General features: G+C 45.1%; 13 protein-coding genes and 3 pseudogenes across 33 annotated transcripts; 8 read left to right on the forward strand and 8 right to left on the reverse strand.

Annotated features, from left to right (window-relative positions):
* Positions 1–301: 301 nt before the first annotated feature.
* On the forward strand, positions 302–82,029 carry ATP6V0A1 (ATPase H+ transporting V0 subunit a1). Of its 6 annotated transcripts, none has more exons than XM_037808189.1 (23): positions 349–409; positions 967–1,064; positions 2,208–2,370; positions 32,650–32,728; positions 35,094–35,191; positions 35,756–35,884; positions 41,348–41,451; positions 41,785–41,911; positions 44,953–45,035; positions 45,641–45,734; positions 47,826–48,038; positions 50,697–50,847; positions 51,704–51,843; positions 52,166–52,323; positions 53,081–53,171; positions 62,191–62,309; positions 62,852–63,068; positions 63,465–63,572; positions 68,233–68,340; positions 69,249–69,266; positions 74,121–74,238; positions 74,544–74,715; positions 80,451–82,029. In XM_037808189.1, exons 3-23 carry the CDS (start codon positions 2,254–2,256, stop codon positions 80,542–80,544), a joined length of 2,538 nt encoding a protein of 845 aa, XP_037664117.1. In that variant the 5' UTR covers positions 349–409; positions 967–1,064; positions 2,208–2,253; the 3' UTR covers positions 80,545–82,029. The 6 variants fall into 6 exon arrangements, with proteins under 6 accessions (XP_037664119.1, XP_037664117.1, XP_037664121.1 ...); XM_037808193.1 differs by having other exon boundaries at positions 41,369–41,451; XM_037808191.1 differs by lacking the exon at positions 967–1,064 and having other exon boundaries at positions 302–409.
* Positions 33,683–34,507, reverse strand: LOC119513200 (annotated as a pseudogene).
* A 5,051-nt stretch (positions 82,030–87,080) lies between the features above and the next one.
* NAGLU (N-acetyl-alpha-glucosaminidase) lies at positions 87,081–98,986 on the forward strand. Its single transcript, XM_037808228.1, has 6 exons — positions 87,081–87,537; positions 88,429–88,576; positions 89,419–89,565; positions 89,768–89,853; positions 90,893–91,149; positions 97,536–98,986. The coding sequence occupies exons 1-6, from the start codon at positions 87,152–87,154 to the stop codon at positions 98,744–98,746; spliced, it is 2,235 nt and encodes a 744-aa protein (XP_037664156.1). The 5' UTR covers positions 87,081–87,151; the 3' UTR covers positions 98,747–98,986.
* A 139-nt stretch (positions 98,987–99,125) lies between these two features.
* Positions 99,126–101,378, forward strand: HSD17B1 (hydroxysteroid 17-beta dehydrogenase 1). Its single transcript, XM_037808231.1, has 6 exons — positions 99,126–99,564; positions 99,670–99,837; positions 99,981–100,160; positions 100,281–100,374; positions 100,853–101,030; positions 101,133–101,378. The coding sequence occupies exons 1-6, from the start codon at positions 99,426–99,428 to the stop codon at positions 101,364–101,366; spliced, it is 993 nt and encodes a 330-aa protein (XP_037664159.1). The 5' UTR covers positions 99,126–99,425; the 3' UTR covers positions 101,367–101,378.
* A 3,437-nt stretch (positions 101,379–104,815) lies between these two features.
* Positions 104,816–108,952, forward strand: COASY (Coenzyme A synthase). Of its 2 annotated transcripts, none has more exons than XM_037808229.1 (10): positions 104,816–104,904; positions 105,249–105,959; positions 106,583–106,797; positions 107,060–107,191; positions 107,316–107,505; positions 107,590–107,654; positions 107,832–107,916; positions 108,107–108,204; positions 108,309–108,455; positions 108,559–108,952. In XM_037808229.1, exons 2-10 carry the CDS (start codon positions 105,260–105,262, stop codon positions 108,616–108,618), a joined length of 1,692 nt encoding a protein of 563 aa, XP_037664157.1. In that variant the 5' UTR covers positions 104,816–104,904; positions 105,249–105,259; the 3' UTR covers positions 108,619–108,952. The 2 variants fall into 2 exon arrangements, with proteins under 2 accessions (XP_037664157.1, XP_037664158.1); XM_037808230.1 differs by having other exon boundaries at positions 107,835–107,916.
* Positions 108,953–109,073: 121 nt separating this feature from the next.
* MLX (MAX dimerization protein MLX) lies at positions 109,074–117,832 on the forward strand. Of its 7 annotated transcripts, none has more exons than XM_037808232.1 (8): positions 109,074–109,751; positions 110,200–110,278; positions 110,730–110,819; positions 111,096–111,202; positions 111,444–111,543; positions 111,744–111,843; positions 112,239–112,440; positions 117,114–117,832. In XM_037808232.1, the coding sequence occupies exons 1-8, from the start codon at positions 109,710–109,712 to the stop codon at positions 117,171–117,173; spliced, it is 780 nt and encodes a 259-aa protein (XP_037664160.1). In that variant the 5' UTR covers positions 109,074–109,709; the 3' UTR covers positions 117,174–117,832. The 7 variants fall into 7 exon arrangements, with proteins under 7 accessions (XP_037664160.1, XP_037664163.1, XP_037664161.1 ...); XM_037808235.1 differs by having other exon boundaries at positions 110,242–110,278; XM_037808233.1 differs by lacking the exon at positions 117,114–117,832 and adding an exon at positions 114,698–116,937.
* On the reverse strand, positions 115,413–118,966 carry LOC119513235 (PSMC3 interacting protein). Of its 3 annotated transcripts, none has more exons than XM_037808242.1 (8): positions 118,722–118,964; positions 118,530–118,630; positions 118,254–118,343; positions 117,235–117,346; positions 116,613–116,758; positions 116,432–116,485; positions 116,226–116,305; positions 115,413–116,144 (listed from the first exon to the last, which is right to left on the reverse strand). In XM_037808242.1, exons 1-8 carry the CDS (start codon positions 118,753–118,755, stop codon positions 116,129–116,131), a joined length of 633 nt encoding a protein of 210 aa, XP_037664170.1. In that variant the 5' UTR covers positions 118,756–118,964; the 3' UTR covers positions 115,413–116,128. The 3 variants fall into 3 exon arrangements, with proteins under 3 accessions (XP_037664170.1, XP_037664169.1, XP_037664168.1); XM_037808241.1 differs by having other exon boundaries at positions 116,226–116,285; positions 118,722–118,956; XM_037808240.1 differs by having other exon boundaries at positions 115,413–116,285; positions 118,722–118,966.
* Positions 118,967–121,536: 2,570 nt separating this feature from the next.
* On the reverse strand, positions 121,537–139,183 carry RETREG3 (reticulophagy regulator family member 3). The gene is made up of 9 exons (XM_037809746.1): positions 138,876–139,183; positions 129,379–129,485; positions 127,553–127,583; positions 126,483–126,609; positions 125,753–125,837; positions 124,766–124,903; positions 123,634–123,716; positions 122,496–122,628; positions 121,537–122,113 (listed from the first exon to the last, which is right to left on the reverse strand). Exons 1-9 carry the CDS (start codon positions 139,112–139,114, stop codon positions 121,656–121,658), a joined length of 1,401 nt encoding a protein of 466 aa, XP_037665674.1. The 5' UTR covers positions 139,115–139,183; the 3' UTR covers positions 121,537–121,655.
* A 279-nt stretch (positions 139,184–139,462) lies between these two features.
* Positions 139,463–144,320, forward strand: TUBG1 (tubulin gamma 1). Its single transcript, XM_037809625.1, has 11 exons — positions 139,463–139,589; positions 139,912–140,024; positions 140,220–140,387; positions 141,278–141,346; positions 141,624–141,703; positions 142,123–142,249; positions 142,588–142,674; positions 142,788–142,937; positions 143,336–143,488; positions 143,572–143,733; positions 143,929–144,320. The coding sequence occupies exons 1-11, from the start codon at positions 139,541–139,543 to the stop codon at positions 144,124–144,126; spliced, it is 1,356 nt and encodes a 451-aa protein (XP_037665553.1). The 5' UTR covers positions 139,463–139,540; the 3' UTR covers positions 144,127–144,320.
* Positions 144,321–180,763: 36,443 nt separating this feature from the next.
* On the reverse strand, positions 180,764–184,487 carry LOC119514777 (annotated as a pseudogene).
* Positions 184,488–191,540: 7,053 nt separating this feature from the next.
* Positions 191,541–196,290, forward strand: LOC119514069 (tubulin gamma-2 chain). The gene is made up of 11 exons (XM_037809626.1): positions 191,541–191,799; positions 192,067–192,179; positions 192,375–192,542; positions 192,854–192,922; positions 193,240–193,319; positions 193,689–193,815; positions 194,546–194,632; positions 194,747–194,896; positions 195,334–195,486; positions 195,570–195,731; positions 195,869–196,290. The coding sequence occupies exons 1-11, from the start codon at positions 191,751–191,753 to the stop codon at positions 196,064–196,066; spliced, it is 1,356 nt and encodes a 451-aa protein (XP_037665554.1). The 5' UTR covers positions 191,541–191,750; the 3' UTR covers positions 196,067–196,290.
* An 859-nt stretch (positions 196,291–197,149) lies between these two features.
* PLEKHH3 (pleckstrin homology, MyTH4 and FERM domain containing H3) lies at positions 197,150–205,854 on the reverse strand. 4 transcript variants are annotated; one of them, XM_037810037.1, is made up of 13 exons: positions 205,238–205,850; positions 203,235–203,290; positions 202,777–202,859; positions 202,488–202,679; positions 202,244–202,401; positions 202,018–202,138; positions 200,894–201,200; positions 200,111–200,318; positions 199,742–199,869; positions 199,280–199,412; positions 198,618–199,076; positions 198,122–198,313; positions 197,150–197,544 (listed from the first exon to the last, which is right to left on the reverse strand). In XM_037810037.1, the coding sequence occupies exons 1-13, from the start codon at positions 205,397–205,399 to the stop codon at positions 197,368–197,370; spliced, it is 2,376 nt and encodes a 791-aa protein (XP_037665965.1). In that variant the 5' UTR covers positions 205,400–205,850; the 3' UTR covers positions 197,150–197,367. The 4 variants fall into 4 exon arrangements, 2 of the variants coding, with proteins under 2 accessions (XP_037665965.1, XP_037665964.1); XM_037810036.1 differs by having other exon boundaries at positions 199,733–199,869; XR_005212792.1 differs by having other exon boundaries at positions 197,407–197,544; positions 198,643–199,076; positions 205,238–205,854.
* Positions 205,855–208,114: 2,260 nt separating this feature from the next.
* On the reverse strand, positions 208,115–210,097 carry CCR10 (C-C motif chemokine receptor 10). The gene is made up of 2 exons (XM_037810038.1): positions 210,073–210,097; positions 208,115–209,225 (listed from the first exon to the last, which is right to left on the reverse strand). The coding sequence occupies exons 1-2, from the start codon at positions 210,094–210,096 to the stop codon at positions 208,167–208,169; spliced, it is 1,083 nt and encodes a 360-aa protein (XP_037665966.1). The 5' UTR covers position 210,097; the 3' UTR covers positions 208,115–208,166.
* Positions 210,098–210,818: 721 nt separating this feature from the next.
* CNTNAP1 (contactin associated protein 1) lies at positions 210,819–224,806 on the forward strand. The gene is made up of 24 exons (XM_037809965.1): positions 210,819–211,059; positions 211,947–212,048; positions 212,148–212,341; positions 212,798–212,945; positions 213,035–213,238; positions 213,876–214,060; positions 214,558–214,701; positions 215,351–215,612; positions 216,169–216,318; positions 216,566–216,737; positions 217,165–217,271; positions 217,383–217,502; positions 217,870–218,073; positions 218,289–218,445; positions 218,531–218,658; positions 218,971–219,156; positions 219,629–219,850; positions 220,088–220,327; positions 221,263–221,616; positions 221,789–221,916; positions 222,380–222,473; positions 222,667–222,912; positions 222,994–223,041; positions 223,503–224,806. The coding sequence occupies exons 1-24, from the start codon at positions 210,996–210,998 to the stop codon at positions 223,781–223,783; spliced, it is 4,140 nt and encodes a 1,379-aa protein (XP_037665893.1). The 5' UTR covers positions 210,819–210,995; the 3' UTR covers positions 223,784–224,806.
* Positions 224,807–225,609: 803 nt separating this feature from the next.
* On the reverse strand, positions 225,610–262,136 carry EZH1 (enhancer of zeste 1 polycomb repressive complex 2 subunit). 4 transcript variants are annotated; one of them, XM_037809044.1, is made up of 20 exons: positions 262,081–262,136; positions 249,612–249,739; positions 249,364–249,492; positions 248,336–248,455; positions 246,877–246,997; positions 245,690–245,866; positions 244,770–244,872; positions 244,124–244,287; positions 243,643–243,734; positions 236,994–237,174; positions 236,535–236,731; positions 235,021–235,112; positions 234,007–234,047; positions 233,399–233,524; positions 230,383–230,561; positions 229,782–229,877; positions 229,273–229,354; positions 228,721–228,801; positions 228,230–228,314; positions 225,610–227,942 (listed from the first exon to the last, which is right to left on the reverse strand). In XM_037809044.1, the coding sequence occupies exons 2-20, from the start codon at positions 249,726–249,728 to the stop codon at positions 227,882–227,884; spliced, it is 2,244 nt and encodes a 747-aa protein (XP_037664972.1). In that variant the 5' UTR covers positions 249,729–249,739; positions 262,081–262,136; the 3' UTR covers positions 225,610–227,881. The 4 variants fall into 4 exon arrangements, with proteins under 4 accessions (XP_037664972.1, XP_037664971.1, XP_037664973.1 ...); XM_037809043.1 differs by lacking the exon at positions 262,081–262,136 and adding an exon at positions 257,012–257,061; XM_037809045.1 differs by lacking the exon at positions 262,081–262,136 and adding an exon at positions 256,808–256,932.
* LOC119513655 lies at positions 230,441–233,206 on the reverse strand (annotated as a pseudogene).
* Positions 262,137–267,033: the final 4,897 nt, after the last annotated feature.

A 267,033-nucleotide genomic window follows, 5' to 3' on the forward strand; every position in this document is an offset into this window, starting at 1 on the left:
ACTTCTCTCAAGAATATAGAGTTGTGAATTAATTCTTTGGCTATAACTCGAGGAAAAGATGTTACAGAGAGGATTTCTGAAGCGTCCGGAACGAAAGGCCCCAACAATCTTCACCTGCCAGGTCCTCTCACAAGCCCTCCTGGACCGCGAGACACAATTGCGGGAACAAGATGGCGTTAGCACACAGACTCTTGCCGACGCCCCCGCGTCTCCGCACTGCGGCAGCCCTGGCGAGGACGCACCCCATTGGCCGACTGCGATGAGGTCATCGTGGGAGTGGAGGCGGTGGCTGGGGCGCAGGGGCGGAGCTTTGCGGCGCACGCACGTTGAGGCGCTGCTGCCCAGAGCCGCAAAGGCGGGGTTTGGTCTGCGGTGTTTGCTGTGGCCGCGTCGCGACTGGCGGCTAGAGGTGAGCTGGGGACTGCAGGTCCAGCGCGGCAGGGAGTGGCTTCCGAGGGGCGCAGGAAATCCTTTTAATAGCCCCCTCGCTTGTCAAAAGAATTAACAGAGACCTTAGGTCTCCGGGAGGAAATGGGGGTTCACCCCTGTTTGGGGCACCCTCCTGTGGGCAGAAGAACTGGAGGTTTACTTCTCTTTGGAGGACTTGAATCCCATTTAAGGGGAAGGCGGAAGAACTGAAGATTATGGGGTTAGGCAAAAGAATTTGGGGGGGCATCTTAAGGGTCTCCCAATTTGGATATTTCTCTCATTTTATTCCCCACCCCAGGAGGTAGGTGTATCTGGGCTCAGAGAATTTCTGGTTCCCCACTGGGTAGGCGGGAAACGAAGCAGGTGAATACCATGTTAGGAGTCAAGGATTGGACGGCAGAAGGGAAATTCCTTGAGGCAGGGTGCGGAGTCGCTGTATTTGGACTCATAATTTTGCAGAATTGTTGTTTCATCGTATTTTGTGACTCCAGAGCCATTTTGGCCTATTTAGTTTTCTGATTGGCTCCATTGTAATAGCAATACTCTGGGGAGACTTGTGATCATTCAAGAACAGGAGGAGGAGGCAACTCGTTGGAGGCTCTCATTATTGGCAACCCCTGAACTATGCTGATAAGGTACAGTTTTATGTTTTTAGTTTGTGGAATCTGTCCTTGTTAAAGCGGCGATGTGTTGTGCCGCCTTCAACATCATACACACAGAGGTTTTGTCATTCAAATTTCTCAAAATGTCTCCCAGTCTCACGTTATCAGTACTGAATATGGTTGCTCTCATGACACTGAAAATAACTGTACGTTATGCTGAGTTTAGATACTGCACAGTTTGTCCCTTACCTTAGCTGACTTGAGAATAAATAATTGCAGTTTCAGGACCACTGATAGCGCCAGTTGTCTTTCATGCCCGGCTGCAAGAAGACAGCCTTGAAAAGAAACCATTATTTGTTCATGCATGAAAATATTTGACAGATGGAAGAATGTAATTAATATCGAAGGTGGAGATAAACAGAAAGCTACACTGGTAGAAAGCTTATTCTCTGTGGCTTGACAAAACTGCTTTGTCATTATTGATGTATTCTTGTTATGCTTCATTTAAAATTCAGCTTAATATTTAATATGCAAGCTGTTCTTTGTTTAAAATGATGGTGTGTGAGTGGATTTCTTAGAGGGAAAATGGTGTTTTCTGAGGAGTTTGGAAGATTAAGCCCTTAGTTTAATCTATAATCTTAGTTTAATTTATAGTTTTGGGGTAGTGCCTGGACTTTGGCTATTAGAGATGGGCATTCTCAGTAGAGGGTAGAAAACTATGGAGTTATCTTTTGTGAGAGGGTAATCAATGTCTCTTCTGTTTGTTTCCTGCACAAGCAAAAAAAAAAAAAAAAAAAAAAAGACATTGTGAATGTCATTACCTCATGATATTGTGTCCAGAATATTTAAAGAGCTGTTTGGGATCCCCAGTTCCTGTTTTTAAACTGAATACATTCTCATGGTTGAGTTGTCCCAAAATATTGTCATTTGATCCTGATGTTGACTGCAAAGGAAGTGACTTTTCATCTGACACTCTCTGGGACAGGATTCTATATCTGCCTTTGCAGTTTCTCCCTTCCATCTTTCTAAGCAGGATGTCAAAACAGTTGTTAAAGACCTGTCAGCATGGGATGGAAGAAATCAAAATCCAAAATGAAAGAGACTTGCTGGGGTATTGTTTACTCTTAGCCCTCTTAGTAATTTCCAAGGTCATGTAATTTTCCCTTTTTGCCTCAGGTGGAGAGAAATTCAGGTACTCAGTTAACCGGTACTTTCTACCACCATGGGGGAACTTTTCCGGAGTGAGGAGATGACGCTGGCTCAGCTTTTTCTACAGTCAGAAGCTGCTTATTGTTGTGTCAGTGAATTAGGAGAACTTGGAAAGGTTCAGTTTCGTGATGTAAGTAGTTCTGGGGCTGCTTCTTGATTACTACTGAACTCTATTTTTCTTGTCATGGCCGCTTGCCTTAAGATGAATGTTTTGTTTTTTATTTGCAAAAATAACATTACAGCATAAGCTCACTACTGGTAGAGTTGTCTTTACAGGTGAGAATGTTTTGTGCCAATCCTCCCACACTTTTGCTGGCATTCCCTTTGAAAATGATACTAAGCAAGGATAATTGTTTGGGATGCAGGTATAGGACCAAACTAACCTGATTAAGACTTTCACCTTACCTTTTGGCTCTTAACACTTCCCAGAGCAGGATATTCAATAAAAAGAAATTATCTGAACTTCCATATGATAGGACATATTTATTACAAAACCTGAGGCATCCAGCCACAGATATATAGTATATAAATAAATGCATAAGTAAGCATATACTGAGTATCCATTATTTTGGAGAATTATACTGGGTATTTGCAGAAGATATCAAAAGAAAATGTACATTATAATAATATTCTCTCATCAATTTTAACAAAGGTACACAAATGCAAAATGTTTAAAATGGGGGCAGGTGTATGGGTATTCTGTGTTTTCTTAGAATGTTTTTTGCACGATCTTTCTGTAAACCTATAATTTCTCTAATAAAAAAAAGAAAAAGAAAAAATGTACAAAGAGTCAAAAAGTATTCCCTATGGGACTTAAATAATCTAATCAGGAAAGCAACATGCACTGCTGAAAGGAGAGGGAAATCAACAATCAGCGGTTGCTAACTCAGATCCTTTTATGCATTTGCAAAACCCCGTGTACCTCTTTCATACACTCATTGTAGTCGTGATTTTACATTCATCAATGTGAGTAGGTGTTTAAAATCTCTCTCCTCTGCTATACTCTAAACATCATGAAGACGGGGACATTCTCTGTTTTATTGACTATCATATCCTTAGTGTCTAGCACATATAAGGTAATCAATGTTTGCTGGAATGAATGAATGAATGAAAGAAGACAGTCAGAAAGGGATGGGATTAATCAATATAGGCTCCCTGGAATTGGTAAGCTTTCAAGAAGTTCTCAGTCTGAGCTGAAATTGCACAACTATCCAGTGATGTGGTCTTATTCCTCATCCTCTGAACTGTTTTATACCTTCCTTCTTCAGATGTTCTTCCTGACTCTGATTCCTTTCCTTACCCTTCTCAGGACTCATTATCTTCCACTAGTCTCTCACCTTTCTGCCCTAAATGTTGGTGTTTCCCAAGCTCTCTCTCCTCTGTTTTCTTTGGGTACACTCCTGTGCACCCACATCTTCCTTTATCAGCTTGTTTCTGATATCATCTACTCTCAAATCTTCCAGCTTTATTTAATGACTCCCAAACGTGTATCTCAGGCCCTGACCTCCCAAATTCCATCGCTGTATTTACAGCTCTCTGAGATTATTGTCATCTAGTAATTCTCTGTGCCTCTTAAACTCAGTATGTCTAAATTCCAACACGTTGCCTTTTCACAGACAATTTCCTCATCCTGACTTCCTTGACATGAGCTAATGCACCAATATTCTTCCAGTTTTCTAGGCTTCAAAACTAAGTCACCCTTAACTTATAATCCTTCATCTGGCCCTGTGGTGTGTCCCTTCTTAACACCTGTTTTATCTATCCAGACTTCCTTCCTTTTGCTTACAGTGTATTCCAGTCATACAAAAAAAGGTATTGGGAATAACATAATGAACACCTAGTTTCTACTACCAACTCAAGAAGTAAAACACTCCACATATAATTGAAACTTCCTGTGTATCCTTCCCCCGTGCCATTTTTCTTCCTGCCTGCCCCAAGGTAATCTCTACAATAATTTTTGCTTTTATCATTCCCATATTGTTGTTTTTTAACTTTTGCTGCATATGTATTGATCACTAAATAATATAGAGTGTAGTTTTGTTTTTTTTAAAACCATATGCATGGTATCATACTGTATGTGTCCTTCAGCAAGTGCTTTTTAAATTCAACATTATTTCTGAGATTTGACCGTTTGATTCCTTTTAATTATTATATACTTACTGTACAAATATATGTAGCTTTATCAGTTTGTCCTGCTGATGAATATTTAGGACAATCCAGTTCTTTGCTATTGCAGTGTTACAATGGAGATTCTTGAACATGTCTCTGGGTACACATCTATGAGCATTTCTCTAGGGCAGTGATTCTCAAACTTTTTGATCTCAGGACCTCTTTACACTCTTAAAAATTATTAAGAGCTTTTGTTAATGTGAGTTATAGCTATCAACAATTATTGTATTGGATATTTTTTTTTATCTTCATTTTATTGAGATATATTCATATACCACGCAGTCATACAAAACAAATCGTACTTTCGATTGTTCACAGTACCATTACATAGTTGTACATTCATCACCCAAATCAATCCCTGACACCTTCATTAGCACACACACAAAAATAACAAGAATAATAATTAGAGTGAAAAAGAGCAATTGAAGTAAAAAAGAACACTGGGTACCTTTGTCTGTTTGTTTCCTTCCCCTATTTTTCTACTCATCCATCCATAAACTAGACAAAGTGGAGTGTGGTCCTTATGGCTTTCCCAATCCCATTGTCACCCCTCATAAGCTACATTTTTATACAACTGTCTTCAAGATTCATGGGTTCTGGGTTGTAGTTTGATAGTTTCAGGTATCCACCACCAGCTACCCCAATTCTTTAGAACCTAAAAAGGGTTGTCTAAAGTGTGCATAAGAGTGCCCACCAGAGTGACCTCTCAGCTCCTTTTGGATTCTCTCTGCCACTGAAGCTTATTTCATTTCCTTTCACATCCCCCTTTTGGTCAAGAAGATGTTCTCCGTCCCACGATGCCAGGTCTACATTCCTCCCCGGGAGTCATATTCCACGTTGCCAGGGAGATTCACTCCCCTGGGTGTCTGATCCCACGTAGAGGGGAGGGCACTGATTTCACCTTTCAAGTTGGCTTAGCTAGAGAGAGAGGGCCACATCTGAGCAACAAAGAGGCCTTCAGGAGGAGGCTCTTAGGCACAACCATAGGGAGGCCTAGCCTCTCCTTTGCAGCAACCGTCTTCCCAAGGGTAAAACCTGTGGTAGAGGGCTCAACCCATCAAACCACCAGTCCCCTATGTCTGTGGTCATGTTAGCAACCATGGAGGTGGGGTAGGCGAATACCCCTGCATTCTCCACAGGCTCCTCAAGGGGGCACTGCATCTTTTTTTTTCCTTGTTTTTCTTTCTTTTTTTTTTTTTTTTTACTTTCCCTTCTTTTTTTTTTTTTATTTATTTATTTATTTATTTATTTTATTTTTTTAATTTTTTTTTAATCATCATTTTATTGAGATATATTCACATACCACGCAGTCATACAAAACAAATTGTACTTTCGATTGTTTACAGTACCATTACATAGTTGTACATTCATCACCTAAATCAATCCCTGACACCTTCATTAGCACACACACAAAAATAACAAGAATAATAATTAGAGTGAAAAAGAGCAATTGAAGTAAAAAAGAACACTGGGTACCTTTGTCTGTTTGTTTCCTTCCCCTACTTTTCTACACATCCATCCATAAACTAGACAAAGTGGTGTTTGGTCCTTATGGCTTTCCCAATCCCATTGTCACCCCTCATAAGCTACATTTTTATACAACTGTCTTCGAGATTCATGGGTTCTGGGTTGTAGTTTGATAGTTTCAGGTATCCACCACCAGCTACCCCAATTCTTTAGAACCTAAAAAGGGTTGTCTAAAGTGTGCATAAGAGTGCCCACCAGAGTGACCTCTCGGCTCCTTTTGGAATCTCTCTGCCACTGAAGCTTATTTCATTTCCTTTCACATCCCCCTTTTGGTCAAGAAGATGTTCTCCGTCCCACGGTGCCAGGTCTACATTCCTCCCTGGGAGTCATATTCCACGTTGCCAGGGAGATTCACTTCCCTGGGTGTCTGATCCCACGTAGGGGGGAGGGCAGTGATTTCACCTTTCAAGTTGGCTTAGCCAGAGAGAGAGGGCCACATCTGAGCAACAAAGAGGCATTCAGGAGGAGACTCTTAGGCACAAATACAGGGAGGCCTAGCCTCTCCTTTGCAGCAACCGTCTTCCCAAGGGTAAAACTTATGGTAGAGGGCTCAACCCATCAAACCACCAGTCCCCTATGTCTGTGGTCATGTTAGCAACCATGGAGGTGGGGTAGGCGAATACCCCTGCATTCTCCACAGGCTCCTCAAGGGGGCACTACATCTTTTTTTTTTTTTTTTTTTTTTTTCCCCTTGTTTGTCTTTTTTCTTTTTTTTTTTTTTTTTTTTTTTTTTTAACTTTCCCTTCTTTTTTCAAATCACCTGTATGAAAAAAAAAGTTAAAAAGAAAACAAACATACAATAAAAGAGCATTTCAAAGAGACCATAGCAAGGGAGTAAGAAAAAGACAACTAACCTAAGATAACTGCTTAACTTCCAACATGTTCCTACTTTACCCCAAAAAAGTTACCTAATATAGCAACATTTCTGTGAACTTGCTCCTACTATATCCATCAGAAATTAACAGACCATAGTCATTCCTGGGCATCCCAAGAACGTTAAATAGCTTATCTGTTCTTCTTGGATTATTGTTCCCCCTTCCTTAATTGCTCTCTATTGCTAGTTCCCCTACATTCTACATTATAAGCCATTTGTTTTACATTTTTCAAAGTTCACATTAGTGGTAGCATATAATATTTCTCTTTTTGTGCCTGGCTTATTTCGCTCAGCATTATGTCTTCAAGGTTCATCCATGTTGTCATATGTTTCACGAGATCGTTCCTTCTTACTGCCGCGTAGTATTCCATCGTGTGTATATACCACATTTTATTTATCCACTCATCTGTTGAAGGACATTTGGGTTGTTTCCATCTCTTGGCAATTGTGAATAATGCTGCTATGAACATTGGCGTGCAGATATCTGTTCGTGTCACTGCTTTCCGATCTTCCGGGTATATACCGAGAAGTGCAATCGCTGGGTCGAATGGTAACTCTATATCTAGTTTTCTAAGGAACTGCCAGACTGACTTCCAGAGTAGCTGAACCATTATACAGTCCCACCAACAGTGAATAAGAGTTCCAATTTCTCCACATCCCCTCCAGCATTTGTAGTTTCCTGTTTGTTTAATGGCAGCCATTCTAACTGGTGTTAGATGGTATCTCATTGTGGTCTTAATTTGCATCTCTCTAATAGCTAGTGGAGCTGAACATTTTTTCATGTGTTTCTTGGCCATTTGTATTTCCTCTTCAGAGAACTGTCTTTTCATATCTTTTGCCCATTTTATAATTGGGCCGACTGTACTATTGTCATTGAGTTGTAGGATTTCTTTATATATGCAAGATATCAGTCTTTTGTCAGATACATGGTTTCCAAAAATTTTCTCCCATTGAGTTGGCTGCCTCTTTACCTTTTTGAGAAATTCCTTTGAGGTGCAGAAACTTCTAAGCTTGAGGAGTTCCCATTTATCTATTTTCTCTTTTGTTGCTTGTGCTTTGGGTGTAAAGTCTAGGAAGTGGCCGCCTAATACAAGGTCTTGAAGATGTTTTCCTACATTATCTTCTAGGAGTTTTATGGTACTTTCTTTTATATTGAGATCTTTGGTCCATTTTGAGTTAATTTTTGTGTAGGGGGTGAGGTAGGGGTCCTCTTTCATTCTTTTGGATATGGATATCCAACTCTCCCAGCCCCATTTGTTGAAAAGACCATTATGACTCAGTTCAGTGACTTTGGGGGCCTTATCAAAGATCAGTCGGCCATAGATCTGAGGGTCTATCTCCGAATTCTCAATTCGATTCCATTGATCTATATGTCTATCTTTGTGCCAGTACCATGCTGTTTTAGCAACTGTGGCTTTATAATAAGCTTCAAAGTCAGGGAGTGTAAGTCCTCCCACTTCGTTTTTCTTTTTTAGAGTGTCTTTAGCAATTCGAGGCATCTTCCCTTTCCAAATAAATTTGATAACTAGCTTTTCCAAGTCTGCAAAGTAGGTTGTTGGAATTTTGATTGGGATTGCATTGAATCTGTAGATGAGTTTGGGTAGAATTGACATCTTAATGACATTTAGTCTTCCTATCCATGTACATGGAATATTTTTCCATCTTTTAAGGTCCCCTTCTATTTCTTTTAGTAGAGTTATGTAGTTTTCTTTGTATAGGTCTTTTACATCTTTGGTTAAGTTTATTCCTAGGTACTTGATTTTTTTAGTTGCTATTGAAAATGGTATCTTTTTCTTGAGTGTCTCTTCAGTTTGTTCATTTCTAGCATATAGAAACATTACTGACTTATGTGCATTAACCTTGTATCCCGCTACTTTGCTAAATTTGTTTATTAGCTCTAGTAGCTGTATCGTCGATTTCTCAGGGTTTTCTAGATATAAGATCATATCATCTGCAAACAATGACAGCTTTACTTCTTCTTTTCCAATTTGGATGCCTTTTATTTCTTTGTCTTGCCGGATTGCCCTGGCTAGCACTTCCAGCACAATGTTGAATAACAGTGGTGACAGCGGGCACCCTTGTCTTGTTCCTGATCTTAGAGGGAAGGCTTTCAGTCTCTCTCCATTGAGTACTATGCTGGCTGTGGGTTTTTCATATATGCTCTTTATCATGTTGAGGAAGTTTCCTTCAATTCCTACCTTTTGAAGTGTTTTTATCAAAAAGGGATGTTGGATTTTGTCAAATGCTTTTTCAGCATCTATTGAGATGATCAATTGATTTTTCCCTTTCGAGTTTTTAATGTGTTGTAATACATTGATTGTTTTTCTTATGTTGAACCATCCTTGCATGCCTGGAATAAACCCCACTTGGTCATGGTGTATGATTTTTTTAATGTGTCTTTGGATTCGATTTGCAAGTATTTTGTTGAGGATTTTTGCATCTATATTCATTAGGGAGATTGGCCGGTAGTTTTCCTTTTTTGTAGCATCTTTGCCTGGTTTTGGTATTAGATTGATGTTAGCTTCATAAAATGAGTTAGGTAGTGTTCCATTTTCTTCAATGTTTTGAAAGAGTTTGAGTAAGATTGGTGTCAGTTCTTTCTGGAAAGTTTGGTAGAATTCCCCTGTGAAGCCATCTGGCCCTGGGCATTTATTTGTGGGAAGATTTTTGATGACTGATTGGATCTCTTTGCTTGTGATGGGTTGGTTGAGGTCTTCTGTTTCTTCTCTGGTCAGTCTAGGTTGTTCATATGTTTCCAGGAAATTGTCCATTTCCTCTACATTATCCAGTTTGTTGCCATACAGTTGTTCATAGTATCCTCTTATAATTTTTTTAATTTCTTCAGGATCTGCAGTTATGTCACCTTTTTCATTCATTATTTTGTTTATATGGGTCTTCTCTCTTTTTGATTTTGTCAGTCTAGCTAGGGGCTTGTCAATTTTGTTGATCTTCTCAAAAAACCAACTTTTGGTGATATTTATCCTCTCTATTGTTTTTTGGTTCTCTATGTCATTTATTTCTGCTTTAATCCTTGTTATTTCTTTTCTTCTACTTGGTTTAGGATTGGTTTGCTGTTCATTTTCTAGCTTCTTCAGTTGATCCATTAGTTCTTTGATTTTGGCTCTTTCTTCCTTTCTAATATATGCGTTTAGTGCTATAAATTTCCCCCTTAGCACTGCTTTTGCTGCATCCCATAGGTTTTGGTATGTTGTGTTCTCATTTTCATTCGTCTCTATATATTTAGCAATTTCTCTTGCTATTTCTTCTTTAACCCACTGATTGTTTAGGAGTGTGTTGTTTAACCTCCAGGTATTTGTGAATTTTCTAAGTCTCTGATGGTTATTGACTTCTAATTGTATTCCATTGTGGTCAGAGAATGTGCTTTGAATAACTTCAATCTTTTTAAATTTATTGAGGCTTGTTTTATGTCCCAGCATATGATCTATTCTGGAGAAAGTTCCATGAGCACTAGAAAAGTATGTGTATCCTGGTGATTTGGGATGTAATGTCCTGTATATGTCTGTTAAATCTAATTCATTTATCAGATTGTTTAGGTTTTCAATTTCCTTATTGGTCTTCTGTCTGGTTGATCTATCTATAGGAGAGAGTGATGTGTTGAAGTCTCCCACAATTATTGTGGAAACATCAATTGCTTCCTTTAGTTTTGCCAGTGTTTCTCTCATGTATTTTGTGGCACCTTGATTGGGTGCATAGACATTTACGATTGTTATTTCTTCTTGCTGAATTGCCCCTTTTATTAGTACGTAGTGGCCTTCTTTGTCTCTCAAAACATCCCTGCATTTGAAGTCTATTTTATCTGAGATTAATATTGCTACACCTGCTTTCTTTTGGCTGTAGCTTGCATGAAATATTTTTTTCCATCCTTTCACTTTCAGTTTCTTTGTGTCCCTGTGTCTAAGATGAGTCTCTTGTATGCAACATATTGATGGTTCATTTTTTTTTGATCCATTCTGTGAATCTATATGTTTTAATTGGGGAGTTTAATCCATTTACATTCAACGTTATACCCGTGAAGGCATTTCTTGAATCAGCCATCTAATCCTTTGGTTTATGTTTGTCATATTTTTCCCCTCTGTCTATTAATATCCTTTATTGTACCCATACTGAATCTCTTTAGTACTGAACCTTTCTCCAAGTCTCTCTGTCCTTTCTTTGTTTCTCTGTCTGTAGGACTCCCTTTAGTATCTCCAGTAGGGCAGGTCTCTTGTTAGCAAATTCTCTCAGCATTTCTTTGTCTGTGAAAAATTTAAGCTCTCCCTCAAATTTGAAGGAGAGCTTTGCTGGATAAAGTATTCTTGGCTGGAAGTTTTTCTCACTCAGAATTTTAAATATATCGTGCCACTGCCTTCTCACCTCCATGGTGGCTGCTGAGTAGTCACTACTTAGTCTTATGCTGTTTCCTTTGTATGTGGTGAATTGCTTTTCTCTTGCTGCTTTCAGAACTTGCTCCTTCTCTTCTGTGTTTGACAGTGTGATCAGTATATGTCTCGGAGTGGGTTTATTTGGATTTATTCTATTTGGAGTTCGCTGAGCATTTATGATTTGTGTATTTATGTTGTTTAGAAGATTTGGGAAGTTTTCCTCAACAATTTCTTTGAATACTCTTCCTAGACCTTTACCCTTTTCTTCCCCTTCTGGGACACCAATGAGTCTTATATTTGGATGTTTCATATTATCTATCATATCCCTGAGGTCCATTTCGATTTTTTCAATTTTTTTCCCCATTCTTTCTTTTATGCTTTCATTTTCCATTCTGTCATCTTCGAGGTCACTGATTCATTGTTCAACTTCCTCTAGTCTTGTACTATGAGTGTCCAGAATCTTTTTAATTTGGTCAACAGTTTCTTTAATTTCCATAAGATCATCCATTTTTTTATTTAGTCTTGCAATGTCTTCTTTTTTTTTTTTTTTTTTTTTTTTTTTTTTTTTTAATCATCATTTTATTGAGATATATTCACATACCACGCAGTCATACAAAACAAATTGTACTTTCGATTGTTTACAGTACCATTACATAGTTGTACATTCATCACCTAAATCAATCCCTGACACCTTCATTAGCACACACACAAAAATAACAAGACTAATAATTAGAGTGAAAAAGAGCAATTGAAGTAAAAAAGAACACTGGGTACCTTTGTCTGTTTGTTTCCTTCCCCTACTTTTCTACACATCCATCCATAAACTAGACAAAGTGGTGTTTGGTCCTTATGGCTTTCCCAATCCCATTGTCACCCCTCATAAGCTACATTTTTATACAACTGTCTTTGAGATTCATGGGTTCTGGGTTGTAGTTTGATAGTTTCAGGTATCCACCACCAGCTACCCCAATTCTTTAGAACCTAAAAAGGGTTGTCTAAAGTGTACATAAGAGTGCCCACCAGAGTGACCTCTCGGCTCCTTTTGGAATCTCTCTGCCACTGAAGCTTATTTCATTTCCTTTCACATCCCCCTTTTGGTCAAGAAGATGTTCTCCGTCCCACGGTGCCAGGTCTACATTCCTCCCTGGGAGTCATATTCCACGTTGCCAGGGAGATTCACTTCCCTGGGTGTCTGATCCCACGTAGGGGGGAGGGCAGTGATTTCACCTTTCAAGTTGGCTTAGCCAGAGAGAGAGGGCCACATCTGAGCAACAAAGAGGCATTCAGGAGGAGACTCTTAGGCACAAATACAGGGAGGCCTAGCCTCTCCTTTGCAGCAACCGTCTTCCCAAGGGTAAAACTTATGGTAGAGGGCTCAACCCATCAAACCACCAGTCCCCTATGTCTGTGGTCATGTTAGCAACCATGGAGGTGGGGTAGGCGAATACCCCTGCATTCTCCACAGGCTCCTCAAGGGGGCACTACACCTTTTTTTTTTTTTTTTTTTTTTTTTTTTAACTTTCCCTTCTTTTTTCAAATCACCTGTATGAAAAAAAAAGTTAAAAAGAAAACAAACATACAATAAAAGAGCATTTCAAAGAGACCATAGCAAGGGAGTAAGAAAAAGACAACTAACCTAAGATAACTGCTTAACTTCCAACATGTTCCTACTTTACCCCAAGAAAGTTACATAATATAGCAACATTTCAGTGAACTTGTTCCTACTACAACCATCAGAAATTAACAGACCATAGTCATTTCTGGGCATCCCCAGAACGTTAAATAGCTTATCTGTTCTTCCTGGATTATTGTTCCCCCTTCCTTAATTGCTCTCTACTGCTAGTTCCCCTACATTCTACATTATAAACCATTTGTTTTACATTTTTCAAAGTTCACATTAGTGGTAGCATATAATATTTCTCTTTTTGTGCCTGGCTTATTTCGCTCAGCATTATGTCCTCAAGGTTCATCCATGTTGTCATATGTTTCACCAGATCGTTCCTTCTTACTGCCGCGTAGTATTCCATCGTGTGTATATACCACATTTTATTTATCCACTCATCTGTTGAAGGACATTTGGGTTGTTTCCATCTCTTGGCAATTGTGAATAATGCTGCTATGAACATTGGCGTGCAGATATCTGTTCGTGTCACTGCTTTCCGATCTTCCGGGTATATACCGAGGAGTGCAATCGCTGGATCGAATGGTAGCTCTATATCTAGTTTTCTAAGGAACTGCCAGACTGACTTCCAGAGTGGCTGAACCATTATACAGTCCCACCAACAATGAATAAGAGTTCCAATTTCTCCACATCCCCTCCAGCATTTGTAGTTTCCTGTTTGTTTAATGGCAGCCATTCTAACCGGTGTTAGATGGTATCTCATTGTGGTCTTAATTTGCATCTCTCTAATAGCTAGTGAAGCTGAACATTTTTTCATGTGTTTCTTGGTCATTTGTATTTCCTCTTCAGAGAACTGTCTTTTCATATCTTTTGCCCATTTTATAATTGGGCTGTCTGTACTATTGTCATTGAGTTGTAGGATTTCTTTGTATATGCAAGATATCAGTCTTTTGTCAGATACATGGTTTCCAAAAATTTTTTCCCATTGAGTTGGCTGCCTCTTTACCTTTTTGAGAAATTCCTTTGAGGTGCAGAAACTTCTAAGCTTGAGGAGTTCCCATTTATCTATTTTCTCTTTTGTTGCTTGTGCTTTGGGTGTAAAGTCTAGGAAGTGGCCTCCTAATACAAGGTCTTGAAGATGTTTTCCTACATTATCTTCTAGGAGTTTTATGGTACTTTCTTTTATATTGAGATCTTTGGTCCATTTTGAGTTAATTTTTGTGTAGGGGGTGAGGTAGGGGTCCTCTTTCATTCTTTTGGATATGGATATCCAACTCTCCCAGCCCCAGTTGTTGAAAAGACCATTATGGCTCAGTTCGGTGACTTTGGGGGCCTTATCAAAGATCAGTCGGCCATAGATCTGAGGGTCTATCTCTGAATTCTCAATTCGATTCCATTGATCTATATGTCTATCTTTGTGCCAGTACCATGCTGTCTTGGCAACTGTGGCTTTATAATAAGCTTCAAAGTCAGGGAGTGTAAGTCCTCCCACTTCGTTTTTCTTTTTTAGAGTGTCTTTAGCAATTCGAGGCATCTTCCCTTTCCAAATAAATTTGATAACTAGCTTTTCCAAGTCTGCAAAGTAGGTTGTTGGAATTTTGATTGGGATTGCATTGAATCTGTAGATGAGTTTGGGTAGAATTGACATCTTAATGACATTTAGCCTTCCTATCCATGAACATGGAATATTTTTCCATCTTTTAAGGTCCCCTTCTATTTCTTTTAGTAGAGTTATGTAGTTTTCTTTGTATAGGTCTTTTACATCTTTGGTTAAGTTGATTCCTAGGTACTTGATTTTTTTAGTTGCTATTGAAAATGGTATCTTTTTCTTGAGTGTCTCTTCAGTTTGTTCATTTCTAGCATATAGAAACATTACTGACGCAATGTCTTCTTTATGCTCTTCTAGGGTCTTCTTGATTTCCTTTGTCTCCCGTACTATGGTCTCATTGTTCATGTTTAGTTCTTTGAGTAGCTGCTCTAGGTGCTGTGTCTCTTCTGATCTTTTGATTTGGGTGCTTGGGCTTGGGTTATCCATATCGTCTGGTTTTTTCATATGCTTTATAATTTTCTGTTGTTTTTGGCCTCATGGCATTTGCTGAACTTGATAGGGTTCTTTTAGGATTTGTAGACCAATTGAAGTCCTTATCTCTAATTTATCAGATCTACAGCTTCGTGGAGTACACTTTCTCTAACTAACCAGCAGGTGGCGTCCACGAGCCACCTGTTCTCCACAAGCCAGTTCTCCCCTGCTTAGCCTTTTTGGTGAGTGGGGGAGTGAGTCTTGTGGGGTCCAATTGGTGTACCAAGCTTGCGTGTGTAGTTGGTGTTGCCTTCCCTGTATATGGGGCGTGTTTCTGGGCAGTCAGGGAGGGGGGGGTGGCTCTAACAATCAAATCTCCCTGGTGATCCTAGAGTTTTAAAGCTGCTGCAATATTGTAGTCCTTCAGTTCAGTCCTGCCACAGTTTGTCTCTGCCACTGACCCACAAGTCCTTGGTATTGGCGTATGGCTCCTGAGACTTGCAAGTGGGCCCCTCTTCCAGGCCGTGCACCCCGGGTCCTCTGTTGAGGGATGACTGTGCTATGTCACAGGTGAGTGCCGTCCCCCCAGGGCAGTTCTGGGCTGCTGGGCTGTGTAGGGAGGCTCCCAGTCTGCTGAAATGATGGCTGAATCGGGCTTTGTTAATTCACACTGCTCTACCTTCCCAACTCTGGGACAATCAGCTGAGGTTGCAGGGAAGGCTAATGTCCACGCCCAGTTTTGTGGTGTGTGCCTGTTATTTGAAGCACTTCCGTCACACTGGGTTGTCTGGGGCAGTTCTGGGCTATGGGGCTGGCGATGGGCAGGAGTGTTTCCTGTCCACCAGGATGATGGCTGTGAGCGGACACCCCCCTTTTCTTGGGAAGTTGTGGTGTTTAGTGAATTTTCTCAGCCACTGGATTATTGCGTTTTGTCTCAGAGCTCTCCTAGTTCTGCTCTTGACTTGACCTGCCCAAATTGCAATTCTTTGAAGCTTTCTGTATTGGGCTTCTTAGAGTAATTGTTTTAGAAAAAGAAAAAAGGATTAAAAAAAAAAAAAACAAACAAAAAACGGACCCTCCTCAGAGATCTAATGGGTTATTGAAATGCTAATAGACAAAGCAACCAGGGCCATTAAGGAAAGGTCCACAGGGCAGAGAGATCAGCTTCTCTTCGGGATTTGCATATGCACCTCAGGGCCCTTCCCCTTTCTATGTTCACCAGAACTCCAAAAATCCTCCGCTTTTATTTTGGAGTTTTTCGTGTTGTTTTTTTTCTATGCCTGTCTCCTCTCTGCTGGGCTGGCTGCTCTCAGATTCTCTGGTGTCTGGTCTCAGTCTGTCTATGGTTGGAGTTTGGATCAGTAGAATGAGTTTCCGATAAGGGCTGCCACTGCAGTTCTCCCTTCTCCTTCCTGGAGCTGACAGCCCCTCCTCCCACGGGACTGAGCCTGGCAGGGAGGGGCGCGGGTCCCCTGGCCGCAAAAACTTACAGATTTCGCTGATCTCAGCAGTTCCACGTTTTCATGAGTGTTGTATGAAGTATGCCCAAAGTCAGATTGCTCTGTGGTGTCCAGTCCACGCAGTTCCTGGCTTTCTACCTACTTTCCTGGAGGAGTAACTAAAACATACAGCTCACCAGTCTGCCATCTTGCCCCGCCTCCCCTGTATTGGATATTAAAACTGAGAAATGTTTAAAATATTTATGAAATCATTTAAAATGACAATAATAAACCTATATATTTTCATAAATAACATACTTTTATGAAAAAATAATTACATTTAAAAAAAAAAAATTGCCAGAAGAGTGGCATTGTTTTTACATTTGGCAAATCTCTTTAATGCCTGAAGTAATAGAAGACAGTTGAGTTCTTATATTTGCTTCTGCCTTCAGTTTGTTGTGATAGCATATGTCATGAGCCTCCTTTACTGATAACTTCTTCCAGGCTGTGGCTTGTCTTGGCTTTTTCTTTTTTTGTTAATATCTAACTTCTTGGCTAGTATTTACAATGATAATTACTATAAAAAGATACATACAGATAAATTAGGGTTTTTTGTAAATTTTTTTTATTAAAGAAGTTGTGGGTTTACAGAACAATCATGCATAAAATACAGGATTCCCATATACCACCTTATTATTAACACCTTGCATTGGTGTGGTACATTTGTTACAATTCATGAAAGCACATTTTTATAATTGTGCTATTAACTATAGTACACTATAGTTAATAGTGTAGGTTCACTGTGTTGTGCAATTCCATGGATTTTTTTTTTAATTCTAGTACCATATATCCAACCTAAAATTTCTTCTTTTAACCACATTCAAATATATAATTCATTGCTGTTAATTATGTTCATAATGTTGTGTTTTCACCGCATTCCACCACCATCCATTACCAAACTTTTCCATTGTCCCAAATAGAAACTGTACATTTTAAGCCTTAACTCCCTATTCCCTACCCCCACCCCATCCCTTGGTAACCTATATTCTAGATTCTAACTCTATGAGTTTGCTTATTCTAAATAATTTCATATCAGTGAGATCATACAATTTTTGTCTTTTTTTTTGTTTATGGTATATTTTTCCATACATAACTTTTGTTTTTCCTTTTTTGTTTATCCACATTTTCTTTTTTTCCCGATTTTTATTTTGAAAATTTTAAGCCTGAATGCCCTTATGTAGATTGTTACCACTTTACCACTTTTGATGTAATCTTTTTAACTGTACCCTTAGTAAATAGAAATATTATACCCCTAATTATTTCATGCCTCATTGTCACCTAAGAACAGACATTTTCCTTCCAAACCACAATACAGTGATCACCTTAAAGAAATTTAGCATTGATACCATACAATTATCTAGTATACAATCATATTCTGATTTCCCCAATTGTCCCAATAATGCCATTATAGCCATTGTTGTTGTTGTTGTTTGGCAGGGAAAGGATTGAAAAAGACAGGGTGGAATTATCAGTAAAGAACCACTGACAGGAGGGGTGATGAGGAGTAGCTGAGGAAAACTCTAGTCCACTCTTATATTCTTGTTTGTTTGGTCTTTCACATCATTGATATTGTTGAGGAGTTCAGACCAGTGCTTTGCACAAGATCACTCAATTTGGATTTGTCTGTTTCCTCATGATTCAGTTTAGGTTAAACATATTTTGGGAAGATTACTACAGGACATTGTACCCTTCTTGATAATATCACATCAGAAGGCACTTGATGTCATTTGTCTTGTTACTTGTGATAAGTTTGATCGCTTAATTAAGGTGTTTGGCTAGATTTCTGTCTTGTGAAAGTTTCTTTCCCCTTCATGATTAATAAATAATGTAGTGATACTTTGAGACTATGAATATCCTGTTCCCCAATAGCTTTTCACTCAGTAGTTCTAGCATGCCTTGACTGAGCCTTACCATTTCAGTTATTTCAGTAATGCTTGCAAAACTGATCACTCTCTAATTCTAGTATTCCTTCTACATATATTAGTATTCCTTCTACATGTATTAGTTAGTACATTAGTGTTCTTTTTTAGTAAAGAGCTTTTCCCTCTTCCACTCTTTTTTTTTTCCTGAGAAACCCTGAGAACTTATGTTATCAGGAATGTTTTTTTTTTTTATTAAGTATGTTATAATTATTTTTGATGTTCATTCTGTTCCAAATTTGGTACAGAGGTATATGTTTTAAATTTTTATTTAGTTAAATGTATCTATCTTTTCCTTTATGGATTTGGACCTTTTGTGGCTTAATTAAGAAATCCTTTCCTATCCCTAGTTAACAAATGTATTTTTCTACGTTTTTAAAATAGAAAATAAATCCTAGATGGATTGAAATGTGAAATTCCTCACATTTCAATCCATCTAGGATTTATTTTTATATTGAGTGAAGTAGGGGTTTAATTAATGTTTTTTCCTATGTGAATAACCAATTGTCCTAGAACAGCTTTTTCAATAATTTATTCTTACTTCATGATTTATAACCCTATGTCAGTAAAATATCAAATCATACACATGTGGGTCTGTTGTTAGGTTTGCTTTTCTGTTTCATTGGCCTGTTTGTTTATATCTGTGCTTATATAACAATAACTTAATTGCCATACTTAATAATAAAATTTGATATCTTATAGAGTGTGCGTTCCCCCACCTTGTAAATCAGAATTGTCTTAGCTCTTCTGGCCCTTTTGCTCTTCCATATTGACTTTATAATTTTTAATCAGCTTGCTAAGGTCCATGAAATTCCCTTTTGAAAGTTTTATTTCCTCCACAAGGTTCTGGCACATCTTTAGTTGGACTTATTCTGAGTTACTTTATGATTTTAGTTGTTGTAATTGGTATCATTTTGAAATTTAACTTTTCTGTTTATGGTTGGTGTAAAGGAATGCAGTTGATTTTTGTATATTGTTCTTACATCCAGCAACCTTGATGATTATCTTTTTTAACATTCTAATAGTTTGTCCTTAGGGGTCTTTGAATTTCCATTTATAATCAATTTATTGTCTGCAGTCTCATTTCTTCCTTTCAAATCTTAGCCTTTTCTTTCTTTTTTCTTATTTTACTATATACATTACAACCTTCAATACCATGTTGAAGAAGAGTATCAGCAAGCTAATGTCAGTTAGGATTGTGTTTGGCTATATGTAAAAGAAAACTCAAATCATAGGGGTTTACTTTTCTCATGAGCATGAAGCCCAACTTAATACTATCATCAGAGACTTAAGATCCTTCTGTATTTCTACTCAGCCATCCTTGAGCATTTGGCTTTTGTCCTTACAGATAACCACTGCAGCTCCAGGCATTTCATCCATATTCTAGGCAGGAAAAAGGAAGTGACAGGGAGGAAGGCAAAGTACTGATATCAGGAAAGAAAAACGTTCCCAGAAATCCCCAGCAGACTTTTGCTAATGCATCATTCACCAGAATTAAGGCATACTCTTAACTGCAAGGGAGTCTTAGAACTGTGGTTTTTCAGCTGAGCAATTAGCTGCCCTGAACAAAATTGAGATTTTTGTTAATAAGAAAGTAGGGCAGGATGAATGTTGGATTGACAGCCAACTGTGTCTGTTACATGGCATTCCTATCTTGCTTCTGACTTTAAAGTGAATATTTTTAATATTTCACAATTTAAATAAGATGTTTACTCTTAGTTTTGGGAAAATTCTATTTTTTAGATTATGCAGACTCCTTTCAATTTCTGATTTTCTGAAGTTATTTTTGCCAATTGACTTTTTTTTTTAATATTCATTTTATTGAGATATATTCACATACCACACAGTCATATAAAACAAATCATACATTCGATTGTTCACAGTACTGTTACATAGTTGTACATTCATCACCAAAATCAATCCCCAACACCCTCATTACCACACGCACAAAAATAACTAGAATAATAATTAAAGTGAAAAAGTGTGCTTCAGGTTTTAAAGCAGGGAAGGATAGTGAGGCATTTGCCTTGGGCCCCAAATTTAAGGGGCACCAAAAAACTCAGGAAATAGTATTTGAATGCAAGGTTTTAAAAAATCAAAAGTAATGCAAAAAGTCCATGGTGAACAAAATATCAAAATTTCAAATACAGATAACATTGGTAATGGTGCCATGCCAAGCCATTTAAGAGCATGATGCAAAGGTAGAATATCAACAATACTAATTTTTTTTTTTTTAGAGATAACAGTAAAAATAATGTTTATTGTTTATTTTCTGATTACAACACAAATATATGCTCCTTGAATAAAATTTGGAAAACATATAAAAGTTTCAATGAGAAAAAGTAAAAATTACATATAACCCAACTTTTTAAAGTAACCAAATTTCTTATTATATTTCACTGAGTTTTTTTTTTTTTTAATCTTCATTCCACCGAGACACATTCACACACCACGCAGTCATACAAAACAAATCGCACTCTCGACCGTCCACAGCACCACCACACAGCCGTACATTCATCACCCAGATCAATCCCTGACACCTTCATTAGCACACACACAAAAACAACAAGAACAATGACCAGAGTGAAAAAGAACAACTGAAGCAAAAAAGAACACTGGGCACCTCCGTCTGCCCGCTTCCCCCCCCTACTTTTCCACCCATCCATCCACAAACTAGACAAAGTGGAGTGTGGTCCCCATGGCCCTCCCAATCCCATTGTCACCCCTCACAAGCTACATCCCTATACAACTGTCTTCGAGATTCATGGGTTCTGGGTTGCAGTTTGATAGCTTCAGGTATCCACCACCAGCCACCCCAACCCTCCGGAACCTAAAAAGGGCCGTCCAAAGTGTGCGCAAGAGTGCCCACCAGAGTGACCCCTCGGCTCCCCCTGGAATCTCTCTGCCACTGAAGCCCACCTCATCTCCCTTCACATCCCCCCCCTGGCCAAGAAGATGCTCTCCGTCCCACGATGCTGGGTCCACACTCCTCCCCGGGAGCCATACTCCATGCCGCCAGGGAGATTCACTCCCCCGGGCGTCCGATCCCACGCAGGGGGGAGGGCAGCGACCCCACCCTTCAAGCTGGCCCAGCCAGAGAGAGAGGGCCACACCCGAGCAACAAAGAGGCACTCGGGAGGAGGCCCCCAGGCACAACCACAGGGAGGCCCAACCTCTCCCCCGCAGCAACCGTCCTCCCAAGGGCAAAACCCACGGCAGAGGGCTCAACCCATCAAACCACCAGCCCCCCATGTCTGCGGCCATGCCAGCAACCATCGAGGCGGGGCAGGCGAACACCCCTGCACTCTCCACAGGCTCCTCCAATTGACTTTTATTAAATGTCTTCATCTATTGAGGTTATCATATTTTTTCTCCTTTAATCTATTAATTTGGTGAATTTCATGTCTAGATTTTTTCCTACTACTCTCTTCTTAACTGCTTTATTGTGATATAATTCACATACCATACAATTCACCCATTTAAAGTGTACAATCCAGTGACTTTTAGTTTATTCACTAAAAATTGTACTGTCATCAACACAATAAATTCTGGAATATTTTCATTATCCCAGCAGGATACTTTGTACCCATTAGTGGTCACTACCCAGACTGGTGAGCACTAATCCACTTTCTGTCTCTATAGATTTGCCTATTCTGACATTTCATATAAATGGAATCATATAATATGTGGTCTTTGTAAGTGGCCAATTTCAATTAGCATATTGTTTTCAAGGTTCATCCATGTTGTAGCATGTATTACAAATTCCTTCATTCCTTTTTGTTGTTTGTTTGTTTTGGTATTTCCACACTGGTGTTCATAGTGTCATTATTCACAATTGCCAAAAGATGGAAGCAACCCAAGCGTCCATCAGATAATGAATGGATAAACAAAATGTGGTGTACACACACAATGGAACATTATTCACCGTAAGAAGGAGTGAAGTCCTGATACATGCGACAAAACCCCGAGGATACCATGCCAAGTGAAACAAGCCAGACAAAAAAAGACAAACACTTCAGGATCCCACTGACATGAAATAACTAGAATAAGCAAACCCATAGAGTCAGAATCTAGAATACAGGTCACCAGGGGACATTCCTTTTTATGGATGAATAATATTCCATCGTATGGATATACCTTCTTTTGTTTATCCATTAATGAGTTGATGGACATTTGGGTTGTTTCCATTTTGGGCTATTTTGAATAATGCTGCTATGAATATTTGTGTATAAGTTTTTGTGTGAACATGTTTTGAGTTTTCTTAGGTTTGTACTTAGGAGTGGAAACATATATATATATATATATATATATGATTAAGCTCATTAATTGTGTTCAGATTTTCTCTGTCTTTATTAATATTTGGTTGACTTGATCTATTAGTAATCAAATAGGTATATTAAAATCTCCCACTAAATAGGCAGATTTGTCAGTTTCTCTTTATAGTTCTGTTAATTTAATAAATATATATATATTATAATGATAACATATAACATAAAGTTTGATATTTTAAGCATTATCAAGTTCAATTTATTGGCATTGATTATATTTACAGTGTTGTGCTCCCATCGCCACGATCTAGTACCAAAACTTTTTGATCACCCCAAACAAAATTCTGTACCCATTAAGCATTAATTTCCCATTCCTCCTCCCATCATCCTGGTAACCAATAATCTATTTTCTGTCTCTATGAATTTTCTTATTCTAAGTATTTCATATAAGCAAGGTCACATAGTATTTGTCCTTCCTTATATGTTTAGCTTATTTCATGTAACATGATGTTTTCAAGGTTCATGCATGTTGTGGCATATCTCAAAATTTATGCATCATGTCATCTGCCATTAGGGATAGGTTTACTTCTTCCTTTCTAATTTGGATGCCTTTTATTCCTTTTTCTTGCCTAATTGCTCTAGCTAGAAATTCCAGTACAATGTCGAATAGCAATGGTGAAAGTGGATATCTTTGTCTTGTGACCAAACTAGAGGGAAAGCATTTAGTCTTTCACCATTGAGTATGAAGTTAGCTGTGGATTTTTCATATATGTCCTTTATCATGTTCCCTCTACTACTATTTTTCTGAGTGTTTTTATCAAGAAAGAGTGCCAGATTTTTTCAAAGGCCTTTTCTGCATCAATTGAGATGATCATGTGTTTTTTTCCTTGTATTCCTGAGATAAATCCCATTTGGTTATGGTATATAATCCTTTTAATGTTCTGTTGGATTCAGGTTGCTAGTATTTTGTTGAAGGTTTTTGCGTCATATTCATAAAGGATATTAGTCTGTAATTTTCTTATCTTGTGGTATCTTTATCTGTCTTTGATATTATCTTACAGTTCATTCTTCACACAACAGTATTATGCTTCAAAAACAGTAAATCATTAAAAAGTGTTAAAAAAAAATCAGATCACTTGATTTCCTGTTGTCCTGAGGACCAAGTTTTCTGCTACTTCCTGTTCCTCACATGCTCTCTCTTTTCTCTCATAATAGAGGCATATGTCAGAGATATTGCAGGTTCAGTTTCAGACCACTGCAATAAACCAAATATTACAATAAAGCAAGTCACATGAAGTTTTTGGTTTCTTAGTGCATATAGAAGTTATTTTTACACTATACTGTAGTCTATTAAGTGTTCAATAGCATTATGTCTAAAAAACAATGTACATACCTTAATTTGAAAATACTTTATTGCTAAAAAATGCTAACCATTTCTGAGCCTTCAGCGAGTCATAATCTTTTTGCTGGTGGAAAGTCTTGCCTCCATGTTGATGGCTGCTGACTGATCAGGATGGTGGTTGCTGAAGCTTGGAGTGGCTGTGGCAATTTCTTAAAATAAGACAGCAGTGAAGTTTGCTGTATTGACTGGCTCTTCCTTTCACAAAAGATTTCTCTGTAGCGTGCGATGCTGTTTGATAGCACTTTATCCATGGTAGAACATCTTTCAAAATTGGAGTCAATCCTCTCAAACCCTGCTGCTGCTTTATCAGCTAAATTTATATAACATTCTGAATCCTCTGTTGTCTTTTCAATAATGTTCACAATATATTCACCAGGAAAAGATTCCATCTCAAGAAACCACTTTCTTTGTCTATCCATAAGAAGCAACTCTTCATCTGTTTCAAGTTTTATCATGAGATTACAGCAATTCAGATACATCTTCAGGCTCTACTTCTAATTCTAGTTCTCGTGCTATTTCCATCACATCTGCAGTTACTTCCTCCATTGAAGTCTTGAACCCCTCAAAGTCATCCGTGAGGGTTGGAATCAACTTCTTTCAAACTCCTGTTAATTTTGATATTTTGCCCTCCTTACATGAACTAAGAATGTTCTTTCCAGAAGGTTTTCAATTTACTTTGCCCAGATCCATCAGAGGAATCACTATCTATGGCAGCTATAGCCTTACAAAATGTATTTCTTAAATAATAAGACTTGAAAGTCGAAATAATTCTTTGATTCCTGGGCTATATAATGGATGTTGTGTTAGCAGGCGTGAAAACATTAATCTTGTTGTCCATCTCCATCAGAGCTCTTGGGTTACCAGGTACAATGTCAATGAGCAGTAATATTTTGAAAGTAATCTTTTTTTCTGAACAGTAGGTCTCAACTGTAGGCTTAAAATATTCAGTACACCATGTTGTAAACAGATGTGCTGTCATCCAAGCTTTATTGTTCCATTTATAGAGTACAGGCAGAATAGATTTAGCATAATTCTTAAGGGCCCTAGAATTTTCAGAATGGTAAATGAGCATTGGCTTCAACTTAAAGTCACCAGCTGCATTAACCCCTAACGAGAGTCAGCCTGTCCTTTGAAGCTTTGAAGCCAGGCATTGAGTTCTCCTCTCTATGAAAGTCCTAATTGGCATCTTTTTCCAAATGTAAGGCTGTTTCATCTACATTGAGAATCTGTTGTTTAGTGTAGCCACCTTCATTGATTATCTTAGCTAGATCTGGGTAACTTGCTGCAGCTTTTACATCAGCACTTGCTGGTTCACCTTGTACTTTGATGTTATAGAGATGGTTTCTTTACTTAAACCTCGTGAACCAACAACCTCTGCTAGCTTCACACTTTTCTTCTGCAGCGTCCGCATCTCTGTCTGCCTTCATAGAATTGAAGAGAGTTAGCCCTTGCTCTGGATTAGGCTTTGGTTTAAGGAATGTTGTGGCTGGTTTGATCTCCTAGCCACACCACTAAAAGTTTCTTCCCATCATCAATAAGGCTGTTTCACTTTGTTATCATTGGGTGTTCACTGGAGTAACACTTTTAATTCCCTTCAAGAACTGTTCCTTTGCATTCAAAACTGGTGCAAGACGCCAAGTTTTCAGCCTGTCTCAGCTTTCAACATGCCTTCCTCACTAAGCTTAATCATTTCTAGCTTTTAATTTGAAGTAAGAGATGTGTGACTTTTCCTTTCACTTGAATGCTTTGAGGCCATTGAAGGGTTATTCACTGGCCTAATTTCAATATTGTTGTGTCTCAGGGAATAGGGAGTCCTGAGAAGAGGAAGAGAGATGGGGTTAATGGAACAGTCAGAACACACACAACATTTATCAGTTAAGTTTGCCGTCTTACATGGTGTGGTTTGTGGTGCTTCAAAACAATTACAACAGTAACATCAAAGATCATTGATCACAGATCACCATCACAGATTAATAATAATGAAAAAGTTTGAAATAATTGCGAGAATTACTAAAATGTGACACAGAGACATGAAGTGGGCACATACTGTTGGAAAAATGGTGGCAATAGACCTACTCAAGAGGATTGCCTCAAACTTTCAGTTTGCAAAACATGCAGTATCTGCGAAGTGCAATAGAGTGAGGCACAATAAAATGAGGTGTGCCTGTAAATTTCTCCCCTTCTCTGAATACGTGTAGTTTCTTTATGTCTCCAAGTCTGTTTTGTCATCTCTGCTTGGTGAACTCCACCTCATCCCTCCTACTCCCAGCTGAGGTATTACCTTTGTAAAATTTTTCTTAATCTCTCCCAGATACAATTAATCATTGTGCCTCCATGTGTTCTTTTTTTTAACCTACTTTTTTTTAATGGAGATAAAATTCATATTCAGTGAAATGTACAGATCTTAAGAGTACCGTTTGATGATTTTGATAAATTTATATACCTCTGTAACTACCACCCCAATGAAGATGTAGAATATTTCCATCAGCCCAGAAAAATTATCTTGTGCCCATTTCCAGTCAATCCCCACTCCCCATGGGTTACCTCTTTTTTGATTTCTAACATCATAGTTTAACTAGAACTTTGTGTAATGGAATCATATATTACAAACTTTTACAAATGACTTATTTCACTCATCCCAATGTTTTTGAGATTTTTCTGTTTCCTCTATCAGTGTATTAGTTAGGGTTCTCTAGGGAAACAGAATCAATGAGAGGTGTCTATGACTATAAAATTTATAAAAGTGACTCACGCAACTGTGGTTATGCACAAGTCCAAATTCTGTAGAGTAGTCAACAAACTGTCAACTCCAAGGAAGATATCTGATGAACTCCTCAGGAAATGAACCGGCATCAACGAACTCCTCAGGAAATGAACTGGGATCTTTGATGAACATGTTTGATGGACTCCTCAGGGAACGAACCAGCAACTTCGACGAACTCCTCAGGAAACCCTTCACTGGGCAGCCAAAGAAGTGAAGGTCCTCTATCTGTCTCGCTTATAAGTCTTCAACTGATTAATTGGATTAAATCCAGCCAATTACATTCTCTCATTGTGGAAGACATGCCCTTTGGTGGGTCATTAGTCACAGCTGTAGTCAATTGACTGATGATTTAATAAACCAGCCTGTTGGTCTATTAACCAGCCACAAACATCCTCGCAGCAATTGTTAGGCCAGTGTTTGCTTGACCAGACAGCTGGGTATTATCACCTGGCCAAGTTGACACATGAGCCTAACCATCACAATCAGTATTTCATTGTATGGATATACTACATGTCTTTATCCATTCTCCTGTGGATGGACATTTGGATCATTCCTAGTTTGTGGCTATTATGAATAAAGCTGCTGTAAAGATTCTAGTACAAGTCTTTTTGTGGACATGTTTTTATTTCCCTTTAGTAAATAACTTTGAATTTTAATGTTTAGTTATAGGGTAGGGAGATTATAGTTAACTTTATAAGAAACTGCCAACAGTTTGCAATATCTTTTTTTTTTAACCTCATTTTATTGTGTTTACATATATATTTACATAGCTTTGATTTGTTTCCATGCTATTTTGTGCTCTACTTTAATCAATTACACTATTTCATGTAAATCTCTCCATATATTACCATGTTTCCCAAACTTGTCTTAAATAGTATTTTATGTTTATATGACAGGTTTATTTGACAAGTTTATTTGTTCTTCAGAGGATTTTTCGTTGTTCCCAATTTTATCATTAGTAGTGCTATTCAGACCTTTTACAAATTACTTTTATTCATCTGATTCATTTTCTCTAACAGTGGTTCCTGTAGATATTTTTAAATTCAATTTTATTGAGATTATTCACATACCATACAATCATCCAAAGTGTACAATCATTTGTTCATAGTACTATTATATAGTTGTGCATTCATCACCACAATTAATTTTTTTTCAATTTTAGAACATTTTCATTACTCCAGAAAAGAAATAAAAATAAAAAAGAAAACTCAAATCTTCCTATACCGCTAAACCCCCCTCTATTATTGACTCATAGTATTATATAGTACATTTGTTACTGTTGATGAAAGAGTATTAAAAATATTATTATTAACTTCTATTGTTAACTTCTATTGTTAACTATTGCTATGATTAACTTCTAGTAATAGTGTCACACATTTGTTCTGGTTCATGAAAGAAATTTCTAATATTTGTACAGTTAATCACGGACATTGTCCACCACAAGATTCACTGTGTTATATATTCCTGTGTTGTAACCTCCAACTTCCCTTCTGGTAACATACATGACTCTAAACTTCCGCTTTCTACCACATTCACACACCATTCAGCATTGTTAGTTATCCTCACAATAATGTGCTACCGTCACCTCTGTCCATTTCCAAATGCTTAAATTCAACCTAGTTAAACATTCTATACATATTAAGCAACCGCTCCCCATTCTTTAGCCTCATTCTATATCCTGGTAACCTATATTTCATGTCTATGAGTTTACATATTATAATTAGTTCACATCAGTGAGATCATACAATATTTGTCCTTTTGTGTCTGACTTATTTCATTCAACATAATGTCCTCAAGGTTCATCCATCAACCTGTTTTCTTCAAGATGGTTTTATTCATGCACCATACATTCCATCCAAAGTAAACAATCAGTGGTTCCCTGTATAATCATGTAGTTATGCATTCACCACCACCACCACTATCTATACAGGGACATTTCCATTTCTTCCACAAAGAAAGAGGAAGAGTCAAAAAAAAAAAAAGTAAAAAAAACAAAAGAAAAAGACAACTAAAAAGCAACAAAAGAAAAGATAAAATTAAAATAAAGTACAATAAAAAAGTCAGACAACATTGCCAATGCCAAGAATCCCATACACCTCCCTTAAATCCCCCTCTTACAGGCATTTAGCTTTGTTATATTGCCTTTGTTACATTAAAGGAAGCATAATACAATGTTTCTGTTAACTATAGACTCTAGTTGGCATTGCTTGTGTTTCTTCCCCGATACTGCCCTATTTTTAAGACCTTGCAAGGTTGACGTTCATTTTTTCTCCCTCATGTAAAAACACATTTGTACATTTTATCAAAATCATTGACTGCTCTAGGTTTCACTAAGTTATACAGTCCCAGTCTTTATCTTCCCTCTTTCCTTCTAATGTCCCACATGCCCCTAATCTTCCTTTTTCAACCATACTCACAGTCATCTTTGTTTGGTGTACTTACATTATTGTGCTACCATCACCCAAAATTCTGCTCTAAACCTCTCACTCCTGTCTTTTCCTATCTGTCTGTAGCACTCCCTTTAGTATTTCCTGTAGAGCAGGTATCTTGTTCACAAACTCTCTCACTGTCTGTTTGTCAGAGAATATTTTAAACTCTCCCTCATATTTGAAGGACAGTTTTGCTGGATATAAAATTATTGGTTGGCAGTTTTTCTCTTTTAGTATCTGTGCCAGTTTGAATGTATTGTGTCCCCCAAACTCCATTATCTTTGATGTAGTCTTGTGGGGCAGACGTTTTGGTGCTGATTGGATTTGCTTGGAATGTGCCCCATCCAGCTGTGGGTGATGACTCTGATGAGATATTCCCATGGAGGCATGGCCCCACCCATTCAGGGTGGGCCTTGATCAGTGGAGCCATATAAATGAGCTGACTCAAAGAGAAGGAACTCAGTGCAGCTGTGAGTGATATTTTGAAGAGGAGCAAGCTTGCTAGAGAGGAACGTCCTGGGAGAAAGCCATTTTGAAACCAGAACTTTGGAGCAGACGCCAGCCATGGGCCTTCCCAGCTAACAGAGGTTTTCCAGATGCCATTGGCCATCCTTCAGTGAAGGTACCCGATTACTGATGTGTTACCTTGGACACTTTATGGCCTTAAGACTGTAACTGTGTAGCCAAATAAACCCCCTTTTTATAAAAGCCAATCCATCTCTGGTGTTTTGCATTCCGCAGCATTAGCAAACTATAACAGTATCTAAAATAATATCACACCACTGCCGTCTCACCTCCATGGTTTCTACTAGAAATCCACACATAGTCTTATTGAGCTTCCCTTGTATGTGATGGATTGCTTTTCTCTTGCTGCTTTCAGGATTCTCTCTTTGTCTTTGATGTTTGATAATCTGATAATTAAGTGTCTTGGCGTAGGTCTATTCAGAACTCTTCTGTTTGGGGTACACTGCACTTCTTGGATCTGTAATTTTATGTCTTTCTTAAGAGATGGGAAATTTTCAGTGATTATTTCTTCCATTATTGCTTCTGCCCCTTTTCCTTTCCCTTCTCTTTCTGGGACACCCATGACATGTACATACATGCACTTCATATTGTCATTCAATTCCCTGAGACGTTGCTCATATTTTTCCATTCTTTTCCCTATCTGTTCTTTCTTTTGTATGTAGGATTTCAGGTGTCCTTTCCTCTGGTTCATGAATGTTTTCTTCTGCCTCTTTAAATCTGCTGTTGTATGTGTCCATTGTGTTTTTCATCTCTTTGTGTTGTGCTTTTCATTTCCATAGGTTCTGCCAATTGTTTTTTCAAATTCATCCTTATGTTCACCCAGTGTTTTCTTTATATCCTTCATCTCTTTTTCCATATCTTCCCTCAACTTGTTGAATTGGTTTTTGAATTGCTTTAGCATATTTATTTGAAGATCTTTAATTAGTTGCTTCAGTTTCTGTATTTCAGTTGAAGTTAGTTTTTTCCCTTGACTGGGCCATATCTTTGTGTTTCCTAGTGTGATTTGTAGTTTTCTGTTTAGGCATCTGGTTTCCTTGATTACACCAATCAGATTTTCCCAGACCAGAATGGGTTCAGGTCTCAGGAGAAGGCTGTATTCAGTATCAGGTTTCCCTAAGGGTGAGTCCTAGAAGATTGACAGACTTTCCTATGAGGCCTCTAGACACTGTGCTTTTCCTAACCTGCCCAGCAGGTGGTTGCCTGTCAGCTTGTTCCTCCCCACTGGTGTAAAGAGGTGTGGTCCCTTTAATTCTCAGCAGACCCTGTCCTGTCCAGAGATGGAGAGTGTCAGAAGCCAAGCTTAAGTTGTTTCTGATTTGATTATTTGTTTTCCCCCAGGCCCTGGGGTCTGACTTCTGAAGGGAGGGCAGCCACTTGAGCTGGACCCCACCCCCCTCCTCTTAGGAAAGATAACCCCCTAGGAAGTTATCTTCTACACTTTAGTTACTCCTTTGTCTCTCTGACTCTATCAACTCCACCCCTGCCTGGGTCAGCAGGAGAACTGAAAATGCCTGAGGCTTTCTCTACTGAGCCACTCAGATTGGGAGAGAAAAAGAGGAGAAAGAAAGAGAGCCCCTTATCAGAGCCCATCTCCAGCCCCCCAGTTTTGCCTTTTGGCCAGAGATAGTACCCAGTTCCCTGTACTCCTTTTCTTGGGACACAGCCATCTTCCAGTACTCTACACTAAGCTGTCTTCAAAAGCCTCTGTTTTTTTCTGTCAGCCCCACCTCCTCTCCATTGGGAGCAACCTCAGGTTACGTTGCTGCTTGTTAGGGGTTTATCTTTGCTTGTAGCTTGTATTCAGCAGTCTACATTTGTTAATTAAAACTGCAGTTGGAGTTTGGCCAAGCTACATGCCCTTGCTCCTGGCAGGGACTGCTGCTTTTTCCCACAGTGAAGTTTTGCAACGTAGCCTGCTGTGCTGGTGGGGGAGGGGTGCCGGTTCTGCAGTTTTTACTTACAGCTTTTATGCTGCGGTCTCAGCTATTCTGCCCATTCCAGGCTGGTGTATGATGTGTGAACAGTCACAGTTTTCCCCCAACAGTTGTTCCAGACTATTTACTAGTTGTTCCTGACTATTTACTAGTTGCTCTAGAGGACTAACTAAATTCCACACCTCTCTATGCTACCATCTTGCCCCCCCCTAGTTTTTCATATCTTTTACTTAGCACTTACCACAACAGATTGTAGTTAATTGGTTTGTGTCTGTCTCTTCCATGGAACTGATAGCTCCTCAAGACTAGGATATATCTTATTCTTCATATTTGCCCTAGTGCTTAGTACAGCGTCTGACACGTATTTAGTGTTCCATAAATATCGAACATATAACTTTAGTTCTTTATTACTTTTATGGAATGTATCACATACTGTCTAATTGGTTGTGTTCTTCTTTCTTCTCTACTAGATTGCAACCTCCTTAATGAATAGGAACTTGGTTTATTCTTGTCATATTTCCCAAAATGTCTGTCTCATTGCTTTGAAAATTACTTGTGGTGTTTGAATGAATAAATCAGCCCGTCACCAAGAAGGTGAAGACCCTGAGAAAGAAGAAAAGTTTGCCTTTGCTCCTGCTTAGGAAGGAGAGAAGGGAAACCAGGCAGAGCTTCTGTTACATCTGTTGCCCAAATTTTGGGTGAGGGGGAGCTCACTGAGACTTTTAGCATGAAAAAAACATGTTGTATCACTGTGCTTTGCTTAATTTGCCTCCATTCCAATAATTTGTTACAGCAGTGAGGGAGGTGGGTTTTTTTCCTTTAGTTGGTGTGACAGGGCCCAAAGCAGTTTATATGGATCAGTAGATAATTTTTTAAAGCAATTTTATTGAGATACATTCACATACAATACAATCAGTGGCTCATAGTATAATCACAGAGTTGACAATTTTGATTAGTGTTGCACCCTACATTGACAGAAAATAAGGTTTTCACTTTGCAGGAAGTGCTGTTTACAAAATGAAAGAAATAACTGCAGTATTTGAATTTTTGTCTGGTATTTTTTCTTACTTTTTCAGTTAAATCCAGATGTGAATGTTTTCCAGCGTAAATTTGTAAATGAAGTTAGAAGATGTGAAGAAATGGATCGAAAACTTCGTATGTGCATTTCAGTCTTGTACAATACTCCTATAATGAGTCATTAGTCGTAGTTAGAGACATCAGTCCTCTTAATAAAGGAAGAAAATACTACAAGAGAAAAAGAAAGGAGGAAAAATCTTGCAATCCTGGTGTAAGATGAATTTTTTATATTCAATCTTATATACACAATGTTGTCTTGTTTGAGGTAGGTGGTGCTTAATAGAAATATAGTGTGAGGTGACAAGGCTGCAAACTGAAAACACTGGTTATTTTTTCATGGGGAAGGTTTTATAGCAGAACTACATTATAGAATTCTGAGAGATAGGACCCAGACCACCAATTTTAAATAACAGCATAGCCACCTTTTAATTTGAGTGATTCATTAGGAAGGACACTAACATGTATTAAGGTCCTGTTGAGTGCCACAGCATTCATATACCTTATTTCATTCATTTCTCACAACATTCCTTCCAGATAGATGTTACCTTGTTTAATGAAGGAGGAAGCCAAAGATCAGAGAGGTTAAGGGACTTACTGAAATGGTTGTGATGGAATCAAATCAGTATTTGAATCCAGGTTGTTCTGTCTGACTCCACAGCCCAGGATCTTGCCATTTTACAAAGCCAGTTTTAGGTTAGCTGGTAGGTGAATTTGGTTCCTACTAAAAAAAATCAGTAGCTGTCACCTGGTGTTTTTTTGGGGGGGCTGGGGGGGACTTCTTCTGTGTTTTGGTTTTTGGGGTTTTGTTTGTTTTAACTTAAATCTGACCTGATGATTTTCAAATTTAATGAAACCCAATTTTTTTTTCCTGTTGAAACCTTTACTTCTATAATGAAAACAGCTTTGCCCATAATTCACGGTGCCCTGGACTTAGGATACCAACTTGTATGTGGCCAATTAGGAACCATGCCAAACTGCATTCTTCTTAGAAGGTCTATTCAGTTTATAAATGGACTTGACTAATGATTTCTTTCATATCACCTTTAATATGAACCCTTAAGTTGCATTAATTATGCCCCAAGATATGAGAGACCGATGGTAATTCAGATGGGCACCTCTGAGAAGGTTTGTGAGTTTCCTGTCCCATTTTAGCGAGATTTTTTTGAAAAACTTGGAGAAAGACTTAAATTCCCCACCAATCTGAGAATGCATGCAAGTTTTAACAACATGAAGTGGAAAAATCAAGAATCCCAGCATGGCACCCAGTAGCCCTCCACAGATAAAATCATTAGCCAGATAAGCACTGTGTGTCTTTGCAGTAGGCAAATACTCCTTAATGGAACTTCAAAGCCCAAAAAAAAAGGACATTGCTAAATCCATTATGGAAAAGAACAGGCACCATCCTTCGAAAATACTCTCCAATTCCATGGGATTTACTATCTTGAAAGCCTGCTGTTTCTAAATTTGTCATGATGCTTGTGGTCTTGAGGCAGTGTTTGAACTCTTTCAAATGAAGTGAAAATTGCTTCTATTATCACTGCAAGTATATACCAGAGTTGCGTATTTTGGAATGCTGACATGCTTACCGAGAAGGTGAGTAAGATCCTCTTACAGACCAAACATAAGTGCCAGTGTCTTCTGCATTAATCTGTCCCTCCTCAACTGAAATATTGCATCCTGAGTTTTTGATTCCAAAAGAAGAGACTTCTGAACAGGAAATGTGGTTCCTATATTGTTAAAATTTGCACAACAGCCAACAAGTAATGCTTCATTTCACAGATATTTGTAATATGAGATATGTCTTGTTTTGAAGTTGTTAGGATTGTGTCTCTTTTCCTGAGCTTCTGAATCTGTCATGTTGCTTAAGATCTTTCTTCATGAAGGACTTTTTTCTGGGCCTGGTGGTAACTTTTGGATAACTTCCCCATTTCATCTGTTGTTAACCCTGTTAGATTCTCTCTTCTGGAATCAATTGTGGTAACTATCACCCTGGGTGTAACAGCCCATGCGCAATAGCCATCCATCCTGAGGTCAGAGAGCAAGCAAGCCCTGATAAAACCCTTTTGATATGGAGTTGTCCCACTAGTGTGTTGAATTATATTTTTCTGTAGCTCTGCTTTGCCAACAATATCTGTAAGCAGAACCATCATACTTGTGGTAGTAGTCGCAGATACGGGCCAGTTTTAAGACCAGAGTAGAGAAAGAACGGGGCTGTGGGATGACCATTCTCTTCAGGTAGTTGTGCTTTGGACAGTGTGAGGTAAGAGAAAGAGGAATGTGGAGAGAAAAGGGTTTACATGTTCTGCTTATTTTATGTAAAAGTATCTTTCTCACTATACAGTTCTTTGTAGCCAGCTATTGGGTGGTATTATTTTTTTTCTCAGATAACGGCATTTCCAGGCATGTACAGTAAGGCATGAATGTTTCGATTCTGTCATTTAAGGGTTTGTGGAGAAAGAGATAAGAAAAGCTAACATCCCAATTATGGACACTGGCGAAAACCCAGAGGTACCCTTCCCCCGGGACATGATTGACTTAGAGGTAAACAATTTTCCTGAGAAAGCCAGATAAATTTCTTTCTACTTATATGCAGAAATTATTTTCTTGAGTGAATGGAGAAAAGAGTAATTCTGTCCTTGTCAATGTTGTCTAGTGATTGTAAGTTTCTTACGAGTGGGATTGAAGTGAATTCCATTTTTATAATATCAAACATTATCTTGAACAGTAGTGTGTGCCCCTAAATAAATGTTTATTGGTTTATTGAAAACCTATTAGATTGACATCAATTTGTATATTAACTTATTTATCTTATAGACTCTGAATAAACAGCCAGTGGGCTTTTCAGTTATTATTTTATCCATCTGAAATTCCCCAAGAAACTTACGGTGTATAGTAGAATCCATAGGCAAATAAAGATGATTTTAAGCCAAAAAATTTCATAAATAAAATTGCTGTGGTAAAATCACAGTATTTGGTTGGTAGATGTAAGATATCTTTGAACTGTCAGGGTGGTAACAGTTCTGAGGGGTAAATTCTTAATGTCCTTCAGAGCAGGCATATTGATCTTTGTTTGAGTTAATAGTTTGATTTTTCCTCCCCATCTAGGCCAATTTTGAGAAGATTGAAAATGAACTGAAGGAAATCAACACAAACCAGGAAGCTCTGAAGAGAAACTTCCTGGAACTGACTGAATTAAAATTTATTCTTCGCAAAACTCAGCAGTTTTTCGATGAGGTCAGACTATTGTTTCTTTTAGTATTTGAGCAGCTGATATTACATATAACCACACAAGTGGGCCATATTTTTAATCCAAGAATTATTTTTAATTTGCTAGTTTGAAAGCAATACCATTTTTGCACCCTGTTTTAGTTGAAGAAATATCAGATTATGTTCCATTTTTCATGCAATACACAGCCAGCTATGGTTTTTGTATATTTTTACATTTTCTGCAGTTTTTCATTTCAGGATGGGGAAGGGAACCATAAAGTAGTTGTAAAGATATAGTTAGTTGAGATTTTTGCTTACATATTTTAAGGTAAGTATTTGCTTAAGGTTAAAGTTGAAGAACCAAGAAAACTTTGGTTATACATGAAATTATAACAAAATTTTAATCTCCAAACATTTTGTCATCAAATTTTTATATTATTCTGTATGTTTGCTTATCAACCTTTGAGCATATTTTTAAGTACTTTTGGTTAGCATGTGTCACACCTTTTTCGAGAGTTTTTCTTTGTGTTGTATGGCAATGTCAGTAGGATACCTGTTTGAAGCTCTTAGATTCTTACATAAACTTAAACTGAAATTGCCTTATAGGGAAAAGTGTTAAGTTCCCTGGGTTAAAAATGTAGATGATTTAGTTGCTAGGTGACAACTTGCTGAGGTGACCCCATGGAATAGATTGATAGCATGACTTTCAAAAGGCTTCCTTCTTCTAATTAAACCTGGAAGGAGTCTTAGCTTTCAGCCTGGATGTGGTTTTCCTGATGGCTTAAAATATGGGTAACTCTATTTTTGTTAGGTGTCTTTGTCACCAGATTAGCAACATTAGATACTTCAGAAATTGTCCCAGTCACTATTCAGTGTGCCTTTCCACAAAGTTCTTTTATTTCCTTTACTCAACAAAAAACTTGGCAAAGCCTTTTTTTTATTTGAATAATTTATTTTTGTGTAAAAAAAGATACCTTTGAAACACTATTTAGTACATGATCCACCTGACATTTAAACATTCCTAACTTGATGCTAACATTCAAGCCAATAGAATTTAGTTGGCAAAGCTTTTAAATACAGAGGATCTATTTTAGTTAGCATCTAATATCTTCTCAGTTTTACTTTTAATTTCTGTCTTTTGAGGAGAGACCAACTCTCCAGAGTCTCTCAAGGCTGGAGCAGGGGTATTCCAACTAGTAGCATCAGCCTCCCTGGGAACTTGTTAGGAGTGCAGATTACTATCTCAACCCCAGAACAGCTGAATCAGAAACTCTGGGTGGGGCTTAGCAATCTAAGGTGATTCTAAGGCACATTAAAGTTTACGACTCCTGGGCTAGAGAAAGTCTGCTGAAGATGTGACGCATTCCTCAGTAATTAAAGATTTGGTTCAGAGAGCTATGCTAATTAAAAAAAAATCTGTAGGGGCAAGGAAAAGGGGAAAAGCTTGTGTGAATTTAATTGCCTGATCCTCCCAAGAATATTAGAGAATCTGGTTCTATATCAATAGAGGTTTTGTGTGAATATTCAGCTTGATTCACTGAGTTGAGAATTTTAAGACTAAGATGGTAAATTCTTTCACCTGTCTCCAATATTATTTCATTAGAAGGTGTGGGGCAGGGTGATGAACTCTTTCCAAGTGTTTAAGGTCTTTTGCAACAGGCATAGTCACTTAGGCCATATTATTTTAATGATCAAATAATTTGAAACTCTAGAATGTTCATTGCCTAAATATTATTGTGTTTATTTTCATTGATTCACTGAGTCTTTCATGAGTACCTGCTCTTTGTGAGGCACAAGATGAACGAGACGTGGTCCCTGCATTCAAGGAATGTGTCATTTAGTCATGTCAGGAAATATCTCCTCAGGGCACAATGCCTCTATGTGCTCAAAGATGCGTGCTCTTCTACACATGTCCAAGCTGCTGCCCACAGATCCAATGTAAACCTGGCCTCAGGATCAAAGCCCAGATATTTTTAGCGTCATTTGGGGCTTAATTCTTTTACCTCTTATTCTTTTCCTTTGGTATAGCCTTTAGTTGGCTGCTGGAATATTTCTGAGATGTATGAAAATATGTCTAAGGATTGAAGTGAGATTGCTGGTCTAGTTCATTCTGGAAGAAATTCTAGATAAAGACTAACAGATGGACTCCCTTAAATATAAATGAAATAATTATTTAAATTATTAATTTTATAATTTAAAAATAGTAAAAACAAAATAAGAGGAACCATTTTGAAAGATAACATAAGATTTTTAAAATTGCTAAATTGTTTTGTTTTTTGATCTCTGGAAGTAGGCTTGCGGGCCTCTTCCACTGCTTTCCTCATCAATCCCTCTTTGGTTCCTAGCACCTTCAAAACAGTGTGGAAGTCCTCCAATAAGAAGGATTCTACTTCTGTCTCCAAGTGTGCAGTCGGTGCCTTGCCTGCTCTCCCCAATAGTCTCAGCCAGTCTCTTTAAACAGACCTTGCCCTGTTGCTGCCAAACAGCAATGTCAGGTGTCACTACCATGACAGAAGCTAAGGCCTCACCCAGTGAGTGTCTGTGGTGCAGAGTGTACACTTTAAATGATGCAAAAGATAGGAAACTTGGGACCCTCGCATCTCAGAAAATTAGGGTTTTCCATGAAGATTTCTTCTTCCGTGCCTGAAATTGCGATGTTTGCAAATGACCTAAACACTACCAATTATAAAGCCTCTGCTTTTTTTTACAATTTGGTGAATGCAATCAATAATTCACAGTAACAGGTGAGCAGAAAGTGGCCAAATCAAAAAATGATTCTTTGCTTCTTTTGGCATAAGAGTTACAATTGGCAGGATATGTAGAAGGGGAGAAATAAACATAATGGATATTCTTACCATTTAAGATGATTACAAATTCAACTTAGCCCTTTCTTAGCCAGAGCATTTAAAATGACTTGTTAATGATTACACTTTTCTCAGTCTTCTTGCTTATGAAGAACTATAAGAGCTGGAGAGATTTCTCTGCATCTTTAACCATAAGCACCATAATATGCAAGAACGTTAAAGAAGACTGGAAAAGTAATGGTTAATGGCATGCAGATCCCTGTCTACCTTTCCTTCTGAGTTTTCCATCCATCTGCTTTCTTTATTTTTCTTTTCCATCTCTCATCTCCTGTGGGGCTTGGGTAAATGCCTTCGGTGATGCAATGGAATTTCTTTCTCAATGTAGATGGAAATAAAAAGGTTTGTTCTTGGTAATTGACTTAGCTTGAACTGGATATGTTGCTTATACTTAAGTGCTGTAGAAACAGAACTGCTGAAATTCTGCTACTTCCTTTTTCAAGGCATGGTTTTCGGTATTCTGATTAGGAAAAGAGGTAAACCATAGGGCATAGCAAATAGTTTAGAGGAACATTGGCAGTGCTGTTGTTAGAGAACCCACATGTTCCAAGATTAGCATTTAGATACTCCACTACATGGTTTTAGATGCTGCTATAAAAGCTTTAGTCCATGGTTCTGGTAATCCTAATTTCCCATCGGATACAATTACTTTACTTAAAAAATTTTAACTTTCCTTTCTAAGATTCAGGATGCTTAAGTACATAGTAGTGAAACTATAATATTGTTGCAATTTCTGTTTAATTTTAATTCTGCTGTTTTTTATTCCCCGAGAGTCTCATATACAGTCTTTGCATTAGTCTACTTCCTAAATGCCATTTACTGTCCCATCAGGTATCTCCTTTAGAGCACATTTGTTTGCACTGAGTCTGATCTTTAGAGTTTACTTAAACCAGGTCTTCTGAACCACGCAGGGAAGTAGGAGGGAGTCTTGTGGGTAGCAGTTTCACTGGTATTTGCCAAGGGATATGCAAGAATTAGTTGAAATGTAGTCTTCTGGATCCTCTAAACAATTGTGTGTGGGTTGCAATCAGCTGATTTGATTTCAAATAGAAACAAAAAGAACCCCCTAAATTTCCATTGCGCAGCAGATGGTAAAGCTATGCCCCCATTATCTTAGCAAAGTAAACTTTTCCAAGTCTCATGACAGTGTTTCTTTACCCTTCTGGTATATTTCCTTTTTCTTTATTTTTTTTTTTAAATCGAAGTTTATCCTGCTTCTCTAATTTACTTCCCAGAACAATTGCCTTCACTTTTTTAGACCTTCAAATTTTATCATCTGTTTATTCTGTTTTTCCCCATTTTTGGTTGTCGTGTTTATGGCCATATGATTATATCAAGCAAGGTTCCCATGTGGCATTTTTTGTTAGTGGGAATGAGATAAGTAGAATCGAATTGAAATTTGGAATGAAAATGATAGAGAAAATATAACCTGACTTTTTGTTTTATTTTGCTTTTGAAAAGGAAGATTACTCTGGCTTGTTTCTAGTCTTTGGTCAAATGAGTAGTGTGTGAATATTAAAGTTGGGTAGATCAGGCAGTGAAGTCAATCAGATTTATTTTTAAGTGCAGCTTCTTTCTGATGGAAGTAAAGGGTGGTAGGATAAGTTGGATAGAGAGAGGCTAGGAAATGTAGACCTACACCTGGAAAGGTCCCTCTCCTCCTTCATTTCATTGTATAAATTGTCATGGTGGAAATCATTTTAGATCTAACCAATTAGCCCCACCCATGAGCTCTATGTTGGCTTATCTGTTGCTTTTCTTCACTTTACTTGGTTTAGACTGTGGGCTTGAGCTGTAATCTCAAGAATCCTTAAACTGTAAAACCCAATGAACTTTTTAATATTTCTAAATTCCTATTCAGAACATAGGACATTCAGATGTGTTTTTAGTTGTTCTTCCCTTTATGGATACAGTGGAGATTCAGGCCTGTTTGGCTGTAGTGCTTCTTATCCTTTTGGGAAAAGAAATACTCTTTAAATTCCATGGTTTGGAGTATTTTATATACAATGACCAATCTGAAAGTTCTCATGTTCTGGATTTTTAAGGGCATGGAAAACCTAGGTATCTGGAAATGCCCTTCTGCCTCTCTCCAGATCAGACTGTGTTCAAGATGGTGACAGTGTCTTGCTTTCTTCCTTTTTGGAAACAGTCTCTATCTTTCATATTCCCACATGTGAAAATTCTAGTTTGTACCTGCCTGGAAATTAAATGTTGAAAGTATCTATAGAGCTGTCTTGTTTTAGCTCAAAAGGGAGACACACTTCAGTTTCCTATCCACATGCAAAGGTATTTTCTAATACTTTCATGACTCATTCAGAGAAACATAGGAGAGAAAATGGCTTCCACCAGGTGACAGATTTATACATGACACCATCATTGAATGTTTTTTCTTTATTCCTTATTTCTAAAACCATTTCCTCAGATGCTTTACTGGGACAATTATGCTTTCTTTCCCTTTTTGTTTCTTTCTCTTATTTTCTTGCCCTATTCTTTTTATCTTGTTTTTGTGGGTGTGTCTTCTCTTTTGGTAGCTTTTCCCATCTTTATTTTCTAAACTTATCTCCTGGTTCCTCGTTCCCTGCATGCCACTAACTATTTTCATTAGATATTAATTGATTTGTGAATTCAGGCTGAATTGCATCATCAGCAGATGGCGGATCCAGACTTGTTGGAAGAGTCCTCATCCCTCTTGGAGCCAAGTGAAATGGGAAGAGGCACGCCTTTAAGACTTGGGTAAGTACCACTTCAGCCTTTTGGTACTCAGTGGGGTCAAGTTCATTTTTGATGTTCAGAAAGGCAGTGAGGCTTGGGATTCACTTGCTCACAGGATGCTGTCTTCTGAGAGCATTAGGTGTTTGGATTTAGTTCCTAAGTCGTTCTGTCAACTCTCTGCTGGGTCCAGGAGTAAGGCTAGGAATATGGTCTTGGCAGCCCTTTGGACATAATGACCTACAGTCTCCTATGCGTAGTCTTAGCTCCTCTCCTTTCACTTTCCTTCTTTGTTTTCTTGAAGCTACCCTTCCATGAGACAGAACAGAATTCCCAATCTTGCTTTTCTTCCCACAGCTTCGTGGCTGGTGTGATTAACCGAGAGCGCATCCCTACTTTTGAGCGCATGCTGTGGCGGGTGTGCCGGGGGAATGTGTTCCTGCGACAGGCTGAAATTGAGAACCCCCTGGAGGATCCTGTGACTGTAAGACAAGGAAATTGCATCCTGTGGAGTAGGTCTTGCAAAGTAGCCCAGAGCAGTAGCACAGCATGGTGCCACCTGAATCTGATCCTCCCACAGAGAAGCCCTTACATTTATCCTTCCTTTGATCTAGGAATGAAGAGGACGGCTCCTTTCCTCTAATTCCTGTTATATGTATACATATGATATATACATGATGTATACATATACATTTTCAAGTTTTACCCTTGTAGATATTATTTGATTGGAAATATGTTTTTTCCAATTATTTTATACTTTAGCTTTATACGTTTTCTGTTACTAATCTGGGATCTAAAGAAAATTAGTCTTTTATAAACATTGACTTAAAACAAGACATCTGATTTTGAGTTTGGTAATATATAAGGAAAGAGAAGGAGAGATTTCCTAAACTTTGATCTTTAAAAGTTGATGAAATTTTAGCTGTTAAAGTTTTTTTGTCTACTTGTTTGTTGAGAGAATTAGAAACTTGGTTTAAAAATATATATTGTGCAAGATGGGATGATTTTTCTTCCCCACTTGCTAATTCTTTGCAAAGTGAGAACAACTTCATATCTTGACATTTGACAGAAAGGAACAGGGTCCATAACATAAGCAGAAGTATGGTGAGTCCTTACTACAGGGATCACAAGCAAAGAATGTTAAATGTACTGCAAAACTTTACTTGACTTTTTAACTTTTATTTTGAAATAGTTTCAAGCTTACAGTACAGTTGCAAAACTAATACAAAACCCATAGAGAGAACTCCAACACACACACACCCTTACCCAGATACCCAGATCAACCAATTTTTAACATTTTGCCATATTTGCCATATCATTCCATTTATCTGTCTGCCTATCTGTCTTCTAAACCTTTGAGAGTAGGTTGTGTACATTGTGTTCCTTGAACACCTAATACATCCATGTGCGTTTCCTAAGAACAAGAATATTCACTTATATAACCACCTTAAGTATAGTATCAAGTTCAAGAAATTTAGAATTGATATAAAAAATACAGTCTGTATTACAATTTTTTCATGTTCTCCATAATGTCCTTCTGGGCCTTTTCCCCTCCTTATTAGATCCAGTCCATGATCATGTACTGCACTGAATTGACATTGTCTCTTTAGTTGATCTTTTCTTTTTTTAATTGTGGAAGCTTATATACAACTTAAACTTTCCCATCTGAACCACACCCAAGTGTACCATTCAGTGGGATTAATCACATTCACAATGTTGTGCTACCCTCACCACCATCCATTACCAGAACTTTCCCATCACCCCAAACAGAAATGCTGTACTCACTATGCTTTAACTCCCTATTCCCTCTCCCTCTTGCCCTGAGTAACTTGTACTCTACTTTCTGTCTCTGTGAATTTGTATGTTCTAGTTACTTCCTGTAAGTGACATCATACAGTACCTGTCCCTTTGTGTCTTACTTATTTTACTCAACATGATGCCTTCACAGTTCATCTGTGTAGTAGCATGTGTTAGAATTTCATTCTTTTTTAAGGCTGAGGAATATTCCATTGTATTCATATACTAGGTTTTGTCTGTCAGCTGGTGGACATTTGGGTTGCATCCATCTTTTGGCTATTGAAAAATAATGCAGCTGTAAACATCGGTATACAGATATCCGAGTCCCTGCTTTCAGTTCTTTTGGGTATATTCTTAGAAGTGTCATTGCCAAGTCATACAGTAGTTCTATGTTTAACTTTTTGAGGAACTGCTAAACTATTTTCCACAGCAGCTGCACCATTTTCCATTCCCTCCAGCGAGGTACTAACGTGCCTATTGCTCTGCATCCTAGCCAGCACTGGTTATTTTCTAGTATTTTAATAATAGCCATTCTAGTGGATGTGAGGTGTTTACTTCACTTGCGTATTAGTATTGTTTAAAGCCTGGAGTTGGTTTTTTTGTTCTGAATTATCTCACAGATTTCTTAAATCAAAATTCTTACTCCACCTAAGAAGAGAGATTGAATTTTGAGACTATTCAGATTGGCTAAAAATGAACCGGTTATGTGGCTTTTATTCTCCATACTGAGTAGGAATGTGATGACATTGAGGTGACAGTGAGTCTGCTTACCCAGAGAGCAATTTTGCAGTCTTACTGAAGGCTGTTCTTGGGTTGTGGAAACATTGTAATTGCAGTCATCCCTAATGTGGAGCTGTTCTCAGGAATATTGTCAGTTTTCCTCTGGGCAACAGAAACATTTTCTTAACAAATCAGGAAAGAAGTCTGGATATCTACAACAGAGCAGCTGCACAAAGAGTATGCTCCTGTTTATCCCTTGAGAATTTAGGGATTTAAGGCTCCTGAGCCTTCATTAGCTCTCGTGCACCCTGTTTTTTTCCTCATCCCCTTTTTTCTTCTAAACTTTTGTTCATTTGTTTGTTCTTTTCTTAGAAAGGCAATACATTTTCTATAGGAATATCAGAAAATACACACAACCAGAGGCAATCCTGGTTGACACCCCTTATACCTTATTTTTCTGATCTTTCCTTCTAGTCCTTGCAAACTCGGTGCTTGGAATGGATTGCCTTCCTCCCTGCCATGTAAAGTCAAAATCAGCATGAATCATGAAATTCTACAACAACATTCTTCCCAACAACTTAGTTAACTTGTAGTTATTCAGTCCCTTTTATCTGGGAATTTCTAAGCATATGGACAGACAGGAATGGCTTCCTTCCCTTTCCTTCTCTCTATACTTTTGCCATTCAGGCAGGATAAGAGTTAAAGTTGAATTGATAAATTGTGCTAAGTAGCGCTCAGAGGAGTATCATCTTAGCTTCTGCATCCAGCTCCTGGTCAAGTCTAAAACCAAATACGAAAGGAATTTTGTGAAGTAGAGATTGCAGGGCAAATGTTCTTGTAGTGAAGCTTTAGAATGGAGTGATTAAAGTTCAGGATTGCCATATCCTGAAAGGATTCTGTTGATTCTATATCACACAAAAAATAAGTTACTTAAAAAGTTTAAAAAAAAAAAAAGTTTTCACGTGGCTTCAGAAGTCTGAACTCTTCATTTTTGATTCTGGGGCCTAGGGCGACTACGTGCACAAGTCTGTGTTTATCATTTTCTTCCAAGGCGATCAGCTGAAAAACCGAGTCAAGAAAATCTGTGAAGGGTAAGAGAAATGTGCCTCCACCCAAAGGACACGACCGTACCTGAACTGTGAAACCTCAGAATAAAGAATAGTGAAATACAAATCTTTGTTAGTCTACTTTGACACAATGAATATTATCTTTTAATAATGGTAGAACTCCTTTAAACAATTAAAAGTGGCCCCAGTTAATTTTTTAAAAATACCATCAAAACCAGTTTCCTTTCCCTGGGGAAAAATAGTTAGGACTCATGGTTTCTAAATGCCACACTATTCTGGGATGGTGGGTCTGCCCACCTAGCCTAATATCATGGCACTGTGTCCCTAAAGTTTTCCGAAATTCTGCCCATGGAATCTTTTTTTCCATGTCATTTTTTTCCCTATAATGCACAATATAATTTGCTTTTTTTTTTTTTTTTTTTTAAATCTCAATAGAATGTCAAGTTAGTTCAAATGTTATTGCTCTATCTTTAGGCCTCTTCACATAAATAACTATTGTTGATTAGTGCATCAGTCTGAACTACTACTGTTTTGGCCTTTCAGGTAATTTAGGATCACTTTCAGAGATTACTTAAACTGGATAGGTTGAGAAGCTACGATGTTCCTCAGGCTGTGTCTGTACGTTCCAGGTTCCGAGCCTCTCTCTATCCCTGTCCTGAGACACCACAGGAGAGGAAGGAAATGGCTTCTGGAGTTAATACCAGGATTGATGATCTCCAAATGGTACACAGAGGGCTGGAGGGAATTTGTTTTTGTGAAATGCTGTAAGAGAAGACCATTCTCCTTCCTTGAAAGACACTTGTAGCAGCCCAGGCTTCCAAAAAAAAAAGGAATGTCCATTGGTAATATGCCCCACTGGGAGCTGCGGAAAAGACTCAGCAAATGAGACTAATTGCACTAGTCATTCCTAGATGAGACAGGAATGCTCTTTAAGTATGCTTAGTTAAAAACAAAAAATCAGATAATACAGAAGTATATATAAAGTAAATTTTTCTCCCCCCCCACCCACACTCTACCCCAGAGGCAGCTACTCCTAGCAGGTGGTTGACACCTTAGATCTTAACTACAGTCTAACCAAAGAGTACCGGTATGGCTCTTGTACCCAACAAGAGATTGCATTAGTTTTTTTTTTTTTACCAAAACTGCAGCATGTGCAATTTATAGACACTATGGTTGTCCTCCTAAGGGAGGAGTCATAGTTTATGCATACATGGAAGGAAAAGGGTGGCAGGTTGGGGCTTTGTTCCTTTTGAAAGAGTGAATATGATGATTGCCTTCTTGATATATTAATAAACATACTTAATCCCACAGGCAGTTCCTTCCTGCAGTGGCAGAATTGTCAAGACATACATTGTAACTCCCATTTTAAACTCCCTTTCTCAAAATTCTTCCTTCCACCCCCCATTGTATATAACCCACCCACTTGACCTATTGAGATATACTTGTCTGTTTAATCAGAGGAAGAGAGTTTTTTTAAGAACTTCCAGTGGATGGCCATGTTCTGAGTTCCAGGGCTGTCTTTTCTCCTCCCAGGCTTATGGATGGATTTAAAGAACATGTGCAGTAGACAGGATAAATGACAAGACTTTGATTTTTAAAAATCCAGCTGTATGAACTGATTTAAAAAGGGATTGAATACCAATGAGTGGGATGGGGAAAGAGAAAAACACATAAAACTTTGCTTGCAAATCTATTTAGCATACTTTCTGAAGAAATTTTAGTAGTAATTTGAAATAGTCAACAAACAGGAGAGCAAGTAACTTTGCTCCTTCATTCTCAGCTGACACAAACATTTCTCTTGTATGGTTTTTTATTTCTTTTTAACCTCTCTATGGAGGTCAGCTCCCTCTGCCCAAGATAATTTTTCAGCAAGTAGTTGCTACTTCGTTCAGAACTGATTGAAGAACCAGCTATGGTAGAGATTTGTGCTTAAAATGGGCAGTATATAGCTTTTTCCTATCCAAAGAAATGTGGAGATTTAAGTAGAAATCCCATGAACATCTCATCCAGAAATGTGACTGGTTGCTTGCCCAGTTCCTTCCAATTGGAAGGAAGAGGCTTAGCCCCTCTTCTGCTATTGAAATCTTCAATATTTGGCAATAAACAAAGCAATGGAATGTAAAATATTCTACCCTTTCCTTCAACCCTAGTCTGGGTGATGTGATTCCTCTGAGGGAAATCTGCACTAGTTTCCAAAGGATCAAAATGGAAACTTTTCCCCATGAGGCCTGTGGTGTGTGGCAGTCTAAACCCGCTCTGCAGGCTGGGGGTCCTCCCGCTCCCACAGTGCCTCCTGCCGGCTGTTCCGCTGGCATGGGGTCTCCTGGCACAGGCAGATGGTGTGCTCGGCACTGCCTTGTTCCCACTGTTCCCTGTTCAGGGATCCCTGCTCTTGTGAAGTGTGGGCTTGTTGACTTTGTCTACTCCTGGACCTGTGATGCTTGCTTCTTTGAGTCTGAGTTACAGGATCCATGTGGGAACTCACTGCTCTTTAATGACCCAGGTAAAAGCTGGTGGCCCACATTTATTTTGCTGTGTCTCCTTTGAATTGGTAATAAGATTAAATATAGAGAAAAGCTAAAAACCATTTTCTCAGGTTCCTTTTCAGCTTGAAGCTAAATGAACATGAATGTTAGTGACCAGAAATCTGATTTCTTGTAATTTGGCCAAAAAGAGGCCATTCGTGCCAGAAGAAATAAAAAAACAGGTATCCAGCTACCCTTATCAGAAAGCTGTGTCACTTTGCCATTCATATCCTGAGATCTAAGACTGGTGGAAGAAGGGTCCCTCCCTTGTTCCTTTTTATTCCAAAAGGTTCTGAATCAAACAGAGGATCACCGTCAGAGGGTGCTGCAGGCAGCTGCGAAGAACATCCGTGTCTGGTTCATCAAAGTGCGAAAAATGAAGGCCATTTACCACACTCTGAACCTCTGCAACATAGATGTGACCCAGAAGTGCCTGATTGCCGAGGTCTGGTGCCCCGTCACTGACCTTGACTCCATCCAGTTTGCACTCAGAAGGGGCACGGTGAGTCCCTCGCAGCTTGCAGCCAGGAAGAGATGTTCCCATCAGCAGTAATAATCAATTTCATTTTTATGACATTTTTACTTTGTGTTCTTTAATGTAATCATCTTGTATCCTGACAGTACAGTTCACATATAGACCTAGAGTACTATCCTAATTTTACAAATCTGGAAACTGGTTCAGAAAGGTTAAATGAATTGGTAATAGACTCATGGTTCTTCAGGGTCGCTCACAAGGAGAACATAGGTTTCCTGATCTACTCTCTCTGGGCATTAGACTACTTCTGTTGTATAACCTATGCAACTGCTCTGTCCAAGACACTAATATATGGGTCAGGAAGGGTACAGAATTGTAAAAAAAAAACAGCCTCAAGTATCTTATGGTCTGTTAGGAGAGGTTGACATGCAAAGTACAAGACAGTCTTGCTTAGAGTGGTATATGTATGTGGAGGGAACATGCTGGCTTCTACAACTAGGGTGATTGGAAAAGACTTCAAAAAGAAATTGGCATTTGATCAGGGCTCCGATGAATGGGTAGGATGTTGCTTGGCAATGATGAGAAGAAAACATTGTGGATGAAGGCAGGATGTACAGTGTGTTACTGCGTGGTTGGGTAGGAACAGGAATTATAATAGGATAGCTGAAAAAGTAGAAGGTAAACCTGAATCAGGTGGATTGGAACCTAATTGTGAGGAGTCTTTAAATAGCAGGTGTTCTAGTTTGCTAATGCTGCTGGAATGCAAAACTCCAGAGATGGATTGGCTTTTATAAAAGGGGGTTTTATGTGGTTACACAGTTACAGTCTTAAGGCCATAAAATGTCCAAGGTAACACATCAGCAATCGGGTACCTTCACTGGAGGATGACCAATGGTGTCTGGAAAACCTCTGTTAGCTGGGAAGGCACATGGTTGGCATCTGCTCCAAGTTCTGGTTTCAAAATAGCTTTCTCCCAGGACGTTCCTCTCTAGGCTGCAGTTCCTCAAAAATGTCACTCTTAGTTGCACTTGGGATATTTGTCCTCTCTCACCTTCTCTGGAGCGAGAGTCTGCTTTCAACGGCTGTCTTCAAACTGCCTCAAGTCTGCAGCTCCTGTGCTTTCTTCAAAGTGTCCCTCTTGGCTGCAGCTCCTCTTCAAAATGTCACTCTCAGCTGCACTGAGTTCCCCCTGTCCGTCAGCTCATTTATATGGCCCCAGTGACTCAACTTAGACCCACCCTGAATGGGCGGAGCAACACCTCCATGGAAATTATCCAATCAGAGTCATCACCCACAGCTGAGTGGGGCACATCTCCACAGAAACACTCAAAGAATTACAATCTAATCAATACTTATAACGTCTGCCCACACAAGAATTACATCAAAGATAATGGCATTTGGGGGACACAATATATTCAAACAGGCACAGCAGGTTAGAGGGTTTGAGTTTTATCCCACAGGGAGTAGAGGGCATCAGAAGTTATTTAGCCGTGAAGAGACACCGTCAAAGCAAAGTCTTACAGATGTAATTGGTTGATCATATCTAGGTTGTATTGAGGAGTAGAAAGAATCTGTCGGTCAGTTAGGAGGTTATTGTAGACAAGTGTAGTAAGTGATGAGGATCCCTATGGTAGGACTTGACAGTGGGAAAAGAAAATATTGATTGATTTGCAAGACATTCTGAAGGAAGAATCAACAGGTCAACAGGTATACTGGTTCCTAGCAAGATGCAGGAGAAATACAAGGATAAAGAATAAAAAAAAAAAAAAAAAGTTTCTGAGCCATCAAAGTTGAGTGGTTGGTAGAATAATGGTTCCATTAATGGAAATATAAGTTCAGCAAAAGAAGCTTATTGGGAAAGATAGTAAGTTCAGTTTCAGTCATATTGAGGTGCTATATGGAAAAGTCAAGCAGACAATGGGACAGGTTAATAAAAGAGAGGGCAGAACTAAAGAAGGGGGAGTTGTGAGAGTAGAAGGTGGTGAGAACTCCAAGAGGAAGACTGCAGAGTGAAAATAAGGAAACCAGAGATAGAACCTTGGACCTGCCGTGTGTTGGGGTAGGTAGGGAGGAAGAGCAAGCAACGAGAGAAAAAAGGAATGGTGAGCAGAAGGGGAACTCCTAAAGAATAAAGATTTTCACCAAAGAAAAGGGGAATATCTCCATTGTCAGAGACTCACGTGTGGAAGAAAGACCTTCAGATCTGCTGATGAGCCAGTTACTTTGAGCGAGTGTGATCAACCAGACTGCAATGGATTAGGGAGTTAACAGTAGGTGGGGAAGAAGGAACGGCAGAGAAAATACTTTGTTTTCTCTGTAAAAGGAGGAGAAAACTATAATAAACCAATGAAATAACTTACAAATGAAGATGTCTCCAGAGGGGATATTCCATGTTTTCTTTGGTTACACATTTTAAAGTTTGATTTTTTTCACAGTAAGGATGTTCTTCCTGAGACTTAATTTAAATCTTCCACTGTAAATATTATACCTAGTTTCAATGTCTCTAAAGATAACCTATAATTGTAATTTTTATTTAGGGTTACTGAGATATAAATTACATGAAAGAATATACATGTGTTTTTTGTGTACAGTTTGATGAGTTCTGATAAATATATTCACCTGTGTAACCACCACCACAATTAAGAGGATCACCTCATTGTGATATATGTGCTTCATGTTTCCCAGGAACACAGTGGTTCCACCGTGCCCTCCATTTTGAACAGGATGCAGACAAATCAGACTCCCCCAACCTATAACAAAACAAATAAGTTCACATATGGCTTTCAGAACATAGTAGATGCTTATGGAATTGGAACTTACCGAGAGATAAATCCAGGTAAAAAAGCTCCACTCTTTTCCCCCTAGCGTTTTTTTTTTAATTTGTTTTTTGTTTTTTGTTTTTAATGCCTCACTTTAAATGCCAGTGAACAGCTTTAAATGAGATGTTGTCAAGACCTCAGCACTAGTGTAATTCCTGTAAAGTGGTGTCCATTTTGACACAGGGAATGAGGTTTAGCACTGGTAGCACACCTTTAAGAGGTGAGAATGAGCTCATTGGAATGTATTTTTCAGTGTGCCCTCACCAGTATAAAAAACATGGCCTTTCTCTAGCAAACCATTTGCAGGAGCTGCTTTAAGCAAAATATTTTTTTTGAAGCTAACTGATATTTTAAAATGCCTTCCACCTGGCTTCTCTGTTCTGGGTGGGATAGAGAAAATACAGTAATTATTGCCCGTATTTAGCACAACGCAGATTACTCCTCTGTTTGGAGAGTTAATTATTACTCTGAGAGTCTGAGAATTCATTTTCAGCTGGAGCCCTCTGCAGAACCTGCTTTACTCTGGGGTTACGGTGTTTCTCCCACCCCCTGGTAGCTTTATTCAGTTGGGAAGTGGTGGTTGCACAGAGAAGAAAGTCAGCCTGCCCACAAAAAAAAAAGAACAAACCACATCGTTTGCAAGGGCTAAAGACAAAACCCTCAATTCCTGGGTTCTAGTTTGAAATGATAGTCGTAGGTCAAATTCCATCAGAGCTGCTCTGTGAGGGTGACTTTTCCCTGACAGTCCATCTGCTCAGGAGTAAGTCACCTCCTTATATTGGTCTTACAGTATGGAGAAGAATGTGATATTTTGGAAGTTGTTGCAGTTTTCTGTACTTACCCTTTTCCTTATTATTTTTTTTTTTTATATAGCTCCATATACCATCATTACTTTCCCTTTCCTATTTGCTGTGATGTTTGGAGACTTTGGCCATGGCATTTTGATGACTCTTTTTGCTGTGTGGATGGTGCTAAGGGAGAGCCGGATCCTCTCCCAGAAGAATGAGAATGAGGTGATGTTTATATTACAGCTGCATTGGACTGAAACTTTGTAATTGCTTAAGCATTCATTGTGAAAATTACCATCTGAAAGTTTTTTTATCCATGAATTTATCAGAAGGGAATAGAGAAGTTATGTTCATTTTTAACACTAAAGAGGCCATGTGCTATGTAAATAAATTTCTTGTTAGCATTATATTTTGTCTTTATTTCAAGTTCTCTGACCCAGGATGGGTAAAGTGGTACGAGAGGAAAGGGCTAGTATATTCTAAACAGCATTGTCAAAACATGTGCTGCTGTGAGTACACCCTTATTGACTTCTTTCTTCATTCTCAGATGTTTAGCACTGTGTTCAGTGGTCGATACATTATTCTGTTGATGGGTGTGTTCTCCATCTACACTGGCCTCATCTACAATGACTGCTTTTCCAAGTCTCTTAATATCTTCGGGTCATCCTGGAGTGTCCGGCCAATGTTCACTTTATATAATTGGACGTAAGTTGCAGAAGAAGCTTAAAGTCAAAGCTTATTCCTTTCATGATGAGCTATGATTTTCAAGGCAAGTGATAAACCAACACTTCTTTAGGAAGTGGTTGACAGTGTCTGTTTCAGGAGAATACAGAGTCTCTTTTTTATGCTCTAACCTGTGAAATGCTTTGTGACTTGATTGGCAGTGTTAAAGAATTGAGACTATGAATTAGGCATATTGATTCTTTTTGTAAATTTAAAACAGATTCCCAGAATTCCCTATTTGATTATGTATATGTAATTAATTTTACTTTTTGTTATCTCTGATTCCCTGTCATTCTCATTCTCAGCTGCTAGTCCCTCCTCTTACATTGAAGAGACAAAATAGCTGTTTGGGCAAAAAGATAACTATAGTATTTTCTTTGGGGGTCAGTTTCTGGACCCCATTAATTTCTCTCTCCATCAAAATTAAATGACTTAAATGTTCTTAGGAAATATACATGGAAGTGTTAACTGTTCAAGGAGCGTGATATGTACAACCTATTCTCAAATGTTTAGGGAAGAGAGAGAGAGGGAAGGAGGAAGAGAGAGGGAAGGAGGGCAGCTGGGCAAATGTTGCAAAACGTTAAAAAAGTAAGTGGCTCTGGGTATCTGGGTGGGGGTAATGTTGAAGTTCTCTGTATGGAGTTGGTATTATTTTTACAACTGTCCTGTAAGTTTGAAATTATTTCAAAATAAAAATTAAAATAATAAATAAATAAATGTGACTTTTCTAACATCATAGGGAGGAGACTCTTCGGGGGAACCCTGTTCTCCAGCTGAACCCAGCTATCCCTGGAGTTTTTGGTGGGCCATACCCTTTTGGCATTGATCCGGTAAGTGTACTTCTTCCCTGTATGTCTAGCCCCAAATTTATTAACTGTAATCCTGAAGCAAGAGAATTAAAGTAAAGATTCATAGTTATTTGGTTTCAGCTGACATATTTTTGGGAGACCTTGGCGTATCTGTCCAGAGCACATCAAAGCCATAAGAAACCCAAGTGTCCTGGGGAGCCAAATATTTTTTCCTGCACTGCATATTTCTGAGGTGGCTACTAATATTGTTAGGTGAGGAGAAATGTGTGCAAAAGCATAGAGATGGAATGTCAAAGTCAATTATTTTAATTATTATAGTAGCTAATGTTTCTTAAATGCTTACTATGTGCCATGCATTGTGCTGGGCCTCTGGCATATCTGCTTAATCTTCAAACAGTTGTATCCAGATAGAATTAGATAAAGAAACTGAGGCTTGGAGAGGTTTAATAACATTTCACATACTCATTTAATAAATGCTCATTAAATCCCTCTTGTCTGCAAAGTTAATGCCTGCTGAGGGAAATACATAATTTCAAAATATAACTCCTGCCCTCAAGGAGCTTGGAGTCTAGTAACAATAATACCTTACCTCATGTCGTGTTCTATACTTCGAGTTTTTTCACAGGCCTCTCACTTGATGCTTACAGGGTAGGTGTTAAGTTTGAAGTGCCTATGGGACACCCAGGTATAAATGTCCTTTGAGCAGTTGGAGTTGCAGAATTGAATTTCAGGCAAAGCTGGAGCTAGAGAGAGAACTAGTCACAAATTGTCAGGTTAGCAGGCACCAAGGATGAACTCTTCATGAAAAGGTCGATGTGAACAAAAAGATGCTGGGTTAGATGGTAAAGGATCTGGCTTATCAGGCTACAGAGTTTGCACTTTATCCTAAAGATGACAGTGGGGCTTCAAGGGAAGTTTTGGCACAGAGAAATAACTGAATCAGAGTCACAGTTTAGGAAGATTAATCTAGTGGCCAAGTGGAAGAAGAAAGAACTATTAGAAAAATACCACAGACATCCAGGCCTTAGGTGACAAGAGCTTGAGGCAATTACGATTTAAAAATTGACGAACAAATAGAGTGGTACATGGAAAAAACGTACCTATTGCAAACTAAGTACTATAATTAACAGTCATATCTTAATATTTCTTTCATCAGCAGTAACAAATGTACCACACCAATGCTAGAGATCAATGATAGGAGGGGATGAGGGGTATGGGATGTTTTGGGTTTTCTCTCTTTTTTTTTTTTTCCTTAGAGTAATGAATGTTCTAAAATTGATTGTGGTGATGAGCATACAACTATATGATGTTACTGTGAGCCATTGATTGTATACTTTGGATGGATTGTATGGTGTGTGAATATATCTCAATAAAATTGCATTAAAGAAGAAAAAGAAAATAGATGAACAATCCATCCAGAGTATATAATCAGCAAAACAGAGATGGTGGGAAAATCTACAGGATAAACAACCCAATTTTTTCAACAAATATTTTGTAAAGAACAAGAAAAGAGGGCACTGTATCAACAATCACAGCAAGTGCACCTTATCTGGACCGTGATTTTAATAAATAAATTACTATTTAAAATTTGTTTTGGAAATAATCAGAGAAATTTGAATACTGACTATATATTTTATGGTAGTAAAAAACAATTGTTAATGTGTTTGAGTGTGATAACAGTATTGTGGTTATGTTTTTGAAATGAATCCTTACCTTTTAGAGATCTGTACTTAAATATTTACAAGTAAAATGATACAATACTGGACTTTGCTTCAAAATAATATGGTAATAAATGGGGGTTAATGCTTAAATTGTACAGAATTTCTGTTGGGGTTGTTTGTAAAGTTTTGGTAATGGATGGTGGCGATGGTAGCACAATATTGTGAATGTAATTAACAGCCACTAAATTATATATGTGAATGTGATTAAAAGGGGAAGCTTTAGGTCATATATATGTTACTAGAATAAAAATTAAAAGAAAAACATAGGACTGTACAACACAATGAACCCCATTGTAAATGATGAGCTATAGTTAATAGTACAATTTTTAAAATGTTCTTTCATGAATTATAAAAAATGTCCACACCAATGCAAGGTGTTAATAATAGGGTGGTATATTGGAACTCTCTATTTCGTATATTTTATGCATGATATTTCTGTAAACCTGCAACTTCTCTAACAAAAAAAATTCATAAAAAATAATCTGAATCCCAAAAGGGGGGTGCAAATGAAACAAAATGAAGTTTCACTGTCTGAGAGATTTCAAATGGAATCGAGAGGCCACTCTGGTGGACATTCTTACTCACTATATAGATAACACTTTTTAGGTTTTAACATAGTGAAATAGCTAGAAGTAAATACCTGAAACCATCAAACTGCAACCCAGTAGCCTTGACTCTTGAAGACGATTGTATAACAATGTAGCTTATAAGGGGTGATAGTGTGATTGTGAAAACCTTGTGGCTCACAGTCCCTTTATCCAGTGTATGGATGGATGAGTAGGAAACTGGGGACAAAAACTAAATGAAAAATAGGGTGGGATGGGGGGTTAATTTGGATGTTCTTTTTTACTTTTATATATGATGGTACTATGAACAGTTGATTGTACACCATGGATGATTGTAAGGTATGTGAATATATCTCAATAAAACTGAATTTAATTAAAAAAAATCTGAATTGAAAGTAAAAACATTGTGTTTTGGGGTTTATAACACGTGTACAAGTGGAGGAGGAAAATAAAAGTATATTGTTTTAAAGTTCTTAAAAATAATAGAGTGAGATGGAGAGGAGCTAAGATGGTGGCATAGAGAGGAGTTGATGCTTGTTAGTCCCCCTGGAACAACTAACAAACAACAGGAACAACTAGTAAATAACCTGGAATAACTGCGGGGAGACAAACATGACTGTCCACTCATCATACACCAACCTGAATTGAGAAGAATGCCCGAGATCGCAGCATAAAATCTGTAAGTAAAGACTGCGGACCCGTGCCGAGAGACCCTCCCTCACGGAAGCCTGAACTGCAAAGCCTCACTGTAATAGAAAGCAGCACTCTCTGAACAAGTGAATGTACCTCAGCCCAGCTCCAACTGGGGTTTTAATGTTAACCACTCAGTACAGACTGTGAATCCCCAAAAACCAGAGGCTTTTGGTGATGACTGACCTTGGAGAGTCAGGGAACGTATGTGTCTCAGGACAGGGAGCCCAAAGGATTGGGTGCTATCTCTGGCTGACGGGTGAATCTGGGGGCTTTCTGTCCCTTTCTCTCTCTCTCAACCTGGGCAGCTCAGTGGAGAAAGCCTCAACCATTTTCGGCTTACAATGCTCAACAGTAGACAAAGCTTCAGCCATTTTAAACTCACAGCACTCTGACCCAGACAAGGGTGGAGACAGCAGAGTCAGAGAAACAAACAATCTATTTATATGCAAATGGCCTCTCTCCAGGGGGCATATCTTCCCAAGAGGAAAAAGGTGGGGCCCAGCTCTACTACCCGCCTTCCATTCAGAACAAGACCCCAGAGCCTGGGGGAATACAACCACTGGCCACACCTCCTTACACCAGCAGCCTGGAGTGACAGGGTGACAGGTGCACCTGCTGGGCAGAAAAGCACAGGGTGTGTCAATCCTCTAAGACCCACCATCAGAGAAACCAGATACTGAATATTTCCTCCTTCTGGGACCTGAACCTGTTCTCATCTGGGAAAACCTGATTGGGATGACCAAGGAGGTCAGATGCCTAGACAACAGAAAACTACAACCTATCCTAAGAAAACGAAGTTATGGCCCAGTCAAAGGAACAAACTTACACTTCAGCTGAGATACAGGAATTTAAACAACTAATGCTAAATCAATTCAAAAAGTTTAGAGAAGATATGGCAAAGAGATAAAGACTATAAAGAAAACACTGGGCATACATAAGGCAGAAATCCAAAGTTTGAAAAACCAACTGGCAGAATCTATGGAAATGAAAGACACAACACAAGAGACCGGAGACACAATGGCAGCCTACAACAGCAGATCTCAAGAGGCAAAAGAAAACACTCAGGAACTGGAGAACAAGGCACCTGAAAGCCTACACACAAAAGAACAGATAGAGAAAAGAATGGAAAAATATGAACAACGTCTCCGGGAACTTAAGGACAAAACGAAATACAAGAATGTACGTATCATTGGTGTCCCAGAAGGAAAAGAGAAGGAAAAAGAGGCAGAAGCAATAATAGAGGAAATAATCAATGAAAATTTCCCATCTCTTATGAAAGACATAAAATTACGGATCCAAGAAGCACAGAATAGATCTGATTAAACCTACACCAAGACACTTAATAATCAGATTATCAAAGTCAAAGACAAAGAGAGAATCCTGAAAGCAGCAAGAGAAAAGCGATCCATCACATACAAAGGAAGCTTAATATGACTATGTGCAGATTTCTCAGCAGAAACCATGGAGGCAAGAAGGAAGTGGTGTGATATAAGATACTGAAAGAGAAAAACTGCCAACCAAGAATCCTATATCTGGCAAAACTGTCCTTCAAATATGAGGGAGAGTTCAAAATATTCTTTGACAAACAGACAATGAGACAGTTTGTGAACAAGATGCCTGCCCCACAGGAAACACTAAAGGGAGCACTACAGACCGATAGGAAAAGACAGGAGTGAGAGGTTTGGAACACAATTTTGGGTGATGGTAGCACAGCAATGTAAGTACACTGAACAAAGATAACTATGAATATGGTTGAAAGAGGAAGGTTAGGAGCATGTGGGACACCAGAGGAAAAGAGGAAAGATAAAGACTGTTACTGTATAACTCAGTGAAACCTAGAGTGTTCAATAATTGTGATAAAATATACAAATACATTTTTTCATGAGGGAGAACAAACAAAAATAGTTATTGCAAGGTGTTAAAAATAGAGACGTATTGGGGGGAAAATACAATCAACATAAACTAGAGACTATAATTAACAGAATCATTGTATTAAACTTCCTTTAATGTAACAAAGGCAATATACATACCAAGATAAATGCAGATAAGAGGGGGGTATAGGGAAGGGTTGTGAGACTCTTGGCATGGTGGTGTTGTCTGACTATCCTACTTTGATCTAAGGTTATCTTTCCTTTTGCTGCTTCCTAGCTGTCATGTTTTTTTTCTTCTTCTTCTTCTTTCTTTTCTTTTGCCTCTCTGCCTTCTTTGACTCTTCCTCCTGCTTTGTGAAAGAAATGTAGATGTCCTTATATAGATAGTGATGAGGGTGGTGAACACATAAATATGTGACTATACAGGGAACCATTGATTGTTAACTTAGGATGGAAAGTATGTTGTTTGAGCAAAACCATCTTAAAAAAAAAAAAATGGGTTGATGATGAAACCTTGAGGGCAATATACTGAGTGAAATAAGCCAGACACATAAGGACAAATATTGCAGCGTCTCACTGATAGGAACTAATTATAATATATAAACTCATAGACATGAAATATAAGATACCAAGATACAGAACGAGGCTAAAGAATGGGGAGTGGTAGCTTAGTATGAGCAGAATGTTCAACTAGATGAACTGAAATGTTTGGAAATGAACAGAGGTGACAGTAGCATGTTGTGAGAATAACTAACAGTGCAGAATGATGCATGAATGTGGTAGAAAGGGGAAGCTCAGAGTCATGTATATCACCAGAAGGAAAGTTGGAAGTTAAAAGATGGGAATGTATAACAGTAAACCTTGTGGTAGGCAATGTCTGAGATTAACTATACAAATATTAGAAATCTCTTTCATGAACCAGAACAAATGTATGACACTACAACTAGAAGTTAATAATAGAGGGGCTGTTCTAGTTTTTCTAATGCTGCAGAATGGAAAACACCAGAGATGAATTGGCTTTTATAAAAAGGGGGGTTATTTGGCTACACAGTTACAGTTTTAAGGCCACAAAGTGTCCAAGGTAACACATCAGTAATCGGGTACCTTCACTGGAGAATGATCAATGGCGTCCGGAAAACCTCTGTTAGCTGGGAAGGTACGTGGCTGGCGTCTGCTCCAAAGTTCTACTTTCAAAATGACTTTCTCCCAGGACGTTTCTCTCTAGCAAGCTTGCTCCTCTTCAAAACATCACTCACAGCTGCACTGAGTTTCCTCTCCTTGAGCCAGCTCATTTATATGGCTCCACTGATCAAGGCCCACCCTGAATGGGTGGGGCCGTGCCTCCACGGAAATATCCCATCAGTTATGTCCACAGTTGGGTGGGGCGCATCTCCATGCAAACAACCTAATCCAAACATTCCAACTTAATCCCCACTATGATGTCTGCCCCACAAGATTGCATCAAAGAATATGGCTTTTTCTGGGGGACATAATACATTCAAACCAGCACATTCCACCCCCTGGACCCCAGAAAAACATATTCTTTCCAAATACAAAATACATTCATCCCACAATACCACAGAAACTTAAATCATTTCAGTAACAATAGTTAAATACAAGATCCCATCAAAATCAAATATAGGCGTGGTCAGTCCTGAGGCATACTTTTCCTTTAGCTTTGGATCTGTGGACTTAGAACAAGTTATATGCTTCCAATATACAAAGGAGGGACATTCATAGGATAAACATTCCCATTGCCATAAGGAGATAGAGTAAGGAAAACAGGGTTAACAGGACCAAAACAGTTCCTAAAACCCGCAGGACAAACTCCATTAGATTTCAAAGTCTGAGAGTCATTTACAGAACAACGTTGCATCCTTGGGGCTTGAAAGAGCGGGAGTCTAACCCTTCCTAAGGGCCTTTGTGGCAGCCCTTTCCTCTCCAAACATTTGGGTGAGTGCTCCAACATATCCACACATTGGGGAGACCACCTTCTCGGCCCCACCCTCCTCAAACATCGGGGCAGCTCCCGGATTCCCTTCCATCTCTGGGGCACATGCTCAACCCCTTCAGAACAGTGGGGTGGCAGCCAGGCTCTCCCCAATTCCCTGGGAATGTGCTCCACCCTCTTTGGGGCTTGGGGTGGCAAGACATTTCTTGAGCATCGAGGCCGAAGGCCCACCCTCGACCTCCAGGGCAAACTCACCCTTTCCATGCATGTGGGCCACTCCGCTCTCCCAGCCCAAGACCTCTTGACTCCAGACCTCAACCTCCATGGCTCTGTCTTTGAAGAAATTTTTCCTTCAGTTTGTTTCTTGTCTGTCTTCTCCAGTCCAGACTGGCAATGGCTCTGTCTGTAAAGATCTCGCAAAAATTCTGTTGGCTTCGCATGAAGCATGCAGGGGTCAAAGCCATCAGACAATAGGACTTTCCACATATCCTTTCTGGATAATTCCATCTCCAATCTTGGCTTGTACTGAAATGGCAGCTGGGTTCCATGTTTGGTTACATCCTCACATTGGGCTGTAGCTTCTGGGATTCCACCCCCTGGAAGCTCATAATTTTCCAAGCCATCAGCTTCTGGTTTCTTTGAACCCAAGAGTTCAGTTCTAAGTTTATCTCTCTCCGCTCGCATTTTACTATAAGCTGCAAGAAGAAGCCGGGATACATCCTCCACACGTAATCTGGAGATCTCCTCAGCTAAGTATTCCAGGTTGTTGCTTTCAAATTCCTCCTTCCATCTGACACCAGGACTCAATTTTGCCAAATTCTCTGCCACTTTAAAACAAGGATCACCTTTCTTCCAGTTCGCAACAACACATTCATCATTTCTGCTCAAGTCCTCATCAGAAGTATCTTTAGAGTCCATATTTCCATAAACAGTCTCTTTAAAGCAGTTTTGGCCTTTTCTATCAAGCTCCTCACAATTCTTCCAGAATCTTCCCCTTATCCATTTAAAAAGTTGTTCCAACATGTTTGGTATTTGCAGACTCAGCAGCAAAAGCACCCTACTTCTCTGGTACCAAAATCTGTTCCAGTTTGCTAATGCTGCAGAATGCAAAACACCGAAGATGGATTGGCTTTTATAAAAAGGGGGTTTATTTGGCTACACAGTTACAGTCTTAAGGCCATAAAGTGTCCAAGGTAACACATCAGTAATCGGGTACCTTCACTGGAGGATGGCCAATGGCGTCCGGAAAACCTCTGTTAGCTGGGAAGGCACGTGGCTGGCGTCTGCTCCAAAGTTCTAGTTTCAAAATGACTTTCTCCCAGGATGTTTCTCTCTAGCAAGCTTGCTCCTCTTCAAAACATCACTCACAGCTGCACTGAGTTTCCTCTCCTTGAGCCAGCTCATTTATATGGCTCCACTGATCAAGGCCCACCCTGAATGGGTGGGGCCATGCCTCCACGGAAATATCCCATCAGTTATGTCCACAGTTGGGTGGGGCACATCTCCATGCAAACAACCTAATCCAAACGTTCCAACTTAATCCCCACTAATATGTCTGCCCCACAAGATTGCATCAAAGAATATGGCTTTTTCTGGGGGATATAATACATTCAAACCGGCACAGGGGCATATAGGGAAAAAATATATACCTGTTGTAAACTATATACTACAGTTAGTAGTATTTCAACGTTCTTTCATAAACGGTAACAAATGTACTATACCAATACTATGAGTCAACAATGGAGGGGGGTTGGTTAGGGATATGGGAGGATTTGAGTTTCCTTTCCGTTTTTTTATTTTGTTTTGTTTTGTTTTCTTTCTTTATTTCTTTTCTGAAGTAATGAAAATGTTCTAAAAATTGAACAAAAATTAATTGTGGTGATGGATGCACAGCTGTATGATGTTACCAGGGGCAGTTGATTGTACATTTAGGATCTTTGGATAATTGTATGGTATGTGAACAATCACAATAAAAATAATAGTAATACAGTGGTGAAGAGTGGGTAAGGGTATGATGAAACAAGACTGGCCATGAGTTGATAAGTTAATAGTAATTGTTGAATCTGGGTGATGGGTACATGGGTATTCTCTCTCTCTTTAAGTATATGTTTCTTTCTATCTTAAGTATATGTTTGGAATATTCCATAATTAAAAACCACAATCTTTAAAGTAAATGAATAGTAATTTTCCATGTCAGACCTCTTTGTAACACCTTTTTGATTTCTTGTGTTGTGACAGATTTGGAACATAGCTACCAATAAATTGACCTTCCTCAACTCCTTTAAGATGAAGATGTCTGTTATCCTTGGTATTATCCATATGATGTTTGGAGTCACTCTTAGTCTTTTCAACCATGTGTGAGTTGCTCTGTTTCTGTCATAAGAATGCAGATAATTTAGATAATGCTTTTGCCTAAAGAAATCATAACAACTTTGAGGAGGGATGAATAACTCAGAACCTAATTCTACATTGTAGAAGTACTTTTATAAAAATTGTTTTTTCTTAAGTGAGGCTTAATAGTAGTCCCTTAAGAGTTTACAACTGCAGCAAAGATCTTTGAAAGTAACCTGAGCAATTTTCATCAAAATGAGTGGGTTAATTTTCTTCCTTGACACTTAACTTATGTAAAATTGTGAACTGTGATCTAGAATGCACTCAATTTTCCAGTCTCCTCCTTGAGAACAGTCGGGGTGTTCCAGGAGCTGTTCAAGGTCCAAAAGTTTAGATGTGATAGTTAATCCTGTTGCCTCCAGTGTGTCTGGCTACTGCTTCTTAAAGTGATATTCAAGACAGGATTGGGGGATCATAAGGGAAAAAAATCTAGACAGTACTCCATGTGGTGTAGGGGTGGCCCTGTGTCTGCTCATCATTAACATTTTTTTTCTCTTTCCCTTTTCAGCTATTTCAGGAAGCCCCTGAATATCTACTTTGGATTTATTCCTGAAATAATCTTCATGACCTCTTTGTTTGGCTACTTGGTTATTCTCATTTTTTACAAGTGGACAGCCTATAATGCTGAGACATCTGAGAAGGCACCGAGCCTTCTGATTCATTTCATAAACATGTTCCTCTTTTCCTATTCAGATTCTAGTAATTCAATGCTGTATTCCGGACAGGTGCGTCAAACCAGAGGTGGTATCCTAGGTGCTTACCCCAGATCAGGAAGCCAGATGTTTTTCTGACCCTGAAGAAGCATAGGAAAAAATATTTCCATAGTATTATGTTTTCAGCCTGTGTATCCAAATCCAAATCCAACCTGTCCTCCTTAGCTTGGGAGGGTCCTCTGTAATTTCTGTATGCCAAAAGGGTAGAATTTATAATTCCCATCTTTGGGGACAATTCCTGAACTTTGCCACAACATCTGCTAATTATTTTGAGAAACTGGTTAGTATTATTCATAGAGCATTAAGAAAGTACCTCCTTTGTGGGAGATTTGTGCTGGGGTTGGAAATTGCATATTTAATTAATGAACTTTTATGTGATATATCTTGTCCTTCTTCCCTACTTTCCAGATAGGAATTCAGTGTTTCTTGGTAGTGGTTGCACTACTGTGTGTACCTTGGATGCTGCTGTTTAAGCCACTGGTCCTTCGCCATCAGTATTTGAGGAGGAAGCATTTGGTATGTATATTTCTGTTGCTGAAAGTTGCTAAGATTTTTTTTTTTTTTTTTAAGATAAAGCAATTCCCCATTGGATATAATTAATTGTGCACAAGTCTGTATATACTTGAAATGCATTTGCATCACATAGCCAAGTTTGAGCACAGGCCTGTTGAAGTCAGAGGAACATGTATTTGCTAGTTAGATGTTGAGATTCAGCTTTGAGTAGAGAAAATAAATTACAAGTTTTTACCTTTTCATGGGTATCAAGCCATGCTCAGCAGAATCCAGGCCCAGACCCGTCTAGATACAGCATCAGCCAAAGCCAGGCTGCAAGAGCTTCAGACAGGTAAACCCACTCATGTGGTTTGCTGGGGCAACCACAGGGCTGACACTGAGACATTTTCTTTAAATGAGACCATGATACTTTCACCAACCAAAACATCCGGGGAAGAGGATTTGGTTTAAAAAGCATATTGATTTTTTTTCTTTTTTAAAGCACACATACATGTATTTACTTAATGTAAGTGTGTGCACATTTGTTCTCCTCACACACACAGAGTTAAATTGCCAAATATTCAGTGTTGTGCGTGATTTTTGGCTATCCTGTAATGCTTGCTTATTACACTGCCTGGGAAAATCCACGAGATGTTGTTGCATGACTTCCGTGCATCTGTTAGGTTATTAACTGCTGTTGGAGAGCAGCTGAGTTACGAGACCCTCCTTCTCCTTTTTCCAACCATCTACATCCTCCCATGTACCCTTCATTCATCTCCCCCTTCTCTCCCTTCCTCTTTTGTTTTCTTCTCCCTTCCTCTTCCATTCACTATCAGGAAGGGCAACCTGTGGAGGCCCCAGTCAGCCCAACCCCGAGCCAACAGGGGCTAGAGGCAGCAGCGGCTGCAACAGTGAGTGAAATTAAAACCAACAAACCATCACATTGTTTAAAGAGGTGGCAAACAGTGCAGCAGAATTCTTTTAAACTGTATTGAGAGCATGAAACGTGCCCTTGGGAAGTATGTCCTTGTTACTCATTGAGATGATGACAGAAGAGATTTCCACCCCTTAAGAGTAGATTCTGATATCATCTTTACCATTAGTCTACTAAGTTTCTGTTCAGATACATAAATATAGTCATGTCCATGGAAGCAAAGTGGCTGTTGTACCTTCTCTGAGACTGATTGTCTTAATCCAAGATAGCAGCTCTTGGACTCATCCACTTTCATGTCTGTATTTTGTGACCATTTTGGATGATTTCTCAGCATGGAATGAGAACATCTCTGTGATTATTGAATTGATTTCTCTGCACTCTAAAGTTCTGCTTCAGAGAGATGTTTGAACAACTGGTCCTTTCGAGAAGTGAGGTACCCTCTTTCAGTGGAAGCTTATATCTGTCTACTTTTCTTGTAAGAAACTTGGAAGCCCTCATGTCTTCCGTTGTTCCAGTGAGACCTCCACTCTCCCGTGTGTCTTGTGTGGGCTATATGTACATCTAGTGTAATAGCCAAAACCATCTTCTGTCTTGATCTTTCCCTTTTCCATTCCTATCTCACGATTAAGTAACACCCTGAATCTTAAGCATTTGAATTTTTGTACTTAAAAATTCTCTTAATCAAAATCTTATTCTGTGTTAATATCCATATTAGTGCAAAATAGTCTAGATAATGAATCTGTAAGATTTTCAAATTCTCAGCAGTAGTGATTACTCATAGTTCGGTGTTTTAGCAGTATCATACTCTTTTAAAGAAAATGAAATATTTGGCTGGATAAACATTTCCTTCTATGGTCATTATAAACATAGAAAACTACTTGCAATCGTCCTTGGAGACCTAGTCAAAAAGGGTCTATATTTTGAGTCAGAAGATATTTTAATGTTGCTGCTTAAAATTAATTTCAAGTAGGAACTCTCCTCTTCCCTCATCAAATAAATAGGTACATCCTTAAAGCACGTACTACCCATTTATTGATATTCTTTTCACATATGCTTCTTTCTGCTAGTCTTAGTATGTAAGGTGTGCTTCTGAGAAAACCTTGATCCTTTTAAATCTGGCACCCTCTTCTATAATAATCTCCAAGTTCAAAGTCCTCAGGCTGGAAGGCTGCACATTCACAGAGTCTTCTTAGTGCACTGGTTCTTTAGCCACAAACATCTGTTTCTAGAGAGCAGCGCAGAGGCATCAGGTGATCATTCCACAGCAAGCGTCCTGGATTTTTTACCTTAAGGGCTCAGTATTTGACCACTGATATGCTTTTTTCTGTTTTATGTCATCTTGGTTGTCTGTAAGTTTTGTATCAAAGTGGTTTTTTTGTTTTTCTTTTTTTAATCTGCTGGTTGTGTGTCTCTCATCCCCCTTCCTGTAACTCTCATTTCCAGTGTACTGAAGAGACACTTGTTAGTGTCTGCTGGGAAGGTTTCACCTGTCTGCCCCTTGGTTTATCTGCTGGTTGTGGAAAAATTCAGAAATAGCCTTCTGCTTTAGGAGTTTTGAAGCCTGAAGCATGCCTCCTCTACCCTGTAATCCAACCCAGGGTACACAGTCCTCTGCTGTCACCAGGGCCATTTTGATGCACTTCCAGTCTGCACATTTTGAGGGCTGTTAGGTGTAATATGTGTATGAACTAGAGATACCCCAAGGCTTCCGAGGTTCCCAAATCTGACTGCGCATCAGAATCCCCTGGTGAACTTAAAATTTTTTTTCTTAAGGTATTGAAAAACAAACAGCTAAGTAGAAGAAGCATCAAAAATGGCCCCTAATTCCATGGCCTGGACAATCCCTTACTAACATTGAAAAATAAAATTGAAGTCACAGATGTAGTTGGTGAGAGAATGCGAATAGTACTAACTGAAAAGTAAAAGCTTCACTGTCCTACCACAGTTGTTCTCCTCAAGAATATTAACAGTTTTTGGGGTTTTTGCTTCCAGAATTTTTTCTGCACATAATAGCATATATCTGTCTATCTGTCTGTCATACATTGATATATATATGTATGTGTACACACACACACACACACACACACACACACACACACATATATATAAAACACATTAGGAATTGTGCCTTTGATTTATTATTTTTTTAAAATTTAGTACATTTTGGAGATTGTTTCATACTAATACATGTAAAGCTACCGTGTTCTTTTTTATGGCTACCTAGTATTCCATATAACATTTTGTTGGATATACCTAATTTACATAATCACTATCTTGTTGATGGATGTGTTAATTTTCCCAATTCTTTGCTATTACAAACAGAAATGCAGAGCACATCCTTGTCTGTGTATCTTGATAAAGTTTTGCAAGCATAGATGTTCCTAGCACTGAGATTGCTGAATCAAAGGGTGCATGAGTTTTATATTTTGAGAGACCCTTCACAATGATTATACAATTTATACTTGGGAAAATCTTTTTAAATACAAATTTCTTGGTCCCCACACCAGACCTACTAAATTTACAGTTTCTGAGGGTGGTATTTGAGAATCTCTATATAAAATTCAGCTTTCAAGGTGATTCTGATGCAACTGGTTCTATGACCAGCATTTAAGAACCACTGCTGGAAGAAGAGGGAGAATTTGCCCAAACCAGTTCTGAGCTTGGTCAGTAAGCTATGGTAAAAGGTGCACACCCAAAGGTGAAGCAGAGAATAGGGTCTGAGGGAAGTTGAACAAACCTGCTTGCATGCTATTTGTACTGCCACAAGGAAGATGGCTTTGCAGGAGAGCAGTGCTTGAACTCTTGCCTCATTTGGCTCCCTGGACAGGAACCATTTGAAGTGGTTCTTAGGGCTCTTTCTTAAGCACCTTTCACTCTGTGGCAGATTGGCTCTAATAAAAACTTTTACCTCAATAAAACTTGAACTTTTCCAAATCAAGTTGATTTTGAAATTCTACTTATGGAAACCCTGCTGAAAACTGCACTTGTATAGTGAGAAGGAACAAACGTCCAGTACAGGGTCTGCCCATATGCCTATAAAAGAATTGTTTTAACATTCCAGAATCCTCCATTAAGGAAAGAACTCACTCTCTCTCTCTCTCTTTCTCTTTCTCTCTCTCTCTCTCTCTCTCTCTCTCTCTCTCTCTCTCTCTCTCTGTATTTCTCTAGCCACAAGCTAATGTATATTAAGCTTTTTTTTCCTTCCCTGACCTATGAAGTCCTTTGTTCCCAGGCACAGACCCGTTACATTTCTGGGGAAGGTTGCTGGAATTCTTGGGCACCCACTGAAAGTTTATCAGAACAGGGTATAATTACCATGTCATTTGACTAACCTCCCTCTTAGAAAGTCTCACGTTTAGTTCCAGAAAAACTTGACCATGTCAGGCTTTATAGATAGAGCTACACTTGTTATGAGAGTCTGCTCATTTTAAGCTTTTCATTCAAACAGAATTCTCAATTACTGTTGACTAAGGCAAGTTGGTATCTCTTGGTACAGCAGGCAGAACTGCATACTTCCTCTGAAGCAGGATGAGGCAGTAAATGTAGGTTGGGTCCAGGTCTGGGGAGGTTTTTGTTAGGGTGGGAATAGTGATTTGCTTTTATTTAGCAGTTCGATCTGTGGGCTTGGTTTTTGTTGGTAGAATGTATGCTTTTCTGAGGTTTGTATGTACTAACCATCGCCCTTCCCCACCTCACAGAATGTCACATTAAAGCCCAGGCAAATTCTACTCTTTCTGTTCATCTGTGTAGGGAACTCTCAACTTTGGTGGGATCAGGGTGGGCAACGGACCGACAGAGGAGGATGCTGAGATTATTCAGCATGACCAGCTCTCCACCCATTCCGAGGACGCGGAAGAGGTAAGACCCAGGCCAGCCCTAGTCTCCTATACCTAGGAAGCTACACTCCAGTCCTCTACGTGAACAATAAAAATATTGATACTAATCCTCAGCCTGCCTTCTGAGCTTCTCAGGGCACCACAGCTTTTTCTAGTGGGCCCCTGCTCCAAATGCCAGGTGTTGTCTGCAGACTCTGCAGCAGTTGCGTTCTGTTGCTCAACTTCTTAAATTCCATGTCGCCTGCAGTGCTCTGCATGCCGGTCTCAGTTGCTAATTCTCAATTACCAGCTCTCCTCAGGGCCAGGCAGAGGAATCCTCAGCATCCCAACTCTTATGACCAAAAGCAGACCATTTATGAGAGCTCCTTCCTTCCTTGCCCCTTCCAAGAATCGTTTTAATTGCATAGCTGTAATCACTGGTACTTTGAAGTCCTGTTTCCACTGATGTGCTCTTGTTGCAGATATTTTGTCTGACATTTTGTAATAAGTTATTTGCCTACTTTTTATAGGGACAGTGAAGAGTAATAAGGCCAGGCTCGAGTTTTCCTTAAGACGCCACCTCCTAGCTCAGTTTTTTGAAATCCAATCTCCTTGCCTAACTACTCATGGCACAAAGCCTCTGAACTGAGCTTTTGAATTTCATCCACTTGTTACGTTCTTTCTAAAGCAAACAGAATAGGAGTTGAGGACCCAGGTGACTGGACTTTTCAATCTGCAAATGTTGGGGTGCCTTTTAAAAATAAATATCTTAATGCTCTAAATTACTGCTGCCTCTGCTTTCCATGTGTACTGAGGAGGCCTGCCTCCCATGTGTTAGCACCGCTTAGCATTAACAGTCCTCCCCAAGAAGCAATCAGTAACTTTGTGCTCATGACTTGTAACCTTGTGTGTGGTGTGGCTTCCCACTAAGTATTAATTTGTGTTTTCAAGCCTACCGAGGACGAAGTGGTAAGACAAAGCCACCTTTGCCTTCGTGTTTATCTGGGGTTTCTCTTCCCACCTTTGTGATTACTCTGCTTCTCTGTGCACCCTGGGGCCACACACATGACACCCTACATCTTGCATCTCAATGGCCATTTCTAACCAGTTCGTGAGCCTGTGTTCTGAAAAGTTCATCTCCATTAACTGCATCTCATGTGGGTCACCTCTGTCTTTGTTTCATTGACTTTGCTGATCTAACACCTCTGAGAATGGCTTTGAAAGGAGCTACAAGTAATGTCTGCCTTGGCATTCTTGAAGTGACTCCCTTTTGGGGGTTCAATCCCATTGGCCCTGCCTTCCTCTCCTGTGATGCTGTGGTTGCTCTGCTACTGGGAGTAGCTGTGTTTCCTCCCTGCTCCTCTGAGCTTAAGAGCAAGGCTCACCCTTCCTCCCTGTCCAAAATGCAGCCAGCCTCTTCCTGCTGCCCACATCTGCTTGGTGATGCTTGATGTTCAAATTGCTGGACCCTGGCAAGGGGTCAGCTGTACCCCCACGTGATGCAGGTGTGCAAGGTAGATAGCTTTCAAAAGGAGGCTTTGCCTCTCAGGTGCATCGCAGAAAAAATAATCCATGTATGTGGAAGGAGTACATATTATATCAACCACGTGTAGACAGTAACAGAGTGGAAAGTAATTTGGCTAAATATTCAGACCTTGTATGGAGTAGAAGGCTTTAGAGCTCAGCCATAATTCATTTAGTGATGCACGGTTTTTGACTTGGGTTTTTAAAAGGCCTTGCTGCACTGTTTGCATCTTCCCTCAAACTTGTCTCTAAAATACCTAGACCCATGAACTGTGTCCTTCCCTTCCTGTTCTCCTAGTCCTCTCTGAGGGGGTAGTGGAATGCAAATGGGAAGACCTTTACTGCCCCATGTGAAAACACAGAAAGGCTGTTCTGAAGGCTGGAGAGGCTCCTTTGCTGGCATCGAGGAGCCTGTCTTCCTCTGGAGCAGGCATCTGTGCACAGGCGCTGGCCGGGCTTCCTGGCAGGGCTGGGTAGGCACATGCTCTGTGTCAGTGAGGAGCCCGGCCTCTCCCAATAGCACCACCTCCAGCGGCGCTGCTTTCTAAATGTCTTTGTGGTCGCTGTCAGAATGGTCCTGACTGACCATCATGTACCAATGTCCTTATTTGTAGCCATGTCTCAGGGGGATTGGACATCCAAACAAGACGATCTGCAATTCAGCTTCCACCACCTCTGGCCATCCAGCTCCCTCAGGGATTCAGCTTCCTTTGGCTTCATAAGTAGTCATAACATTTTATGTTTATCAGGCACACACAGTCTAGTTCTCTACAGCCAAATTTAGATAACAGTGAGATTATCTAAAGATTTCAAACTAATCAGGCTTTTAAAAAAAAAAAAGTCCAGCCTGTGTGCTTGTATAGGCTGTTGCTCCACCTCCTTCCCTAAACACCAGCGTTTAGGGAAGGAGAGCCATGACTTCGTGAGAAGGAATGGCCAGAGAGGTAGGAGGAGAACCAAGAGGAGGTGAGTGTCTCAAGAGGGAGTAAGTGTCTCCCTGGGGGCCACTCAGTCCAGCTGCAAACCAGGGCCAGGCTGTTAATTGTCTGGGAAATCTTTGAAGGCTATAACCACTGAGCAGGGGTCAGCAGCACGTCTCCCTCCCACTGTCTCTTCCCTCCAGGTATGTTCATCCCCCTCATCCCGTCATCTGTCCACTCCCCCATGTGTCAAGCACTATGTTTGGTGCTATAGGAACTGGTAGAGAAAAAACAGTCCTTGCCTTCAAGGAGCTCACAGACAAACTAGGGAGACAGTCTGAGCGGCAGATGCTGTGACAGAGGGGTGCCCTGAATGCTGAGGGAGCACAGAGGAGAAGAAAGGAGGGTACCTTACAAACAACTATGGTGGGGGTAGGGAAGAGGAGACCAAGAAAGAGTCCCTAAAGAAGTTATTCCTGAACTCCTTTTGATCGAGCAGGAGATTCTGCAGAGAGGGGAAAAGAGGCAGACCCAGCAGAATGCAGTTATTATAAAGATAGAGTCTGTGGCTCATCATATTTTGAGGGTAAGCAAGGATTTGGTTTGGCTGGAGCACAGACTCAGGAGTTGGAGGATTGGTGAAAGGTGAGACAAGAGGTTGGCAGAGACCAGCCATAGTAGAGCATTTGGGCAGCAAGGAGGTGTCAGGGCAGTAAAGCTAGAAGTGAGGCAGCCACATGTGCACTACTGAGATACTGCTCGTGGCGGCATTTGTAGGGTGTATCGGATTGTGGAGGGGACACAGTCTCTTGGCATGAAGACCAGTTAATCTAATATGATTCAAGAAAGAATTGAGGGACTGAAGTGAAGTAAGCATATGCAGAGGGAGTTGGAAAGGAAAGAACCTATCTGAGAAATAAGGAGCTAAAACTGTAGTTCCTAATGCCTTAATGAATGTAGGGGTGAAGTGAGCAAAGATTCAAAATTGACTTCCAGGCTTGGGTGCCTGGAACATTGGTAGTGCCACTCTATTAGATGTGGGACATGAAGTAGCAGGTCTTGGCAGGGTCAGAGAAAAGCAGTTAATTGGGCTAGTTTTGATGACATTGAGTTTGAAGTGCCTGTGGTGCACCCAGGAGAGTTGTAGCATAGCCAGTGAGAAAGAGGCAACATGGAATGGACTGAAGATGTCCACTTGGGAGTCACTCCTAGGGATGGTCGTTGAAGCCCTGAAAGTGGTGATGCCACAGGAAAGATGTGAGGGTTGAGGCTGGAGTTCCAAGGAACACCAGTGTTTAGGGAAGGAGAGCCATGACTTCATGAGAAGGAATGGCCAGAGAGGTAGGAGGAGAACCAAGGGGAGATGAGTGTCTCGAGAGGGAGTAAGAGGCCATAGTGACAGGTACTGCAGAGCGCCAGTCAGAAGGACGGTAGAGTGTCTGTTAGAGTTAACGATGGGAGGTGATGATGACTTGGCTAAGAAGAGCTGACTTGGGGCATAAAGAAGGGAGAAGCCACGATGCACAGGGGAGCAGTAAGCAGAGGGTGAGGAGCCCAAGGTGGAGAGTGGAGACAGGGAATCTGCAGGTTCATGGTCGGAGGCATACACTGATCATGTACTGTGACAGACCCCTTCTAGAGTGCTCGGCTGGATTTCTCATTTAATTCTCACCTGTGAGGTAGGTACCATTTATTTTCACCATAGTATAGATAAGAAAAACTTGCCCAGGGTTACAAAGTGTGATGTTGGGAATGACAGAGAATTGGAAGCAAGAGTAGTACCTTGAAGGGAAGCTTCCTCTTTCCTCTCCTTTTCCCTTTTTAACAGGAGAAACTTGAGGTGGAATAAAAATGCTGAAAAGGGCTGGTCCTAAGGTGCCTAAGCAGTTGCTGCTGTTGCCCGTGGAGCTCTTAGGGGTGAAGACCTGCCCCCCTTGGAGCCGTGGCTTGCCCTCCTCTGAGGACTGCCTCAGGGCAAAGGATTGTGGGGATCGAGGTTTTTCAGGGTAACTAGGAGGCTTTGAAGAGCCTGGTCCAGGAGGAAAGGCCAGAAACACATTGTGTGTGGGTAATCAGAGGCGAAGGACACTGAGGCGTTGGCCAGAGGTGGTGTGTTGGAGCCGGCCCTCTCCTCCGGCCCCCCTTCTGGCCTGGGCTGTTACAGCCTTGCCAGCCCGGCCCCTTTCTTTCCTCCTGCCCCCATGTGATTTCCCGAGGTATTTCTGGTGTCCTTTGGGAGGGGAGTCATGTGAGTCTAGCAAGAAACAGCAGTGAAAAACAGATTGTGCTCTTGGTCCTTGGGGGCCCCAACTTAGCAGGAGGGGAGGAGAGGGTGGAGAGCGCCTGGAGGCTCCCTGAGCCTGTGCACTGGCTCGTGCTCCCGGGATTCGGTCTGGCCCTAGCGGGGGGAGCTGAGGAAGGGAGCTGTCAGCCGTCCACCTGGGAGAAGGAGGCGCTGTGGAAAGCACCTTGTGCTCTTGGGACCACTGAGTTGCCTTCTACTCAAAAGCCCATATTCACCCCTGACTGTGCTTGGAGCAGTTCAGAAATTGAACTCTAGAGAGCTTGTTCCAGCCCCACCCCTTGGTTCTGAAAATAATTCTTGATGTTGAAAGGAAAACCGGGAATAAAAGAGGGTGAGGAAAACAAAACAGGAGTTATTCTATTTGGCCTTAATGAAATTTCCACATAGAAATTTGTAAAACTTTTGCAAAGTTTTCCCTGTGTAAACTTTACAGAAGTCACAAAGGAAAAGAAGTGTATTTTGCTCCCAAAAGACTGTAAAGGTAGTAATAAACAAAGTGGCCCTGGAGGTTTGGCATCTTCTCCTGGTGGTTCCTGACCTGATAGCCTGTCTCCCAAAGCGCATTCTGGGGTAAATCCCTTCCTGCTTTTGGTGGATTGTAGATCAGGGATGCTTTTCTCCCCACACCTGCAACGTGGGAACAGCAGGGGCAGGGTCCACTGGCCAGTTCTTAAGGTACCAGGCCCAGATAATCGTTTACTCTACTGAGTGCTCCAACTCGACATACCCTCCACTCTTGAGCTCACAGCCTAACAAAGAGAAAACACAAATGTGGTGAGAAGAATCTAAGGAAGATGTGATTTATTAAAATGGAGTGTTTTGAGTGGAATGTGAGTATCCAAGTTGGGGGCTCAGCCAGGCCAGATTCTGGGGAAGGCTGAAATCACCTCCTGAGTTCCACATTGGGTGCTCCTGGCCCCTCCAGAGCCAAGGCGCCAGCTGTGAGAATTACAGTCCCTGCCCTCACCAGGCAGCGGTTAGTGGCTGTGCTCAGGCCCAGGCTCAAAGTGCCAAGACTACCAGAGTATTCCCCTCCCAGTCTCATATCTTCTCTCTTCCTTCCTCACACAACAGTTTGACTTTGGGGACACCATGGTCCACCAGGCCATCCACACCATCGAATACTGCCTGGGCTGCATCTCCAACACTGCCTCCTACCTGCGGCTCTGGGCCCTCAGCCTCGCCCATGCACGTGAGTATTTCTTCCAGACCAAGAACTGTGGTTGTCCTTGTCTCTGGGCACTGGCTCTCAGGTAGAGGGCTTACATAGAGTAGAAATTATGTAAAGATTCCAGAATTCTTCGGGCTGTTGAATCCAGGGAGAAGGATATTTCAGATGGGTGAGGCAGCACTTTTGCCAGGTTAGCGCTGCATGGTGGTCCCACTAAGGCCACAGGAGGCCAGGTGCAGCATACCTTACAGGGAAGGGCTAGTGAGCCAAATGTGAGGCCCATGGCTGCCAGGCTGACCTGACGGTGTTCTCTCTCCGTTCCCCAGAGCTGTCCGAGGTGCTTTGGACCATGGTGATCCACATCGGCCTGAGAGTGAAGAGCTTGGCAGGAAGTTTGGCGCTGTTCTTCATCTTCGCCGCCTTTGCCACCCTGACTGTGGCCATCCTCCTGATCATGGAGGGCCTCTCGGCCTTCCTCCACGCGCTGCGGCTGCACTGGTGAGGGGCACTGGGGGGCCGGGGCTGGGGAAGTGCCTGAGCTGCATGGAGAGGATGGCTTTATTCTCCTGTCAGAATCCCAGAGTCCCTTCACTAGGAGGTTTCCAGCGTGGCAGGAAGTGCCTGTTTCCCCATTGTCACACCACAGGTTCCATCTTAGTAGTGAACAGCCAAAATTGTCCACAGGAAACCACAGCTCATTTTGGAGGAGAACCAGGGAGAGTTCTCAGGTTCTCTCCTGCCTTTAGCATTCCTTAGTGCTCTTGATTGTGGCTTAAAATAGCTGCTAAGGTTTTGGATTTTTGTTTGTTTATTTGGGTTTTGGGGCTCTGGCATGTAATTTTCCCATCTTCAGGGCAATGAAAGCAGCTCTGGATATGGATATGGATTCTAAGTCCAGGAAAGTGCTAGAGCACCTCGCACCCCAGCTTTGCCCCTTAGTTCTGTCTTTGTGCTAGAGTGGTCTTCGGAAAGGACCTGGACAGCTCTATTGTGGGGGGTGGGAAGTTGGGGGAAGGGATTCCTGGATCCGTAGTATGTGACTCACACTAAAGCAACTCCTTCAGAAGGGCAGGGGTTGTGTTTTGCGTGTGTGTTGATTTTGTTTGTTTTATTTGATTTCATTTGTGGCTCTTAATGGCTCTGCACAGAGAGAGATAGCCTAATCCCTGAGGGATGGCTCACCCCGGGAGAGCTGGGTGACTCTGTTACCTCAAACTGGGGGCATCAGAGTTGGCAAATAAAAGTGCAATTACATTTGAATTTCAGATAAACAACATCATTTAGTAAAAGTGTGTTACAGACATTACATGGGACATGCTTATACTAAAAACTGGGTGTCCTGTATTTTATCTGGCAGCTGTACCTCAAACAGGTCACTCTTTGGGTCTCCGTGTCCTCCTCTAGGCTAGGATTCTTCCTCTTTTTTGGTTCTCTGTTCTTGGAGTCTCTGGGAGTTCTGAGCCCCCTTCCCAAAGAAACACAAACACACTCCCAGTGTGCACACACACAGTTTATGTTTGGGGAGTCATGAAGTCACCCTACCTTAGAGACACAATTTTTGTGTTGTTAATGATCTCAGGGCCAGAAGAGGGCTTTGCATGTCTTTTTCCATTAGTTCTTCAAACCTGAAGAAAAGCCAAAATCTAAACCTGAGAAACCCCTTCCCCACGGGGTAGAAGTTGTCTTCCCCTTGTCTTTGAAATCCGTCCTGCCACAACACAGACATTGCTTTCTCAGCCCTGGCTCCCTCCTCCCAGCCAGCTCTGGTGTTTCACACAAAGGCAGGGAGGTCGGGAGGGGCGTGTTTGGGGCTGCTGGCCTGGGCCCCACTCTCAGCTTATCAGCTGGGTGGTGTGAGGGAACGTCTGAGTAACCAGCCTGTGGTGACTCACTTTTTCTTGCCCTCTTGGCTTCCTTCCTTTCTTGTTTGCTTCTCTGTCTCCTGAGCCCCTGGGCTTAAGGGAACAGTTCCACTGATTACTGCCTACACGGGGAGCAGTTGCCTCCTCCCTGAGTGCAGTGGGGAGCAGTTAAAAACCTGGGCACTAACTGTGGATGCACACCGGGATGCAAGGAAGGGTGCCTGGGCTGGGGCCTGGTCTCCAGACGGAGCTGAGGAGGCTTTGGATGTCAGAAGGATGATTTCCCCTCGGGCTCACCCGTGACTTTCAAATGAAGGTGCTTTCCTGCATTCTCCTGAATGGCTGAAGAAGTGATGAATGACAAAAGAGCAGGCTTCAGCATCCAGCCAACCGGGTTTGAATTCCAGCTCCACCTGCACTGTCTGGGTGACCCTGAGGAAAGCACTAACTTCACGGAACCCCCTTCCTCTCTTATGAGAAAAGAGGATAATATCCACATGACAGCATCATTGTGATCAAGTAGGAAAGAATGCAAACACAAGAGATCTGTCACTGTGTCCTGTGACGAGGGCATCTGATTACGGGCCCCTAGAAACAAACTGTGTTTAGAGAGGGGGAAACCCTGAGGGGAGGCAAGCTACAGCCTCTGAATACCCTTGGATATATTTTGCAAAGAACAGGCTTGCCAGACAGTATATTTTTCTTTTTTTTTTCCCCCTTGGTAGTGGCAGTATTACATAGAAGAGAAAAAAATGTGAAAACCTCCTTTATGCAACTTCTAGAACCCCGTCCTAGGAGGGATGGTGACCTGTGGCACGTTTGGGACATCTGTTGCATGAAACTGGTGCTTGGGCACCCCCTCCTGGCCGACGTGCTTCAAGGATCCGGCCCTGCGCGGTGGGAGGAGTTGCCGTGTGGCCATCTGCTAAGGGGTGGGAACGCCGGTCCTGCTGGAAGTGGCTGCAGGGGCCTTGCTGTTTCCTGGCATCCTGCCCGGGTGTCTTCACGCCCTCGCTTCACCCCTGCTGCCAGTGTTTCCTGGTTCTGATGCAAGGGCTGCCCCATTATACAAGTTCTTGGTCTTTTCAGCGGGAACAAGAGGAAAACCATTTGGCTCTGTAACAAACCAACCACCAGTCTGAGATTCGTGTAGCGTCATAAGAAAGTGGGCGAAATCTTTCAAAACCATAGCGAGCTGCTAATTCTGCCTTCTTCTCAGTTATGTTTCTTTCACTTTTCCTCTCATCTACCATGTAAACTTTACTTGTTCTTTGCCTACCATAATTAGACATCTTTTCTTCATCTGAGAAGGCATGAAACAGGGATATGAAGTTATAACTACAACGCCAAACTGATTTTATGCAGAAAGACTGTCATCCCCTGTCCTGCCTTCAAAGGGGTCTAATCCCTTCTTATTTGTCAGATTTCACATATGTGTAGATGTGCACACTTACACACTCACAGATTGGTTGATGGTTAAGGGACAAAAGTAGGGAACAAGTTGTTATAAGGCATCAAGTGGTGCCACTGCATGAAAATGTGGGATAGCTGAGGTAATGGCTGCCCCAGGAGATGGGAGAACCCCTGAGATGCAGTCCCAGGCTAACATCATGGCCCTGCCATTTGGGCCATCAGATAGATGGATTTTCCAGGCCCTGAACTGCTCAGAGAGTGGCAGAAAGGGCCGGAGAAGCAACTCAGCACAGAATTCTTTCCCAAGCTGCCTTCACTGTGTCACACCCCGATTAGGAAAAGGAAGAGGCCCCAGAACTCCTTCCCCCTTCACCCACTCAAAGAAACGAAGTTTCCTGTTATGTGCCAGGAGTGACCTCTCTGTGGCACCCTAATTAGTCCCTTTAGGTCATTGGGTTGCCTTTGCCAGGTGCTGGCACTGGAAGGGGTGGCAAAGAAGCCCATCTGACTGCCTGAGGCTCTCTTCCCAATTGCTGGATTCTAGCGGTGTGTTTTAGCAGCACTGGGCATGGCAGGGCCTTGAGGCTCCCTGAGCAGAGCAGTGTAGCATGCCCTAAAGAAGGAAAAAGTCTTGGGGCCCTGCCCTGCCCCAGCACAGAGAACTTCATGTTTGTACTTTCTCAGGAAGCACACGCTTCCCTGGCTGGGGGGAGAAAAGGGTGGAGAGGATGACAGGGAAATTACTTTTTGGCTTTATGCTGGGAGGTTGAAGGCAGCTGGGAAGGGAGCCCAGGCTGTCCCTGGCTGTGACCACCCTGCATCTCTGATCTCGAGCAGCAGCCAGTGGGAGAGGTCATTTCAGGGGGCGTATCAGAGGGGCCACCCCTCATCTCACAGAGCTCTGTGGGCAGGAGGCATGTGCCCCACCCCAAGCATGTGTCCCCTTTTCTCCAGCCCAGACCCCGCTGTGTGGATGAGGCACCCAGAGGGGAGCTAGGAGAAGGGTAGTGACCCCACAGGCATCTGAAAATGAAGCTTCCACTCCATTTGCCCAGGTTGAATTAGAATTTGTTGTGTGATTCGCCAGCCAGGTGCTCAGAGTTCTGGATGCCTCACTGGGGTTGGGGAATGAGGGTCATACCTCACCAAAGCTGGTGTTTTGGCCCTAAGTCCTGGATTAAGACCCTGAGGTGACTCATCCTGTGTCTGGATCTATATCATTGAATGAAAAGGAGGCATGTAAATCTATTTTCAGTTCAGAAATACCCTTGCCATAGAACACCACCTACCCAGCAGGAAGAATCCTGACCGAAAGGTGAGAAAACAGGAACATGCTGTCATCCCGCACCTCAGTCCCCCAGAGTCGGCCTTAGTAGCTGGAATATGTAGGACTTGTTAGGGGCGTTTGGACCTGGAGTGAATCAGGCCCTGGTTTTGAATTGCTGTTGCCAGAAAATACTATGAATAACTTTAGTTTGAAGCTCCTTCATACGCGCTCCAGCTCCAGTCCCTCTCCTGTCCCTCTCCTGGATGCTCTGTTCCTTATGGGGAGCTCTGCCCACGCACTTATGGGAATTTTCTAGGGCCTGCGAGGTTCTGGGACCCAGGCCCAGCCCCTGGAGGATATGGGGAGAAAGCAGCCCACACAGAAAAGTCTGCTTCGCTTCTCTACCCTGGGGTAGAGCTGGCAGCTGTGTCACCCAGTGTCCTCAGCCAGCACCCCAGAACTGAAGAGGCAGCTGAGGAGGGCCTCTGAGGATCTCTTGGTGCCATGACGGGAAGGCCCTCTGATCCATGGGCCCCAGGCCACTTCCGACCTTTTTTCTCTGGTTCTGCCCTTCTGGGCTTGGAGGGTGGGCAAGGAGACTAAAGGGTTGACAGCTTCTTACAGCCTTCTCCCTGCACATGAACCATTGCCTGAAGCCTGTCATAGTCCCCAACCTGGCTGTTCTCACAGGGGACAGGGTGCCTCCAGGGTCACACAGCACCAAGTGGAAACTATTCCTCAAGGCAGCTCTCCTTGGCTTTTTTATCCTCCAAATCATGCATTTTTCTGTCCATATTTGGTGGTGATTTGGTTGCTGGGCAGTCATCCAGGGTAAGTTTGCTGGGGGAAGCACAGCCAGGCACTCTCATAATCACTCTGCTTATAAGAGAGAAAAGCTGCCTTCCTGCCCCCTCCAACTTTCGAAGAGTCCCAAGGAGACTGTCAAGGATGGATGGTGAACTGCTTGGGCCAGGAGTTGAGGTTCTGTTTTTCCTTGGAGTCCCCAAGAGAAGAAATCTTTCCTTCAGATGTTTTTGTGGCTGGCGAGTATTTTTGCCATTGCTTTGAAAAGATTTCCCCTCCCAACTTCCCCTTTACTGAGAATTTCCTTCCCTAAATCGAAAGCCTCCAATATTCACTTGCAATCCCCCATCTCCTCTCTCCCCTCAAGAAAAGAAACAAGCAGTGGGTTTGCGCAGGGTCTCATACTGGGCTCAGACAGAGCCCTGGGGCTTCCTTCCAGTCTGCTGTGAGAGCCACTGGCCAGCAAGGAATTTCTAGGTCAGCTGCATATTAGGAGGATATACAGAGGAAAATCCGGGGGAAAAAATGTGAGAAAGGGAATATTCTTTATTATTATTCGAGAGTTGAGCCAATTTGACTTTTTTTGCACATGAATCGAAAGAGTGTTACATAAACATGCTGTCTGCTGAGCAGCTCAAAGCAGGAGCTAGGGTGAACCAATTCCTTCCTGTCCTGAGCTCTCACTCCTGCTGGGGCCGGGCCTGGGCTTTAGAAGCAGGAGCTTGTGTGCCTGGGGAAGAAGTCAGGGGAGGCAGAGCTGCCGTTCCCAAGCTGAGCTACAAAAAGGAGGCTGGCGTGGGGTCAGGACATCTTTCTGGCCCAACTGTGGAGCCCGAAAATATTTCACGTTTCTGTGGAATGACGATTTTTCTCTTCCCTCTCCCCAGGGTCGAGTTCCAGAATAAATTCTACAGTGGGACCGGTTTCAAGTTCCTCCCCTTCTCCTTTGAGCACATTCGAGAAGGGAAGTTTGACGAGTGAGCCCTGGTGGGACTGTCACGTTCCAGGCCCCCCTCCCTGTCCTCTCCACAGTGCTTAGCTGTGCCCCTCTGCCGTGGCCTGCGAACCCTGGGCACCAGGGCATTTGTGTCATCCCTGACACCCCTTCCCCAGCCAACTGAATCATTTAGGTAGAGCGGGTCCTACCTGGTCTCCCACTATCCCCAGCTTGGTGTGCAGTGTGTTTCTAGGGAGAAGGTGATCTTTGGCTGACACCTAATGAGCACTACCCTTGCCCTCCCAGCCTTGCCAGAGGCATCCCCTTCTCCATCCCTAGTGGTACCCTAGTTTGTGCATCCACACATCACCCTTCAGGCTTTCCCTGCTTACCTTTGATGGAAGGAGCACCTCTGCCATCCCACACCCATACTTTGAGCCCCTTGTTCCTGCCCCTGTAATTACTGGTATAGAGAGCAGAACAAGTGTCTGCAGGTTTTCTCTGAGAAGAGGAAGGTGGTGGGTTGGATCCAAGAAGATGGTAGTTCCAGCCTCCCTCACCATCATCAGAGGGTTTGTTAATTAAGAATTCAGTGGGGCCCAAGTGGACCATCGTGGGTAGCTTCTTCCTCCCCCCCTCCTCCCGAAAGGTCCCAAGATATCGAAGACAACCTTCCTAATCCCCACCTGACACTCACCCTCTCTCCTCCCTCCCAGATCTCTCCCTGCTTGCACCCAGCACGGCACAGCCCAGCTGGGTGTGACCCACCACAGAGGTCCTGGCTGGCTTCTTAGCACACAGTGTTTCCCTCCCTTTGGTTGGCTGCTTCCTTCCTCTTCTCCCCCAGGCCTCACAGGGGCTCTGCCTATAGCTGCCCTCTTGATGACTTTTCCTGGTGGAGACCCTTAGACCCTCCCCCACCCCCAATCATGATGCTGTGGAGCACAGGGCTGTAGTCATCAAGAGCCTGCAGGCCCACCTTGCTCTGCCCACCAGAGCTGCTTCCCACTTCTGTGTGGACCCCAAGTAGAGGAAGTGGTGTCCTGGGCAGGGAAGGTTGGCATCACTGGCAGTACTGCCGCATGTGTTGGTTGTGTGAGCTGCCCAGCCCTGCCTGGTGGGCCTGGTGCTGAGCACCTCCAGGGGCCCCCTCTCTGCCACCCCACACTAGGTGGTCAAGCTCAGGGCCCTTTAATCATGTGTTGGTGCAGCAGCCTGGCTGCTGTAGCTAAATTGATACCCAGCGCCTTCAGTGATGGAGATGATTCCCTTGACCCTCCCAGGCTAGCTGGCCCTGCCCGAGGGCCACCCTGCTCCAGTGTCCCCAGTGCTCAGTTCTGTGAGGTGATGTTCCCGTGCTGACCCGACTCAGCCCCTGTGCAGAGCCCCTCCCTTCTTGTCCCCGTGGTTACATGGTGATCTCTGCTCTGTGGACAGCGCGGTTTGAAGTAGAGTTCTTTGTCCAGGAACCCTGCTCAAGGCCCTGCTGTTCAGACATTCTCGTGCTGAATAAAGTGTGTTGGATTATACTGGGGAGGCTGCCTGTCTGTTACTACAGCCCTGGGTTCTCCCTCTTGAACCCATCTGGCCTCCCACACCCTTCACCTCCTTCCAGCATTTTTGCTTTTCTTTCTGATTAAACACCACAGTGGCCCTGGCTGGACCATTTGTGAAATTCTCACCTTATCTCAAGTTTCCCTGGCGTCTTTCCACCCGCCTCAGGCAGCTTTGCAGACACTACTTGGGGTGGGGGTGGGGAGAACTGGTATTCCATCTCCCCTTTCCTCACTGTGCACCCAAACAGCCTGGGGAAGTAGGGGGTCTGTGTCTGGGTGTCTGCTCACCCTCTCCCTCTTCTCCAAGCGTGCTCTCCAGGGCCCTGAAGCCCTTGGCTTTGATGTAAGTAGAGGCCCCACGTGGGGTCCTCAGGGCAGCTGGAGAATGTGAGGTGCTAAGGTGGGCAGGCGGCTGAAGACCTAAGGGGGGGGGGGTGGCAGGGAGGGTGCCCTCTGCCTCCTAACTGTGCCACCTAAGGTATATCCCTTCTTTTCAGTGCCCGCCCTCCCTCTTCATTCCTCCCTCCAGGAATGTGAGCAGCAGGCTGACAACTGCTGCTCCCCAAGAGGTGAGCATTTCATGGGTTCATGTCAGAGCCTCAAGCCCTCTGTCCTCCCCCACAGTGCCAGCAGCCCCGGAGGAGGCCTTGGGATGCTCTGTCCTCATTCAGCTCCTCAGAGTGTAGAGTGGAAATTCAGGTAAAAGCTCTTTTAGCTGCAGTGCCTCAAAATATTCAACATAGGGTTACCGTAAATCCAAGAAGTTCCACTACAAAAGAGATGAACACACAATCACACAAAAAATACTGTATGTGGATGTTCATAACAGCACTAATCCTAATTGCTAAAAAGTGGAAGCAACTCAAATGTGCATCAACTGAAGAATGGATCTATACAATGGAATATTATTTGTCGATGAACAGGAATGAAGTATGGGTATGTGCTGCAACTTGAGTGGACCTCAAAAACAGATGAAAGAATCAGACACAAAAGACCACATATCATATGATTCCGTTTTTGGGAAATATCCAGAACAGGCAAATTTAGAGAAACAAAGTAGATTGTTGGTTCCTAGGACTGGATGGGGATGGAGGGATGAAATGGGGAGTGAACTGCTAATGAATATGGGGGTTCTTTTGGGAAGGATGAAAATATAAAATTAGATTATGGTGATGGTTCCATAACTCTATGAATATACTAAACATTGAATTGTGCACTTGAAATGGGTAAACTTCATGGTATTTATATCTCAAAGAAGGGGGACGGCCTCGCTTATCTGGCCGACAGCAGCTGGGGGGAGGCAAGGCCCAGTGGGTCCTTGGCTAAGCTGAGCTATTGGGATCTTGTAGCCTTGGGCTGCTTCCAGCTAAAGATGGGCTGACCAGGAGCTATCAATCAAGTGCTTGGGAAGTCCCAGGGCCAGGTGGGAGTTGAAGGGGTAAGGGGGTTGGCAGGATGGACCCATTGCTCCTGTTTTTGAGGGACCTGCCCTTTACCCTTGTGGAATTCCTGGACCCCCCAGATGTCTGCCAAACAGTCTGTGCATCTGTCCAGGGAACACCATTCATCTTCAGGTCCTGGAACCACCATGGGAGAGGGTGGCTTCAGCCTGCTTAATGGGGGCGTCAACCTTTGTAAGGCTAGGGGACCACCTTCAGGACCCCCTCTGTCCTCTCTTCTTCAGTGGAGACCCTGGGTGGGACTGCAGACTTTCTGCCTGGGAAACACCAGGCATAGGGAACACTGTTGCTCAAAGCCTGCTGATAGGCTGGGTCCCACAGATCAGGAAGTGGCCTCCCCATTCCCTAGCTCCCCAGCTCCCCAGCCTCCCTCAAGCATGTCCTCAGCATGGGCTGCCCCCTGGTGGCCGGACAAGGAAGAATTCATTCCTCCTCAGACCAGGTGGGATAGGACCCTAGGAGGGCTGTGGTAGGCAGGGGCCTGGATTGGCGGTCAGAGAAGGAGAAGCCATCCTGGGAGTATTCTGGGATTGATAGAGGGTCAGACTGGCCAGGAGCAGAAGACCAGATGACTTGGAGAGCCCATCCAACTTGTCTCATACACATTAACTGAAAAAGTAACAAAATGTGTGCACATAATAAAGAATCAAAGAGTACAAAGGCCCTATTATAAAAGTAAGTCTTCCTCCTAGCCCCAGAGTCCCAGTACCCAGCCCAGGCAGCCATGTTTACAAAGTCTTGAAAGAAAAAAAAAAGCCACAAATGGGAGTTACTATACCCCCTGGTTTGTTGGCCTGTTATTTAAAATTTAATAAAGCTTGCAGAACATTCCAAATCAATACAAACACATTGTGATGGTTTGGAGGTTTTATGGACCTCAGGAAAGTATGTTCTTAAGTTAATCCATTCCTGTGGATGTAGACCTATTATAGGTGGGACCTTTTGATTAGGTTATTTCAATTAAGATGTTTAAGATGTGACCCACCTCATTCAAAGTAGGTCTTAATCCTCTTACTGGAGTCCTTTGTAAGAGAATAAAAGAGAGAGAGAAGACACAGAAAAAAGGCCCCAGAGAAGCTTAGAGAGAAGGACACACAGAAGCTAAGAGAGACAGAAGCTAAAAGAGAAAAACATGCGGAAGCTCAGAGAGGAAGCCACTAAAGCCAGTAGCTGGAAGCAACGAAACCCGAGAGAGGAGGGAGAAACCAGCAGACATGCCACGCATCTTCCCATGTGACAGAGGAGCTGAGGATGCCAGCAGCCTGTCTTCAGAGAAGGTATTGTCCTGCTGATGCCTTGATTTGGACTTCTCACAGCCTCCTAACTGTAAACTTGTAAGCTGATCCCCATCGTTAAAAGCCAATCCATTTCCAGCAAACTGCATTTCATCAGCTTTAGCAAACTAAAACACATCTTTTTTGCATTTGCTTGATATTTCATCCTATATATGTATCTTAATTCCTTCAACTGGCCCTCTGCTGTCCTTAGAGAGTTCCAGCCTGGTGGGAGGAGTTGAGAAAGGAAACAGTATGACATGCAGGATTACTCCATCTGGGAACCTGAGGGCCAGAGAAAGGAAGGGTCTAGCTTCTGCCCTAGGGTCCATGGGCTCAAACTTTGAATGTGCTTCTACCACTGCCAGCCCCCACCAGTGTCCCCTTCCTGCTCCCCCTGCCAGGAACCCCTCACCACTCTGGGTGAATTCAGACCCAACAATGAGGCACCCTGAGCTCAAAGTGGACTCAGCCTAATCCCCCACCCATGTGTTCCCTAAGATTCAGAAACGCTGGCAAAATAGGGTCTGGGAGGATGAGAGCCTGACAAATCTCACCTGGAGCCAAAGAGTTTTTGGAGGGCTAATTGCAGTGGGCAGGGAGGTGGCAAGGCCTACATCTGTAGGCATAGCCCCATAAGGGCACATTTCTCTGCCCCAGCCTTGAAGCTGCCCCCTGAGAAAGGCTGAGAACTTTCATATCCTGGGAACAGAGTGGGAGCAGGGGTGGCACCTCCTGGAGGAGCTGCTTGCTGAGCCGGGACCAAGGTAGGGGCCTGGCAACTCATGTCTGCAGCTGGGGGCAGGTGGCAGAGGAGTGGGGCAAATCCGGGGGACTCCCATGTACTCTTTCAGTACAGGCTCTGGGTTCTCTGGACCAGACAAACCCCTTTCACCCCTTCACTGTCCCAAAGCTTCTTAACTCAGGCCTGGCAATCAAGAAATTTCTACATCTGCTTCTAAAAGAACTCAGAATTCTTTAGATCACAATAGCCAAAAGGTGGAAACAATCCAGTTGTCCATCAACAAATGAATAGATAAAATGTGGTATAATCATACAATGAAATATTCTACTGTAAAAAGGAATGAAGTTCTGCTAAATGCTATAACATGGATGAATCTTGAAATCACTATGTTGGATGAAATAAGTCAGCCACAAAAGGACAAATATCATATGATTCCATTTATGTGAGGTATTCAGAATAGGCAAATTCATAGAGTCGAAAAGTAGGTTAGAAGTTACCAGGAGCCAGGGGGAGGAGGGAATGGGGAGTTACTGCTTAATGGGTACAGAGTTTGTGGTGATGAAAATGTTTTGGTAATGGATGGTGGTGAGGTAGTACAACATTGTGAGTGTAATTAATGCCACTGAATGCTTACAACTCGTTAAATTTTGTGTTACCACACAAAATAAAGAATCCTTTTCTAAAGAGCAATCTTTCTGCAGAGTCCACCACTCCCCACCAACATACAACCCTTCTCAACCTTTCCCTGCCCCTATGGAGAGGCAGCCAGAAAAGCTGCATTACTTGGGGAACAGTGGAAGCACCTGTTAGGAGTTAGGAGTCCGGGTCCTAGTCCCAGAACTGCTCTTCTGCTGGTCATTGATCTTCCCCCAATCACTTCCTTTCTCTGGCCCTCAGGTTCCCAGTCGGTCACATGAAGACAACATGGCTCACCAGGCCCTGCCCCACCACCAGCTCAGGCTCCCACCACCCATCCCTCCTCCAACTTCCTGGCCTTTTGTTCCTCAAATTTGCCAAGTTTTTCCTTGCCGGGGTCTTCATAAATGCCTTTCTTTGCAAGGATGGAAGACTCTTCCCCTCCCTCTTTTCCTAGCCAACTCCTATTCATCCTGGATGTTTCAGATGAAAGGTCACTTGCTTTGGGAGCCTTAGGCTGGGTACCCTTGTACTTCAGGGCATCACAACGATAACATAAATCTTTATAGAAGTATTTGGCTCCCAGGTTTCCTCCAGATATCATTAATCCCGTAGCTAAAACAGTGCCTGGTACAAATTAAACTCAAAATTATTGGATGATTGGATATGGCTAAAAGAAAAGGCATCTGCATGTGAAAGTGCCTTGTATCTGAAGGCGCTTTGTGAAGGACGGCTGGTCACACCCAGCCCTGGACGTTTGAAATTACTGGGGTCACGCGCTCCCCAACCACATGTGGTCGGAAGACACACTCCAGGCGCTGCCTGGGACCCGGAAGCCGGATCCCCCTGCGGCGCGGCTTGGCCTTCGGTCCCACGTGGCCGTGAGATCCGCAGCTGATTGGCCGCGGGCCGTCCCGCCCCCTGGCCCGGAGCCGAGACTTAGTCCCCAGCGGGCCTGGTCTGGCCGAGACCGCTGGACCATGGAGGCGTTGGCAGTGGCCGCGGCTCTGGGGTTCTTGCTTCTGGCTGGGGCGGGAGCCTCGGCCCGGGATGAGGCCCGGGAGGCGGCGGCCGTGCGGGCCCTCCTGGTCCGGCTGCTGGGGCCCGGGCCGGCGGCCAACTTCTCGGTGTCGGTGGAGCGCGCCCTGGCGGCCGAGTCGGGGTTGGACACCTACCGCCTGAGTGGCGGCGGCGCCGGGGCGCGGGTGCGCGTGGCCGGCTCCACGGGCGTGGCGGCCGCCGCGGGGCTGCACCGCTACTTGCGCGACTTCTGCGGCTGCCACGTGGCCTGGTCCGGCTCTCAGCTGCGCCTGCCGCAGCCGCTGCCCGCAGTGCCGCAGGAGCTGACCGAGGCTACGCCCAACAGGTACGGGGCGGGACACCCGTCGCGCCCTGCGGCCCCGGGGCCCGCGCTCGGCTGCAGCAGCCTCCCCCGCTTCCAGGCCTGGGGCGCCCGCCCCTTCGCTCAAGTCCCCGCCCCACTTTAGCCCTAGTCTGGTCGTACCGAAGCGAAGAAGACTGAGAAAGAAGCCCTGGCTTGCGAGTAGAACGACTTTGGCTTCATCCAATTCCTAGCTCTCCCTCTAACTAGTTGTGTCCTTGAGCAAGTCACTCAGCCCTTCGGAGCCTCGGTTGGCTCATCTGAAAAATGTTAACAGTGATATCCACTATGCAGTGTTGGTTGTGAGGATTTGCACGGTGATGGGGGTAGAATTTGTAGTGCTGGGGATGGTTAAATTTTACCCCTCCCCCCCCCCTCTCTTTGATGATACTCACTGCAGAACTACCCCACCCCTTCTCACTGGCCTCTGCTAGCTCTTGCCACACTGTATGGAGTTGATCTGTCCACACATCCATTGCCCCACAGACCATGGGAGGAGGGACTCCCTTTCCAGGACAGAGACCCATCTCTGCCATATAACATGTAACACAGTGCATGGCACATAATGGGGGCCCCGGAAGAGTTAGATGAAAGTGGAAGACACGCAAGTATCTGCAATTCTCCAGGGCCTTGGAGGAGTGCTGGGGGCAGGTGGGAAAGTGTCTCACAAGCTTGGGTGCCTGAGTCTCAGCTCCACCTCTGGAAGTAGTAGAGGGGCCATGTTTGGAACCCTAACCCCCTCGGCCAGATCCAGGGTGGAGGGCTTGTTCCGGGACCAGGCCTCTCTGCAGCTCTTCCAGGGCGCTGGACCCTCCGGGGTGGGGGGCATCCCTTCTACCCCCAAGGACTCACCGCAGCTCATGCCCCTGCCCGCAAGTACCGCTATTACCAGAATGTATGCACGCAAAGCTACTCCTTCGTGTGGTGGGACTGGGCCCGCTGGGAGCAGGAGATCGACTGGATGGCACTGCACGGCATCAACCTGGCACTGGCCTGGAGCGGCCAGGAGGCCATCTGGCAGCAGGTGCGTACCCATCCGGCCTCTCCACACTCTCCTGCTCACCGCACCTGGTGGCCCACAGCCTGCCAGCTGCAGGGGCCACCCTGTATGTCCCTGCCTGCCCAGCATCAGTGCGGCATCTGGCACACAGAATAAGGACTCAAGAAGTGTCTTTGGAGAGCATAATGGCTCAAGCCCTCTGGAAACTGAGGCTTCCATTCCTGGAGACTTACCATGCACTGAGCACCAGCATCTGGCTACAGTTTCTCTCCCACTCCCCACATCACCTGATCCTATCAGTAGCTCTTGATCTGCTCCATCTTGTCCTTCCTTATTCACTGCCTCAGGTCAGGCTCTTACCTCCTCTCTCTGGACCCCCACAATAGCCTCTGAACGGGGCTCCTGGCCCCCCCAACTTCTACCATGTGAACCTTGAGAATGCAAACCTGGCCGTGACCTCCCACTGTTAACCTCCCCCAGAAGTCCCCCATGGCCTTCAGGCTTTGCCCGGAGCTGGCCTGGCCACCTTTGTTACCTGGGCCCTGAAGTCCCTGTGCTCAAGCTCCCCACAGGGCTGTCCTCTCCCATCCGTCAGGCCAGCCTTGCTCCATGAAGCCTTCTAATACTCCCTCCCCAGCTTGGGGGAACACTGCTTTGTGCCCCACCACCTCACCTACCTGACAAAGGTGACACATTAGGGAATTGTTTCTCTCTCCAGGATGTAGGCTCCTTGCAGTCAGGAGTCAAATTTTGTTTGTCTTTGTAGCCCTAGTGCCCAGCACAGAGAAGAGATGAATGCATGTTTGTTGAATGAATGAACGAATGGATGGGTGAATTTTTATGTATGGGTTTCACCCCCTCCCCAGGTGTACCTGGCCTTGGGCCTGACCCAGTCAGAGATTGATGAGTACTTCGCTGGTCCTGCCTTCCTGGCCTGGGGGCGCATGGGCAACCTGCACAGCTGGGCTGGCCCCCTGCCCCGCTCCTGGCACCTCAAGCAGCTTTACCTGCAAGTAAGAAGATGGGGAAGGGAAAGGGCAGAAGAGATGCAGGGACAGTCCTCGGCCCAGGGAGGGTAGTATTTGGGCAGCCTCAGAGCTTGTAACTAGACGGTGGGTTAACTCTGTGTGCCCTGGGTGAGGAGGGTCCTCCCACCATGGGTGCCGTGGGGACAGCAGTGGTGGTGTCTTCAGCTCCCCTCTCCCCTCTTCACAGCATCGGATCCTGGACCGGATGCGTTCCTTCGGCATGATCCCAGTGTTGCCTGCATTTGCAGGGCATGTGCCCAAGGCCATCACCAGGTAAGGTGTCCCCTCAACCCCCTCCCACGTCAGAGAGGGAAGTTTTTCCCCTGCAAGACATGATTTAGAGAAAAACTTCAGCTCTGGAATTAAGCCTGGGTTTGATTCCTGGCTCTGCCACTGACTAGCCATGGACAGATTTCATGACTGTTCTGTACCTCAGCTTCCCTGTTTATAAAATGGGGATCCTTATCCTTTACTATGTTGCCAGAAGGGTTTGTAATTATATATTTTATATATTTCTGGCCTGACACAGACAGTTAGCAAATGGCAGCTCTTATTAGCTGTTGCAGGGGTGCACTGGGCTCCTCTTTCCCTCCTCCCCTCCTGCCTGAGACCTCCCCTCCTGCAGGAAGCCTTCCCAGCACCCCCAGCGTTGGGTGTCATGCTCCTTATGCCCACGAGAACCTGGTTCCACCACTCATCCCAGCGCTTGGCACACGCTGCTGCCTCACTTGCTGCTCCATTGCTCCCACACAGCCCCATCCCCCACTAGACTGCAGGAGCCTGCTTCCTTCATTCATTCATTTGGTGAACTTTGTGGTGCCGTCTGGGGCGACACTCGCCTCTGCTCTGGGCCCTGGGGAGGTAGCGGCTAAGGTGCACCAAATCCCTGCTCCTGATGGGAGACACATTGGCAGAGGGTTACAGTAGAGTGACAAGGGTGGACTAGGCGGGCCACCCTGGGCTTGTCCTGTCAGGCTCCTTTCTGCCTAGGGAAGAGGGTCAGAAAAGGCTCAGAGCAGAGGCGGTGTTGGGCCAGGTCTTGGAAAATGAGAGTTATTTCTTTGGGCCAGTGGGCGGGGGAGAGAGAGCGAAAGCTTTCTAGAGTAGGTGAAACTTAAAGGTCAACCAGGAGTAACTAGATGGAGAGCAGGGGGGGACAGAGGACACAGCGGGAGCCAAAGCATGAATGCACGAGCGACAGGATGTGTTCTGGAAACTGTACATCAGTCAGTGAGCCTGGCAAGAGGCTGATGGGCCAGGATGAGCCCCTTGACAGCCTCCAGTTAACATCCAGGCTCTCACACCCCACTAGGGTCTTCCCTCAGGTCAATGTCACCCAGATGGGCAGCTGGGGACACTTCAACTGCTCCTACTCCTGCTCCTTCCTCCTGGCTCCAGGGGACCCCATGTTCCCGGTCATCGGGAGCCTCTTCCTGCGGGAGCTGACCAAAGAGTTTGGCACGGACCACATCTATGGGGCTGACACTTTCAATGAGATGCAGCCCCCCTCCTCGGACCCTTCCTACCTTGCCGCAGCCACCGCTGCCGTCTACGAAGCCATGGTCACAGGTATACATGATCACAGTGCCCAGGGAGGGTGGGGAAGGGCAGCCCATGGGACCCTCCGGGAGAGAGGGGTGGCAGAGGTCAGCAGGGGTGGGAGGAGAGACTGGGAATACAAACAGCTCCCTGTGACACACAGCACTTGACAGTTGACAAAGCACTTGTCCCCTCACCTCATCTCACTTAATCACACTGTGTTTGCGAGTGTGAGCTCTGGAGACAGACCACCCAGACTCAACGCCTGGCGCTGCCCCTGCTGCCCCTGTACAATGGCTGCTAGCAGATAGAGTGCCTCCCAGCCAGAGTAAAGGCTCGTTGGGTGTTGGTGCTGACAGTGCTGTATTTGGTCTCTGCCTCGTTGCTGAGATAGGTAATGGAGGCCTGAAATTAGGGGATGTGTCCCAGGCCGGTCGTGTTGTTCCTGCTGCACAGTTGGAACTGGGAACCCAGCGCTGCTTCCTGCCGGGGTGGCAGAGGGAGGCTAGGTCAGGAATGGCTTGGAGGCCCCTGTGTCAGCCAGGCAGGCAGCGGCCTGGCCCAGGCTTCCCTGAGCAGTGCTGACCCAAGCGTGAGCCAGACCCGACCCGCAGTGCCAGCGCCGCCAGGGAGCCCTGGATATGCGAATTCTCGGCCCCACCCCAGGCCTCCTGAATCAGAATGTGTAGTGCTGGGGCCCAGGAATTGGTGTTTTAACCAGGACCACTGGGTAATTCTAATGCTCCATTAAGTTTGATAAACACTGTCCTGGAGCTCCCAGCTATGGGGAGGGGGTTGGAAAAGATATGTATGAGAGACTGTCCCACTGGAGGGTCAGGGGTGGGGGTATGACAGAGGGAAGGTCCTGGGGTAGAAAAAGCCATTTGCGGTCGCAGTTGATTTGTCTGGGGGGGGGCGGCCGGTTGCTGAACCCTCGGCTCTCGGCGTTGCTCGGAGGGTACCGGCGGCGGGGGCTCTTTCCCGGAGGCGAGGGCGAGGCGGGGGACTGGGCCCGGTCCCCGGCGGAGGCGTACAAGGTGTGGAGGGCGGCGAGAAGGGAAAGACAAGACACTCTTCCTCCAGTAGGGGTAGAACAAAAGGGGGGTTTATTCAGGGGGGTAAAGCCAAGAGCGTTTATTAGGGGTGAGCACAGGTTATATAGGCTGGCATAGAGGGCGGGGGTTGTTACAAGCCAATGCTGAGGGGATAAAGGCTAGGATTGGTTCTGAGAGGGTGCGGAGGTTAGGATTGGTTCTAAGAGGGCACGGAGGTAGTTTGAAAAGGGGCGGGAGTTGCTCTGGCAACGGTGTCTGGCAACAATGTATGCGCACTGGTGGTGATGGGAGTTGCACTGGCAACGGGGAGTGTCCGGGCAAGATAAGGGGGTGGGGAAAAGGCGGTTCCCTCCGGCAAGCCTCCCCTAACGGTGGTATTTTGGGTGAGGAAATGGGGCCTGCCTCCGGCCTCACTTTCCCAGGCCTGGGGGGCTGTGGAGGGCGCTGTCGCCCGTGCCCACCACCCTCCCCAGGGGCGGATCCGGTCCCCTGGCCCAGGCCCGCCAAGTTGAAGCACGTAATCAGTGTCCCGCATTTCCCCCTTCTTTTCAAATTAAAGGGAGAAGCTTACCGGAGAGGTCCGCCAAGGGATGAGGGAAGGGGACGGTTGGGGAGGGGAAAAAGGGGTAGACGGTGGCTCAGCAAGGCTGGAGCTCAGCGTTGGTGTGGCGCCCGGGCGCTCGACAAGGGCCTTGCTGGTAGCGGGCTGGGCGAAAGTTTAGAGAAGCTGGAGCTCGGGGTTGATACGAGGTTCAGGCGATTGAGAAGGGCCTCGCGGTTGACGGGTTGACCGGTGGCGGCGAGGTCGCTGAGGGTTGGTTGTCATCTTGGAGTAGGCAGCGTCAGAGGTGGCGAGTCGCTGGTACTGAACTTGCACGAACGAGGAAAAAATAGCATCCGTTTGTTTCCTTACAAGTTGGACGATTCTGCGGATAATGCAGGGCCCTAGGGTGAGAGCTAGAATGATCATTAGTAGGGGGCCAAGGAGAGGGAGGAGGTATGGGAGGAGGGGTGTAAAGATGTGGGACCAATAGTTGGTGGCTTCACGGTCTCTTCTACGTTGCTCCAGTCCCTCTCGGACCTTCTTTAGGCTGTCCTCGGCGAGACCTGTGGAATTGGCATAAACACAACACTCTTCTCCTAGGGCGGCGCAGAGGCCTCCTTCTTTGAGGAGGAGAAGGTCGAGACCTCGGCGGTTTTGGAGCACTACCTCAGAGAGGGAGTTAACAGAATTTTTAAGATGGGAAATAGCGTTTTGTAGGTGATGAATGTCCTCGTCAACAGCCGCCCGGAGGTGAGTTAGGGCGGAACCTTGACTGGCTAACGCAGCGATTCCGGTACCAGCGCCTGCAAGACCTAGGAGGGAGGCAATCGTGAGGGCGGTGATGGGCTCTCGCTTTTGCAGAAGGGCGGGATCTGCAGTTCTTTCTAGGCGGAGGAAGAAGTCTTCCTCGCTGTGGTATAGGACCCTAGGGATAAGGACAATTAGGAGGCAAGTTTCATTAGTTGTATTGAGGGTTTGCACGTTAAGGCAGGGGGTAAGTCCTGTAGAGGAGCAGAGCCATTGGGAGGAGTTGTGAGGAATAAGAAACTTGGCAGAGCTGCTGGGAGAGGAGTAGTTGGCACAAGCTGTGAGGCTGGGAGAGTTACTTGAGCGAGGACGGATGCACTTTCCTGTAAAGGAGACTGAATGAAAAGTTAGGGGGACGGCAGAGGTATTCCAATTGCATTCCAAGGGGCTGTTCTCTGTGTTTTCCGAAAAGGAGAGGTTGGAGGCAACTGGCTCATATAGGGGGGAAGAAGTGGAGAGGCAAAGCCAACAAGAGGAGGTAAGATAGGGGTGGGAGGAATTCACTGAGGTGAAGGCCGCTTGGATAAGGTCGAGGAGGGGAGAGGAGTAACGAGAGGGGGGTAAGAAAGGTTGGGGTGGTGGGGTTGGCGATGCGTTGTTTGCAGCTGAGGTGCGGCTGGTTGGAGCTGAGGTGCGGCTGGAGGGCTGTGGAAAAAGGGGGTTCACTCGGACTGCGGTCCAGGCCCAGGTGTACTGTTATCTGGTGCACCAGGTTGCGGAGACGACGGCGTTCTCGTCTCGTTAGACGCGTGGTTGCTGGTGGCGGGCCGGATTGCCCTTCCTGGGATCCAGATTGGTTGTGCTGCATCATCTGGGAAAACACAAGCAAACCCACGCCCCTGGGCGAGGAGTGGGGAGGGACCCTTCCAGGCATTATTCTCTGGGTCCTTCCAGTAAACCATTGGGGCCTGGGTGGGCCTATACGAGGGCCCCCAATGTTTATGTAGGGGCGAAAGCCCATCCTTATTGAATGTGAGTAGATTAAGGTGAATAAGGGCTGCTATAACAAGGTCCCCTGGAGTTGTCTGGGGGAGCATTGCCCTTTTTTTTTTCAATTTGTGTTTTTAAGCGGCAATGGACTGCTTCCACAATGGCTTGCCCCTGTGGATTATAGGGGATGCCGAAATGATGGGTGATGTTATATAACTGAAGAAAGGCCGCAAAGGAGGCACTGCGATAGGCAGGCCCATTGTCCGTTTTTAGGTCCCAGGGGACTCCCATGAAGAGAATTCCTTGTCTTAGGGCCTTGATACAGTGTTTGGCCGTTTCCCCGGCAAGGGGGACTGCATAACACATGGCCGAGAAGGTGTCAATTATTACATGCACATATTTGAGGCGCCCAAAGGACGGAACGTGAGTTACGTCCATTTGCCATCTAGAATTGGGTTTTAGGCCTCGTGGGTTGACTCCCTGAGGTTGCAGGGGGCCAAGCGGCGCAAAGGGCGCACAAGTTGCGCAATTGCGGACACGATGTTTACAGGTGTCTAGGGGGAGGCCACATAAATGATGCAATGACGTAGCCGAAAAGTGAAACCTGGAATGTAATAACTTGGCCTGGTTAACAGCATCTCCTGGAGGGGCTGCCGTGTGGGTTAGCATAGCTTGGGTATTCTGAGTTGAGACCGCTTGGTTTACTATACTGTTACCATTAGCTAAGGGCCCCGGAAGGCCTGAGTGACTACGAATGTGGCTAACGAACCAAGGATTTTGTTTATACTCTAAGATGTTTTTGAGGTCAGAAAGTGCTTTATTGATGGCCGAGTTCCCGGGGAAAAAGGTGGAAAATGCGAGGACTCGGCAGACCTGATACGTGTAGAGGCTGTCTGTGAAAATGTTTACTGGGTGGTTGCAGTGGGCGTTTAGCGCGTATGACACCGCCAAGATTTCCCCTACTTGGACTGAATGAAGGTTGACATAACTGAATAGGCGGGGTTTCGGGTGGTCCTGGGAATAAGAGAGGAAGGCGAAACGGGTTTTGGAGGCGTCAGTGAAGACGGTAGTGGCACCTGGGATGGGTGCAGAGGAGGGGAAAGGATGGAAGGGGCTGCGGAAGGGAAGCTTGGTGAGTCCCTGTAACAGCCGATGGCTAGGATAATGACAGCTGAATTTCCCCTGAAATCCTTTTAAGAGAATTTGCATGTCCAGGTTATTACGTATAAGCAGGCGGGTTTGGCCTGCGTCCAGGGGCCAAACAATTTTTTCCGGCGGCTCTCCGAATACATGAACAGCCAGGGTGACTAGATCTGAAGCTAGGCTGATCCAGAGCCGCACTGCGGGGCAAATTTTCCTAAGCCGGCTTTTAGCAGGGTGCACTCAAAGTAGAGGGCCTGGCACGGGAGTGGGGGTAGGGGCAGCGCTGTCCTAAGGGTTGCCTTGAGGTGTAGAAGGCAGCCAGGGGTTGTTAGTCGGCAGGGTGGGAGGAGCGGCGGCAGCTGCCGGTAGCGGCTCCGAGGGGGAGCTTGTCGAAGGGGGAGGCGGAAGTGGGAGGCCCCAAGCGTCGCAAGATGGCGGCGCAGTAGGCGTGGCTAAGACACAAGATGGTGGACCAGCCCCGCCCTGTGAAAGGGCGGGGTCCAAGGCACAAGATGGCGGACTAGCTCCGCCCTGTGAAAGGGCGGGGTCTAAGGCATAACATGGCGGACTAACTCCGCCCTATGAAAGGGCGGGGTCTAAGGCATAAGATGGCGGACTAGCTCCGCCCTGTGAAAGGGCGGGGTAAAGTGCATGCGGTTTCCGGCCCGGCTTAGGGCTGACGTCATCGCTAGAGCACTTCCTCCCCTCAGTAGAAGAAGAAGGAGGAAGTTCGCCATTTTGGAGCAGTCTGGGGGGGGGTTGCAAAGAGGTACACGGCGCCAAACAAAGAAAGAAACACACAAAGGACTACAGCAAAGTAATGGAGGGAAAGAGGGAGAGCGTTAGGAGGAATGGGGGTTATAGAAGAAAAGGACGAGAGGTAGACGGAAGAATGGGTAGTGGGGAAGGGAGGAGCGGCTCCGGAGCGGCGAGGGAGAGGCGGCCCCTGACGCGGAGCGGCGAGGGAGAGGCGGCTCCGGGAGCGGCGAGGGAGAGGCGGCCCTTACCTTGCAGGCGAGGAGAAGGGGAGCTGGAGAGGCGTCCGGGCGAGCGAGTGGCGTCACTGGACCGCTGCGTGGAGAGGACTTCCAAGTGCAGGTGCCCCACGTTGGGCGCCAGTTGCGGTCGCAGTTGATTTGTCTAGGGGGGGGGGCGGCCGGTTGCTGAACCCTCGGCTCTCGGCGTTGCTCGGAGGGTACCGGCGGCGGGGGCTCTTTCCCGGAGGCGAGGGCGAGGCGGGGGACTGGGCCCGGTCCCCGGCGGAGGCGTGCAAGGTGTGGAGGGCGGCGAGAAGGGAAAGACAAGACACTCTTCCTCCAGTAGGGGTAGAACAAAAGGGGGGTTTATTCAGGGGGGTAAAGCCAAGAGCGTTTATTAGGGGAGAGCACAGGTTATATAGGCTGGCATAGAGGGCGGGGGTTGTTACAAGCCAATGCTGAGGGGATAAAGGCTAGGATTGGTTCTGAGAGGGTGCGGAGGTTAGGATTGGTTCTAAGAGGGCACGGAGGTAGTTTGAAAAGGGGCGGGAGTTGCTCTGGCAACGGTGTCTGGCAACAATGTATGCGCACTGGTGGTGATGGGAGTTGCACTGGCAACGGGGAGTGTCCGGGCAAGATAAGGGGGTGGGGAAAAGGCGGTTCCCTCCGGCAAGCCTCCCCTAACGGTGGTATTTTGGGTGAGGAAATGGGGCCTGCCTCCGGCCTCACTTTCCCAGGCCTGGGGGGCTGTGGAGGGCGCTGTCGCCCGTGCCCACCACCCTCCCCAGGGGCGGATCCGGTCCCCTGGCCCAGGCCCGCCAAGTTGAAGCACGTAATCAGTGTCCCGCACCATTTAACTTCTCCAGACCTCTGTTTCCTCATCTGTGCAATGGGGAGAATGCCCCCCCGGCCCCCTCCCCTCTCATCACCTCTCTTCTCTGCCCCCCCCCACACACACAGTGGACCCCGACGCCGTGTGGCTGCTGCAGGGCTGGCTCTTCCAGCACCAGCCCCAGTTCTGGAGGCCTCCCCAGGTGGGGGCTGTGCTGGGGGCCGTGCCCCGGGGCCGCCTCTTGGTTCTGGACCTGTTTGCTGAGACCCATCCCGTGTATATCCACACGGCCTCCTTCCAGGGCCAGCCCTTCATCTGGTGCATGCTGCATAACTTTGGGGGCAACCATGGCCTGTTTGGGACCCTGGAGGCCGTGAACCAAGGCCCTACTGCTGCCCGCCTCTTCCCCAACTCCACCATGGTGGGCACAGGCCTGGCCCCTGAGGGCATTGGCCAGAACGAAGTTGTCTATGCCCTCATGGCTGAGCTGGGCTGGAGGAAGGACCCAGTGCCAGATCTGGCGGCCTGGGTGACCAGCTTTGCTGACCGGCGGTATGGGATCCCCCATAAGGACACAGAGGCAGCATGGAGGCTCCTGCTCAGGAGTGTCTACAACTGCTCCAGCGAGACCTGCAGTGGACACAATCGCAGCCCACTGGTCAAGCGGCCGTCCCTGCAGATGGATACCACGGTCTGGTACAACCGATCAGATGTGTTTGAGGCCTGGCGGTTGCTGCTGTCAGCTGCTCCTACCCTGGCCACCAGCCCAGCCTTCCGCTATGACCTGCTGGACATCACCCGTCAGGCGGCCCAAGAGCTGGTCAGCTTGTACTATGGGGAGGTGAAGGCTGCCTACCTGAAGAAGGAACTGATTGCCCTGCTGAGGGCTGGGGGCATCCTGGCCTACGAGCTGCTGCCCGCCCTGGACGAGGTACTGGCAAGTGACCGCCGCTTCCTGCTGGGCAGTTGGCTGGAGCAGGCCAGGGCAGCAGCGGTCAGTGAGGCTGAGGCCCATTTCTATGAGCAGAACAGTCGCTACCAGCTAACCCTGTGGGGACCAGTGGGCAACATCCTAGACTATGCCAACAAGCAGCTGGCAGGACTGGTGTCTGACTATTACACTCCCCGCTGGCAGCTCTTCGTGAAGGCGTTGGTCGAGAGCCTGGTCCAGGGCATCCCCTTCCAGCAGCACAAGTTTGACACAGATGTCTTCCAGCTGGAGCAGGCCTTCATCCTCAGCACACGGAGGTATCCCAGCCAGCCGCATGGTGACACCGTGGACCTGGCCAAACAGCTCTTCCTCAAATATTACCCCCAGTGGGTGGCTGGCACCTTGTGAAAGACCACCCACCACTGGGCTGTGTTCTCCCAAGACTCCAGGCCAGGGCAGGTTCCCAGGCACCTGGAGCTGGACAAGCATCACAGAAGGTCCCCAGGTGTGGGAGAAGGAACCCAGGGCCTGCTGGTGGGATCGGGTTTGGGGGAATTTGGAGGGAGATGCTGCCCTCCACCACCATCATCCCAGAATTTGGGATCAAAGTACTGTTTCACTCAATCAATAAACTGATGAATCAACCTAGGCCTGTCTGTCAGAATGAGATGGTCACTTCCACCAGGCCTGGGAGGACTGAGGGTGACAGCGGGCACCCTGGTGTGGGGCCAGTCCTCCCCGCCCCCTTGCCTCTGCTTCTTCAGCTTTAATACTCTCCCCTGACCTCCGGACTGACAGGTCCCTCCTAAAGCATGTACTTTCACACCCTCGGTGACAAACTTTGGAAACTAGGGGAAGATGTGCCCAGGGTGCTGCTCCGTGCCCAGATGGGAGCCCACACCTCCTCCAGAGCTGATGCCCCTCCTTCCTCCTGACCAGCCACTAAGGCAGGTTGCCTCATCCCTGTCTTGACCCACAGGAGGGTGAGGAGAGCGGGCCAGGGACCCAGGGGCGGGCTCAGCCTTGAGACTGCGCTGCAGACACAACAAGGTTAGGGCGGGCGGGGGGCGGGGCCAAGCAGGTGAGAATGAGCTCAATGCAATCGGCGGGCGGCTCCCACTCTTCTGCCATGGACCGCACTGTGGTCCTCATCACTGGCTGCTCCTCCGGCATCGGCCTGCACCTGGCCCTACGTCTGGCGTGCGACCCGTCCCGGAGCTTCAAAGGTATATGAGAGTCAGAGAAAGGGAAGGAAGCAGCCTTGCGTCGGAGCGGGACCCAGGTGGGGGTAAGCAGGAATTGAGATCCTCGACCTCTCCCCAAACCTCCAGTGTACGCCACGCTGAGAGACCTGAGAGCCCAAGGCCCGTTGTGGGAGGCTGCCCGGGCCCGGGGGTGCCCTCCCGGCTCCCTGGAGACGTTGCAGCTGGACGTGAGGGACTCGGAATCTGTGGCCGCTGCCCGGGAAAGCGTGACCGAGGGCCGCGTGGACGTGCTGGGTGAGCCTCCCAGCCACAGAAACTGCCCCTCCCCGCCCCGGGGTCCAAACTAGGATGTCCCGAGGCCCACGGAACCCGAGGAGACAGGCCCCCAGCGGCCGGCGGTGTGTGAGGAGGGCGGGCTCGGGCCCCTGTCCCCACAGTGTGTAACGCGGGCAGAGGCCTGTTCGGGCCGCTGGAGGCGCACGTGGCGGGCGCCGTGGGCTCCGTGCTGGACGTGAACGTGGCCGGGACGGTGCGGACGCTGCAAGCCTTCCTGCCGGACATGAAGCGGCGGCGCTCGGGACGCGTGTTGGTGACCGGAAGCATGGGTGGTTTGATGGGTGAGTGGCCGGGGGCGGGGCCAGAGGCGCGAAGGAGTTGGGGCGCGTGGGAGAGGCGAGGGGTGCGCGGGCCAATTTCCCCCGCCCCACGCTCCTTAAGCACCTCGTCTCTCCTCACAGGGCTGCCCTTCAGCGCTGTTTACTGCGCCAGCAAGTTCGCACTCGAAGGTTTATGCGAGAGTCTGGCTGTTCTACTGCCGCCTTTCGGGGTCCAGTGAGTCACAACCGCCCCCACCCTTCCCAACTTTAGGAACTCCCGCACCCCCTCTTGTTGGAGCCGCTCCCAGCTCCCCTCTGCTCCGGCTCACATTTGTTATGTGCCAGGCCCTGTGCTGGGCACTTGGCGTGGGTCGGCTCACAGCACGTGCGGAGCAGCTGGTGAGGGGGCGGTATTGTTACTGCAAAGCCCGGGCCCAGAGAGGTTACGTGACTGGCCCAAGACCACACAGCTGTAAAAGTGGCCCAGCCAGCTTCGAGTTCTGACGCCAAAGTCTCTTGCACATCGTCGAAGGAGGTGGGAGCGGTTTCCGGGCAGTAAGCTGCCTCTCAAATGCTCTGGCTAGGCTAAGCGCCGCGCCGCCCGCGCGCAGTCCTCCGCGGGTCCTCCCTCCCCAGCTCCGCGGCTCAGGGCTCGGGGTTCGGGGCCTGGCTCGCGTCGCGCCCCCGCCCACCCGCCGCTCTCGCGCCCGTAGCGTGAGCCTCATCGAGTGCGGCCCGGTGCGCACCGCCTTCCAGGAGAAGCTGGAGGGCGGTCCGGGAGGAGCGCTGGAAAGCGCGGACGCGAAGACCCGCGACCTCTTCTCCCGCTACCAGCGCCACTGCGAGCGGGTCTTCCGCGAGGCGGCGCAGGACCCCGAGGAGGTGGCGGAGGTGGGCGCCAGGCGGGGCTCGGGGAGCGGGGCTCCGGGAGAGGGGCGGGACGCCCTTCCCCCCGCCCTGCCCCGGCCAGCGCGCGTCTTCCCGCCGCCGCAGGTCTTCCTCACCGCGCTGCGCGCCCGGCGGCCGGCCCTGCGCTACTTCAGCACCGAGAGCTTTCTGCCCCTGGCACAGCTGCGCCTCGCGGACCCCAGCGGCTGCAGCTTCGTCGCCGCCATGCGTCGCGCTGTGTTCGCGGACGAGATCGCGGAGGGCTCTGATGGCGCCGGGACCGAGGCCGGCGGACTAGGGGACCCTGAGCTCGGCGCTCCTCCCGCCGCCCCTCAATAAAGTATGAGCCTACCGGCGTCTCCCGCGCCTTCCTTTGCGCCCCCGGAATTGGGGTGGGGGTCCCGGCTTCACTGCAGTTGCGCGACCGGTACTGGTCTTGGGGCTTTCGACGGTGCACGCAGCTGGTGGGTGAAGGGGACCGATCAGGTTAGACCCGGTTACACCTATGCGAACACCGAAGCCCCGAAAGAGGAAAGAGCTAACAGCCCAGGGTCAACGCAGCAAGTCCGCGGCGGGGCCAGGACGTCAGCAGACCCTGGATACCCAAGCGCGTCTACAGCAATAAGAGCCGGACCTAGGCGAGGAGGGGCGGTCAGGTTGTCACTTGGGTCCCCATTAGCCGTGGGACCCCAGGCAAGCTCCTTTTCTGACTCTGTTTTGTTTTGTTTGGTTTACGTGTAAAACGGGTATAATAGAACCTACTCCAAAGGTTATAATAAGGATTGAGATAATGCCCAAATGTGCTGGTAGAGCAGTCTTAATAGCTAGCAACAGCTATTACTATTAGTATTACTATTGTTGTTAAAGTCTCATGCAGAAGCCAGATGCATAAAGAAGGAACAGAACTAAATGAATCAAAAAGAGACACCCCCACCCCCACCATCCCCTAGCTCTAGGCAAGAGATCCCACCAGTTCTGAAACTACCTCTGATTGAGGGGCTCAGCTGCAGCTCCAGGCCTGGCTGATCTGCCCAGCAGTCTGCCCTCTCTCCTGGACCCAGCGGAGGGGGCTGGAGTGGCAGAAACCATTGAAGTGGGTCTGCAGCGTTGTGGAGCCCATCAGAAGGGACCAAATACGGGCTGGGTGGGAACAGGAGAAGGGAGTGCCCCAGGAGGGGATGGGACTGAGGTAGTGAACAGGCTGGGGGGTTGTGGTTGGAGGGGAGGGAGGAGGGGGGTGGTCACTTGGGGTGGACAGGAGCCTGACCCCAGTGAGCCTGGGAAGTAGGAAGAGAAGAATAGATGAGGGTTCTTGACACTTTGAGTGGGATGTTGGGCAAAGGAGATGCTGCATCCTGACCTGCCCCTACCTCCAGATAACAATCTTCCCTGGGCCTGTGGATTGCCTGCTGCCTCTACTCTTGGGGGAAGGTGAAGAAAGGGGTCTCACAGTCATCCCCATCCATCCCTGCCCTGCCCGCCTTACTCTGCTAGCCCAGATTGATCTGCTTTCTCTCCTGCATCCAGGAAGGCCTTGGGAAGGGGAGAGAGCCAAGATGGCATGAGCCTTTGAGGCATGGGACCCGCTGTCAGGGCTGGGCTCCTCCTCCAGAGGCTGTTCCTTAGGACCTCAGCCTGAGATCCACAAAGTCACCCCTGGAGGAGGGAGTGGGGTGATAAGAGAGGCAAAGTGTGACCCCCCCCCTCTCTCTTCCATACATTCATATCCTTAATAATGTCATGCAGTCCCATGACTTTGAATACTGTTTACAGGCATACCTTGGAAATATGGATAAAATACTACCATAAACATGGTTCAGTTCCAGACCACCACAATAAAACGAGTCACAAATTCTTTGGTTTCCAGTGCATATAAAAGCTATGTTTACGCTATACTGTAGTGCTTAAAGTGTGTAATAGCGTTATGTCTAAAAGAAATGTACATACCGTAATTAAAATGTGACACAGAGACACCAAGTGAGCACATGCTGTTGGAAAAATGATAGATTTGCTCTTCACAGGGTTGCCAACAGACTTTCAATTTGTAAATAACACTATCTGTGAAGTGCAATACACAAAAAACAAGGTATGCCTGAATATGCTGATGACCTCCCACCAACAAAACTCACACATCTCAACCCCATAGTCTCTCACAAACTCCACGCTTGTGTTTCCGACTGCCTGCTCAACATCTCCACTTGAAGTTTAATCAACTTAGACCCCAATTCCTGATTTCCACCCCTCCCACTTGCTTCTCCAATTTTCTCCGTTTTAAAATGCTACAACTCTATTCTTCCAGTTAGTCTAAAAATTTTGAAATACTCCCCCCACCCCCAACTCCTGCCTCTCTCTAGCTCTCTCTCATCCAATCCATGGGCAAATACTGCCAGCTCTACCTTCAACCTTCAGTGCGTAGTAGGAAACGACCTATCATCTGTCTTCTGGATTATTGCAGTAGCCTCCTAATTGGCTTCCCTGATTCCCCCCTTGCCCAGCAACAGTAAAATTTCCAGGGCAGCAAAAGGTCTTGTGTTTTTTGTTTTTGTTTTTAATGCCTCCGCATTTAAACACTTCCTATGGCTTCCCATCTCAATAAAATCCACACAAGAGGCATCAAATACACATTTACTGAATAATGTGATTCTGTGTAGGCATGTGTGGCTAGTCCCGGATCCTAGCCACGTGGGGACTGGGCTGATAAGGGCAAGAAGGGCTTGGAAGCCATTTCCCGGATGCCCTTTGGGTCTGGAGAGGAGAGATTAGTTTCAGCCAGGTTACCCTGGAGGTAACAGCAAAACCAGAACTAATCCCTGGCTTTAATAAAACGGGGACAGAACGGGGGGTGGTGAGACTGGGTGTCCTGAAGATTGGGGGCCACTTCCTAATAGTCCTCACTGTTCGCTTCTTCAAATCAGGCCCTCAGTTTAAAACCCAACTTAAGCTGTCTCCTTCAAGAAGCCTGCCCCATTAGCGCCTTTGTGGTTCTACAACTCCTGGATCCTTGACTACAAAGGCAGATCCAGGTTTTGTAGGCCTGAGGCGTATACATTTTGGAGGGCCCTCTTTATGAAAATGAACACAAAAGACAAACACAAAATTAAGTATGGAAGTGATTTTTTTTTTTTTTTTTTTTTTTTTTGTAGTTCGGAAAAATAAACCACAGCACATTACTGGAGCCTTGGAGATTGGTTTCCCTTTCTTCTGAGATCTCTGTGGACCACGCTGGCGCTGGACTTGTTTACGGTCTTTCAGGTCCCCCGCCCCCTTTTCTCGTATCCTCAGAGACCGTCCCGTGGGGCACCCTCTTGTCTTTGAATACACAGGGTTTGTTTTCCCAAGTATGAAAGGGGGGCTTGGGTACCTGTCCTTTGGCCTCCCGCGTGAGGATCCTCGGACTGGCCGGGCGACAGGCGCGCTCTGCGGGCGCAGAGCCCTGGTTCATGCGCAATCGTGCGACACCAACCCCCGTTCTGTCCCCGTTTTATTAAAGCCAGGGATTGGTTCTGGTTTTGCTGTTACCTCCAGGGTAACCTGGCTGAAACTAATCTCTCCTCTCCAGACCCGAAGGGCATCCGGGAAATGGCTTCCGAGCACTTCTTGCCCTTATCAGCCCAGTCCCCGAGGGACTAGGATCCGGCTAGGATCCGGGACTAAAGACCGACTGACTCCTGGATCCTCCAGGCTCAGCCCCGCCCCACTGGCCGCACACACCCCATCCATGAGAAAGCCCGCCGAGAACGCCACGCAGAACCGAAGTTGAGAAATTTGGCCTTTGTCTGTTTCCGTAGGTCGGAGTCCTGGTTTCCCCGCTAGTAGTTCCGGGTTGCAGCTCGCGCAGTGGCCGTGGCGGCGCTGGCTGATCTAGAGCTGGAGCTCAGTGAGTAGAAGCCTGAGGACCCCCTTCTAGTTCCCCATCCGTTACATTGACAACTCCGGTGCAGCTTAGTAAGAGGGCCCAAGACGCCTAGATCCCCAGTCGTGTGACTCAAGCCCTCCTGCTCAGTTTTCGTCTCCCGGCATTTCGATTTAGTTCAGCTAATTCACCATCCTGCCCAAGTCTCATATGACAGCCCCGAGGCGCGGTCTGCTTGGCCCCGCCCCTCTCCCCCAGGTCCATCTCTGTCAGCACTGAGATGCCGTCTTTGCCCCCAGGTCCCTTCTCCTGGGTCTCGACTCCATCCTCTTCCGTCACGTTCACCTCGTCTCCCTAACTGTCCGCAGGCCGGGGCAGCATGGCGGCTTTCCGGTCCGGCCTCCTGGTGCTGACGACGCCGCTGGCTTCTCTGACCCCTCGCCTGGCACCCATCCTGACCTCGGCGGCCCGGCTGGTGAATCACACCCTCTATGTCCACCTGCAGCCGGGCCTGAGACTGGAGGGCCCGGCTCAGCCCCAGTGCAGCCCCGTGCCGGCCACGTTTGAAGTCCTTGATCTCATCACGCACCTCTACGCTGGCGCCGACATCCACAGGCACCTGGACGTCCGAGTCCTGCTGACCAATATCAGAGCCAAGAGCTCCTTTCTCTCTTCCCTGCCGAGCTCTGTCCAGAACCTGGCCCACCCACCAGAAGTGGTGTTGACTGACTTCCAGACCTTAGATGGAAGCCAGTACAACCCTGTCAAGCAACAGCTAGAGCGCTATGCCACCAGCTGTTATAGCTGTTGCCCTCAACTGACTTCAGTGCTGCTATACCCCCAATATGGGCCTGGGGAGCCACCTAAAGAGCCCCTGGATGTCCCCTCATCCTCTACCATCAGACCAGCCTCCCCTGGGGCCAGGTCTCCAAAGCAGCCAGTGCGTGGCTACCACTCTGGGGCTGTCGGTGGCACGTTTGACCGTTTGCACAATGCCCACAAGGTGTTACTCAGTGTTGCGTGCATCCTGGCCCAGGAGCGGCTTGTGGTGGGAGTAGCAGACAAAGACCTGTTGAAGAGTGAGTGAGAGGGACCCTGATTAGAACCCCTAAATCTCCTTGCTCTCCTTCTTATCCCCAAGATTGAGGAAGGATGGGCATCCATTACTCCCATATGTCATGGTGCCTGGCACTCAGTTGGTGCTAAGAAAATTTAGTTAAATGAATAAATGCAGCTTTCTCTGTGTGGTCCAGTCACCACCCAACAAGAATCTCCCAAATGTGGAGCCAGGGAATCTGCATTTTAACAGGCTCACCAGGTGAGGAACCCTAAACCTTGAGACTTGGAATAAATGGATGAGTGAGTTGTAGGTAGTAGTGCCAGAGGCAATAAGAGGATGGTGTTGGTTCTTGGAATGCTCCATCTGACTCTGATGCCACTGGCTTTGCTAGTTCTCCAGAGTAGTTTCCTTGTTCTCTGGGTATACACCAGTGTTTCCAGTGAGTGTTGTGCTTGCCTGTTTCTTCCGCCCACCCCACCCCACCCCACCCCCATTCCATCCCCATCCCCAGACCACTTCCCAGTTTAGCCCTCTTTTCCTGCCACCCTCTCTGGAGATACACTGCGAAGGGATACTGCTGTGAAAGGCCCCATCCTCTTCCTTCCCAGTGAAAAGATCTCTTTTTCTGGGCTATTTTCCCAGGCAAGTTGCTCCCTGAGCTGCTCCAACCCTATGCAGAACGTGTGGAACGTCTGAGTGAGTTCCTGGTGGACGTCAAGCCCTTCTTGACTTTTGATGTCGTCCGCCTGCTGGACCCTTATGGCCCCGCTGGCTCAGACCCCTCCCTGGAGTTCCTGGTGATCAGCGAGGAAACCTATCGTGGGGGGCTGGCCGTCAACCGCTTCCGTCTTGAGAACGTAACCCCTGAGGGAGACTGGCAGAGGGAGTGGATGGGGACAGGGTTGTTGTGAGGGGCTACTGGAAGTACCATGGCCCCAGGGGAGGGAAGCAAGGGCTCAAGGTGGTAGGAAGAGGCAGAGAGGAACTGGTTCCCAAAATGCCCTCTGAGTTGGAGGGGGAGGAGTCTTGGAGTGGGCGGGGAGGATAAGGGGGTAGGTTTGGTGTCAAGATTTGCCCTTCTTCATCTCACTTCTTCCCACCCCTCCCCCTTTATCTCAGGACCTGGAAGAGCTTGCTTTATACCAGATCCAGCTACTGAAGGACCCAAGACATGGAGAAAATGAAGAGGACAAGGTCAGCTCCTCCAGCTTCCGCTACCAAATGCTGGGAAAACTGCTGCGGCCTCCACATGTAAGTCCTGCCCCTGCTTGGGTGGTCTGGAAATGCTAGAGGATAGAGACTGGGGTTCAGCCCCTAGCATGAGTCTGAGGGCTCTAGTTAACTGTGGGGTTCCCTCTCTCTCATCTACCTCTAGAAGAGGCCAGAGCTCCCCCAAGGTCTCTACGTGCTCGGGCTGACAGGCATTAGTGGCTCTGGGAAGAGCTCAGTAGCTCAGCGGCTGAAGGGCCTGGGAGCGTTTGTCATTGACAGTGACCACCTGGGCCATCGGGCCTACGCCCCAGGAGGCCCTGCCTACCAGCCTGTGGTGGAGGCTTTTGGACCAGGTAATAACTGGGAATGGCTGGAGGTGGCCTGAAGCAAGGAGGTGGCTTGGCCTCCTTGCTCAGGCCTCTGTGTCTGTCATCCAGATATTCTCCATAAAGATGGCATCATCAACAGGAAGGTCCTAGGCAGCCGGGTATTTGGGAACAAGGTAAACACCATTCCAAGAGCTCCTTGGCTACTGCTAGGCCCAGGGTTGGGACCCAGTGGACCAGTGGTCTGACCCACAATGTTGATTTCCACTCATCTGCTCCCCACCACCACCCCTCTCAGGCTAGCTCCATCTCTGAGGGAAGGTAACCTCTGCCCACTCCCTCCATCCCCTCAGAAGCAGCTGAAGATACTCACGGACATTATGTGGCCAATTATTGCGAAGATGGCCAGAGAAGAGATGGATGTGGCTGTGACTGAGGGTGAGTAGGAAGATGATAGGCATAGCCAACCGGCACAGTTTGGCACAGTTTCCCCCTAGGAGCTCCCAACCTGCCGCCCCCCCACCCCGCAAGCCAGGCCATCCACTTTCCTTGGGACTGTGTTATGTGGGCTTTCCGACTGGTGGCCAGTGACAGAGTGCTGCTAGCAGTGACTGGGGTCTCCCCATAGGTAAGAGCGTGTGCGTGATCGATGCTGCCATGTTGCTTGAAGCTGGCTGGGAGAACATGGTGCACGAGGTGTGGACCATTGTCATCCCTGAAACTGAGGTATCTGGGCCCCACCTCCCCTCCCCTACCACAGCCTGCATCCTGCTCTGAGCCAGTGGGCAGAGCTGAGCATGCTTCCTGACAAATGCCTCATCTGTGCCTAGGCTATACAGCGTATTGTGGAGAGGGATGGCCTGAGTGCAGCTGCAGCTCAAAGCCGGCTACAGAGCCAGATGAGTGGGCAGCAGCTTGTGGACCAGAGCCACGTGGTGCTCAGCACATTGTGGGAGCCGTATGTCACCCAGTGCCAGGTTGGTGCCCAGGGAGAGGCTGGCTTGTGGGGAGGGAGTCTTCAGTGGGTGCCTGCTTGACCCCATCCTCTCTTCCTCCTTCAACCCTCTGGCCTGCCCAAAGGTGGAGAAAGCCTGGGCCCTCCTGCAGGAGCGTATCCCCAAGATGCCATCAGACCCGTGATTGAAGATGAGTTCTCTGTGGGGTCATATCAACCTCTGGAATTGACAAGAGATCCAGCAGTGAGGAAGAGTGGGGGCCTCAGTGCCCACCCCAACTCAGGCCTGGAGGGCTCTGAGCTAAGCTGTGCAGGGCAGGGATGGGCCTGGTGGATGCAGGAAGCCTACCCAGCATGCCACTATTTGACTCACACTGAGGATGTGGCTTATGGAGGAACAAGTCCCTCTGGAGTTCCATCCCCACATTGCCTAGGAATGTCTTTGACACTGATGGCTAACTGGGGCCAGGGCAAACACTGGAACATGTAACAGAATTAAAAATGAATGTTTCCAGGTGCTGCCTGCATGGTGTCTGCTTCCTGCTCTGATGCCCTCGGGTATCTGAAACCCTTGAGCCACGTGAACCCTTGAGCTGGAAGCCAGGGAATTCAGTGGCTAACAGCATGGCCTTTGGAACTATCCGGACTGAGGTCAGACTTGGCACTCCCACTGAGTAGCTGTATATATTTGGATAAGTTAACAGCCTTTTTAGGAACCTGTTTCTTTCTTTATAAAGTAGGGTAACTTTGCTCACAGGCTCTCTGCAAGGACTGATCAATTCCAAACGTATCTTGCCAGATGCTGGCCTAGGCGCTGATAGAGCATCCCTAAACAAGCCAGACAGGGCTTCTTCCCTCACAGAGCTTGCAGAGTGATGAGGTCGGACGAGGTGACGCGGGGAACCCAGAACTGCAGGTGGAAGGGCAGGCGCCTGCCTGGCAAATGGGAAGCTGGGGGCCTGCGACTGCGCATGCGCACATCTATAACAGTATACTGAAAACCTTTCAAGGGATCCCAGTTTCCCTTCACGTCGCCGTCATTCTAGAGTGTAACTCCAGGGCGGGAAGAACTCTGAAATGCTGCCTTTGGTACTTAGAATTCGGGGCTGTGCCTCCGCAGCCAGCTGTTTGAAAACATTTGGACTGCGCACGCGCAGTATGGCGCGACCTGCTCATCTCGGTCCTGGATTGGTGGGATTGGGTCACGTGGCTGCGCCGCTCTTCCTCCAGGCAGGGCGCCTGCCCGCTGGCTTATTTCCGGTTCGGTGGGTCCGAGATGACAGAATCGAGCGCCTCTCCGGAGGACCCATGGGTCAAGGCAAGCCCAGTGGGGGCGCACGCTGGCAAGTGGTGGGCGGGTCGGACTACTGCTCGTCGGGGGCCCGGAAGATGAGGGATTCCCTCCTGTCTCCAGAGCCTCCCCCATCTCCGAGCCCTGGGGCTGCGGAGAATACAGTTCTTGCCCCACGTGTGCTAAGGTCGGGAGACAGATGAGGCGTGTGGGCGCGACTGTGAGGGGTCGAAGAAGTGGAGGAGTAGGGTTGGAAGGGGTCACGGAGAAGCGGCGTTCCCATGGCCTACCCAGTGTTGACTTCCAGCGGATCATCTCGCTGTCTGCACACCGCAGGTCGTGTGTGTGTGTGTGTGTGTGTGTGTGTGTGTGTGTGTGTGTGTGTGTGTTAACGCGCGCGCTCGCAGAGTGTGTGTGTGTGTGTGTGTGTGTTAACGCGCGCGCTCGCAGAGTGACTAGAGTCGCCTCCCCCCAGGGATCGGGGTCTGACGGGCTTCTCCTTTGCCCGGTGCCGCAGGTGGAGTATGCCTACAGCGATAACAGCCTGGATCCCGGTGAGTGCCTCCCCACCGCCGTCCCGGGCCTTCACCCTGTGGACTCGCGTGGCCTTGCTAGCCACACCTGAGCGCAGTCCACTGCCCCTGAGCTGAGCTGAGCAGGCTTGAGGCAGCAAGGGAGGAGCTGAAGGACAGGGGCAGGAAGCAACCGAGGGTGACACCCAGTTCCATCTACTCTGGGGCAGGGAAGTGATGAAAATAGTGACGGTTGGTAACTCTCACTCTCATCACCTCCCTATGCCTCTGTCAGCCAGTGGGTATCACCGGAGGTCTGTGGAGCAGGTGGACACTAGGGACAGCAGCATTGCAGCATGGGCAGCAAGCATGGTTGGCTTTTGGGTTGAAAGTAAGAGGTCAGCTTTTAAGGATCAGGTACTTATTGTGCCCACAAGGGTCTGAGGGCCTGGCAAAGTTCCTCACCTTTAGTGACTGGGCCTCTCTTTTCCAGGGCTTTTTGTAGAAAGCACCCACAAGGGAAGTGTAGTGTCCAGAGCTAATAGCATCGGTTCTACCAGTGCCTCTTCCGTCCCCAACACAGGTAGGCAGCACCATCCCCCCCACCTGGGGTGAGGGGCTCAGATATGCCATCACCTTAGACAGGGACGCTCCAGGCATCCACATGGGGTGCTTGAGCCCTAGTGCCAGACTCAGGGTCCCACCGTCTTTCATCTCATCTAGGATATTAGGTTCTTCTGTCCATATGCCCTCCCTGGGCACCAGATTCTTCTCTTTTTGCCCAGCTGAAGAAAGGTGGGCTAACCAGGCCCTGTTGGGCCCCAGCATAACCTCTCCCTGCCCCCAACTCTGAGCATAGATGACGAGGACAGTGATTACCACCAAGAGTCCTACAAGGAGTCCTACAAGGACCGCCGGCGGCGAGCACACACTCAAGCCGAGCAGAAGAGGAGGGATGCCATCAAGGTGAGTGGAGAGGCCTGTACCTCAGCCAGGGCTGAAGGGCCCTACAGATTTCAAATTCATTCTGCTTTGCTCCATCACAGTCTCAAGCAGCCTATGGGTCAGTGGTTTAGTCCCTGGATTTCAGCACTTTCCTCCTTCCAGTCCCCTACCCCCACCCTCTTGTGAGCATGGAACAAAATTGTGTGTCGTTTGCCTTCACCCTTCAGGGTTAAGGATCCCATTTCCCCTGCTCTCTCCCCAGAGAGGCTATGATGACCTTCAGACCATCGTCCCCACCTGCCAGCAGCAAGACTTCTCCATTGGCTCCCAAAAGCTCAGCAAAGCCATTGTTCTACAGAAAAGTATGGCCAGGGAGAGCAGGGAGGGGGTGGGAGCAGCGAGGGCTATGAATAGGCTGGTGCCTCATACCCGCTACTCTCAGCCTGGTCCCCTGTGGTGGCTGTGATGGGATGGGTGGGGGGTGGGGAAAGGGGAACAAAACAGCGTGTCAGGGCTGTTGACCTCTTTTGTGCCCATCCCCTTGCTCAACCTCTACCCCCAGCCATTGACTACATCCAGTTTTTGCACAAGGAGAAGAAAAAGCAGGAGGAGGAGGTATCCACCCTTCGCAAGGATGTCATGGCCCTAAAGATAATGAAAGTGTAAGGCGGGTGCTGAACTCGGGGAACCAGAGCCTCTGAGGGGACTCTGCCTCAGAATTCACTCTACACTCTCCCTTTGTTCCAAGACCACATCAGATACCACAGTATAGGTGCTACTCTCACTCCCTGGGGTAGCCCTGTCACTTGGAGATGGGCCTCTGTACCAGCAGTCCCTTACGCAGAGCAGACACTCAGGAAATGCCTGTCAGATTAATGGAGGGAAGGCTGCAGAGAGGGTCACCATTTCTAGCTGATGTTGACTACATCCCAAAAGCTCTCTGGGATATCACTACTGGGAATCTCCTTTCCGGGGAAGAGCATAGGGTAACCCCATCATTTTTCCTATGCTGGTAAGAGCTGCCACTGCACCTTAACCCTGACCTGCTCACTTTCAGGAACTATGAGCAGATTGTGAAGGCACACCAGGACAACCCTCATGAGGGGGAGGACCAGGTCTCTGACCAGGTCAAGTTCAATGTGTTTCAAGGCATCATGGACTCCCTGTTCCAGTCCTTCAATGCCTCCGTCTCAGTGACCAGCTTCCAGGAGCTGTCAGCCTGTGTCTTCAGCTGGATTGAGGAGCACTGTAAGCCTCAGGTACGGGGCAGCAGTGGTCAGAAGTAGGGGGTCTGGGGTCTTCTCCCTGCTTTCAGGCAAAGTGTCCCAGACATTATTTGTGCAGAAGAGGAGGGTCCCAGCCTTTAAATTTTTTGAGGGTGTTTCTACAGCTTTCATGACTCATCTGTTTTCCTCTTTGCTCTGTAGCCCAGGTTTTCCAGAAATGGTTTAATTTGGCAGGTATGATTTGAGCACCTACTTACTCAGTGCAAGGCCCAGCTTTTGGCCATTGTTTAGCCTGGGCTCTTGCTGCCTCATCAGCCACTCCTTGGCTGCCCAGTGCGTAAGCCCTGATCACGTGCAGCAGAATTATTTGACATTTTTGAAAACATGCAGCTTCCTGGGTTATCACCGAGGTCATCTCACCAGAGGCTTTATTTCGTCCTCAGGAGCAGAAGTAATGGCGAGGCACACTGGTAGTGCTTCAGTAGGTCTGCTTTTGAGGCCTGGTTGCTTCTTCTGAAGCTTGAGCTTGTAGTTGAGATTCTTTCTTTCTTTTTTATTTCCCAACTTTTTTTTTTTTTTAACATTTTTTAATTGAAGCAAAATTCGCATATATAAAAAGGCAAAAACAAAAAAGGTAAATCCAATTACATGATCACAAAGCTACCTCCCATTCACAACCACTCAGGTTAAGGGTAAGGACATTTCCAGCACCCAAGGAGCATCTCCCCAGTGAGGGTTCTTCAGATTTTCAGATCAAGTCATTTATCAGGATGTGCATCGTAAAAGCCCACTCTGTGGCTTCACTTTCATTTTCATAATGATGCAGTGCCTTTTGAAGAGCAGAAATTCTTCACTGTGATAAAGTCTAATGTATCCATTTTTCACTTTATGGTTAGTGCTTTCTGTCTCCTTCCTGGGATAGGTTTACCTACTTCAAGATCACAAAGACTTGCACCTAGGCTCTCCTAGGACAATGTAGCTTTTGCCTTCACAGATAAGGCAAATTCAAGTTAATTTTAGGGTACACTGGAAGTAGGAGTCAAAGTGTAGTTTTTTTTATACAGATATCCAATTATTCTAGCACCATTTGTTGAAAACAAAATTTCTCTACTGGCATTTCTGTCAAAATCAATGGACTATATTTAGGTGCCCCAACATTTTTTTTAAAATTAAGTTTTATTGAGATATTCACAGTACCATCATATAGTTATCCATTCATCACCCCAATCTATTTTTGAACATTTTCCTTACACCAGAAAGAATCAGAATAAGAATAAAAAATAAAAGTGAAAAAGAACACCCAAATCACCCCTGCATCCCACCCTATTTTTCGTTTAGTTTTGTCCCCATTTTTCTACTCATCCATCCATACACTCGATAAAGGGAGTGTGATCCACAAGGTTTTCACAAGGACACTGTCACCCCTTGTAAGCTACATTGTTATACAGTCGTCTGAAAGAGTCAAGGCTGCTAGGTTGGAGTTTGATAGTTTCAGGTATTTACTTCTAGCTATTCTAATACATTAAAACCTAAGAGGTGTTATCTATATGGTGCATAAGAATGTACACCAGAGTGACCCCTCGACTCCATTTGGAATCTCTTAGCCACTGAAGCTTTATTTTGTTTCATTTCACATCCCCCTTTTGGTCAAGATGTTCTCAATCCCACACTGCCGGGTCCAGATTCATCCCCAGGAGTCATATCCTGTATTGACAGGGAGATTTACACCCCTGGGAGTCAGGTCCCATGTAGGGGGTAGGGCACTGAGATCACCTGCTGAGGTGGCTTAGTTAGAGAGAGAGGGCCACATCTGAGCAACAGAGGCACTCAGAGGGAGACTCTTAGACACAGTTATAAGCAGGTTTAGCCTCTCCTTTGCAGCAACGAGCTTCATGACGGCAAGCCCCAAAATAGAGGGCTCAGCATACCAAACCGTCTGTCCTCAGCAACAATCCAGGTGAGGAAGTGCAACACTTCCACATTTTCCCCCAGCTCCTCAGGAGGAAGTGCCCCAACATTTTTATTGTCAATCATTTTTACCATACACAACACTGAGTTTACAGTGAATGTTCGTCTACCCACCACCTAAATTCTACAATTAAGATTTTACTGTTTTTGCTTCACCACATACCTGTCCATCTCTCCATTTCTTTTTACATCTGTTTTGGGGGCATTTCAAAGTAAACCATAGACATCAGCACCCTCTCCCAGGGGCTTCTTTTAGTGCATGCTAAAGAGCACGCCTGGCCTCGGTAGGCACTACCTGAGACAGCTCTTTGCCCTCTGCCAGACCCTCCGGGAGATAGTGATTGGAGTCCTGCACCAACTGAAAAACCAGCTTTACTGACCAGCACTTGGAAACCTGCAGAACAGCTGAGAAGAAGTTCTTGTTGAGTCTCCTTTTACTTGGCCACAGAGCTGGTGGGCCTGAGATTGGACTGTGTCACCTCACAGAGCTGGTTTCTACTTGGTGTTTGGTTCTCCCAGCTTTGCACCCTCTCCTCAGTGGGACTGGGAGATTTGTGTTGTGAAAGCTTCTGATTAATTTATTATATAACCATAAAACTCAAACCTACCCAGTCTCCCTCTCCACCCTGCTCCCATGACAGTCCTCGGGATGGAGGTCTGCTCTGGACATCTCAGCCCTTTTTCAGAACCTCAGATTTCTGCTCATGAGCAACAGATATTTGGACACTACTGTTTGCGTGTTTTGGTCTGTTGGGCAGCATTCAGCCCATGTTTGGCCATTGTGGCAGAAATAGTTGGATGGGAGAAAGGGAGTGAGAGGCAGCCTTGTGCCAAGGCTGGAGCTGCCTGGGCAGTCCAAGGTGAAGCCAGGGCTTCCTGGCTGGCCCAGGGGAAGGCTCCGAGGTTCATGCCTTTACCCCATGCTCTACCCCCGGTCCTTCCTCCTGTTCTCTGGGCAGTAGGGGAAACAACCTCCCCATTTATTCTTGCCCCCCTCTGTTCCCACAGGTGGTAGCACTGCACGGCAAAGGCAGGTGTGACAGCATCACATAGTTTAACATTTTTATTTTTCTAAATACCAACGATGCAATTTTGCTAAAGTTACAATTTTGAAAAATTATCTGGGCCTCAACTAAAATCACTCCCAGCCTCTGTCAAGTTCATCTGGGTCGTCACCTTTTGTAAGTGCTCCCCAGACTTGGGGGTAAGGTGATGGGGTGCAGAAGATATGCTAAAGACCTTCTGGGGTGCACAAGCCAGGAGAGTCCTTGTTGCAGCCATGGGTTTCTCAAATGCTGGTGTATAAATAATAATCTCTCCCTACACCCCCACCCCCCAAGCTCCCTTCTGCCTTCCTCACATTTAATAATCTGGGAATTTTGACTGTCCCGAGGAAATTAAGTATTTTTATACCAAATTACATTACAATAAATATTGTCAAATGTTTCCCTTTTGCACTGTTCTAAGTCTAAGTGTTAAGCTCAACCAGTTGCAAAGTGGACAATGAAATCAGTATGACCATCCACTCAGGACCACCAGCCCTTCCTCCTGCCACCCAACACTCTGGTGTGCCCCTCTCCCACCTGCTTTGCTCAAGGGTGGAAAGCAGCAGAAGCAACAGCAGCAAAAAAGAAAAAAAAAAAGCCAACCTCCACGAGGCAGCCAGTCCAGGACATCTCTCTGTTTCTTTCCCCCAGGCCTGCCAGAAGGCTTCAGGGGTCTGGAAGTGTGACGTTGTAATCTTCATCTGTCTCTATCCCAACTTCCTCCTGTGGGGCATGGAGAAAAGTGAATGAGACCTCCCTGGACAAAGACCCCAGGGAGGAGGGAAGGGAGAGAGTACCACTTACAAAGAACTGCTTCTTGTTCTTGGGGTATCCTTCAAGGATTGCATCAGACAGTTCTGTTGCCTGACAAGAAAGAAAACTACCTTTGTTTAGATGGGGCAGTACTGGGCACTGCCTGATGGCCCCATGGTATTAAACAGCCATTTCCCCAATGGCTGTCATTTTCCAAAAGCATTCCAGGGCCTGCCTTGGAGCTCCACCACACTTACCATCCTCTTCCGCTTCCTCCACTCCTTACAGTACTTCTGCCTTTCTCTGTATACCTAGACAGAAGAAAAAATGTTCCTCTGCCCACCTCAGCCCCACAGCACCCACTAGGCCTCAATCTTTGCCTTCACTCTAGATCCGCACAGGCAGCTCTCCCACCTTCTACCCTCCATCTCAACTCACCTGCTCCTTCTCTTCAGGAGTCACATGGTTGGTGGCTGCCTTGATGTTCTTCAGTCTCTCTGTGTAGCTGGCACATTCCTTCTGTAACTCTTGGACCTCTTTCTGCATCTCCGGAGTGGTCAGGGCACTAGTTAATTCCTTCAGCTCTGAAACCACACCTCCCTGGGGTCACTTGCTACCCCTGAGAAAGGGGTTCTTTCTTTCCCAGTAGGTGCTCCCTAAAGTGGGAGACCATGCCCCCACCTTGCTCTGGGATCTATACACAGGGTCTAGAATAGAGTCCCCCATTCTGAAAATGCTCAGGAAAATAAAGCTTTCAGAATTATCACTTTATTACACTATTTTTCTTTCCTTCTCCATCTACAAGCAGTGGTGGGGTATGAGGTTGTATAGACTGTTAGGTATAGCCAGTTGAAGAAAGCAAATGCATGTTTTAAGCATTTGAACTCAGAAGCCAATAGTTACACTTTTTTTTTTTTTTTTTTTAATGTCATGCCTAAGGCAGCCAAGCCCAGAGATCTTGGCAACAAGACACTGCAGTCAACAAACCAAACACAGTAATTCCTGACCTCAGGTCTGAACCGGACACTAGGGACACCTTCCAGGAGCTACCCAGTCCTACCGGCCTCCATGTGGCGGCAGCTCTGCTGTAGGCTCTGCACCTTAGCAGTGAGGGCCACGATTTTCGCATCCAGGCCTTGGAGGTCAGCATCACTCACCATGTCAAACTGGTCCTGCCAGAGGCAAAAGGGAAATTGTACACGGGGCTGATGTGAGGCACAAAGACGGGAGCTCAGGTCTGGGAAGGTAAGACTCAAACACACTCATGCACCTGATGGCACTTCACAAACCTTCTAGAGGGCCTGGGAAATGTATACTGGTCCCAGTAAAAAAGTATAAAAGACAAGTTGAAACCTAAAGAACATTTTCCCCAAGGTGGTGACACCAAAATTGTGGGTTTCAACAACAGAAAGAATCTGGGCAGGTGAAGAGGCATGATAGGAGCTATTTAGGTAAAGGACTCCAGTAAAAACCCAAGGAGCTGGCTGCTGGAAAAGAAAGGACTGTGATGGGAGTCATGTCAGTTGGTGATGGTAAGCAGGCTAAAAAGGACTTGAATGCCAGATTGGGCAATTTGGATTTCACCCTTTATAAGCGAGATGAACCTTCAGAGCCAAATCCCATCAGGTGCATGTTTTGTAAATAAAATTTTACTGAAACACAGTGATACCCATTCTTTTACATATCTTCTATGGCTGCTTTTGTGCTACAGAGTTAAGTAGTTGTGACCATATGGCAGGGCAAAGCCTAAAATATTAACTATTTTGCCTTTTATGGAAAAAGTTTGCTGACCCCTACTTTAGAGGATCTTCAGTAGAATAATAACCATAATGAAATCTATTTTAGGAAAACCACCTTGAGGGTGGTTTGGTTCAGTTAAACGAGCAGTGTGTCCACTGGATGTTAGACACACAGTGGGGGTGCATAGTAAATGAAAATGAAATGGTGTTTGCCCTAGAGGAGCATCACTCAAGGGAGTCCTGGGTGTCTCAAGGCTCCCAAGGAGGTGATATAACAATGGGGTGACTCACCCATTGTCAGGCTCTCATACTGTAGATAACCTGGGCAGGTTTCCCTTACCTGATCCGCAAAATATATCTTCTGTTTGCCGTACGTCTTCTCTTTGATCTTGCCTTGTTGGGCCAGCTGCTCCAGCGCCTTCACCACCGTCTGGCGGAAGGGAAGGGGCGGAGCAGTCAGCATTTGGGGGCCTTGGTAGGGAGATTTCAGACAGTGATGGGGAAGCGCCCGACGAGCCGAGAGGCCAAAGGAAAGAATGACAGCTTCAAGAGGGCAGGACCCCAGTCTGATTCGAGGGGTCCCAAAGGGCGGGGATCCCGGAAGGAGGACCCTCACCGCCTTTCCCAGTCCGTGTTCCCGCTGCAGGTTCCCGAACACATCCTGGGCGCTGTAGGGCCGGTTCTGCTCCTTGAGGTACCTCAGGAGGAGCCCGGGGGCTGCGGAGGCGGAAGCGGAGTCACTCAACCGACCTCCTCACCCGCTACCCTCCTGGGTCTTCTCCGTGCCCGCAAGCCCGTGTCGCGTTACCTCCCGCCGCAGCTTCCGCCCGGCCTTTGCTCATGGCCTTTCCCGCCGCCACACTCAGAAAACCGGACGTCGTAGTCGCTCCGGAAAACGGCTTCTTCCGGCGACGGGACGGAAGGGCCTAGAGCAGTGGTATCCTATAGGTGACGCCTTCCCACTACAGAACCGACCCTTCCGGGACACCGTAGAGACGCGAGTTTATTCCAGCCCCTAGTTCGCCCGTAGGAGCGCAGCCTGCTGCCGGGGATTTTTGCGGCACGGTTTTGAACTTCTCCCCTCTTTCCTCGCAGAACGGAGGCTGTAGTAAATAACGCCCTAAGGTTTCGAGACCTAGTTCCAGCCCCTCCTGAACACTTGTGACCTTGCGCTAGACCCAGAATGTAAGAATGAATCTTAGGCATCAACTTACAGCGCTGGATAAGCGACGTGCTGTAGGTCACAGGACTAGTTACCCAAAGGGACGTGACCTGACTCCACGGTCCAATTCTTTATCATTCGTAAAGGAGCATTAAGTACTTGCAGAAGAATGTGAAAACTTAATAGAAAGAAGCCTAAGCGCTACGGAAAAAGTGTTATACCCTTATTTGCCCGTTACCGAGCTTTGCACACAGGGGGCGCTCAACACACGCTGTGGTTTGAATACCCGAGAAAGGTACAGTTGGGAAGGGGGTACTCAAATCGCAAAGCTTGTAGAGAAGCTTCCGGTTGGCCCAGTCAAACGCAAGGCAGCACCTGTCAGGTGCTTTCCACTCCTGCCCACAGTGGCCAATGGGAAAGAGCCTGAAATAAATATTTCTAGTTTCTGAGGTCAGTTGAAGGCCAAAAAGCAGCTGTGCCTGCAGCTCAAACAATCCAGTAGAGGAAAGTGGTACTACTTTTTAAAGCCGCTTGCTACCTAAAAATCTCTCTACCCCAGGAGACATATGCTTGTCTTCGCATGTTAAGGGAACACTTAGGAATTAGAAACCATGGAATTGCAGGTTAGATGCCAGCCAAGAGGGCCAGTTATTACTCTCATGTCTGGACTCGTCTGGGGAAGGGAAGTGGCCTCATACCATGGTGCTTGTTCTGGCCATCAAAGTAAAATAGGGATGGGGCAGGTGGGTCTCTCACACCTGGGCTTCCTCTTTTGAGGTCGTCACCTCCTCAAATTACTCAGATTAAGAAGACCTGTCAAGGACACCATTCAACACCAGTCTCTTAAAGATCGTTCTCATACAAGATTTATTCCCAGTACCCCCTCCCACCCACCCACCCACCCCCAATTCACAGTGGAGGACTAAGGAGATTCAGAACATGATCCCCCAGGTACAAGAAACACCTTCCAAAAATTTTGCTCTTTCTTCCCCCCTCTTATCAACTCCCAAGGCTTGAAGCTACACAGTGATACAAACACACAAAACTCCACTCCTTTCCCATCCCACACCTCCCATTTTTTCCACATCATAACTTACCTGTAAGAAGATGGGCTCTGAGAAGGGAGAAGGTGCCCAAGGTCTATCTGAGAACCCTTAAGCAGGGTGCCATTACCCCTAACTAACCTTCACACAAAATGACTCAAACAGGCTCTTAGCTCTTCCCCCTTCCCAGTGTTAACTAGTTTCACTCCCTGGCTTCCATACCTTGTCCAACAACCAAGAGCAAACATGTTAGCACACCCTGACTTGCAGCACATGAAAATGGGCTCTGTCCCAACATCCCTCACCCAGGTATAGGGGTGTTGGGGGAGTGGTCCCTGAGGATCAGCAAAGGGTTAATGCAGAGGAAAAGAAGATAGACGAGGTTGACTTGAGCTCTGAATGGGGAAACCGGAGAAGCTATGGACTGGCACAGGTTTAGAGTTAATTATCACTTTTGGATTTTTTTTGTCTCACATGATTTTACGAGGGGGAGCAGAATAGACACCCCTCAGAGGGGTCTCTGCTGACTACAGACACATTTTTGCCAACTGGGCTCTTCCTGAAAGGAAAACCTGCCAAGAAGGGAAGCAGTTGAAAAATAAAAGCCCTAAAGGAGCTGAACAGGGAATAAGAACAGCTGGTGCAGAGGAACTGGTGGCTCCTGGGCTGAATGCCACTAAGCCATTTGTAAAGTGCTACTTTGCCATCCCCTATGGAGTTACTGCTTCTCCAGAGAAGGAGGGGAAGGAACAGGAACACAGAAATGGATATGATATTGCTTTGCTCATTGCTCAGGCTTATGGTCAAATAGAGCCAGGGGTTAGCAGCACCATAGACAACTTGGCAGATCCAGAGGCTGCAGTGAGACCAGGAGATGTAGAGGCACTCCTTGACCTTCCCAGTCAGCTGACCCCCATGGTCGAAGGTGAACTAGAAGAGGCCCATTCCCACATCATGTTCACATTCAAATTTTACAAGCAGTATTCTGGGACTCTGGGGTCAGGCCTCAAGAAACAAGGATGGGCTGGTAGAGAGGGAGCAGGCCTGCTCCACAGAATCAAAGGGCAAACTGGCTTTGAAAACAACAAACCAAATCATGGTTTAACAAAAGAAGAGGATGACAATGTAATTCTTCCAGCTGTTGCCTGACTTTTAGGGCTCTAGGAAGGTGATGGAAGGAGGAAGGAGGGGATGGGCTCCTTTATCAGGTAGGGCCCCTAGAAGCAAACAGCAGCACCCCTTCAAAGGGAACCAATACCCCTGACTACCTTTTTCCCCAAAAGTACCATCTTGATGGAGAGAAGCTTCCCCTGGGGAGCACACTCTCACTTCAGTGACTAAGCTCATAAATGGGTGTCCAGCTGGTAGCAGGGGAGTGAGTATCCTCTTAGCAGGTCTCTGAACATCAGCCAGGCCACCAAGTTTACAAATATAATTCAAGGGATGAGACATGGGTTCTCCCCTTTTCCCTTCACCTGAAGTGGAATAGGGAGAAACAAAACCTATATCACAATGTCCCTCAACAGAACTCTCTGCCTCAGTGGCTCCTGGAACTGGCAGGGTCCAACTGATTCAGCTCCGACTGGTCCAGAAGTTCAAAGTCATCCCCCTCAGCATCAGTGTCCAGGTCTGAACTTGGGGCCCGGAGGAAGCCTCTTGTTGCTCTCCGGGAAGGGGGACCAGAAGGGCCTGGCTGGGAGGCCCCTGACAGGGCCAGCTGGATCATGCCCTGGGAGACCAGGCTGGCAAGGTTGCTGGTGAGGTTGGATCCTGCAGGCAAGGCACCAAGCAGGAGCTCCGGCAGTGTGGCCTCCTCTCGGCTAGCAGGGGGGCCCTGGGGCTCCTCAGCCCCTGCTGGGGAACGATACATCAAGCTGGGCATTCCGATGCTGGTGTCATCCTCATCATCCAGGCCAGCAGGATCCACGTTAATAGAGGGGAAGTCTGGAAGATCTCTGGCAAAGGATTCCTCTGGATCACTGTGACCATCTAGGTCTGGGAGAAAACAGGGGTGTCTGAGACATGGTAGCTGCCTGGCCCTCCTGTGCCCTGGCCAATAAACAGCCAACCCCACATAAACAGACAATTCCCATCCTGGACTTCTCAGGGTGAAGCAAAACCTGTGGGACTGGTTGACTTTTCCCTTCCACTTATAGCCTCATGCTGCCCATGAGGCTAGAACTTGAGGCTTTTGAGGGGGATGGGGCTTCAGGGCGAGCAGCACTGCCTTCCTGGCTATAGACCCTTAAGGCTGTTCTGCCACTTTATCCATAGCTCAGAAAACAGGAGAGATGGAGCACCAGTATCCCCTCTGCCTGGAGAAGCTGAGAGGCTATGGTCAGAGCCATTATTAACTCTGGTCAAAAGTTCCCCTCACCTTCAGAGCCTTCCGTTAGAGGTGTTTGTCCCCTTGAAAGATTGAATGTGCCATTGTCTGTACAGGAGACCTCAGCATCCGAGTGCTCAGAGTCTGTGATGGCCAATTCCCTGGCAACAGTAGAATCATCCAGCTTAGGAAAAAAAAAAGACCAACAAGCATGAAAAGATGATGCCATTAGGAACCAGGTGCAATGCCCAGGTACAGCTTTATTAATTAGTTGGCCCTAATGACTACCTTAAGGCCATCAGTGTAACCAGGCTTGGCTGGGGACGTTAAGTCAAAATTTGCTCCCTTTTAGGCTTCTTCTCCAAGGAAAACACCCTTATTCATCAATCTCCTGAGCACAGAAAGAAAAGCACTCTGAGAATCAACTGGCCACTTACTGTTATGGTTTTCACAAACTGCCCAGACCTAAGGGTAGACCGGGCTCTTTAAAAGATCCAGCTCCGGCTCCAGAGATTCTACCATTATGGTAGGGGTTAAAAGGAGACATGAGACACCCACAGGAATGCAGATCAAGACCAAGAACAATTTGATCTGCCACAGCTAGAACTCGTATATTTCAGAAATGAGCCCTTAGTCAGATGTTTTGATATCAAGATTACAAGATCTCATAAAACTGTTGGGTGATACACAGAAATAACGAGGTCCTGGCTCCTGCTCACTGGAAGCGCACCACTGTAAATACAAGAGACTAATTCAGAGACCTGCAAGATTCAGGGCCACTGGTCAAGGTCAATACCAAATCCATGAAACAGATAACCAATTTTCAAATGACAATGTGGAAGACACACTAGAAGTTTTCGGTCTCCTGCAATGGAAATATATATATATATAAAACAAACCTGGATAATGTCTCAAAAAAAAAAAAGAAAGAAAGAAATATAAAAAAGGAGACATGGAAGAGGGAGAGGGTGTGCTGGTGCAGGCTAACAAATTGAGATCTAGGTATAAAATTGCAATAATACATTAGCTTCTCTCCCTGACACTACTCTTGGTGAGAAGGGGTGTCTAGGGCCTTGGAGAGCCCATCATGGGCTTGATACTCTAATAACTGCATAAAAGTGAGGTGCCAGACAGTTAACAGGGAGCTAAAGAAAACTGGCTAGTGGAACTGCTCCCATACTCAAGATACCTGAGGACAGAAGGCAGCAAGCTCCTCTTCGCTGTCACTGTGGTTATCCATGGCCCGTTCAGGGTGTAGAGCTCGGCGGCGCACTAGGTGCAAAGAGCAAAAGGCCTTGACACCTTCCTTCAAGGGAAAAACCCCCCTTCTGGACTTCAAAGCATAAAACCAAGAGCATAAGAGGAAAAGTCACCCCCAGTATGGCCCTGTGCCTACGTAACTGCCTAAGGGTAGGGTTGCTGAGCCTCCTTGGTGGGGTGAGATGACGATAAGGAGAGAAAGGTCTCTCTTCCAACAGCCCTCCCTCAACCAACCTCCCCAAATTTTTGTCAGATGATCAATTACCAGGCTGTCAATAACTCTCAGGATCTGCTAGGAGTAGACCCAATGTCAAGGTGGTAAGGGAACACCATCATACAGGAGGCAAGGGAGATGCCCCACCTTGGTTAAATCAGGCTTTTGATGGTTGGTACTATTCATCTGGCTGACCCAGGGGAAGCTGGGTCTTGGTGACCATGTGCAGGTCTCTCTGAAGTTCAGGGCTTAATGAAACACCCCATCTGACAAGACCACAGAAGAAAGGAAAAGTCTGCACCGCTGTCTTTCATGTACTGGATGGCCTTCAGGCTAGTACACTTCTAGCCTTAGAGATGGCAGTTTTTAATCACCTTTGGAATAAACAGGCCACGCTTTGGGGCTGAAAAGACCTACCATTTACTAACTGGAAGCCTTGATTTCCTCAACTTAAAAGGAGGATAATATCCTCTACTTCTCAAGGTTGCTGTAGAGGTTAAATAAGCCAGTGTTTATAGAGCAGTCAGCAGTGTGCTTGGCAAATGGAAAGTGCTTCATAAATAGCAGCTAACACTAGGGATGTCTTCACTGTCTGCCTTTTATTCAACTTGGGAGCACTGTTCTCAGATGTGCTTAAAGTGAGAAGGTCTAGAATTTCAAATGGAAAAAACTGATAAGCCTGCACAGGTTTCCCTGGAATAGAATATTACTTTCACCTACCACCTCCCACCACATGTGGAGCACCCCTCCCATTTTCAAGGATCAACCCAGTATGTCAAAACCTATAGGCTTCTTCTTTTCTTCCCCAAATTGCCCAAGTAGAAGTAAGCCTCTCCAGGACACCTACATTGTCTCTGTCTCTGCTTGGACATCATGTAGCCACGAACACTGAAGTCTAGTCGCTGCAGAGCTGGCTTCAGCCACACATATGCTTGATCCCACAGTCGGTGGTATATGGCAAGGGGCCACATCATGACAGTGATAACTAAGAGAAGGGAGAAATAGTAGCAAAATGAAGAAAGGGCTGCATGAAGCAATCTTAACTGTCCCTCTGCTACTGTGTCCTTAGGACTTGAACACTTCATATGGAACAGCTCTGCTTAATCCCGCTGGTCATCTTCACCAGTCTCCCCTACTGGGGGTGGGGGGGCGGTTTGAGGGAAGAGACTTCTGCAGCCACGCAGAGAGCCAAGAGCAGGGCTCTGAGCAGCACAGACATTCAGGATATGCTGCTGACAGACTAAGTATAGAACCAGGCAGTGCGGTCAGTTGCCTGTGGGTGTCACTGAATCATAAATAAGGCCAAATGGTAAAAATGCCTCAGAAAGTACACCAAAAATCATGTGAGGTCTTGATATATCGTTGCCATAGCCATAACTACTCAGTTCTTCCAGCCACAACTGAGCAGAGTGCATGCAAATAGGAAGTAACTAAATTTGTAATAATGTGCTCAGGAGGCGGGGGGTGCTCCAGAAGAAAACAGAAGCTAGTGAAGGATCTCCTAAGAGTTATGTTCCACTGTAATACAATACACTGACTCTAAAAAGTCCCCTCTTAAATAGGGACACATTGTCTTTTATAGCTGGTAATACAGTATATGCTAGTGGACCCTCATCAATTTCTAAATCTGACTTACTAAGAAAAGGACTCTGTATGTGAGAAGCCTATTAGAGGTGAGTAGAAAGATATTCTCATGATACTAATCAGATCATGAAAAAAGAAAAAGCTGGAGAACCGAAATATAAAAGTCCTCTCCCTGGACCCAGAGTTAGCTGTAGTTGGAAAAGCTATAGGTAGGATACAGCTCAGAGAGAGAGGTATATGCTGTACTTACGCATTAAGTAGGACAGCAGGAGCCCAGGGATGTAGCGGCCCAACACGGCCAAAAAGGTCAGTATCCCACAGCTCAGCAAGCAGAACTGGGGGAGTCAGGAAACAGTATTAAGTTTCTGCCACACGGCAGGGGCCTGGAGTGGGGATGGGAGGTAAGGTGGAGATCTGATTGAAATGATTCTTTATGATCAAGCACAGACATGTCAGAATAATAGATGCAGCCACTTTGCATCTAATGGTAATTCTGTTTGGGGGGGGGGGGTGATATGGTCCACTTCTATTCAAACTCCTTTTATGTGGCTAAACCCATTGGGCTGCATCTTTCATGATAGGAATTTGGTTTGAATAGGACTTAGTCAAAAGTTCTCCCTGAAAGCAGGTGTTGGGTTTTTTAAGTTAAAAGCAAAAACAAAACAACAACAACAACAACAAAAAAAAAACCCACATGTTCAATGTGACACAGAGTACAAACAAGCAAGCTTTCTTTCCCATCTTTGGGCAGGAAGATGACCTAATCTAAGTGGGAAGCACACTAAACGAGGAGTTGTCAACCTCTTGCCTTAGTCCTAGTAGCTGGTCAGAAGGCCTCTCTTACAACTTCCTTTCGTCTCTATAAATGTCACAGCCTTTTCTTTCTTGAATGAGGATTCATAGTAACAGGGCTGTTTCAATTTAGCATGAACTGAACTGAGAGGCTAGAGAAGAAAGTGAAAAGGGGAAGAGAGTCTTACCTTGCCTGGGTTTTGCTTTTTGAAAAGCAAAAGATTCCTTATGAAAATGGTCCCACTAACCCAGACTTCAGCTACATGGTGGCAGAGCTCGGGCACGCTGAGCAACTGAGGGTGCACAAAGCCCCAGCTATGGGAGAGAGAAAGGGGAGCTGTGAAAGGAATGTACTAAGGGCTCCTCATTTTGCTTTGTAGGCAGCTAATGCTTCTGGGTTTAAATAGGGGGCTGGGGAGTGGCTACTTCCAGGTGCTTTGGAGGTGAAACATGACTTTCTTCTAGGCTCACCAGGTTGAAACTTGAATTTAGGAACCAGGAGGGCAAACTTGTTCTGACAACTGCACCCTATGAGCAACCAGCTCAATCCACATGTGCAAACCTGCCACCAGCTCTGAGGCCCTTTGTGCTTAGCAACATCTTCCTTCCTTGCATTTAGACCATTGCAATTCATTATGACTGCAATCCAGAGATTAAAGTAAAGCACAGTATGACACCACTGCTCCTGAGGGGGAAGCAATGGTGGATGTGCCCCTCAGAGAAAAAATCAATAAAACAAAACCAAAAAGAACCATAACAGAGAAAATTCATTGGCTAAAATGTATGGGGGTGAATGAACTGAGAAATGAAAGCAGGAGCTGTAAGACACAACAGGAATCTTTGGCTTGCTAATGCAAGGAAACAATGTGTTTTCTGACCAGGAATTTTAAATAGCCAGAGGTCACAGAAAACACTAAGTGACCTGGTACAAAAGTGAGGAAACAAATGAAGTTAGTTGCCTCTAAGTTTTCACACTCCGGCTAAATAATGCAGCTAATTCCCCCCTGCCCTGGCATATCAAGATATGTAGCACTGTAAAACTGCTATTTCAGAAACTTGTGTAACGATCAGAGGACAATGGTCATCAAAACATATTGCTGAACTATAGGATTTGTCAAAATGATTATGTGGAACAGAAGAGGTCTACGGTTCTCAACTTATATTGTGTGTCCAGAACAAGGGATTAACGATATGTAACAAGCATATTACAAGAGAATCAATCAGAGCAACAAAAAGAGATTTAATTAGAGTTCCATACCTCTCATTGTCTAACGCATCAGGTCTTGGCACTACAATATTAAAACAAACATCAAAATTAGTTGATAGAGAAAACTAAACAAGAAAATGTTAGGCTGTTGATCTGATAACTCAAGTTTTAATATGCTTGGAGAAAAGAAAACTGTAATAGCTAATAAAAAGGAGACACCAGGTTATACTGCCAAAATTACGGAGCTGCAGACCAGGGAGTGGTGGCACATTTTTCAAGGGGGAGTTCCAAATGGACCATTATGGCCCCTGCTAATTACTACAGCTGAAAGCCAAGTTGTACAAGAATTAAAAATAGCTCAGCCCACCCCTGGAGTGGGTCTGGGTTGCTCATATACATCAAAGTATGACAGGCTACCAAGGCATGTTGTAACTTTGCCAACCCTAGAAATCTGCCTATTCTCCTTTAAAAAGAGACCCATTATTTACCCTGAATGACGTAAAGTCTTTTGACACTCGTCAGCCATAGACAGGCTGGTGAACTACATGATTCCTTGAAGTCTCTGTGCAAAATAGGATAGGCATGTATTCAGAAGCTGTATACTCTGGTTTCAATATCCTGCCAACACTTCAAAATTAACATGTCTTAAACCCACATCAAATTTCCTTGCTCTCACTCCTACCCAAACCAATTCCCCTGCCTGGCATTACCTATATCTGCTAACTGTGATGCTACTCTCCCTCTCTCCTAGCTTTGAAATCCCAAAGTCAGCTTTTACTACTTATTCTTCTAACCTTATACCCAACCATTTATCAGTCGTGATGTGTATTCCTTCTTCATGGCTCTCCAAGCCATCCATCATTTGTTTCAATGGATACCTCTTTTACTACTTCTCACATAGATACTGCCATGGTCTTCTAACAGGTCTCCCCTCCTTCCCCTTTTTCTCCTTCCATATGGCCCAGCAAATGATGCCAAATTAATCTTTAATAACATCTTATTGTATAGCTCTAACAAAAACAAACAAACAAATAAAAAACTTCAACGACCACCCACTATCTGTAGGATAAAGTCTAAACTTCTTAGCCTAACTTCAAGACCTTATAAAAATCTAATCTCAGTGTACTTTCAGTTTTATTTCCTAACACTCTCTTAATGAACTCTTCACTCCAGCCAAAATGATCAATTTCCTGCTCTCAGAAGATGCTTTGAAGCTTCTGGGTACCTTAGACTAATTGAGCTGTATCGGCCCTTGCAGAAAAACTCACACTTTCTCTCTACCTGTCCAAATCTCTTGCTTCTTTCAAGATAGGCCCTTTCAAAGTAGGGCCTAAGATACATGACAAATATACTGACAACATATTGCACTGGGACATTTCTGCTATTGTGCTATAACCATCATTTAACTTTTTAAACATTTATGTCTTATGACGCCAAACACAATGTGTGATCTTTGAGATAAGGAACAACATCCCATCTAAGGGTACTTCATGTAAGTCATAATGCCTACCATAGTACTTGGCAAATAAGCAATTTTTAAAAAAAATCCTGAGAGGTAAATTAATACTGCCTGAGTAAAGATGTAGTATCCAACGAAGAGAATTATTAAAAACTTGAGGACTATTTATTCCTCATGCTAATTTTCAGGGCAAGAATATTTCATGTGGTGGATACTGATTTCCTGACCTTAATAATAATGGGAAGGGCAAAACCCAGCTCTAAGGAACTATATATATATGGAGCACAAGCAAATAATTCAGACATCAAAAGATATTCACCAGCTCCACACAACCCATGATAAATCCCAACAGTAAAGGTTAAAAATTACAAGAAAGGCCATTTCCAGTTCGCCTTCCTCTAAATGCTACCAAACTCACCTTTTATTTCAGGCCAGATTTTGTTCTTCCACTGATCTACACACACAATGATCATCAAGCTGAATGCAAGTAAAAATACAAGACGAAGGGATGTCAGGGCAAAGAACCTATAGAGAAGGAAAAACAAAAGAAAGTTCATTATGCGATTAAGCCCTACAGGCTCTGTGCCCTACAGGCTCTGTGGTAAACTGGCTTGCATTCTAGTTTTCTGTTCTGACATTAACTAGTTACATCACCTTGGGTAAATCACTGAAACTTTCTGGACCTTGACTAGTTTATCTATGGGGCAGAGATAATAATGTACTTCTGTAAAGCGAGGCCTAAACCAAATAACCTCTTAAAGTCATTTTCACTTTAAAATCTGTGATTCTATCATTTCAAGAAGAAATTTATCCTTGATAACAAGTTGTTATGATGAAAGTAAACATCTTTCTGCCAAATTAGAGCTTAGTGTAGGGTAACAAACTGATAGAGATGCATTAGAGAGCATTTAATTCAATTAGATGAAGGAAGTGAGGCACAAAAAAAAAGTAAAATGATTTGATCAAAGTCACATTGAAAGTTAGTAATGAAGCTATAGCTGAAAGCTAGTTCTTATTTAAAGGGACCAACCATAAGAAGACATTTATTAAGAATCAGGAAAATCTGAAACCAACAGCATATCTGAGAATATTAAGGAGTTATTGTTAGCTTTTTTTAGAGGTGATAATGTTGTGGTGGTTATGTTTTAAAAGTTTTTATCTTTTAAGAACACATACTAAAATATTTAGGGATGAAATGATAAGATATCTGAGATTTGCTTCAAAGTAATATAGATTGGCAAGGGAAAGTGGGTCTTAAAACAGATAACATTGACCATGAGTTGTTAATTGCTGAAGCTGTGTTATAAGTACATAGTATTCTTCATTCATCCTATTCTATTTTTGTATATTTAAAAATTTTTTGAATCTTTTATGATAAAATGCTTAAAACAAAAACAACAAAAACAAAAACTCGTTTCTTATGACTCGTTTCTATTATACCACTCTAATGCCTATAAGGCTGTAAGGCAGAGCACAGCAGAGTGGTTTATAGCCCAGTGCTGGCCTGCAAACAGATTTTACCAGTCTGTGGGGAAATGAGTACAAAACATCAAGGTAAGCATTTAGAAGTTTTTATAGCAATATGACCAAGTAGTTTTGAATCTAATTATATGTTTTGCTCATATTTTCTGTTTTTTAAATTAAATTGTTCTAATGGCTTATTTATATTCTATCTTACAGAAGTATTTGTTGCAACAGATTTTGGGGTGGTAGGGGAAACAATACTAGTCCGTCACCATAGTCGGTTTGAGAAGTAATCCTCTATGATCTAGAGTGAAGCCACATGCATCATCAGAAAGGCAACAGAAGGGCAGTAAGGCACAACTTTCAAAATTAGACTTGCCTGAGTTTGATTCCCAGAACAACCACTTATTAGTCATATGGCCTTGAATAAGTTAGCTTATCTCTTTAAGTCTCACTCTTCTCATCTATAATGTTATGTTAACAGTAATAAATCTTGCAGGGTTGTTTGTGGGTATTAGAAACAATATACCTATACTTACCAACTATAAAATATCACACTTGATCTTGGCCAAAAAGCCAAGAAGTAAACACAAAGCACTTATGTCCAGCACATAGTTCTATTCAATCTTACAATGCAGTGGTGTTATTAGTTATTATCAGAGCAAATGATCAAGCAGGGTAAAGATGACCAAGAGTTGGTTATAAATGATTACTCAGGAATGACTTCTATTCTCAACGCAACACTTGACCTAATGACGTGACATAATCACAGAACAATACAAAGAGTATAATTCCTATTATATTACGAAAATACAAATGCTGTGTATATATATTTGAATACACAGGGATTGGCAGAGACATTGTCTGTAGGCATTTTTATACTTTTTTCTTCAATAAACGTGAATTCATGTTAGCTGTATAGTTTTTATAATTTTTTTAACTTTACAAAGAATGAGGGACAGAAGGAAATAAGAACTCAGAAATCCAGTCACCAGCGACAACCCTCTTCCAATTATTTCCATCTCACCACTTAACTGCAGTTATATATGAGATTAAAGAATGAAAACACCTTTAACAGCAATAAGCCCTAGAGTTACCCCAGGTCATTAATTTTCTCTTCAAAGCCAGTTCCTCATCCCAACAAACCAAATTTAACAAGGCCGAAGATAAGGGCTCCGGAGTCTCTTGCTCCACAGTGCTCCAGCTTCCAAGTCCCAGCAGCAGCATGTGGCGTGACTGCTGTTTTCTCCAGGGTACTTGCAAGGGCTCTCTAAGGAGGCAATCCAGACTGTCTACAATCTCCCCTTCCCACAGCAAGATTACTAACACAGAGATAAACAGGGGTAGAGAAAGGCTATTAAGCTGTCCTAAGAAAGATGGGCTTTCCAAAGATGATGGAAATAAAAATACTATTTCTCCAAGACCCGGGCTATTTTAGTATAGCCTGTTACAGACCTCATTTTCCATGCTCCTAAACTATGCTTCAACTCAGTTCAACAGTTATGGAGTGCCTATTATATCCTGAGGCCTTGTGGTAAGTGGTGAGGTTACAGAAAAGAGTAAGATATGACCTTACTTTCAAGTGTATTTGTGTGTGTGTCTATAATGTAACATGACAAGATAAAAACAACAAAGAGGACATCTAAACTGGGATTTGAAAGATAAATGGTAAGAAATTAGTGGAAAGGATATGAGGAGGAAGGTGAGGACATTCAGAAAGGGAAAATGGCAAGCTAGCACAATATATTTAAGGAAGTACAAGTAGTTTGATAGAACCAAAACATATAAAGAACAGAGGGAAGAGGGGAGTATGGGAAGAGAGGCAGGAGTCAGATCATTTTTTTCTGAGAAAGGTATTGGATTTTATCCAGCAGATAACAGTGTGCCAGTGAAGAATTTTTAGACAGGTATATTTTCTGAGTCATATAGACTAAAACTGCTAGCATATTCTTGAACAAGATTAACCATGGTCCATAAATCAATGTTCAGCCCAGATATAAATGGTACTATTTAACATATTTTTTTGAACAAGGTGCTAAAGGAACTTCAAAGAAAGAAGAATTTTTCTGTGTGGTATAAAATACCATTTCTTGAGAAAATAGCTTCCTCTAAATAGGTAACATATTAATGGAAAGATGATGCCAAAACACCAGAGTTAACCCCTCCAAAGTAACTAAACATTATTAATGTTCTCTTAAGAGTATGACTATCAAATATAAAAGAATATGGATAAATATGCTCCCCCTTTCCGTCCAACCCTGAATACTGAATAAAAAGGGAATTTCAATTCCAGGTTGATGTGTTTGGGATATACTAAGCTCACATCATCCTTGTCATTTTATGGAGGTAACCTGGAAGCGGACCTGTAAAAAAATTCTTCAACTATGTGCAGACAAGACAACTGAAAATAAAGTAGCTTTGAGATTGGTATAGGTAAGAGATGGAAGAAAAATAAGATTTTTCTGCGTTAATTTAGTCCCACGTGTCTACTCATGCAGGCCAAGAAATTCACAAGCAGATATAACAGTGCAGAAGTTTCATAAGACAACATGCAAAACATTTTTCAGCAACTATAATCAGCATGCAAACTTTCCAAGTTAGCAAAAACAACCTGGAATGCTGTCAACTCTGAATATTCACATGTGAATTATTCAGTTTGGGGACTGCCATAGATCATTACTGCTGCTACTCATTGTAGGCTTACGATCTACATTTTTCTTAATGGTATTAATTTTTTCTGATTTCTACAGGCAAGCATGTTTATTGGAGAGAATTAAGAAAACATAAGTAACAAAGAAAACAAAAAGGACTTTAGTACATCACTATCTATGAAATAGTCTTGCCAAAAAAAATTTTTTTTATCCTGAATCTGATCAAACCTCTAGATTCAGCTCCAATTTACAGAAAATAGGGAAACATTAAATAAACCATGGGAATACAATCAGCAAATCCAGTCTGCAGGAAACTTTACTGCACAAACTGGCTTCTTCAACAAATCAATTGCAAAGGTAAGATGGACAGGGAGCCTATAGAGTAAAAGAGCTGTAAAAGAGCAATCAGTAGCAATATGTGGACTTCATTTGGATCCTGATCCAAATAAACTGTTTTTAAAAAACCACCATTTATGACATCTATGAGAAAATGGGAAATTTGAACACTGACTGGAATCGATTGTTTTAAAAAAAGTCTTTATTATTCAGATATACATTGAAATATCTCAGATTTGCCTCAAAATAAAAAAAGGAAGAGGTGGAAAAGAGATGGGGTATAGAAGAAACAAAGTTGGTCATGAGCTGAAATTTTTTAAAGCTGGGTACATGGTGGTACATAATATTATTCTGTCTACTTATACATATGTTTTAATTTTCCATATTAAAAGGTTTAAAAAACTCATAATCACATATACCAAAATAACAGAGGTTATTTTCTTCATTTTAAAAAATTCTTCACATATAAATAAACACCATAGAAGTACATGGCATATCTGGTTTAGAAACCTCTTCCTTCACTTAACAATACATAGACATGTTTTCCCATATCACCAAAAAGGCATTAAAAACTTTAAAAATGATTGCATCATACACACACCCACACACCCACACACACAACACCATTAATCTTTTAAAATAGTTCCCTAGTTGGCATTTTAAGATGCTTCCAATTTTTGATGTAATAAAAAGTAAAGCTAAAATATACATCAGAGCATAAATCTTTGTCCTTACTGATGTTTAACTACTTTAAGTGGGATGACTGGGTCAAAAGGTATGAATTTCTTTTTTTTTTTTTATTTTTTTTTTCCATACAGTTGATTTAAAAATGAATTTCTTTTATAATAGCTTTACTGATATATAATTCACATACCATAAAATTCACCCTTTAAAACTGTCTAATTCAATGGTTTTTAGTACGTTAGCAGAGTTGTGCAACCATCATCACTATCTAATTTTAGATCATGTTCATCAACCCAAAAAAGAAACCTGAACCCATTTGCAATTACTCCCCATTTCTCCTAGCCACTGAAAAGGTATTAATTTTTAAAGTATCTTAAAACATGCTGCCAAACTGCTTTCCAGAAAGGCATGTTCCTATCAACAGTATTAAAAAAAAAAAAAAAATGCCAGTTTTTCCATATCTTCCCAAGAATTAAATATTATCATTTTTAAAAGCTTAGGCAGAAATTAGTATCTTGTTTCCATTTGCATACGAATTTTTAAATTACTAGTGAGAGTGATATTTTATATATCCATTTGATTATATGTATTTTGTTTTCTTTTGTAAACTGCCCATCCTTTGTTCGGGGCTAAAATGCAATTTGATTAACCAGCCTAAATAAAATCTCTTGAAATATCAACCTAGTGTCCAGAAAGATCATGAAAAAATTTCAGAACCAAATACAGACTTCTTGAGGTTAACTATAACATGGATCCTATTAGCACTGGTTAAGTTAAGAGTTTGCCATAAGACATAAACAAAGTAATGACCACGAGTCTATTTCCAATCAAAGATACTATTTCTAGACTCCTTTGTTAGTACATAGTAAGGCTGTCTCAGCGGCACTGCAGAACAAAGCATTCCATCCTATAGGGACAGAAAGCCCATTATTATACAGCATTTGTGGATATCTCATTAGTAAACCAGTTACTGTTAAATTAGAAGGAAAAAATTAACCTAACCTACAACATGCAGTGATAGTTGTTGCCTGCACAAAACCAGAAATGAAACCTATTGGTTGCTAATGACCTGCTATATGCTAATGGTGACAAAACACCCCAACTTTACAATTAGGACAGATAATACTGAAGGCAAGTGAGGCAAAGTCAACCAAAGCATACCTGGGAGTTTTCTTGGCTACCAAAAGCAACAGAAGAACCCTCCAAAGACTCATCAGAAATCAGAAATATTTCCTCAACAGACTTCATCTGAAATTTGATGTGTACATTAAAAAAACAAAACAAAAAAAAACAACAAAAAAAAGTCTCTACTTAAATGGGTCCTCACATTTTCTATTCTTCTCTATTGTTTTATTCAAATTCTAACCTTTTAAATGAGAACTGCTGTATACCCTTAATCAATTCTCTGGTCATTTTTTGGTTTGTTTTTGTATATGTGTTTTTGTTTGTTGATTTTTTTTTGGGGGGGGAGTGGGGATAAACACCTTTTTATTTTTTCATGTACAAAAACAATAGATTCCATATCAGGCCCCAGAAAAGGAGACTGGGGGTTGATCTGAATCAATAGCCCCAATTCAAAGACTGCCTAGTCTTTTCAAAGCTGGGTACATGCTTTTCTTGGAAGGGGGAGGTTGGAGTTCACACACATCTCCAGGGCTCATTTACTCTTGGTCCCCCCTACAGTATGAGTCAAACTTAAAAGTTAATCGAACCTGTTCTTTTCTGATCCTGTCAGGATACTCCCTGGCTTACTCAGATATGCTTCCCCTCAAATCACTCATATACAAGAACCTCCAACTACCTTGCAAGGAAACTTGTTTCCCAAAACAATTCTGTGAACTCCAATTCTAGACCACCCTGGTTTCTGGGCCTTCCCACCATCTCAGCCTTCTGTACCCTTCACAGGCATGAGCCCTCTCCAAAAAAGTCCTCCTTCCCATCACATACTCAACTGCTCTTTTCAGTCTGAAGAGTCACACCCTCATTTTGCTATATCTCGCCCCACCTACTTAGAATGTGATGGGAATGTAATAAGACTGTGTTCTAGAAACACAGCAGGCAAACTACCAGGAAATGAGGCTAATGAAAAATACAAGCTATGGGAAGGAAAAGCTGATATTTCTGTTATTATCCTTGATATAATAACTGAGATCAGTAATCAGAAGCAATCTAGGCTGGAAGATCTCTGGTACAGCCACCATGATTTCTCTGGGATCTGAAACAAAATGAGGGAAGCCTTGAAATATTATAGTGCCAAGGTATCTGCATTCAGCTCCATTTTTATGTTTTCCTTTTTTTTTTTTAAGATGTAAGAAGACATATTCACAGGTTCAGAAAAACCATGACTGAGAACACTGAACATTAAAAGGTGAGAGCTACCTACCTGAACTCTAATGATTTTTTGAACTGTTATCTAGACTTCTAATACCTCTAAATGTATAAATACCTCAGTTAATGATGTACCATTATTCAAAATAAATAATGAAAAAGAAAATATTCCAGATTTGATTTTTCTCTGACCTGAGCTAAGGATTTTCCTCCCTTTCCTAAACATTTAAGACTAAGGACTCAACAGTCACTCTTCAACATTCCTAAGTGAAATGTCAACTCATATTCGTGACACTACTGGAATGTTGAAGTCTAACTTTCATTTTGAACCTCCAACTACCTTGCAAGGAAACTTGTTTCCCAAAACAATTCTGTGAACTCCAATTCCAGACCACCCTGGTTTCTGGGCCTTCCCACCATCTCAGCCTTCTGTACCCTTCACAGGCATGAGCCCTCTCCAAAAAAGTCCTCCTTCCCATCACATACTCAACTGCTCTTTTCAGTCTGAAGAGTCACACCCTCATTTTGCTATATCTCACCCCACCTACTTAGAATGTGATGGGAATGTAATAAGACTGTGTTCTGGAAACACAGCAGGCAAACTACCAGGAAATGGTGGAGATAAAGAAAAAGCACAACAATGCTTTAAGAGACCCAGAGCACAAAAGGAGGTACTACATGAGATTTTAAATACATCATGTTAGTAAACTTAAAAATTGTTGGGAGCCAGTAAATTAAAACTGTAACATTTAAAGACATGTCCCAGTCAGAGCAGCTCCTTAGGTGCAGACCTCATCCCCATATTCTGTCTGCTTCATAAACCTCTCTAAATCAATGGGCACTTGGAGAGTCCCCTCCTCAAAAACAAACATGTGCCAGCTGATTTGCATTAATAAATCTTTGGTTTAAAATTCATTTAAATATTGATAAAATTTTTGTACAGCAGCCAGTCATACTTTGATACAAACTGGTTTAATAAGGACCAACTTGCTTTCTTCCTAGGGGTACCAGACCAAATGAAGTTTTGACTAGATGGGCTTGGGTTAGAGGTTGGGATGGGAGAGGGTGGGAGGAAAGGAAGAAATGGTCATTTTGGAAAATGCTCCTAAATAAGGTGCTATGGTGAGGGGCTTTTGACAGAAAGCAACAGGAGGGAACCAAGTACCTGGGGATTAAGGAAGAAGCATTACCAAAAAATATGAGAAGGATGCAGTAGGAAAAGATTATCATCAAATTTGCAGAGGACTCTGAAAACAACAAATGCCAGAGACTGCTTTGTGACACCTTTAACCTGGGTCTTCCTCAAACCAGAAGAGGATGAATTTAATAGCTGAACACTGTCTCCCTGTCTATGAACTTGAAATTATTTGTTCTGCTCCAGCTCACTGAAAATCTTCTTCCAGACAAAGGATAACAAATGTTTTGGTTTTGAAAGCAAGAATTTTGAGAGGAAAGCTATTTTTAGGGGGAGGAAAAACCCACAAACTTTGTTCAATTTCAGGATAATCCAGAATAGACTTATTCACATGTAGAAGCTCCCTGTCAGTTCCATTCGAATTTGACCAATATTTCCTCAGTTATGAATAAATACAAACTATTCTTGACAGGTATTATTTAGTACTAAGTTCACCTTAGGTGATGACAAGTGACAATAGCAGTTCCATTTTCACGGAGCATGACACATACAGAGTCTTAACGCATTTTTATAGTGACGTTTTTCCAGCTCAAGGAAACTCATACACACTATTAGACATCCTCAATTTCCTTGCCTATAATCCGTAGCTAAAGATGCCTCTCTAATTCCTTGGGACAGGGAAGAGTTCCAGTCATAAATGGCTTTGAAACGGGTGAAATTTTACAATCACATTTCATAACTGTTCTTTTAAAAGCTTTTAATTTTCTTTCAAACTGCAGCTTTGGAGGCTTATTGATGCTCAGATTTCACAAACTTCCTTAACTGGGAAAAAAGAAATCTAAGCACGTTAATTCAGATCGCTCAAACTTGCTTTTTTATCCCACCGATGTACACTTTTGCAAGACCACACTCCTCTACCCCAACAGTAATTACCAAAAACTCTGGAGACAGTCTTAAAACCACACTTGAGCAGACAAAAGAAAGGAGGTGATGGCCTTAAAGGGAAACAGCGTTCCCTAGCTAAAAAGAGGCGCTGCTGACCACCGTGAACGACTCAAGGTGTTACCAGAAGTCCTGCCAGATGTCCGGGGCAGGGCGGCGGGAGCAGGTAAAGCAGGAAAGATAGCTGAAAGGCCCAGGGGAGAACTGGGGTGCCGAAGGCCGGAGGCGGGATAAGGTGAAAGGAGGTGAGGCAAAATTAAGCGGTACAGGAAGAAGTCAGTGCAGCGAAGAAAACAGGGGAGGCGAGAGGGAGCGCTCTAAAGAAACCTGGCGAATTAGCAATTCGGAGGGTTTCTGACCGTCCAGTTCTCTCACCAGAAAGCCGCGTTCAGCCCCAGGCACCACAGGGCACTCCGGGCTGGTCGCTCCCACACCAGGGCTGCCTGTACCCGGCTCAGCAGAGGCTCGTAAGGCCCCAATACCTCCACCAGCGTCCGCTGCGCTGCTTCAACCTGCTGGTCCCGCTCCCAGGAGTCTGACATAGTACGACGGCCCCTGAAAGTCGGCCCCGAAAGTGGACCTGGGGCGGCGGCCACGGCCTCAGCCTCTGCCATCTCCCCAAAGCAGCCACAACATCCGGGGCCACACGGTCCGACAGTCACAATAACACCAAGTGCGCAGTCGCACTATTCGGCGGGAGAAGCCGCGTCTCTCCACAGCGCGCTTGCGCAGAGGCTCAAGTACGCATCCGTCCAGACGAAAGGAGGACGCTGCGTCAAGGGACGCCCTCTGTGGCAAAACTTTATGAGCCCGATCCGGAACCGCGCACGCGCAGTCTGCTTTTCTGTAGCCAAAGGAATAAGGAAGAACAATTATCTTCAGAATTTATTTCTCATTGGAGCGGAGAAAGTTCATGGGGCGGGGACGGGGAGGTGGGGCGGGGACGGGGAGTTGTTTGGCGCCTGCGTCTTGCGGCGAGCGGGCTGGGGTGCGGCGGCATTGCTGGCGGGAGCGGCTGCAACGCCGGTACTTGAAAAGCGATGCCGAGGGAAATCATCACCCTACAGCTGGGCCAGTGCGGCAATCAGAGTGAGCGAACCTCCGGCCCCTCACCAGCCGGGTTCTTAGATTCTGTAGGATATCGCTGTGGGATCCTAGACTCAGTGTCCCTTTCCCAGAATCGTCGTTCTCTAAATGCGGGACGTTCCTGACCTAGTGTCCGGTTGCCCAACCCCGAGGGGGCCCTCCCTGCCCAGTTGCTCTTGTACAGTCCCCACAGACCATTTCTCAGACATGGACGCCCTGACGCTTGACTTACTGTCCCTGGAATCGGGCGTTCAGTCCCCAACTCTTAATTGGAACCTGCCAGACCCACAGGCTCTTTCTCCCCATCCTGTCCCCCTCCCCCCAGTTGGGTTCGAGTTCTGGAAACAGCTGTGCGCCGAGCATGGTATCAGCCCCGAGGGCATCGTGGAGGAGTTCGCCACCGAGGGCACTGACCGCAAGGACGTCTTTTTCTACCAGGTGCCCCCAGCGACTTGGCCAAGGCCCCAGTGGCCCAGGGGGCCTGAAGGGAAGGGCAGCGGCCCGGTACTGGGAAACCTGCTGGGTAGACGGGCCAGGGCTTGAGAAGGGAGGGCTGGCAGGAGCCAGAGTTGGGCGTTGGGAGCAGTGGGCAGGCCCCAGCTGACTGGGCCTCCCCTGGACTCCCGTGGACAGGCAGATGATGAGCACTATATCCCGCGGGCCGTGCTGCTGGACCTGGAGCCCCGGGTGATCCACTCCATCCTCAACTCGCCCTACGCCAAGCTCTACAACCCAGAGAACATCTACCTGTCGGAGCACGGTGGAGGAGCTGGCAACAACTGGGCCAGTGGATTCTCCCAGGTCTTTTGCTATTTCCTGGCAGGGCCCACAACTCCCTCCTGGTGTGGGGACAGCCCTGTGACTTCCCAGAGAGAGATGGAACCAGATCTGGAATTAATGAGTGCTGGAGGGAGAGAGTCATGGATGAAGGAAGTTTAATTTTTTCTTAAGTTAATTATGTAATATTAAGAGCCTTACACTAGTTAGTGCTGTGTGCCAGGCATCTAAGAGCTTTGTGTATATTAACTTATTTAAACGTCTAGCAACACTATGAGGTAGATACTACAGGTCCACAGTCTCTTATCTGCTTTTCCAGAGTCCAAAAAATCGGAAACCAAAAAGAAGTCTCATAACTCATTTAGCAGCAAACCCAAGCCTCAGGGCCCTTTTCCCTGGAGAAGAGGTTTTTTATACATTCTATTCAGCTATCATGCATACTCCTACCTTTCATTGCAGAAATTTTAATGTATTTGATTAACATGCCTGAGACCCCCACTGCAGGTTTAATTAATATATATCAGATGTATGATATCTCCTCTCTAAAATCTGAAATATTCTGCATTCTGAAACATAACTGGCCCCAAGGATTTTAGATATGGGACTGGAAGCCTGTATTATCACCCTCATTTTCCAGATGAGGAAACTGAGGCATAGAGAGTTTTAGTAACCTGTCCAGAGTCACTCAGATAAATAGAAAAAGAGCTAATATGTGAACCTAGGCAGTCCCAATATGAAATGCCTGCTCGTAACCACTGTGCTGTACCACCTCTGAATGCAAATGAAAAACAGACCAGTGGTGTTCCAGAAAAGGACTCTAGGGTGCTATAAGGAGAATCAAGAGTAGCTGTTCTGAGGTCAGAGTCCTTGTTCCTTGGTTCTTTCCCACTCTGACCCTCTCCATGTCTCTACAGGGAGAGAAGATCCACGAAGACATTTTTGACATCATAGACCGGGAGGCAGATGGCAGTGACAGTCTGGAGGTGAGTGTCCCAGGAAAGTTGGTGGTCGCTGACATAGAGAAGGCCCAGCAACATCCTTTAGAAGCTATGTATTAGGCACAGGAACGTTTGCCTCGGGCAGAAACCACTGAGGCTTGCTGGAGATAGGATTATTTCCAAAGCTGTATCTGTATAGGGGAAGGGTGGGAGGAGGGAAGGGAAAGTTAGAGAAAATGGGAGTCTAAGAAACTGGGGAATGGGCCTAGTTTGAAATCCTGCCTCTAGATACCTGTACACTGACTCCCCCTTCCCCATGCAGGGCTTTGTGCTGTGTCACTCCATCGCTGGTGGGACAGGCTCTGGCCTGGGCTCCTACCTCTTAGAACGGCTGAACGACAGGTGATTCTATATTTGGGAGACTGGGAGGAGACAGAGCCTCCAGCTTGGCTTTCTAAGTGACTAGGAAGCCCTTCAGATACTTCTGTAGTGAGAAAAGTAAAGCCACAACAACTGAGAACCTTATGACACTCTCAATGGTTGGAACCAAAACCTAGAATCTGGACCCTAGATGAAGGTCCAGGGCATATGGCCAGGTTGGGAGTTAGGACCCTATATCCTAAGATGTCTCTCTGTCCTTCCCCCTTTGGGGTTACAGACTTCTAATACTCAACTCTTCCTTTTCTACTACTCCTATTACCACACCCAGTTTCCCCATACAGATTTAGCTGCTAACAGATAGTTCTAGTTCCTAGAATAAAGGGAGCCCTACATTCACCAAGCCTCCAGTCTGTTGCTCTGACCCTCTTCCTCACCCTCAGGTATCCCAAGAAGCTGGTGCAGACGTACTCGGTGTTTCCCAACCAGGACGAGATGAGCGACGTGGTGGTGCAGCCCTACAACTCGCTGCTCACGCTCAAGAGGCTGACCCAGAACGCTGACTGTGTGGTGAGCCCTGGACTCTGTATTTCATCTTCTTCATGCAATAATAAAAGTCCATTCTGAGCCCTCCTATGGCCTAGGTTTGTACACATCCTTGTGGATATATCTTTCTGGCCATGTGGCTCAGGGTAAATTAAGCTTCAGAGCCACTTGATAGGCCCAGGTTGTCAGAGGATGTGGAGACCTTCAGCACCTGTGCAGATAGGGTAGGCTCCATCCCTGGCATGGGGTTGGGGGTAAGCCTCAGCTGGCTTTAGGTACAACTGCAGACTGTCCTCATCACCCAGGTCAGAGTAATTGGCAACCTGTCCCCACAAATCTGCCACCCTCTTCTGTCCCCCCAGGTGGTGTTGGACAACACAGCCCTGAACCGGATCGCCACAGACCGCCTGCACATCCAGAACCCATCCTTCTCCCAGATCAACCAGCTGGTGTGCCCCTACCCCTGGACCTCTCTGCACTGGGATCCTTCCTGCTAGAGGGCTGCCTGAGGAAGGGAAGCCCTTCCCAGGCTGAGACCTATGACATGCCACCCTGTCCCCAGGTGTCCACCATCATGTCAGCCAGCACCACCACCCTGCGCTACCCCGGCTACATGAACAACGACCTCATCGGCCTCATCGCCTCGCTTATCCCCACGCCGCGACTCCACTTCCTCATGACTGGCTACACCCCCCTCACCACGGACCAGTCGGTAGGAGCAGCCCTCAGTGCCCCAAGCCGGGCTCGCCTGTCCCTTTTCCTGTTGCCCCAGGAGCTGCCCTTTGTAGCCCCTAGAGGCCCTGGGCTCGGGGATGGATACAGAGCACGTGACTCTCTTGCTGTCTTGCTCTCCGTCTTCTGCCTTTGGCCCCCTGCAGGGGTGGGCCATGTGGGTTCTGCTTATGGCCTGCACAAGGGTGTGCATTTGCTGAAGTGAGGAGGGCTCAGACTCCTGATCCACCACAGATGCTCAGTGTAGACCTGTCTCCACAGACACTCCCCACGGGAACCGCACTACCCTGAGTCTGATGAGGGCATGTGTTGTCTACACTTTTCTTTCTCTCTGTGTCCTGGGTGCTGCCTGATCCCTGTTACCCACTCTCCCCTCAGGTGGCCAGCGTGAGGAAGACCACAGTCTTGGATGTCATGAGGCGGCTGCTGCAGCCCAAGAACGTGATGGTGTCCACAGGCCGGGATCGCCAGACCAACCACTGCTACATCGCCATCCTCAACATCATCCAGGGAGAGGTGGACCCCACCCAGGTAACTGGGGCCCCTTCCTTCCACCCCCCAAACCCACAGGGGTAGAGGAGAGGCTACGTCCACCGCTCTTGCGCCCTCCCCAGGTCCACAAGAGCCTGCAGAGGATCCGAGAACGGAAGTTGGCCAACTTCATCCCCTGGGGCCCAGCCAGCATCCAGGTGGCCCTGTCACGGAAGTCTCCCTACCTGCCCTCGGCCCACCGGGTCAGTGGGCTCATGATGGCCAACCACACCAGCATCTCCTCGGTGAGTCTCAGTTTGCACCTTTTTACCCCTAATCAGTTTTCTGATCGTGCCTCACCTCTCCACATCCCTTCTGCCCCGGCTTCTGGCTTTTTGGCTTGGGAAAGGGGAAGCCCTAGAGGGACAGCCCACACTTGTTCTCTGGGCCATATTGTTCCTTGAAGTTCTTTGCAACCCTTGCTTTCTCTACACCTCAAGCTCTTCGAGCGGACTTGTCGCCAATATGACAAACTGCGGAAGCGGGAGGCCTTCCTGGAACAGTTTCGCAAGGAGGACATCTTCAAGGAGAACTTTGATGAGCTGGACACGTCCAGGGAGATTGTGCAGCAGCTCATCGACGAGTACCATGCAGCCACACGGCCCGACTACATCTCCTGGGGAACCCAGGAGCAGTGAGTCCCCAGGACAGGGACCCTTATCTGCCTTACTGGTTGGCCTAGGCCCTGCCGGACTGACCATACCCTCAGAGAAAAGATCAGGGACCTCGCATGTCTCTTTCTCATACACACCCCCTCTGTTGGCCTGAGGACATGTTTACTTTTCCTCTTGTGAAACTATTTATCTTTAATAAAGCACTGGATATAAATCAAGTCAGTGGTCTCTTTGGAGGTTTTGGGAACTGGGGAAAGGGAGATGTCTGTTTGTTCTCCATCAACACTGACAGGGTCTTCCCCTCTCCTTCCAGCATCTTGAAACTCTGGGCAAACAACCTCCCCCTAGCTTCTCTTTTTCCTGCCTAGTTTTAGAGAACAACTTTCCAGGGTGAAAAAAGGCCCATAGCTATTATCTCGCCCTGTAACTCTCTGGGCTCCAGTTCCTTCCCACCCCTCACTGTATCAGGTGAACAGTCCACCGGTTTCATGTTCCCACATCATAGTATTCTGTTGATCATCATAACAGCAGGCATGAGGCCACCACTTCCACCAGTAGGCCCTCAGCAAGCAATGGAGTCAGGCCAAGCACGTTTAACCTTGCAAGTAGAGGGGACAGGGGCCAGAGCTAGTGCAGGGAAGCCACTGGTTCAGGCAGCTGGAGTCCGGAAAAATCAAGTTAGGAGACCAGATCCAAAGCCTAAACTGTCAGCCGGGCCAAAAGTGGGCCCACAGCTAAGCGTCATAATTATGTTCTCAAGAGGTTTCCAGTTAAAGGGCTAGTGCTCTTCATTTTTGGTAGCAGTTTACAGGGAAAAGTAAATACGTAGAGTCCTAAATCTTCAGGGTCAAAAGGGATAGATAGGCTCTCCTGAGAAGCTGGTGGGTTGTCAGTGCCCCTATTGGGCTCTTAATACACCCGCAGCTGGGTTACAGAGTGACGGCTGACATGCATGTGTGTACACTGCCAAGTACTTTACCTGCATTATTTTGTTTAATCCTATCTATGAAGCAATAGATATTATCATTAATCCCATTTTATAAATGAGGAAGCTGAGGCTGTGTGGCAAATTTACCAAGCTGGTTTGACTGACTGGCATCAGTGTTCCTAACCATTGCACAGTCCTGCCTCTGTGATATCCTGCCTGGCTGGTGTAGAATCATCCCATTTCTGAAGTTCTTTGGAGCCACTGGATGGGCCCATGGTTGTCAGAGGATGTGGAGACTTTGAACGTCTGTGCAGATAGGACAGGTGCAGTCCCTGGCACAGGGTTGGGGGTCAGCCTCAGGTGTACTTGCAGAGTATCCGCATCACTCCAGTCAGGGTACTTGGCAACCTGTAGCTGCCCTCTCCTTATGCTTCCCATTCCATGATGCCTGGAGTGCAGCAGAAGAGTCGGTGCTGGCAGAGTCGAGGGTGAAGATGAAGGTGAAGTTGAAGGCTTCAGGGGCTCCTTCTGAGACTGAAGAGCACTCACCATGCTAACATTCACCCAGAAACTTAGGGCAAATTAAGATTTTTTTTCCCCCTCTTTTCCATTCGAAGGCATACTTGCTCACTATTGGCCTGGGGACATACTCTCCCCACCCCATGAACTTATTTATCTTTAATAAAGCTGTGGACGTGAACAGAGCAAGTAATTTACAGACCAGACCCTTATGAAAAGAGACCCTTATGTAGGGAGCCTACAGGCACTTAGAAGCCAGGCCCTGGGCTGCCTAAAGGGTGGCAGGGAGGCCTGTCACCATCACAGCCAAAGCAGCCAGCCTGTCCCTATGGGTCATCAGGGCCTTCAGGGGGCTCCTTGGAGAAGTATCAGCCTCACAGGTGTTAACTTCTCCCAGTAGGGAAGAAGACTTTGGTGAAAACCAGTGTGCACCTGTTCCTTCCTCAGTTCTACCTCCAGCTCCTGCACAACTGGAGTCCTCAGGCCTCCCCCTTTCCTGCCCCTGCCTCTGATTACCAACCTTTCAGGTGGCTAGTGCTGAGTGGGAGGGTCACAAGCTGACAGATGTGACAAGGCTACTATCATGTGGGTGGCCAGCAGGCACACCTCCAGGTCACAAGCAATCCCAGGGCCCTCCCTGGCAGAAGGATGCAGTTAGATGGAGTGTGGTGCGCCCGCAGGGAGGAAGCACCCAGGCAGTCCAGAGTAACGACATCTGGCTGGGTAGTGCTATAGTCCCCAACGAGGACTGCCAACCCCGACGGGTGGACACCCCTGGGTATTTGGACCTCCCTGGGAGGAAGAACTAGATCTATCAAGATGTCTCCTTTTTCTGATTGCCCAGCACCAGGCATCCTACACCCAGACAAACACCTCAAAGCTGGCTTCGGAGCCAGGCCCCACCCCCAAGGCTATTTCCAGATCACCCATCACCCCACCCCAGTGGAGCCCCTCCCTGTTCTTGGCCGGCAGCAAACTCCAAAGTGTGTCAACTAGAGGGCAGCTAGGAGGCCAGGTGGAGAGGGAGGGAGGCCTCTGGGAATCAGGGCAGCAGGTGGTGCTGGTGGTGAAAAATCCCTGTGGTCAGCAAGACGGCAAAGCCAGGGAAGTAACTGTACCAGGTGAGAGGTAAGGAAAAGCAGAGAGAGAAAAGAGAATGCTCAAGCCAGGACCAGTATCCTCTTTTTGACTAAGCTAATAAGAGGAAAGTAGCCACTTAAAGTCATGCTCCCAGAGCACGCATGGGACAGAGAACTAGCAGCAGGAAGCAGAGAGCCAAAAATAGACTGTAGAGGCCAATCTAAAACTTAGAGATTTTAAGTGTGGAAAGTGTATAGAGTTGAAGTGGAGGGGACGAGGCAGGAGCACAAACGTTGGAAAGAGATGGCCTGGTAAGCACAGACGTCTGATGAGGAGTTGGCAGGTCAGTCTGTGAAGCCCTTACCAGTGGTCACCTCCAGCCACAAGCATTAGCTCTCCCTAGAAATGGGCACTCCGCGGGGGAAAGAGCGAAGTAAAATCCAACGCATGATACACCCTCCAGCAATGCCTGCCTGCCCTTGCTCCCTGTCCGTGCCCTTTCTGGTATCTTAAGCAAGGAAAGGGAAAAGTAATAGGAATATTTTAAATCAACATTCTGATTACTAATCCATCTTTTATAAGTTTTAATTAAACTTCGTAGGGCCTGATCACTGCATGTGAACTGGTAAAATCGAGTCTCTCGCCAAGATGCAGGCCCCAGCAGTCAGAGTCTAATGCCGCATGAGACTCAGTGGAAACAGCCTCCTCACATCTCATGTGGCCTTAGATGCCATGGCTTTTGGCAGGTCGTTGTGGGATCCAGAGGTGGGTAATTCTCCCCTCCAGCCCTCAAATCCGTTATTTATTTTTAGTAGGATGACTGACTGGTCCAGGTTTTAGCACTGAAAATTCCACATCCAGAGAACCCCGTCAGAGAATCCCCTCAGTTTTAGGAAAACCAGGACAGTTGGTCACCCTAAATTAAAAAACACTGCAGAGAGTGACCGTAAATTAAGCATGCATTTAAGAATGTAGACCAAGTTGCCTCCTGGAGCTAAGCTTCACAGTGGTCCCTACTCTAAGGAATTCCCAGTTACTGTGAGGGGGTAATGACAGTACCATTTGTATGGCATTTTATCCTTTATTATGTACTTTCACATGTATTAATTACCTGGGCCCTTTGAGGTGGGGATTTTTGTCAATTATCACCACAAGGATATGAGGTGTTAAGGGTTCAGAGAGGTTCATAGGATTCAGAGAAGTTAAGTAACTTGTCAAAGATCACACAGCTGGTAACTGAAGGACACAGAACTCGACCTCAGGTCCTCTGGCTCCAAATCAATATCTTCTTTCCACCACACCCAACCTCTAAGAGGCGCTCAGAAGTGTGCTGTGCCCTGAATTGCAATTGTGAGTTCTTGAGCTGGGAAGGGACATGAAAAAAATCTGTGTTCCAGGACAGCTAGCTGGCAAATGGGTTGAAAAGTAAATTGGAATCACTTAGCGTTAAGTGCAAAAAGTACTTTTGTGATACAATATTCAGTAGTATTTTATTTTTGTTTATATATATAAAGAGAGGGAGAGAGAGAGAAAAAGAAAACTGAAAGCAAGTATAATAAACTATTAATAGGAGTTACTTCTCGGTAGTGGTACCACGTGTATTTTCTTCTTTGTATTTTCTATATTTTCCAGTGATATGCAATGAATATGTATTATTTGTATAATGATAAAAATAAATTTTAGGTGTAAATTAATAGAAGAGTGAACCGGAAAAGAAACGAAGGTAAAGAACCCAATGGGTGGGTATTGACAATTAGGTAGGGATGGAAAACAGAGATGGCAAAAATAATACAGAAGAGGACACCTAATTGTTTGGGGGTGGGAACCAACACATGCTTATTCCTTACAGATGTTTATTGTCTATCTGAAAACTATGGGGAGACATGTATAAGAGTTTAGGGATATTTCATAAACAAGCATATTTGATTCCAGTTTAGAGCAATGGAAGAATAGCAAGCAAGGCAATCAACTCATTATTTTTCATGTCACAAACAACAATAAAGTTAACATTCTAAATTAACACTCTACAATGTATTAATCATATTAATATGCAATTATTATTTAAGATATATTTACAATTAACATATGCATAATCAATATACAATTAATGCACAATATAAATGGCTATAAAGTGTTTTAACAAAACTTTAAGTGATGCAGAGTTAAACACTTGAAAGGCTAGGGAGGGACTGATGAACACAGAAATAATTTTTGCTTGTGGTTATATGTTTTGTTTTGAGTTTTTTAATTACATAGAATGTCTCAAAACATAAGTTGCCCATTGCAAATATTCAGAAGACAGATAGATAGATAATAGAATGATATGGCAAATAGATAATAGAATGATATGGCAAATATGGCAAAATGTTAAAATTGGTCAATCTGGGTATCTGCTGGGGAAGGTAGGTTAGAGTTTTCTGTATGGGTTTAGTATTATTTTTGCAACTGTCCTATAAGTTTATGACACCAGAGGTAAAGATAGATGATAAAGACTGGGACTGTATAACGTGGCAAAAACTGGAGTGGCCAATGACTGTTACTAAATATACAAATATAAAAATGTTTTTGCATGTGGGAAAGCAAATGAATGTCAACCATGTAGAAATTTGAAAAGGGGATGGTATTCAGGAAAAAACATAATCAAAGCAAACTGGAGTCTATGGTCAACAGTAACATTGTAATATACCTCCATTAAATGTAACAAAGGCAATATGCCAATGCTAAATGTATATGAGAGGGGGATATAGGGGAAGAATATGGGATTCTTGGTAGCGGTGTTATTTGCTGTCCTTACTAGTATATTGTATTGTATGACACGTTATTTTTCTTTTTATCATTTTTTTCTTATTGCTAAAAAAAAACAATTTTTCTTGTAGTAATTAGTATGTTCAAGTGCTGATTGTGGTGATAAATGTACAACTTTATGATGATACCATGAACAACTGATTGTACACTGTGGATAAATGTATGGTATGTGAATATAACTAAAATTGTAGGAAAATATATATATAGGAGTAAAAGTGTTGGAGAAAACATGGTGAGAGGGATGATGCCTCACCAATATGGACTAACTACAATGTGTAAACTCAGAATTGAATCTTAGAACATAGCCTAACGTGGACATAATAATTGTAATAGTCCCTAGATTGTAAGCTCTCATAGCAGTTAACTCTATCCCTGAATTGTAATGCCTATCTCTAAACTTTGAGATGCTGATCCCCTAGTGTATAACCTGATTGGTCTCTGGAACAATGCATATCTCTGAGACACCTGAAACTCAGAGCTAGAGCTCGGCAGATATGAACGTCAATATTAGTGCATACAGCCACTGTCAAAAAAAAAAGAAGCTGAAAAAGAACCCAGACTTCAATTAGTGATATGAATGAAGCAGGTCTGGTTAAGACCAGGGCAAGCCAGGCCAAAGGGTAAAGGTTGAAACTGATTGTGTTTTAAAACTTCAACTTCCATATGAGACCAAGGGAATAGATATCTATTTGGTACAGGATCTAAATTTTCTAAATGGTACAACTCTACAGTCGATTTGTTCAAACACCACAATTGCATGGAACTTTGAATAGGAAGTGAGATACGGTAGGTTAGTATAGGCTGGAGTGAAATAGTGACACATCCTAGAGTAATTTGGGCAGATAATAAAAAATATATTTACAGCCTCCCCCTCCCCAGTCCCGAGGATCTGGGGGAAGGTGCGGATGTGTTGAACATCCTCACCTGGACTGGTGTTGATGTTGTCACAAACATTGGGACTGGCGGTTTGATGTGCTGAGCCCTCGATCATGGGACTTGCCCTTATGAAGCTCATTACCACATAGGAGAGTCTAAACTTGCATGTAGTGGTGCCTAAGAGTCTCCCCCTGAGTACCTCTTTGTTGCTCAGATGTGGCCCTCTCTCTCTCTGAGCCATCTCGAAAGGTGAACTCACTGCCCTCCCCCCTACATGGGACCCGACACCCAGGGGTGTAAATCTCCCTGGCAATGCAGAATATGACTCCCGGGGATGAATGCGGACCCGGCATCGTGGGACTGAGAGTATCTTCTTGACCAAAAGGGGGATGCAAAATGAGACGAAATAGTTTCAGTGGCTGAGAGATTTCAAATGGAGTCGAGAGGTCACTCTGGTGGACATTCTTATGCACTATATAGATAACACCTCTTAGGTTTTAATGTATTGGAATAGCTAGAAGTAAATACCTGAAACTATCAAACTCCAACCCAGCAGTCTGGACTCCTGAAGACAATAACATAATAATGTAGATTACAAGGGGTGACAGTGTGATTGTGAAGACCTTGTGGCTCACACCCCCTTTATCTAGTGTATGGATGAGTAGAAAAATGGGGATAAAAACTAAAGGACAAATGGGGTGGGATGGGGGGATGATTTGGGTGTTCTTTTTTTCACTTTTATTTTTTATTCTTGTTCTGGTTCTTTCTGATGTAAGGAAAATGTTCAGAGATAGATTGTGGTGATGAACGCATAACTATGTTATCATATTGTGGACAGTGGATTGTATACCATGGATGATTGTATGGTGTGTGAATGTATTTCAATAAAACTGAATTTAATAAAAAAATATATATAATAAAAATAAAATTATTTCAAAATAAAAAATTTAAAGAAAAAGATACATAGCCAATGTGCCAGTTTGAATGTATTATGTCCCCCAAGACACCATTATCTTTGATGTAATCTTGTGCGGGCAGACATATCTGTGTTGATTAGATAGTAATTCTTCGGGTGTTTCCACAGATATGCGACCCACCCAACTGTGGGTGACTCTGATTGGATACTTTCCATGGAGGTGTAGCCCCGTCCATTCAGCATGGGCCTTGTTTAGTTTACTGGAGCACTATATAAGCTCAGACAGAAGCAGTAAGCTTGCTACAGCCAAGAGGGACATTTTGAAGATGGCACAGAAGCTGAGAGAGTAGCTGCAGATGAGAGACAGTTTGAAGACAGCCGTTGAAAGCAGAGTGTTGCCCCGGAGAAGCTAAGAGAGGACAAACACCCCAAGAGCAACTAAGAGTGACATTTTTGAGGAACTGCAGCCTAAAGAGGAACATCCTGGGAGAAAGCCATTTTGAAACCAGAACTTTGGAGCAGACGCCAGCCACATGCCTTCCCAGCTAACAGGTTTTCTGGACACCAATGGCCATCCTCCAGTAAAGGTACCCGATTGTTGATATGTTACCTTGGATACTTTATGGCCTTAAGACTGTAATTTTGTAACCAAATAAACCCACTTTATACAAGCCTACCCTTTTCTGGTGTTTTGCCTTCCAGCAGCATTAGCAAACTAGAACATCCAATCTTAAGTTTATATGTAAAACATAATACAAAATAATATGAAATTATTATTAAGCATTTATTTTATGCTAAGCACTTTGGAAAGATGAACTCAGTTAATTCTACAGCAACACTATGGGCAGGTACTGTTTTATCCCCTTTTTACAAAGGAAGAAAGGAAAGCCAGGCGATAAACTCATTATTTTTCATGTCACAGACAACAATAAAGTTAACATTCTAAATTAACACTCAGAGGAAAGAGAGACTCAGGTCACCCAGCTAGCCAGTGGTCAAGATGGGTTTCAACACAACTTAGAAAGAGAAAACTTGGAAGAGATACAATAACCACCAAGCCTATGATGGGCTGTCATCTGCATGAAGGAGTGGACTTGTTCTGCAACATACCAGGAGCAGGACGAGGACCACTGGTGGGAACGACAGGGGCAGGTGCTGGTCGGCAGCAGGAAGACCCTCCACACAGCCATGCTTCCTCAGGTGGGATGGGCAGCCGTGTGAACCTGAGTCCCTCCACCCAGCTTGGTCAAGCAAATACTGGGTGATGACTCGCCTGGAATGGGCAGATCCTGGGAGATGGACCAGGTGACCTTGCATGTACCTGCCCCCTTAAGGATTTAGGAATTTCTTAGAAACAAATTTCCTTTGTACTAAAGCTTGTTCATGTTTTAAGGGCTTCCTGTGTGCCTGAACTCTTTGCCGGAACCGGGAACACGTAGATGAATAAATTAAGGTCCTGAATCTAAAAATACACGCAAGGCTGTCAGGGAACAAGACATCTACACTGAAAAGCAACAGTCAAGGTGGTAAATGTGCATCAGCGGTACCACAACAGGGTGAGCTCAGTAAATATTTGTTGAATGTTTGAAAGAATGAAAGGCTGAGGGAGGCCAGCAGCGGGAGTGTCGGAGGCGTCACAGAGCAGCTATCACGTGACAGAATCTTGAGTTGTAAGGAAGTGTTTTCCAAGTAGAGATGTGAGAGAAGATAGGGGTCACCATGTGCAAAGGCCCAGGCTGGGCTTGCGTGCGTGTACCTGTGTGTGTGCATGTGTGTAGGAGGTGGAGTTCACTTTCATGCTGCCGCTCAGTCATTCCCATCAGGGCTAACAGAAGGCCAAAGGCAGACATAGGAGGTACAAGCCCCCCTACATGACAAAAGGCTCCACAGAGCAAAACCGGCGGGTCCCTGTAGGCAGGGGAGCAGCTCATGTACTGACATTCAAAGGAAAAGCACGTCAGCAAAGGGAGGAGAACCTGAGAGGAGGGAGGCCTGAAGACAGGACAGCGCCTTTGGGAAACTGCACAGGCTCAGAGGGTGCATTTTGGGGGAGCTACAGGAGAGGAGGCTGGGAAGGTATTCCAAGACAGGACAGATCATGGGGGGTCTCTTATGCTATGTAGAGCTTGGAATTTATCCCCATAAGCAAAGGTGAGCCGCCCACACCAGCTGGGGAGTTTCTGGCCATCAGCCTGCCCTTTGCGGACTTTTCCCCCAAAATGACACCGCCAACCCCCCCCAAACCCCCACCTTCTATTCCTTCCTGTTCCCTCTTTCTCCAAGCAATATTTGGCAAAATCTGTTAGCAATATTCTTGTCTGTGCCCTGCTGCTCCTTTTTCTCAATGCAATTTTATTGAGATCTATTGACACACCATACAATCCATCCAAAGTATACAATCAATGGCTCCCAGTATCATCACATAGTTGTGCGTTCATCACCACAATCAATTTTAGAACATTTTCATTACTCAGAATAATAATACTGCTACTAATAATATAAAATAGACATATAAAAGAAAACCCAAAACATCCCATACCCTTATCCCCCCTATTGATGACCCCTAGCTGGTGTGGTACATTTGTTACTGTTGATGAAAGAAGATTGATATTACTGTTAATTATAGTCCACAGTTTGCAATAGGTACATTTTCTCCCATATACCTCTCTATTATTAACTCCTTGTAATAGTGTCATATATTTGTTCTAGTACATGAAATAATTTTTTTATATTTGTATTGTTCATCACTATCTTCAACCACCAGAAGATTCACTGCATCAAACATTCCCATATTTTCAACCTCTAGTTTTCCTTCTAGTGGCACACATGACTCTAAACTACCCCTTTCCACCACATTCACTCACAATTCAGCACTATTAATTACACTCACAATAACGTGCTGCCATCACCTCTATCCATTTCCAAACATTTACGTAAAACCTAGTCAAACATTCTGCACATATTAAGCAACTGCTCCCCATTCTCTCTGCTGCTCCTTTTTCCACCTGCTTAAGATAGATTCTTAGATGCTGTTGCCAGCACAGTGAAAACCTGCTCTTTACAATTTTTTTCTTAGGAATCTGGGTTGCCTTGACCTGCCCTGCCCTGAGCTGCCCTGACCCAGCTCTGCCCAGCAGATACTTCTTTCCCTCCCCCAAAGTCCTCACTGATCATTCCTGACTGAGCATGGATGGGACCTCCTCCCCTCATTCAACTGCAATGTTCCCCACTTCTCTCAAGTCCTCCAATAATTTCACTAGCGGCCATAATTTCACTAGTGTTATAATTATATATTTGCATGTGCATATTATGCATTCTATTTGTACATATAATTATGTATTCTATAGACTCTTTAATTGTGACCAAGTTCTAATTAAGTTAATTCTAAAATATAGTAATAAAATTTTTTGTTTTTGTTTTTGTTTTTGAACATAGTCAAGGCACATGGATATGAAACTTTTATGTTCTCTCTCGATTAGTTAAAAAAGGTAAACAAGAAAAGTAGGGCACAAAACTCTAGCTATGGCCTGATGTTTTTAAAACTTTTTATTTTGAAATAAGTATAGATTCATAGGAAGATGCAAAGAAAAGTACAGGGAGATCTCCTGTACCCTTCACCCAGACTCCCCCAAATTCAACAGCTTGCATAACTATAATACAATGTCAAAACCAAGAAGCTGAAATTGGTATAATCCATAGGGTATATTCAGATTTCACTCCTTATACATACACTTATGTGTGCATGTGTGTATAGCTTTATGCAATTTTACTCCATGTGTAGCTTTGTGTGACCAAGACCACAATTAAGATACTTAACTGTGCCAACATCACAAGATTCCCTTGTGCCCCTTTTGAACCCCCTCACCCCCAGACTAATTTTAAATATGAAAGAATATTACATGTAGCACAGAAAAACTTCAAAGAGAAAAATGTACCAACATATTAATCGGTAGATTTCTGGACTGTGGAATAATGCTTGATGTATTTTTTAATTTATCTTTAAATTTTTCAATGTTTCAGCATTTTTCCAGTTTTCTTCAGTAAGAATATATTACTTTTATAAGAAAAATATTTTGAAGAAATTTATAACACATAACCATAATATTTATAACACAGCAATCCAGAATGCTTAAAATTGGAAAAAGACCTGGTAGATTTGTAACTTGTCTTATTAACTTCAAGTTTACTTTACCAACAGTTTAAAACAAGCCCTTCCATCCCATTTGTAAGATTGTTTCCACAGAGCAATTTAGAGAGTGAATCATCCAAGCATTGTTCATAACTCTATTTGAGCCTGACGTTAAGCTTAAATTTGAGCAAGGTAAAATGATAGTGTTTCAGATATTGCTGCATAAAAAATCGCCTCAAAACATAGTGGCATAAAACAAAAAAGATTTATTGTTTCTCTTGATTCTGAGAGTGATGAGGCTGTTCTGCTGGCCTCGCCTGGGCTCACTTGGACGATCACAGTCAGGTGCTGGCTGCAACAGCTGGAAGGTCCAAGCTGGCCTCTTCCACACGTCTGGCAGTTGGTGCTGGCTGGTGGCTGGCGCGCCTCGGTTCTCCTCCATGTGACTTCCCATCCTCCAGTAGACTAGATCTGCTTCCTCACAGAGCAGTCTTAGGACAGCATTCCAAGAGGGAGAGCCTCAGGCACAGGGACTTAGCCTGCTGAGCTTGTATCCTGTGCATTGGCCAAGGCCAGTCCCATGGTCAAGCCCAGCCTTAAGATGGGGGGGAGCTACAGGAGGACATGAGTTCTGGGGGGTGTGATTCATTAGGGGCCACCAAGGTCACAATCTACCACAGATATAAAGGCTTCCCCATTATTAGAACTTAATTATGGATTAAATAAAATATTGATTTTGGATCCAACAGTAAGGTTAAGCAAGGTAATTATAAGACAATTTTTAATCTGCATATAACAGGAATTGGATCAAGATAATAAAAAAGACCTATTTCCCTATAGCTAACTTAAGAATTAGTGCCCTATAAAGTGAGTTGAATAATATGATTATATAATCGACTAGATGTTGTGCCAGTTTGAATGTATTATGTCCCTCAAAATGCCATTATCTTTGATGCAATCTTGTATGGGCAGATATATTAGTGTTGATTAGATTGTAATTCTTTGATTGTTTCTGTGGAGATGTGACCCACCCAACTATAGGTGATAACTCTGATTAGATAATTTCCATGGTGGCATGGCCGTGCCCATTCAGCGTGGGCCTTGATTAGTTTACTAGAGCACTATATAAGCTCTGATAGAAGGAGCAAGCTTGCTATAGCCAAGAGGGACACTTTGAAGAAAGCACAGGAGCTGAGAGAAGCTGAAGCTTACTGAGACATTTTGGAGATGGCCTTTGAAAGCAGACTTTTGCTCCAGAGAATCTAAGAGAGGACAAATGCCCAAGAGCAACTAAGAGTAACATTTTTGAGGAACTGCATCTGAGAAAGGAACGTCCTGGGAGAAAGCCATTTTGAAACCAGAACTCTGGAGTAGTCACCAGCCACGAGCCTTCCCAGCTAACAGAGGTTTTCCAGATGCCATTGGCCATCCTCCAGTGAAGGTACCCTTTGCTGATGGACACTTTATGGCCTTAAGACTGTAACTGTGTAACCAAATAAACCCCCTTTTATAAAAGCCAATCCATTTTTGGTGTGGCAAACTAGAACAGATGTTATATTCACTTTCATACCATGGCTTAAACTTCAGAGATCTATTTCTGTATATAGAAAATAATAAGAAAGAAAAAAGTTCTCTTTTCTCAATATTCCCCAAACATAATTTAGGTCTTTACAAGAAAAGATTTATTGGTTAAAAACAAGTATTTGTCTACAGACTATAGTCAATAGTATAATAATATTGTTTCATCAGCTGTAACAAAGGTTACAAATAGGGAAAGTATTAATAATAGGGAAAACTGGGGGTGAGGGGAGGTACATGGGAACTCTGTACTTTCTATGTGATTTTTCTGAAAACCTACAACTGATCTAATTTTTTTTAAATCCTAAAAAAGGGGCAGGGGGCAGGAGAGAAGGGGAGGATGGACTGTATTCTTCAAAAGTATTATAGAAAGGCTGCATGAATGTTCCAGATTATAGGCTAAAGAGACTTGACCACTTCAATACCTGACCTCGACTGGATCCATCCTGGTGGGAAAAATTCTTATAAAAAACAATTTTGTCAATTGACAAAATTAGAATAAGATGGTAGATTAGATCACATAAAATTTACTGAAGTTGACAACTGAACTATAGTTATATAAGACAATATCCCTATTTTTAGGAAATACCCACTGAAGTATTAGGGGGTAAAGGTCCATGATGTGCGTATGTAAACCTCAAATGGTTTAGGAAAAAATATGTATGAAAGAAAGAACAAGAGAGAGCACAAATGAAGGAACATGTTAACTATGGGTGCATCGAAAAAAGGGTATACGAGTGTTCTTTTTTACTATTCTTATTCTTGAAACTTTTCTGTATATTTGAAATAATTTGCAAAATTAAAAGTTCTTTTTTTATGTCAAAAAATAAACCCAAATATTTGTGAAAAGTCTAATTCCTAAAAGTTTTACATTAAACCAACTTTTGCCTCCAACTAATTTCTGAAAATATAGGAAATATAAAAATGAATATGTTGCCCTTTTCAGGAAGACGGCACTGTAAGTGAAGACGGAAGCCCCTGTCCCACCCAAAACCAAAGCCAAAGCAAAGGCTTAGAAAGCCAAGAAGACAAAAGACTAGCACCATCATTCTGATTAGAAAAGAAAAGATAGAAAACTTACCAAAAGCAACTAAGGCTTGGGGATGAACATACCTCCCAAGGAGCCTGTGGGCAGCACAGCAAAACACAAAGGCTGGTGTTCATGGCACACACCTTGAGTCAATAAGAAAAGATTGGATTTCGTTCAGTACATTGCATTTAAGAAAAGATAAAAGTAAATAATGCATTTTAGAAATATGTCCATCAAAAATTATTTTTACATGTTTTAAGTTATGGGACCTAGAGAGATAAGCTTGGTTATAGGGAAAATTCCCTTTTCTACATGGAAAATCTATTTTCTCAACACTGCTGATAAAAAATGAAAGGAGTAAGGCAATGAGGGACTAGTGCTTTTCCACTGCAAAAGGCAGTAAACTTTTTCCACTGAGCTGGCCCCCTGTTCATTGCTTCCTGGCAATTAGACCATTATTTGGTAATTAATGATCAACTTCCCTGCCCTCCCCACTGGTCAATTTGTTTCCTGTGGGGCTGGGACCGTGTCTTTTATCTCTGTATCCCTGACATCTGCCACAGTTCTGGGCACATTGTAGCTGTTCAACAACCATTTGGGGAATAAGTGAAAGAATGATATCAAGGCCATAGCTTCTATTCCCTACTTTTCCTTTAGCAAGAAGACATTAAAAGACTTGCCACAACTGAATAATAGTGTATCCCAGGACAAAGTCAGATGTTCACCACATTGGCCTACAGATCAGGAATACTGCAACTTCAACCCTACACAGTTTCCAAAAGAGAAGGGAAAAAGGGGAAAAGATGTAATTTCTGCAACTAGAAATAAATGTTTTTCAACTCCTTTTATGCATGACATAAGTAAAAATATCCCAAGAAATCTTAGCACTTAAGAGCTTATGGTATCAGGAACCTAATGGCTTGATGTAACTGAATTTCTGACATTTGAAACTTTGGAAAATTTCCCAATGGATACATTATAAAAGATGCCATTAGCATCGGAATGAAAACAGACTGGTGACTACAAAATATTTTACTTCCTACAAGAGCAAATAATAATCACGAATCATGAATTGGATCTGTAAACAGCAAAATGAAATCTTAGCAGAAGGTATGGCAGCTCTAAGACCTGACCTGCAAAGTTACAGTATTTGGGAAAAGAGGACAGTCAAAAACTGGCCTGACTCGAAGGTCACCCACAGGGTAAAATAACGTTGCCAATTGGGCATGCTCTTCTAAGACAGCTTTGCAATGACTTGCCTGGCTCAGAGAGCACAGCCCAGGCAGGAGACGGTCAGAGCAGGTGGTGAGGACAGTCAAGAGATCCCAATCACAACTGGGCCAATGAGGAAAACACTGGGCCAACTGCCCCAAATCTTGCCCAAAGACTTGAAAATGATCCATCCTCCTTTCTCTAAGCCTCAGTCTTCCCTGAGGATTCCACTCCCTTTACATTCTATTCTTCCTTGGGATTTTCCCCTGGGGCCCAGGGAGAGCTGCTCCCCCACACTTTTTTTCTCTTTCACTCAAATTCCAGTTCTGGAATTGGTTCTACTTTGAGCATCCCATTGCTCGGACCCTCAGGATAGAATTGACTCAAAGAAGGCACTGACCACAAGGATGTTATAAACTAATACCAGGTGCCCCCAATGTTCATGAAAGGCTGAAGTAAAGATGACTAAAATAAGATTGGGATCAAGGAGCTAAAGAGGTCCAGACTCCCACTTCTACCTGGAGTGAGGGGACAATCTTAAACCAAAGCCTAGCATGGCCCAAGGAAATCCTAGTGACCCAGCCCCCGTGTGGATTGTAAGCTCTGAATCAGGTCTGGGAATACTCTGTCCACTCTGGTGTTCAATTGTGCACAGGGACCTCCCTTTAGTGACTATTTTAGTCCCACCAGTTAGCGATGTTCCTTTGCATGCATAGTCTTTATTCCTCTGTATGCATTTCCTGACCACTCCCTCTATCTGTGTACATACTTTCAAGTAACTACTGTTATAAAATGATAGGTAGCTGTTAATCTGACGTCTTATTTCCACAGGTCCTGGGCCACCAAATTGATCACTTCTGTGCTTCCATACTCCACTATATCACTAATATCCCTATCATGGGAACAGCAAGACCCCTATAAATATGTGTGTTCCTCTGGCTCTGCCTCCCACCAGTAGTTCTTAACCTTCTGTACAAATCTGCTACAGACCTACCCTCACCCCCCTCGCCACTACCTCCCCCCCCCCCAGAAAAAAAACAGATGGATTTGCAACACATTTCAAGAGGATCTTGACTCATTAAGGCCATCTCTGGGACCCCTACCCCAATGCTAACAATTCCTCATGGTAAGAAATGATGACATTTCTAAAAGACTGGCAGACAGAGGAGTGAGAGCTTAGGCTTAATTCTTCCCTACTTGTTCTCTGCATCCATAAAAGCCTGCAGAAGATTTGGGAACAAAAGTTGTCCAACCTCATCTCTGGGGCCCAGCCAACATCCAGGTGGCGCTATCCTTGCCTGTCCACCCAGACTAGCCTAGCTCATGCAGAAGGCTCGTAATGACCAACAGAAGTAGGAGCTCCTCTCTGAGACTGACTCAGGCCCCTACCCTTGCCCACACCCAACCCTTCGGCCTATGGGTCTAGCTAAGACCTCACTCGCCTTTCCCTGTGGCCTTCCAGAAGAGCCAGCTGACTCTAGTGCTCACATCATCACCTTGAAATAATTGATGAAAAGCTTCATAGCAGCATTATTCATAATTACCAAAAGGGGAAGCAACCCAAGTGTCCATCAACAGAGGAATGAATAAATAAAAGGTGGTATCTCCATAGAGTGGAATATTATTCAGCCATAAAAATGAATGAAGGTCTGATACATGCTACAACCTGGATGGACCTTGAAGACATTATGTTGAGTGAAATAAAGCAGGCAAAAAACCACAAATATTATATGATTCCACTTATATGAAAAAATTGGAAAATACAAATTCAGAGAGACAGAAAAAAGACTATAGGGTTCCAGAGGTGTTGGTGGGATGGAGGAGGGAATGGTGAGTTAATGCTTAACGAGTACAGAGCTTCTGTTTGAGGTGATGGAAAAATTTTGATAATGGATGGTGGTGATAGTAGCACAACATTGTGAATATAATTAACACAACTGAAGTGTATAGTTGGAAGAGGTTAAAATGGGAAATTTTATGTTTTATAAACATATATGTTATCACAATTTTAAAAATTAAAAAAAAACTATAGAACTATACATCACAAAGAGTGAACCCTAAAGCAAACTACAGAGTTTAGTTAATAATATAATTATAATAATATTGGTTCATTAACTGTAACAAAAGTACTACACTAATGCAAAATGCTAATATAAGGGAAAACAGTGTGTAAAGGGGGGTGTATACAGGAACTCTGTAATGTCTGCATAATTTTGCTATAAACCCACAACTGCTCTTTAAAAAAAAATTAGTGTACAAGAGGAGATTGTTAAATAAATTATGATTTGTCCACATTGACAGCCATGAAATATAATATTGTGAATGAACACTGATTGCCATGGATGTATATGTATCATATACTCTTTGACAAATCAGGTTACTAAATAAACAGCTTGATCCCATAAAAATAAATTTGTAAAAAATATATGTAAATGCTCTGGCTAGACCAACCTTCAGAACAAAATTATTTGTCATTCCCCACATTTATATTTGTATCTGAGATAATAAGCAAGATAACTGGCCAGATCAACAGAGCACCTTATTTAATTTCCTTTTTTCAATAAGTAAAACTTCTTTAAAAGTAGATTGCTTCATGTAAGAATTAATGCAGTAGAGATATAGCTATCTTTGGTAGCTTATGCTCCTGACAAAAGTTATTCCCTAAAGTAAGTATTAAACAAAATAATGCATTATATAATTTTGGTGTTTCTCCCTTCTCAACTGTATGCATCATGGTAAGTTAAATATAAGTTTAGTAGATATGTACATTCATTTTAGCCTCCCTGTGTAATTTCAATACTTCCATAATTGTTTTAATCTTCGCCCCACTGTTTACAAATCATCAGTTAGTTAATTCATTAAAGAAAAATTCACATTTCAGAATGAAAGTATCTTTTTTTTTTGTATTTATTTTTTTTAATCTTCATTTTATTGAGATATATTCACTTACCACGCAGTCATACAAAACAAATCGTACATTCGATTGTTCACAGTACCATTACATAGTTGTACATTCATCACCTAAATCAATCCCTGACACCTTCATTAGCACACACACAAAAATAATAAGAATAATAGTTAAAGTGAAAAAGAGCAATTGAAGTAAAAAAGAGCATAAGACTAAGTAGTGACTACTCAGCAGCCACCATGGAGGCAAGAAGGCAGTGGCACGATATATTTAAAATTCTGAGTGAGAAAAATTTCCAGCCAAGAATACTTTATCCAGCAAAGCTCTCCTTCAAATTTGAGGGAGAGCTTAAATTTTTCACAGACAAACAAATGCTGAGAGAATTTGCTAACAAGAGACCTGCCCTACTGGAGATACTCAAGGGAGCCCTACAGACAGAGAAACAAAGAAAGGACAGAGAGACTTGGAGAAAGGTTCAGTACTAAAGAGATTCGGTATGGGTACAATAAAGGATATTAATAGACAGAGGGGAAAAATATGACAAACATAAACCAAAGGATAAGATGGCTGATTCAAGAAATACCTTCACGGTTATAACGTTGAATGTAAATGGATTAAACTCCCCAATTAAAAGATATAGATTCGCAGAATGGATCAAAAAAAATGAACCATCAATATGTTGCATACAAGAGACTCATCTTAGACACAGGGACACAAAGAAACTGAAAGTGAAAGGATGGAAAAAAATATTTCATGCAAGCTACAGCCAAAAGAAAGCAGGTGTAGCAATATTAATCTCAGATAAAATAGACTTCAAATGCAGGGATGTTTTGAGAGACAAAGAAGGCCACTACGTACTAATAAAAGGGGCAATTCAGCAAGAAGAAATAACAATCGTAAATGTCTATGCACCCAACCAAGGTGCCACAAAATACATGAGAGAAACACTGGCAAAACTAAAGGAAGCAATTGATGTTCCCACAATAATTGTGGGAGACTTCAACACATCACTCTCTCCTATAGATAGATCAACCAGACAGAAGACCAATAAGGAAATTGAAAACCTAAACAATCTGATAAATGAATTAGATTTAACAGACATATACAGGACATTACATCCCAAATCACCAGGATACACATACTTTTCTAGTGCTCATGGAACTTTCTCCAGAATAGATCATATGCTGGGACATAAAACAAGCCTCAATAAATTTAAAAAGATTGAAATTATTCAAAGCACATTCTCTGACCACAATGGAATACAATTAGAAGTCAATAACCATCAGAGACTTAGAAAATTCACAAATACCTGGAGGTTAAACAACACACTCCTAAACAATCAGTGGGTTAAAGAAGAAATAGCAAGAGAAATTGCTAAATATATAGAGACGAATGAAAATGAGAACACAACATACCAAAACCTATGGGATGCAGCAAAAGCAGTGCTAAGGGGGAAATTTATAGCACTAAATGCATATATTAAAAAGGAAGAAAGAGCCAAAATCAAAGAACTAATGGATCAACTGAAGAAGCTAGAAAATGAACAGCAAACCAATCCTAAACCAAATACAAGAAAAGAAATAACAAGGATTAAAGCAGAAATAAATGACATAGAGAACAAAAAAACAATAGAGAGGATAAATATCACCAAAAGTTGGTTCTTTGAGAAGATCAACAAGATTGACAAGCCCCTAGCTAGACTGACAAAATCAAAAAGAGAGAAGACCCATATAAACAAAATAATGAATGAAAAAGGTGACATAACTGCAGATCCTGAAGAAATTAAAAAAATTATAAGAGGATACTATGAACAACTATATGGCAACAAACTGGATAATGTAGAGGAAATGGACAATTTCCTGGAAACACATGAACAACCTAGACTGACCAGAGAAGAAATAGAAGACCTCAACCAACCCATCACAAGCAAAGAGATCCAATCAGGCATCAAAAATCTTCCCACAAATAAACGCCCAGGGCCAGATGGCTTCACAGGGGAATTCTACCAAACTTTCCAGAAAGAACTGACACCAATCTTACTCAAACTCTTTCAAAACACTGAAGAAAATGGAACACTACCTAACTCATTTTATGAAGCTAACATCAATCTAATACCAAAACCAGGCAAAGATGTTACAAAAAAGGAAAACTACCGGCCAATCTCCCTAATGAATATAGATGCAAAAATCCTCAACAAAATACTTGCAAATCGGATCCAAAGACACATTAAAAAAATCATACACCATGACCAAGTGGGGTTTATTCCAGGCATGCAAGGATGGTTCAACATAAGAAAATCAATCAATGTATTACAACACATTAACAAGTCAAAAGGGAAAAATCAATTGATCATCTCAATAGATGCTGAAAAAGCATTTGACAAAATCCAACATCCCTTTTTGATAAAAACACTTCAAAAGGTAGGAATTGAAGGAAACTTCCTTAACATGATAAAGAGCATATATGAAAAACCCACAGCCAGCATAGTACTCAATGGTGAGAGACTGAAAGCCTTCCCTCTAAGATCAGGAACAAGACAAGGATGCCCGCTATCACCACTGTTATTCAACATTGTGCTGGAAGTGCTAGCCAGGGCAATCTGGCAAGACAAAGAAATAAAAGGCATCCAAATTGGAAAAGAAGAAGTAAAACTGTCATTGTTTGCAGATGATATGATCTTATATCTAGAAAACCCTGAGAAATCAATGATACAGCTACTAGAGCTAATAAACAAATTTAGCAAAGTAGCGGGATACAAGGTTAATGCACATAAGTCAGTAATGTTTCTATATGCTAGAAATGAACAAACTGAAGAGACACTCAAGAAAAAGATACCATTTTCAATAGCAACTAAAATAATCAAGTACCTAGGAATAAACTTAACCAAAGATGTAAAAGACCTATACAAAGAAAACTACATAACTCTACTGAAAGAAATAGAAGGGGACCTTAAAGATGGAAAAATATTCCATGTTCATGGATAGGAAGACTAAATGTCATTAAGATGTCAATTCTACCCAAACTCATCTACAGATTCAATGCAATCCCAATCAAAATTCCAACAACCTACTTTGCAGACTTGGAAAAGCTAGTTATCAAATTTATTTGGAAAGGGAAGATGCCTCGAATTGCTAAAGACACTCTAAAAAAGAAAAACGAAGTGGGAGGACTTACACTCCCTGACTTTGAAGCTTATTATAAAGCCACAGTTGCCAAAACAGCATGGTACTGGCACAAAGACAGACATATAGATCAATGGAATCGAATTGAGAATTCGGAGATAGACCCTCAGATCTATGGCCGACTGATCTTTGATAAGGCCCCCAAAGTCACTGAACTGAGTCATAATGGTCTTTTCAACAAATGGGGCTGGGAGAGTTGGATATCCATATCCAAAAGAATGAAAGAGGACCCCTACCTCACCCCCTACACAAAAATTAACTCAAAATGGACCAAAGATCTCAATATAAAAGAAAGTACCATAAAACTCCTAGAAGATAATGTAGGAAAACATCTTCAAGACCTTGTATTAGGCGGCCACTTCCTAGACTTTACACCCAAAGCACAAACAACAAAAGAGAAAATAGATAAATGGGAACTCCTCAAGCTTAGAAGTTTCTGCACATCAAAGGAATTTCTCAAAAAGGTAAAGAGGCAGCCAACTCAATGGGAAAAAATTTTTGGAAACCATGTATCTGACAAAAGACTGATATCTTGCATATATAAAGAAATCCTACAACTCAATGACAAAAGTACAGTCGGCCCAATTATAAAATGGGCAAAAGATATGAAAAGACAGTTCTCTGAAGAGGAAATACAAATGGCCAAGAAACACATGAAAAAATGTTCAGCTTCACTAGCTATTAGAGAGATGCAAATTAAGACCACAAGGAGATACCATCTAACACCGATTAGAATGGCTGCCATTAAACAAACAGGAAACTACAAATGCTGGAGGGGATGTGGAGAAATTGGAACTCTTATTCACTGTTGGTGGGACTGTATAATGGTTCAGCCACTCTGGAAGTCAGTCTGGCAGTTCCTTAGAAAACTAGATATAGAGTTACCATTCGATCCAGCGATTGCACTTCTCGGTATATACCCGGAAGATCGGAAAGCAGTGACACGAACAGATATCTGCACGCCAATGTTCATAGCAGCATTATTCACAATTGCCAAAAGATGGAAACAACCCAAATGTCCTTCAACAGATGAGTGGATAGATAAAATGTGGTATATACACACGATGGAATACTACGCGGCAGTAAGAAGGAATGATCTCGTGAAACATATGACAACATGGATGAACCTTGAAGACATAATGCTGAGCGAAATAAGCCAGGCACAAAAAGAGAAATATTATATGCTACCACTAATGTGAACTCTGAAAAATGTAAAACAAATGGTTTATAATGTAGAATGTAGGGGAACTAGCAATAGAGAGCAATTAAGGAAGGGGGAACAATAATCCAAGAAGAACAGATAAGCTATTTAACGTTCTGGGGATGCCCAGGAATGACTATGGTCTGTTAATTTCTGATGGATATAGTAGGAGCAAGTTCACAGAAATGTTGCTATACTAGGTAACTTTCTTGGGGTAAAGTAGGAACATGTTGGAAGTTAAGCAGTTATCTTAGGTTAGTTGTCTTTTTCTTACTCCCTTGTTATGGTCTCTTTGAAATGTTCTTTTATTGTATGTTTGTTTTCTTTTTAACTTTTTTTTCATACAGTTGATTTAAAAAAGAAGGGAAAGTTAAAAAAAAAAAAAAAAAAAAGAAAAACAAGGGAAAAAAAAAGATGTAGTGCTCCCTTGAGGAGCCTGTGGAGAATGCAGGGGTATTCGCCTACCCCACCTCCATGGTTGCTAACATGACCACAGACATAGGGGACTGGTGGTTTGATGGGTTGAGCCCTCTACCACAGGTTTTACCCTTGGGAGGACGGTTGCTGCAAAGGAGAGGCTAGGCCTCCCTATGGTTGTGCCTAAGAGCCTCCTCCCGAATGCCTCTTTGTTGCTCAGATGTGGCCCTGTCTCTCTAGCTAAGCCAACTTGAAAGGTGAAATCACTGCCCTCCCCCCTACGTGGGATCAGACACCCAGGGGAGTGAATCTCCCTGGCAACGTGGAATATGACTCCCGGGGAGGAATGTAGACCCGGCATCGTGGGACCGAGAACATCTTCTTGACCAAAAGGGGGATGTGAAAGGAAATGAAATAAGCTTCAGTGGCAGAGAGATTCCAAAAGGAGCCGAGAGGTCACTCTGGTGGGCACTCTTACGCACACTTTAGACAACCCTTTTTAGGTTCTAAAGAATTGGGGTAGCTGGTGGTGGATACCTGAAACTATCAAACTACAACCCAGAACCCATGAATCTCGAAGACAGTTGTATAAAAATGTAGCTTATGAGGGGTGACAATGGGATTGGGAAAGCCATAAGGACCACACTCCACTTTGTCTAGTTTATGGATGGATGAGTAGAAAAATAGGGGAAGGAAACAAACAGACAAAGGTACCCAGTGTTCTTTTTTACTTCAATTGCTCTTTTTCACTCTAATTATTATTGTTGTTATTCTTGTGTGTGTGCTAATGAAGGTGTCAGGGATTGATTTGGGTGATGAATGTACAACTATGTAATGGTACTGTGAACAATCGAAAGTACGATTTGTTTTGTATGACTGCGTGGTATATGAATATATCTCAATAATAAAATTAATATTAAAAAAAAAAAAAAAAAAGAAAGAAAGACATAATGCTGAGCAAAATAAGCCAGGCACAAAAAGAGAGATATTGTATGTTACCACTAATGTGAATTCTGTGAAAAATGTACAATGTTTTATACTGTAGAATGTAGGGGACCTAGAGATACCAATTAGTGGAGGGGGAATGATAATCTAATAAGAACAGATAAACTATGGAGTGTAATCTGAATGTTATGGGAATGCTCAGGAATGATTATGGTTTGTAAACTTTCTTGGATATAGTAAGATCATGTTGGAAGCAATAGAGTTATTTTAGGTTTTTTTTTTTCTCTTATTCCTTTGTTTTCTTAGGGGTTGTTAATTTTCTTGGGGTATGGTAGGAACATGTTGGAAGCAATGTAGTTATTTTAGATTATTTGTTTTTCTTACTCCTCTGTTTGGACAGGGTTTATTAATTTTCTTGGGGTATGGTAGGAACATATTGGAAGCAAAGTAGTTATTTTAGGTTATTTGTTTTCCTTAATCCATTGCTTTGTTTGAAATGTGGGGTTTTTTTGGTTGTTGTTTGCCTGTTTGTTTTTAATTTTTTGATAAACAAAGTTAAAAAATTGAAAAAAATCAGTAGAAAAATGGGAGTAAAATCTAAATGACAAATAGGGTGGGATGGGGGGATGGTTTGGGTATTCTCTTTTCACTTTTATTTTTTATTCTTATTCTGATTCTTTCTGATGTAAGGAAAATGTTCAGAAATAGATTGTGGTGATGAACGCATAACTATATGATCATACTGTGAACAGTTGATTGTATACCATGGATGACTGTATGGTTTGTGAATATATTTCAATAAAACTGAATTAAAAAAAAAAAAAAAGAACACTGGGTACCTTTGTCTGTTTGTTTGTTTGTTTCCTTCCCCTATTTTTCTACTCATCCATCTATAAACTAGACAAAGTGGAGTGTGGTCCTTATGGTTTTCCCAATCCCATTGTCACCCCTCATAAGCTACATTTTTATACAATTGTCTTTGAGATTCATGGGTTCTGGGTTGTAGTTTGATAGTTTCAGGTATCCACCACCAGCTACCCCAATTCTTTAGAACCTAAAAAGGGTTGTCTAAAGTGTGCATAAGAGTGCCCACCAGAGTGACCTCTCAGCTCCTTTTGGAATCTCTCTGCCACTGAAGCTTATTTCATTTCCTTTCACATCCCACTTTTGGTCAAGAAGATGTTCTCCGTCCCACGATGCCAGGTCTACATTCCTCCCGGGAGTCATATTCCACGTTGCCAGGGAGATTCACTCCCCTGGGTGTCTGATCCCACGTAGGGGGGAGGGCAGTGATTTCACCTTTTGAGTTGGCTTAGCTAGAGAGAGAGGGCCACATCTGAGCAACAAAGAGGCACAGAATGAAAGTATCTTAAATGAAAAGTCATTTTATAAAAATCATCACTGCTATCTTTGCTTATTAGTAGCTGTGGAAATATAAGTGGGTTACTCTACAAGCTTTGGTGCTGGCAAAACTACATAGGCAAACTGTTGGGAGATGCTCTAGTTATAGTCCTCCTTTCTTGTTCCCTTTCTCCCTTCCCCACTTTATTGCGTAATTTCTGCACCCAAAGCATTCTACCACAACTCTATTTGACTATAACTTGTAATACCTCCTTAATAAGCCCCATGTTTAACCATAAATCTTGATCCCTCTGCTCTCTTCTCTCGTTTCATTTTTTGTTTTTTGTTTTTTTTTCCATAAGTCATTTGCCTGGTATGAAATATTTTGTCAAGATTGCTTATTATTATTATTTCTTTAGCTAATAAACCTCAGGACAACATACATACACACAGTCTCAGATGTTGAGAGTTGGTTTGGAATCAGACTTCTATGTCCAACAAAGAACTGTCCTGCACTGAAGTTTTTATACTTTAGTAGCTACAGACTGATTCCAGTGAACTTGAGCTAATTTCTTTTGATCTGATAAATGTATTGTCTCATCTTGTTCTCTTACTCCTAGTTGATAAGCTCCAAGTAGTTGCTACTTTTTTGACAATTTTTATTGTTTCATTCACTTCTTTTACTCAGTTTTTTAAGTAAGTATACTACAAGTATTTCATTAACCTATTCTCAAGTGGTTTCGTTATCATTATGCCATTTAAAATTTTTATTTAATTTTCTTTTCTTGAGCTTACATATCAACCACTGAACTGCCTTCTTCCATTGTCCTGCAGTGATGTAAGGGTTACATTTTTGTGTATATGGCTTTCATAGCTGAGATTTCAGAGCACTGATACCAGATGTTTTCAGTTTCTTCTCCGGGGGGATTTCATTTGCATCTATGTTTTTAGCTATCTGTGATAACTTGTTAAATATTAAAAAAATATTTTGCTTCTATTGGAACATTTGTATACTCGCAACTATATTTCTGTAAACAGCTGCAGTCAAAATAAAATATTGAAAGTTTTCAAAAATATATATATATATGTAAATATATGTTAACACAATAAAAAGTTGAAAAAAATAATAATTGATGAAAAGGACTTTCACTAGGTTTCCTGGGTCACGCCTTCTCTTCTCTGCTTATTCTCCCTTCATGCCTCTCTCTCTGTCTCATACACACACACACTCCAAGTTGTCACTCAGAAGAGTCAGCGTCAGCATCTTGGGGCTTCCCTGGAGCAGAACTTCTGGATCACAGCTTCAGGGAGGACTCTGCTGAGCCCAGTGATAAACTGCCACCTGGCCACTGGCCTGATTATATTTCCTGGGTCACTCTGCCCTCCTCAAAAGCCACAATCACCTCTGAGCTGGATTTCTCTCACACTGACATCCTAATCCAACCATCTCTACTTTAAAAAGAAAGGAAAAAAAAAAAAAAAGCAAACTCCATCTTGGCACAAGCCTAAGTGCTCATCACAAGCCCACAGGGTCACCACCAGCTTCCCCAACCTACACCAACAATTACTCTATCTTCCTAATAAAACCGAGTATGAAGAAGATCGAGGGCTTGTGGAACCCACGGATGGGGAGAGATCTCCCAGCCCTTCCATAGAACAGGGACTTGTCCCACTCTAGCCTTTCCCAACTATGGAAAAGCCATCCTTGGTCGTTTCCTCCTACAAACACGTACCCACCACGCCTACAGGTAGCATATTAACAGGAAAAACAAAACTCTAACGTACCAAAAAGCCAAAACTCTCAAGATTGACCTAAGAGGGACTACACTTTTTACTTTTATTTATTTATTTATTTATTTATTTATTTATTTATTTATTTATTTATTCATTCATTCATTCATTCGCTTTTACAAACTCTTGCATCAGGGCTGACTTTCATAGAACGCAGGGAGGGAGCTGCTCTGCCTCGTAGGAAACCCCGACGACCCAGAAGCAAGTCTTCTACGAATGGTTTAATACCAGATTCCCCACGAACACGCGGAGCCTGACGAGCAAGGGGGCGGCCCCCTATCCAGCGCGCCCCGTTTCCCAGTACAAGGGGCGCGACTCCACCGGCAGCGGGAACCGGCTATCCGAGGCCAACGGAAGCCAACCGAGGCCCGGCGATAGCGCCGCCTGGGCGGGATTCTGACTTGAGCAGCGTTCAGTCATAACCCCACAGATGGCAGCTTCGCCCCATTGGCTCCTCAGCCACGCACATACACCAGATGTCTGAACCTGTGCGAGTCAATTCTTGATACCGTGGCCTATCCTATGAATTTTTAAATGTGTGAATAACCTATCAACAGAGTTTCATTCCAAGCTGGTCTTCCCAACCATCCAGCTCAATTCTGGGCCTTTTACGTGTTTTCAAGCAATGCAATGTAATTAAATGTTATCATAATCTACCTCTCAGAACATTCTCACTACTAGATTTGTGATCCTGGGCAGGTCACCTCCCGTCTGTGAGCCTTGGTTTCATTATATTCATTCACTCAACAAACATTTACTGAGAAACTAGTACATTCCAGGCACTGTCCTAAGTGCTGAAGGCACAAAGATGAGCAAGATAACATCTGGCTGAAGATTTTCTCACTCTACTGTTTATGTGTTGATGTAAATAACTCATCACATTACTGTGTGATTAGAACCATAATGGGGATTTGACAAGGTACTAGAAGAAAACTGGGAGAGGAGAACCTGTCCCTGATTAGGGGAATAGGAGTCTATAAAACAAGAAGTTGGACTTCTAAATCAAAGTTTCTATTATTCTAAGATGATTATGAATTTCAAATGGACACAAGGGTATTTGGATCCTCCACTTTAGGGAGATGTGTACAATACTGGCCCTCCCCTAATGCAGCTAAAGAGGAATTTACCATTTTGCACTGATATCTCTATTTCAAATTTAATAAACCCAGATTCTCATGATCAGACTTCTGCATGATCCAATTCTAATGACCACCCAGTAGCATAAGGAACACTTGGCAAAATCAAGTCTCTTCGAATTCAAAGGCCAGAAAACACCCTACCTATGCTTGTGCCACACATATGCTTAACCACCTGATGAAACGAACATGTCATCTGGGATAAAATGAAAACAAAAACCCCAGACATATAAAAAAGGAATGCATCATAAGGTTTTCTTTTAAACAAAACCAGAAATGAAACTTTATTGATCTGTTATGGCAAGGAACTTAGCATCCACACTGAGATTCACACTAAAGTCTGCTAATTGTGGCTTACAATTAACTCAAGCACCAGCTAATACTATTTCAATCCTCAAATACTGACAAGAACAGAGTTATGATTTCCTAAAAACTCAATATCAGTCCTTTCAGATTTTAATTTTATTTCTCTGCTTGCCCATATTTTCTATATTCACCACAATAAATATATACTGATGTTATAATGTTTTCAACTGAGTAGAGGTTACTATTTTTTTTTTTTTTGCTGTTTCAATGGAAATTTATTAGGTTACAAATTTACTGTTCTATGGAAATGAAAATGTCCAAATTAAGGCATCCAGAGAAAGATACCTTGACCCTGAAGAAAGACCAATGGCATCCGAGTTTCCTCTGTCACATGGGAAGGCACATGGTGACGTCTGCTGGCCCTTCTCCCAAAATGTCTCTGGGATTCTGTGTGTCCTTGCTTGTTCTTCCTGGGGCATTTCTGACTCTGGACTCTCTCCAAAATGTCTCTGACTTTTATCCTCTCATAGAGGATGCCAGTAAAGATGATTAAGACCCACTTTGAAGGGGTGGGGGGGTCACATCTCCATGGCAATAATCTAATCAAAAGGTCCCTCCAACAATGGGTCTGCCCTCACAAGAGTGGATTAAAAACATAGTCTACTATGGGGTACATAACAGATTCAAACCACCACATTCACCAAATATACATTAAGTGTCTATCACGGGCAGGCCCTTTTTTAGGCACTTTGTCTCATTCAGTGAACAAAGCAGACCAAAGTCCCTCCCTCCCGTGCTCCACTCAAATCGGGGATTCAGACAATAAAAATACAGCAGTGACAATTGACATCAAAATATGAGATTGCCCAGAGCATTTAAGCTGAGAAAAATGACAAGGTCAAAATTTAGAACATGACAATTGGTTATTAAAGAGAAATAGCTGAGCAGGAATACAAGTGCCATCATCTAAATATCATTCGTGCAGTATTTACTGAACACCTACTCTGGGTAGTCACTGTATGCACATTCACAGGGAGCGGTTAGCTTCAGACTTCTTTGCGGCTGCCGCAAGGCCACTGGAAGACTGGCACCGCCCTAGAGGTTACTATTTTACAGACACTAAAGTGTGTACTCCCCCACTGAGTACGTATTCATTTTTTCTTGTCTTTCCAAGGCAGCGTGAAGAATCTGATATTGCCACATCCAGACTGGCTGGCAAGTCAGTTACCCATACAATTGCTTAGATTTTGTCTATCTTGAAGTATAAATGCAGGTAAAATGCTACATTTCCCCATTTCTTTCAATTGAAATTACTTCCAATTTTTCATCAGATAATATATATATGGTGATAAAAATTTTTATGTGTCAAAGAAGACATCTCTACATTTTGATTTAAAATTTTATGTGTCAAAAAAGACAACTCTACTTACAAAGCAAAGACTCCCAGAATATAAAATCCCTTTTTTCCTGTACTTGCAAATACTTCTAGAAATGCAAGGGGGAGGAACCACACCACACAGATGTCAACTCAGATTAGGAAAGATAAGATTAAAATGGTTTTGATTCCAACACTGTGAAAACAGTTTGAGAATGACTTTGCTTCAACATATGAAAAATAAACATCTTAAGCCATATATCATTCCTGAGCCACGGATCTATGAAGTGGACACAGGTTTGTTTCTAGGGTTCCTTGGTTTATCATCACCTTATTGGATCACAGGATGATTCAACCAGGGAACACTGTTCCAACCAGAAAACATACTTGCTGACTTGCTTCTATCACTAATGTGCACACAGGGCTGAGGCTAGCAAGCGAAGAGACTCACAATTCCGTCAGGAGTCCTCAGGATAATCACAGACCAGCCCTGACAGCCCCACAAATGGACAGTCTGAGGCCTGCTGAACACTATGATCAGTCGCCAAAACCTTACAACTGGAGAGGCAAGGAGCCCAAGGGCATGGAGGCCATGGCCAGGAAAACAAGAACCCCAGAACAAATGAACCAAAAAACAACAGGAAGTGTTAAAAAGTGAATATAGTGCTAGATCATCCAACTTTCAGTTGGACTGCTAAATGATTATTCTTAGAACTATATGATGCTGATTTAGCAAAAAAAGATAGAGATCAGAAAACTAAAACCATAGCAAAAGCTAATTTTTAATAACCAATCTCCTAAATAGTTTTAAATAGACAAATAAGCTAGCATAGCATGGCTGGATAAATGCATTTATAGCATAATTAATATCAATAGAGTCAAAAGGGACAGAAGAATTCAACTTATATATAAAAACAATAAAGGCTCTAAAACTTAGGTAATAACAACTTATTCCCAGATAATTGAAATTTTTACTTTATTAAATATAATAATATATTAAAAGAGCAGTACAAAATACATCTTATACTGGAAATTTGAAAAATTTCATCAGAAAAAAAAATCTGCGAAGGCTTGGAAACAAAAGGCTGTGACAATAGGATCTTAAAAAAGGAACTCTGTAGCAGCATTATTCACAATAGCCAAAAGGTGAAAGCAATCCAAATGTTCATTAACAAACGAATAGATCAACCAAATGTGGCATATACATGCAGTGGAATATTATTTAGCCATTGAAAGGAATGAAGTGCCGATAACATGCTACAACAGAATGAACCTTGAATATATCATACTGAGTAAAATAAACCAGACACAAAAGCACAAATATTGTAGGATTCACTTATAGGAAATACTTAGAATTAGCAAATTCATAGAATCAGAAAGTAGGTTATAGTTTACCAGCAGCTGGGGGGAGGGGTATGTGTGGGTGCAAGGATGGGGAGTTATTGCTTAATGGGTACAGAGTCTCTTTCTGGGGTGATGGAAAGGTTTGGGTAATGGATGGTGGCGATGGTAGGACAATATCATGAATGTAATTACTATCACAGAATTCTACAAACAAAAGTGGTTAAAATGGGAATTTTGTGTTTATATATATTACCACAATAATTTTTTTAATAAAAAGGACAAAAAGATTTGAATAGACATTTTACCAAAGAAGAAATATAGATGGCAAATAAGCATCTGAAAAGATGCTCAACATCATTAGCCATAAGGGAAATGCAAATTAAAACAAGATATCATTATATACAATTAGAATGGCTAAAATTAAAAAGGTGGCACACACCAAGTGTTGGCAAGGATGTGGAGTACTAAAACTCTAATACATTGCTGGTAGGAATGTTAAATGGTACAGTCACTTCGGAAAACAGCTTGACAGTTTCTCATAAAGTTAATCCTGCACTTACCACAGAATCCAGCAATCCCACTCCTTGGTATGTAATCAAGAGAAATAAAAACTTACGATTACACAAATCTTGTATGCAAAAATTTTTAGCAGCTTTATTAGTAATTACCCAAAACTAGAAACAACCCAAACGTCTTTTCACTGGTGAATGAATAAACAAACTGATACATCCTTACTTAACCACAATTAAAGGGAACAAATACTGATACATAATTGCAAATGCACTATGCTAAGAGAAAGAAGCTGGAATAAAAAGGCTACATACTATATGATTCCACGTACATGACTTCCCGGAAAAGGCAAAACTCTGGGGATACAAACAGATTAGTGAATGCCAGGGGTTAGGGAAAGGGGAAAGGGTTGATGTCAAAGTGGCCACACAAAGAAATATATTGAGGTACAGGAACCATTGCGGTGATGGTTAACCAACTGTTCTTGTTTGTCAACACTCAAAGAATTGTACATGAAAAAAGGTGAATTGTGCTGTATGTAAAGTATGCAGTAAACATGATTTTTTTTAAAAAAGTACAATGGTGGAAAAAACTTGTGTCCATCAACAAATGGGTAAACAAAATGTGGTACATACATACAATGGAATATTATTCAGCCATATAAAGGAATGAAGTTCTGACACATGCTACAACATGGATGAACCCTGAAAAAATTATGCAAGTGAAATAAGTCAGACACAAAAGAACAAATATTGCATGATCTCACTCATATGAAATATCTAGAATAGGCAAATTCATACAGACAGAAACCAGATTAGAGGCTTATCATTGGGCTAAAGGGAGGGGAGAATGGACAGCTATGCTTAATGGGTACAGAGTTTCTGTTTGGGATGGTGTTCCGGTTTGCCAATGCTGCCGGGATGCAAAATACCAGAAATGGATTGGCTTATACAAATAGGGTTTATTTGGTTACACAGTTACAGTCTTAAGGCCATAAAACATCCAAGGTAACGCATCAACAATCGGGTACCTTCACTGGAGGATGGCCAATGGCATCCAGAAAACCTCTGTTAGCTCAGAAGGCACATGACTGGTGTCTGCTTGCTCCCAGGGTGTGTTTCAAAATGACTTTCTCCCAGGACGTTCCTCTCTAGGTTTCAGCTTCTCTCCAAAATGTCACTCTCAGTTGCTCTTGGGGAGTTTGTCCTCTTTTATCTTTTCCAGAGCAAAAGTCTGCTTTCAACAGCCATCTTCAAACTGTCTCTCATCTGCAGCTCCTCTCTCAGCTCCTGTGCATTCTACAAAGTGTCCCTCTTGGCTGTAGCAAGCTCGCTTCTTCTGTCTGAGTTTATATAGTGCTCTAGTAAACTAAACAAGGCCCACGCTGAATGGGCAGGGCCACACGTTCATGGAAATTATCCAATCAGAGTTATCACCTACAGTTGGGTGGGTCACATCTCCATGGAAACACTCAATCAAAGAATTACAATCTAATCAACACCAATATGTTTGCCCACACAAGACTATATTTAAGAATATGGCTTTTTCTGAGGGACATAATATATATACAAACTGGTACAGGTGGTAAAAAAGTTTTGGAAAGAGACAGTGGTGGTGGTTGCACAACATTGTGAATGTAATTAACTCCACTGAATTGTACACTTAGCGATGGCCAACTGCTCTAATAAAAAAACATTTTAATGGTTAAAATGGCAAATTTTATGTCATATACATTTTACCACAATAAAAAAAATTTTAAGTGCAATACTATGAAAGCAACAAAGAGTCATGTAAAAAAAAAAAAGTAACTCTGACAAAAGTACCAATACAAATATATCAAGGTTAAACAAAAATATGCTTACAGTAAGAAGGAGAAGAAAAATAAAACAAATACAACTTTTACAATAAAAGGAAAATACAGAATATATACTATAATAATAAATACTATTATTTGTAGATTATGCAAATAATTTTTTGTAAAAGAAAAGAGCCTCAATTCCCTCACTCATGAAATGAAAAACTGAAATAGACTGCCGTGCCTAAGTGGGTTTTAGGTGTACTGGATTAGCAATTTACAACTGGGACCTCCAGGCAGACTCCCACACAAAGAAACTGCCCCTTCCGTTCCCTTTCCTTGAAGTATTGTACAACATCTCATTTTCTATGTGAACTTTGTGAGGGAAAGGTTGGAAAGGCCTAACTAAGAAAAGAACTCCATGTCATGTCCAGTTCTACCATGTTGTCACGGTACCTCTAATAAGTTGGCATCCTATTACACAGGGACAATGAGGCAAGTTCTATGCAAAGGAAAATAACAGATAATGGAGATGACGGAAACATTGCTCTATCTTTCTAAAAGCTACTTTTCTGGAAAGTACATTTAAATATATCAAGATTAAAAAGTTAAATAAATACATTTTAAGGAAGGCCTTTGCAGCAAAATGTGTTTCTGAGGCAGACTGGAATGAAGGCTAAGGTCATATATTTCGTGGCTGAAACTGTAACTGTTAACAACTATGAAGATGGATGTGGGAATCAGGGAGAACATATATATGAACTAAGGACAATCACAGAAATGCCATTATGAAATACATAAATTCCAATAAATGGTAAAAAAGAGTGGATGCACAAAAATACATAACACCAAAAACTTTAAATTGTCCCATATCCTTTCTCTAATGGATATAAAGATATTAAAATACAATCATTTAATTTAAAAAACTTCGAGTGATTTCTCTTGCAGCGTACTGGTGGCATACACAAACTCACTTTAGCCTTTAAGTGATTCCCCAAAGAATACTCTCAAATTTATATTTGTGATACGTTTTTCATTTAAAATAAAGAGTAAGGAGGATAAGGCGCAATTATACTATCTACTTTTTATAAGTTTTTAAATGTCCATAATCAAAAGTATTAAAGTTCAATTGTGGATTACATCTTTTGAATTTCTAAATGTTTAGATTTTGTTACATAGAGTGAAGTGCAAAGCTGATTCCTGGGTGGGTAATTTCAGCCTGGTCAGTTATACATCTTTTCAGAGCTTTTGCTTCAATAGGGAAAATAAAAAGACTCTGTTAAGCATGCTGCAGAGTGGTGCTCCTTAAACCTTAATGTGCATACACGTAACCCAGGAATCTCTTGGAAATGAAGATTGTAACTCAGTAAGTCTAGGGTGGGACGTGAGATTCTGCTTTGGTTTGGTTTTGTTTTTCAATTTTATTCTGGTAACACAAATATATAACAAAATTTGGCATTTTAATTATTTTTAAGTGTACAATTCAGTGGCATTAATTACTTTACAATTTTTGTGCTCTGTCACTGTGCTGGTTTGAATTTATTATGTCCCCCCACAAAAGCCATGTTCTTTTATGCAATCTTATGGGAATAGACTTATTAGTCATTCGATTAGGGTAGAACCTTTTGATTAGGTTGTTTCCATGGAGATGTGATCCACCCAACTATAGGTGAGCTGTTTTTTACTAGATCATGCCCATTCAGGGTGGATCTTGATTAGATCACTGGAGTCCTTTAAAAGAGACACTTAGAAAGAAACACCCTGGGGGAACAAGAAGGAGCTCAGAGAAGCTGAGAGAGACATTTTGGAGAGAAGCTAAGATATGTAATCCAGAGTTTGCCCCCGGAAGAAGCTAAACATTGAGAGATCCAGACACCTGGAGATGCAGATAGGAAGACTTTTGGAGGTGCTAAGCAAAGAGATGAAGCCCAGAGTTTGCTCTGGAGAAGCAAAGAGAGGACCTCCATTTGCTTAGATGCATAGGAGATGAAGAAGCTAAGAGAGACAGAAGGCCAGAGACATTTTAGAGAAAGCTATTTTGAAACCAGAACCTGGGAGCAAAGGAAGAGCAGACACCAGCCACGTGCCTTCCCAGCTGACAGAGGTGTTCTGGATGCCATCGGCCTTTCTTCAGTGAAGGTATCCTCTTGTCAATACCTTAGTTTGGACACTTCTATGACCTTAGAACTGTGTATTTGTAACTTAATAAATCCCCTTTATAAAAGCCAATCCTTTCTGGTATTTTGCATAACAGCAGCTTTAGCAAACCAGAACAATCACCACCATCCTTTACCCAATCTTTTTTATCACCCCAAACAGACACTCTGTACCCCTTAAGCAATAACTCCCAGTCTTTCCTCCCCCAACCCCAGCTTCTGGTAACCTCTAACGTACTTTCTATCTTTATGAATCTGCCCATTCTGGATATTTCATGCACAAGTAGAATCATACAATATTTGTCCTTTTGTGTCCGGCTTATTTCACTCAACATAATGATTTCAAGGTTTATCCATATTGTAGCATGTATCAGAACTTCATCTTTTTTAATGGCTGAATAATATTCCATCGTATTATAGACCACATTTTGTTTATCCATTCATCTGTTGATGGACACCTGAGTTGTTTCCACCTTTGGCTATTGTGAGTAATGCTGTTCAAATTCCTGTTTTCTGTTCTTTGGGGTGTATACCTAGTGGTGGAATTACCAGGTCATATGATAATTTTATGTTTAACTTTTTGAGAAACTGCTAAACTGTTTTCTACAGTGGTTGCACCATTTTAAATTCTCATCAACAATGCTCAAGAGCTCTAATTTTTCCACATCCTCATCAACACATTACTTTTTGGGTTTTGTTTTAGTTTTAGTTTTTAATAATCCTAGTGGGTGTGAAGTGATATGTTGTATGTGTGTGTGGTTTTTTTTTTCTTTCTTTCTTTTTAGTTTAAGACCTCTGGTGACACATGCTTGCAGTTAGTTGACTTTTTTAAATAAATCAAATTGTAAATTTATATTACAAATTAAAAATGAGGTTCTTAAAAATCTCAACTTGACCAAATATGAAAAAATTTAAAAACCTTTAAAGGTGTAATGAGAAAAACCAGGCTTTAAAAAAAACACATTTGTCATTACCAAAAAGTGATGTCTTTAGGTAAAAATAATAAAAACTCCATGTTGCACAGATAATGCAGATATTTCTAGTTATCCGGTCAACAGGCAAACAGCAAGCACTTAAGGTCTTTGGCTCCTATCTTTTGTTCATTTCTTATTGTTGAAATTTCATATTCACTTCTTGTTGGATGACTAAACCGGATGATGGTAGAGATGGTAAGCCAGCATTTACTCGGCCCCGCCCTGCTTAGCCTCTGGAGCAGACAAATTCTCAACTGGTGGACAGGCTGCTTTTGTCTCTTTGCCATCTTGTGGTTTAGGGTTGTCTGGGTGTCTGTGTCATGGTACCAAGGTTGAGGCGGCTGCTGACCTTGGGTCTCATCTCCTTGATTTTCCTTATACTCTTCATTGCCCTCCTCCAGAGACTGTCTTTGGCATCATGGTCCATAATCTTGATACATATTCTGCCTCGCTGCTCTGCCTTGCTCTCCTGCACCCTGGTTGTCAACACCCCCCATCACTCCTCTGCCCAGGAGGGTTGGAGCACTGTGGTCCAGTCCAGGGGGTCTCTGCATGTAGTAAGGTGGGATCCGTCACTTGCAATAGGACCAGAGCTGTTGAGCCTGTCCTTTGGGAGCACGCTCTGATCCCTCCTTCTTTTCTCCACTCAGTTCACTTTTCTGGTAATTAATTCTGCTAGTAATTGAGTGCAGGACCCCTATGACATGGATAACACCTATAACAATTCTGATCTGCTACATATTTATTGCTTTGCACTGGAACTCCAGCAGGGTTCATTTGTTGCCTCCATATCCACACCCTTTTCTCCTTCATCAACATCAAACTCCACAGTCTCCTCATCTCCTAAAATACAAAGATACTTCCTAGGGTTATTCTTCTCTATACAGTCCGGTGTAGGAATACATCTTCCTTGGTGCCATTTCTGTTGATTAAACCATACCCATTTCTCACACTGAACTACTTCATTGTTCCCAAAACCATCATAGTGATGATCTTTTTATGCCAACTTGCAAGCACTTCCAATGTGGCTCCTCCTAGAGTGTGATGGTTAACTAGGCAGGGAGGTGGTGTCGGGGCTGCTCAGGGCTCTCTAGGGTCCACTCACAGCTCTGTTACCAATGGAATTCTCATTGTGGTTTTGATTGGCATTTCCCTAATGGCTAACACTGTTGAGTATCTTTTCATATGCTTATTGGCCATCTGTAGATCTTCTTTGGAGAAATGTCTATTCAAGACTTTTGCCCATTTTTTAGATGGGTTTGGCTTTTTGGTGAGTTGTAAGGGTTCATTATGTATTCTGGATATTAAACCCTTATCAGAAGTATGGTTTCCAGATATTTTCTCCCATTCAGTAAGTTGTCTTTTCACTTTTTTGATAATGTCCTTTGATGTACAAAAGTTTTTCATTTTGAGGAAGTCCCATTATTTTCTCTTTTGTTGCTTGTGCTTTTGGTGTCATATCTAAGAATTCATTGCCAAATCCAAGGTCCTGAAGATCTTCCCCTATGTTTTCTTCTAAGAGTTTTGTAGTAGAAGCTCTTATATGTGGGTCATTGGTCCATGTTGAGTTAATTTTTGTATATGGTGTGAAGTAAAGGGACAACTTCAATCTTTTGCATGTGGATCTGCAGTTTTCCCAGCACCATTTGTTGAAGAGATTCTATTCTTTCCCCATTGAATGGACTTGGCACCCTTGTCAAAGCCACTGGCCATGATGGTGATGACAGCACAGCACTGTGTAAGTGATTAATGTCACTAAATTGTATGCATGAGAGTGGCTGGGATGGGAAACTTTATGTTGTATATCTGTTACCACAATTTAAAAAGAGGGAGAGAGACTAAAGAGACAATGACAATTAAACGCAATATGTGATCCTGGAATGGATCTAATAATGGAGGAGAAAATGCCCAAAAGGACATTATCAGGACAATTGAAACAACTGGAATAGGGACTGTATGCTTTAGATCAATGTTAAATTTCTTAAACTTTTAGCTATACTTAAGGTGGTTACATAAGTGAGTGCTCCTAGTCTAAGAAAATATACATGGCAGTGTTAAGTGTCAGAGGAGAACCATGTATGCAACCTACTCTCAAATGTTTAGAAGATAGGCAGACAGAATAGACAGCTAGATAGATACTTATAGATTATAGGCAGCCATAGATAGATCAAATGATATCACAAATGTGGCAAAAGGCTGGTAGTTGGTAAATTTGGGTATCTGCTTGGGGGTACATTGAAGTTCTTTGTATTGTTTCTGTATTCTTTTTGCAATTTTCCTGTAAGTTTTAAATTATTTCTAAATAAAATTGTTTTTTTTTAAGTAGGAGTTATGCCTAGATTACCGTAGGTATAGTATTTTCTGTACAGAAATAGTTTTTAATTTTAGAAATAATTTTTAAGGTTTTCAAATAAATGGACTAGATAGAGAAAAAGATTGATTGGCCATAGATGTGTGGGTGAGATGCTTTATTTTTAACAAGCCCCCAGGTTTACTGATGCTGCTGACCCAGGACCACAGAGTGAGGAGTGTGGCTATAGAGCAGTGATCTCAAACTAGGTGCATGAGAAATCTCCTGGGAGGCTCGTTAAAACAAATTGTTGGCCCCTACCACCAGGATTTCCAGTTTAGAGTCTGGGGTGGGGTCTGAAATTCTACATTTCTAATAAGTTTTTAGGTGATGCTGATGCTTGAGGACCACTGCTGTAGAGGAATGAGTATTAGATTGTCAGAGAGATGTCTGGGTTTCAGCCTCAGTTCTGTTACTAATTGGCCCTGTGACTCTATCTGGTAGGAATGAGTTCAGCTGCAATCAACAGAACACTTAACAGTAGCTTAAACAAATAGTAATTTTTTTTCCTCACTTGATAAGTCCAGAGATGGGCAGTAGAGGCTTAGGGCACTCTTGGGACATCGGCAAGGACAAAGGGTCTTTCAATCTTTATGTTCCACCATCATTAATGTGTGGCTTTTGTGTTCATGGGCACAAGATGGCTGCTGAACCAAGTTCCAAGCAGGAAGAAAGGAGCAAAGCAAAGGAGATAGAGATATGCCAGCCTCACTTGCCCATTTGAAAAAGCTTTCCCAGGAGTCCCATTTCATGACCTCTACGTACATCTCATTGGCCAGAACTGTGGCAACCATAGACCAATCACTGGGAGGTGTATTAGTCAGGGTTCTCTAGGAAAACAAAACCTACAGGAGCTATCTGTAATATGAGACTTATAAAAGTGTCTCATGTAACTGTGGAGATGCATGAGTTCACATTCTGTAGGGCAGGATGCACGAGTCCAAATTCCATAGGGCAGGTCACAAGCTGGCAACTCCGATGAAGGTCCTCAATGAACTCCCCAGGAGAGCCTGGCTAGCTGAAGAAACCAAGGTTCTCTCTTTTCTCCCTTAAAAGTCTTCAACTGATCGGATTAAATCCAGCTGACTAAATTCTCTCATTGCAGAAGGCACACCCTTTGTTGATGTATTCAGCCACAGATGCAATCAATTGACTGATGATTTAATAAACCAGCCTTTTGGTTTATTAACCAGCCACAAATGTACTTGCAGTAATGGTTAGACCAGTGCTTGCTTTGACCAGACACCTGGGTACCATCACCCGGCCAAGTTGACACATGAACCCAACCATCACAGGAGGTGACTAGGGAGAAGGGATTTCACTCCACAACCAATATTGTCTGCCACCATGACTGCAGACATACGCACAAAAGCTTAATACAATATCAGACAATAGAAGATCTAAAAAGTAAGTACCTCTCAGCTGTCTGGACTTCAGTCTCTTCATCTGTAAAATTGCATGAGTTGCACTACTGGCATTTTGGGCAAGACAATCATCACTGTGTGGGACTGTTCTGTGCATTGCAGGACATTTAGCATTTCTGATCTCTAGGTACCAAATTCCAGTATCACCTACGCCCATGATTGCGATAAAACCAAAAAGGCCTCTACTAGTTTGCAAATGCATCTTGGGTACACAGCAGGGGCATTGGTTCCCACCCCCACCCCCAACCTCACCCTATGTTATCTCCTTATTGTTACATTTAAACCATTGTTGAAAAACCCTCCTCCTCTTTTGAGGCACATAGTACCCAACTTCACAACACTTTACTACTTATCCCTATGATCTACCTACTTCCAAATCACTTCTTCACATTCTCCAAAGACTTCCCCTCCTCACTTTCATCCAAGGTGACTTTCATTTCTATATGAATGGTCCATCCAAAGCCCTGTCAAACCATTTATTGATCTCCTCACTTCCAACACCATTTATCTCTTCTCTAGTTCAGCCTCCTGCACTATGGCCAGACCCCAGCACTTGCCATCCCACAGAACTACTCCTTAAACATAAACTTGACTGGCTCACTCTTTCACCACCATTTCCCTCACCTTCACTTTCTCACTGCCGTTGTTCTGTTCTTCTTCCCACTGTTTATCTCATCCTCCCAAGCTATCAGTCCCTTCCTAGCTTCATATGCTTCTCCACACAACCTGGACATCCTGGTCCATTCCACCTTTATTTTCTGAATTTTTCACTACATTCCCCTGATAAAACCCTTGGCTCTGGCTGACTTTCTGCCCTCTTACTCCTACACTTGGGCAGCTGAGCACTGCTAGAGACACTGCACACCCACGCAGACTGTTGCCTTGACAACCTGGGGATCTCTAACCTCCTCTACCCTTCTCCACACCCTGGGCTGGTAGTCCCTCTGTATGTCCTTGTCAGCCCTCTCTTCTGTTCCCTACCTTTATCTACCTCCCTCTCATTCTCACTCTTGGCAGATAACTTCACTCCTACTTATCAGTGAAAATAGAAGTTGTCAAGCAGAAGTCCCCTCAACTTCCTGCCCCTGACTGCCACCCCATTGAAACACTTATTTTTATCTACACTCATCCTTTCCTCCCTTTTATTGTGGGAAAATTTCCTTCCTCTACTTAATCCCTCCACCTGAGTCCTGGATCCCCAAAGCTCCAGCCTCCTCAGGAACACTGGCTCTCAAAATTCCCTTTCTGTCATTTCAGTATTTCAACATAAAAGCTTCTCCCATGTACTACAAAGTAGCATTCCCCAGATGCTAGATTTCCATTTCCTCTGTACAAATCGCTCTTCTCTTCTCTTTTTCATACCATGGACCCCTTTGGTAGTCTGGTGATTAATGTTTTAAAACGCACAAAACAATATACGTGCAATTACAATGAAACCAATTATATTAAAATACAAGTGTGTGATATAGTAATACATGTGCTCCCTTTAAAAAAACTTACTGCATTAACATATATACAACATAACATTTCCCTCCTTAACCACTTTCAAGTATACAATTCAGTGGCATTAATTACATTCACAATGTTGTGTTACCATCACCACCATCCATTACCAAAACTTTTCCATCACCCCAAACAGAAACTCTGTACCCCATTAAGCATTAACTCCCCATTCCCTATGCCCACTCTGCCCCTGTCTCCCTGTAGTCTGCTTTCTATCTCTTTGAATTTGTATATTCTAGTTTTTTCATCTGTATTTTTCAAATACATTGTTTGTCCTTTTGTGTCTGGCTCATTTCACTCAGTGTGATGTCTTCAAGTTTCACCCATCCTTTTAGCGTGTGTGTGCTTCTTTTAATTTTATTTTTGTTTATCCTTTATTAACACATTAAATAACAAGATCTTGGAGTGGGTCTAGTAACTCCAGGAATTTCAAAGCAGTGATGATTGTAAACAATACTTTGCAACACCTGCATCAAAGTCACAGCTACTGCTAATGTTACTGAAGTGTGATGCCAGGTCATAAATGAAGGAAAGGCTAAATTTCAGTTAGAGGTGAATGAAAATCAAGATGTAATTTTTTTCCCCATCCAATTTCATGGATCCCCTGAATTCTATCCATGGGTCCTTTCTGGGGATAGACCCAATAATAAAACCCTGTCTTGATATCTATACTATCTGCCCATTTCTTTATCTTCACTCATGTCTCAAGTTTATGATTCCTCAAATATCCCTTGAGTTCCATTGTGTATAAGAATAAGCAACCTTTTGTACTCTGGCTTTTACCTCCATGCCCAAGTCACTATTCTTGCCAAATTCAAAGGACCTTTTTCCAATCCCTTATTACTACATCTCTCTGCAGCCTCCAATGCCAAACTATTCTCCTTCCTAGTCTTCTGTGTATCCTTCTCTATGTCTGTGCCTTCAGATACAAGTAAAATCTGAATTGATTATCCAAATCAAATAGCCTAAACCACATGGAAAATATATCTCACATTTCAAGAGGCCCAACGGAGCAAAACCAGGGCTGATTAATTTGAAGGCTCAGCAGTGACCAGGGACCCAGATGCCTTCCATCTTTCTGCTCTGTCATCCTCAGCATGATAGCTTGTCCTCAAAATGCTCTCTGCATGGCTGAAAGAGAAGCATAGCAATTCCAGGTGCCACATCTAAATGTGACAACATGCAGCCAAAAAAGACAGCATGTCCCTTTCTACTGGCTCTTTATTTTTAATCAGTGAGGAGACCTTTCACCAGATCCCCCAGAAGTCTTTTCCTCACAACTCACTGGCCTGAATTGCATCATGTGTCCCTTCCTAAATCAGTCCCTCCCTGGCAAGGAAATCATGATTACTCTAATTGGCTTGGACTAATCAGGATTTACCCATGAACCACTTGGAGAAAAGGAGGGAAGCAGAACAAAATCAATGCTCTGCCTGAAACTAAGAGGGTAGGCAACACTAGTTTTTCTCCCTCTTTTCTGCTTGCTTCATTTTTCTTTGCCATAAAATCTTCCTTCCTACCCCTTAACTGTTGTATTCTATCAGGTTGTATTCTGAGTTCTCTTCCAATCCAGCATCATCCCACACCGTGCATTCTCCCTTGGTGACCCTATTCATTGCATGCCTTTAACCACTACCTGGGCATGGCTGACTGTCCACTTGGTTCTCTCTCCTTAGCTCTAGGCCTGTGCATTCTCTGTTGCCCATGGGGCCCCTAACTCCATCTGGAGGTTACCAGGTCCCCTAAAACTCAACTTGTGCAAACATGCTCCTCCCGAATTCCCCGTGTCTCAGTAAATGGCTCTACCTTCACCCAACATCCCAAGATTATCTCAACTTCCCCAGGTTACAACTGTGTACCCGGCACATTTTAGGTGCACAATCAAAGAATGAACAAATATCCTGCAAACAGGCTTACTTTTAGGTTTACCTCCTATTGCTCAAAAAAACTATACAGAACAAAACAGCTGTTTCATTCTATTTCATAACCAAAATGTGAATTTAGCACAAACCCCCTCACATAAAGAGCTTCAGCTCTTTCTCATCACTGTTTTAATTTTCCCTTGCTTTCATTTCAAAAACCAAACTCCATGGGGCCATCGAATCCCAGTCTCATGCATAGAATTGGCTCTAACTAGCCGCTTTTCCATGAAATGCACTCTGCTCTTCCTCCCAGGCCCTGAGATACACCCTCATTTCACCACCTCACCCTTCTACCTACTTACCTCCAAAATATACCTGTGCTCTTGGCATAGTCAATGTGGGCATCCAGGAAAGGCCAGAAATGAAGATGCATCCAAAAAAATGTTTTATTCAACCTGGAATGTCCCATCAAGACTCTGGACGTTTAGCAAACGTCTTAGTTATTTACAAATGCTACATTTATTATCAGAGGCAGACCAAGGCCTCAGACAAAGGAATGCCACATCCCACTACATTATCATAATCTGGGTCAGAGAACACAGAGCCAAGAAAATTAAACTTAACACTCAACCATCAAACTATCGGTAATGACCTTCAGAGTCTAGAGTTGAAACCCAGGAGATGATGAACCTGGTTCTTTTGCTCAACCTCAATGGAAGTTAGATCTGAAACTGAATCTGTAGAATCATGACAAGTCATTCGATTTCATTTATTTTTTACGTATTTAAAGTAAACACTCATTTCGCTTTTACCTTGAATAAGCTCTTCCATCTGGAGTAGTAGCCAAGCTATACTTCAGTTCCAACTGCATCTAGTGATAACGACAGCAGCTGATACTTGTTGAATGCTTACTATGAGCCAGGCACTGTGCTATGCACCCATGTATCACCTCATTTCACTGACATGGACTGGTCAGTTCTCAGCAGAAATGGAAAGCCATAGCCTACTAAGAACTGGGAAGATTTACATTCAGCTCTGCTAATGTGCATAAGCATCTACAATTTCAACGTATTTCTACCAGACTGAGAGGAGCCTCTGGCTCATCAGAGATGACTTCTTACACGGCAACTCTTCCAACTCAGATAAACTCACATGTTCTAACCTGCTTGCCTATAAACTGGGATTTGAAAGGTTTTCACAATTCTGGGGGACCATGAAGAGGAAGACAGTGTTTTTAATCACAAGAAAAGGTAAAATTTAACTCTTATGTCTTGCAAGTGTTCAAAAACTATTTGCAGCTTTTTATTTTTTTTAAGGAAGCAAACTGAACCTTGTAAGACTCACAAGGCAAGGAGGCCTGGCAAGTTTGCTCTCATCTCTCAAGCCTTCCTCTTCACCCCTGGGCAGACTCTATGCTCTAAAAAGGTTCTGGCAAAGCCTCTGGAGACAGCCAGCTCTTAAGAAGTGGTCCAGTTGAAGAAAGAGTCCATGAGGCTAAAAGTGTAACTTGGACCCCACCCTTAAACTTCAAAGGGAGCAGTCAGACCCTCCCAAAAAGGGCAAGGCTACCAGGTCCTCCTGAGGGCCGCTCAAGATCTTCTGACACCCAGGCAAGAGGTAGAGGAAGTGAGCTGGGATGCCTGGCTAGGGTGAGGGGAGGGAAACTGAGCCGAAACTGGGGAAGGTGGTGAAGTGGGGTGAGCCAGAGTCTTCTTAAGAAGCCCCGAGGATTTCGGGTGGGTGGGAGCTGGAAGGCGGCCTAGTTCTCTTCAGAGAGAGAGAGAGAGAGAGAGAGAGAGAAGGACCAAATGAGAGAACAAAAAACTTCGACAGAACATGACTTTTGGCTTTCACCGGCGCCCTTGCAGGCAGCTCCCAAAGAAAGCCCACCAGACAGGGACAGACAGACAGACAGACCAATGGAGCCACAGAGAGGCCGACCCACATGGGCAGGGGTTTGGAATGTTCCAGGGGGTGGGTGAGCTGCAAAGACTCTAACAATCACTTTGGAGACAATTGGACATCCATATGGAAAAGATAAAATAGATTGCTATCTCACAGCAGGCCTCCAAATAAATTCCAGATGAACTAAAGACCTATAGGGAACAAGCAAAACTATTATGAAGCTTTTGGAAGAAAACATAAAAGGATAGCTTATGACCCTGGGGTAGGGAAAGATTTCTGTAAAAGGAATAAAACATGCAAAATATAAGGGAAAAGATGGATACCTTTGTCCACATTAAATCCCTATGACAATCTCATGTGACATCATATGCAAAATAAAAAGACAAGCCATAGACCGAGAAACAATATTTGCAACTCAAAGAACCAAGGCAAAATTCATAGAATATAAATGCCTACAGATCAATAAGAAAAAGAGAAACAACACAGGAGAAAAATGGGCCAAAAAAATATGAACAGGCAATTCACAGAGGAAGAAAAGCCAGGAACAAAAGAAAAGTGAGACAATGACAATTAAAGGCAATACATGATCCTGGACATGTTCTAATGAAGGAGGAGAGATGGTTCAAAAGGACATTATTGGGACATATGAAAACACTGGAATATAGACTGTAAGCTTTATATCAATGTTAAATTTCTTGAACTTGACAATTGCACTTAAGGTGGACACACAAAGTGGAATATCCTTATTTTTAAGAAATGTGCATGGCTGTATTAAGTGTTCAAGGGCCATGATGTATACAATCTATACTCAAGAGTTCAGAAAATGGATTGTTAGATAAGCAGATAGATAGGTGGATTGATATATTGATGGGTAGATAGAATGATACAGTGCATGTGACAAAAGGTTAAAACTGATATATCTGGGTATGTGAGGGGATAGGGATGTGCTGGAGTTCTCTGTGTGGGGTTTGTATTATTTTTTTAACTGCCCTGTAAGTTTAAAAGTATTTCAAAATAAAAAGCTTAAAAAAAAGAAAGAAAGAAAAGCAAATCAACTTCACTAGTGATAATAACTGAATCCCATTCAGCATCTATGGAATTGACAAAAATTAACATCTGATAACCCAAGTGTAGAGACAGGAATTCTATTGCTGGAAGAGGGTAAATTGATACGACCATCTTGGAGAAAATATGCCAAACCTAGTAAAGTTGAAACTGCACATGCCCCTTCTAGAGACATTTTCCCTCATATTCATAGGTGGACAAGTCCTATGCTTCCTCTATCTAATAGGGAATAAGTGGAAAGAATCTAACCCCCTCTATTTGGAAATAGAATAAACTGATTTTATTCACTCAATGAAATACTATACAGCAGTTAAAGGGAATGAAATAAATCTACACGTATCGATATGGCTAAATCACAAAAACCTAATGTATGGTGATAGGATGAAAAAAGCAGATCGCAAAAGGATATTACACTATGCCACCATTTATATAAATTTTTATAAATACATATATAAAATAACATATATAACATAAAAGTTGCCGGTTTAACAATTTTAAGTGTATACTTCAGTGGTATTAATTACAATCATATAAAATTTCAAAACATAAAAATACTAAATAGTACTTGTATGTTTACAATTCTTCGTAAAATAAAATTTGAATTTAAGAAAAGAAAGTTCGTTTGGACCCAGCATCTCTACCTAGCAGATCACGCAGAGCCTCTCACCTACCTATAATAGAGCGGATTAGCTCCACACACCTGTACCACTGCGTAGACCTGGCTTGTCCGCGAAAGCGGCCCCACCTCTCCCCTCCCCCATACTAGGGTCGCGACTCCGCGGTCCTCCCGCGGTTCTCAATGCGCAGGCGCGAAGCGCGGACTGGGAACAAGGGAAAGGAGGGCGTGGCCTCACTCTGCGCCTGTGCGGAATTCCAGCTGTGACTGCTGTGGGAGATAATGATGCCCAGGTTCGGATCACCAGCCCGCGGGCCGAGGGGAGGCCCATACTGCACACGCGCAGACCGAGCACCCGCGTCAAAAGACCGAGAGCGCGCTTCCCACGTCCTGCGCGCCCGGCTGCCAAGCGTTGGTCTCTGCTGTGACTCCCGCCCGGCGGGGGCTGAGTGCCCACGCCTGAAGAGCGATGCCCCGGGAGATCATCACCCTGCAGCTAGGCCAGTGCGGCAACCAGAGTGAGCGAGCGTCAGCTCCGGTTCTGCCCCTTCGGGTTCCACCCAAGTGCTTGGCATCCTGCCGTCCTCCTTTCCCTCCCATTAATCCCTATCCTAATATGCATGATGAACCGAGCCTTAGACCAAAAGCGGGCCCCAGGCTGTGATGGCTCCCGGACCCAGGCATCTTGGGCCGCCTCTCCCAGTGTGACAGTCTCTGACCCCGACCCTGGGCTCCTGGAGACCCTACGGCTCTAGCAGACCAGGCGCCCTTCCCCCTCCCCCCAGTTGGGTTCGAGTTCTGGAAACAGCTGTGCGCCGAGCATGGTATCAGCCCCGAGGGCATCGTGGAGGAGTTCGCCACCGAGGGCACTGACCGCAAGGACGTCTTTTTCTACCAGGTGCCCCCAGCGACTTGGCCAAGGCCCCAGTGGCCCAGGGGGCCTGAAGGGAAGGGCAGCGGCCCGGTACTGGGAAACCTGCTGGGTAGACGGGCCAGGGCTTGAGAAGGGAGGGCTGGCAGGAGCCAGAGTTGGGCGTTGGGAGCACTGGGCAGGCCCCAGCTGACTGGGCCTCCCCTGGACTCCGGTGGACAGGCAGATGATGAGCACTATATCCCGCGGGCCGTGCTGCTGGACCTGGAGCCCCGGGTGATCCACTCCATCCTCAACTCACCCTACGCCAAGCTCTACAACCCGGAGAACATCTACCTGTCGGAGCACGGTGGAGGAGCTGGCAACAACTGGGCCAGTGGATTCTCCCAGGTGCCCAGGCAGGCCATCCCAGAGACTCACCCCAGGTCAAGGCAGGTTTAAGCAGCCTGGGGATTCGACCAGACCAGAGTAACAATAAGTAAGAGACAAACGGGATTCCCTGACTTGAGGAATAACTGGAGAAGAGGTTTATGCAAATTTTGTGCAAATATTAGCAAAGTAGCAGTTTTGTTTGAGGGCCACATGTGAAGCTCTGCTTGAGGGTGGCAACAATGTCCCAGGGTAGAGCTTTTGGTGCTGAAAAAAACACATGCTCTCCACTGTCTCTCACTCTGACCCTTCCTCCACACATCTCTATTCAGGGTGAGAAAATTCATGAAGACATCTTTGACATCATAGACCGAGAAGCAGATGGCAGTGACAGCCTAGAGGTGAGGTTCTTCCCTACTGAAGGAAAAAAAAAAAAAAAAAGCTGGCGAGCACTGGAGAATGGTCAGGAGGTGGCCTGAACAGGTAGTCTGATGGGGCAATTAAATTCAAAACCCATCTATTGAGCATCAAATGTGGAATACTGAGATAAATAAGGTGGAGGCTATAATCTGGCTGCCACCAGCCCCTTAAGCATGTGTCATTCACCTTCTCTTCTGGGCTGTGAACCTAGGTGGACACACAGGGGGCCTTGAGACAAGGGTATGTTGGGAGTGGGGAATGAGACAAGCCTGAAGCCTCTCCACCCCTCCCCATGCAGGGCTTTGTGCTATGTCACTCCATCGCCGGGGGGACGGGTTCAGGCCTGGGCTCCTACCTCCTGGAGCACCTGAATGACAGGTGAGCCCGTGTTTGGGGAGAAGGCAGTAGCCCTGGTTCCCTGGCTGGTGTCCTTCCTTTTTCTCACCTTTTCTCTTGAACTGGAAGGCCTGCCACTACCCTTCTGAATCATAGGGACAGAGCCTGGCTACCCAGGCAACATCTTGGAAGCAATAACTGAGGGGATGGCAGGATTGATGCTTGAGGCTTATCTTTTCTGGCTCCTGGGCTCGGAAAATTCAGTTCTACCCTTACCCTTGAGTACAAGAATTTGGTGGTGCTTGGATAGGAATGGCCTCTGTAGTCCCTAGAGAAGAAAGAGATAGGCAGTGATGGGAGCCTTCTAATTCACTGTGCCACCCTCCCCTCCACCCTTTTCCTTACCTTCAGGTACCCCAAGAAACTGGTGCAGACATACTCGGTGTTTCCCAACCAGGACGAGATGAGCGACGTGGTGGTACAGCCCTACAACTCGCTGCTCACACTCAAGAGGCTGACCCAGAACGCTGACTGTGTGGTGAGCACAGAAGGGAGCTGGCGCTTTGGTTGGCCTCTCCAAACCAGTGGGGCACATACATTCTGCCCTGCCCAAGCCCCTTTCCAGAGAACAGAGGACCAACAAAACCACTCCTCATGGGCTGAATTCTGAACTCGTGGGGTGAATTCTGAAATCGATGTCCAACCCTCAAGTTGCTCACAGTCCCCTTAGGCAGCAAGACTCGCAACAAAGCAAATATCCCACTCAGCTATCTCCACTTTGCCTACTTAATGCCTATTCACGCTTGGACTCTCAGCTCAAGGGTCACTTTCTCAGGGAAACCTTCTCTGACCAGCCAGTTAAGGTCAGATTCCTTTGTGTATATTTCAAGTTGTAGCTATAATTTCTGTTTTACATTTAATGTCTGTCTCCTCCACTAGACTGAAGGTCTGGTGAGGGGAAAGACCATGCCTGCTTTGCTCTCCATTGTATCTCCAGGCCAGGCACAATGCATGGCACAGAGGGAGAAACTAAAATATTTGCTCACTGTACTGGACAGTAGAAAAGTGTCTCAGAGACCACTACATTCCTGGTTTTGGAGTTTAGAGCTCAGCATCTCAGAATTTAGAAATAACCACTACAACTCATGAATGGATGTGAATTCTGTTAGAGCTTACAACCTAGGGATATTTACAATAAGCCTTCCCTTATATCTTTCTCTGCCCTCTTTCTCCTCTAAAGGTACTGTGACCCTCTTCTGTCCCCCCAGGTGGTGTTGGACAACACGGCCCTGAACCGGATCGCCACGGACCGCCTGCACATACAGAACCCGTCCTTTTCCCAGATCAACCAGCTGGTGTGCCCCTACCCCTGGACCCCTCTGCACCAGGGCCATCCCTGCTGGAGGACTGTTTTGGGAAGGGAGGCCCTGCCCAGACTGAGACCTGTGACATGCCACCTCTGTCCCCAGGTGTCCACCATCATGTCGGCCAGCACCACCACCCTGCGCTACCCCGGCTACATGAACAACGACCTCATCGGCCTCATCGCCTCGCTCATCCCCACGCCGCGACTCCACTTCCTCATGACTGGCTACACCCCCCTCACCACAGACCAGTCGGTAGGAGCAGCCCTCAGTGCCCCAGACCGGGCTGGCCCTGGGCCCAGCAGGCCCTGACCTAGCCTCTCCCTTCTCCCGCTGCCCCAGGAGCTGCCCTTTGCAGCCCCAAGAGGCTCTGGGCTCAGGGACAGAAACAGAGCATGTGACTCTCTTACTGACTTGTTCTCTGTCTTCTGCCTTTGGCCCCCTGCAGGGGTGGGCCATATGGGGTCTGCTTATGGCCTGCACAAGGATGTGCAATTGCTGAAGCGAGGAGGGCTCAGACTCCTATCCACCCCAGATGCTCATTGTAGACCTGTCTCCACAGACACTCTCCAGAGGGACCAGACTACCCCGAGTCTGATGGGGGCATGTTAACTGTGACTCCTCTTTCTCTCTGTGTCTCTGGATTGTATCTTGGGCACTGGCCTGGTCCCTGTTACCCACTCTCCCCTCAGGTGGCCAGCGTGAGGAAGACAACAGTCCTGGATGTCATGAGGCGGCTGCTGCAGCCCAAGAACGTGATGGTGTCCACAGGCCGGGATCGCCAGACCAACCACTGCTATATCGCCATCCTCAACATCATCCAGGGAGAGGTGGACCCCACCCAGGTAACTGGGGCCCCTTCCTTCTAACCCCTGAACCCACAGGGGTAGAGGAGAGGCTACATATACCGCTCTTGCGCCCTCCCCAGGTCCACAAGAGCCTGCAGAGGATCCGAGAACGGAAGTTGGCCAACTTCATCCCCTGGGGCCCAGCCAGCATCCAGGTGGCCCTGTCGCGGAAGTCTCCCTACCTGCCCTCGGCCCACCGGGTCAGTGGGCTCATGATGGCCAACCACACCAGCATCTCCTCGGTGAGTCTAGTCGTCTGGTCTTTTTAATGGCCACTCTGTTTCTTTAGCCACCTTCATCACCTGTCCCCAGTCCCTCCTTAACCTACTCTGTTCTTGGCATTAGCATGCATCAAGGAGGAGATTTCAATCTTTTTCAGCTTTTTGAAAGTTCCTGCCAGCAGTACGACAAGCTACGGAAGCGGGAGGCCTTCCTCGAGCAGTTCCGCAAGGAGGACATCTTCAAGGAGAACTTCAATGAGTTGGACAGATCCAGGGAGGTTGTGCAGGAGCTCATTGATGAGTACCATGCAGCCACACGGCCTGACTATATCTCCTGGGGCACCCAGGAGCAGTGATTTCCCTCCTTCTCACTGCCCTGGGGACAGTAATGACAGCCCCTCCAAGCCTGGTTCCTCTGGCCCAATTTCCTCTCACCTACAACCATTCTAGGTGCATTACCAGCCCAGGAACCAACCCTACTTCCTACCCCCTTCTGTGACGTGACCCCTGATATGCTTGTTTAGCTCTGATGAAGTAATAAAAGCCTGGCTGTGAATATAGTCAGGACTTGGACTGTGAATGTGGGGCTGGTGAAGGGATCTCCAGGTTCCTTCCCAATTTCAAGGCATGTGATGGTAGGGTAGCCTTTATCTATTCTAACTTTTTACAGCTTTATCTAAATCTTAGTGTGTGCACTGTTTCCATTATCTTTCCCTTACAGTGGGCCAGTCTGTTTTGCTGGAATCAATCCTATGCAAGGTTACAGAGGGTTACTGAGATCTGCTGTCTCCTCAGTGCCTGAGCTCCTGCCCCAGTGTAGGTCAATGTTGCCCCAGCCTTCTCCACTGTAGGCAGAGGGTGTGGAGACTATTTAGAGAGGGCTCATAACATGCTGAGCAGGTCAGAAAGCCAGAACTCTGGGTTCCAGGTGCCCAGAGCCATCAGAACTCCAGAACGCAACCCAATTCAGTCCAAGCTGAAGAGACGTTCCTTTTTTGTGCTGGAGAAGTGCTTGGGTCTGTATCCTACCTCAAGCTTCTTCCCTCCACTCCAGGCCCAAAGCAGTAGGCACACCAAAGATGGACTCAACCAGGGCCCAGAAAGCTGGACACCAGGGTAGGAACTGGGCAGTGCCAGATCTGATGACTCACTGCCCTCTGGCCTCAGGGATGCTAGGAGGCCACCCTCACAACACCCAATGGAAAAGGGAGGGTGAATAATTGCCAGCTTTCAAAGCCACCCTTTGCCTGCCCCACCCAGCACCCTACAGCAGCATACTGGCCAGGTAGAAGTTAGTTCCAGAAGGTCAAGGAGGGTGGTGCCCTGAGGTATCCAGACTCCCCAGTGCCTGATAAAAGCCGAGTGTAGGCATACAGAGAGGTGGAGTTCTGAGTTATAAGGCTCCAGCTTGTCCATTGACAACACTCCCACAGGAAGGGTTTGTGTAAATAAGGATTTTTTTTTTCTTTTTTTCTTTTTGCTTCTCTTCTACAAATAAATTAAGAAACAAACTAGAAAATTGTCCACACCCATTGAAGCTCTTGGGTGTGGATTGTGCCCTGTCCCTGCAGGGCCAAAAGGGTCCATGTTTCCCTCAAATCTGAGTAGTCCAGGCCCAGGCTAGAGGCAGGAGGGAGGTCGTGACCTCTTGGCAGGCTCAGTCCTGCAGCTGCTCCAAACAGCCAGACTGTCCCTGGAACTCGTCCAGGCCCGGGTGCTGGCTGGAAGGAGAGGTGTCTGGCAGGTATTGGCATGAAGGAGAAGGGCTGCCACAGGGCCCCTCAGAGGAGGGGTTGGCCAAGTAGGCATTCACCAGCTGCATGATCTCTTCCACCTAAGAGAGGACAGAGGACAGGGTACACTCAAAGCCATTGGGCTCTCTTTCTTTGCTCATCTTCCACCCAGACTCTGGAGGTCCAGCTTCCTTACAAGGGCCCTACATGATCCACCCCCTGTGACCTTTCTTCCCATCACGCTCTCCCTCTCACTTACTATGTAACAGCCACACTGGCCTTTCTGCTCCTTTAGCATGCCAGGTTTAGTGCCATCTTGGGGCCTTTGCACTTGCAGTTCCTTCCACCTGGAATGCTGTTCCCCTAGATCTTCCCATGGCTAGCTTAAAAATGTCACCTCCTTTGAGATTCCTCCCCTGACCATCCTACCTAATGCTAGGGCCACTTCCTGTCACATTACTCTTTCCCTTATAGCACTTATCACTATCCTAAATAATCTTTGATTCTGTGTATATTGTCTGACCCCCACACTTTAATGTAAGCTCTTTGAGCTTGCCTTTGATCACTGCTCTATCCCCAGGGTTTAGAGCTGTACCTGGCCCATGCTAGATGTTCAGTAAATGTTTCTTGACCTCCCTTCCCTTCCTTCCTCCTTCCACAACCCCTGTTCCCACTCACCTGGGGGCTCTGCAGGAGAAGCTGGCTCTCTCCCACCCTCAGAGCCAGGGTGTGGGGGCCCATTAGCTGGCAGGCGGCCACATGGCTGTAGCTGACACTGTGGATGGGCTCTGTCTCCCCTGGTCGGGAGAGGGACATGGCCTTGGCTCCCAGGCCCAGGCATAGCTTCTGTGGAGCACCCCCACCAGTCTTCTGCAGACAGAAGGCAGAGTCAGGGAGGAAAGAGGGGGCCCTGCAGCACTTTATTTGATGGTGGATGGGGAGAGGGGTGGCTGGGAGCAGGAAATTTCCCCAACCTCCCTTTAATCCACAATGTGTCTGAAGGGGGCAAAGGTTCTGGAGGGTGAGGGCCCCAAGGCCGGTTACTCCAGGGGTTTGAGATGGGCAGCTGAGCTGGGGGTAGGAAGAGAAGTGATCCACAGATGAAGCCTGTGGCTCTGGGGCAAAGGCTTGCAGCTTGGGCCGCCAGAGTCCCCTTCTCCCTTCTTCCCCTCACCGTGCTCAGCTCCAGAACGTCATACCGAGCAGCGCCGAACCCCGGACACTGTGCCGCCAGAGCAAGGTAGGCAGCCATGGCCTCAGCTCGGCCCATGCCCCGCAGTCGCTTCCAGCCGCCCAGCACAGCAGCCGCCGTGCCGGCGCCGCCTCCTCCGTCGCGGGCCCCACTTCCCGCGGTGCCATGGGCCCCGCCGCGCCGGGCCCGCTCCGCCCGCCTCTTAGCCAGGCCTGGGCTCCAAAATGCCCCGGCCAGCAGGGCGGTGGAGGGGGGCGGCCTGGGGGCGGGGCGGGGCGGGCCTTCCCGCGGCGGAGCGGGGGGCGGCAGCAGGCGGTCCAGGCGCGGCAGGGGCGCCAGCGGGGAGAAGTCCCGGTGCAGGCTCTGCAGGCGCAGCGCCGCCAGCGCGCGCAGGGTGTCGTCTGGCGGGGGCGGCCGGCCGCGCAGCAGCAAAGCGTGAGCCTAAGAGGGAGCACCAGGCATCAGGGCGCGAGCTGCGTCTGTGCTGTCACGAAAGCACCCCGGAACATGGAATCCGAGGAGGCCTGGGTTCAAGGAAAGCCCCCCCCCCCCAAGGTTGCCATAAAGATTAAATAAGATGGCCTAGTAAGGAAGGTGTTCAGAATCGGGGTCTATTTGGGGGCGTGAATCCCGGAGATCCTCACTTGCTCAAAGAGGAAAGGCAATTCGTGACCGTCTGGGGACAACCCCTCAGGGTGCAAAGGTCCGTGAAGACGCAGACATAGTCTCCAGCCTGAGTCCAGCAAGTCCTCCATACCCACTTCCTCGGCGGCCAAACTTCGGAAAGAAAAGGAAGCGACGCGACAGTGAAGCAGTTGGCCGCGTGGGACACCGACCCGACCAATCTGGGGTGGGGCAAGATTTCCAGATTGCGGGGGGGGGGGGTTCCAGGCGGAGAGGAGCCTCCCACCAGCTGGGTCCAGGCAGACCTTGAAGCCAGACTGCAAACCCCTTGAGGGCAGGGGCCAGGTCTGTGAATCTAGCGAACATCACTGAGCAGGGCACGTGGTAAGCGCTTGATCAATGTTTGTTTAATGATTGATCAAAGCTGAGAAACGAAAAGCTAGCTGAGAACAGGGCTAGGGCTGGACAATTACTTCTCAAACCTGGTGAGCACGTCGGCCACGAGGGTCCCCCCAGCCAGGGCTCGTTCCTGGGCGCCTCGCTGTTCGTACAGCGCGAACGCATTGCGGCTCCGGGCCAAGCCCAGCCGCCCCACCAACTCGCGTGCCACCTGGAGGAGAAGGAGGGTGAAGGGAAAGGTCAGACCTCATAGGGGTCTTGCCAGAACTCCGGGAGGGGCTGATCCTATTGGAGAGGTATTTCAGGTCTCTTAATTCCGCCACACCCACCCACACTCCTCACCTCCCCCCACCCCGCGCCCTTTACCCAGACGATGAATCTGACCCACTGACAACGCATGGGAGTCTGGGAGGGTGGGTTGTGGGGGGCGGGGGACCTCTCTTTGACCTCACCTCCCCCGCTGTTGTGTGGGAGTCTATGGCCACCCGGCAGGCGCCGGCCCCGGGACAGTGCACGGTGCACAACAGCTCCTGCCGCTGGCTCAGCGCGGAAATCTCCGCCAGCGACGGCACTAGCTCCCGGCCGCGCGTCCGGCCCAGCGCTCTCCGGATGAAGCGCGCATACTCCGCCAGCTCCGAGTCCGGCAGCGCCTGCTCTGTCCTGCGAGAGGGGTTGCACGGAAATCAGCGGTCGGAGGGCTTCCCTTCTGCCCCTCCCTCCCACCTTCTTGTATTATGGTTTCTTTCATCTCGTCGATTCCCTCCCTTCCAACTCTATACTCCTTGAAGGCCAGCGACCAGCTCTTCTAAATCTGTCCGGGGTACTCGGTATAGCGCTGAATTACATTTTAAGCCCCCTGGCAGCTCTCTCCCAAAAGCCCCCTCTCACTTCCAAAAGTGTGCGTGACTCGTCTTCAGATTGAAATCCAAAATCCAGCCGCATTCCGCTTTTCAACCTAAAAGCCCAGGCGCCAGACTCTGTTAGCCCCAAAGAAAAGGAGCCTGTTTTATAACTCCTCTGCCCAAAAGGGGCGCCATTTTCTAATTCCTCCGCCCACAAGGGGGATACGATCTTGTAATCCCCACAAAGGCGCTTATGTCCTAGCAGCGGCCCTGGCCTTGGGCAGATCCCTGCCCTTCTCTGGGCCTAAATTCTTCATCTGCAAAGCCCTTTGGAAAGGCCTGCCATTCTCTCCCAGCCTGGCAGCTCCCATGTCCCCGCCCTGCCCCTCTCACCTCTCCAGATGCCCCAGGAGGTGGCCGCGAACCGCTCCTCCAGGCCGGAAAGTGCAACTCATGCAGGTGAGGAGCTGCCAGTACCGCAGGGCCGCGGGGTCTTGGGTAGCAGGGCGACCCGGCGGACCCGCAGGGCCTGAAGTCTGCTTAGCCAGCTGCAGGAAGAGTTCGTCCCTGAGCGCAGGCAGGTCCCGGCAGGTCTGGAGCACACCCTGCATCAGGGTCTCTGGGCGCCGCGCCCCCTCCAGCGCCTGCAGGGCCAGGAAAAGCCGCACCGCCTCCTCGCGCAAGGGTGCATAGCCTGGACCTGCGGGAGGGTGGGGGCGGAGGGACGGTTTGGAGGGAGGAAAGAGAGTTGGGCCCTGGGAGGAAGGCATGAACCGGAGGAAGGTCAGAGGGAGTATAAGGGGACAAAGAGTGGCCAGGTGAGGGAGGGTATGAACGACAGGCAGAGTGAAGGGAAAGCAACGGTCCTCAACAGAGCCAAACTCAACCCCTGCCTCCCTGGAATCCTTGCTGTTGGATCCTGCTAAGTCTGGATTTTGGGTTAATACAGTAGAGGAATAGGCTGAGGTTCATAGATTCAAACCCCAGATACTGTAACTGGTACTGAGAGCCATCACCAAGGGCAAGAAAACAGGCTGGACTGGGAATCAGAAAACTAGGGCTCTCTTCCCAGCTCCCTTTAACCCTCTAGTCATAGGACCTGAGTAAGTCACTGTCCCCTCTTGGAAAGAAGTATAGCTGGATGCGGGCAGCTGCTTTTCCAGCATATTCTCCCAAAGTGGTGGCTTTCCCTTCACTTGTGACGGTAATATGATATGGTCTTAAGAGTGTGGTTGAAAGATTAGATGAGAGTGTAAAACTCTTGAAGGAACATTGGTGGTCAGAATGAGACCCATAGGGAAGGTGGCCAAAGGGGGCCCAATTTTCAGTGGTGGCTTCCTTCTCCTCCACCCTGGGTATCAGTTTGGCCAGCTTCAGTTTTCAACTTCATCCTCTGAAAAGTGAGGGGCAGGGTAGACCCCTGAGGACACTTAAGTCTCTGCCAGGTAGCACAATTAGATTCTTATCTCTGATCTACCCCACTCAGTCCAGGGAACTTGGGCCACAGGACTACTCACCTGGGGCGCTGACTCCGTAGGGCAGGGGCAGGAGTGGGGCATACAAGGCTCCACTTGTGTGCCTCAGAATCGGGTTCCGTTGGTAAATGAGAGCCACCGCCTCCGGGTCTCGGCCACTCTCCTAGACAGGGAGTGAGCGGGTCAGGGAAAGGGGGTTCCTCAAGAATTCAAGCAGTTTCTGGGTCCACCACCCTCCTCGCTCTCACTGGAGTCCCTTCTCTCACACCTGAATGTCCCTGAGCAGCAGTTGAGTGGGGGTCTCGAGTGGTGCCTTCGCGGCGATCACGTCTCGCAGCGCCACCCCCCAGCGCTCCGCCTCCGCCTGGCGCGGCGAGCAGAGGCGGAGGCTGTGTTTCCGGCCAGACACAGTCACTGACCACAGACCTGGGGAAACGAGAGGCCGCGGAGGGCAATCAGAGCCGGTCGGGGCCACTGCCCAGGGAGGTAGGAGAGTCCTCACGGGGTCTCACCAGTCTCCTTGGGCCTGCGCTCTGGGCCAGTCACGGAGCACAGGCTGGTGAGCACGAGGCTCCCGAGGCGCCGCGCCCCCTTCCCGCTGCTGCTGAACTGGTCCAGGGAGTCCCGGGTGAGCACGAACCAAGCCCGACGCGCGGGCAGCCAGGGCCGCGCCCCTCCTCCGCGGGGCTCGCGATACAGCCAACCTGGGAGGACAAGAAGGACAGAGGACGAATCAGCAGGCGCAATTATCCCCCGGAGGGCTAGGAATGGGGATGTCCAGAGTGCAGTGGGGGTCTCCACCTTTCACGACGATGTCCGGGTCGTCTTCCCGCGGCCCCTTCTCCGGGATGAGGCTCCGCGTCTCGTCGGAGGAGCTCTGCAGCCTGGACGGGGGGCGGGGAGAGGGGGGATGCGGGGGGAAAATTGAGCAAGTCTGCCGGGCCGCCGCCCTGCCTCGAGGGGGAGCCTCAGTAGGGGTTCCCCAGACTGTGAGGGGTGCCTAGCTCCGGACCTTGTCACCCCTCCCCCAGGCTGTGGGAACCGCCGCGCAGCTCTGACCTCTCACCAGAAATAGCCCTGGGCCCCCCCTCCCTCCCCGCGCCCCCGGCCGGACCGCCCCCCGGGACCCCGGCCAAACCACAGCGTCCGGCACAGGGCCTCTCCCTTATTGCACAACCGCGGGAGGGAAGACTGCGAGGATGGGGGTCCTGAGAACCGACTGGGGTCCCGAGACTTTGGGACTTGGGGGTGGCGCTCACCTGTCGGAGACGGGTCCGCTCCTCACCGGCTGAGTCAGCGTCACGTCCAGGGGACCCTGGAAAAACAGGCAGGGAGGTCCTCAGTGTCAGAGCCCTCCCCACGCCACGCCTGAGGCTTCTGCCCCAAGGATAGCGCTGCTCAGGAGTCATGGAGTGGGGTCGTGGCTGGGGCGGAGCGAGTTAGAGCCGCTGGGCTGGCCCCTCCCCGGCGGTCCACAATGTCTACAGAGCAGGTCCAGCTAAGAAGTCAAGGCTAGCGCCTTGTCATTTCTCCGTTACACTTGGAAGATATAATCAGGGGTGGAGTAGGGTGGAAAAAGTACTGAGCAGGAGTCAGGAGACTTGGGTTCTAGTACCGGTCCAGCCACTAATTCTTTGTGGAGAGTCCCTTCCCGTTTTGGGTCCTCAGTTTCCCCATCCATAAAACGGGAAAGGTGGACAGAAGTCCCTTCCTGCCTGGCAGGAAGAAGAGAGGAAACACCCCCTCCTCTCCATTTTCCCTTGCACACTCTTTCTCACTTGCTCTGGGAGAGTAATCTGAGGGCACCGAGGTGAAGGAAGGGAAGAAGTAGAGGCATCCTTTCTCCCAGAGCTCTTCACGCCCTCCCACAGACGCCCCTGGGGCTCAGCAGTGAGCCTTCTGCTGGGGCTCAGGAAGGACAGACCAGGCTGAGGAATAGCACGCTCCAGGCAAGGTGTAGTCTGGGATTTTGCCTTTCCCCCACCCACGCCCCAACGCCCTGGAACTTCAGTCCTAGATTGGGGTCTGAGAAGCCCCAAACCCATCCAGGAGCCTGGCCATGCGGGAACTGTGCCGCCATCCCCACCGTGCCCAGACTGCCAGAGCCAGAAGGGGAGGGGGGGAGGAGCCAGGGACACCTGTCCCCAAGCGCTGGGGAGGGGGGGTGGTGGAGGTGGAGCATGAGGGAGGCAATGGCGTGGTTGACAGAACCGACCCTGCCCAGGCTGGAAGCTTGGGGACGCCTGGGTCCTGCTTCTTCCTGTGGCTTACATCCACCCATTTCCTGGAGGTTTTGAGTGGGGCTGTCAACCACACCACCATAGGGGCAGGTACTGACCACCCTCTCAGACCAACTCCCCTAAATCGCAGTTCCCGAGTTCCCTCCCTTCTCCCTTTACCCCCCCCCCTCTATATTTATCCGCCCTCCGCCTCCGCCAGGTGCTGGCGCCTTCCCCGGCGGCAGCAGCCCGCCTCACCCGGGCACCGAGCCACCGGGCCTGCCGGGGACCCCTAAGCGGGGGATGGGAGCCTGGTCTGGGCGACAGCACGCAGGAGTCTGGTCACTGGTGTGCAGCAGTATGGGGGAGGGGAAGCCAGGGACTGGAGGTCTCTCACACCAATCGTGCCTCAGTTTTCCCACGAGGAGATTCGACAAAATCGAAAAGTCGAGTATCCCTCATCATTCCAGGAACCTCACCAGAGGGGAAGAGTGTTCCGTTCTGAGTGGCAGGGTAATGAGGGGCCCTCGAAGAGCCGTGGTCCGCAGCTCCCTCTGTGTGGAGTCCCCGCCAGGGACCCCAATCCTAGGAGGCCTTCTCCCCTTCGCCCAGGTCCCCGCGGCGGGAACTCCCGCATCTGGCCCCAGTGCTCACGAACTGGGAGCGGACTCAGGCGTCCGAGCCGCCCAGCCGGCCTCGCCACATTCCTCGGCGCTGGCGGAGGCGGAAGGAGACGGGATGGGACGCAGAGCCGGCGGGGAAGGGAGAGGCAGGGCCAGGTCGGGCCACGCGTGACGCCTCCCTTGCCTCAGGGCCCCCAGCAGGTGGACAGCGCCCAGCGAGCAGCGCAAGGCCCACAGGCACATCCCGAATAGGGCTGCTCCTTGACTTCTCGGGGGCTTTTGATCCCCAGGCAAAAACCTCCCCCACTTTCCCAGTCCGCCAAAAGCCCAGCGTTTGCCTGGAGCCTGGAGCCAGAGCAGGCGTGACGGCCGGTGGTGGTGAGAGGAATCCAGACAAGGCTCCAGCCCCCCGGGACTTACCCTCCCGCCGCCCGCTGGACTCGGGGTCCGTAGCTCAAAGGTTTCCTCGTCCTCGTCCTCGTCCCCGTCCCCGCTAAGTTCGCCGTCCCCGTAGTCCCGGTGCAGAAGAGTGAAGCCTCGACGGCAGCAGAGAAGCCACCATAATCCCCCGGGGAGAGGCATCCGGGCGAACCGCCGGGGGATGGGGGCGCGGGCAGCCTCCGCTGAGCCGCAGGGGGTCGGAGAAATTGCAGGGCTTCGACCCAGGAGGAGTGGAGGGGAAAGGGGAGGCTGGAGGAAGAGGAGGGAGAGGGGAACAGGGAGGGGGCAGTGCCTGGCGCTGGGGTGCAAGGCGACACTAGCTAGAGCCTGCGGGGGGCTCAATGTCTGGGCCCCCGGAGGGGGAGGGGGAAGAGCGTCCAGGGTCGGGGGGAGGAGGGGAGGAGGAGGGAGCAATGTCCGGAGCTGGGAAGTAGTGTCCGTTGTAGTGTCCAGCCCTGTGGAGGGCAGTGTCCGGTGCAGTGTCCGAGATGGGCAGATGTCCAAGCTCCAGGGAGGGTCGTGTCCGGTGGCCGGGGCCCGGGTCGCCCGCGCTGCGCTCCCTGCAGCCCCGGGACTGGCGCGCTAGGGGAGCGAGCACAGCGCCGGGACCCCGCCTCCCCAACCCCCTCCCTCCCGCGGGTTACCCCCCTTCCCTCTTCTTTCTCTCCTCCCTTCTTTACAGGGCCTGGTCCAGGTTTCGTCACAGCCTCCTCTGCCCAATCTCTATGCCTGGCGCCGGGCGCGGCCACCAATCAGATGGCTGAGGCCGCGACGGGTTGCATCATGTGCCGCTGGCTTGGTGACAGCGGGGAGGGGCGGTGAATTAGGGAGGGAGGGGGCGGTGCGATGTTAGCCACGCCCCAGCCCCTGAGGTCGGATGCGGGTGCTAGTGACCTCACTGAAGCTCCGCCTTCAAGCTCTTCAGGCTTTTAACTCTTCGCTCACCAATTAGATAAAAAACCCTCCTGAATACTGTGAATAATTGTACGCTTTGGATGATTGTATGGTATGTGAATATATTTCAATAAAATCGCATTTAACAAAACAAAACAAAACAAAACCCTCCTGAGAACGAGCTTTGGAAAACAAAGGGGATAGAAGTTGATGTCAAGGAAGGTCTGACTGCTGCCTTCTGAGTCCCAGTCTCGTCTCAGGGGCCCTGAGAAAGGCAAAAGCTTTAGCTGTTTAGAGGGTGGGAACTTGCGCCGGACTCAGCTCTAGAGGAGGCCATACGTCTCGGGGGTGAAGGAGTCCAGGTTCTCGGTATGAGTTACCTCCTTTTGAGGTGAAGAAGTTGAGGCAGGGACTCCGGGAAGGCTCAGAGGTAGGCCGGAGATAAAATCGAGCTTAAGGTGCACAGCTCACTGAACTCAGGTGGAAAAAGTATCTCGGGATACTAGGGATTCTGTGGTCTCTAAATAGAGGCCTCTCAGGGCGAGCCTGCTGTTCTGTGAAGGAAGGGGTTAACCGAGGCTTTAAGCCGAAGGGGCGGGGCCGCGGAGGAGGCGGAGCTGGGGCGACCGCGGGCGCGCGCCTTGCTGACTCAGCGGCGATTCCCGCGGTCTCCAGAGGAGGGTGGCTGGCCGTGCTGGACCCTTTGAGGATCGGCGCCGTCTCCCGACCTTCCCTGGATCCTGGCCCCTGCAGGCCGTGATTCTTGGTCCCAGGCTCCAGAGGCTTTAGGGAGGAAGGCTAACCCCAGCTGGGCGGGGCGGCACAGGGCGGAGACATCAGGCCACCGCCTCCCTTGAGACCTCTTGGCCACGCCACGCCCCATTCGCCCCGGGTCCCCTGACTGCAGGCTGGAAAGACCGGGCCAGCTTTGCTGACCGGATATTAAACTGCGAGAGTTGTCGCACGTGAACACTATTGTGCCTGTCAAGATTGTGTAAAACAAAGCCAGGAATCAATGAGACCGTCTCCAGAGGCCATCCCTGCCGTGCCCTCGCCGCAGATGATAGTGGCCTGCTCTGAGATTTCCTAGGGATGGAGACACCGCAACCGTTTGCTTTTCTCCGGGACTGGATCCCAGGCCCTTGCCTGCAGGGAAGTTCTTTCCGATGTCTAACCTGCCTCTTTCCAGTAGGCTCGGTGCATTTCCGCTCATCTCGTCCCTAGGGAATATGAAGAACAGCAAGTCTCCCTCCCACCCCCACTATGCCCATGATAAAGACTCCTGGGAAATTTGTAAATTGCAATTCCCTCCTAGTCTTGGTTTTTATCCAAAGTGAAAAATTCCAGCTCAGCTTTTAAAATTACTTTTTTTCCCCCTTATCACAGAATCTTAGAATCTTAGAAGGGTCGGAAGAATCTTAGTGGTCATCCAATCCCAACGCCCACCCAAAGCTGGAATATCCTGGCCCTTACCCCTTACCCTCCTCAGCCTCAGTCACAGTCAGAATATTCCAGAGGCAGGGAACTTGGTACTTCCTAAGGCAGCCATTAACAGATAGCACTGCTTGTTAGAAAGCTCTTCCTTACCCTCTCTCAAGAGGATCCCGGGCTCCTCCTCACCTGGCAGCATTCCCACCTCACCTCTATTGGCAAAGACTGGGTGAAGGGGTGAAGAGGGAGGGAGTGTCAGTGCCTAGAACTTTAGCAGGCTCGGTAGCCCCCCACCCCCACCCAATCTCTCAGCATCTTCCACTCAGAGCCAAGTAGGAGGGGGTTATCTACCCGCTCGGCCCTGCTACAAATCACTTACAAGTGGGCAACTCGGAAATAGTAACAGTTGTTGGGTTTGCATCTCATTTCCATGTTATCAATTTAATGTGGCAAGGCACAGAAGCAACCCCTTAAGGTCCCTATCTCTTTCTCAATATTCCCCTACCTTCTCCCCTACCCATTACCCTCCCTGGAATAGTTTCCTCAGCCCGACCCCTCCTCTAGATTCACAGCCCTGGTTGTCCTAGTAGGAGAAACTGTGGGTCTCAGTGGGAGCCGAGCAAGAAGACAGGCGGGGCCGGCGCGGGCAGCGGCTGCGAGTATGAGGCCCTGGGCTGCAGCCCCCACCTTGCAGCAGCCTCCGGAGGTCCTGGCGGAAGCGCAGTCCCAGAAAGGCGTAGAGCACGGGGTTGAGACCGCAGCGGGCCAGGGCCAAGCCGCTCGTCACCAACAGTGCCAGATCCTTGCGTTTGCTGGCCGGGCAGCTCCGCTCTCGGGCGGCTAGCAGATCGGCAGTATCCAGCAGCAGGGCGAGGCTGTAGGGCAGCTGCAGCACGACGAAGGCCGCCACCAGGGCCACCACAACGCGCAGCGCGCGCCGGCGCTCAGGCCCCCTGGCGGCCAACAGCGTGCGACCCAGGAGGGCGTAGCAGGCCGCCATGACCCCCAGCGGCAGCGCGAAGCCCACGACTACCTGCGCGACGGCGCTCGTCCCCTTCACTGTCTGTGTGAGGCCCTCAGGGAAGATGAGGCGGCAGCGCCGCTGGCCTTCCCGCTGCTCGTCCCGGCTGAAGAGGAGCGCGGGCAGCGCCAGGAGCAAGGATAACAGCCACACGATAACTGAGACCAAGTGCGGGCGGCCGGACGCAGAGGGTCGCGGCCCAGCCGGGAGGGCTCGCGCTATAGCCATATATCGGTCGGCGCTGATACAGGCCAGGAAGAGGAAGCCCGCGTGGAAGGAGGCCGAGTAGAGGCCAGAGATGGCGCGGCAGGTAGCACTGCCCAGGCTCCATCCCTGCAGAGCCCCGGCTGCTGCAAAGGGCAGGGTCAGCGCCAGCAGGAGGTCAGCCAGGGCCAGTTGGAGCAGGTGGGCAGAGGTGGGGGAGCGGACAGCGCGTCTGGCCGCCAGATGGGTGGCCAGGACTAGGCCATTGCCGGCCAGACCCAGTGCAGCCACCGTCAGGGAAACACTGGGTTGGAAGGCCCGGCTGAAAGCCTGGACATCAGCTTTGTAGCAGAGCTCCGGCAACGGCCCAGACGAATATGCCTCATCATCATCCCCAGAGTAGGGGCCCCAAGAAACCTGGGGAGGTCAAGATAAGAGGAGAGACCCAATGAGACACCTTCCCCCACACATCCCCATCCCACACACACCTTCCAGACTGAGAACTCATGTGTGACAAGGTACAACAGTACAAGGTGAGGAGACATGAACTCTTCTCCAAACTCTTCCCCCATACTCTTTCCATGCCCGCAACCCCAGGGAAACAAGGACTTCCCTTGCACCCCTCCTGCCTCTGCCTTCAACTTACTGGGTGACCTTGAACAAGTCACTTGCTCTCTCTGATTTGCTCTTTCTTGCAGTCTCCTAATACGTAAAGTAAGATTAGAAGTCCTGACCAGGCCACCTGACAGGGTTTGCTATGAGGATTGTTTGAAACAAGGAAAATAATGGATGTGAAGCATCTGTACTCTCCATTGGCTAAACGCCTGTATTAATAAATTTCAGAACTTTGGATCCCTTTGCAGCACCCTCTCCTGGAATGATGCCTAGATGTAGATTTGGCCACAGATCCTGAAGCCTGGACTAAGTGTCTCATTTCCCTTCTTTCCTCCCCACCCCACTTCTTCCTCCAGTACAACCTCACTTAACTACTCATGCCAAGCAGTTCTCAAAGGGTGGGGCTCAGGTCTTTTGGGCTCAGTGGGAACTCTAGGCCTCTAGGTTCAACCAACCCTTCCCTCCAGCCCCCACCTCACAGCATTATCCCCATCCATCTGGAGGGCCCCTGGCCTGAGATAGCTTCAGGTATCCTGGAGAGGGCTCTAGAATGGCAGAAGCCTGTGGCCAGGTGGGGAATCCCATCCTTTCCCCTTCCCCTCCCTCTCTAATCCCCCCACCCCCACTCCACCCCTGCCGGGACTCCCACCTGCTCTGCCGGCTCTGTCCCCATCTCTTGCTACACAGGTTTCTGAGGCGTAGCCACAGGGGGAAGTAGTTAAACAAGTGGGACAGGAAGGAAGGGGTGGGGAGGGGCCTAGAGGGAGGTGGGGTTAGGGTCTGTAGGCCCACTTTACCTAACTTTCTCATTGTACCCCCCACCCTCCCCAAAGAACTTCTTTCTACCCAGCCAGTGGAAAAAGAATGGGTTTGGGAATACATCGTTTGCTAACAGCTGTGCGATTTTGACCTCTCTGAATCTCAGTGTTTTCATTTGCAAGGTGGAGTATTTTCAAATGCTGAATTCACAGGGTTTATGAGGTTTATGAGGGTACCTGAATTCACAGAGTTAACGAGGGTGCCTGGAGCAAAATTTGCCTTCAGAAAATGTTACATCCTTTTATTTACCCTTCTCTCCATCTCCAGGCAACCCCTCCCTCCTCCTTTTTCTTTATTTTTTCTTTCTTTCTTTCTTTCTTTCTTTCTTTTTTTTTTTCCAGGACCTCCAGGCCTTTTCTTCCCTGCCGCCATCCCTGCAGCCCCATCCCCCTGACAGCCTCAGGTTACTTGGGGTATTTCCCGGTGGTTGGAGGCTCTCTATCCCCGCCCTTTCGCAGCAGGGCTAAGGCGCGCGCTTGCGCGGGGTCGGGGAAAGCGGCGCGTGCCAGGAAAGACAGTCTGGGAAGGGGGGAGGTGAGAGGAGAGAGGGTGGAAGCGAGAGGAGAGAGAAGAGCGGAGAGCCAGGAGAGAGAGAGAGGTTGGGGAAGAGAGGGAGGAAGGAAGGGGTAAGGAGGAGAGACCGCGGTTCGCCGCGAGCCCCAAGGGGAGAGCTGGGAGTCCGAGCCGGAGCTGGAACCCCAGCCGGAGCGGGGCTCTGGGAGGTGGCCGCCGGGGACCCGTTAGCTCTGCACGATGAGTCTCCGGCTCTTCTGCATCCTGCTCGTGGCTGTATCAGGAGCCCGAGGCTGGGGCTACTGTAAGTGCGGGACTTGGAGGCTGGCGGAACTGGGCGCGGGAACCCAGAGGCTGCAGGGCGGGTCTCGCACCGCATTGCGGCTGGGTGGTCGTGGGTCCTTTCCCCTCCGGCGCGCGCCTGCTCACTCCCATCCTTTCCTGCCTCTCCCCCGCGCTCCGCAATGCAGCTCCGAGGCTGGTGCGCGCGCCTGGGCCTGGGGCTCGGCTGGGAGCCGAGAATGGAGTCCGGCCGGGCGGGGATTTGGAGCTGGGATCCAAGCGAAAGCTAGTGCTTGGATTGGAAGCTAGGGTTGGAGATGAGGGTAGTACTGTTGACCCGGGCTAGGATTAAGGTTTTGCGGGGGTTGGGGTTGGAGTTTGCAGCTGGCCCAGGGGCTAGGGTTTGGGAATGGGGCTGGGTTCTGTGGCTAGAATCCAAACAGGAATTGATGACCCTGACTGAAGCTGAGATTGGAGATGGAGAAGGTGATGGTGCTGGGGTTGGAACCAAGGCCCAGATTTGGGGCTGGTGCACCGATTGAAGGCTGATGAGTGGGAATGAGGCTAAGGCTGGGAGGCTGGGGTGGTATATTGGGCTGACTCAGGTTCTGGAAGAGCTGAGGTTTGGGATTGGCTTTGGGGGAGTATTGAACTGGAACTGATACCACGGCAGCAACTGGGTCAGGGAAGATCTGGCGTTAGGCCGGTAAGCATAGCCTGGGAGTCCAGCCTCCCCTAGGCGTGCAGCTGTTGCTGCAGCCCAGATCGAGTAGATAGATGGCTTTGGGTAGGGCTGGGTCTGCCACTGGGGGGCAGAGAAGGGGGAATTCCAGTTGTTCCGTGGGCCCGGCCTTTGGAAAGGCCTGGGAGGGGCCGGCGCTGACCAGCGTGTTCGTTCACCCTTCCCAGACGGCTGCGACGAGGAGTTGGTGGGGCCCCTATACGCGCGTTCGCTGGGCGCCTCCTCCTACTATGGGCTCTTCACCGCGCCGCGCTTCGCCAGGCTGCATGGTGAGCGCGGCGTGCACAGCGGAGGTTAGGGGACTTGGGGGCTGGGGCAGCTGCAGGAAGGGAGAGAGCCGGCAGTGAAAAACCCTGCCCCTTCAAAAGGTATAAGCGGATGGTCGCCCCGGATCGGGGACCCAAATCCCTGGCTCCAGATAGACCTAATGAAGAAGCACCGAATCCGGGCCGTAGCCACGCAGGGATCCTTTAACTCGTGGGACTGGGTCACACACTACATGCTGCTCTACGGAGATCGTGTGGACAGCTGGACGCCGTTCTACCAGCAAGGGCACAACGCGGTACTCCGGACTCCCCCGCGCACACACTTGGGAAGCTCCTTCTGCTCCGGGAGCTGGGCCCGGCATTGACCAAAGAGAGGAGGGGGAGTGGTGAGGGCACAGATGAGGAGCAATGCCTCCACTCTGGGGACTCAGTCCAGCGGGACTGTCAGTTCACCATGTGTGCAAGACGTTCTGCAATCACAGGATTTAATAGACTTTAGGGTGAAATCTAGGAGGGCTTCCCGAAGGAGGTGACATTTGAGTTGAGCTTTGCGGAAAGAACAGGATGATGGGAGAGGACACTCCAGTTTAGGGAAACTGTATGTGTGCATAGCCATGAAAGCAGGAAAGATCATGCGGGTCTGGTTTCCGTAAGTCGAGATTACCTGGGTGTGACAACTGTGGGGTGGGAGGCTGTGAGGAGACGAAGCAGAGGGTGGGGACGTGGTCGCTCCTCTCCCCTACCTTACGCAGACCTTCTTCGGTAACGTGAACGAGTCAGCGGTAGTGCGCCACGACCTGCACTACCACTTCACCGCGCGCTACGTCCGCATCGTGCCTCTGGCCTGGAACCCGCGCGGCAAGATCGGCCTAAGGCTCGGTCTCTACGGCTGCCCTTACAGTAAGGGGGGAGGGGAAGGTGTCGCAGAAAGGGCCCGGGCCACGAGTAACTTCCTGGCCCCCTGGCCCACCTGCTGTCCCTTCTCTCAGAGTCCGACGTGCTGTATTTCGACGGCGACGACGCCGTCTCGTACCGCTTCCCGCGAGGGGTCAGCCGGAGCCTGTGGGATGTGTTCGCCTTCAGCTTCAAAACTGAGGAGAAGGACGGGCTCCTGCTGCACACCGAGGGCGCTCAGGGCGACTACGTGACGCTCGAACTACAGGGGGCGCACTTGCTGCTGCACATGAGCCTGGGTGAGCTCGGCGACCCGGCGCGACCCCCAAATCTCTCCCACTGCGCCTCTTCTGGCAACTCCTCCACACCGTCGCGCTCACGCGGATCTTCCCCTTCCGTACAGTCTGGGCAACCCGCCTTTTTCTTGTAGCATTTGGTTCTAGCAAAGCCCTGGACTTGGAGTCAGGAGATGTGGATTTCAGTTTCAGTCTCTGCTACCTACCAGCGGTGTGACCTTGGACAAGGCATTTCCCGGAACCTGTTTCCCCACTGTAAAACATATACATACATACATATATATATATATATATATATATATATATATATATATATATACAAACATAAAAAATTATTTTGACTCGTATTAGCTTCTCATAACACCCCCGTGATGTAGATAGAAGTAGCTATCATGCTTCCGAGTTTTACAGATGGAACACAGATGCTCAGAGAGGTTAGATGGCTTACTCTACGTCAGGCGCTCTCCAAAGGCGACAACTCCATCCCAGGCCCCAAGCCCATTCATCTTCTATCTGTCTGACCTCCCTGGCTGTCCTGGGCCCTGTGCAGCCCCTCCTATGCGCTGCTACTCCGTCTGGGGACTAGGGTTTGCAGGGGTTCTCCGAGGTCAAGGTCTGACCCTGCACACCCCACCCTCAGGCAGCAGCCCCATCCAGCCGAGGCCGGGTCACACGACGGTGAGCGCGGGGGGCGTCCTTAATGATCAGCACTGGCACTACGTGCGTGTAGACCGATTTGGCCGTTACGCGAATCTCACCTTGGATGGCTACGTGCAGCGCTTCGTGCTCAACGGCGACTTCGAGAGGCTGAACCTTGATACCGAGGTAAGCGAAGGGGGAGCCAAAGCTTGATGGGGCAGAGAGAAACTGTAACTTCTCTCGGGGAGTAAGGACCCCGCTTTCCTGTTCTCAAATCTCCTAGTAGCTCTTGGCAAAATTGCTGCTCTCCAGAAGGGACTGGGTTTTTGCTGTCAGCATGCAGATTCCCGGGGGCCACCCCAGAACTACTGACATGGGGCCTGGGAGTCTGGATTCTGGGGATCAGGCAAGGAGGGAACATGGTCCTTTTGGGATCCTCCCACAACTCCATGGAGTTGGTAAAGACCTTGGTCCCGATCTGCAGATGAAGAGTCCCGTTTGTGGACTCAAACCCAGGCCTCAGCAGGCTGCGTTTCCAGCTTTAATACAGACATAGGGGAAATGTGTGTTTCGAGTCTTTTGTAAAGTCCGGCCTGGAGCTTGGGAAACCATAGCGGTGGAACACAGAAAGGTGTGTGGAGGGGGGCGCGCCCGGGGAATCTCACGCCCCGCTCGGCCTGCAGATATTCATCGGGGGTCTGGTGGGCGCCGCGCAGAAGAACCTCGCCTATCGGCATAATTTCCGGGGCTGCATAGAGAACATAATCTTCAACCGAGTCAACATCGCGGACCTGGCCGTGCGACGCCACTCGCGGATCACTTTCGAGGCCAGTAGGCAGGATCTGGGAGGACGGGACCCCAGGACCCCTCTTTCCCCATCGAGATGCTCAGGTGGAGGGTGTTACCTAGGAGGTTCAAATCGCCCCTACCTCCTCCCCACCCCCACCCCCACCCCCAGTGAAGAAACTTGTCGAGTCCAGTCACCTCTTCAGTTAGTGGATGGGGAAAAGGAGGGAGAGACAGAGGAAGTGGCTTGGTCAGGGGTCACGCCCTTGAGCATTGGCTGAGTAGGGACTCGAACCCAGGGCTCCTCGTCTGTACCCGAGCCCCTGTAGGATTTAGGAACGCGTACGCATGCGCCGCCGCTGGAAAGGGGGCGGAGGCTGGGCCTGTGGCCCTAAATTGCCTCTCTATGCTGGGAAGAAGCGAAGGAGATACTCGCCCTGGAGACGGTGTAGATCAGCGTATGGCAGGGGAGCGGAGGGAGCAGCGTCCCAAAGGCCGATTGGATTGGGGTTCCTCTCTGCAGCTGGACAGATGTTTCCGGAGAAGGAATGGTCATGGTAGGAGGTGAAGAGAGTCTTAGAGTAGTGGGAAACTCCTGTTCTGAGCAGAGGCATGGGCAGCAGCGAGGGCCGGAGAGTGCAACGGCTCGGAGGTGCTAATGGGTCCTTGCTCCCCACCCCCACCCCCCAGGGTAAGGTGGCCTTCCGTTGCCTGGACCCGGTTCCGCACCCCATCAACTTCGGAGGCCCTCACAACTTCGTGCAAGTGCCTGGCTTCCCGCGCCGTGGTCGCCTCGCTGTTTCCTTTCGCTTCCGCACCTGGGATCTCACCGGGCTGCTCCTCTTCTCCAGCCTGGGGGACGGGCTGGGCCACGTGGAGCTGATGCTCAGTGAAGGGCAGGTCAACGTGTCCATCGCGCAGACCGGCCGCAAGAAGCTTCAGTTTGCCGCAGGTGAGGGGGGCGGGCACCAATAGGCCAGAGAAAGACACAGGGGCGCCAGAAATGTGTAGGCCTGGGCCCTGCCCTTTGGGAAGGGCAGGGGGAGTGCGAGAAGTGGGGGTGTGGGGGTGTGGAGGTGTGGGGGGGGGGTGGGGGGGGTGGGGGGATGGTGGTGGTGCTGGGGTGGTTGTGGTGGTCCCAGGACACTGGGGAAAAGAGAGGGGGTAGAGGGGCTGGAGGGGCTGGAGGGGCTGGAGGGGTGGGGAGGCAGGTCTAAGAGTGTTGGGAGAAGCTGGAAGGCTGAGAGTCCTGGTATCTCCTAGTAACAGAGAGTCTCCATGGATGTTCGATGTTCATTTGTGACTTTGCAGACTCTGTGTCAGTTGCTACGGTTATGGACAGTGAAGAGAGACACTCAGAGGTGTCACCACTCAGTGTGTTAAGCATAATCATGGGGCACATGGGCCATTGTTATTGCAGAGTGGGGTTGCTGCTGCCCCATACAAGACACTTTTTCTACTTTAGTCACTGCTTCCACCCACCCAAATAATCCTCCTTTCTCATTCAGGATACCGTCTAAATGACGGCTTTTGGCACGAGGTCAATTTTGTGGCACAGGAAAACCATGCAGTCATCAGCATTGATGATGTGGAGGGGGCAGAGGTCAGGGTCTCATACCCATTGCTGATCCGTACAGGGACCTCATACTTCTTTGGGGGTAAGTGGGAGCCAAACTGGCCAGCCCCTTGCCTCAGCCCCACCCAGATGGGGCTACATGGAAAGTTTTGTAGGGATAAATCCCTCTTTCTCTTTTGGGTCCTTGGGGAGTGGGCAGTTTACTGCCATTGTCTATACTTTGGTTCAGTCCCCTTCTTCCTTCATGTCTGGTTCTCCCTTGGCATCTTCCTGGGGGAGGTTCTCTGGGGTCTCCCCTGGGGAGGGCCTCACAGGGGTGGTTGCTCCAGGTTGTCCCAAGCCAGCCAGTCGATTGGGCTGCCACTCCAACCAGACGGCATTCCATGGCTGCATGGAGCTGCTCAAGGTGGATGGTCAACTGGTCAACCTGACTCTGGTGGAGGGCCGGCGGCTTGGATACTATGCTGAGGTCCTCTTTGACACTTGTGGCATCACTGATAGGTATCCAGAAGCCCCTCTCCCTGCAAGAGGTGCCCCCATCCAAAGCCCTTTCCCATGGTCTCCCAGTGGGAGTGGCCTTTCTCTGTTCTCTGTTCTCCTTGTTGGGGATCCTCAGTCCCCCACCTGGAGATACCTCCTTGATCTCTCACCTCGTATTTCTTCCCTTAAAGTGACACATGCTCAGGATGGGTATGAAGCATCTTTTTGGGTCCTGGAGGGTTTTTTTTTTTCTTTTTTTCTGGGGGTGGCGGGGGTAGTGCATCATGCATTTTTGGGAAGGGGGAACAGTAGTACTTGAGCCCTGAGGACTGTCTAATTCCCTAGCTTCTGGTGCTCCCAGGAACTAGGAGTGGAGCTTGTGGGGATTAGACCCCACCCTCCAGCTCCCAATGAGGCTCCTTCCCCTGGTGCTAACCCCCTTTCCTAGGTGCAACCCTAATATGTGTGAGCATGATGGACGCTGCTACCAGTCTTGGGATGACTTCATCTGCTATTGTGAATTGACCGGCTACAAGGGGGAGACCTGCCACCAACGTAAGTCAGATGGGGTAGGGGAGGTCAGGAGAAGAAGCTGGGTATCATGAAGCTGCTGCAGATGGTAGGGCTGGGCCTCCTAGCTCTCTAATCCTAAAATTGCCTTACCAGCTTTGTATAAGGAATCTTGTGAGGCTTACCGGCTCAGTGGGAAAACTTCTGGAAATTTTACCATTGATCCAGATGGCAGTGGCCCCTTGAAGCCATTTGTAGTGTATTGTGATATCCGAGGTAAGTGGCTCTAATGGGTGATGAAGGGGCAGCTGACAAGGCAGTACAGGGGTGTGGGCAGAATAGGAAAGAATAGTGGGGTAGGTGGGGCCAGTAAGGTTAAGCTGTGGTGGGGGTAGAGGAGTACAGAGGGGAAAGGGGACACTCAGGAATTTGTAACCTAGCCTTGCAGATAAATTCCAGCTTCCTGATCCAATCCAGCTGTCTCATCTCCAGCCTACAATGTAGAGGGCCCACGGCAGGGCTGGAATGGAGTTGCTGGCCACATTTGTTAGCCCCAGGTTTCAGCAATTGTAATGGAGGTACTCAGGGAGAAGGGTAAAGAATGTCCATCTCCGGCCAAAGCTCTGCCCCTCTCCTCCTCCAGAGAACCGGGCATGGACAGTTGTGCGGCATGACAGGCTGTGGACAACCCGGGTGACAGGTTCCAGCATGGAGCGGCCATTCCTGGGGGCCATCCAGTACTGGAATGCCTCCTGGGAGGAAGTCAGTGCCCTGGCCAACGGTTCCCAGCACTGTGAACAGTGGATAGAGTTCTCCTGCTACAACTCTCGGCTGCTCAACACTGCAGGTTAGGGCTGGGATCAGGGAAGATGAGGTGTAGGAGCTGGAGGAGAGACTGAGGGGAGAGATTCTGGGAAAAGGAAACTGGAGGGTTCAGCTGGAGCCCTGGCCTAAAGGATTCATGCAAGCGTCTGGGCTGATTGGAAGTGCTAGGAAGGGGCCTAGAGGCTAATAGAGGGACAGAGACTGGAGGACTGGAAATATTCTGCACCTCTTCCCCAGGAGGCTACCCCTACAGCTTTTGGATTGGCAGAAATGAGGAGCAACACTTCTACTGGGGCGGCTCGCAGCCTGGGATCCAGCGCTGTGCGTGTGGTCTGGACCGGAGCTGTGTAGACCCTGCCCTGCACTGCAACTGTGATGCCGACCAGCCCCAGTGGTGAGGAGGGCAAAGAACAGGGTTCCTCCAGGACTCGGGGGAGCGGAGAGCCAGAGGGCTGAGCTGCTGCATCCTGCCCCCACAGGAGAACCGACAGGGGACTGCTGACCTTTGTGGACCATCTGCCTGTCACCCAGGTGGTTGTTGGGGATACAAACCGCTCCAATTCTGAGGCCCAGTTCTTCCTGAGGCCTCTGCGCTGCTACGGCGATCGTGAGTAGCAGACCCCTTTGTGTGTCCTCCTGGGGTTGGCAATCCGGTTTCCAAAATCTAGGCCACCTGACTTACTGGGGGTCTCTAGGACATACTGCCAGACACCCCGGCTCCTGCTGTGATAGGACCCTCATACTTGTTCATCTGTACCTTACTACTCCTCCATTACATTCTTCAGTCTCCCTTTGACCTGTGTCTTCCTTACCCCTAACTATGCCCATTTGTCCTACCTTCCCCCACCCCACCGGAGGCTCCCCTACCCCTCCACCTTCCAGCCTCCCTGACAAGGCCTCCCTCCATCTGGTTTCGTAGGAAACTCCTGGAACACCATCTCCTTCCACACTGGGGCTGCACTACGCTTCCCCCCAATCCGGGCCAACCACAGCCTTGATGTCTCCTTCTACTTCAGGACCTCGGCTCCCTCAGGAGTCTTCCTAGAGAATATGGGGGGTCCTTTCTGCCAGTGGCGCCGACCCTATCTGCGGGTGGAACTTAACAGTGAGCAGGCAGACACTGGGAGGGACACTGGGTAGATGAAGGAGCTCACTGGGCAGATGTAGGGACTGTGGAGGCTGGGGTAAGAGGCAAGGGTGGGCAGCCTTTGGAGAGGAAGCATGGAAGGGCTTTAGATAACTATGGACTCTAGACCCAGCCCTGTCTTGATAGCTGGCTGTGTGACCTTGGGCACTCACTTTGCCTTGCTGGGCCTTAGGCCCCTTATTTGTGAATAAGGAAGGGGACTCCTGAGGTCTCCCCCTCTGATTGGCTATGCTTCTAACCTGAGAGGTGGGGCTGGGAAGCTGGCTCCAGGGATCTGCTAATTTGGGCAAGACAAAGGGTATGAGGGTTTTGTTCCAGGCTGTAGACACTGAAAGAGATCCAAAAAGGTGAGGAAGAGAGGTTGCATTGGGCGAGGAATCTATGAGGGATCTTGGAGGTCTGAGTCCTCTTCTACCCCCACATTGTCCAGCATCCCGGGATGTGGTCTTTGCCTTCGATGTGGGGAATGGGGATGAGAACCTGACAGTGCACTCAGAGGACTTCGAGTTCAACGATGATGAGTGGCACCTGGTCCGGGCTGAAATCAATGTGAAGCAGGCCCGGCTGCGCGTGGATCACCGGCCCTGGGTGCTGCGGCCTATGCCCCTGCAGACCTACATCTGGCTGGAGTATGACCAGCCTCTCTATGTTGGTGAGCAGCAGCCTCCTTTGCCTTCCCACCCTCTCATAGCTGCTCTGCTTGCTCTGAGGAGCCCTACGTCTTATGTCCCAATCCCCTCTACCTCAGAGTGAGCCAAAGTTCCACCTCTCCTCTCCAGTCCCTAATATCCTATTCATTCTTCTAGCCCCCTTGGCTCCCTTCCAAACCCCAAGACTTATTCCTGTCTCTGGCTCTACACCCATTTCTTGCCCTACCCTCCCTTCCCAGGATCTGCAGAGCTTAAGAGGCGCCCCTTTGTGGGTTGCTTGAGGGCCATGCGTCTGAATGGAGTGACTCTGAACCTGGAGGGCCGTGCCAATGCCTCTGAGGGTACCTTCCCCAACTGCACAGGCCACTGCATCCACCCCCGCTTCCCCTGTTTCCATGGGGGCCGCTGCGTGGAGCGCTATAGCTACTACACATGTGACTGTGACCTCACGGCTTTTGATGGGCCATACTGCAACCATGGTCAGTGCTGTGGTTAAAGGGGTTACAGGCAGTCATGGGGGTAATGGATATAGGGAGGGCAGGGAAGGGAGGAGGGATGTTAAGTCAGCATCAGGGAAAACTAGAGCTGTCCCTGGGTTCTGAAGCTCTAAGCTGGAGGAGTAAGGCAATCAAAGATGCCATGAGACTCCAAAGACAGAAAGTAGGATGAGGAAGGAGTGATACAGCTAGCTGAACTAGCTACTAGGTACTAAAAGAAACTCAAGAGCAGCAAGCACATGACTTGCCCATCTTCCCACGACCACCATGGTACCACAGGTTCTGCCCTTAGAAGCACAGCCACCTCAGGCTGTACAATGACCTTCTCTGCCAAATCCTACTTGATAATTGCTGTACTCCCAAAACATGTCTACCACCTGGCTCTTGGTTAAGGCAAGCTTTGACATTCACCATAGCAAGATTCTGCATATTATACCTCGATTGCCTCCTCTTTAAGACTTAAACCTGGGGGTTGTGTGGGCAGGTGGGTTATGTGTGGGAGAAGCCTGGTGGACTAGGGAGAGACAAGGACTTAGGGACAGACGGAAGGTGTTTGGCCTTGGTTTGGAAGTGTGAGTAGTGGCAAATATAAAGGCTAGGGTCAGGATATGTGGATTCTAAACTTGGTTGTCCACTTACTGTGCCTGTGGGCAAGTCACTACTGAGCTCTTCACCTCAGTTTCCCCATTAGAAAAATTCAAGAGTTGGGTTAGATGATTTCTTAAGTCTCTTATAGTTTTAAGATTCCATTCTGTGACTGGCAAAGGGGTTCAAGGTGATCTAAAAGCAAATGGAGGGTTGGGGCAGTGGCAGAAACTGAGAGCAAGTTTCAGGGGGTGTGGGTGGACGACATATAAAATCTCTGAATGTGGGAATGAGGAATCTGGGGGCTCCGACCTCACTTCTTCTGCCTGCAGATATTGGCGGCTTCTTTGAGCCTGGTACCTGGATGCGCTACAACTTGCAGTCAGCACTCCGCTCTGCAGCCCGGGAGTTCTCCCACATGCTGAGCCGGCCGGTGCCAGGCTATGAGCCCGGCTATATCCCCGGCTATGACACTCCTGGCTACGTGCCTGGCTACCATGGCCCTGGATACCGCCTGCCCGACTACCCCCAGCCTGGCCGGCCTGTGCCCGGCTACCGTGGGCCTGTCTACAATGTTACCGGAGAGGAGGTCTCCTTCAGCTTCAGCACCAACTCTGCCCCCGCTGTCCTGCTCTACGTCAGCTCCTTTGTGCGTGACTACATGGCCGTGCTCATTAAGGAAGACGGTAAGCTCCCATGGGCTTTCTCTTTCAACTCCACCTGTCCCCAGGCACCCTTAATTATCCTAACTATGGATTCACTAATGCAAGGACCCAGGCACTCCAAGGAGATGAGGATAGTGGGAGCTGGGAGGAGAGTTCTGTGGTGACAGTCCCTCTTTCTCCTCCCACCCCACAGGGACCCTGCAGCTGCGCTACCAGCTGGGCACCAGTCCCTACGTGTACCAGCTAACCACACGGCCAGTCACTGACGGCCAGCCCCACAGCATCAATATCACCCGGGTCTACCGCAACCTCTTCATTCAGGTGCGTGGAGAGGGAGGGGGACCAAGTCACATCATAACCTCAGGATTAGGTCGTGGCACCCAGGAGACTATCAAATATTTAACATTTGTATAGCACGTTTCAGTTTACAGAGGATTTCTGCATGTACTACCTCATGTGACCCTCACAACAGCTCTGTGAGGGAGTTCAGGTAGGCAGGTGCTCTTAATGTCTCCAATTTACTAATCAATAAAGGGGTTCAGCAAATAATTTTCCCAAAGTCAAACTGCTAGTAAGCTCGAAAGACTGCTCAAAAACAGTTTTGGTGTGTTGTTTTTTTTTTTTTAAACTCTAAATCCATTATTTAGGTACAGGGGTTGCTAGGATGGAGTTAAGACTCACCCCAACTGGCACCCAGTTTGGACAGAATGAGGGTGCCTGCATGGTCTTGACTGCGTCCGCCTCTGACCCTCCCCCTCCTCTCCCTTTCCCCTCCCCACCTCAGGTGGACTACTTCCCACTGACAGAGCAGAAGTTCTCACTCTTGGTGGACAGTCAGTTGGACTCACCCAAGGCCTTGTATCTAGGGCGTGTTATGGGTAAGCTGTGGATGAGGGTGAACAACAGGTGAGGCACTGTGTACTCCTCCTTGGAGCCTGGAGGAGATTAAAGGAACAATGAGCTGGGAATGGCAGTGAAAGTGGTGATGAAAATGAGTGGGAAACCTCCAGATCGTGTGAGGCCTACCGGGCAGTCCATGCCCCTTTCTTTCTGGGTCTGCTTTTCCCTCAGAAACGGGAGTAATTGACCCGGAGATCCAGCGCTACAACACACCAGGTTTCTCAGGCTGCCTGTCTGGTGTTCGATTCAACAATGTGGCTCCCCTGAAGACCCACTTTCGAACCCCTCGCCCCCTGACTGCTGAGCTTGCTGAGGCCCTACGAGTTCAGGGAGACCTGTCAGAATCTAATTGCGGAGCCATGCCACGTCTCTTCTCAGAGGTGCCACCTGAGCTTGACCCCTGGTACCTGCCCCCAGGTACATCCCTGGGACACAGAAGAGGGAAGGGAAGTGATTCTTAATGTGGGGAGGTTTCTCCTAACTGTGTTTTCTCTTCAGACTTCCCATACTACCACGATGATGGATGGGTTGCCATACTTTTAGGCTGTGAGTAGCACTGATCACCACCCTAACCTCCCAATTGTACCCTCCTGCTGTCAGCACTCCCTCCCTGGGCTAAGGGGTGGCGAAAGTCCTAGGTACATGATGCTGCAAAGACGGATGAGATAGACTATACCGAGGGTAGCATATGATTTTGATATTTATCTAAGGGGCTGGATATTTTTAAATGTTTGAGGATGCTACAAATTTTAATTGAAATGAAATATTAAAATGGGACTATAGCTAAGGGATGAGGAAATAGGGGAAATGAAGAACTACCAGGGATGTGGAAACAGACTATTAGAAATGGAAGACGGCAGGAAATAAGTCAGGAAATTCAGACCTACCAGAGATTTGGGAATAGCCTGATGTGGTTGTACAGCTGAGTTGATCCAAAGTATATGTACGTCTGTATGTAGGTAAAAGTCCAAAGATCTGCCCTGAAGTGTTCCTTTTTCTCCTCCCAGTTTTGGTTGCCTTCCTGCTGCTGGGGCTTGTGGGAATGTTGGTGCTCTTCTATCTACAACATCATCGCTACAAGGGCTCCTACCACACCAATGAGCCTAAGGCCACTCATGATTACCATCCTGGAAGCAAACCTCCTCTACCTACTTCAGGCTCTACCCAGGCCCCAGCCCCTGCACCAGCTCCCACCCAAAATCCCGTCGCAGCCCCAGCCCCAGCCCCAGCCCCTGGTCCCCGGGACCAGAACCTACCCCAGATCCTGGAGGAGTCCAGATCTGAATGAATCCAGAAAAGGGTTTCAGGGACCAAGTCCATCTCCCCTGAATTCCCCCAATTCCTGTCTCCACCCCACCTCATCAGGGACATTTGGCTCCTCTTAGTTGGCTCTGCCCATCCAGACAATACCCCTCCTGCCAAGTTTGGTCAGCAGAGCTACAGATGGGACCACAGGGAGTGGCTGAGCCTCACTGCCTAAACTAATGTCCTTCCCATCCCTGTTTCTCCAGGGGCAGCCCCATGGGGGTGGGAAAGGCCCTTTCTGCCATCCCTGTCCCAGCTGTTGCCAGGGATTAACAACAGTGTAGGGGAGATTAACTGCTTCCCTTCAAATGTACAATCTCAGCAGGGACAGATGTGTGGAAATGCAGGGATGCCCAGGGTATGGGGGGAGGAGGCTGCTAAATCATACCCCCAGTCTCCCCCCAGCCCTGCAGAATGTCTTCCATCTGCTTCCACTCAGCTGGGTATTAGGGAGGGCTTCATCACTGTCCCCCACCCTGTTTTTGTTTTTTAGAGACCAAGAGGCCTCAGTTTAGCACCTTAGTACCTCCGCTGCTTCACATGCTTTAGCCAAAGCCATAAACAAAAACTTGCAATGTAGAGAAAATAATGCAGATACCCTGACTAGTCAGTCTTCTACTCTTCCACCCTCTTCCAAGATACGCAATAGCCTTGGTGCCTGTCCAAAGGCTTGGCCCCCTCTCCAATGCATGAGGAGCCCTCTTTCCTCCGCTCAGAAATGCTGCTTCATTTGCCCAGGAGGTCATATTCTTTATATATATTTATTGTTGCAAAGTCTCTGAGAAACTCTATATATTACTCTAATTTTTTTTATTATCAGTTTATATATAAAAGAGAAAATCAATTGACTGTCCTGTCCTATGCTGTGCATCTACTGTGTTGGAAGTCTCATGAGTTCTGCTGGCCACTCACCCAGCCTGATCCAGACCTCCACTCTGAAGCAGGGCTCATCCTGCTGTGCTCAGACCTGGAGCTGTTCCAATAAAGGCAGAGTGATAGAGCCCCAGTCTGTGTGTGGTCCTGGCGTCTTGGTTAGGGGGTGTTTCAATTTGCTAAAGCTGCCAGGATGTAATATACCAGAAATGGGTTGGCTTTTTCAATGGGGATTTATTAGATTATAAATTTACAGTTCTAAAACCATGAAAATGTCCAAATTAAGGCATCAAGAGGAAGATACCTTCTCTGAGGAAAGGCTGCTGGCATCTGGGGTTCCTCTGTCACATGTGAAGGCACGTGGCAACATCCGCTGGTCCTTCTCTTCAGGGTTCTGGTTTCAATGGCTTTCTCTCAGGTCCTTGCTTATTTTTTCCAGGGCATTTGTCTCTCAGCTCTCTGGGCTTTTACTGTCTTTTATGCTCTTCACAAAGGACTCCAGTAAAGGATTAAGACCCACCTTGAATGGGCTGGGTCACATCTCAGTTGAAATAGCCTAACCAAAAGATCCCACCCACAATAGATGTGCACCCACAAGAATGGATGAAAAGAACATGACATTTTCTGGGGTACCTAACAGCTCCAAAACAGCACAGGGGGTAAGTGGGATGATTTTAAGGGAGGGCTCAGGGATTTCTAGGGAAGAGTCCTCAGAATCCTTGAATCACCTGCCAGGGACCTGGCTGGATCTTGCCAACCCTTTGTCCCCCTGCCTGCCTCACACACACAGTATCTTGGCCTTATTTACCTTCCTTAACCCCAGACCTCAGTGGACAAGCAGGGACTAGAATACTGAAGCTTCAACCAGAGCTGCTCTTCTACTACCACCCCTGGATCCTTCCAACCCCAAAGCAGACAGTACACAACTTGCCAAAATGGATTCTACCACTTTATTCAGATAAGAGTTCACAAGCCACAGGACTTTAAAGTGCGTGAAATTTACTGGCAATAAAGCCACACATTATCAGCCTCCCCCAGTCCTCGCCACTGTGTTCCATCCATCATCATATGTCTTGGGGGGAGGTATTGAGACTCATCATTAAAGGTGAGGGACAGCAGGGGGGAAAGTGGAGATGCTGGAGGAACAGGCGTGGTAGTGGTCTGAAACTGGGGAAATGATTCTGCACACTAAGGGGGGATGGGGTCAGTCTAGCCTCTCAAGGACTGGATTTAATTTCTTCCTCTTTTCACCTAGTTATCATAGCCAGCCCCCACTATTTCAGATGGACATAACTCCTCCTCCTTCATCTGTCTCTGGATTTCCCCTGTAATTTCTGAGTAATTCAGGGCCCCCGGTACACACAATTAAAACAAACCACAGCAGAAGCAGGTTTCAGAATCATGGTTGGGGCTGGCCCAATCAGGTGGGAAGATGGTTTCTGTCAGGAGCTGGCTGGGGAATGTGCTGAGTGCAGGGTGCACGTGTGCCCACAAGTGTGGTGAGGGAGAGTATGTGAGTGTGTATGTCCCACTAAAACCCCAGGAGGCAGCCTGGCCAGAGGGAATCCCTCTCTTTGCTTTATGGACAACCAGTGGGGTTGGAGGAAGGGCATGGTCAGCATAGACTGGGGGAAGAGACTGGTTCCCCAGAGAGAAGGGAGAAGCCCACTCCCTATTCCATTATCCCTGGGCCTGCATGAATGCTTCCCACCCCAGCCCGACACTCCTTATTCCCTACCAGCTCAGCAAGCCAGCCAAAGACACAGGGCAGCTCTTGCTGGCTCCTTTCTCATTAGATTCTTTTGTGTCAAGCCAGCCCTTCCTGCCTCCCCCAGGAGACAGAGCAAGAACTGGAGACCCCCAACCCCCCAACCAATTCCTCTCCCTCCCTCAAGGGTGGGATTTGGGGTGGGGCCCCAGAGACCTTAGTTCAAACTCCATCCTAATTTCCAGACTTTCTAAAAGAAATAAAGTGCTTTGCTCTGCATGAATCCCAGAAAGAACAGCACCACTGACCGGGACAGGTGCTCTGTCCTTCTCAACACTTCAAATACCCTTTGCCAGTCTGCATGTGTGACGCCATCCCATACACATGCAATTTGGCGGCCCTTCACCCACCAAACAGACATGGCCAAATCACCCTTGCTGAACAGCAGGTGCTACAGACAGGAAAGGGAATCACACCAAGAATCTTTCCTGTCTCTCGCCCAGGTCTGGGCCCATCAACCCTGAAAGATAAGCCACAGAGGCCCCTTAGGCCTTCACACATGAGGAACAGAAGGCCTGAAAAAGACTACAAATTCAGGGAACCAGAGCCCTCTCACCCAGCCCATCACACACACCCTAATACTTCTTCAGTAGCAGCACAATGCCTGCCTGGAGTTAATAAGCCAGGACTTTGGAAGGAGATGACAGGGCACTGGCACCTGCTCTTAGGAATCGAAAACAGATTCTCCAGAATAGACAGAGAAGGCTTACTCAAAGCCCCCTGGGTCCCAATTCAGTAGAGTAACTACTGCTGTCAGGCTGTCTTTCCTCTGTCCATGGATGGACGGCTCTTGGCTTTCCTTCTCCCAGCCTTGAGTATCAGTGTACTTAGAGAACTCACACTCCTTCAGATTAAACCCTGCCAGGAGGGAAGAGGTAGTAAGATGACCCGTCTCCCCTCTGAATTCACTCTGAGCTGTCTGCCAGGCTTGTCTCTAACCCAGATCACTCGTAAGCTCTAGGTACCAAACTTCACTTAGCCTGTCCTCTCCAGGTCTAAGGACCACAGAGAGATAGGCCTGGCAACAATTACATGAGGACGCTTGATTAGGAAAGTTAAAATTACAAGCTCATGCTTGTTAGGGACTGCCTAAGTTTATTCCTGAGGCCCACATCCTGGGCAGCTGACAAGAAGTCAAGCGTTAAGTCATCTACCCTGTCACCTTGGCCTCTCGGGGTGGGCTCTCTTCCTCTGAGGCCTGAGATGCAGTCTCCTGTTTCTGCAACTCGTTCCTGGGAGCCCAAGCCCTGGCTGCCTCTTGTCTCCCCTCTCACTGGAGAGTTTTGTCCTCACTGGACACAGCTGAGGCCTCACTACAGAGGGCATGGGTGGGGGAGTTCTCGGTGTGGGAGACAGTGCAGGAAACTTGAGCAGCAGTGGTGAGTGCACAAAAGCAAAGACAGTGCCGCTACCGTAGAGCTGGGGTGGGGCCCGGGAGGGCTAAAGGACATCGGTCTCCCTCTCGATCCCCACATACTTGAGGGCATCAGCTTGGCTGTACCTGTCCCAGAGCAGGGAGAAGGAACCAGGTTACTGTCAAGGCTTCTGTGATTAAAAAGGTGGAGTCCCCTCCCGTTTCACTTCCCCTCCTGCCCCCTAGCAGCCGTTGGCAGTGCCACCACTCCTGCGGCAAGACACCTGAGACAAGAAGCAGGAGCCAGCCTCAACCTTTGTGCCAGCCGTGATCTTTTATCCATATCACACCCCCACAAATCCCCAAATCACTTCCAACAGCTGAACCTTCTGCCTTGAGGGCCATCTCCCTAGGACCATCACTGGCTACCTCACCTGTAATCAAAGAAGAGCTCTTCACCAGCTTGAATTGCTCTCTTGGCAAAGATCCCAATCCGATGATCTCCATTCACCATGACCACTGCAAACAGGATAAACTCAAGGCTAGCTTTCTAGTCAACTCCAAGTCAATCCCTCTATATCCTCAGCAGGATTTGGAGCCGATTTTTTCCAAATTCCCAGTGAAAACATAAATGAAGTAAAATTAGAAAGCAGTCAATGAAGGTAGTTGCCCCTGCCTAGTGATATGGAGAAAGAATTTATCTTTAAATGATTAATGTGTGTGGAAAAATGCTGACAATGTATTCAGTGAAAAAAGCAGATTATAAAACTGAGATATATAGAGAGGACTAAAAAGATAGCAGACACTAATCATGATTATCTCTGGACAAAAAACAACTCAGGTAGGAAAAAAATTTAAACAATGGATAGAAATCATGGTAAACAGGCTTTCATCCTCACCACCTCCCAGATCACTGGGAACTCACCTTTGGCATAACAGTTGGGGTTCACTGAATGGTTCGCAAATCGAATTTTGTTTCCTTTCCGGGTAGCATCCACTACAAAATCTAGATAAAGTAAATCAAGGAAGACCATGAACACATCAGGCAACTCTCACAGCTTCTTTAACCTGAATTTAAAATCAATTCCTAGTAACAGAAACAATTCAGTCTGGTGGAGATTTTCTACTAACAGGAGCTGGGGGAAAGGAGGCACCAAGAGAATTCAGCTTTGTGTGGGACTGTCCCCTTACAAGTCCCCCCTGTTTGCTTCAACTATGGATCACCTCTTCAGAACTTTGGGTAAGGAGATTTTGGAGGTGAAAGTGCTCAGTGCTCCTATTACAGACACAATTCAGAAATGAAGGTTCTGCCAAGGCTAGTGAACTGTGGCATGTGGGTCTCTGAGTTCTATTTTATCACTTTGTTCTGGGTGTCTGTTGGAAGATTCAGAGTTGATCTGAACCTGGACTGCAGCAAGGGCAACTTGGTAAAGACCTGCCCAAGTCCACCCTGTGCCGAGAGAGAGAGACTCCATACCATTGTTGAGGTTGAAGAGGAAGCTGGACATGTATTTGTCATAGACTTTTCCTCGTCGATCAGCCTCATCCTGAGAGATGAGCTGGAGAGAGGCAGAAGGAACAAATTAGGGGGTATCAGGTTGTCTGCTCAAGGCAAGGTACCCTGGCCCGCAAAAAGGCTGGGTGGGGGGACAATGGCCCACAGAGGCGCTTAATGAATATCATAATGAAAATCAGGGGAGCTAGGGCTCAGGTTATTTTGTGCCAAACCCCACCCAGGCTGACCAGTATGAAGGCTGAAGAGAGTCGCCCACCCCACCGCCCTTGCATAGGCTGAGATGCCAAAGAGTTGATGAACAGTGGTTTGTTTCAGGATTGCGAACAGTTCTGTGGGATCCCCCAGAGAGGCCACATGAGAACTCAGCTGTTATTCAGAGATTAATTCATAGCGACCTGGCCCACAGAAAATCAGGGTTTCTCATCAGTATTTCCCACAGTAAGAATGTGGGCTAAATCTATAGCACTCACCTCACCACAGTACTCAGAAATGAATTCGTTCTTCTGCACAGACTCTTTAATGAAGGTGCCCCATCCGGCCACATCTGAGGGGGCCAGCAGCAGGTGCTGGGGAAGAGGGAGTCAAACCTCAGACTACAGGGTGTGTGTGAGTGGGGGGATGTGTGTGCGGGTGGAGGGGCAGGGTGGAAAGAACTACCAACTGTTAAGAGGCTCTGAAAACACAAAAAAGTCTAAGCCATTCTGTTCTGGTGGAAGGGAACTAAAAGAGGGAGGTTGTGAAAGGAAACATGACACCTTTTCCTCTAGACTTGGGGACCTCCTACAGGCATCTGTGGGAATTCACTGGTCTCTGTGAAGTACCATCAGCTTCCACCTCTCTGCTCCTCTCAGTCTAGCCAACTCAGGGGTCAGGGGCTTTGCTAGTATCTATCAAGAATGAATCCTTCTCTGGAAAAGGAGAATTCATTAATTCAGTAAATAGATGTCTTGTAGGATTTACCTAGCACTTTCACAGATAGACCAGGGGAACCAGTGGAAAGACAGGGTGCTTGGGACTATTCCTTTTTTCCTACTGCATTATCTGGCCCAGAGCCCTGAGAAAAACCCTCACCTTCTTGAGGCCACGCTGGATGCTGCAGTTTTTACAGGAAACCACCTTGCAGTCCCAGTGCTCTGAGGCCCCACAGGTGAGACACAGGTCGGGGTCGCACTCCCGCACTGCTAGGTAGCAAGGACACTGCTTGGTGTTGCACTGGGTCTTACAGCGACAGCCAGGGAAACGATTCTGACCTGGATGGGGAGACAGGTAAGGTTAGGAAGAGAAGCAGGCAAACGTGGGGTTCAGCTTTGACTCAAGGGGCATCAGAGAAATAAATGTTACATGTTCAAGAATGTTTGACAAACAGGAGAAAAACTCCCTTCCCAGTAATCATATACGCAAGTTTTTTCCCAGAGAAAATGAAGTATCTCCCAACACTTATGCCCATGAGTCAAAGAAAGCAGGTTTCACTATTGAGACATTTCCAAGAGATCCCCCAACAATGCTCTCCCTCTCTCTTGTTTGGTGGAATTTGGAACGGAGGGGGATTCTGCCCCAGTGAAAATAAAATCAATGTTTTTCACTGGCAAATCCTCACCATCAAAACAAGTATTTTGAGAACAGAATGCATCCGTTCTACACTTATCCTCTACCCACTGCCCTCTCCACCACAAGCGCCTCTCTGCTGTGGCTAAGATTGATATCTGCTACACATTAGGAAGTACTTATACCACAACTGCCTGGGCACCAAGTTCTGCAAGCTCTGGGAGCTGCTATTAAATTGTTCAGCTTTGAGTGTGAAGGGCGTGGTGTGATAAGAAGTGAAAGAGAAACACTTTAAGCCTCTACCCTACCTCCTGCTGACATCCAGACCCCTGTCCTCTACATTTTTTTTTTTTAATTAAACAACAAATTATTTACTTATTATTATAACCATAGGTCCTCCTGGCCCACGAAAGGGTGGTAGGCCAAGGAGCTGGGCTCGTATGTATCCCTACTTCTTTGGGGGCTTATCCCTCCCCTAGCTCTGATGGGTCTCAGGGCTACAGTGTCAGGCCCAAGGGGTCAGAGGTATAGGTGGGAGAGCCTGTGGAGCTGCAGGGAGGCAGACAGAAGTAGTGGTACAGGGACAGGGGCCTGGGTCCCCAGGGACCACAAAGATCTCAGCTTGTTTGCTGGACTGGGCTGCAGAGCAGGTAGCCAAGCCAAGGTTTCAAGCTCATGGCTGTAGCAGGAGTTACAGTCCTGCAGGAACATGGCTTCTAGCTGGCTCCGCAGGCTGTGTCACCAGCACTGAAGTGCCCACTACCTCCATGGTGTAGCTGCTGGACCAGTTGGAGGTTCTGACATAGGTGGCATGTTCGATCACCGTGTACTTGTTGACATTGTTGTAGGTGATTTGGGCCTAAGCCTTGTCCACTGGGACCACAGAGAGTTTCACCTGGATATCAGAGTGGGTGTGGCTGTCATGCAGGACAGCCAGGGAGAGGAGGAAAGCGTGCACGGACAGCTTCAAGTGACCCCAGCAGCTGATCAGCAGTAGTACCTTGATGCCTTAGCCTGTCTTGATGCCAAACCTGAACCTGCAGAAGTGGGAGAACTCCATGGTGGACAGGTAATTAATGACTGTGATGTGGATGAAATTCTGGGCACTGCCTACCAAACTGAGTGGAGCCTTTAGGTCTGGGGTGTGGCCACTGTATAGTGGTGGGAGCACACTTGCCAGGGAGGCCAGAGCAGAGGTGTTGCTGAGGCAGATTTCCATGAGTGTCTCGACTGTAGGGATTTCCTAGGGCCGGGGCCAGGTTGAAAAGGATGGAGCTGCCCGCCTGGCCCAGGAACCAGTAGGCCTTGAAGATCTTGGTCAGATTGTAAGCCAGGCAGCTACAGCTGTACCTGACCACACCCAGCACCGTGACCTGGCTCTGGGAGTGCCAGTCCACATTGGCACTGCTCAGGCAGAAGCAGGTACGGGCCACCACCCAGAACGTGGTGTGCAGAATGCCGTGGGACAGCTTCTGCATGTCTTCCAAGCAAATCTAGGGACTGCTCTGCAGCAGGGCCTGCAGATCTGCCTGTGACTGTGGCTCACAGGGATTGCTCATGGCAATGTAGACTTTCATGCCTTGGGGTGCCAGGGTCTGTAGCTGCCCTCCTGATAAGAGGGCTCCTGGTGTGAGTGTCATTGTTGGTGAAGTTCCAGTTGAAGGAGGTGATGTCCAGGCTGTTGTTGGAGGCAGTGAGCAGGCCCATCTAAGGTCTGGCTGGGGGAGAGGTTGCCCACAGGGGCATCACAGTAGTCCAGGCCCTTGAGAATCTCTCCCCCAGCACTGCTTTGCAAGGGCTGCAGCAGGGAGCTGGGTGTTGATTGGGCCCAGAGAGATGCAAGTCACTGTATTTGCACAGAAACAGCTGAGTCATAGGGCTCTGAAGTCCACAACCCACCAAGACAGGGACCAGCAGGATCCAACAAGCTTTCTTCTACGCAGCTTTCCATGCCTTGATCTCATTCACCGGCAGCTTGTTGGAGGGCTCCTCAGCAAGCATCTTCAGCTACTGGTACATTAGTTTAGGCTTTGACTTGCCAGGCAGCTGGGGGATCCTCAGAGCCAAGTTGGGAAGGTGGGTATTTCAGGGTCTCCAAATCAGCAGGTGGCAGCTTCAGTTCCTCTACCTGATTTATAAACCCCAGATGCTGAACTAAAATAGACATATATAGACTTGTAACCTAAGAAAGTAATGTTTTAAGTTAATTTTTTAAGGCAATATCCTGAAGAAGGAAATTATGATTGTAGCTTAAAGAAAAAGAGTCCCATTTTTCTTTATTTTTACCCTGGAAGGTAAAGCTGGGGTAAACATCTGATTTCTGTATAACTCTTGCTTTTAGAATCATAAACCTAAGGTATTTTTTTTTTAATGACTTTTCCAGATCTTAAGTATCTTGTTTGCTCTGTAGAATTCCCAAAACATAGCAAAGAAAGTATCAGAAGGCCCACAACAGCAAAAGATGCCGGAGAATGGAGGGAAACCTGGGATGCTTGGAGGCCACCTGTTCTGGCAGACTGTAGGGGAAAGGTGGAAGGCTTACAGTCTGGGTTGCACTGGCAGAACTTCTCACAGAAATTCTGAGTCATGATGCAGGGGCACGTGCTGTCACAGGGGCGGTCTGGGTGGTCGCAGGGCTGGTAGTTGTACACTTGTGTGGAAGAATTATCTAGGAGTGAAAAGAACAGACAGGACACTGCTGTGACCATATTCTCCCTCCCTCCTGTGTGTCCAACTGTCCTGATTCTGGAAGCAGCTTGTTCTAACCATAACCTTGGACACATATTTTAGCACCTGAAGTGAGAAAAAATCATAGATGAGGTTGTTTGTAGGCTACAGTGGGGGGATATTTTGTGGGATAAGCAAGGCAATGGTTCAGGACTACAGGGCAGCTATTCTAAATATTAAATGAGATCTGGAACCTGGCAAATGGTGCACTATGAAAGTCAGAGACCACAAGGCCCAGAACTCTACCTCCTAAGAGGTCTTCTCAGTTGCAGTGAGAAACTGAGCTGTTCTCAGCCGCTGCAGAGAAATCTGCAATCTGCAGAAGTGGCTCAGGGTCAGCAAGTGCAGCTGCAGATGGTGCAGGGAGATGGCCACAAGGGTGAGACCTTGAACTGAAAGGGAGGAACGCCTGGTGAAACTTACCTTTCTTCAGCTGAATCTTCCTGCAGTGTGCAGCCCACAACCTGATAAACAAAGAAATGATGGGTTAGCGTCATGGCCCTACGGAGCTCTGCAGATGCAGGAAAATGACAATGTGATTTGCTCTAAGAGACTGTGGTTTGAAATCCCTTAACAGGAGGCCCCTATCTGGTACATGGAAGTTAGAGTCCATCCTAAATCCAGCTGTCTTATGCTTCAGAATTTAAACTTAACAACGTAACACCCTCAAATTAACTAAAAAACATAAAACAACAAAACATGGGAACAAAACAAAACCTGACCCTATATGGGGATTATAATGCTGTTGTTTCTTTGTCACTCTTTCTCTCTTTGGGCAGATAAAAATGTGAAGGAGTTTCAAGATGGGGAGGTGGTAAGGCCTTTCAAGGGTCTGCACTGAATGGAGCAAACTGAGGAGAAGCCACAGGGCCTTCCTTCTATATCTAGAATTGGTGTCAGCGCCTTCCTCCAACAGGTGATAGTAATCATTAGTGAACCAAACCAGGCAAAGTGCCAATTTTTTTTGTTTGTTTGTTTTTTTGTTAACTTCCAACCCTAAGCAAAGGCTGGCTACAAGACAGTGTTATTATGCAACTCAGAGAGAAAAACAACACAAGTGCCAAAAAACAAAGAAAAAGAACTCTGGCCAGAGTTGAGAGATGAGCAAGGTGGTGACTAACCACCCAACAAGGAGAAATGGATGGTTTTCAGAGTAGGGCCATGAGGCAGCACATGTCCTATTAACCAGGAGTGTCACTGGGAAACTGGACAGCGATCTCTGGTCCATAGTTTCTAGTGAGGGAGGGTGGCAGTAGGGCTGGTCCAAGGCATAGACCCTCAGGGATCACAAGAAAACTCTGGCCATCAGTTGTGCAACACTAAATTGACAGACCTCACAAAGCCTTGTGCAATGGGTAAAGTGGGAGGCAGACGGGAAGTCTAAGGGGGAGGTCAGAGCACAGGGAAGAGCCTGGCCATCCTTTGTCCCACCCTTGCCTGTGCTTTCTTTTCTTCTTCTGCGAGGGGTTCATCAGCTCATCTGTTGGTAGCTTCAGGATAAGTGATTCTTTAACTGCAAACTGAAAGACCTGAAAGAGAAACCCAATAGGACCTGTCACTCCTTCTTGAGCTAAGTGGTCAGATTAGTTATACCAGCTAGGTGTTGGGCTTGAAAGGGTTCTGGAGAGCTCACAGGCAGCTGACTGAGCTACCCCTGGGCATGTCTTCAGTTGGGGAGAAAGACTGCTTTGGGACATTAGGCAGCACTGGCTCTGAAGTTAATTCTCAAGTGTTTATCCTGACCTAGGAAGGTAGAAATAATGAGCACAGTAACATCTTCCCTGGTCAGCAGTTTTCATCTACTGCTCTTTCTACAAAACCATGAGTGGGCTGCCCCTGACTCTTATCAACAGTATCTACTTCTTAGAAAGGGCAACTTTGTGCAACTGAGGTTAAGACATGCTATGAATGGTACCTCTGGGCTCTAAGCACTAGTGCCCTCTATTGGTATAAAGATGTCAGAGCCACATGACCATTTCAGTAGGGCAGCATCTCAGAAAAGCTGATTGCCCTCCCAAGTGTTTTTCCCTTTCAGCACTGGGTTTTGGCCTGGGTTTTGGCCTTTTGTTTTCCTTTTTGCTCCTAAGGTTGAGAGTCTGTGAAAACTATAAATCTTCTTCTCAAAGAAATACATACACATAGATTTTTCATACAATTACACAGACTTTTAGGTTAAGAACCCATGCCTTAGGGAAATAGGTATGAGCTCCAAAATGAAAGCAAAGGGCACTCCAATTCATGTTTCTATTACACGAAGAAGAGGCCAGAGATCCCTCCAGAAATGAGGGCGCCACATGGCATGGCTCCAGCTCTAGTGTCCTTTCTTGTACAGACTGGCCCTAACTCCTAACTCCCTGTCCCTATCTTCAGTCTGTCTTTTCACTGCAGTCTTCTCCTGCTTCCCGAGCGTCAGTAGCTGCTATCAGACTGTGCTTCTAGTGGTGGCATGAGTGAAAAGGGTGAGGGCTAGGCCCAGCTATTGGGGGTAGTAATTAGGAAATCTAGCAATAGAAAATTTGGAGAATATGGCATCTGAGGAGGGTGATGGAGGGAGCAGCAGATGTAGCAGCAGGAGTGCTCTAGATAATAAGATCCACAGAAAGACCTGGAGGCCCCTTCTAGGAAAAGGGTAAACATTTAGAAAGAAAGGCAGAAAGCTAAAAGAGAAGCTTAGAGAGTACAGACACTTATGAAAGAACGTGATAGTGGCCAGAGACAGAACTAAGAATTCATCAAGGAGGAGAGCAGTTATCCAAGCATTGGGAGGTTGGTATTTGCAGAAGGCGTCATGTCTGGGGGACCTACTTCATGGCCCAGAAGCACAGGAGCATAGGAACCAAACCTAACACAACCCCTCCCCAAACAGGTAGCCTTAGAAGATGGCAAAAGAACAGACAGACAAATGCATGACTAGAGGACCCACGCCTGTTCCTGCTACTTTCAGACAGTACCTGCTTGCATGTCTTAGTCCCCAGAAGCCTGGCTATTGAACAGAAGTTGTTGAAGTAGGTACCATGGAAGACCCGAAAAAGAGATTCTTCAGCCCCAGTCCATTCCACAGGTTCCGATGGTGCTTCTACTACACAGAGCTGAGGTGGGGCTGGACTAGCCTTCTGTTTTGTGGGGGTCTGACAGCGAGAGTTAGCCTCTAGGAGAGGAAGCAATAAAAATCAGAAGAAGGTGGAATGTAATTGTCATTAAAAGTTTGTCACAAACTCAGAAGTATTTCATTCCACTTTAAAAGGCAGATTGGTTAGGAACAAAATATTCTGTCTCCACTGCTTAAAACCAACCTGTGGAAAGAATTAACAACTTTAAAAAGATAGTAATGTTACATGTTAGGCAGTGTTCCTAGGCTTACTTGTATCCTTGCATGGAAAGGAAAGATCTTGATGTTCTGCTCAATGTACCTGAAGAACTAGAGGCCCAGTCGTTGCCTGTGTCCCTGTCACTGTCCCCTTCTTTAGTCTCAGCCACAGCAGAGGCTGACGTGTTGGAGCATGAAGCACTGACTATGTGGTGACGTCGCCGGCGACGACCAGAGCACTTGGAGCGAGGGTTGTGGAGCATGGCATACTCCTTTGCTCCTTCCTGCAATGGACACATCACAGACAGGAAACAGGAACAGGCCCAGAGTCATCATATTGATCCCATCATCACAAACTTGTGCCTAAATGCGATAATGTCTGTCTTTTTTTCCCCCTCTCTATACTATATAACAATGAGCTGGCCATTTAACAAACATCCCAACCCTAACAAACTCTTCATAAAAGAGCTGTCCAATAAAGTAATCTTGAAAAAGATAATTTATGCATCTTCAATTTCCAAGTGGGTTATAGCTAAAATTCATTTGCATCTTAGCTGTTTATAATCTGAGAATCCCTTCCCAAAAAGATGAAGAAATGAGGTCAGGAAAGGAGAAAGGCTATATAGTTAATTGTTCCAGAACAGGTACCAGAATCAGGGATCCTTCTTCCACAGCTACTCCTCTTAACACTCTACCATACTAATAAAATGTGTATTTCTTGAATTTGTGCAATATTACTACTTAAACAACTTTAGAACTACTCTCCAATCAGTACATGAAACTCAAAAAAATTCTATTTTATGACTTTAGCTATGTTCCCCTCCTTTTTAAACCAAATAAGTGCATCATTCAACTTGCATCATCATCTTATCAGACTTGATTCTCAATGACTAGCTGTTTCTGAAAACAAAACCCACTTATAAAGGATAAAGGTTTACTATCACTAAGGATATTTAGAATAACACACTGTAGGCTCTAAAGGAAATTCCGAAAGAGAAGTTTAGAAGTTAACTGAATCTGAGATTATATGCCTATGCTACAATATGAAATATACAGCATAACTTATATAGTATTTTTACCCAAAATGTTTAACATAAATGTAATTAAACCTCTAGAGCTAATTTTTAGCTTGTGGGAACAGGCGACAGAGGAACAAGTTAAATGACACCATGAAGAAACAACAGACAAATCCAGAATGTGGGACATCCTACAGGACAACCAGCCTGAACTTAACAAAAAGAAAAAAGAAATAGTGGGATTGAGATAAAAGAGACTAAAAAGATAATATGATGCATAACTAGATGATACTGGCTTAAAAAAGAAAACAGCTATTCTTGGGACAAGTGAAAAAGTTTGAATATAGAAGGCACAGTAGATGATATTATGAAATTCTTATTAATTTTCTTAGGTATAATAATGTGGTTGTGCCTGTGTGAAACTGTTATAGACCCCAGAAGAGCCATGATCTCTTAATCCAATCTTGTTGGGTGGAACCTTTTGATTGGGTGTTTCTATGGATATGTGACTCACCCAACTGTGGGTGAGACTTGATTAAATTATTTCCATGGAGATGTGACCCCGCCCATTCCAGGTGGGTCTGTATTAGATCACTAGAATCCTTGAAGAGACCTCACAGAAAGAAGGAGCTCAGAGAAACTGACACTTTGGAGAGAAGCTAAAATATGTAATCCAGAGTTTGCCCCTGGGAGAAGCTAAAAGCCGACACAGACCCAGTGCCTTGGAGATACAGAGAGAAAAATGTTTGGAGATGCTAAGCTAAGAGATAAAGCCCAGAGTTTGCCCTGGAGCAGCTTAGAGAGGAATGCCCTGGGAGAACAAGCACGGATGCAAAAGAGCTGAGAGAGAGAAGCTAAGAGAGACAGAAGCCCAGTGGTATTTTGGAGAAAGCTATTTTGAAACCAGACTGGGAGCAAAGGACCAGCAGATGCCAGCCACATGGCTTCCCAGCTGGGAGAGATGTTACGGACGCCATCGGCCTTTCTTCAATGAAGGTATCCTCATGTTGATGTCTTAGTTTGAAACTTTTATGGCCTTAGAACTATAAATTTGTAACCAAATAAACCCCTTTTATAAAAGCCAATCCATTTCTGGTATTTCGCATAATGGCAGCATTACCAAACTGGAACAGGATTTCACAATGCCTGCAACTTATATTCAAATATCTCAGCAAAGGATACACACACACAAATATATGGATAAAGCAAATGTAAAATAATGTTGTTAAATCCAGGAACAAGGTATCTTTCAACTTTTTTGCACAACTTGAAAATGTTTTTATAATAACAAGTTGGGGAGGAAAAACCAAGATGGCAGCTAGGTGAGACAGGGCAAAAAAACACCTCCATGAAAAACACTAGATAAAAACCAGCAGGTGACCCAGAATACCGGTTACAGTGATGCGCCAGCTGGACGAGGTCTCCTAGTACCACAGGGGCCGTATACTTGGTGAAACCGGGAGTCTGCATTCTGTAACGAGTAAGCCAGCTGGAAGACCCACAGCCGTGCGGCGGTGTGAAAAATAAAAAGGGAAAAACCCAGGAGCAGCTGCAGTTGTGACAGTGGGAACCACTCAGTAAAACACAGCAAGAGGGGGCTGGGCCGGCCTCTTGGTGTCTGGCCTGGAGGATAGCCCGCTGCAGATACTCTCAGGGCTGGGGGAGCGGAGGGGAGAGCCGGAAGCAGAAAGAAACCCTGTGGCTAGCAGCTGGCTCCCCGGAGGGCTGGATAAACTCCTGCCCGGGGCCGTGCCCACAGCCCAGAGCCCCGCCAGTTGTCCCGGAGCTGGGAAGGAGGAACTGTGCGAGGGGGGGGGATTGAGACGCCCCGTTCAGCCATCTTTGCATGAGGCTGAGAGCGCCCCTGCACGGCCAGGCAGCCTGGGGCTTCCCTTGAGGGACGGCACACACTGGTGACGTAGCACGCCTTCCCTCGGCAGAGGTCCTGGAGGATCACGGCTGGGAGGGGGGGCCCACTCGGAGAACCCAGGGACGCTATGCCAAGTCCGGTAATTTGTGGAACAGCAAGAGAAAGGGTCTGGGGCTGAAATGAAATGAAGCCTTAGACTCTTGCGGTGGCCTTGAATCTCCGGGAACCTGGGGGATTTGAATATTAAAGCTGCCCTTCCTCCCTGGCCACCCAGACACATGCCCCACATTCAGGGCAGATGGCTCCAGCAACACACCCAAACTGAGTTCTCCAACTGAACCCCACAAGAATCATTTCCCCACACACCGCGGGGACAAGGTTGGGAACTGACTTGAGGGGTATAGGTGACTCACAGACGCCATCTGCTGGTTAGTTAGAGAAAGTGTACGCCACCAAACTGTGTTTCTGAAAAATTAGATCGGTATCTTTTTTTTACAACTTGAAAGAACCCTATCAAGCAAAGCAAATGCCAAGAGGCCAAAAAAAAAAAACAGAAAATATTAATGCATATGATAAAACCAGATGATATGGAGAATACGATTCCAAACACTCAAATCAAAATATCAGAAGAGACACAGTACTTGGCACAATTAATCAAAGAACTACAATCAAGGAACGAAAACATGGCAAAGGATTTAAAGGACATCAAGAAGACCACGGCCCAGGATATAAGTGACATAAAGAAGACCCTAGCAGAGCATAAAGAAGACATTACAAGAGTAAATAAAAAAAATAGAAGATCTTATGGAAATAAAAGAAACTGTTGGCCAAATTAAAAAGACTCTGGATATTCACAGTACAAGATTAGAGGAAGCTGAACAATGTCTCAGTGTCCTAGAAGTCCACAGAGCAGAAAATGAAAGAACAAAAGAAAGAATGGAGAAAAAATCGAAAAAATCGAAACAGATCTCAGGGATACGATAGATAAAATAAAACGTCCAAACTTTAGACTCATTGGTGTCCCAGAAGGGGAAGAGAAGGGTAAAGGTCTAGAAAGAGTATTCAAAGAAATTGTTGGGGAAAACTTCCCAAACCTTCTACACAATATAAATACACAAAGCATAAATGCCCAGTGAACTCCAAATAGAATAAATCCAAATAAACCCACTCCAAGACATATTCTGATCAGACTCTCAAATACCGAAGAGAAGCAGCAAGTTCTGAAAGCAGCAAGAGAAAAGCAATTCACCACATACAAAGGAAACAACATAAGACTAAGTTGTGACTACTCAGCGGCCACCATAGAGGAGAGAAGGCAGTGGCATGACATATTTAAAATTCTGAGAGAGAAAAATTTCCAACCAAGAATACTTTATCCAGCAAAACTCTCCTTCAAATTTGAGGGAGAGCTTAAATTTTTCACAGACAAACAAATGCTGAGAGAGTTTGCCAATAAAAGACCTGCCCTACTTCAGATTCTAAAGGGAGCCATACCAACAGAGAAACAAAGGAGAAAGAGATACAGGGAATTTTAACAGACATATATAGAACTTTACATCTCAAATCACCAGGACACTCATTTTTCTCTAGTGATTACAGATCTTTCTCCAGAAGGGACCATAAACTGGGACATAAAACAAGCCTCAATAAATTAAAAAAAAAAAAATTGAATATACTCAAAGTACATTCTCCAACCACAATGGAATACAAACAGAAGTCAATAATTTTTGAATTGTAACTCCACTATTTACTTCCTACATGATATAAAATACACAAACTCTAATGACAAATCAGTGGTTTTGAATTCAACGTAAAATATGTAATTTTAGACAACTATATAAAGGTGGGGGAATGGAGGAGTATAGGAACATAGTTTATATGTCCTATTGAAGTGAAGCCGGTATCAAAGAAAAACAAGATTGTTATGGATTAAGAGGTTAATTTTAAGCCCAACAGTAAACACAAAGAGATCATCAGAGAATATGACCATAGAGATGAAAAGTAGAGTATGAGTTAAGAGAAATGGGGGAAGAGGCAATGGGGAGTTAAGAAATGAGTGTAGGGTTGCTGTTTGAGGGGAAGGGAAATTTCTAGTAATGGATGGTGGGAAAGGGCATTACAACATTCTAAAGGTGATTAATCCCACTAATGGAATGCTAGGAAGGGGGTGGAATGGGAAGATTTAGGCTGTGTATATGCTTCCACAATTGAAAAAAAAAAAAAAAAGACAGTCTAAATAGATGACAATTAAATGCCAAGGATGAACCTGGATGGGATTGGAGGATGGAGGACAGGAGGCTCAAAGGGACACAGTTGAGACATAAGGAAAAGGAAATACAGAATGTAAGCTTTGTATCATTGTTGAATCTCTTGTACTTCTTAGCTGTGCTTAATGGGATTGCATAAAAGAATGTTCTTGTTTATGGGAAGTGTATATGTGAATTATAGTGTTTGTTCAAGGATGTGTGCAGCTAGCTCTCATATGTTCAGAAGCCAGAGCAATAGATGATGGATGATAGATAGGGAGCATGTTAAAGTTGGTGGATTGGGCTATTGGAGGAGAGGGGTCAGGGTATGATGGAGTTCTGTGTATGGGGTTAGTATTGTTTTTGCAACTGTTCCTATAACTTTGAATTTATTTCAAAATTAAAAAAAAATAACAACAATTTTGGGGGGGGGGAGTCCAGCATTGTATTTGATTATGTACTCATATCTAAGAAATGACAAAAGAAAAACTATGCATATAGATCTCTATAAATTAAAAAAACAAACAAACCCAACAATGTTTTGGACACTGCCATCATCTTTGTAATAATACAAGTAAAGAGTCCCAGGGTGACTACTAGGAGAAGAACAACATCCTTCTGATTTATATAAACGCTAGTAGGTTGATATAACACGATGTAATTAAAAAAAGCAAGAACGGTGGCATTAAACCAAGGCTTGAATTTCATCTTTGCCCACCAATAATTTATTCACAAACTTAGGGCAAAATATATAACTTCTAGAACCCATAGTTTCCCCTTCGGCCATTGTAGTAAGTATGAAAATAAGCTAATGTATATTAAGAACTTTGCACAGTACTTGGCACATACAAGGGAGTAGTACATGTCAGGGAAACAATAAATTAGATAAAGTCTATTCATTTGACTTATTTTTTTGCAATTACCATATGGCCCATTCTCCAGAGGCATATGCAACTGTACCCCTACCATGTTTCCTTCTCCTATCCCACAAAAGATGGTCCCAAAGATATTTGGCTGTATAATCTAATTTTACTCAGTGTTAAAAATTTTATCAAGGATAATTTTCTTCTTTACTTATGCTCACACTGTTGTGCAGAAAGAAAAACTATGTCTTTGGCAAGTTCAACTGACCTATTCTCAGATTCTCTCAGGGTCCTGCCTCCCCCCAAGTATCCAGGACAAGTCATGCTGCCATATAAGATCTATCAGGGAAGGGTCTATCTGATGGATTACCTCATGATAAGATATCAGTGCCTTCATGCATTTATTCCTCCTAGGGATATGGTGCATTTAAAAGAAAAGAGTAAAGAAAACAGAGTATGTAACACAAACAATTTGCTCTAATTCAATTTCAGACTCTGAAATCTGAGTAGATGATATTTACAGCAGGAAAGCCTTTAATGCTCTTCAAATCTCATTCCCTGAGACTAACTTAGTCCTGCTGCCCCATTATCTTGAGTTTCTTAAGAGTAGAAGTCATGTTTTATTTCTACTTTATGATCTCTAAAGTGCTATGAACCAGCTCACTTGGCTTGTGCTCCCAGGGGCAGAAAGCCCAAGGACCATTTCCTGCTCAGTTTTCAACAAAGTTAACAATGCCAGAATAGCTTAAGAACATACCAGCAAAAGGAAGCACTCTGTCCCACATGGTTCTGGTTCAATCTTGATTTCTTTGTTCTTGCGCTTGTATACATTAGGGGTGGCATGAAAAGCTGGAAAACACAAAACTGTCCTGTTTCCAATGATCCAGCCATTTGACAGGGGATAGGGGAACAAATTTTAATTACGACTATTGTAGGAGTTAGAATTTGATATAAACAGCTAAAATCACAGTGCACAAAATTTAATCATTTCTGACATCAACACAATTCTTTCAAAGTTAGGAGGTCCTAAGGGATAATTCTGGGGATGGTTATTCTGTCCCTACCATGCAAAGCATGTTGCTCTATAACTGAACAAGTGAAAACAGAACTGGTCCTTTGTAAAACCATCATCAGATAAGAAACCAAGAACTCTACATGATAATTTAGAACAAAGAGAAGGAAATTGTGGCTGGGGACGAGAAAGAGGAGAGCATTTCAAACAGATCAGCCCCACTCACGGTGAAGGAAGCAGTCGTATTTAAAGCAGCGCCGGCAAAAAAGTGTGTGGAAGGAGTGCAGAGATTGCTCCCGTTGCACAGACTTGGCATTGGGGCCGTCGATGTTGGGTGTGCACTGAGGGGGAAGTGCATTGGGATCTGACATCTCTGTTAGCTCTCGATACCTATTTAAGAAAAGAAAGATAAGAATTCCTTCCAAGGGAATGTCTCCACTGAGAAAATACAGACTAAGTCCTAATAGTCACCTAGGTATGGTCTGCCAAGGTAGGATGGGTGTTTTTTACGGGACTTGTTGATGAGGGAATGACATATGACTAAATGGGTACCCCACTGTCATTATGCTGGGCACATGTCTGAAAGTAAAGGGAGGGTGAAATTTGATAAGTATGGTGCTGGAGTAACTCCCCAGAAAAATGGCAAAATAAAAGTTCTCTGTCCAAACTTTCTCAAAAGCCAGCAAACAATGACCCTTAATAAGAGAAGGGGCATTTAGAGGTAAGCAATTAATTGAGAAATAATCAGAAGTGCAAGCAAACCATAATGCACTTACTATATACAAGGTTTTTTATTAACAAAAAAATAGGCTTGAATACATGTTTTGTCCAAGCATTGTGCATATGGCCTTGAGTCAGAAAAGTTTCCCTACCTCTCCTTCATATCATCTGGGACACCATTCTCAGGGAACATCGAGGCAATTGCACTGAAGATCATGTCATTTGGGAACTGTTTCTTGGAACTCTTTTTGTTGCCTGAATTGAAAATGATAAAAAGCTAAGTGCTATAACTGGAGCATGCAAATAAAGCTATTTTCCCTTTTGTCACAGAGTTTTTATTAGAACTGCTAAAGTTAACCTAACTACTGACTGGGAATCCAAAAAGAAGGTGAATGCTATCTGGACTTATCTCATATAGGCTACCAGGAAAATAGGAAGTCCGAGTCATCTACATATTAACAACAAAATTCCCAGTCCAAGTTAGAATCTGGAGGTGAAAACATGAGTGTGCATGGAGAGACCTGAATATAGAAGAATCCTATCATAATGTTGATGTTGGAGAACAAGACTAATATTATAATGATAACAGAGAGACACTACACCCCTGGAAAATATAAGTCAACATATACTTATATCCCCAATATTAATGACACAGAAAAATACTCGTAAGATTAAATAAAAAGTGATATAAAACTATATGTATGGCATGATCCCAATTTCACATAATATATAAAATACGTCGATTTACATACGTACATTTCTTAAGTTTAGAAGGAAACATACCAAAATAATGGCACTGTTATTTCTAGGATGTGGGATATAGGGTAATTTTATTTTCTTCTTTGTAATTTTCCAAACAGCACTCTTATAAACAATGATTATTCCATAAATTTGTCTTTCTTCTTCAGGTAGGTTATAGCTATCTCAAACTATCAGTCAATGATCATGTTTTCCTTTTAACTGGGCCAATGAGAAGCACTAAAAGCCTTTAATAAGTAATAAACCTTTCAGGTGTTTCTTCTTCCCTACACCTGTCACTTTCAAAGTGAAATAAGGAAGCAGCACTATTTACCTTCAATAGCATGTCGTTTTCTCTTTCTTGTTACTGGTAGATCTTCTTTGCTGTCATCCTGTTTTCCATCTGAGGTGTCATTGTGCCCTTCATCCTCCTCATCTGAGTACTGATTCAGAGCATCTACCAGCTCCAGGAAAACAGCATCACTAATCAGGACGGATCCAGGGATCATCTCTGAAACATGGATTAGATGGATGAGCAGTGGTCCCTCCATACTTCATTAGTCCTCTTAGGAAGGTTTTCTTGTATTCACTGCCAAAGTCTAGATGGGTAATATACTTAAAACTTTTTATATGGACAGTCAGATAATTATCATCATTTGACTAGCTCTTATAATCACAAGAGTTCAGGTGTCTAAAGTGGGTATAATGCAATCCAGTTACAGGCTTTATTCTTACTAGAGTATTTCACTTCCTTGGCTGCATATCAACCCTGTATTTTTGGCCCAAAATATCACAAAAGTGTGCAAACAATCATTAAGTGAGAGAAGAATGATAAAATACAAATTCACTTGGATTTGCTCCTGATGGGTCAGCAGTGCCTTCTCTGAACAAAAAGAAAGCAATTTTTCCTAAATTCATACTATATAGGGGTATACTACAATTTAGGAGAAAGTCTGTGGACACCAGGGGGGGCTGTGGATCAATAACGTATTTCAACAGCATCACAAAAGCACCAATGTCAAAAGAACAGATGGGACTATTTGTTTGCAAATCCCAAGAGTCTCTATCTTCCCACTTACATACCTCCAGTCTTTTCTAGAACTACAAGTAACAAGTGACTTGCTTTTGGGAAATTCAGGATATCAGAACCAACTTCTGGGAGAGCCAAGGGATCAAAGAAGTATGACAGCGAGGTTGTGCTAATTACCATTCTAAGAAAAAGGGAAATGAAGAACAAAATGGCCTTGGATGCACTTACAGAATCTCCTAAGATCAAACTTATTTGTGCACTGGACTTTCTCTCTAGCCATTGACCACTATATAATCCTTTTATGTCCCAAATCCTTTTAAAAGAGTTGGGGTATTTCTCACACAAAAATTTAACTCCCAGCCATGTGATGACATTGAAATATTCTCCAGGGTTCACCCCATGGGGCAGCACATAAAAAACAAGATGGTGATGTACCAAAGATGAGGTACTGCTCTAACAAAGTTGTCTCCCAAAGAACCCAACACCGCTACCTTCTTCACCATGGACTTTCCCATCGTAATTATTGATCAGCTCCTCAATGAAAGTTTCATCTTCTTCTTTTACTTCATCTCCCATGTAGGGAATATTACACAAAACTGTCTCATCTTCTACCTGAAATCAAACCAGATATGATTCATTCCATGAAGCTAGAATGCATCTCCTCTTTCCTGACTAACAGATTCTTTGCCATTTCTGCTTCTTGAGTCTTATGAAATTGCCTTTGGTCACAAAGTTCCTTCATTCTAAAGATCAGCCAACATATGGTTGTTTTGCCAATTAACCTCAAAGGAAGGGGGCAACACTACTGTTTGGGGAACAAAGAGTCAGTTTAACTACTTGAGGATACTAACTACCAAATGTTTAGCTTGATAATAACAATGATATTTCCACCAACACCTGGAATCTGACAACACATTTATTTTTCACAGTGTTTTCATCTATTATCTCATTTTATCCACTAAACATCACTGGAAAATAGGTATGAACATCACCTACACAACAGTCTAAAAGGCTTCAATTCCAATTCTTTTCTTAAGTGGAGAGACTGATAAATGCAATTGAAGGCTTCCAAGAGTATGACCTGCAATATAACTAGAATATATAGAACAAAAACTATGCAACCATGTAACTTTTGAATATAACATGTACAATAATAAAAATTTATAACTATGATTTATGCCAATCAATGGGAACCTAAACTTAACCACAGAATGAACTATGGATATTTTCTGGCAATAAACTATATTAAAGGACTTTATTTCATTTTATTTTATTAATTCAGCAGAAAACACAATCATTCTCAAATCCCCAAGTATCAAGTAGAATTACTCTGAACTTTTATTCTAAGAGATGATTCCTTCCCTTCTGTAATCCTACAGCCTATTCTAGTCAGAAGTGCTGCTCTCTGTCACCAGGCAAATAATAAGCACTGGCAGTATTTAGAAAAGACTGATTATCAAAGTCACAGACAATCCTAGTAAGAGTCAGCATAAAGACCCAGATAAAAGGATTGTGAATCCATGTCCACCTCTGTTATCTCGATTGCTTTCAGAGCATCTTGCCTTTAGGGGATTCAAAAAGGATTGCTCCATCACCAGGAAGCACCAACCTGCTTAAGCCTCCTGCCTGGTTCAGGTGCATTTAACTACACATAGTATTACAAAACTGGGCCAAGGTAGTAAAAGAAAATAGGAGTCTTTCCCAGTCTCATTCATTTGTAAAAGAACCAGAGTCATCTCAGAAATATTCTTCAGGAAGCACAAAACCTAAAAAGTTAGAACAACCTGCAAATATATATATATATCTGTAAATAAATTGAAACAATGTTCTATACTGCAGGTCCAAGTTTGTTAAGTACTCTGACAATCTTCACCCTAAGAGGAACTCTGGCATATCAACATAAGATAATCATACAGTTTAAACAATCACCGCAGGGCTTTCAATACATACCATAAAGTTCTGCTGGAGAGGGGACCAGGAATACATGATGGGTACCAATGCAACTGTGTTCAGAGACCGCATTAACATATGCTGGCTTGCAAATCCTGGGAAAATGCTCTCTATGGTACACTGAAATATAAGCAATGACATGGAGAGAAAAGGTAAGCACAGAACCCAAGAAAGAATTATAGCTGCCTTCCAAAATGATCCCAGTAGCTTTTCAACTCTTACAAATAAGCTGAAGGTTTTGTAACAATCAGATCCGAAAAGGAACCACCAGACTGTAAACCTGTGAAAAGCAGGAACTGTCTCTTATCCACCTTTGTATCCTCTTCAGAGTCCAGCACAGTGCCTCCCACACTCAATTGATGTTTATAGAATCTAAAAATGTTGGTCTCTCTAGGGTATACCTAACAGCAAAGTGCTTCTGAAAGTCCTAGAAGATCAGCATGAAGATGACGGACGTTTTCCGGAAGACCTAAACTTGATGACAGCGGACATCAAGTCAGCTGCATGGGTGATGGGTACAGTACAGGAGGAGACATAGAAAATATAGTCATGTGCTGCTTTGGGAAAGACAATCACTTTCAATAAACAATCTGCTTTTCATATTTTAAAAATCTTTTAAAGAAATTAGAATGCTCTTTTTTACATTTATAATAAGGGATACTTCTTCCCTTTGACAGTTACTCTTGTCCATTATCCAAGGCACTGCTTTCCCAACATCAAAGAATGCCAAACAAGGCATGAGAAGATTGCCCTGCAGCTTGGACACAGAGCCCAAAACAGTAGACAGCACATGTTTTGTTTTTCTAGGATCAACTCATGATTATAGTCACTAACTGTGGAGAAAAGTAGGTGAAAATGCTCTTCTTGAGCTACAGATTTACCACTCTAATTTATTCAAAGTTGACTATAATAACTTTATCCATAACTCATACTTATTTACTTTCTAATAAGTCACAAACGTAGGAGGAAAAAAAAAAAAACTTTCACTGAAGGAATAGAAGAAGGCAGAGCTTAGACTCCAGAAGTACCTTTTTGAGGAAAGGATGCCCACTCACAGGCTTCATCAGCTGAACAGGTTGGACACGAAGTTTCTTCCATTCTTCGTTGAGGATCTGGGTTTTTTCTTGCACCTTTGCAAAATTTGCCACATACAGAGCCTAGCAAAGCCAACGAAAAGACTGTTACGATTTCAAAAAAGACAAACAAAACAAAACAAAACCCACATTGGATCAATAAATTAAAATATATACCCTTTCACTTGGGAATTATTTTTTACCTTTGCACCCATATTTGCCTGAAGTCGTTTAAGTTGTCGAAGGCGCATATATTCAGATTTAACTTTTCTTTTCCAATAAGTGATACATTTGGAAGTTGGGGGATTTGGAATATCCATTTTTTTGTAATCTAAGATATAGAAATGAGAAATAATATTGTATTGTTTGGAAATGAAACATGCCTCAAACTCAAATAAACATGGTCAATTAAATTTATTCATAAAAATATAAATTTAAAGAACCCAAATATATGATTCCAATAAAAAGTTTCAAGTTAAAAAAGATTTCACATCAGCAATTCCTGGTCTGATTACCAGGAAGCTTACCTTCTGTCTTGAGTTATCCTCATTTCTAATACAGTACTCAAAAAGTTCTTTCACAGATAAAGAACTTGGATTACTTAGAAGTTTGGGAGCCTACTCACTATGCTGAGTAAGAGAAATATTAAGCAAAAATGAAGTTAATAACAAAGAGCTTCATGTAAAGACTCAACCAACTTACAAAACTGTACCCACCAAACTGCCTACATCTACCAAATGCACAAAAATAAAGGTAGGATATGACAACAGCATAATCTCATTTCCAAGTCAGCAGCAAGACATATGGAAATATAATACTGCAAATCAGTTTTTCTTCAGTATTTGAATTAAGGTTCAACATTTGAAAGAAGTATTCATTGTAATATAATACTCTACCTACTCCACAGAATGCAAGGGTAAGTGTCAGATTTTATGATGTGCCTTCTGTTTTCAGAGGAATGGCAAGACACAAAGGCAAAACAGAATTTCAGCTTTTCAAAAGAGAATAGACAGTGGTTTTATTAAGTCAGTGGTGCCTATTTAGACTCTACACCCTCAGGATGCTCTCTGAGAACTAAGAAGACTCTAGAGGCCTCGGCTACCATTATTTTCGCATTTAAGTCAGTTCCCAATAATCTTTGATGTTATGTGGGAACAGTTCCTTAATTTATTAAATTCTATCATTCCAGTCATGTGTACAAATATATTTTCACAATTACCAAGTTTGCAGTGCTTTTCTGGTTCAATTTCTAAGCTCAACCAGTAGGTCTTTCAATTGTTTTAGTGAAAGAACAAACATAATTCAATAAATCTACAAGGGGTTGTTTTCACTCTACATTAACTTCTTAGGTTTCTTAGACAGCTAGTTCTATTCATTTCACCTAACATTTTTAAATTTCGGAAAACATTACAAGGAGCTATGAAAAGCCAAAAGGTGAAAAAGAAACTAAAGTTACTTTGTTTTTTTTTTAATGTCCTGCAAAGCACTTTTTTCTTTTGGAGTTTAATACCATATTTCTTCTACACAAGTGTCTTTAAGTTACCTGTTTTCTCCCAAAAGATATAACAGCATAGAGGAGAAAACACCAACATTTAACCCTCCATCACATATATGCCACATCAGATCAATATCTCTTGTACTGGACTTTAACAGGACTATACATGAATGTTTCATCTGAAGAACTGGATGGGTCCATGTAATGCTATGATAAATTTAGAGAGTAAATGAAGGAAGGAACAGCAAAGAAGCCAAGACTCACTGTATTTACTATTAACTCAATCAAGTGATTCAAGCCCTTGGAAATAGAATTCCCTGTGATTTAAATATTATCTGTCTGGGGAGTGGTATAAAACAACAACAGAATTTGAATCCCTAGTGCTAAGGTGCTGGCTTTTAAAAAAAGCAAGCAGGCTTGAATTACTTTCCTCAAAATGTAACAATCTCTCTTCCTCCTACATCTTTGAAATGCTTCTCGTTCCTGTACGGAATGGGGCCAAAAGAAACTCTGTTCAAAAGATAAAATTATTGAAGAACATACTCCAAACTCACATGCAAATTAAGTGGTTGCTCAAAAAATTTCTGCCCCAAAGAATTTTAATAAAAGTATGCTCCAGGTAACACAAAAATGGTCTCAAACAAGGACAAAACTGCCTCCGTTGGAAAACTTAGGTCACCCTTACTGAGACCCAAATGACCCAAATGTTATAATTCAGTGAGATGTCATAACCACCCTTCCCTTTTGGAACTCATTTCCTTTTTTGAAATGGTAAATTTAGGGCACGATATACCATCCATTTACAACTGGAGATCAAGTAATGAAGAAGAACATAATCCACAGCTGTTGGTGTGTGGGGTGGGGGTCAAGAAGGCCACAGAAAAATATCAGTATTTTTTATTAAAGAAAAAAGTTATAACTGAAATGTGACTGCCTACAGTCTGTCAAAGCAGATGACAGTAAATTCATTAAATGGCACATTTTGAATTTTAATTAAATGTTTTACTTGGCAATATACCCATATACACGAAAAAGCCATTGAGTTTTAACCAATCATGATGTAAAATAAACCATACATCTTCCTTTTACAATTAAAGTGATATTTGAATCTCATGTGTCCCTCAGCCAATATTTATTTCACTTGGCTTTTTAATGGATCTCCCATGTCTCTAAAAGTTTATTTGGCAGTTGGTCAGTTTCCACAGAGTATATTAGGAAAACCAGACATACTGTTTAGAACAGATAGATGTGACTAAAATAAACACCTGAAACAGTGTCCTAACCAAATATTGCTTCAAAGATTTTTTTAAAAAGGAGGCAAATAAACAAATAATAAAAAGCTCAGCATTCACCAGAACAAGCTTGGAAAAGTGGGTTCATTAATCTTAGGCAAAGAGAATGACAAAAAAAATATTTTATATTTCTATTAGAGCTATTCTTTAGTTACTTACAGATGCAAAAAAAAAAAAGCGCACTTATTTTCTATTAAAGTACTAAGCTAGTACTTAAGAACCTTTCATTCTGTTCACTTTTACATTGAAAATAAACTCCAAAACATATGCTGTTTGGTCAAGAGATTTTAAAAATGAGTCTTTACATAAATAACTCTCATAACACAATAATAAGACTACAAACAACATAATAAAAAGTGGGCTAAAAATTTAAAGACACTTCACCAAAGGACAAAAGAATGGCAAATGAGCAGGCAAAAAGATTCTCAAACTCATTAATCATTAGGAAAATGCAAATTAAAACCACAATGAGATACTATTGCACACCTACCAGAATGGTTAAAATTAAAAAGATTGATAATATCACTTGTTGGCGAGAATGTGGAGCCACTGAGATCCTAATACATTGCTGGTGGGAATACAAAATGGTATAACCACTTTGGTAAAGAGTTTGCTAGTTTCTTATAAGGTTAAATATATACTTACCATACATCAGACACACAATTCCTAATTGTTTATCCAAGAGAAATGAAAACATGTCCCCACAAAGATCTGTACACAAATGTTGTTCACAGCAGGTTTATACATAAAAGCCAAAAAATGGAAATACCCTAAATGTCCAGGATTGGTGAATGAATACAAAAGGGAGCATATACACACAATGGACTACTACTCAGCAATAAAAGGGAAGGAATAGTACCTGTACACAAAGCAACATACCTCGACAGCATTATACTAAGTGAAAGAAACCAGACACAAAAAGTTACATACTTCTGGTTCCACTTACGTGACACTCTACTAGAAAGATTCTAGAAAGGGAAAAACTACAGTGACAGAAAACAGATCAGTGGTTGCCAGGGGTTAGAGGTGAGGGAGGGAATGAAAGGAAAGGAGCATGAGGGAACTTTGTTGGGATGATGAAAATGTTCTTTACCTTGGTGGCAGTAGTGATTACATGACTACATACTCTTATGAAAACTCACTGAATCTATATATACAAGCTAGGTCAATTTATTGTATGTAAATTAAACTGATTAAAGAAAAATAAGTCTTTCTTGGTGATAGGGCAATTCAGTATTTTCTAGAGACTTTTACTATTAAAAATCTGTAGCCAATTCCATTTTTTTAAACTTCCGAATGACTTCAGACTGAATAAAAAAAATAGAATACTGAACAATATTGATTCATTAATTGTAACAAATGCACCATACTAATGTAACAATGTTAATAATAGGGAAAACTGGATGCAGAGTTTATGGGAACTCTCTGAATTATAAGTTTTTTTGGTTAAATCTAAAATTATTCTAAAAAATATTTTTTTAGAAAGATTACTCATTGAAAATAAGAACTATCTTCTTTACATGTCAATTCTCTAAAAGAAAGTCATAAAATATTGGAATCTTTCCCCCAATAACTGGATCTCAAGTTTCTTCAAAGACTAACACTAGAATGCAGTCTGTCACTAGTTGGAAATGGAAAAGCTTACTGAAGTTGTTTGGGGGTAAAACATTTTAAGAAACAATAAAACAATTAAGGAACTGAAAGAAATTGAGATCAGAATATAAAAGTTCCAAACCATGAAGTTCTTTCATCCACATAAAGGTGTCCCTTTGCAGAAATAGCTTCCTTGTCTTAGAGGCAAGTTCAATGTCTTTGCTACTTTCTCCTTTACAACAAATAATTTTATTAACCAGCAGGCTAAGTAAGGCTTCCAAGGCAGTTGGCATGGTAGGTTTTTTAAGTTTTCCAACTCATTCTTTCCTTTTTAATTCATGATGGAGTTGGAAACATGAACAGTAGGGGGTAGGGGTGAGCCGATTCCCTTCTAAGAGCTCTAGTAAACACAGAATCTGGTGATCACCAATCTCATCAATGCTCCCGTTAAAACCAACTCTGTGACTAGATACACAGCCTGGCAGATCCCTCAACTGGTTATTAAGCACGTCTTTAATTTGGACCCTCCTATTTTTCCAAGGTATTACGTTTGTTCTCATTAGTTTTATCTGCTGGGTACTATAAACATAGAAACTTACATAAACATGTGACCTGAATTATCTTTTAAAATAAAATTACAACATTAATATTTTCTATCATTGCTTAATTAAACGAATAAGGTCAGTTGCAATTTAGACAATAGTGATAAACATCAAAGCAGGATTAATTCTTATGAGACCCAGAGGAACATGCAGGCTCTTAGGATATACAATGCTGATTCAGAAGAGTTAAAGCAAATCTCCCAACAGGCTGGAACCCTATCTTGGCTGGTTCTGTACTAAGCCAGCACATATCTTCATATTCAGTGACTGTTCATTATCATTCAATAAAAACAAGACTTTTTAGTGGTTCATTTTGAATCAAAGCATCAGAACACATTTGTCAGAGTATATCAGAGGTACTAAACTCCAACCACCCAAACAATTATCTAATGACTTTAAGGCTGAGGCACTGAAGTCTCAACTAATGATTGACTGACAGACTGAAGAGGTAGGAAAGAAACAAATATAGTTTAGACAATGCAAAAAACAAATAAAGAAAAAACCTAGGACTTTCTGGAATGGAGGTATTCTCTAAGAGCACAGCAGTTATTCCCTATTTACACTCCCTTCATGCCCAATTTATCCGACTTCCTGGTATTAATTATCTTCATCTTTCTCCACATTTTTTTTCTCTTTCACCTTTAGTTTAACTGTCCTATATAGAAATGTAATGTGTTTAATGTTGCTGCCTCATACCTTCTGGGAAACTGCTTGTGAACAAAGGAGAAATAAACTTTCAAAACTCAGTCCAAGACAGACAGGGGTAGGGGTAGGGTGGGTGGGTAATATATTTAATGAAATGAACAGTTTCATATTGCCTATAAGGCACAAATCACTGTTATCCACAGGACCAAGGAAGCCAAGTTTCAGATTCCAAGAATTAAATAGAATTTTTTTAAATATTTGTTTTAAACAGCATTCTAATTCACAGGCAGGTGTAACAGAAACAAGTCCAACTACATTTTCTCAACTTTTGCCTTCTTACAAAAGTCTTCTTGGGAGTAAGATTTCAATTGTAATTCCAGGCTCTTTATTCTAGCCCTGTTTCAAAGGGCATTAATGTAACCATCATCATCAAGAGGTCATTCACACCTTAGGGAGTTTTAAAGCTGTGTCTTAGCATCAAGTTCCATTGGCCAGTTAGTTGCAGAACTAGGATCCTCATCTCCTGACTCAGAAACCCTTCCAATATTTATTCATTCAACAAATACGTGTTGTGCACCTACTATGTGCTTGACACTGTTTTAGGTACTTGGTGTTCATCAGTGAATAAAACAAATACCCCTGCTTTCAGGGAGTTAATCCACATTGTGATACACACATTCAGTATAAACCTTGACAGTAACAGTATTATTACATATTTATAGACGCTCCTTTCCTCTATTATAATTTTTTTTTAAAGACCTTATCTCCTAACACAACCTTTCTTCTTCTCTTCTATGTGAAAGTAATCTTTTTTGCCTATGTCAAAATCCCAGCCCTGGATTCCAAAGCTTAAAATAATACAGTCTCACGGAAACCTCAGACAGAGCTGGCACCTCCTCACCCTGGAAACTTCATTCAATACCGTTTCCTTTAACTTAAAAGCTCCGTGGAGGTGGGGGATGGTGGGGTATTTTTCTCTTCAAGATCAAGGCAGGAAGAGGAAGAGACCCTCATTTTCAAAACTATTCTTGCACCCAACTCAATTTTTGCCTACATCGGCTCTCTTCCCTCATCCTCACCCCTCTAGCCCTAGTAGATATCTAGGCTACTCTATTTACAATTCGATCCTTCACCTTTCGTCAGCTCACCTTCAATATTTTACCCGTGGCACTAACATTCTTCCGGATCCCCTACCCTCCCCGCCCCCAAAACAATTTCTCAGTAGTCACTTTTTACCGAAATAAAAGTTTGTCCCACATTTCCTAACAGGCATGTCCCAAATAGAACACCCTGCCTTTGCTTCAAGGCGCTTTCACTTAAAGTATTTGATCCTCAGAACTCTGGAGACGGGCAGGGATTGGGATGAGACCAAACGTGAAGGGGAAGAAGCCCGGATTCAGGGCCGGGACTAGGGTGAGGCGAGTGACTGGCCTGGCGAACGCACCCCCGGGGTCTTGCCAGTGCCGGACGAGTACCTCCGCGCCCTTGACGCCTCACTCGCCTCACCGTAGTCCCGGCCCTGCTCTTATAAACGCCCCTTCCTCAACACTCTCCAAAGACAACGCAAGCTCGGGCCCCTCCCTAGCACAGCCCCAGGTTCCCAGAGTCGACCCCAGTTAAGGGGCCCCGCGGGCGCCACCGCCCATCCGCGCCCGCGGGACGCCCCGACTCCCGCCCACCCGACGCTCCAACAGGATTCCTCGAGCCCAGGACCGCCCCGCCGCTCCTCCTCCCGGACACGCCGCCCTCTTAGCCTCAGACGCTGTCCTCGCCTGGGGCGCCGTAGTCCCATGGCCCCCTTTCCCGCTGCCCTCGGAGCGGGTAGGGGGCGCCCCGCTACGCCCAGCGAGGCAGGCAGGGTGTCTCTGCTTCCTCCCAATTTCCTGATCCCTTCGTCTCTCCCTTTCTCAGGCCCCCGGCGGCCAAGTGCCGGGGCCCGGCCCCACCATCCGGCCCGGGCTTGTTTACTCACTCACCCTCCATCCCGAGCCGCAGGGACCCGCCGCCAGGACGCCTGCGCGCCGTGGCCCCGCCCCCGGGTCGTGGTCCCGCCCCCGAGCCACCTCCCTGCGCGTGCGCATTGTGCCTCCGGTGTCCCGCTGCTCTGGCCGCCTGCTCTTCTTAGGACATTTGTCATTTGACGCCAATTGCCGGAGGTGGTACAGCGCGAGACCAAAAGTTTCCAAGACAGAGCTGTCTGGGCAGAGGAAGGGCTCTGGGGAAACTTGCTGAGCCATTAAAATCTTCTTTTCCTTTTTTCTTCACAGTTCCATAATTTCAGTTATTTCCTTATTGTGCAATATAACATTACACAGAAATGTAATAACTTTCAAAGTACAATTTAACAAGTACCTATAGAGCAAATTTCAAAATAGTTATGGGTTACAGTTCCACTATGTCAGTTATTTCCCTCTAGCTATTCTAGTACCCTAGGAACTAAAAAAAAAAATTATATAAAGATTCAGTATTCTTAATCCTATGTTCAATCCTATCTTGTCTGTTGCTACCCCCCCCCCATATGATCACTTCTCAATCTTCAGGTGTATCTGGGCAGTGACCACCCTAACTTGGTCATATTGAAAAGGGGTGTTGACATAATGGGGAAGCAGGATGCATCTGGTTGATGTTCTTGGAGAGGGTGTTTCCTCTGGACTTTGGGACTTATTTGGCATAAGAACACTCTGGAGGATTTAAGTTTCTGAAAGGTAAACTTAGTGAAACTTTTATAGAGTCTCAGGGATTCAGGTATTCTTTAGTATTTTTAGGATTACTATTGATTTGGGCTTGGCATACAGATTTGGGCTTGGCTTGCCCACACAAGTGAATGGGCATTTGGAATATCTACCTGGAGCTTGCATAAGGGTAACCTCCAGGATAGCCTTTCAACTGTATTTGCAATCTCTTAGACACTGAAACCTTATTTTGTTACCTTTCTTTTCCCCCTACTAATATCTTCTTGAAGACCTTACACTGCGGTCGCACCAACCACTGCTGGTCACAACTCATGTCTCACTTTAGCATTTGAAGCCAACCCAGAACCTATTAATACTGAACCCTTCACACCTACCAATACCCCGAGCACCCACCTATGAGCTCTAAATTATGCTTTATGCTTCATTTACACCTCTCTTCTCTAATTCTTCCAGTCACCTGGATTCAAAATTATGACCTATATCAAGTATCTCCCTATTACAGGGGAAAATGGAAACTTCAGAGGGGAAACATCTGGCAGAGACACCTTAACCAAGTGATAAAAGTTAACATCAGCACAGATGCAGCATATTCTTAACAGGTGCTTCCCAATATGTTGCACTGAGAAGAGCACAAAATCACATTTGTAGTATGCTTGTCAAAAATGCTTAACCTGAATTTAATCATGAGGACACACCAGACAACCCCAACTGAGAGACAATCTTGAAAATAACTGTCCAGGGCTCTTCAAAAGAGTCAAAGTCATGAAAGACAAAGAAATGGTGAAGAACTGTCCCAGATTGGAGGTGTGGGGGCCCCGGGCCCATGGGCCTTCCCCAAGTGCCTTGAAGACTGCACACAGCAGCTTGCTTGACCTAGGACAGTTAAGGTTTAACCTACTCTCCTTGTAAAATCAGGCCTCCAGCACTAAATGTAATCTGTAGCTTGCCTCCCTCCTGAAAGCACCTCCTCCCTAAAACTCCCTGAGGTACTATTATCTACAAAATAATCTATAATCCTCCCCTCTTCCCTGTTGCCTACAATGGATCCCTCCCTATGTCACAAGACCCCCACCCCCCACTACTCTCATACCCATTTGAATGTCTTTGTCCTAACCCTTGTAAACTACTCCCTGGCACCCCCTGCTTTTGGCAGAGGGCCTTACACAACAAGTTCTGAACCCGCCGCCATTCAGAGAAGCTGATGTCCCACCCTGTAGGTAAGCCCCTAAAATAAAAGCTCATGTCTCGGAATGTGTCCTGTGCTTTCTTTAGTCCTTCGGCTGCAAAAGCCCTCTTGGGCCATGACAGGAGGAGACTGAGGAGACATGACAATAAAATGTGATGTGAGATACTGGATTGAGTCCTGGTCTGGAAAAAGGACACTACTGGGATAGTTGATGAAATTAGTATAAGGCCTATAGATTAGTGCTTTAGCAATGTTAATTTCCATTTTGATAATTGTACTGTAGTTATGTATTAATATTTGAGGAAGGTCAGTAAAGGCTATACTGGAACTCTGTGTACCATATTTGGAAATTTTTGTAAGTCTGACATTATTTTAAACTATAAAGAGTTAGAAATTAAATATTAAAATACAAAATCATAATAATACCTTATATTTGTCTCAAAATGAAAAATTATAAAAGCCTTTCATGTCCATTTTTTCAACTCTTCATCATAACCCTCTGAAATATGTAGGGCCGACTTCAGCTTTACACATGAGCCTATCTGGGCATAAAGGAGTTAAAAGACTAGCCTTGCACAGATATTCTTTCAGGTCTTAAACTCAGGTCTCTAGATTCCAGATCCATTGGTCTTTTCCTTACATCAGCAACTTTGACATTGCCATTTTTCCCTTATGCCCATCTGATTAATTACCAAATCAAGGCAAATATTCCTTCATATTTGCCAACATGCAACATTGTTACCTTCCATTCCGGCTGCCTTCTACATCAGTGGTTCTCAAACTCAGCTCACATTGAAGTCACCTGTGGAACCGTAACAATTCTTTGTTGCATGGCTGCCATCCCAGAGAGTCTGATTAATTTGGTCTAGGGTATGGCCTGGGCTTCAAGAATTTTAAAAGCACCCCAGGTGATTCTAACATGTAGCCAAGTTAGAGAACCATTGTACTCCTTAAATAATTGTTGAAAGAAAGAAAGTGTGGTTTTCTAAGGAGAGATGTTCAGAAGATCTGAATGTCAGGAGAAAGACTGGTGAGAGATTTGTGAACCATCAATGTATTGATGGTAACTGAGGCCATGGGAGTGGATGTCAAGTGACAAGAGGAGAGATACAAAGAAATTTTGAGATAACAAGGAAAGTATAGTTACTGAAATATTTTTGAGGTAGGAAGGAAGGAAGGAAGGAAGGTGAGGGGATTTATGCCAAAGTAGGTCAGAGTTGTGCAGCCTAGCTCAAGATCCACCTACCCACCCAAGGCTTCCAGCCCTTGGGGGTCTCCCAGACACTTCAGTTCTGCTAGCACTTTACACTCAGTACCACACTGTATACCCCTTTTATATCTACCATGGTACCTGGCATGAGACTGAACACAAGACCTAGTGGTCCCTGTTCACTGAAGGAGTTTAAAAACAACTTTCCATATCACCAGTAAACTTGGGGTTCTTGAGAGAAATTTGTTTGCCAGTTGGTTCCTCCTCATTTATCAGGAGAGAGTTTTTCCTGAGAGGAAGCACTTAGCTAAGAGTTCCATGTGGCACTATCAGCCATCCTTTGTTTGGCTAGCTCTTCCCCTACAACCCTTTTTATTTTCCAGCCCTTTAGATCTTTGTCCCGTAAATTCTTAGAAAAACTGTTAGGAAGTTGTCAGCAACTGAACCTTTGGAAAACAGTACCATCACCCCTGCCCCACTCTTTCCCGCTCCACCCCTCCACCCCCAGGCAGTTAATGGGAGAAAGGAATAACTGTGTCACTCCTGGATCCAGTTGCTCATCTCCCTTTTAAACTGGAGGCCTCTGGGGCTGAAACTGGACAAATTGTGCTGCGTAGCCTAATAGGGCTGGTTCTTTTACTGGAAGTTCCCTATTGCAGAGAAATAAAATTATGTGTTTAATTTCTGAAACCTGATGCCTCATTTGCCTTGGCGGCCATTCTCCCAGCTTGGCCAAGAGTTCAGCAACTCTAGTATACTGATTAATACCAGTTCAACTTGCTCCCTAGAGAAGAGGACATATTTACTTGACCATTTTCATAAATCCTTTTTTAATTTGCGTGTATTTTAACATGATCTTATTGGCTCTAACCTGCTGTATCTTCATTGTAACCCTAGTCCCAATGAAGGCTCAGGGGAGACTGTTTTGCTCTGCACATCCATATCCCCGTCACAAAGTGAGATTTTGTTCAACCTTGTGATTAGAAATAACGTGGTACATGTTCCATTCCTTCTGAGATGGGCGAATTCTAAGTGTACTTTTGTCCCCTGCTGGTCATCAGGCCACTGGTGGAAAGAGATGAGGCCTCCCAGAATTCAAACAGAACTCTCTGCACTATCCCTTCCTCCCTTCCAAGCTGAGTCCCCTTTGAATTGTGACTCCTTGGTCCATTCTGCCCCTCCCCTGGGTAGAGCCAACACGGATATTAGACAGCCATTCTCCTGAGGAAAGGTTGGGCTCCAGACAGTCTCCGACAGGGAAATGTAAACACAGCTGTGGAAATGGGAGTAGAGCAAACCAGCTCCCTCCCCCAGTTCCCACCCAGAAGCAGGGAAAGGCCACCCTGCCCTGAGGCAACAAACAACAAAACAAAGCAAAGCACAACTTAAAAGCTGGCAAGAAGGTCACCAGAAACTGGGGCTGCTGCCCAGGCCTTGGTGGCGTCAACTTAAGTGCCAGACCCCTCCCCAAACACTTTGAGGCAAAGGCACAGACAGGCAAAAGGAGCTCCAAAGCAAGTGGAGGTCTGGACATTGCTGAGCCTAGAAACATTGCTCAATTTGAAGCCTCTCCACTCCTGAACATTTTATCCTCTGATCTCAAAAATCCAGGTTTCCACCCTAGGTACTTAGCTTCTAACCCCTAGTTGCTTAGGGATTATTATAATGCATTCAACTCAGCAAGTAAGAACAGGTGTACAATAAACCCTTGTCCACGGCTGTTATAAATTTAAACTCTGAGCCTCCAAGCCAAAATATCAGAAAGGGCCTTAGCTTTCCTTAATTACAAAATAATTCCAGCAGGAAGAGACTTACTCTTCGAGGAGATTACTCGGGTGGGATTCAGGCCTTGATTTGCACATACTCTAAAAGTTCCAACCCCATAGCTAGAGTGGTGCTGCCCACTGTCATTCTGTCCAAACGGTTAAGGCAGTGCCTTGATCCTGCAGGACATACCTTTGGCACGGCCTGCCTGGGAAATAGTCCTGATTGGGTAGACAGCTAATGAGTAGTGCTTCCTTTCTGGCCATCAGGGTCCTCGACTATAAAAACAAAATGGCAAAACTAGTAAAATAATAACAATAACCTTCATATACTCAATACTCCTCACACGCCTGGCACTGTGCTAAGTGCCTTGGGTTTCGTCTCATTTCATCTGAAGCTGATAATATTTTTATCTCCATTTTACAGCTGAGGAAATTAGAGCTTAAAGAGATTCTGGAACTTGCCCAAGATCACCCAGCTGGTAAGTGGTGGGGCCAGGATTTGATCCCAGTCGGTCTGACCCCCAAACCCATGTTCTGAACCAGTCAATTATACTTCTTCCTTTCTCTGAGGTCTTCCAGCCCTGACATCATGATTCTGGATTCTCTCCACGGCTCTTTGCTCTCACCAGTGGCAACAGTGAGAGAAACATCGTTGAGACTCAAGCCTGCAAGTCCAGAGGAAAACAGTTCCTGAAAGTCAAGGGGCTCCTTACTTCCTCTGTACTGGAGATGCCAATCAAAGCTGGACACTCAACAGACCCCCATATCAGCAGGGTACAGCCTGTGTGGAAGACAAACAAATCATAACCAGACAGGAAAGGGGAGTTCCTCTTGGTTTGTGACTTCCTCTACTCTCTTCCCTGGCTTATCAGCAGGGCCCCACACTGCTGATGCTATGGTCTTTCAATCACACTGTGCCTCTGATGGGCACCAGGCTACAGAGACCCTTCTGGAGCAAGAGAAGTGGCCACTTTCCCCAAAAAATACCTATAGATTACATTCGTGATACTGTAGGTAAAGGAACAAAAAAAAGTTGTATTTATTTATATACTTAACACATTGCATTTAGTATGCTCATAATCACTAGACATTGCACTGTGTGTGTACCTACATCATCTTGTGTAATCCTTGTGAGATACCTGGGAAGTAAGTATTATTATCCACATCTTATAAAAAGGACACTGGGGCCCAGAGAGATTGATAACATTGTCTATGGACACATGGCTGGTAAGTAGAAGAGCTGTAATTCAAACCCAGGCTAGGTCCACCTGACTCCAAGGAATATATTCTTTTCAGTAAATGGAGTGTTGTGTAATGAAAAGAGCAGAATTATGAAACTGCAAAGATCCCAAAATATCTTGGAAATATAGTTGTCATAACTATATATATAACATATGATTGCAGTAATTACTGTTACTAGCATGTTTACTAGTGCCAGGCCCTGCGCCAAGGGCTTTATATGTATTATCTCTACTATTCACTGAGATACAGGCTGTTAACCCCATTGTTCTGATAAGGAAACAAACTCAGAGGAGTTAAGTAACCTGTGCAAGGTCACATGGAGCTAAATAAGTGATGGAGCTGGGATTCAAACCCAGGTCTACCTGACTCCAAATTGCATGCTGTTAACAACTAAAGCAATAGAAGTAATAACAACAGCAACAACAATAATAATAATAAGCATTGACTGACTATAAGTCTAGTACTGTTTCAAGTGCTTTATATTTTATAACTTAGTATTATCCCCATTTTATGGATGAGGAAAATATTGCCTTTTATAGTATTAATTAAGCTCAGATGACAGATACCACACATGTTAGATACAAGGGCTATTAGTCACATTTACTTAACATGTGTTGAATCCTTGTTATGATCTAGAAATCTATTTATTTCATAATGTCATGGTTCTGTTTCATTGTCCATCTGATGCATAAAGGTCTTGGGAGAAAGGATGTGAAAAGACACTATAGGTAAAGCAAGCATACTCGGGAGAGGAGTAGAACTATGTGGCATGAGGAGCCCTGCTGGTGGCCCTTCTGGCCAGGCTTCCTCATCCTTTCCAACCTGATCCTGCCTAGCAGCCTGGCTTCCATCAAGTATCATGGAGCAAAGATTTTGTGCTTAGGCTTCAGCATCAAGCAGACCTGGATTCAAATCCAGACTCTGCCAATACTAGTTGCAGGACCTTGGATAGGTTATTTATTCTTTCTGAGCCTCAGTTTCTTCATCTGCAAAATGGGTTGCTACAATACCTAATTTAATAGAACTGTGAGTTGTATATGACACAATCTGTGTGAAGCACTAAACATACTGCCTGGCACCCTCAGGGCTTTGTAAATGAACGTGCATACCCCAGGCTCCTGTGGTGGTGGGAGAGAGTAGGAGGGTTGCTAGGGATGGTTTAATAGGACAGAAGCAGAGAGCACACCCCATCCTCAGGAATGGGGGGAGGGTGAAAGCAATCCTGGCATCTGGCATTGGGTCCTGACAGCAACCATGAGTCAGCCCCAGGTGCCGAGGGACTAGCCATGTTCTCAGCACTGCTGGGTGTGTACTGTGGTCACTTGGCCATGGTCCTTTTCAGTCATGCTGTCTGAGCATTCGTTCTTATGAATCTGGTCAGGCTTCTTTTCAGAAAAACAGCCTCCACCATATGATGTCATGGTCCAGACTGGGTCAGGGAAGGAGGGGGAAGGAGAGTATATGTACTTAGGGGGGTGAACCAGGATCTTCTCACTCTGTATCCTCCACTCCTTTCAAGATCCAATAAGGAATCATTGTCTGATCTAGAGTGAGGGGGGAGAGGGAGATGATATATCATCATGGTTAAGGCATGAACCTTAGCATAAGCAGTCCTGGGTTCAAATCCTGACTTTGCCAATGATTAGCTCTGGGACCTTGGACAAAGCATTTCAACTCTCTGATCCTATTTCCCCACTTCAGTCATGGAGAGGATAATTCTGATATTATGGGGTGGGGCTTTAAGAAATATATGCAAAGCTCTTGGCACATGTGTCAGAGAACACACTATGAGGAACATAGTAAGTGTTCGATAAATGGCAGCTACTATTCAGGCCCCAGCAGTTGATGAGGAATACAACTTGACCATTTTCTCTCCTTCTTTCTAACTCAGGGACAAATTTTTCTTCTATAACCATTCTCTTGGGAGGTGGTCAAGTTCATCTCATTCTAGAGATGAGGAATATGGGGAGAGATGGAGCAGTTGTGTCCCTATCACTTTGCCTTCCCTCCCTTAGCCAGCTGCTTCCCTGGCTTGCAGCTCCTCTGATCCTCCCTGCTGCCTTCCTTCCCTCTGAAGGATCAGCCCCTCCCAGCCGGGACTTCTCAGTTCACTGACCCTGACTCTACCCCACATCTTCTCCTGTGCTCTGCTCTTCATTTTGCAAACAGCTTGGGCAGAGGCTAGCATGTGTGAGCATCTCTACATGGGAAAGATGCTACATGGGGAACGATGCTCTGCATGTAAGTTGCATGGTGTAGGGAGTTCCCAGTGTATTTTACTCTTTCCTATGTTGTTCTGGATTTGGGGAGGAGGGGCTGAGGATTAGAAATGGCACTCTAATGGCTGAGTCAGTCTCCCCTGCTCCTGGACACTGACTGTGAGTCAAGTACTGTTCTAAGTGCTAGCCTTTGGCAGATAATAGAAGGGAAATTTGCATGTCAGTAAATTCCAGGAGGAATCAATCTAAGTTGGGGCCGGAAATCTCAAAACAATGACAGGCTGGACAAGAATCAGATCCCTCTCTACCCAAACACTGGCAGGGAGGAGAGGGCGGATATAAGGAAAAATCTCTACTCATTGGATATAAGAAAAAAGGGACTAAAAGCAATACTATGCTATGTTAAAAGGAAAGAGGGACATTTAGATATAGTATCATGGAAAGATATGCAAGACATATTAAATTTTAAAAGTCACTGAAAAGAGGTATATTAAATCCCATTTATGTTTTTTTAAAAATCCAAAAAATGTGGGGAGGCAAGTGAGACAGGAATGGAGTTATAAAATTTTCTACGTTGTTTAAATATTTTACAACTAGCACATACTTGTGTTTTACTTGGAATTTAAAAAATATATATTTTTATAGCAAAAGCAGAAGTAGGTTAAGAGAGAGAAGTTAAAGGCTCCAGGAATGGATGGAAAGAGGGGACTTCCCATGATAAAAACAGCCTCAGACCCTAATGAATCCCTTCCCTGGCCCATTGCTGCAGATCACGTGACTATCTCCTATGGCAACTTAGAAGAGGAAGGTGAGGTCTCCAGTCCCTTGTTCAGCACTAAAGGACCCCTCTAGCAGATCCCCAGTTACCAAGATGCCCCAGTAGTCAATGACATTGAAAAGGGGAAGGAAGAAAATCAGGAGATTCTCCAACTGGAGAATTTGGACTTCCAGGTTCAGGAATGATTACATAAGCTCTATTTTGGAGGTCATTATATTATGATACAAACTTAACCCCAACCCTAAGTTAAACATAACACTCCCTACTGAGTCACCTATATTTTCCTTTTTGATTCTAAGGCCAATTTTGTATATGAAAATGTTGAGGTCCAGAGATGTGACATGACCTGTTGAAGTTCACACAGCAAGACAGAGGTAGAACCTGCCCCCAGAATCCTAACCATTTTAGGATTTTTTGGTCCATTATACCACATTGCCCTATTTCAAACCCAACGTTTGCTTTGGCAACTTCAATCTTGGCCCCAACCCCAGTCCTAACCCACAGTGGGCTTCGGGGCTTCTGGCCCCAGCCCAGTGGAAAAATCTGGTTTTGCTTTCTGCCCCTTATTGCTCCCTCCTCCCATCTTATAACCTAGAAATCTCCCTCTTGACCACATTTGCTTCTTGAAAAGAGCACTCATGGGTGGAAGAGAAAGAATAGCATCTGGTGTCTAGCCCAAAGTGGCTTTGAAGGCTGTCTGATTCTTTTCTGTACCACTGCAGATGACCTTCACCTAGAGGGCTTGGAGGTTAACATGCCAAGCAGGCCACCTCCCCACTCCCTCTGGATGCCTTGCTAAATCAACCTCCTCATTGACCCCAGCCATGGAGGAGGACAACAGGTTATCAGTAGCCACAAATTGAGACCCTGAGACCCTGAAATAAAGACTTTAAGAGCCAAGAGA

The sequence above is a fragment of the Choloepus didactylus genome, chromosome 18 (assembly GCF_015220235.1).
Source record: "Choloepus didactylus isolate mChoDid1 chromosome 18, mChoDid1.pri, whole genome shotgun sequence".
Lineage (NCBI taxonomy): Eukaryota > Metazoa > Chordata > Mammalia > Pilosa > Megalonychidae > Choloepus > Choloepus didactylus.

Bases quoted from the DNA above. Each gene is read 5' to 3' on its own strand.
- PLEKHH3 (XM_037810036.1), bottom strand. From the start codon at position 205,399: ATGCCTCTCCCCGGGGGATTATGGTGGCTTCTCTGCTGCCGTCGAGGC. The intron at 202,680-202,776 runs GTGGAGACCCCC...TTGTCCTCCCAG, and splicing joins CCCGGACATCGTCGTGAAAG to GTTGGCTGTATCGCGAGCCC. The intron at 202,402-202,487 runs GTGAGACCCCGT...TCGTTTCCCCAG, and splicing joins GCGCAGGCCCAAGGAGACTG to GTCTGTGGTCAGTGACTGTG.
- COASY (XM_037808229.1), top strand. From the start codon at position 105,260: ATGGCGGCTTTCCGGTCCGGCCTCCTGGTGCTGACGACGCCGCTGGCT. The intron at 107,655-107,831 runs GTAAACACCATT...CCATCCCCTCAG, and splicing joins GCCGGGTATTTGGGAACAAG to AAGCAGCTGAAGATACTCAC. The intron at 108,456-108,558 runs GTTGGTGCCCAG...GCCTGCCCAAAG, and splicing joins CGTATGTCACCCAGTGCCAG to GTGGAGAAAGCCTGGGCCCT.
- HSD17B1 (XM_037808231.1), top strand. From the start codon at position 99,426: ATGAGCTCAATGCAATCGGCGGGCGGCTCCCACTCTTCTGCCATGGAC. The intron at 99,838-99,980 runs GTGAGCCTCCCA...CTGTCCCCACAG, and splicing joins GGGCCGCGTGGACGTGCTGG to TGTGTAACGCGGGCAGAGGC. The intron at 100,375-100,852 runs GTGAGTCACAAC...TCGCGCCCGTAG, and splicing joins CTGCCGCCTTTCGGGGTCCA to CGTGAGCCTCATCGAGTGCG.
- EZH1 (XM_037809042.1), bottom strand. From the start codon at position 256,308: ATGCCTGTTAGGAAATGTGGGACAAACTTTTATTTCG. The intron at 246,998-248,335 runs GTATGTATTGAA...GTTTGATTTCAG, and splicing joins CTCTCCAGCAGAACTTTATG to GTAGAAGATGAGACAGTTTT. The intron at 233,525-234,006 runs GTAAGTTTCACC...TTTCACTCCTAG, and splicing joins GAAGATTCAGCTGAAGAAAG to ATAATTCTTCCACACAAGTG.
- CNTNAP1 (XM_037809965.1), top strand. From the start codon at position 210,996: ATGAGTCTCCGGCTCTTCTGCATCCTGCTCGTGGCTGTATCAGGAGCC. The intron at 216,738-217,164 runs GTATCCAGAAGC...CCCCTTTCCTAG, and splicing joins ACTTGTGGCATCACTGATAG to GTGCAACCCTAATATGTGTG. The intron at 219,157-219,628 runs GTGAGCAGGCAG...CACATTGTCCAG, and splicing joins TCTGCGGGTGGAACTTAACA to CATCCCGGGATGTGGTCTTT.
- LOC119513235 (XM_037808240.1), bottom strand. From the start codon at position 118,755: ATGAGCAAAGGCCGGGCGGAAGCTGCGGCGGGAG. The intron at 118,631-118,721 runs GTAACGCGACAC...CCGCCTCCGCAG, and splicing joins GGCGGAAGCTGCGGCGGGAG to CCCCCGGGCTCCTCCTGAGG. The intron at 118,344-118,529 runs GTGAGGGTCCTC...CCCTTCCGCCAG, and splicing joins AACACGGACTGGGAAAGGCG to ACGGTGGTGAAGGCGCTGGA.
- RETREG3 (XM_037809746.1), bottom strand. From the start codon at position 139,114: ATGGCAGAGGCTGAGGCCGTGGCCGCCGCCCCAGGTCCACTTTCGGGG. The intron at 127,584-129,378 runs GTGAGTTTGGTA...TTAATATTGTAG, and splicing joins AATCTGGCCTGAAATAAAAG to TGCCAAGACCTGATGCGTTA. The intron at 122,629-123,633 runs GTATCTTGAGTA...TTTTTTCCTAAG, and splicing joins TTGCTGCCTTCTGTCCTCAG to CTGGATGATTCTACTGTTGC.
- ATP6V0A1 (XM_037808191.1), top strand. From the start codon at position 2,254: ATGGGGGAACTTTTCCGGAGTGAGGAGATGACGCTGGCTCAGCTTTTT. The intron at 32,729-35,093 runs GTATGTGCATTT...CTGTCATTTAAG, and splicing joins AGAAATGGATCGAAAACTTC to GGTTTGTGGAGAAAGAGATA. The intron at 51,844-52,165 runs GTGATGTTTATA...CTTCATTCTCAG, and splicing joins CCCAGAAGAATGAGAATGAG to ATGTTTAGCACTGTGTTCAG.
- NAGLU (XM_037808228.1), top strand. From the start codon at position 87,152: ATGGAGGCGTTGGCAGTGGCCGCGGCTCTGGGGTTCTTGCTTCTGGCT. The intron at 88,577-89,418 runs GTGCGTACCCAT...CCCCCTCCCCAG, and splicing joins AGGAGGCCATCTGGCAGCAG to GTGTACCTGGCCTTGGGCCT. The intron at 89,566-89,767 runs GTAAGAAGATGG...CCCTCTTCACAG, and splicing joins TCAAGCAGCTTTACCTGCAA to CATCGGATCCTGGACCGGAT.
- LOC119514069 (XM_037809626.1), top strand. From the start codon at position 191,751: ATGCCCCGGGAGATCATCACCCTGCAGCTAGGCCAGTGCGGCAACCAG. The intron at 193,320-193,688 runs GTGAGCCCGTGT...CCTTACCTTCAG, and splicing joins CTGGAGCACCTGAATGACAG to GTACCCCAAGAAACTGGTGC. The intron at 195,732-195,868 runs GTGAGTCTAGTC...AATCTTTTTCAG, and splicing joins ACCACACCAGCATCTCCTCG to CTTTTTGAAAGTTCCTGCCA.
- TUBG1 (XM_037809625.1), top strand. From the start codon at position 139,541: ATGCCGAGGGAAATCATCACCCTACAGCTGGGCCAGTGCGGCAATCAG. The intron at 139,590-139,911 runs GTGAGCGAACCT...CCCTCCCCCCAG, and splicing joins GGGCCAGTGCGGCAATCAGA to TTGGGTTCGAGTTCTGGAAA. The intron at 143,489-143,571 runs GTAACTGGGGCC...CGCCCTCCCCAG, and splicing joins GAGAGGTGGACCCCACCCAG to GTCCACAAGAGCCTGCAGAG.
- CCR10 (XM_037810038.1), bottom strand. From the start codon at position 210,096: ATGGGGACAGAGCCGGCAGAGCAG. The intron at 209,226-210,072 runs GTGGGAGTCCCG...TGACCTCCCCAG, and splicing joins GGACAGAGCCGGCAGAGCAG to GTTTCTTGGGGCCCCTACTC.
- MLX (XM_037808232.1), top strand. From the start codon at position 109,710: ATGACAGAATCGAGCGCCTCTCCGGAGGACCCATGGGTCAAG. The intron at 109,752-110,199 runs GCAAGCCCAGTG...GCCTCCCCCCAG, and splicing joins CGGAGGACCCATGGGTCAAG to GGATCGGGGTCTGACGGGCT. The intron at 111,844-112,238 runs GTAAGGCGGGTG...GCTCACTTTCAG, and splicing joins GCCCTAAAGATAATGAAAGT to GAACTATGAGCAGATTGTGA.